Raw genomic sequence first — 288,358 nt, 5'->3', positions numbered from 1 at the left:
TAGTGATAGCGCAGGGCTTAAAGTAAAAAAAAAGAAAATCCTGAGCCTGAACTTTTTCCCGGGGAGCGGTGGTGGTGTGTATTTACGTCATTTTTCTAAGCGACGTGCCGACACCACAGGGGGTAGGCGTTAGTCACATTTTGGCCGACGCCGAATTGGTGTATCTAGGCCTTTATATTCAACTATTCTTCACTTCATTTTCTTCTGTCCATGGCAACAAGTTTGTTTTGCTAGCTTCTTCCTGAATCAAGTCTTTGTAATAGTGGTCATTCTGCAATGCTTAGCCAAACCTTGGGCTTCGAACACACCCAGCCTGTGTGCAAATTCACAAGGCTGGGTTCTCCGAAGGCCGAATTTGTCACTCCCAGAACGACTCGACAGGACGTACGGACTTACATATGAATGGACTGTCAATGCTGCTTGTCAGTAGCATAGATTTCTATAACGACTCGATGTCTCGTCCGCGCTGTTGGCCAATGAAATCGAACGTCCGCACTGGGCAGCCATCTTGCCACAGTCAGCTCGCGCCGCCTCTCTTATTTATTACTATGTGTTTTTATTGTACATGTTCCTTTAAATAACTCAAAATAGCGGTTTACCAAAAATCCACGGATTATTGAGTAGTTTTATAACCATAGTTATTATACAGTAATTAATAATCCATATAGATAATAAAGTTTGTGAGAAAGCAAACCGTGTGTAAATTCGCCAAGTTCGAAGTGAGAGGACACAGCCTTGTGAATTAAACCAGTCGAGTACGCTAACCGCTAGGCTAAAAGCTTAGGCTGACAGCCTAACGGCCTATTTAAGTTTAACAAGGAATGAAATTTGACTAATGTGCATTTCACAGGTATCGTCCTTTTCGTGAGAATGGAGGGGAGAGCACTTGAAACTATCATGATGGACTGTGCAATTTGATGTTGTTGTTTTTTTAAAGTGTTAAAATGCTTAAAATGTTATGCTTCACTCCACAAAACAGTGAAAAATACAGTTGTGCATGGTGAAACAAATAAAAAGACATGATCTGTATTTATGTAGATTGAATCCATGTGTGTCCTTAAAATGTACCAAAAGCAACTCCCTCCTTCATCTTTTATACCAACAAGAAGGACAAGATGAAGAGAAGAGCACACCACACTGTACTATTGGAGTTGGTGAAAGAGCCCATATTAAGCCACGCCTTGTAAACACGTATAAACCTTCATGTCCATATTCTAAGCCGACAGGTGTTTCATCTAAAACACAGCATGCACATGATTTAGGGGAACTCCAGCGACCCCGAAGCATTCATTCTGTCTTCAGTTGTCTGAGACGACTCATGCTCGTGACACACAGCGCAGTCAGCCTGGTGTCTAATCACTCCATGTGTTCAAAAGCCTCAAACCACAGAAGACCCCCTCAGGCACGAGTCGCGAGTATACGGTCATGTTATTTCGCGCACACACGTCCGGGGTACTCATTAGCGTGTTTATTTGTCTCCTTACTGTACATGTGTGTTCGTCAGCGTAAGGCTTGGCCGCGCATCAGTCACCGCCGTGCATGTACACACAGGCCCAGACTGGCAGACCAAACAGGCACACAAGCGCAAGCAGCAATTATAGATTTGTTGATGACTTCATGCTCACGTGAGCCAGCAACTTGTATCCGTGTGATGCGCTCAGTGGCCCGCAAGTCTTTGAGGGATACGCGAGGGTTCAAAGACCAGTTGAGGAGCCCCTCTTTTGGCAATGTTCACCAAGATAAAATATGGGTTTTTGAAAGTACACAGTATTCATTTCTTCCCAAATCTGACCTCAAGATCACATATCCTGAAATAAAAATTGGCAAGTGTTCACATAAAATGTAGTTCTTCAATTTGGAGCGTAGAAAGCTCTGCCAATTTGGTGTGTAAAAGTACAACTACTGTACAGCATGCCCAGAGAGGAGGAAAGGAAAAGCTCCTCCCAATAATCATGGTGGGGAGGGGGTTTGAGAGAAGTATCTTATTATGTGGACAATATTTGAGATTTAAAGAAAAGGAATATAAGAGAAAAACAATTTCCAAATGAGATAACTCTTTCGTGAGAGGCACAGCTTGCTAGAGTTGGCGACTATGTATATATTGGAAGTCATACTTGGCATTCCTATGTCAAAAATGAGAAATTATAGACGTAAGCCTTGAGACAAATTTGGATGATTAACCGTGCAAAACTCTCCTTGTCTGCTGTCCTCACTCTACTCTCAGCTGTGGGGCTCTTCTTAAACCGCATAAAATTATCTTGACACACACTACCTGTTGGTACTTTGTTGTAACTTCAAGGACTGGCTTCCATTCAGTTTTGTTGTAACAAGGTCAATGCTGCTGCTGCGAGAAAGTGGAAAGTCAGCAACATTTAACTTGCTAAGAAACGAGACAGCTCTGGGCCTTTGACGCTGTTCTTACCCCCTCTTACCAATAAATAAGAGGTCATTATTTTTTAGAATCACTGTTGCCATATTTTTATGAAGCCATAGTGTTGGTTAGGATATGATGGTGTGATATTAGTGGGAATATAAACAAGGGATATTAACAGATATTAACATTTGAGTAAAATATGGGGAAAGCCCACTCCAGCATGTAGAAGATTGAATTTGGGCGGGCTGAAGAGGTGAAGCTGGTGGCCATTTTGGAGTTGTGCACTGAAGTTGAACGTTTTTGTTTTTTGAGAGAGCTCAGTATTGTTTATTCAGTAATTTTACCAATTCGACATGTCACCATCATTGCTCTCTCTCTCTTTTGTTTCTCTTTTTTTTCTTTTCTTTTTTTCTTTTTTTTGTATGTGCGTGAGTATGTGCGTGCACTGAAGTTGAAATTAATTTAATGTAGCATTCTTAGAAAGTGTTAGTGGTGGCTGGGTGGACCTTTTGGAGACATGGTTTGGGGTTCAAATCCTGGTCAGGGTGAACGGCCCACCCATGGAAAATGGGTGGCTTGTGTCAGAAAGGAAATCTGATGTAGAAACTGTGCCAAACAAATCATGTGAGTGATTTGACCCCTGGAAAGTTGCAATTTCAGAGAAATTGCTGGTCACGTTTGTAGCCACAGCTATACTGATAACCTTGTAAACAATTTCTTGGTAGCTTTAACTCATCAGTATGGGACGTTTTTAAGATGTGTTATTTTGCCCAATTTTGGTTATTCTGCGGTTTTAAGAGTGTATTTCGTTAATTCTGTTCATTTTAGGGTGTGGTAGTTGTTTGTTGCTAGTCCTTAATATTATTTCTACATTAAAATGTAAAATGTGTTTTCCCGCAGAAACTCTATCTTTATTTTAAGATAATCCTTTTGTGTATTTTAACCCTTTAGCAATAAGCCAGAAGAACAGAAGGATATGCACATGATGCCCAGCTGAACTTCTAGAAGAAGAAGAAGAAGAAAATGTTTCACACACCCCTAACTCTAAATAGTATAATTTGTCTATAAAATTGTTATAAGTACGTCTTTGCAGAGGAGCTAATACTCCTTCCACACCACTGCCACCTACTGCAGTGGATGTACAATTACACTTTATTGTACTTTACTGTACGGCAAAAAATAAATAAAAATCCCCTGAAATGATATGCTTATATAGTTATATATCGAACAGTGACAACTATTCAATCGAGCGGAGAAGTTTCTGAAGATTGAAGAAAAAACCCGGCATCACACTGTGCACACTCCCAGGTGGGTCCCGCCCCTCTATTTACATACACACGCTACATAAGAACAAAGTGCGAAAACAAACCACAGTTTATTGTTTTTTGTTATGAAATATGAGAAAAATTGATTCAACATACACTGTAAGTAAATCAAGTGACGAGCTTGGCCAATGGTCACGGAACAAATTAAACTCATAGGTCAAGTTAACCCTGTACGAACATTCTGTGCGTTAAATGCATTGTTTTTTGCAGTACACTAATTTTCCCTCACTTTCCTTCTTCAAGACAATTCGAAACAATCCAAATCATTATCAGCGCTCAATTAATTGTCTAATCTGTTATTATGCATATACACTAATAATAAGACTTTGACAGTTCCTCTCTACTGAGCAACTGTTGTAATTAGCTGAATTTCAAATATCAAAGTTTGAAAGAGAACAGAGAGATATTCAAAGAGAAACAGAGAGAAGCAGTGAGGGGGGGAAAAGCATAATTTCCAAGTGCAAGGCTCATTGGTGTGACTTATCACCTGCTGGTATCTGAGGCAGCAGCTAAATGACCCTACTTATTCCACGAAAGCAGCAGGATGGGGACAGAATTAACAGGCACACGCTCAGGAGTGTCTCTTCCAGATGCACACACACACACACACACACACATACATAACATACTTGATGGCCATAAGTGATTTGTCTTGGTGTGAGACAATTTTTCCAATTTTATCACCTTACTAAACAAAGATAAGGGGGAAATGATACGTGAAGAAGTGATGGAGAGAGGGGATGAGGCATAAACGTGAAGTGCAAGGGAAAAATTCATTAATCTTGAGGAATTGGCACAGAGGAGAGGCTCAGCGGGGGTGAAACTTTATTTAACATGCAAGATAGCACTTGTCTATAGCCCCAGGTAGGACGGAACCTAAGAGCTGAGCCACTTCAGCACTCCATCCAGCGGGAAAATTGCAGAGAAAGGGTTTTTCCTTCCAATGGAAGCTATTAATTATCATACACTTTCATACTTTGCTGGAATCGCCAAAGTAAGAAACCTTCAGAAGGGGACGAAAGAATGTTATCAAAGTAAAAGTTTCTCTCTTTGGTCTTTTGGGCAAACACCTCGGAGTGTTTATACTGATGTTATCCACGCGGGTCATAGGTCAAGTCCAACTGCGCTGTTTTGACTCTGAAACACCGTGTGTTCACCCTGCTTCCTCTCCTCTAATCCCTGCCAGCTGTGTGTGTATGCACATGTGTGTCTGGTGCACTAATGTGTGTGTGAAGCTAACTTTGACATACAAACAGGAGACCGAGTTGTGTAATGTGGCTCTAACCAGAAGAAAACTACTAACCGGTGGGACACATAGGAAGTTTTTATCTATTCAATGACAGCTGGAGGACATAAATGTATTGGAATATTCATTTGTGTAACAGCAGGGGGTGGGATGGGGGGAATCAATCCTATTAAAAACATAGCCCTTAATAGAGTTCCATTAAATTAGCTCTCTAAGCTGTACGCAAATGGCCACTTCAAAGTAGAGAGCGCTGAGAGGCCACACTGTTTTCACCAGGATACAATTTAGACTGAATAAAGCCATGCTCCATATTCAGCCAGTCCTGACAACTGCTTTCCCCCCCCACCCCTTTTTTTTAAGACACCTGATACACTACCCCCCCCCCCCCCCCCCATTTCCACCATTTAGTTGGAGACACACTTGAAGAGCAGTATGCGTGGGAGGGGGCTGGTAAATGGAGTTGTTTTGGAGGTCTATGCGAAGGGTCAGACACCAGGATTGCACATCTGTCCCGCCACCACAGGGCTGTCTCCAGTATGTGTGGACGTGTGTGCCTGGTCATTTTATAAAGGTCTATAGTTATACAGTGATACTTTAAATTGACCACGAAGATGAATTGACAATTGCCATTCATTTATTTCAAGCCTTCAAAAATGACTGGAAGTCCCAACAGCAACTGAGCGATGTGCCTTTAAATGGGGCGTAGCCTGGTGAAGTGGTTCTCAAATGGGGGTACGTGTACCCCTGGGGGTATGTGAAGGCACTCCAGGGCAACATTATAAAATAAATTTAAAAAGCAAAAAAATCCTTTAAAAAATATTTATTAAATTATCTCAATATTTCACGAATATATCTAAGTTGATAAAATGAATTTTATATTTATTAGGCTATTAAATTTCATTGTCCAAAAACTCCTCAAGCCAGAATGGTTCGACCTGTCATATGCCACCTAGGATCACCTGTCAATCATTTGAAATTTGTATTTAAAATTAAGTTAATGATTTATTTTTGAGAATAGATCTTTACTATGATACCAAAGCAGGATAGTTTAATTGTGATATATTTTTTGTGCACCAATAAAACATTTTGTAATTAAGTTAATTATTTCCTTCTTTTTTTTTAGTCTGTACAAATGAAGTTCCAAAGTTTAATAAATCAGACAATGATGGCACAGCACTGTTTTTGTTGTTTTTGTCTTTGTTTGTTTTTCAACTAAACATTTTGCACTGGTTAGGGGAGTGGTACAAGTATTTCACAGGTACTGAAAAGGGTTGAGAATCACTGGTCTAGTGTGTGAGTCAGTAAGTTGACTGGTTTGTCTCGTCGAGCGTCTGAAAGAGCAGCGACAACTATTCACTCGAGCGGAGAAATATCTGAAGCTTGCTCATAACTTTAAATGTTGGCTTGCAACAACACAAAGAAACAAATCGATCAAGAGAAGGCTCTTTATCCCCAAAAAAATCAAGGTACCGTTGTACTGTATGTCAATGCAGATCTCAGTGAAACCAAGTCGAATTGCTCATCTGTTGTTCCACTCTTTTTTTGTGTGGAAAATCTCTCTTTAAATTGTTTAAATAATCTTCTAATTTCTTATGTGATCTATGTTCAAATGAGACTAGCAAGTGTATTTTCAATAACATAGTGTTTCTTTATCTAAATGGATGTAAATATGATGCTGTCCAGGAGGTGTTTAAAAAATATATACATAATAAAATGATAACACGTTCAATAAATTGATTTCAAGGATTCAGCCACAACTTAGACCTGCTTTGGCTGGTCTACTGTAAAGACTATTCTACTTTTTATCACCAAACAGTCAGGTGCAGTGTAAAAGAAAATGCCCTCTGTCCTCCGGATCGCCCAACATGGTGTGGTGCAGTCTGGCAACCCCCCCCCCCCCCCCCAAAAAAAAGATTTGCCCCAGCACGAAAAACAAGATGTGGTCATTTTTACACCGAGCACAGGTGCGCTGTCTATGAAAATGGAGCCCATAGTGTAAATATCCAAAGCAAACTTTTTTTTAAAGTATACCTTCAACTACCTAGCTCCATGAGATTCTTCAAGTCCATGTTTATTTGAGTGACCTGTAAATTTTCCAAGGTAGGTGTCCTTTTCAGCGATGTACTCTGTAGTGTCTCTTCACAAGCACTGCAACTTGACATGAAAGTAAAAATGTCTGAAATCTTCAATTCTTGAGCTGCGCTGCATTCAATATAATCCCATCTCCTTCTAATCTTTCCCCTTATCCTCTGAGACGGTGTGACACCAAAGCTGCCAAGTAAGCATGTTGGAGCTGATCAAAACGTTCAGCTTGAAGTCTGGAAAGAATTAACCCGTTGACGCCAGGCTGCAAAACTAGGTGTGCACTGGGTGTGAGAGGGAGAGATTTCCCTGTTGGCGCGTGCTAATTAGGCCAGAGTAAGTAGGGCCCGCTCGAGCTTGTCTGACGGCTGACCTGGAGAGACGGGATTACCTTCTCCAGCTGCTCTCCTCCACACTGCCTCTCCTGATGCATCCTCATTAATGGACAGGTAGCATGGGGTGGATCTCTCACTCACTGCAACCAGCTGGACAAAGAACAGAAGTCACATGAATCCGGCACTGGAAGAAAGGTAAACCTATTACATGCTGGCATACACTTCCCAGCCACAATATTAGATACACCACGCAGGATTTACGCCCGTTACGTAAATACCAACATTGACGCTTATCAAATGAAGCATATATATGTACGTGGTCTGTGGATCAGGAAATGGTATTACTCACGAGAACAGTGGGTTTGTGGTCCAGGGATCGTGTGTCTGGTGTGAGCAGGCATGGTGTGGGTGTGTGCATAAACATTGCCCCGCAGTTGAAAGCATCTGCATGCAGATGAGCAACTGATGTGGGTGTGATAAACGCTAAAGATGCTCCAGTGAATTCCATCATACTGGTCTGCCTTGTACATCCCAGCACTTGGCACTGACATGCATGCATACATGATCATTCTTTTTTAATTTCCTCTCTCACACACACCCTTTCCGCCAGCTAGATGTGCGTAGACACCTGGTCTAACTCTAGAAGACAGTGACATTTCTTATGGCCGGAAGCTAAAAATCCCTGTAAAGTGAAGGTAAATATGTCTTGTAAATTTGACACACCACACAGTGGAGTGTTTTAACAACCGTGCCAAATTCGATGGATTAGAGAAATTGCCAAACCATATAAATTGAGGCTTTAAAGTGATGAAAAATTAAGAGGTTCTCTCCAATGGAGCAATAAAAATATATCCGCTTAAGGCAGGGGTGTCAAACGTATGGCCCGTGGGCCAGATCAAGCCCGCTAAGGTGTTTAATCCGGCATATAAAATGATCTTGTAAAGTAAAAAAATAATAAAAAGTGATGTCGGACCAATTAATCAGACGGCCAAAATCAAAACATATAATTTTGTAATGCAACTTGTACACAGAATTGACCTGGATGTCATTATTTAACCAAACTGTATTGTCTTGTTGAAAATTAATTTTAAAAAGCCGCTAAAAAAAACGATAGTACGTAATTGATTGACTTATTCGGTTAATAAAGTCAGACAATGTCAAAATGGCCCTGAAGTCCTTTGATTATTCTGTATGCGGCCATCAAAGGAAAAAGGTTTGGGCACCCCTGCTTTAGAGGAAGAAGTACTTTTATATCATCTTTCAACTTAAAATAAATAAAAAATAAAGATATTGAGGAACTTTAATCTGAGCAAAGGTGGCGACTTTGCTTAATAACACGAGTCCAGACGACAATTTTGGCTACCGTACTCCGCCATTGTTTGGAAAACGACGGGCACAATCTCCAGAGGCCCTAAATGAAATCTCCCCTGTGTCCCCTCGACTACAGTCTGGCGACTGAAGCTGGAACGGATAACAGGTAAGTAAAATAATTATTTTTTCCTACTGTGCAAAGATGTATTTAAATATTATGTGCAATATAATTTAATTTAATCATCATTCAAGTACTTTTATTTAATGTTCCTATATTCAAGCACAATGTTGATGCTCACTGTGCAATATCCTACAGTGGCTTATATTATTGTGAAATATACAAATTGGGAATTGAGAGCTAAGTAGTTATTTCGCTGGTACTGCTGTAAAATATTTGAGAACCACCGTACTAAACATGCTAGCTAAGAATGAATCCTTTACATACATCCACAAATAAAATCCAGCATGAACATGTAGGCTAATAAAATCAGTGAAGGGATAAATCTCATGAATAAGTAAACAAAGCCCAACCTCCAAAGTCTTGTAAATTGATGTTTACACATTTGTGACCAAAGTTTGTTGGTGACCCCTGTGGAGCCGAAAAGATGCCATTTGTAGTGTTTAATGTGTTCTGCTGACATGAGACATTTGCTGGCCCCAGCTTGTACAAAAGTCCCTGGATAAAAGGCTTTTCCCTTAAATCCCAGATAGCCTCCAACTCCAAGGAAGACTTAACTGGCGACTGGCAGCCTGCATGGGAGGTGGGATCTTCTTTTCTTTTCTTTTTTTTTCAGGCCTGAGCTTTTGGACTGGAGCTTGGGGTTGGTGAAGGGGGTAGGTAAATATTTGGGTCAGCAGTAGAGGTATAAGTGTGCTACCCTTGGCAGGCTATGAGACCATTTGGAGTCAGCACGAGGGCCAAGCGGTAACAAATTCCCTCGGATTTGGAATGAGCTGTGCTGGCCAGGCTTGCTGTAAAGATTAAATATCATGCAGGAGACAGTACGTTTTCTGAGCGTGTGTGCAGCCTGTTGGGGGGGCCCCCATGACTGGCACCATGCAGCTGCCCTTAGACTTTTGTATTTGCGTGTGCGTCAAATATCCGGTGGTAAGGTCAGAGAATGCAAGCGCCGCCACCCTGTGCAAGAAGCTCCTACCCACACAGCTGCTCACCATACTGTCACCGGCACACACAGCACCTGTTTGCATGTGTTTTTGCGTCTACGCATGCCATGTGTGTGCCAGCGGCCATGACACACCGGAATAGACCAAACGTGAGAGCGTGTGAACGAAGCAACCTTTGTGCTGCTTCCTTTCCTGGTGACACTTTAACCTGCATTCCTTCTCCACCCTCCACCAAGTCATATCCTTCCTTCCTGAAAATGTCGACTACTCTTGTCAGCTCGTTAGCTTCATCTCTGGCAGTGTGACGTGTGTAATCTGCTACAGTCTTAAGTGCTCATTAATGGAGCTACACTGATGGTTTAAGCAGATATATTATTGGATTGATGCTGCAATGAAAGGACCAGAAAATAGGGGAACATTTTTTACTATAATTTCCAAGTTAGCCCTGTTGACAACACGCCCACATTGAAGGCACTGTAAAAATAATTCAGAGATTTGCTTCAGTGGAATACAATGAAACCTCAAGTAATAAAGTTAATTGGTTCTGTAAGCATGTTTGTAACCCGAAACCTTCATAATTTGAGGTAATGTCTCCGATCGAAATTAATGGGAAAAAAATGTATCTCTTCCAGCCACAAAACCAGGTCAGGCGGCCCTACATTTTTTTAAAACCAGTTTGTAGTACATATATAATGCAATACAAAAATAAGTTAAACAAAACACTTAGAAAAACATGCTATTTATTGCTCATTAACTTGAATTAAGAAGGTGGAAAAGAAGGAGGACTACAGCTCCTCCACTCAAAAAAGTCTTCTTCCATATTAACATGGGGAAATTGTTTGTTTGGGGGGGGTGAAAAGTGTGTGTTATTGTTATTATTATTATTATTATTATTATTATTATTATTACAGTGGTACCTCAGAGTTTGAACATAATTCGTTCCTGCGAAGTGTTCAAAGTCCGAATTTTTCAACCTCCGAAAAAAAAATTCCCATAGGAAATAATGTAAATGCAATTAATAGAAAAACAGAAAGCAGAAACAGAAAATTCATATTTTAATTTCTATTTATGTTTTTTACATTTACACCCTGTACAGTATTTAAACAATAAAAAATACCTTACCTTTTTTGTTGTGGTGTGATGGCATCAGTGGATGATAAATGCTATGTTAATGCTAGCTTTAGTTCAGTGCTGAGTTTGTGTATTTTACATTGGGCATATTGTTAGACTACTAAGCGGGCGTTGTTTAACGTCAGGCACGTTGTTGAAGAGCCTCGTGCCAGTATTTACAGGTAGTTACAACGGCGCGATAATCTCCTTCCTAATTCCACTGTGGTTCGCAGCACTGTATGTTTTTCTTTGCTGCCACTGTTGTCTTTCTTTGGGCCCATGGCGGCAAAATTTGTCATGGAAAAATCCAAATGCACTCGCGAGTATGGAGCACCTCTGGGCGTATTCATGATCTGATTGGAAATGAGCAGTGCATCGTCTCAACTACCGCATCGTGAGCATTCGGCATTGCTTGGCTTCGCTCGGCTTCACTCTGCTTCACTCGGCTCCCCGTTTTCAAGTTATGTTCAGTTTAGCTTGCTTTGCTTGGGAGTTCGAACTCCGAAAAATGAGTTCAAACTCCGAGGCATTCTTTATTATTATTATTATTATTATTATTATTATTAGTAGTAGTAGTAGTAGTAGTAGTAGTAGTATTAGTATTAGTATTAGTATTAGTATTAGTATTAGTATTAGTATTATTATTATTATTATTATTATTATTATTATTATTATGTCAGTTTCTTTTCAAACTAGATGAAGCAATTTCTGAAAAATGTGCCTGTGAATAATGAATGAAAAAATATAGAAAATGATCATGAATGAGGTGAGGTGGAATGTTGAAAGATGTGGAACGATATGTAATGGTATTGAATGATTTAAATGATATTGAACGATACTGAATGGTAGAGTTGAAAATGTGCAAGATGTTGGTAAAAACAGTGGAATGATATTGAATTTTATGTGTTATATATAATTCAATATATGTGAAATTATATTGGTGAAAATTGTGCAATATGAGGGTAAAAAATTAAGAATTTTGGGAATGTGGGAATTGGGGGAATGTTGAAAATCGTTCCATAAATGAGCTGAACATTTTTGAATGTAGAATGGGAACGAATTGTTGAATGTGTTATTGGAAATGAAGGGGGATTTTGTGGGTTCGAAATGTAGAAATATGTGTTAAGAAAAAAAAATATTAAAAAAACGGGTGAAATGCATAAGATTCAATGGCAAGGTAAATTGAATGTGCTCAACACTTTGAATTTTGAATAGGAATGATACAAGCCCTAACCCACAGCCTCGGAAATTTTGGGGGAGAAATATATACAATTTCACGGGGAGTATGAATGTTTAGAACATGTTGAAGTTGGAATAATGTACTTAGAATCGGTCAAACAATGTAGAAGTAGTGCTTTCAACATTCACACAATTCATTGATTAATTTTTGCGAACCGATCCAGGGAGACTTGGGAAGTGGAACGTCACATTAATCATTTATTTTGGTCATTTTTATACTTTTTGATTGCCTCGCTCATACTATCGCCATCGAGCTCTCTCATTTGTCAGTCAATAAAGACCAAAACAACAACCGATACATGACCGGTTACACAATGTTGAAAACAGCACAGCACAGATCTTTACACTCATCCATGACGAGTGCTTCACTCCATTGAACAATTTCCCTTTTTTTTGTGTGTGTGTGCAACCATTCTGACTGTTTAGTGCTTTGTTTACTTGAGCAGAAGTTCAACGAGCCGACATGAGACCTATTTTGCATTCATTCATAATATGCAGCTGCTTCTGATATCTGCAACTGGGTGAATGTATTGTGCGTCCGTGGAACTTCCACCTCGCGACATATGTAGATGGCTAATTTGACGTGATTATACCCACATTAAACGATTGTTGTCTTAATTAAAGACATGCTACGATTTAATAAACAACATACATATTTTAGATTGTATTTTCTTAAGAAAAGAAAATCAATCATTGGTGATTGGATGATAAAGGATATGGAGGCGAAACTTCAGCCTACATATGCAATGGTTTTCCAGTTTATGCCTCTAAGGGATACAACTATTTTTCAGTCATTTTTCTAAGATAAGGGGGTTGTTAACACTCTTCTCTGTCTTGTATCAAATTAAAATAGTTATTTTCACTTTAAGGAACTTTAAGTGAATATCAGTTTGAAACCAAGGCTTCAAGTGATGCTCTTAATTGGTGGAAATATTGCTATAATGGGGTCAAGATGGCACCGCGTTACGAGCACATCATTATCCATTTCATGAATAAGACCGAGGGCAACGGTATCACCGTCAACTCACATCCAGGAGCATTTCTCTTTCTTTCGTCCATGTGTGCATGACAATGGCCAAGCAGATTAAGACATTTAGACAGCAGATGAAATGGGATCAATAAATAATGAGTTGGAAATGTCACGTGTGTCACTTTATCGTCAGCAGTTCATGTTGATGTGGTCGCTTATCGGTGGCCGCAAATTACTCACAGCACTAGCTATGAATAAGATTAGCTTTCTCATTTTCCCTTAGAAAACCCCAATAAATAAAATTACATTACTGCACAATTTATTTCATACATTTCCATGTATCGCCTTGAGTAAATGTGACAGTCAGCAGGATTGCATCAAAGTAATGTCGATTTTGTCATTTCCTTAAACTCAGAGCAGAAAACATGTTATGACTGAGTAGATTCTCCCTTCCCCTTATCAGCAGAATGGTCTCATAAAAAAAAGGAGGCGGGAACAGCAATGTGAGTAGGCAGAGCACAGGTCATTTCACCACTAAATATAGTTATATTCCAGCACTATGGCCTGTGCGTTTATCATGTTGGCAGCAAAGAAACGTGTCACCTTTCTATGACCTCTGCTGATGAATATATTTTCATAAAGTAGATACCCAGTCAAATGTGCAATCTGCAGGATAAGTGTTACTGTGACAGCTTGACAGTCATTCTGCGCAGTTGCCCTTTTGCAATAAGATTGCGGACCATTTACAATGTGCTGTTTACTGTGACACTCACAAGAAGTTAGCCAAATCGAAACTAGACACTTGTCCATGAGATGTTATTATGAGCTCCACTTTGCCATGTCTCTGCCAGGCAATGCATAGTGGTTCCGTTTCTATTTCCCAATGATTGTCATAATGAATGTATTTCATTACAAAATAAATCACAGTTGAGAAAGTGTCTCATTGTATAGCATTAAGTGTTGTTCAAACATACCGTTTGGGGTTTACAGGTTTACAGAAGACTGAGATTAGAGTGAGCGGCCAGATTTTTGACATGGGTGGCCCCTGTGGATCTAACCAAGTTGGGGATTTAGAGAAAAGGTCCTCATGTAGACTGGAGGACTAGGAGCCTCTCAACGGGACAGCGCTGTCAGGTGACAAATGGTGCCTGAGGCCAGCCAAGTGCCAGAAATGGCCTCTTAATCAATCAGAGGTCACCCGGGAGGCTCAGTCCAGACTACTCCCACCCTGGGAGTCTGCCATCTGATGGAACACTCAATGCCAAAGCATGGTACACAATCTTCTCTTCGAGTTGGTGTACCGCTGCTCCTGCAACTGTCATTAGCCACATTCCCACCAAATGGTAGAGTAAAGATTTGGAATGGTTAACCCACTCGGGGTATGTAGGAAAATGGGGTGACTCCCCCCAATCAATTAACTGATCACAGGGTTGTGCTGGAAAAAGTGAAAGATCACAGGTTCTTTTGATTCCATTTCAAACATTTGACAATGGAAGAGAATCAATCCCAACTAAATCTTACCACATAGTGGAAACTTTTATTTATGTATTTATTTTTAACAAAATTGGCTAGTTAGTTACACATATTAATTAAACACTAGGCAACATATTGTCCTATCATGAATACAGTGTTTTCAGTCATTTCTGGCCATTGTAAACATTGATTATTTTATTTGGTTTATAGTTAGTTCAATATTATTCTGACTGATTAACTTCATACATTTACTCTACAGTGAAAACTCAATTTAACCATGTAATTGGGGTGAGGGGTCATCCGTTACAACCAATCCCCCGTTAAGTACTTTTATTTGTGGCCAAAAAGAACCCAATACAGAACAAAATTATTGTTTCATACTTTTCTCATGGCCTAAAAATCATTAAAGTACAAAATTATTGTTTGTACTTATTTCATGGCATAAAAAGAGCCATTAAAGTAGAAACTTATTATCAATTAAAAAAAATTTTTAAAGCTTGAAACACTTTGAAATGTAAGTTTAAACCAAACTTATCTCAAAAAGCAATTGTAAAAATAGCATGTTCAAGAGACATATTACGTGAGGACTCGCTCTTGTAAATAACAGCCATGGATATGAATAGATACATACGACACGCTCCCTTTGAGCTGTGTATATACGTCAATATGAAGAAGCATCCATGCTTTCAGTTACATTTGATGGGGCAGTCACCACCTGCCAACATGGCCGCCACGTATTCTGTGAGCCTGTTCTAAGCGTGCGTTCGGAAATACACTCTGAAGCGCGTGCACTACACGGAGAGTGTGTATGTTCGGAGAGGCATAGTGCGCTCAGCTCCAATTAATTCCCAAACGCACCAGTGTGTGTTGTGTTAGCAAGACTAGCACGTGTGCTTTGTTATGGTTAGGGACATGCAAATAGGGCTTCAACTCAATGTGGTGCCTTGTTCAAGGGCACCACATCAGTCAGTAGTTAAAACAGACAAGCCAACAAATTCTTACAGATGAGCTACTGCCGCCACTAATTTGATTCCCAAAGCATTTCATTAGAAATGAGAGTACGCTTAACCTGCCATGTTCTCTGATTATCTGCTGGGAAATAGTTGCAATAAAACCTCTCCCCCAGAGGTGCACTGGCCTCAAGCTTGTAACCCCCATCCTTGACACATGGCCATCTGCACTGGCATTTCTGGCAGTAAATAAGGGAGTGTTGCACAGGACAGCCCAACCTTAAGGCCAAGCCCTTCGCATTCTCCTCTACAACCAGAGGCCCTCCCTTGCACACCCCTTGGGGTTCACCGACACACTGCGCGGTCCCAAGGGAAACGTGAGGCTCAGGCGGTAGCACGGCCCTCACTTCTCCTTCCATCACTTTATTCTCCTACCGCCATTTATCCATCAACCTTCCCACAATGAAGAAATTAATCTGTCCGGACCAACTGGGGTCAAACACTTTCACCTGTCTGTCAAACAGTATCTTAACCACTGTGATTAAATAAAAACATTGTATTTAACAATAAAACATTATGAATGGTTGTTCTAATGTTAGGACTCGGGTGTAGGGAGAAAGACAGCACTGGCATTACTCATTAAAACCCACTGATGTTGTGTCACGTTGCCATTACACCCCCAGTAGAACTGCCAATTCGCCGGAAAAAGGGCCAATCAATACAGCCCATCAATCACCGGACACCCATCAATCCATATATCTATTCACCCATCCTGACTCTCAGTACCTGCGTCCAAGCAAACATTGAACACATTGATTTGTCCGCCACCACCCTCCTCTCCCACTCATGGGCTTCATGCTGATTCAGTACTCAACAAGGGTACCGCGACAGCACAGAAATAACCCAGGACTGAGAGGAGCGTTGACAGAAAAGGGATTCAAAGTAACAGAAATGCAACACAGGTATAGTAGTGTGGGGGACAGAGCTAAGAACTCTACAAGCGTTTTTGTTGTTTTTTTTAAGCGGAAGAGGGTGGAACGAGTGGGGGACAAAGACATGCAAGAAGTGTCAAACTAGGATCAGGGGGATCAGCAGTGCAAGCTAGTGTTTCCTCTGCAAGCATTCAGATGCAGATGCAACTTTCACAGCTCACAATGGAGGTTGTCCGGAGTGTGGGAGTGTGTGTGTGCACTTGCGAGCGGGTGAGGACCGTTGCGTACGCAAAAGAGATTCTCACACATCTGCTAACCTGCATCTCAAATGGGGTGCAAATTGACCTCCATTGTGCCATCACGCAGACCTGGCTGGAGTGACCTGACACCTCCGATGATAACCTCACGCAACACAGGAGCACCCCTCCTCGTTGTTGTTTACATACACGATGACTGACCACTATGTAAACGTTGCAGACAAGAGAATATTCAACATTACAATGTTTACAGCATAACAATGTGTTTATTTTCCGGCTCTGCAGTGATGGTGTCCTTAACCAAGGACAAATTCAAGCACTTTCAAAATCAATGTTCAAGCGTTTCCTGTAGAGGTGGCAAAGTCCTTATTTAGTGTACGTGACTTTATATGCTATTAAATGACCAACCTTTTTGATCATGCTGGACATCACACACTTAACAAAAAATTCACTTTTCTCTCATTGAAACCATGCCAGATAAGTTAGAAAACACACATTTTATGTGTTCTTAGAAGTAGATGGAGTTACCGTTTCAAACACAAGTTCAAATTGCAAGAATTTCAAGCAAGTGTACCCGTTTCTTTTTTCTTACATTTTTTTATTTTCTTTTTTCATGGGGGGGGGGGGGGCTAAAACAGTAGAAACACCACAGCATGATGCATTGAGGCAGTTCCACCACAGCACTACAACCACAATACTTTTGTTAAGAAGACTGGTAAAAGTAGTGCTGATACAACTATGGCATTTAAGTAAAACCAAAAAAGCATAAACTATCAAATGTACTTTAGTTTAAAAGTAAACATAAAAACAAAAATACAAAAAATAACTATTTTTATTGTCAGTTATCTACAATTCTGAAATTAATTGAAGAAGATAGCACTTGTACTGAGGGGGGGGGGGGGGGGTATCATGCTACCATGGCATGTCTGTTACTTTTCAAACCCACAGCTAGCTAGCATGAACAGCTGCTAACATTGTGAAGCTTGTTTTCAAATGTTGAAGCTTAAACTTTGCTTCTCAATGATATTTTTGCTACATCCCCCCCAAGGAAGAAGATTTTTTTTTTGCACCCCTACTCTCCACCGCAACTATAAATAGTATAATTTGTCCATAAAATTGCCGTAAGTACACTTCTGCATAGGAGCTACACTATCGCCTACTGAGTGGATGTGTAATTACACTTTATTCTAGAACTGCAAAAATAAAAATAAAAAAAGGAAGAAAGAAAAGTTCACTGGCATCACACTGCACACCCCTATTTGAGAAAAACTGAGCTAAAAGCAAAATATCATCAGAAAATGACATGCTCAAGTAAAATACACAAAGTTAAAAAAAAATCTACTCAAGAATAAAGCATTTAGTTTGTCATTACTTCACGCCACTATTGACAAAATAAATTGTCTTTACTGTAATGGTTGTCATCTTTATTTTCCCGCAAACTTTTCCGCTGCAGTTCGAAAGTATACTTTCGCCTCTTTTATGGCGCTTTGCTAAATACAGTAAGGGCTTACCGCTATCTCTCCAAATCCAAACATTGCTAAAATATGTTTTAACTAAGCAGCAGCAGCTTGCTTGAGCCTCAAATAGGCTGAAATGAGTTTAAACTAGGAGCAGTTGCTGACTTGAAGTTGTGTGTGTGGGGTGGGGGGTATTATAGGGGGGCTTTAACATAGGGGGTGCAATATGGGGTCACACAAGAGGGAGGAGGGGTGTTTTTGTTTTTCCCCCCTCCCCTCTCTCTCCCTCTCTGCCTCTGTGGCTCTTGGAAAGAGAGGAAGGAAGCCAGGAGCGAAGCAGAGAGGTCCAAAAGCGAGCAAGGAGGAGAGCTGGATGGTGGGGGAGGGACTGGAGCAAGAGCAAGAGCGCTCCTTATTGGCGGCCCGTGGATCTCTCCCTGCGTGGATTGACCGAGCTCGGGTCAAATTACACCATTTGCCGTGTCTTCTTAGTTTGTTTTTCTCTCAGCCAGGAGAAGTTGGAGCGACGCGCAATATATTCGCCTCCTATTTTTTTTTTCTGGGATTACTGCATATGGATACACAATAATAAAGCATTCAGATGAGGTGAGTTTCTTTTGCAGAAATGCATGCGCTTATTTCTTCACTTTATCGCCGAGTGAAAGTCAAATGAGTAAACTGGAGATTGCGGAGGAGAAATGATGCCTCTGTGTGCAAACATTTGTGTTAACTGTACAGGAAATATACATGTTAACTGCTGCTTTTTAACAGCAGGCTTTGTACTGTAACCCGCTCGGTTCCGTTTGGACGCGCTTCCCTTGAAAGGAATATTGACTCCCTTGACTCTTTGTCTTTAAATGTTTGTGATTTCGACTTTTTTATTTTTTAAAGGGCTAAATCAATTACGAGTATTAATTCTACTACTAAATCACTCCCGAGTTGTGAAGTGAAGTGAGCATGTGGCTTTGCTAGTTTTGTTATTCTCTACGGTCTACTCCAGTGAGTTGGAGCTTTGCACCTCTTTTATGTTATTATTTTCTTATTATTAGTGTGTAAATGCGTGCAAACTTAGTGGAGGTGCTGCTTGCGTGGGTGAGTGAGGGAGGGGACGACAGCCTAGTTACTTCCACAGAAGAGTGCGCTGGTCGTGGATCTGTTTTGAGCATCAGTCGTCACATCGAAAGGGGTCCCGGAACCAGGACTAAATAGTCTCAAAAAAATGTTTAGATGAAGCGAACGGAGCCGAGAAGAAGGATTTAAAACGATGAAGTGTGTCCGAATGGAGCGTAACATAAGAAGAATCATACACACTGGGGCTTTTTTTCCCTCTTCTCTTTTCTTAAATGGATTACCAGAGGAATATTCGGACATTTGGGCGGATTGCTCCATTCATGAGCTTAAGGTAGGTTATCCTGCGATTGAAAAGAAACCTATTTTGTGTCGATTTTCACGAAATAATCATGTCTGCACTATATTTAAGATTAACCTAAAAATTGGCTTCCCTTTATTGTCTTTGATCTCTTTGATTACTGATATACGCCAGTGTGGCGTTAAAAGGGACCGTTAATTAGTTTGTACTTGTTCATTATGTTCATATTAAATAATTAAGGTGACCCGAAAGAACACTATAGCACCCTCTGGTTTGTAGTGTTACTTTTATATCTTTGCTCATTTATTTCTCTTTACGGTGCCTTGTATTAACTGAGCGTATTGCACTTCTATTTTGCTGCCGGATAATAGAAAAGCTCCATCACTGTTGTCTCTCCTCTTGTGTCCCCTCCTCTTTGTTGTCTTTTGTACCCAGTCCCACATGTGGACACTAAAGGCTTGTGAAAAGATTTACCACGGATGGAACTTTGAATGCCTTTACACCCCAGTCTGGACAATACAAGCGTTTGTGGCTGCACTCATGCATGGATTGTGCGCATGAAAGTAATAGAAAAATAACCGCTCCCAAGCTGAAACATTACCACTTAATGCATAAAATGAAATAACGTAGAAAATAAATACAACTTGTGGCCATTGTTTAACAGGCATGTGGCTGATTTTAGTGGATTGAGGGATGGGTGTACAGTGCTAAATTATCTATGAAAATCTGCCATTTGCAGGAATTAAGGCTATGTAGACTATGAGCCAAAGGAGCGATCAAACTGCTTATTCTAAATTCACGTGAGCACCTGAAATGCTTAGAATATTAAAATATAGCAATATGATTTTTCCTGTTACAGTAATTCCCTACCCCCCAAAAAAAAATACAATAGTTTCAACAACTACTAAATTGATGTTGGCCAGAGCCTTGCCAGGGGGTTGAACATCCGAACCAGTTTGGCACGTTGCTGTGCCTCAACTCACGTCGCTGGGCTGGCCTCCGGGTCAGAAATTAGCGACCAGAACGACCACAGTTAACCTCCACTACAGCCAGCTGTAACCTGGAACAGTCACCATTAAACCCAAGGGTTCTGTGTTAACAACCTCATAGACGTCCAAACTGCAGCTTGAAATCAGAATCAATTCTGTGTTTAAAGGACTGAGTGATAAAAGTTCCACTAGTCAACATGTTTATATGGCTTGCTTTGTTCCTTCAAAGCCCCCTTTTGGTAGCCCCCAAATGTGCTCTCCTGAGCACAGATAGGGCCAGTGACCGGGGGTGGGGCACCATTGTATTTGTGTGGTCAAAGCCCCCCTTTTGTTTCCTGGTCACACCTGCAGCCAGGCCCTTTTGTGCACACTACTGCTGTGTGCAACCTTTCGCCTGTTCCACTCTTCCTCTTGCCAAGGTTCACAAGAAAAGGGTTAGTGCTAGTTAACTGGGGCACGGTCCTCAAACCCTCGAAAGCAAATCCAGGTTGTAGTAACAGCTTAGGCGCACTGGGACTGAAGGGAATATATACATAATAATCACTCTTGGGGCAATAATGTGATCATGTGGCCAATTCTCGTAAGAGGCTGCATCTGGACAGCTCCCTTGTTTTTTCTGTATGTTAGTTACACAGGCATGCCCCCTAATAAATGCGACTCGATGCTATTCCTGGGCGCCTTGCTCTCGTCCTGGCCTGAGCGATTTCCCTCAGTCAGTTGTTGATGTTTGAAGCAGACAATAAACGTGAACACAGAGGTGCATTCTTTCGCTGCCACAAATAAAGACTGTTTGGCATTTAAGTGCTTGTGGCAAAGCACTTGGCCAATGGGAAACCGCCTTCAGATGCAGCTACAGATGTACAGCGCTACATTCAGTTGACTGATTTACATTTTAATTTCTAGCTTGGATACTGCCACGGCTTCACATGGGTAACTGCAATTTATTGTGAACACTTTTGGAAATTGTTCGAGAAATATTAGATGCTGTAGACTGCCGAGTTGGTTGTGAAGCTTGGCATAGCTCAGGCAGGCACCAGACGTGACCTGTTTGTACTTGTTTTTTGAGCCAGTTTGTATTTTGACGACCGAGTCAATTCCACTTCTAAAGGGATTTAAATGGCTCAAATTGGACTCGAAAGCGTACTATTCCCAAAGTGGTGGCCGTTATCTTCCTACTGGGATTATACCCACGCATCACATTTAGAATTGAGGCACGAAACATCACACACCGCTGTTGCTTGCCATCTTTTTTTTCTTTTTTTTATGAGCACCAAATCGGACTTCCCTGCAAAAAGGCATCCAACGGTGCGGTCAAAAAGAGGTGGCGGCTGACATATGCCAGCGAAAGTGCAGCTCACTGAGAGAATATGTGTTAATCTGTCATTTTAGGCTCATAACACTAAATCCTCAGCTTTAACTACCAGAATTGGGCTAGAGACCCCTACACCAAATCCACCAGACCCCCCTCCTCTCTCATCCCCCACGTTAAACACCTTGAGTTTGAGCCAACAATATCAGCGGGGAAGTGCGTGGTTGCGGGACATTTGAAAAGCCTGTAATAACAGAGGTAGAGCAGGGCAAGGCTGAATGGCAGTGAGTTGCGTGACAAGCCCAGCGTCTCTGGGCTTGTTTGAGGCCTATATGTACATGCACACCGCGCACACTAACTGGAGGGCAGGAACCAGAGAGTGCAAAGGAATAGTCAATAGAAAAGATTCTGGGCTTGCTGGAGATTTAGAAGTAATTTTAGATCGCTGACCTCTGGGTGTCTTCGGTTTCTGTTTTACATTAAAAGGGAAGCCTTTGCTTCTACAGTAAGGCTGTAATGGTGCTGAGCGATAGTTATTTTCCTGTTTAATTGCATTTTTAGCAATAAGCTTGGAGAAAGTATTTCTTCTGTTAAATGTGAGCACACCCGAGCTCGGCTCCGACGCAAAGCCTACTGCCTGTATAATGGCGCCATAGAATTGATATACTCGCTATCTCACTTTAGTTACCTTTTGTACAGTAGCTCCGCTTCCTCTTGTTGTGCATTCGGTATCTATTCCTGTCTTGGGGTTTGGTGTGAGCACATCTGCGAGGTAGTAAAACTACAATAGATGCTTTTAAGAAACACCAGCGCCTCCGCTTTAAGAGGGTCTATCATCACTTCTCGTTTAGATTAAGTTTGTCTCTATTGATCTGCAAGCTAGCATGGAGATTTGATGGTGTTCACAAGTGAAAGGAAATGCTCCAACGTCACGTGTGTTAGTTAGACGTACAACCGCCTATTTGACCCTATACAATCTCTCTAGTTTGTCAAAAACATCAAACTCCCCATTTAACTGTTAAGTGGACTAATGGAGACGAAGCACAAGCCCGTTTCAGGTCTAGCATTACACATAATGACTTTGCTGTTTGGAAGGCCGCAGCGTCCCACTGAGCACTGAATTGCCACCATTACGCACCGTGAATGACTAAAACACACTTATAGAGCGGTCGGTCCATTTCAGCCTCACTTCAATCTCTCCCGGGTGACGCGCTATATGTTACCGAACTGAAATTGGATTATCAGTGCTTGGAGAAATGCGGTCGCTTAATATCAACACGGCGTATTCAAGGCAGTTGAGATGACTCAAACACTGGGTGTACACGGGGGGGGGGGAGCTGGCATGCAGATGTTCTGTTGGAGTTGGTCTACCTTTTACACTGATTTGCTACTTGGGCACTGAATGTAAGTTGAAAGTGGGCAAATTTAGAGAGGTTTCCACATGACTGTAGTGAGACAGCGATATGGGCTGCCCTGCTTCCTGTGTGGATCAATCAAAGCACTAATGGCCTGGCTCTGACAGACTAGAGCAGGTGTGCTTTGGGGCTAATAGGAAAATGAATCATTACTGTTTGTGCGTGTGCACATGCGTCAGTCTTTGAGATACATAATGTGAAAGCATGGTGTTGTATGTGTGGATCCCAGCACGCTCCCAGCTAATCTATGCTTTAGCCTGTGTGACGTCTCCCAGTAAATTGTTTATATCCGTTCAGGCTTTGCCCACATGAATAATTTGTTTGCCTTATAAATATTTGAAATGTACACTAATCATTTAGAGCCACAGCCTGTCTCCAAAGCCCTCCTCCACACATTTCGTACACATGAATACTACCTACAATACATTATATCCATCTGGTGTATTATATCTACAGTACAGTACATTAGGATGTAGTGGGGGGAAAAAAAAGAGAAAAAAAAAGTGTGCCCACCGTAATTACTCCAATGTCAAAACAAGTGAGCGTGGCTTTGTCCTCATAACACAAAGATGGAGTGAATCACTGCAGTGTAATAAAGCGCTTTGGCCCCAAGGAGAGACTGCAGCAGTAAGAGCTAACAGAGCGCTAATAGAAGTCAGCTAAGGTTGCATGAGATGGCGCACTGGTGATGGTGATGAAGTTGCAATGAGCTGATCAGCATTGAGCTTGGCCCCGGACAAACCAATCAGAGCGCAAATGTACAGCAGGGCTCGCCGTGCTCCTAACAGAGTGGACTTCCGTTTTGCCGAACACACACTGAGACACAACGCCGGACTTTTGGCTGACCTTCTGTTAGTTAGCAGATGAAGGGAGAGGTAGAATGGGAAATTTCCTGCTCTGCCACTCGCCAGTGCTCAAGAGAGGCCAATGTGTGGATTATGCTTGAACACCCACCGGCCACAACATACAATAGCTATATCAAATATACTGATTTATTATTACAAATATATAGATTTATTTACAGACTGAAGGTCCAGGCGTAGCCAACAACAAAATAAAGTAACAAGATACAAATATGCGGTGTTAGGGATAGCCTTAATGTTAATCTGTGAGTACCCGCCCACTAAAGGTTTGTAATTTCCCATTAATGCCAAAAGATGGCGGCAAAGCACTTTTTTATATTAGACAAGGTTATGGCTTAATTATAAGTGAATTTAATATTTTTTGAATCGATTTATCTGTTGATTATTCAATTGATTAATCGACTAATCAGATTCGTTTTAATTTTGCATTAAATTGTATACAACCCGCCCCCCCACACCCGTACCTCACGTTTAAATTAATGTTTATTATCCAGTGATTGGTGTCTATTTTGTACTATGTATTTGTATGGCGATTAAAAAAAAAAAGGGGCGGGGCATTGATATTGTCATATGTTCCCGGTTTGGTCACTGTTTTCCAAAGTAAAAATAGATGATTGCAAATGTCTTATTTTGATTAAACACATAATATAATCAGTTTTCTTTCTTAAAGGACTACAGATAGCAGTGAACAATTACTGTTGATATGCTAAAATCAGAGGATTCGGACCATTTTAAATTAAAAAAAAGTTAATAGTTAAATAAATAAAATCGATTACTTGTCGATTAATCGATTCATTTTGACAGCTCTAATTTTAAGAAGCATAACCTCTTGCTCTTTAGCCACAGGAGCATGCCAAAACAATATTTTCATATTAGACATGGCTGTGGCCTGATCACAAGACAGCAAGTGAGGTTTGTTTGTTTGTCAGTGGCCGTGTGGTAGAGTGTCCGCCCTGAGACTGGGAGGTTGTAAATTCAATCCCTGGCCGGGTCATACCAAAGACTATAAAAACGGGACCCATTTGCCTCCCTGCTTGACACTCAGCATTAAGGGTTGGAATTGGGAGGTTCGATCACCAAATGATTCCCAAGCGCGGCCCCTGCTGCTTCTCACCACTCCCTCAGGGGATGGGTCAAATGCGGAGAACGAATTTCACCCCACTTAGTTGGGTGCGACAATCAGTGGTACTTTAACTTGTTTGTTTGTTTTACGCTATAGTGGAAGATTGGTTTCAATAGGTCCATTTGTGAATTTTGCAGTTCACTGATCTCCTTAGTATTAATAAAAAAATATATGCTTGTTATAGTGGTTGTAGTGGTAAGCTGCACTCTCATACAAACAATGGTTTATAATATTTTATAGAGCAAAATGTATTATACTAAAAGATGATGTTGGGTCCCCCCCCCCCTTTTTTTTTTACCAAGGGTGGATGGTGTACATGCTGTGCATCTCCAACTTTGACTAACAGAGGAATGTTTCTGTGCATGTCTCCAGGTAACATCTCCACTAGTGTGAAACAGGAAGTGTATGTGAGCAGCCATGGGCCACAGAGCCGCACTTCTGCTCAGTGAGCTTCTGCTGCTGCTGCTAACAGCCTCACACACTCTCCTAGCAGTCAGCTTCCCTGAGGACCTTGCACCCCTGGATGTCGTTGACGCACACTGTGAGTTCACACGCATACACACACAATCTCAACAGAGATTGGCCGCGATTACAATGACTTGCAGCGTCGCTAAAAATTCAACGGCAATGAACCCCCTCTTGTATTGTACCTGCTAGTGCTGCATTGTGTCTTTATTTTATCCGTGATAAGAATATACTCTGTAGGCTGCAGCATTAAGTTTTTTTGTTTGGTTGTTTCAATCAACAAGCTGTAAAATGTAGCGACATACTGCTCAAACAACTAATGACAAAACATTTGGGCGCTCTGAATAATAACCTTCCTCAAATTGAATTTAATTCACAGTAAGTGCAGTATGTAAGTAGAGTGGCACTCAATGGAGCGCAGCGCTCCATCAAAGTTGAGCAATCTCATTGTCATTAAGGTTCATGCATTTATACACTTCACAATTCGACAACACTACAATCTTCCTCAGTCCATAACCCACCGCGCTGCATGGCAAAAGTATAGCATCAGTAGGCCTATACATAAGCACAGCATCCAAATCAATGAGTCATATTAGATTATATTTGTGCACGCTCACTCAACTGTTGCATTTAATGTAATCAGCAATGTGTGTGTACGATTGCAATTGCAGATTCACGGAGGTACCCTGTGTTCAGAGGCAGGCCCTCTGGTAACGAGTCACAGCATCGCCTCGACTTTCAGCTGATGACCAAGATACAAGACACGCTCTTTATCGCTGGCAGGTATACTGAACACGCGCAAATTCTCCCGCACACCAATTCTCTAACTCGCATCTTGGCAGGTAAACAGTGAGGGGGGGGGGGGGGGGGGCTCTTAGTGTTATTGGATCCGTGGCTTGTAGGCCGCCATCTGATGTATATGGTCGCTATTGATCCAGCAAGAGCGTCTATCAACCGAGCCTGATGCTCTGTCAGGGATTTCTTGGCATCTCTACATGTCCTTTTAGTATTTATGAGCATTGGGATTAATTGTACCACCAGCCACTGGTATTGTAGCAAGAAATCACCTTGACATCTATAGTATAACTGCTCCCCGACCCGGCGCTCCCCCGTACTAGTGTAATCACAACCATATGTATTACTTGGGTCAGGTAAATCACACTGCCAGTTGTGGGTGTTCACATACGTTGGCTGAAAGTTAAGGTTGTTATTGTTCCCAGTTGGGTGTTCCGCCTTTATCTTAACTGGCGCATTATCAAAACAAGTGAGGTTATTCAGGTTCTAAAGCCCGTTGAACAGCTGAGGATGAATTCTGAGTTATTGTTGACAAGATACTTGATTAATTTGTTTATCATCGCCAACTGGTGATCTCATGTTACCACCAAACCAAAAGTTGTGTTTTGGGAGGAACGCGAGTTCTATCCGAATCAGCAACAGATGTGGTTTTCCAAGGATGAGCTCAACTCTAAACAAAACACAATCAGGGAAACAACAATGCAGATGAGCTGATTACTATGCATCAGTGTCCCTGCAATTGTACACTCTAAAAAACAAGGTTCAACGGCGTCACTTCTAATATTAGAGCACATTTTGTGCAAATGAATAGTTTGTTTGTGTTTTGATTTGTATCTTATTTTTGGTCATCTTTTAGCTATATCCTTTGTTCTGTTGCGTTACTCAAATTGTGTGTTATGTTGCTGTCCACAGAGATCAGGTGTACCTTGTAAGTTTGAGAGAATCCTACAGGAATGAGATCATCCCTTACCGGGTAAGATTCTTGCCACAAGCTACTCATTTAAACCACAAACGCGTGTGCGCACACACACACACGCAAGCCATTCATCACAAACTAGGCTGGTTGTAAAATGAGAGTTGAAAGGAGAGACGCAAATGTGCGTGTGTGTGAACATTCCAGTGCACATGCATTTAGTGCGCAGGGTTAATGCTTCACGTTTTGGTTCCACAGAAGCTGACATGGCGATCGGGCCAGGCAGACAGAGAGATGTGTGCCGTCAAAGGAAAACACAGAGTAAGTGCAACTCTCATTCACCCACACAAGGTCCTGTTCCTGCATGCGCTACCTAATTACTTAAAAATACTCAACACTGTCTTTGTGTGTTTATAGGATGAGTGCCATAACTTCATCAAAGTGCTGGTTCCCAGAAATGACGACCTGGTCTTCATCTGTGGCACCAATGGCTTTAACCCCATGTGCAGATACTACAGGGTTGGTATACACCTTAATATAGTCACCAATGACTTGTGATTTGACTGACTTGCTTTTTTTTTTTTTGATATTTCGAGCAATCCATCAAAAAAAGAGGCCTCAAGCTGTTTATTGACACTCCCAATTGAAAGCTACTGTTAATCTATAATTATCAATCTTGATAAAACAAAGATAATTACACATTGTGTATCTAAAAGAAGCACATCGCTTATCCTTTCAGTCCACTAGCTTATAGAGCTAATGCTACCACATCTACAATCATGGAAGAAATTATTGGACCACCTTGTTCTTTTCAATTTCCTGTTTCATTTGAATACCTGGTACCACTAAAGGTGTATAATGTGAATAACAGACAGAAAAGAAAATATGAAATTCCAGTGCAATGCCCTAACTATTGATGAACACTTGTAGATAGACAATATAACAATACCCACAGTCATATATTCTTTATCCTCTACGATGCTTAACTAATATTACTGCTGAGGAGTTGTGCTGTCTCCCCTGGCTACATGTATATCCTTCTGTTTGTATTATACTGCACATGCACCAGAAGGAGCAGCATAATGGCCTTTGAATTGAAGCAAAAAGTGTGACGAAAACTGTTTAATTCTTTACATGATGTCATTAATGTATGCTTTTATAACATACAGAGTTCTAGTGCAGCCCTAAATTGACGTGTTTTAATTTTTTCTCATTAGGCCGGGAAAACAATTATTATTACATTTCCCCCGCCCATACCAATGTCACTTTAAGGGCTCTGTAGAGTTCTATTTTTCCTCATTTTTTAAGTGGTTTTCCTTGAAGTGTTGGCTCCGGTACACAATGTAAAAAATGACCATGAGCCGGCTGGTAACTAGAAAAGTCATTTCAATGCATTGACTGGACTGTTTGGACACTTTCTTATACATATTTGCTCTGCCGTCTTTGTTGAATGTGTGCGCTTGTTCCTTCCTTCAGCTGGATAACCTCGAGTTGGATGGTGAGGAGATCAATGGGCTGGCACGGTGCCCATTTGACTCCAAGCAAACCAACGTTGCCCTTTTTGCAGGTGAGAGTCAAAAGCACAGCCGCCTACACACAAGCACACAAGAGTCTTTTTGCACAAGGGCTAATATGTTCCTACTTACGCTCTCATTATTACTTCGCTGTTCTTGCTGTGCTACAAATATGCCTGCAGCTAAAAGCAAGTTGGACCAATTAAAGCTTTTAAATGAGAAAAAATTGCAAAAGAAGAGTGTTTGTTGTAGGCCAGCTTTTGTTGACTGTGTTTTTTGTTTGTCTTGCTTTTTAGAGGGCAAACTGTATTCCGCCACGGTGGCTGACTTTCAGGCCAGCGATTCTGTCATTTATCGCAGTATGGGTGATGGATCCGCCTTGAGGACCATCAAGTACGACTCCAAGTGGCTGAAAGGTAAGCGAACGCCCTTTTCACTACATCTTCAGTTGCCTCCTTTCTGGCGCTGCCACGGCACGGCATGGTGTGTGTCAGAGCTGTTGGAGTTTGTGATAGAGAGCTCTCCTGTCTTGCCAAACTCCTCGGGGGATATGGCCGGCTCCCTCTCAGGCAATCTAGGTCACCCCCAGTCATATACAGCCTTGTACAAATCCCTGAAATATTCAACATGCACACTGGTGGTGACGAAGCAAAAATACTCTCCTAACTCCCTGCTTCTGTTTCTCCCTCAGAACCTCATTTCCTGCACGCAGCCGAGTATGGGAATTATGTGTACTTTTTCTACCGAGAGATTGCGGTGGAGCACAGCAATCTGGGCAAGGTAAGAACAGTCTGAAGGTGCCGTTTTAGCGGGAACAGATGCTGTATCCCAAAAAGTCTGAAAGCTCCTCAATTGCATTCATTTCTGACACAAATGGCCCAAGTGGTAGTGCCCGTTCATGCGATTACAGTACAGCGTATTAGAATACAGCAGAATTTTCAACAGTCTGGGTTTGCTGGGGATGTTTGCCTAATGTAAGACCATTACACACCGAGAGGATTTGTCTCTCAGAGAATGCACATTCTGTATCTGCCTCTCTCCCAAGCGAATGCAAGGGCATTAGGATGTAGTATGTTCGATGCCAGCATCAGATTTCTGATCCTGAGCTGGTGTGGCTCAGCTAGCCTGGAGGCCAACCTCCTCCCATCAGTTTACGCTTGATTAAATATTTCAATCCTATTAGTACTGGGGTGACACTTCAACTTCGATGGGGGTTATCTAGTCATCGCAATCACCAAATAATTTGCTAATATGTTGTCATTATGGAAAATGCCGAGGATGTGTCTGTGAGCAGCTATTTTCGGACTTTGCCACGAGATATTTAGTAAATTCCATTGTGTTTCTCACCTATATATATATATATATATATATATATCAAACAGCTTGCATAACAACTTTTTGTCATGTTACGTAAAAAGCAAAGTCTATTACACAGTGCAGGCTTTTATTAACAAAACAAGGCAATAACAACCCTCAAACATGTTGGGGCAACATTGGAGTAGCCAAGGGTTGCTGAGCTGAGTTATGAGTTGCTAATAAAAGCTTGCAATTTGGAAATTGGCTTGCCATTTGTGGAACCCCTAATACAGAACTTGTATTTTCATATGAACTTGAAATTTCTCAAATAAAAGAAGAAATGAGTGGCCACGTTAGTGTTTTTCTGTGTATGAAGGAAGACTGGACGGATGAAATCTGAGGTTCCACTGTAAAGGTGGCGAAATTGTACTTTGAAATAGCCATGATCGACATAACTGCTCCATATATACACTATATTGTTTATGATTTTTATGGTTGTGTTTAACGATTTCACTCCCAACCATTTTCACTGAAGCAACCCCCTTTGCTTACGGCTGTTGTACTGGATTTTGCAAGGCCCACAGAATATTGTGTTCTATTGCCATAAAAACATGGAACCTACCAAAAGAAAGATTAGAGTCTCTTCTTTAATCTGAAATTATATATTTTTTTATCTGTTTCCGTTGTACAGAAATTAGCATTAGAATATAGCTATCATCAAGTTTAATCGATATTGGGAGTGAAGGACAAAGTATTAAAAAACGTATTTACATGTTTTGGGGTTTGAATGAGTTAATGTTAGTATTTGTTGCATTAACAACGATGTAAAAAAAAAACATACAGTAGCTTGATGTTAAAAAGTGCAGGAACGACACACGATAGCTTCCTCTGCATTCACAGAATCAAACACACATCACTTGGTTCCATTAGGCCAGCCGTTTGGTGTGCTTTTTAATCTGTGGCCTCACTCAGCGTGAGCTTTCCACACAAAATCGGACGACCTAAATAAAAGTGTGTATTCTTGCTATCTGTGTTGAGCTGCAACAGAATGGAGAGATGCATTATTTAGCGCACTGAAAGTGTTTTTAGCGACGTTCACTCAGCTGAATTCCACTTCCTCCTGCCTCTATCCTCGCTTCAACTCTGGCCCCTTTTAGGTGGTCTACTCTCGCGTTGCCCGGATCTGCAAAAACGACATTGGCGGGTCCCAGCGGGTTCTCGAGAAACATTGGACATCTTTTGTTAAGGCCAGACTGAACTGTTCCGTGCCGGGGGACTCCTTCTTCTACTTTGACGTGCTTCAATCCATCACTGACATCATCAACATCAACGGCGTCCCGTCCGTTGTGGGCGTGTTCACCACGCAGATGAACAGGTGGGCTGTGACTGTTTATAGCTGATGGATAGACTCATTTCAAGGACGGCAGGAGGCTAAACCGAGGTGAAGTATGGCCATTTAATAGCGGTGCTTCTTCTCCACAGTATTCCGGGGTCAGCAGTGTGTGCTTTTTCCATGGCCGACATCGAGAAAGTCTTCCATGGTCGTTTTAAAGAGCAGAAGACTGCTGACTCCATCTGGACGCCGTTTCCAGAGGAGAAGCTACCAAAACCTCGGTAAGGATCTTTTCGAACCCTCTGAAAATATCAACGCAGCATTCAAATGGGATGTAATGAACAATGAGCGTGACCTTTCTGTGGCGCTTGACTCAGCAGCTGCTAACCAGCCGTTCTTTTTGTCAACCTTTTATTCTATTGGTCAGGTGAAATCAAATATGTTCCACGAGTAAAAGACCAGGTTATTAGCCGCGACCCAGCACACACACTCACCATCTGCTGATGGTTAAATAATTAACGTGGCATAATTATACGATGATGCAGTTTGAACAGTTTGTACAGTAGACAATTTCGAGGCATGCCCTGTGTCCAAGACAAAAAAAAAATCCACAAAGCACCTCATTTCCCTGGTGAATCATTGATGGAGGATAAGCATGCATATTATGCATATTTAATGCTTCCGGCTGAGGCCTTTTTTTGTAATACTAATAAGGACCTACTCCCCATCCCTTTCATTTCACTTTCCATCCACTTCACCGCACATGCTGATGATCAGCCCCCTGGTGTGCAATGATCACATGAGCTGCTTTTTGACCTTTTGCTCTCTGTGCATGTGAACCCTCCATTTTAGACCCGGCTGCTGTGCAGGTTATGGTCCAGCTGCATCCTTTAAGAGCTCCATCGAGTTCCCAGATGAAACCCTGCAGTTCATCAAGTCCCACCCTCTAATGGACACAGCTGTGCCTTCCATTGGGGACGAGCCCTGGTACACCAAGACGCGTGTCAGGTAAATATCACAATAGTGCATTGTAAACACGGCCTTATTTGAACAACTTTTATGGTACGAACACTGGGTTGCACTGTGGTCATCTACAGTAATGGATTTGTAGTTCTTAAACAGTTATTTATGTTAATCAAATGACAAACTTGACATCAAACAAACTTCTCTTAAAGAACATACACGTTCTTCCGAGTCCGCAAGTCAATACTCAAAAGTACTGAACAACAGCACTACATGAAATTTAGCGTAGAGTAAATACTTTAGCAATGCATGATACCACTTTTTTTTAGACCAAGAATGAGTACAAGTACTTACATTTAAGTACTCACCAATACGGAATATTGATACTTGATAATTATGTCCTTCACTTGTGATAAAAAATGTTTTATTTTAATCAAATACTGCATACAATACCTTAAACTTGGAATGTTTCACTCAAACTTAACACTTCACCAACGTAAAGTTTAACGTTACATTTAAAATTAACCTTTAAAATAAACATAACACCCTACTTATAATTATAACACTAACATAATAGATCCAAAATCTAATTAATAATAAATAAATAAAGCAAAATACAGTAATTATTCTTACTGTAACTTTATACAGTAGTATTCCTTACAAAATAATTCCAAATCTGTTTTTAAAATAATGTACGTAAAGAAAAAAATGTCTCCCACCCAGAAGGTATTGATGCGTACATTATTGAGTTTTTTTCTCTCTCTCGAAGTACCAATATTCGTATGCATGTGCCCCAAAAATACATACAGTATATGTAATGTGTTGTAGGTACAGGCTGACTGCGCTGGCTGTGGACAACGAAGCCGGCCCGCACAAGAACTACACAGTGGTTTTCATCGGTTCCGAGTCAGGAGTTGTCCTCAAGGTTTTGGCAAAGACCTCGTCCACGTCCCTGAATGACAGTCTGCTTCTGGAGGAGATAGACATCTTCAACAAGGCCAAGTAAGGCACCGTGCACTTTTCACCCGCTCCGTCTGCTTTTGTTTTGTTCTCTCTTTCTCTTCTCCATCTGCCTCATGGCTGAAGAGTCAGCAACTATTAACCGGAGCTTCCTCGTGCTGATGGCGATGTCTGTCAGATTTCTGTGCATGCAATTCTTGTTGTTGTGTTTTTTTGTTGTTGTTTTTTTTTGGGGATTTGCACATCATCATTTGCAAATGTCAAATGTTAAAGGCCTGTTAAGCTGTGAGGAAAAAAAGCTTATCCGCCTGGTGATTAGATCTTTAGTGAAAGAGTAGACACTAATCTGATGCACCTTTGATTCCCGCCTTTCCCTTTTCCAGGTGCTTGTCTAACCATGACGATGATAAGCGTGTGTTGTCATTGCACGTGGACAAAGACGCACATAGCCTGTATGTTGCCTTTTCAAGCTGCGTCATCCGAATCCCCCTGAGTCGCTGTGAAAGGCATTCTTCCTGCCACAAGTAAGTGATGCCCTACTGCACACTTTTGCAGATGTACATTCTGCAGTTTTGCGCCTCTACTGTTTGCTTTTTGCCCAGTGAATGTCATAAATGGAAGGATAACAAGTTTGCCCTCCATACGGGGGTTAATGTTCAGCAAACCACAAATGATTACTATGCTCTTCCCAGAATGATTAAACTGTTCTGTGATTTGTGTTTGTGTGTGTGTGTGTTTTGGACCAGGTCTTGCATTGCATTACGTGATCCCTATTGTGGATGGAGACCTCAAGGAGTTTGTGAGAGGATACAGCCCGGTCTTTTGTGAGTTCAAGCTCCAGATTTATCACAAGATGTCTTAATTAAAGTCGAGATGATAGACATTCTCATTTGTCTCGTTTTCAGGGCGGGCTACGAGCAGGATATTGAATTAGGAAACACAGGCCACTTGGGAGACTGTCAGGGTAAGAGTCATCTTCATACCACTTCATCTATCCTCTGACACATATATACACTGACAGACCAACACGCACACACCTGAGCAAACAATATAAAGTCATCTGCACACTCACACCAGTATTCACTCCAGTAACTTGTCCCTACATACTTGTAAGTCTATGTTTGGTATTATTAACACACACATCTACATATACAGCGAGTACATGGCTACTTGTAACTAATGCTGCAAACATGGACATTCAAGGTTCATGCTCAGCTGGTGCAAATGATAGAGGCCTTACTTATAATAATAAGTCATGGGCAAAAAGTTAACCATGACTGATTTTCTTTTGAAATATCTGCCTTGTCAAATGTACCAACTGACCATGATCAAAGCTGAACCTCAGTATTGATCAGAACCAGAGGACCTTCTTCAGAAAGATAATAAATGATGCTCAGCGAGTGCTTCATATGTTTAATGCAGTCGCACTCAAAGAAACTTCTGAGTTCCCTGATGATCATGTATTGTGCTTTTGAATTCTTTTAGCATTTTTGGGCACTACATCAGCGCCAGATTACAAATCATTTGGCGACCCTACCTCTGGTTAGTTTGATCTTTTACTCAAATGGTTTCTTTTCCCTTGAGTTCAGCATCTCTAGCCCTGTCTTGGCACCACTCATTCATTGTCATGTTTTACCAACAAAACACCTCCCGTGAATGCAAACGTTACCCGCTTCATTGTAACCGTCACAAACAAAACCCATTTGCCAGGTCACGGCCGCCTCACTTTTCACTCATCACGTCCTGTTCCGATCACTTCCTCCTGGCATGCTCACCCACCAAAGCATCCGTAACTGTTCTGTAGCAACTCCTCTTTGAAACTTTGCATCCTCTCTTTTGTCCCTTTGGAACAAAAATCTCAACGCCTTACCTTGATTTACTCAAACGTAACTTTTCAAATTCCCATTGCCCATGCCGACTAAGTGGGATGATGACCGTATGCTTTACAAACCATTTGTTAACAATTTGTTTGTCACCACAGACATGGAGTTTTCATCAGCACCAGTCACTGTCCCGCCCAGTGGGCCAATACCTTCCCCAGTACTCATTCCCACTCAGAGCCCCAGTTCTGGGCCCGGTCCAGAGCTCTACGGCTCAGGCTTTGTGCTGCAGGATGACCCAGCCACGTCTAATTCTTTAGACTCTCTCCCAGGGGGGCAAGAGGGTAAGGCCCGCAGGGAGCCAGCCAGCATGCTGCATTGATCTGATAGCTGCCGACCACTGACAATGCACGCTGAGGCTCACATGCGCACTCACATCCACACTGTGGCAGCTATCTAGAATAGATTATTATGTTTCATTTTCTTTTACTCTATGGTTCACTATTTTCCAAGCTTTTTCTTCTTTTCTTAAAATGATCCTTTCACATTCTTTCTTCCAATCTTTCATTGATTTTGTCTGCGGACTGGACTCTAGCTAACATTAGCACTAGTAATAGTTTACCCTGGCTGGTAGATGATTGGCTGGGCCTGCACTGCCACAACCCAATGGTGGCCGCACAGTGGGTGAACTAACTCTTTCAATGTCTGTGGTTACTAACAAACCTCCCGTAGAGCATCGACTACTTCAGCCAGTGGAACATAAACATCACTCCTATTTCTCCTCTGACCAACTTCCTGCTGGTTGATTTCTTCTTGAAAAGTTGAATTTGGCTTTCAGATGATCTGACCCTTTGGTGCGCATGGACCAGGAAACCAATCCTCCTTTCTTGAATAAAAACAAATCTCCAATATGGATGGTGGAATGTATATGGATTCCTAACTATCTCTACAAATCAAATAATCATGATTTCTTCGTCCGATCTGTTTGCAAATGACTGGGTACATTGTTTGAAGGGGAGATCTGGGAGAATAAACTCATGCACGGTTGTGTTTGAGCTCAAACATGCACATTGCTGCTGGAGAACGCGTCACTGACCACTTGACTCACCTCAGCAGGAGGATAACACGACCTTATTGTTTGTTTATAGGTGTGTGGGATATCCAAGCGAGCGAAAGCAGCCAGATGGTCCACATGAACATCCTGATCACCTGCGTGTTTGGCGCTTTTCTTATGGGCGCCCTACTAGCCGGCCTGATTGTCTTCTGCAATCGGGAATCGTTCATGCGAAAGCAACGGCGTGTCCACAAGGATGCGGAATCTGCTCCGTCCTGCTCAGACTCCGCTGGAAGCTTCGTCAAGCTCAACGGCCTCTTCGACAGCCCTGTAAAGGTACAATTCTTTAGAGAAAGTGGTGCCTTGAGATACTTAATAATTCAATTATATTTAATTCTTTCATTATTGTATTTTTTTTTTACGGGTGCCATTCTCCCTTTGTAAAATACACATTATTTACTGGCATTTCCATTTATTTCAATGGGAGAAAATAATTGAAGTGTTTTGAGTTACGTTACGTGGTCATAGAACAAATTAGACTCGTATCTCAAGGCTGGGGATGTAACGCTAACTGCAATATCGCGATATTGAAATTGCCACAATGTTGTCATCATCATGTCACGATATTAAAAGTAGCACATCTGTTAAAAAGTTGCGGTTTTATTAAATGTGTGTGGTTCTAGCACCCTCTGGTGGTTAGTTTATTAGTGCAATTTAATTTTAATTAGGAATGTTTTGGCCACTGCGGTGACTATCTCTCATATAAATCAGTCATACAAGCAAATATATAAAAAAGAGAATTCTGGCAATATCTGGAGTTTTTACACAGTATCGGGAGTTTTTTTTAATTTTTTTATTGCTAACCTCCCCACAATATTGTGATAATTATCGTATCGTTAGGTTCACATCGTGATATTTATCATATGATGATGTTTGGATACCGTTACATCTCTAATCTAGGCACCATTTTGTAAAAGAAGGAGTTAAAACACTTCAGTGGTTCTGGTAAATCTTCATACTGTTTCATTGTCCATGTGCACAGGAGTATCAGACCAATGTGGATTCTCCGAAGCTGTACACCAACCTGCTGAGTAAAGACCTGAAAACGCCCAACGGCGACACCAAGACCATGATCCTGCGGGATGGTTGTCCGCCCCCTGAGTTGGCCGCTCTGCCGACACCTGAGTCCACTCCTGTTCTTCAGCAGAAAGGCTTGCAGCCCATCAAAAACCAGTGGGAGAGGGATCACAAGAAGATCAGCGGTCCCCGCAAAGAATCCAACTCCACGGCCAAGAGTCCTCAGTTTCTCCTTCCTTCACCTGGTCCTCCCAAATCCAACTCTCCACACCCAAACCTGGCCCTGGGACATTCCCACATCCCCAGTGCCGTCGTCCTGCCCAATGCCACACATGACCACCCGTATCTTGACAGTGGAGATGAAACTCTGCCACATCCTTCTGAGAAGAAGCTGAAGAATCCGGACACGAAAGGAAGTAGGAAAGACCAGAAGCGGTCGGTGGATGCGAGGAATACACTAAACGACCTTCTAAAACATCTCAATGACTCTGTGGCCAACCCTAAGGCCATTTTTCACGAGGGACCGGCGCCCCGCTCTCGACAACACCTCACACTGGAACCCATGGAGGAACTGACGGAACTACCTCCGAGGGTGCCAAGTCGCGAGGCCTCCTTGTACTCGCCTTCCTCCTCCTTGCCAAGGCACAGCCCCACCAAAAGGGTGGACGTCCCCTTGTCCACCACTCCCACCACACCAACGGGCAGCCTAAGCATGGGGGGAACCTTGGAGAGGCCACGAGGGGGCTATCAGCTCCAGCGGAGTGCTTCTCACAGGCACTCCTTGTCCACCTCAACCAACGGGGTGACTATGGGAGTATCTGTGTCTCGCCAGCACAGTATGAACAGAGTGGCATACATGCCCCCGACGCCCCCCTCCAGACTAGATTCCCATGTTGGAATGATGGGGGCCGGAATGCACTCTCCCAACCCTCCCTCGTTATCCCGGCAAAGCAGCTACAGTGGATACGGCTCACTCCCTCGTACAGGACTTAAAAGGACCCCATCACTAAAGCCAGATGTGCCCCCGAAACCTAATGGCTTCTCACCACAGACTCCACAGATGCGAGTGGTCAATAAGTACAGCTATTAAAAGAGCGCCAACACTTTGGCGGACGCTCTTTGCCTTGACAGTTATAGCTTTGAGCCCGGATGGCTCGGCTATGGATTGGGTTGAGCCCAATGTGTGTCTGTGTATCAACCTGAGGTGTGTTCCCCTTTAAGTGATATGCACATTGACTTACGCTTCAGTTAAAAGGGAAAAATCACGTGCGGCCAAAGATATTCCTCCGATGTTTTTCATTATCTTGATTTCCATCCTGCTTGTCATACGGTGCACTCTATAAACAGTTGGGTGAAGAATAACCCAAATTGGGCCAAAAATACATATCCAACAAACAACCCCAAAAATTGGGTTATTTTTGTGTTATTGCTTTAACTTGAACCAACCAAACCTTTCGAGTCAAATAACGCAAGTTGGTCGGTTTATTTTTGAGCCAATTCAATTGGGTTATTCAATTAACCCCCAAAATTGGGTCAAATAAATAACCAGCTTTGTGGGTTATTCATTTAATTTGACCCATTTTTGGGGGTTAAATCACTCCAAATGACTCCAAATTAATTGGGTCCGTTTAAACTGACCCAATTAATTTGGGTTATTCAATGAGCCCAAAAAGTTGGGTAAAATGAACAACCCACAAAACAACCCAAAAAATGTTGATGCTTTGTGTATTATTTAATTTTACCAAACTTTTTGGGTTAATTGAATAACCCAATTGAATTGGGTCAAAAATAAACCGACCAATTTATTATTATTCAATTAACCCAAAAAGTATGATCAAAAGAATAATGCACAAAACAACCTAACAAATTAGACTGCATTGTAGGTTATTTATTCAATTTGACCCAACTTTTGGGGTTAAAAACCCCACAGTGGTTCGGCCTATTTTGTACCCAATTTGAGTAATTTATGACCCAAGCGTTTTTAGAGTGTGGACACCTGCGCTTTGGTGTCACCCGTTTTCACATTTAGGTACAACCGATTGACACACCAGTGTCACCACAGTGTCTGTGTGTGTGTGTGAGGTACCAGGTTGGAAACAGTGGAATACTTGAAGAATGGGTCTCATTTTTCACTGCCTTTGAGCACTGTCTTCCCACTAATGTGAAGTAGGTAGGCCACGCTTTTGTTCGGAAGCTGGTGCAAGGCAGCGGAGAGTAAACCTAATACAGGAATTGTTAGGTTCAAATATGACGACAAAGGCACCAAGCATACACTAGAGTGTAAATGATGACGTGTGTTTTGACCGTGTGTTTGCATCTGTGTTGGCCTTCGCACTTCAAGAGCAGTGTCATGCAGACGGCGCACCTTAAAATCCATCGAAGACCTAAGTCACTGTATTACTGAAATGTGTTGCTTGGGTCTTGTATGGCCTGATTTTAAACTAAGCCTAAACCATTTTTGTGTCATTTTTAAGTGTTTCAAGGTGATAAGGTTGTGCTACTTTTAAAATGGTCACACTGGGTTATATACTGGGACAGGGACTCGTATTTCACTGGGATATCCTCTTCAATACATTTGCTGCTATTGGTTTTAGACATAGCTTTGTGTGTTTGATGCATATAGTAGTGTACCAGAGTGGGATGACCCTAATATGGGTATGCACACTTTTTTTTTTATGCCAAGAGTAGCCAATAGGTACCATTTCAACAACCAAACACACTGTTATGACTGATAAATTACCCTATTTTTAACCTCTACTTGTTGAAATGATTCAGCAGAGACGTTTTTCTTTATGTAGCAGGAATGCATATTTCTCATTCAAAGTGGTTTATAACACCGGCGAGCCACCGTTGTGTATGAATTGGACATTTTCTCGCTGAAATACCTTATGTTGGTTACATTATTAGACTGAACTTAAAATATGTGACTTAAAGAGCTCATTTGACCTTCTGTGTTGGTTCCGATGCCTGCGTTATCAGTACAGCTTCCCTGTGAGTGGCCAGTGTACAATCAACACCACATTTTCCAATGTGTCCAGATAAGTCATGCTGGGAATGACGACTTTGTGTATATACTTAAATACTATAAATAAGGAGTAAGCATATTTTTAGGCAAGTGAACATGAATCTGTGCATTGTGTGCCTTAACCTCAAAATTATCCACCACAGTACAGTATATTATTGGCAATGTCAATGGTTCTTAGTGTTATTGTCATTTACCATATAAATTGATTTTACAGGCCAAAAAGTGTTGAAAATGACCGATCTAATCAAAAGAGACACACATTCGACTCGTGACTAGGTCATAGGCAAATGTTCTAAAAGGATGGGCATAGCTGGTGTTGATTTTGTATGAATCCGCCACACAGAGGTGCCATGCAGTGAATGTATTTTTGACAGTGGGATGTAGGCTGTTTAGACCTTGCACTGTGGACCAGTCGGCTCAATTCAGCACACCCTGCCCACGACCAATGTATTAACATGGTGTTCACGCAAAAGCAGTCACTGTTAGAATTAGATGTGATCATGCAGAATATCAAATTCTGATCCGTTTTTATTGGCCAGTAGCGATAACTTGAAGAATGATTTCACTTCACAATCCACATGGGGTGACACCTAATTTCAGTATCAGCTGCCTGTTTAGCCCAAAGCCACATTTTGTTTACAAGTAATGATTGTATGTAAAGACTTTGTCCCTGCCTGCCATCTTAGCAGTATTTGGGCTCTTTTTTTCTTCTTCTATTGTGCGACACCTGCAACCTGACATACACGGACATACATTGAACATACACTGCTTAACTGCCTTGTACATTGCAATATGAATTCCTTCTTCAGTTGCAATCTAAATTGAAGCCTTTAAAATTCAGTCTTAGGTCTTTTTATGTGCAGGAAAAAAAACAACAGTTTTGGTCATGTCATTTAGATTGAAATGCTGTGCAACATGGTGATGCAAGGCCAGGTGTATATATTGGATCTCCAGAGTATTTGAAGCGTGTAGATAATGTTTTAAAGATGTACTGTGAAAGTGTAAATAGTAATGGTCTTTGTTTCATATTTTTTGTTGACTTTTTTTTTTAACACGGCATGTATAGTTGAAATAAAACATTACTGCACAGAAATAAAATCAGGAGTGGTTTGTTTGATTGATTAGCACCATTGTCTGAAAGTTGTGAGGTTGGGGATTTGGAGTATGAATAACAAGGCTAGGCTTTATACGGGGAGTAACAGCAGGGCTTGATGCAAGTCCTGAATGCCCATTGCCCCATCAGAGCCATCAAGAGTCCTTAGAATGATTACGACTCACTTCAGACTATTTTTAGAGCGGGGTTGTTTTGAAGTTCGGGGCAAGCGAAGGCTCAACCACACCAGAAAGCATGTGGGAAAGTTTCCAAAATAGAATGTTCCTGCAGACACCAAGCATCTGGACTAACTATCGCTCAGAGCAAAAGATCTAAGCTACTAATGAGCTGTGGAGGAATGCATAGACACCAGCACATGCATACATTTAAATGCATGCAGCATAAACAGCCAGAAAACGATATGACGTGATAGTACAGTTGTGGACAGATAAGATGTCGACAACAAAAGAGAAAGGGGAGATGAAAATCTCAAGGACAGTAGTGTGGGAAATTGTGTTGTGATAACCATCGCATGCTCTGCTCCTACAGATGGTATCGACTACATACAGTACTCAACTCAAACCTTATTAAAGCACTTTAAAATACAACAATGGTGAGCCAGAACTGTACCAAACATAACTCACAAAAAATACAACAAATACAGTATTATTTTGTAATTATAATATACTTCTTTATCAATAAACTACCGTACTGTAACAAAAATAAAAAATAAAATAAACGAACATACACGGATCGTTTATATTTGAAGTGAATATCACCAAAATTTGCTGATAAGTAAGTATAAAAGGTCAAAAGTGCAATAACGAACGCAACATGCATGGGAAAAAAAATCTAATTGTTTTCATGGACAAAAAAGCTGTGTTTAAAAAACATTTGAAACTTGGGTGGGAAGAAGCACAGACTACAGAAGTACAACTTGGTGTGGATCCATGTACGTGTATTTAGCAAAGTGGGGAACAATTAAAAAATATTAACATTCTGTTGAGTTCAATTTTTATACTGATTAAAACGAAAATTGCAGTCATTTTTTTTCTAGCATGTTAATGTTTGTTTTTTTCTCCACATCATAACCTGCAGATGAGCAAAATTCCCCTGATTAACTGTTGTAAGACTAGTAAGAAGAGCTGATTGCGACTGGATTGGACTCATCTACATTCTACAACAATGTGGCATCTTGTTTGTGCAGTCACAATTGAGGCAGTGCTGTGAGGTGTGTGTCGATCCCAATTTCTGTTCTGCAGATACTGATCGTCAGTATGATCAGTATCTGCATAGCAGGAAATAAGATTAGTGCTGGCTAGTCTCTTAACCTATAGCTATCCAACAGCTCAAAAACTTGATGTGATAGAGAAAAACTGAGATCAGTTTTGGTTTCTGCACCCAAAATTTTTTAAAAACAGCTGTCTGACCTAACGCAATAAAATTGGTGTTCCCCACTGTAAGTACCAAGTGAGTCCAGTTTGTGTTTGTATTCTTGTTCTTTTAATTCACAGCAGACAAAAGGCAGAGGGACGCTATTAATTATGACAGTACATATGGTTTATGCAAATGGCACAATGTTAGCAAACAACAATTACTGGGGGTAAAAATAATAAGATAGGTTCCAGCCATGTTACTTTTTCAACTTCACACAACAAAGTAGGCAGTTGTTAGTTGAGTGATGTCCTTATAGCAGCCAGCATGTTGTAGTTGTAAATCAGCATTTATTGGTTATTTTTTACATACTGTCTGAACACCCTCATATTTGCAGTGTGGCATTAGTAAATCTATTTGCATATTTCATTTGGAACATATCTTACGTTGTTCTCTGGAAGAAAAAGAAAAATAACCTCCAACTATTTTTGCTACCATCTTGAAGCATCTAAAGGCAATTGTAACCCTTTTTAAGAGAAGTGCTAACTAACTAGAGGCTGAGAACAATATATGGTAGTAGTGATTTGTTGAGGTACCACTTTGAGCTATTTTATTTGAGTTTACCAGATTTTATGATTGTGGCTAAAAAACAGGGCGTTGAGCACGTGAACTCGCCTTAGTGGTTAACCCACGTAACAGCAAAGTGCAATTAGCTAGCTAGCTAGGCCTACAACCTGAAAATGCATCTTCCGTAGGGATTGTTCGTTGGCATGGCCGCTTTAGAGTGCCTTGTTGCTGCGGCGTGGAAAAACCTTGTGATGACCTTGTGGGATATGTTCCACTCGAGGATTTAAGCACATTAAATATGTTTAGGTGCAGTGCATTAGAAAGATGCTATACGGAGTAGCCCTCAATGGTGTCTGAAAATTCATTTTGTTTGCTGCTGTTTACAATTTCCAATGTGCAAAAAGGAAATACATAGATATATGTTTTAAATTATTTATTTTCTGTATTTATTAATTTTTATTTTATTTTATTTTTTTCAGGGGCGCCAGCAGGGTTGAAAAAATTTAACTTTGGGACCCACTTAAATTGAAAATACGATTTGCTAGGATCACTTTCAGCCATGCGTCCTTACAGTCATCATCCTGTTTCTCCCCTTTATTGTACACCCTAACCATTTTGGTCACTATAATTGAAATGTCCTTGGCCCTTTCTTCCCCGCTTTCTTATCGTATCACAGCCACTATCGCGGGAGCTGTGTGTGTTAAGTCAAATACGCGGGAAAAGAAAAGGGTGCACGCTCACTAATCTGCACAGAAAGAAAAGGGTGGCGTTGTAGCTTTTGGCTCATCGCTCCCGCTAGAATGCTGACACAAGTGCTCCTTCATTTGCTTTCAGCGGGGCCGCTTGTGCACACATCCTAGCAACCGGTCTCTCTCTCTCTCTCTTTCTCTTTCTCTCTCTCTCTCTCTCTCTCTCTCTCTCTCTCTCTCTCTCTCTCTCTCTCTCTCTCTTTCTCTTTCTCTCTCTCTCTCTCTCTCTCTCTTTCTCACTCTCTCTCACTCACACAGGAAACACGCTCCCCTCTGGGTGTTCCAAAACAGACTGGGGTGTGATTTGCTTGGCAATGGGGAACAACAAAGAGGTGCCTCTTGCTATTCTGATGTACATCCCATCCTCTCAATTTATCAGATGGTCTCTTTCAATTAGTGAAGGCAAATCAAACACAGCCAGTGATTCTGTAGCCGTTTCATTCATTTGTCCAGCCGCCTGGCCACACTTGGTCTCATTACCAGCACAGACTGTCCCTGCCCCAAAAAAGGCAAACGTTTGCTGTCATTCGGACATGGAGGCTGACTTTGGGTCTGTGCGCATATGTGTTTCTTCTATATCTCATGGGGTAACTGGTAACTTGTCAAGGGAAAAATGTCAACCCTTTAGTAGACAACGGATAGGACAAATACTTAAACAATAATTAGGTACAATTTAATAAAAATATTTTCTTTTTTAAAGGCTACCAGAATAAAGTGCAATTGCACATCCACTACAGTAGATGGCAGCGGTGCTCTCATTTTCAGAGAGTGCAAAAATGATTGAGAAGCACTTTTAATCATTATTCAGGATACTCAAGATGGAAAAGTAAAAATATGCATGCAACTATCACATACGAACCCTTCCGTCCATCCCTCCTCCATTTTCTACAGAACTTGTCCTTATTAGGGTCACAGCTGAGCTGAAAGCCTATCCCAACTGACAGAAAGAGACCGGGTACACCCTGCCCTGGTTGCCAGCCAATCGCAGCACACCAATACACACCAAACATGCTAATACACTGGGAGTGATCTGGTCCATTTCTGTTTATTAACTTTCACCACCATCCCTCTTCAGAAATGAAGAATGGTTATTAGACTAATAGCTATCTATCAGTACTTCTTCCTGTCCTCTTTTCTTAAAAGCCCGGGGGTGAAAGCGGCAATTACACACACTCACTCATGGAAGGGTGCTTAGAGAGCAAATACATGTGCTCGCTCTTATGCATTAAAGCCTGACAGTGTCCAGGCGATGGTTCATTTGAAGGGATAATTAAATGACAGGCAGCAACAAGCCACATTTTTGGGATGATAAAAAAAAAAAAAGTTCATAAGAGTGCCTCGACGTGCCAGACAAACTCGTGTTGTCAGATGGAAAATGGAATCCATTGCTTTGAAAAGAGACAATTTGTTTCTATTCAGGGAAGAGAAGGTACAGATGTGGCTTCATGAACACCTTTGCAATGTGGATACGGTATAAGCAAAAGAGCTTAATGGCGTAAAGCGACACAGAACATTAAAGGACTTTTCCCAATTCGTTCAATTTATTGAAACGCAGCCGGGCTCTGCAATCAGCCGCATTCTTGCAAAAAAGCAAGACAGTGGAGGAGCACAACAAGGCTATATGAATTCATTGCTTTATTATATAACGTGTAATGTTTACGACTCCCCCTGCAGTCAATGCTCCCAGATAACCTGTGGAAAATAACATGACCGCTGCTTTTATGCCTTTGCCTGTGCCTGCAATTTAGTAGCACATTATTATTGAGATGGAATGTAGAAAATGATACAATGCATTACATTCTACAGTGAGGTCCAGAGATTAATATGAAATGTAGGATTCATGGGCAAGTGCAGTGGTGCGCCGTCCGCATGGCAAACTAATTGTGAACCATTTCGAATATCAATGTCATGTTCTCCCTCCTTTTTCTAACTACTTGATTAATCATGTCTTGAATCAATTATTTTGTATTATTCTGCTCAATTAGACATGAAAAAAGGATTGGATTAGAACATTCAGAACCAGAATCTCATAACATAACAAGTGAATAACTGAAAATGTGAGGGCAAGTCTGATCAGATCACTAAAGCAAAAGTGCATTGTGTGAAAAATGGTGACCTCCAATTGCGTGGATACGAACCGTAGCAGCAGTTTGATCACAACTGGATGATGTTTCTTCACTAAAATATGACTAAGCAACAACAAGGCTGAAGGTCTTGATGAAATAATATTCTCACACTTGACTGACTTAGAAATAAACACTGTCTGCTTGTCAAGTGGCCTACTCTGCATGTATTTTACTCTGGATGATGTGATTCATTCAAAGACATCCTTTCAAGGGAGTCAATTTGTGTATTTCAAACCTCCTGAAGAAAACCAACACCCGGGGTGGTTTAATTGACTTTTAATTGAGCTTTGGTGCGAGTGTTCAGCTGTTCAATATCTCCTCTCTAATGGACCGTGTGCCAAGTCGGTGACGTACTTCTGATTTCTCCAGTGATCGGCAATTTACTTTTAGTTAACTTTCTGCTCCATTCACAACAGTGGGAAAATGAACAGACAGAAAACCTCGACCAGAAAACAATAGTACTATAAAAAATATCATTTATTTACAGAGGCGCTTTCTTTGCTACAAACATGCTTGCGGGCCATTAGGGTTGTGAAACTGGGCTGTTGCAGCACTATTGAAAAATAAAAAGCCTATTGTTGTATACCGTGTTTTAAATTGGTCAATGATTTGTAAAAATAACACCCACGTGTTGTGTGTGAACTGACCAGTAGTAAAAAAAAATGTACTTGAATTATGAGGTCATACACAAAGCTGTACGGCATTTGTGACTAAAATTCATCTATCCTTTAACAAAAAACATCCATCCATCCATTTTCTTAACAGACTGGTAATAAAAGTACACTTGTGAAGACAAAATACAAAGCAACAAACAACATTAAAGCAACACAAGAAAGTTTTGCAGTGGTTCACCCAGTCATAAACTACACACGCACACATCCATGTTCGAAAAGGAGTAGGAAGAAGTATAAACTTATCAGGTCCAACCCTTTAATATCATTACACCAGTGGTCCCCAACCATGGGGCCGCGGACCAGTACTGGGCCGTGTTCCACTTTGGACCGAGCCGCAGCGGGCCGCAGTTGAAAGAATAAAAAACTTACTTCCGGTTAATTGATTAGCCGAGGCTTAATAATATTTTCTTTTGAAAAGTGACCTGATTCTCTCCGTTTACGAAGGACTCTTGACGCATTTCAAAATGCTAGTTATCTCAGTCACGTAGCGCTGATGCTAATCGACAAGCTAGCAAAATGAGTAAAAAAAACAGACATATTTGGAACGGTTGATGAGACAACACAGGAGCCTATGACCAAGAAGAAAAAGAAAGGTGCATGGACTTTCAGCCACAGGTGATTCCCACGCATGATGGCAGGACGTATTTTTATCCACTACCTTTTAAATATTGACTCAGATTTCATTGCCAACATTTTGCAAAAATTCAGCCTGTTGACATCTCCTATCTCTCGGACCAAATCACACATTAACATGCAGAGAGAAGACGGGTCTATACATTTGGAATTGTACCGGCTGTCATCCAGCATTACCATGCACGGCATCAATCCTGCCAAAGACGACGAACCAGTGTGAGAGATCCCGATAAAGCATCAGCAGAAGAAAGTAAGATGACTATCTGTCCAAGCTGGTTCTTTAAAATGCAGAGACACGGCTCTGGCACCAGCAAGCAAAGGCGTTTATCACCAAGATTTCATTTGCTGGAAAGTGTGTGTATTTTTCGGTGGAAAGGCATGAAAGTCGGTGCAAGAAGAAACATGTATAGCAGACACGTAATCACTCATAGGGACAGACTCACTCAAGAGTAGCCTATCACATGTTAAAGTGAAGGATTACGAGCATTGCTAATCTAAAAGCTACATGGCCCTCCAATTACAATGTTTAGGGGGAAAAAACTATATTCTCTTCAAGTCTGTTTTTATTCCTTCGACTCTCAGCCACTGTGAAGCCTTTAGAACCTTTAGAGTGTGGGTGTTCTGGGATCTTTGTTGGTTAACCGAGAGATTATCCCTAGTCCTTCATGGCTAAAGCCTAGCCTACTATTACAGTGCTTTGTCATTGTGAAATCACATCTTCCCAGACACGCACGACGGGCCGCACCCTCACATACACACACAAACCCTCAGGGACGCAGGGCATATGCACGTTTCAGCAGACGGGTCCTCATTACCTGCAGGGCCCGGAGCCTGGGAGAGCCCCTTCATTGTCAAACACAAACATACACGCATTGGTACGACTCAAGGCAAAAAAGAGCATCAGGATGTGTGACTCTGTAATAATGATTAAAATATTTCATCACTAGGAGCAATAGCCTTCGCAAGACCTATAGCTAATTACAGTTCAGAGTGAATTATAAAATCCACTGAAACTACAAAATAGGCCACATGGTTCACAACGAATATAAAATGGGAAAAAAAAAGTAGCTTAGTAGCTATTGGATACATCCTGCAAAATTGTACTCATTCACTACCATGTATGTTTATATTTAAGGAAGTTTGATACCAATTTATTTTAGACCGATACGATACTCAAATCTTCAGTACTCACCGATACCAAGTGCCAATACCATTAGTACTTATGATACATAACATTTCCACACACAAAAACAATGTCAGATAAAAAAAAATTTTTAATGACACATATATCCCAACTACAGCAAATTTAATTAATGGCAATATTTGTTTCCCCAAATTGCTCATAAAAGTAATTTTGCATAGAGCACACAATAAAAAAAAAATTAATCGATAAATAAGAGGAAACAAATAATCCAGTGACCAGAAAAAAAAGTCCCAATCAAAATATGTGGTTGTACAACTTATTTTTAAGATATACAGTGAAGTGCAAATAATTCAATTCAATACAATAGGGCTTCAAGTAATTTATTCATATATACTATGTTAAGAATTCCTCAAACTGTTTAGTGTGTGATGTTTAATTATATCTTGTTTTGAAATCCATGCTTTTAATTCGAAAGGCTGCTCTGTATTTCCGTTTCCTGTTTCACGTTCTCCATTCATTACAAATATAATGTAGTAAGTATAAGAGCTATAATTATCGTCTGCGAGGGCCGTCAATGGCACCATTCTTTTGTTAGCACCGGAGCTCAAAAACGTTAACGAGGCAATTACGCGCACGGCAAACGTAAAACGAGGCAAACATATATCAAACACATTGAAGACTTAGCGGTGATATTACTCACAACAAGTACTCACTTATTGTCAGTAACGCACACCGAAATGGCACTGCCGGAAGTAATGAAATGAACAATTGTTACCTCAAAAGGAGACACACAGGAAACGAACGAGACGGAACAAATTATGCCTTTTGTCTTTTTGTGCATACTTGTGCATTTTTGTGAATACTTGGTTACAAGGGGAACTACATTATCGCAACACCTTATCATAGTCATGGAAGAAGTCATGCTCTGTCGGTGTTGGCAGTGGCTCATTTACATGAGAAATGACACGTCCCCCTTCCTCAAAACAGACTTATTTTAGGTCGACTTTAAAAAGATGGTGAAAAGTATGTTGTAATTCTTGGTCCTTGGTACATGACGCCTGCAAATGTTTTAAATTGTGAAATAAATGTGAACGCACAGTATAATCTGTCCCATGTCCAAACATTTTCCAGACACCAACTCATACAATGAGATGATGACAAATTCATGACTCCTGGTGGTTTTATACAGTAGATGAACTAATGCACAGGCTCATTCATTCCTGTGTTTAACTATTAATGTCTATTCATCACTATGTCGTTATGACTTTGTGTTCTGCTCACTTGATGGACATTCAGCTATATTCGTATATTCATATTCACTTTCTCAGCAAAGTGATTGACATGTGAATTTTACACATTTTTATTTCAGAGAACATACTTGCTAAATTTTGATTGATTGGTTTCATATACTGTAGACATATATTTACACAAGAGAGGATTACAGCTAATTCAGTCATTGTGAATACAAACTATTTCATTGACACCTTATGTTATTGCTATTATTTTCTATGTAAATAAAGTGACAACACAGCCAGTTCACAAGGAAATTCACAAGTAACAACAGCATGGCTTGTTATGACATTGCAATGTAGTCTGTATTAGTGTTCAGGTTGATTGCACAACTTGACCAAATAACCCCTTCATCAACACTGTGGGTAATACATGTGAGACCATATTATGCCACAATGAAACAGCATTATTTGTCATGTAACATACTACAAAGAGTAATAGTAGTAGCACTAAACTCCAAAATAACTGGGTATATACTTGGCAGTGTTTCCTTTGGGATTTTTTTCAGCAGCGGGGGCAGGCCAACTTTGGGTTGTAAAAAATCGGTACGCGCCCTTTTTGGGGGGGGTGCAGCATGGCCATATTTGCTGATGTACAATCGTCTCAATTTGCATACCGTAGTTTCATATGACGTGAAGATGACAGTGACTCAAGATATATTTGCAAGATATTTTACTGTAACAAGAACTGTCTGCAACAAGCAGCAGCTGGCAAAACAAGTCAATTCTTTTATACAACTTTAAACATTGAGGGGAAAAAATGCTTTTCTTTTATGTGAACATTATTTAGTTCAACATAGAGGGTCCAGCTCTTATTGTGAGGCCTCCCAACCATCTTCCCCTTGGGAAAACCACACAATTGACATTGAAGCTCAGATGACTGGTGAAAATAAAACCACTATACAATGACTCTGAATATTATTCTTGTTCAGCGATTGCCTGCTGTTGAAAGGGGACTAATGTAAAGTCACTCCAGTTTTTGGTGGCAAATGTTATAAGAATTATATATAAGAAAGGAAGGTTTATTCTTTTCTTTTTTTTTATTCATTTACATATCAACCACTAGAATGGGGAATGGAAGCCTACTTATTAGATTATGTATTGCAAACATAGACATAAAATGTCTGAATGCATTTGAATGCATCGCACTTCTCGTAAGTCACGTCAATGTTTACATTCCATTAGCGGCCAACTGCTAACGCAGAGACTTGTGCCAACCGTATCATAAAATGACGGCGTAATTGAATAGCGGTTTCTTGGTGTCCTTCATGATTTCAAGATGGCGTTGTGTTGATCTTAATTGTCAAGAGTTGATCCACCACACGGGGGGGGGGGGGGGGGGAGTAATGGCCATGAAATACCTTGGACCGTAACAACGAATCAAGTTAGAAGACCTGCCACCGTGCTCTTCGAGAGTCCATTTCAAAATAAAAGCCTACCAAACCTTATTGCATTCACGTCTATGTATGGACTATATGCCACGGAGGAGGCGGAACCCATCAACTTTGTTTCCGTTTCCGGTTTGCGAGGCTGCGAGTGTGTAGTGTCTGTCTCAGTGTCTGAAGCATTTCAGATAGCCGAGACGCCCTCCCGCCGATGAGTGGGAGCGCACGGTTTGGGGGGCGCAGGGGTGGGGGAGCGAGTGTTGGAACGTGGCCAGCAGTGGCCGGAAACTGCTGATGTGTAAAACCCGATAGTCGGAAGTCCATGGCATCTATCCCATTAGTTGGTAGCCATTTATTTTGGTTGGCCTTCAGCAGGCAGCGTGTGGTGGCTATCTTGCCTCGTCCTCGCACTTGATCCCAACGAGTTATGGCTCAAAAATCCGTTGCACTACTAATTAAAATGTGCACTGATGATTTTATTTTTGTTTTTTTAACCAGCAAACACTGTAAAGTTGACATATTTGCGGTAAATTGGTCGCAGTGTGGAGCCCTGCTGTCTGGTGTCTTTTTCACCATCCGTCCGGTGTACACCCTAAAAACGGATTGGTCAAATTAACCCCCCCCCCCAAAAAAGTTACATTTGACCAATCTAGCTGGTAGTCATGTGTCCGACAGATCCTTTGGTTAAAACAACCACTCAAGAATGGTAGGTGTTTTCAACTAATATATATTGGTGATTGGGCCAACCGATACTAATTGGTCATTCTGACCAAAATATTGGTTACTCTGTGTTAGAGGCTGACAAAAAGAGTACCACTGATTGTCACACCCATCTAAGTGGAGCAAAAGTCATTCTCCACGTTTGACCCATGCCCTTAGGGAGCAGTGACCAGCCATGCTCGGGAATCATTTGGTAATCTAACCCTCCAACTTCAACCCATAATGCTGATTGTCAAGCAGGAAGGCAAATGGGTCCCATTTTTATAATCTTTGGAATAACCCGGACAGGAAATGAACCCACAACCTCCCAGTCTCAGGGCAGAAACTCTACCACTAGTCCACTGAGCTGGTTATGCCTAGTGATCTATCTAGACACAAATTTCCACTTTTAAACACTATATTTATATAATATATTGTAATCACTTAAAATAATTATTAAATACATTTAAAAGACAATAAATTGATACAATAAATATATTTCCAAGTGATCTATCTAGACTTACTTTCTATCGTAACCAATTTCATTGGTTGTTTGGCTAACCAATAAAATTGGTATGCACGTAACCACCCGGAATGGTCAATGTCTGACCAATCTATTGGTTAATCAAGCCAATATGAGCTTAACCAACTAGATTGGTAGTTTTTTAAACCAATTTTTGTGTAACACTGCGTGGCTACTCTACTCCAACAGCCCCCAACTGTTTTAATTGGAAATTTGAATAAGCGGTGGCTAAGATTTAGGAATGGCGGGGCGCCGCTGCTGAATGAATAGAACGGAATCGCTGCTTGGGTTACACTGATATTTTAGTTCAACCTTATTTTTATTGAAGATTTGTTTGGGTAACATTCGTAAAAATGTAATTTCTTGTGCTTCAGTTTGACATAGCTTACATAGCTTAGCTAACAGCCTCATTGTTCTCATTTGTTCCCTGCTCGATATACCAGATCTGTGCCAGATTGTCACCTGCGCTGCAGAACTCTCCAGCCCAATTTTGAGAACATGAACCTGAATCTGTATTTGGACTAACCTGATCCCTACTGATGGATCGATGATTCCTTACGAAGCGTTGCAGCACATTGGGCAAACTGTATTGGTACTGTGTTGGTACTGTGTCACTGTTACTCAATACAGACATAGGCTTATTTGACTGCAGACCTCCACCTCTCCCTTCTGGCCACCCACAAACTACTTTCTGTATATCCACCTATCTGCCATTAGTTTCTCCTCCAGCCCACCTGTTTGCCTGTGCCAGTGCTTTAGTGGCTCATCAAGGTCTCATCCAATATACACCTGTGAGTAAACCTCTTTTGGACGCTCATTAAGATGTCATCACACAGACTAATTTGGATCCCACTGCCTCTGAGGGATTCTCCTAACATTCTCTGCAAAATGAAAAGTGCTTAAATTCTCTGGTTTTGCTCTGCTGTGCCATTTTGGTCTATAATTATATTCTGAAAACTTTTGTTTCCGTCAGATTGGCATTCGACAGTTCTAATTATATAACAGATTAAACTGATTTGTTTTAAATCAGTCAACATTGTAACTCAATTATGCATCTTAAATCAGGTCATTGTATCTCAAGGTATTAATAGTATTAATAGTTTATACTGTAAATATACATCAAACTATGATCCCAAAACACAATGTCATTTTAAACTCACCTTACAAAATACCTTAAAAATAAATGACTTGCAGATATGATTTTGAAAAACTAACTCACCTTTTTTATTAGCCACTCAGCACCGCAAAAAATATACACTTGCATAGCGATCACAAAACCCAGGCTAAACTTGTCTCCTCGCCGACATACAAGTCGAGATGCTCATGATGATCACTTCAAACTAATTCTTTCACATCTAGTATTACTTTCCTATTTAAGCAGCACTTTGGTGCTATCTTGTGGCAAATTAGGGTGCTACAGAAATTGTATTATGGTAAAAAAAAAAATGTTAATAGTTAAATTCATAAAAAGCGAACACCAGATAGGCAGAAGTTTACTGAACTCTCACCATATGGAACTTTTTTAGTGTGCTAGAAGAAAAAGATTGGAATGATTGCCCTTGGTGTTTGCAGGAAAGTGCGCCAATCAGATTACACTGCCCTATTGTCAGTGCTCTTCTCTTTTTGTCTCGGTTAGCAGGGACATTGAACATTGCCTGGATCTGACACCGGCTAACAACATAAAGTTAGCTCACCCTGCTTTAGTGCCAGAGCAAATTAATTCTTCCTGCAGATCAATGGTCTCATGCCCTATACACATTGGCACATAGAGCCGCTTTGCAAGCAAGCTGCTGCATCAGCCCCCTCGTTTTCTGCCACTGTAGCATCCTCGAAATGACCTTGTTTATCAATCAGATAAGCACGCTGAGGCCAAACGAAACAGCAACAACATCTTGTGTGTTTCCCTGTTGTTTTCTCCGTATGGATGCAAACAAAAAGGTGGCCTTGCTACCCTCCACACTGTCCAGATCAATAGCAAATAGATGTCACACTGAGCGGATAAGCTGTCTCTCGCTTCCCGTTCCTGACTGAACACTGTCTCTTTATGTCGCTAAGGCTGTCTAGTCCGGGGAGATTGGGAGACGGTGGCTGGAAGGAAATAGAAGGAGTCAGGCCACAGGGTGACGGAGGAGAGACGATGGCACGGAAAGAAGGGAAGAGATGAATGCCAAGATGTTGCGCAACAACCTCTACTCTTTCCAGCAGGCACAATTATTATTCAGGGCGAAAACCCATCAGCAATGATCCGATAGCCTGGGCTAAACGAATACAGCATGCCACCGATACTGCTGCCAGGAGCACAAACCCACATACCGCATAATTTAGTAGTTTCTGTCACAAAATAATTCCATTGTTCCAAATTAATGCACACACCCTTAGCCGTTAGATTATACAAGCAAACATAGTAACCAGGCTTGGTTACTAATATTTTCAGTAAACAACATGAATTTAAACCAATTGTTTGGCCGATTCCTTTGATTAGAGGGATGCTGCTGAGGAATTGGGGGGAAATGAAGAAACAGAAGTAGCACAAGGAGTTAGTTTAAATCAACTTGCAAGAAGGATGAATCAATGTGAAGAAAACACACAAAATGGGCAATTTTATTTTAATTTAATTACATGTTCTCCAATGTGTGGACTTTTTTTGGAGAGAGCTCAGTATTGTTCATTCAGTAATCTTACCGATTCAACATGTCATCGTCATTGCTCTCTCTTTTTTTCTTTTCTAAGGACGTTGATGTTTTATGTATATTAATACTCCATTTGTAAAGAAATTATGGCAGAGGTCTAATTGATGCCTTCAACCACTTGAATTCCCATGCTGACCAAATCACTTTCATTCCAACTCTAATGTCCCTTGAATGTTTATGTGCACTTTTCTCACAGAAACTGCCAAACCGTTTTAAAAATAAGCTTCCTTGAGCCCAAAATTATTCTTACCCTGGCCACACTTTGAGTTAAAGAGACAGCTTGCTGTTTGACCAGCCTAAAAAGTCTCAGTAAAATGTTTGATTCCAGATGTAATTGTGCCATCTGATATTATTTATGTTGTACATTTACTTACATTTACTCCATATTGAAAAAAAAAAGTAATGGCAGAGGTCCAGTTGCTAAGTTGATCCACAGTTTCATTCACAATTCCAATGCCACTTGACAGCTTTTATGCACTTTTCTCACAGCAAAAGCCAAACTTAAAAAAAAAAAAAAAGTCTCAGCCCAAAATTATTCATGCCCTAGCCACATTTTAAGTTAAAGACACAGCTTGTTTGTTTGTTCGCCAGTCAGCCGTAAATCGATGCTAGAGACGCCTGTCAAAACTGCAGTGAGGATCAGCGTTTTGGAAACGTGAAGTAAAAAACAAATATGAGCACAGGACTTACAGTATTTTCCGCCATGTTTTCTGAATGGGAGGAGTTTTTTATTTGCTTGTTTATTTGGTATAGTGAAATTGGTAGCCTCTGCTTACTTTGCCCTGTCACATTTCAGCTCATTTCCATAAAAAGAAAAAGAAAAAAAGAAAAACATAAAGTTGGTAGCAAGCTTTGCAAACACAATGTGAACATAAAAATGTAACTCATAAACGCACATCAATGCTGGGGTTACCTTTGTGAGGCGTTGTTTTTCTTTTGCCATAACCCGTATTTTCTTTGCCCTGGAGTAATAAAGATCTACAGCCAAACACAAAGGGATTTAAAAAAAAAATGTCCAAATGAAAACACATTTGTCAGCTCTCAAACAAATTGTACATTTAGAACAGATATACATTTTGTGATTAATTGTGAGTTAACTAGTGAAGTCATGCGATTAATTACAATTAAAAAAAATAATAATCGCCTGACGAGATGATTACTAAAAAGTAGGGGCGTCAGGCAATTCATTTTTTTTACTCGTAATTAATTGCATGACTTCAATAGTTAACTCAAGAATAATCACAAATTTTATATCTATTCTAAATGTACAATTAAAAAAATCTAGGTTTTCATACTCTTGTTAAAAAAAGTAGAATTGTTTTTAAACTAACAGATTTTGTTTACGTTTATAACCATCAATGGCAGTGAATGAGTTAAGAACAATGCACAGTCAAAAGGCATCATGTGCATGGCAACTGTGTCTCTTTTGTCCAACCTCCCTCAGCCCCCGCCTCCACTCCTCCTGCACGCTTAACTGCTTACCTCTTTCCTCTTGCTGGCAAACAAGGAGAAAAAAAGAAGTTACCGTAATTGGAGGCAATTAATTTCAAAGAGGCAGCTTGTTTACTCAACTCTGCAAGGAGCCAATCATATTATGCCATGCTTAGAAGTACCCCAAAAAAAATCTAAATAATAAAAGAGGAGCTCATTACGGGTGACAGACAGTATCAGCGGTTATTGAAACCTTGACTTTTCCTCAACCGTCAAACCGATAATCGGCCGCAGCCTAGTTTCAATATATCACATCATGTCATATAATTCACAGATGCTGAAGATGAGATTTCTTGAAAGTCTATATAAATATTTGCATGTGGACGTAAAAAAACAAAACACACAAAATAACTTTTCTAAATATATGTCTAAATATAATCACAGCACAGCTCAGTTTTCAGTGGCACACTTGAATAGGTTACTTCAAATGGGCACAGATAAATTCAAGGCATGCCTGAAAATAATTGTAACAAAAACTATCAAACTATCAATTATGCGGCAAGAAAAAAAAAAGAATGTTTATGATTGGACACACACACCAATCAGCCTCAATTTGTATTGTAATCAAAATAATTGTGCATTTCTAATGACAATAATGCTCATTTTTGATGGAGACTGTCAAAGATGTATTAATTTTAAAATAAGCCTATTATTGTGGTTGTTGTAAAGTACCACATTGCCCAGTGTGACACTGGTCAAATGATGTAATGGTGTTGATGTAACGGTGTGTGTGTGATGACAGCACGTGTTTCCACATGGTTCACTCGTGAATGACCGCGTGTCATCTCTTTCCCACGTGCTATATCATTTGACGAAGCATGGCATACTTCATGAGCTTAATGTCAAAACATAAATATGTTAGCAACAGATTCATTCCATTATTTTCAGCAGCCAAATAAAATATTCTACCATCATCCCAGAATAAATTATGATCAACCTTAGATGCTCTCCTGTAACTCTTCGGGGGGGATAAAACCAAGGCCAACAAAGCCACAAACGTTTAAAATCAACATTACCGCCACAGACTTTACAAAAGTTATGACTTCCACTTGAACAATTTGCCCTCAAATGTCCTTTCCTTAAAGAAATGAGGTGCACTCCAAAATCAGGAAAAGCACCCAGCTGCCATAATTCTTTTTTTGTCGTAAATCAGTGAGCATCAAGTGCTTTTAAAATACAGGGAAGCGAATTGGCAAGAACCGCGCATAAAGTCTGCTCAAGTGCTTTTCTTACAATTGCGATTCGTCAGAGAAGTAGCCTTTGCTTGGCGGCTCCACCTCTGCATGATGTGGAGAGTTAAAAGGCTGTCATCTGGCCTTAGGAACACTTCAAACAGACCAAAGCAGTGTGAGCTGCAGCACAAGTGACAGATACGCACAGGGGGTCAACGACTTCAATGTGTATGTGTGTGCGTATGAGCGGACTTGGTACATGCGTTTTGTTGCAAAGGTGCACGTGTACTTGCGCGTTGATATCTATGCGAGTTTACGTGCATGTGTGTGTGTGTGCGCGTAGGGTTAGAGAAGGCCTATTAAAAAGCTGCCTGAGGAGAAGGCTTTCAGCAGCGAATCTATGGGGGGCAGAGAGGATGGAAGGGCCATTGTGTGTCAGTCCCATCCTGAGAGCTGGAATTAAAGTCTTTCTCCTCTACTCAGCTGGAAGATTCTGTACCACCGCCGACCCCGTGTTCAATTAGAGCGGCCCAAGAGAAGGAGGAGCGGGACCGACACGAGCTCCTCGGATGACTGATGAGACAAGTGAGAAAATAATCATCATTGAAGGAAAATGGGGAAAAGTAAGAATGGGAATTTGACTATAGCTGCTTGGTTGCAACAGAAAACCGAAGGATGAATGGAAGATTCTTAATCAAACCGTATTTTATTACCAGAGTAGCGTCCAGTGTTGTTCAAGTTACTTTTGAAAAGTAAAGAGTTATAGTTATAGTTACTTCTCTGAAAAAGTAACAAATTACTTTACTAGTTATTAAATCATGAAAGTAACTACTTTAAGTTACTTTACTTGACTTTAAAAAAAAAACCTAAAATATTAAAAACGATTTAAAAATAAAACTATATTCAGCCTCACGAAAAGAAACTTTACCTCACATTTCAAATAAAATAAAAAAGATGGATGAACATTTACCGCAAAAAGTAGTTTAGTTGTAACGAAATGAATGTAACGGCGTTAGTTCCAGCACTGGTAGCGTCTCAATACTTTTGTCCATGTTGTGGATGATAAACGATGATCCACACTGATGAGAAATAACGAAACCTTTCACAGTGCGTTTTCACCTTTCAGGCCAATTACCTTCCACTCTTTTTACACTTTCCACTCACAGCAAGAGTACAAGAGGTGGAGGGGATGGGGGCATGTTGTGTCTTTGTGAAGGTGATGGTCCAATCAAATTAGGTAAACAAACATTAGCAGACGATAATGAACAAGAGCATTACTAATTTCGGACACCATCGTATACCAAAGCAACATCAATATTTACCAAAGGGAATGAGTGCGACAAAGCACATTTATCAGTAATTGGATCACAAAATGGATTTGTAGCCAGGCTGTCGTCTCACCTTCACATGTTCTGTCCGTTTGGGCTTCATTACATCTGAATGATGGATTTGGAATAGAAAGTAAACAAGTTGTCAGGCCCAATTCAGGAACAACCCGTGCGGCCTTACAATTAATGCTATTAAGGATTGCTGGTAATATTGTTTGAGAGAGGTGCTTGTTTTTGTGTGACTTACAAATAACAAAGCTACTTTTGTAATGGATTTTCTCTCATATCTTAGCAGTGTAAGGTACTTGAATGGAAAAATGGCCTGTTAAGGGATATAACAAGAACACTCCAAAAACTGCTTGGTCAAAAGTAACCCAAATTAGGTGAAATAGCCAATGCTGGGTTATTTATGCCCAGCGCATATGGATGAGGATTTTACTCAGCATGTTGAGTCGTGATTTTGATCCAACAAGAAGTAAAAACTAGCTACACTGATGAGTTAAATCTACCAAGAAATGGGTTATAATTGTGACCCAAAATAATAATAATGATAATAATAATAACAATAATAATCATCTTTTTTAACAGCATTTTCTAAGAAAAAGAATGAACGTTCCTTTGTCATTTGTCACCACAAATCACTCTTATGTAATGTGTAGTTGTATAACCCAATCAGAAAACACCCTTCCTTAGACAACCTACCCATTTTGCACGCTAACTTGAATTTTAACCCCAATCCCGATGTCAGCAGTCTTATCCACTTATCCACTACCAACAGTTTCTAAGAATGTTACATTAGATTTAGTTCAACTTCAGTACACTGCCAAACTGTCAAAAATCGTGACCTGCTTTAAGAACCTTAGTCAGCCCAAATACATTCCCAATCTGCTTGGTCAAAAACAATTAAAGGGGAAGTTAACTCCCCCCAAAATTCTTGACAATAATATGTTCTATGGAACCCCACTAGTCTAAATACGGTATTCAGGTTAATATTGCATTGGTGGAATATGAGTTGAACAGCAAAATCCATCTGTTTTTAATCCATCTCAGGGGGCGTCCATTTTGCCACTTGCTGTTGCCTGAAGATGACATCGCAGTTGCTCGGGGCTGAGGCAATGACCAATCACAGCTCACCTGTTTTCTGAAGCTGATCTGAGATGGCTTAAAAACAGCTGAATTTTGCAGCATAAATAATATTCCACAAATGTAATAGTAATCAGAATGTCATGTTTAGACTAGTGAGGTCACATATAACAGATTATAGCCAAGAAATGTTTAAGGTTGACTTCCCCTTTAACCAAATCTTGAGTAAAAGTAACCCAATCTGCTCAAAATCCACACCGACCCAGCGAATGGGTTAGGAAAACAACCCAGCATTTTTCAGCGTGTATAATAATGCACACTAGCATGGCCTTCGTGCTGCCCATGACTATATTTGGGCTTTCTCCCTGCCGTCTGCAGTGTTCCACCTGATTAGCGGGATCACTCACTTGTGACAGGCTCATTTCAACCCTCATACAACACGTACACATCAACAAATACGACTGTAAGGGCAAGGAAACATAAACCAGAAGCGAATGACGTGTTGGCCAAACCACAAGGAAAACATCCCATCAGAGCCCGCAGTTGCCGGTCTCACACGTCGCATCACATGACCAGTCATGCACACTGGCTCATTTATCGTCAGCCACTGACACACGCAGGCACAGTATAGATTAATCCCTGAGGGAAAGGTTTTCCATACTGCACTATGCAAAAGGAGCATACATGCTGAATGTTCTCCAAGAGGGAACATTGGCAAGTAAGGAATTACACAAATAAGAAATAAATGCAAATGTAGGGAAATAGTGCGACTGGAAGCTTTGCTCCCTATTCAGTGCTGAACAATATTATCACTGGCCTGCTGGGATCTGAACTAAGCAATGAAACACTATGCAGATCCATGACTGCTTTTTCAATATTTCAATGTGCGTGTGTGTGGCTCAAAAGAAAAGTCGTGCATGTGTATTCATGCATGTAGTCCAAAAGGAGTGCGTCCCTCTCCGCCCCACTGTGCTGTGACATCTTTCCAATCTCGTATTCCACGCTGCTCCTCTGTGATCAAGCTGCTGTCACAAGCGGGCTTTCGCCGCTGATTAAGTTGAACTTGCCGTGCAGAAACTGCGAGGCACCGTTGTGTTCAGGGGCAGTAAATTACTTTTATTCACGCAGGAGGGTCAAGAGAGGGAGGGAAATGTGTTTGTGTGGGTGTTCATCACTGCTGCTGTGTGTGGTCAAACCGAGATGCTATCACTTTCTTCTAAGCACCTGGTGGGGATTACTTTTGCTCTAATAGCTCATGGAAACATCGCTTTAGAAGAGATGAGGTTCAATGATTTGTTGGGAAACACCTCACTGACTTGTTTGTAGACAAATGAGCAGTTTTCCACAAGCAAAAGTTCTAACACGTTTATTCCGTTTAAATATATTTCATACATTTTTATGTGAACTCTCTATATTGTAGGTGGGTCTTGAACGAATCCCCTATGATACACTGTATTTCAATTTCCTAATATTTAAAAAACATTACCATAAAAATGACCTTAAGTTTAAAATACACAAATTAAGCTTCAGTAAAAGGTATGTGGAAAAAGTTATATTCTCCCAGTGGCATCCTATTCTCCCCTCAACCACAAATCCCAAAACAGTCTGGAGCTCTCAGAAAACCACGTCTGCAGTTTAAGGATGGTGTAAAAAAACAAAACTCTTGCCAAGAGATTTTGTCTGTCTGTCTTGTGTCGCAATCATTTGCCCCTAGGCCAACTTCCTCTTTATTTTCTTGGTGTCACATAGAGTTGTCGGTGACCCCACCTGAAGCCAGCCTATCTATTTCATAGCTCCATATCTGCCTCCTTCCCTCGCATAGGCCTCAGTCACACACACCGGCTCTCCTCCATGCCCAGACAAAGGAGCCTCCATCGGGATGTAACTCAGGCCTGCACATATCCAAAGTGGAGACAAAGCCTGCTATTCTACACTAATAACAACACCTCTTGTCCTCTCCCACAAAGAGGATAAACAGTTAGCATTTATAAGCAATTTGTGACAGCTCTGGGACACCTAAGGCTCATCAATGTTTTTCAAATCCAAACCAGCTATTTCCACATTTCATCGTCTTACTTGTGGTAAAAGTTTACAATTACAGACACACACCTTGAATGTGTTAAGTAATTTTTAGAATTTTCTGAGGCAATATACTGTACAAGATGTACTTTATTACACAAGATGATTACCAAATACCTGAGGGAACAATATAATTCTAAATATAATACGTTTTGAATATAGCTGTATAAGTTACCACATATGCATCTCTACAACAAAAAAAACATATATTATTATTACTTATTATTATTTGGGGTAAGGTTAAAGATCATATCAACATACAATAAGTGCCTTGTGCATGTCATTCATGAGGTTCCAACTGGAATGCTGCTGTCTATGTAGACATAGCCAATAAAAAGATGATATTGACATGACATTCAAGTCCGTGGTTAAGAGTATTGTATGTAAACTTGTGACCACAACTGCATATTTTAGAACATAATTGCATCAAGCAACGAATGGAAACAATAAGAAACACAATCTTCATGTCCTTTTCGTCAACTCTTACTGTCGATGAGCCACGTCCTAGCAGTGACCCTTGTCGGTGTACAGTAATTAGGACAAAGCTCCACGTGACATTTATTAGGAAGCAAATGGCAGCCACAGCTTGTGGACAAACGGCGGCCATGACAGATGGTCACTGCGACTGAGTGACTTTTGGGGACCTTGTTCGGCACAATGACACAGAGACAACAACCCGAAGCTTCTGTTGTGTCACACTCACATTAGATGCAAACCAGTCATGCACATGCCTGGAAAACGAGTCACAGAGAAATTCAATGCGACACGGGGGGGGGGCCCCGAGCTCTCATACCACTTACCGCTACGTATATTCATTTAATTTCGGCCACCCCTCTTACCTGTTCTCTCGCACTTAGAAGGAAACAGTAAAAACCTCAGGGTGTTTTATTTATTGCTCTTCTTTTTTTTTTTGCCTACCATTTGTCCTGCAAGCTCTTTGCAATTAAGCAAATGGGTCATTTATTAATGACGGCCGGAAGCAACAGGACACACCAAGTTAATAAGGCTGGAAAGATGGCCTGCTTGGAAAACTACTACACAGTGCAGTGCATGTGGAAAGTGTTAAGAACTTTTCCCACTTTTTGCTATTGTACAGGCTTATTCGAAATTGAGTAAATTCATTCTATCGTTTTTCAGATCATCCTTCCCCACTGAAATGAATAGAAATATTAGTTTAAAAAAAATCTAGCTTGCCAAAAAAACACCTAAAAAAACACACTATAGTATTATATCCTTGATTTAAAATAAAATATACAGTAATAACGTAATTAAATAGAATGTAAACAGTTATAAGATTTGTGCATGATGATTTGGTCAATGGCCATTGACAACATGCTGCTATTTCTGGTGTGCCATGGCCACCAGGCAGCGGTATAATACTTACATCGTGAATGCATAAAGAAGATTAAGTTTTTCGTAGAGGATAAAGAATATAAACCTGTGAGTATTATTACATTGCCTACAAGTGTTGTTACTACATACTGCAAAAATGAAGCGAATTTTGTTAGCCCATCTATGGTGTTTTGCATTGTGTTAAGAATTAATATAGCAGATTTTCACAAGTTACATGTTTTTTAAATGCAGTACATAACTCAAATTTGAGTTTGCAACTCAAGATTTAAAAAAAAAAATGGGCTGAGCTGCCTCGAAAAGCTCGTATTTCGGGTCACTCGTAAGGAACTATGAGTGACTTTGAAAAAAGAGGGCCTTTGTGACATGAATAACATCACAGGCAACAGTAGGGGCTTGATCATTGATTGGAGCTGTCAAAGTGTGCTGAGAGGCACTTTTTTTTCCTTTTTTTCTTGGAGGACACTTTTGTCACGGCCAAGCCTCGGACCATCACCATTCAGAGCGAGGCACCGGGATATATTTTCCAGAGTATGATTGTACGAAACTCAATCTTGAAGACAGAAGAGTGCTGACGTACCATTTTGATGAAACAGAAACAAACAGCTTTGTTAAAAGGGAAACCCACACAGGAGTCCAATAACCTGGATTTATATTGGGAAAATTGCTTTGATGGGTACAAGGCTGCTCCGCGACAGCTGCTTACTCAATAATGAGACCACAGTTAAAGTCAGAGATTTTCTAAAACGCACCATATTTTACTAATCAAGATATAGTATTCAATTGTCATATTTAACAAGAACTCAACACGAACCCCAAAAAAAAAACCACACACATCATATAATCACATTATGGAGCATAATTCTAACAATTGGGATTAAGCAACAATAATTAATGTATCACCATATTCTTGTATAATGACCATCACTACTGTTGTTATTCCTATGAATATTATTAGCATAATGCTAAAGACCTACAACATCACTATTGTAAAGCATTTTGACATGATATTGAGCCAATTGCGCCATACCGCAGAGGTTCACATTTCGAGCCATGTGACTTTTGGTGTATGTTAAAAGTATGTTGACTCTATCTGTCCACTAGACAGCAGCATTAATCATTGTGGCCCATTGGATTCTGTTAACTATAAACTCAATATGCAAACATGTAAAAGAAAACAAGAGGCTATTTTTCTATTTTTGACTGTGGAAGAGTCCGGAATTTTCTCCCTTTGACCCCTCTGAAAAGCAAAAAAAAAAAATGTAATTCATTAATTTCAAATGTATAAATTTCTCTAAATATATTATACTTGTATATTTAATTGGATTATAATGAGGATGCTACTGTTTACTATTAAAGTAGCCACTGGAACCATAGTGTTATAACACAAGTTGTCTCAATTAAAAAATTACAGAGAAAAAAAAATGTGTCCTTGAACTGAATACAATGGAGAGGACTAATCTCCAAGGGATATTTAGTGGCAACAAAATTGCCAAAATATCAGTATAACACAGTACAGTGCACAACGGTACCACTGCAAACTTTAACCAATTAAATTGTTACCTTTATGAAAGCGTCAATCAATATTACACATTTTTTGGAAAGGCATAATTTTAACAAAGCTCTTGGTATTTGATCTAAATAGTCAGCGCAGGTGTACCTAAGTTGTCTGTCTTAATTCTTTAACACAGGTGTAGGGAACCCTGGTCCTTGAGAGCCGCTGTTCTGCCTGTTTTCCATGTCTCCCTCCTCCAACACAGCTGACTCATATTATCAGCTCATCAGCAAGCTCGGTAGAAGCCTGATCCTGTTCATCAAATTAGGTATGTTGGTGGAGGGAGGCATCTAAAACAGGCAGCACAGTGGCTCTCGAGGACCAGGGTTCCCTACCCCTGATTTAAGGCAATCCTTTAAGTCCCCTTTTAACACGTCCACAAGGGGGCGCATATTCCCCATACAAATGGCAATGATATACTGTACATGTCAGTAAACCAAGCATTTTGTTAAATTGTACTTTTTACTCCCCATTTCGCACATACCAGAAAATGCCACTTCATGCAAGTTTAAGCATCCTGAATCAATATTTGCAAAGAAATTAATAAGTAATAATTAATGATGCCACAGTACAACCTAAATGTGTGCTTCATCAATGAAACACACAATGAAGGAGTAGGTTGTGCTATTTGAGCTAATCATCTGCAGGGGGAGAAAAAGGAAACAATGTTTGATGTTGCACGTAATCACTAAATGGATTCATTTGTTTCTTGCTGCACTTTTGTAATTCAATTTTCCTCCTTCATTAGGATAATTACTCAGGCCATCTGGGCCATGAGAACCTCCAACAAGACCAACTGCAGCAATTTCATTCTAAAGACCTCATTCACTGAGCTGAGGCCGCACACAGCAAGAAACAGACAGAAGGGTGCATTTGAGTGACGTAGTCTAGGGTTGGTCGGGGTGAGGAAAACAGCAGTTGAGGTAATAAGTGAAGTTCTAGTCCAGGAAAATGATGTCAGAGGATGTAATGTTCTCTGAGGAGCTTCTACTCAAAAAGGGGCTCTATCAATGTGTATTCAAAAATGTATTTCTTGTGTTTAAAAGAAAAAAATAACACAGCAAGGTGTAATAAAAGAGGAAACTTGTCTGTGTGCAAAGTACAATACACACTTTCAACTGATGGCTGTTGTCCAGCAGATGGTGGTAAAGGACAAGCTATCAGGAGAAGCACTGAGCAGGTACTGTACATTGTCTCCTCGCTTAAATAATGTCCTCGATGCTGATTTTGTTACCCGCATGCTATTGTCTGAAAAGACTCTTGCTTTATTCCACATTTTGATCTCTATCTGGGATTGAAGGTCAAACGCAGTTTCAAGTGTACAGCCGCAGACTGTATAGTATGCCGTTAAATGAAAACCCTCTGAGTCAATTTTCACAGTAACAACTGCAATAAATCAAGACGAGTGCCACCAGTGAGCAGAGTGTGCCTCTAAACTCAGGCTTGCCAGCCGTTCCCAGCCGGCCTAGTTAGATCAGTATTGATTCTCTGTCTCACTGTGATGCCGCAATAACATTTGACCTGTGAATGCTGAGATCACAGCGTTGGCCTGAAATCAAGAGCACGCTGGAACCTGAAGCAGCCGAGGACTTTTACACAACGGATTTTTCCTCTCAATGGGATATGACGTACAGTACACCTGGACACCAACCACACGCTCATTCACTTCATTAGGTACACCTGCGTAGCCTTGTCGAACCCAAAGTCAATTGGAATCAAGAATTCTGCCTTTACAAAACAGTAAGGTTAGCTTTGAGTGGAACTCAGATTAATTGAACAATGTGTTTATAAATACAATTTGTGTTTGGAATATACATGTACGGTATTTTTGGTTATATATTATATATATATATATTTTTTTTTTTTTTTAGCTTTTACACCGGCACAAGAATATTGTGAGTCAACAATGTCATTCAGTGTTAACCAGAGGTGGACAGTTACATGTTACATTTACTCCGTTAGATTTACTGAGATAATTTTTGGTTTTGTTAGATCAGTTTTAATGCAGCATTTTTGTTAAGAAGAAACGCTACTTATACTGTGTTACATTGAGCTACGTTCCGTTTGCTACTTTCATTTGTAGCCATTTATAATTATGCAATCTATTTGTTTTGGTTGGCCAGGAAAAAAAGAACAGTTACTGTATGCTATGCGCTGTCATCTGTGTCATTTCAGCCTACAATAACTCCAGTTGAAACTTAAGAAAGCCTGTTGTGGTTTTAAACGTAGTCTCTGCCTGGTGAGCTTATTGTGCTGTTTCATGAGTTTAAACAAAGAAAGTTCATGTAAGACATTTGTTGCGGCTTGTGGAATTTGTCCATGTTTTACTATGCTATTTTTTTTACTTTTACTTTTTTACTAGAGCTATGATTTAGTTTTACTTGACTCCACTTATACAAAAATGTACATATCATCACACTCTTTAAATAATTGCCTAAGTATTTATTTAATTTTCAAAACGTTTTTTTTTTTGCCTAAATCATTTCCTTGTGATGCAAATGGGTTAAAAAAATTGTGTTTCCCCAAAAATCTGAAAAAATGACTTAGGCGATTCTTTTAAGAAGGCGTCATATTTAATCAAATTTTTTGACAGTATATAGTTTGATTACAAGAGTCTCAAAGGGCTTCACATATAGAGTGAACGGCCCCAAAGTTGAAAATTATTAACGACATCCCCATCATTTACTATCTAATTTATTGCAGTTACTGCTGTCGTTGCGACTTCTGCCTTGCCCTATATCTAGCTCAGGATGTTGCATTAGTGCTATATACTAATACTATGCTATATATAGAGCTCAATGAAATTATAGCAATGGTCAGTTTTAAGTGACATTAAAGGAGAGGCATTATGAGCACTGCATCACAATGGCCACTGTTTATGATATAATGACTTGTGTAGCCAAGTGTACTTAGTAACCAAAGTATAGACGCAGATATGTACAGTAGAATTATTATTATTATTGTCATTGTTTTGTATTTCAATATTTTCACATTGTGCAAGTTTTCATAAACAAACACAAAATTCTCATAAGCTCTTATGTTAATCAGCCTCATTTTGAGGGATTTATTGCATTGTGATACGCATCAATGTGATTTCATACAACAAATGATCGTCATTGTTACAGAATGATTAAAGAGTCCTAAAATGATTCAGAATAGAAAAATATATAGAGAGCACTGTCACAACAAAGGTACAACAGATAACTGAGATCAACTTTATTTCCACTGTAGCTTTATTGCTTATTATTGCATGTGTCTTTAGCCTGTCCTAAAATTTAGCCAGATGAGAATTTGTAGAACGATACAGTCAGTGATTTAATTTGATCGCTCAAACCTGCTTTTGTGTATTTACACAGACATACAATAATATAAACAAGTCTCACCTTTACAATGTCAACATGTGGATGTCATTTTAAAAGTACACTTAAAGATAATTTCTCCCAATAAACAAATATACAATCACCATTATCACAGGCGTCATCTCCACTTTGACATTTATTGCTCGTGCATATTGCAATGGGACTTTCCACTTCTCAATACAAGATCAACAGTATCAACAAGGAAGTAGTTGATATGTGCTAACATGTACATGTATCTATGGTTCGTGTTGGTAAGGAGTTCCAGAAGCCCCTGGGGCGTTGTTCTCCACTCACCCCGGTGCAATGTGTCATGCTGCATTTCCAGCCAAGGGTGTGTTCCCCTGGCTGGTGTTTGCAAATCCAGCTTGACAACCCGGTGTGTGGTTTGCCGTGTTCACCGAATAAGAACAAGAAATATGCACTATTCTTAAAAGGTTCAATTTGGAAGACAGAATTTGACCAGCAGAGAAAACCTGAAGTTCTGTCACACATCAATGCTAAACAGTGGTGACGTGAGCAAAGCGGAAATGATCCTGCGTTCGCCCCAACATGACTCGACTTACTCATCGTGCTAAACAATCATTTGAATAACACACCCTTAATTGGCATCCAAGATCATTACATAAGGTGCAGCTACCTTATTAAAAAGTGTACAATATATTTAAACACCATCCTGTGTGGTTTATCTGGCATATTTGTAAACATGCCTGTTTTTCTGGGATTTTTTTTCATCCTGCATTATTTGCTGAAAAGGTGCTCAAGCCAAAGCAGTAACACAGTACTGAATTAGCTTTGCGCCATCTGCTGCCATCTTGATTTAAATGAAGTGAGTTGAGGCGTTTCATTGAGACATACGTGGGGTTTTTTGTCACCATCTTGTGGCATCTGTAGGCATGTACAAACCTTTTTGTTGGGGAGGCATTACTTATTCAAAGATTTGCAAGGGGGGGGGGGGGGGGGGTTCACTGTACTCCAGGTTTGTGTCCAAGAAAATAAGCATCATGATTATAAGATGCTAATTGGAATGAATTTTCTCTGTCGTGGTCCTCACTGTCCTCTGGTAGCCTCCCCCTCAAAGGCCCTGTTGTCATAGTGATGCTCTTGCCTCTCGGGGTTCAGAGGGTGAGTGAGTGGCACTTCATACATGGCTTCCCCACCCGCCACTGTGATGACGGTGACCTCTTGTGGCAACGCTGGGGACACGCGCTCCTCGTCCTCCATCTCGACTCCCAGAGACTTGAGGATGTCACATTTGCACATGGGGCAGGTCCTTTTCTCCAGCAGCCACGGTTCGATGCAGGTTTTATGGAAAATGTGGTCGCACGTGAGCACGGTCACAACCTCGCCCGCCTTGTACGACTCGATGCACACGGCGCACATGTGAGAGTCGCTGGTCGTCTCCTCGTCGTCTCGCTTCAGCGTGCGCACTTGCAGGCGCCCGATGGCCTTCTTGGCCTCGGATTTCAGCTTATTCTCAGCTCGCTGGTGCATGCGCATGCTGTAGAGGCGGTTCGCCGAGATAAACAAGAAGTAGGCCACCGAGGCGGCTGTGACGATGAAGAAGGCGATGGACATGAAGTAGAGCCAGTAGGTGTCCATCCAGGGGCCGTGAGGGTTGCCTGCGTCGATGATCATCCGCACTTGCGTTCCGTTCCTCACCAAGCTGGCGATCTCCATGCCGATACTGTTGCCGATCATGATGGACACGATTTCCAGAGCCTCGGAGTGCGCCATGTTCAAGGTGCTGTTGCCGCTGCCGTCCACATTGTACACCACCACGGCAGAGGCTCCTTGCCGTTTGGCGCCGTTGATCTTTTCGCTGAAAGTACAGTTTCCCCTTTTTATGAGCGCGATCCAAGGGAGCTCGCTGCCGTTGTACACAACATTCTGGCCGCATCCTTTGGGGTCTCCCTTGGGAAGAACGACGACACCTGCAGCTTGGGCAAGCGGAGAGTTGCGGCCGAACATGCCACATTCACAGCCTTTGTCCACAGTCTTGTTGGGGGTGATGAAATAGTTGATATCCACCACAGCAGTCCAAAAAACCATCGCAGCTGAGCAATGAATGAGTCCAGACAAACACAGCAGAGGCAACAAGCTCCGTTGTGTCTTCTTAGCCATGGTAACACTCACTTGCAATCCAAAACAACAGCAAGCGCTCGGCTCGGCTCGGCTCGGCTCTTTACCTTCCTCAACACGCCTTTTTCAGTCCCAGTTCCTGCTTGTCGGAGGCACGGCGTCTGAATACGGCTCTGGTTTCGCCCTACCTGCTGCCAACAGTAATCTGATACGAGCCTTTTGGTAACATAACACGAGCTGCGCGTCAGCCGTTCACCTCTCCTTATCTTCCTGAACCTTGAACGCTGCGCACTTTCCGCACAGGGCAGGGTTCTGCTATTCAACAAGTTGAAATACACAGAAAGAACACACCTAGACTGCCAAGGTACCAATCAAAAGAAGGCACGCCGCGATAAAGCGCGTGATAAAGACAATTTTAGAGTCACAGGTCCGAAGCGCAGAGCTGTTGTGTTTGAGTCATTAAAACCGGCTGACTTTTGCCTGTGTAACGATGAGCAAGGCAACTCAACTGGTTATTCTAGTTTGGCTGGTTTCCTTCCCTGTTTTTGTGGTGGAGGTAAGTGCTGTAAAAAGGAGGAAGAACTCGTCTGCTTGGAGTATATTGTCTCAGCCCGTAACACACAACTTCAACATGTTTAAAAAGTCACTAGAGGAAAGTAAACATTACAATGTTTGAGTAGCTACACTCATTGAATTAAAAGCTGTGCAATGCCGGAAACTGTTGTAATGGAACAGAGTACTGCCATTGTATCCCCTTACACCCAAGTGAAAGCACAACACACACACACACACACACACACACACAGAGTAAGAGATGCTTCCAATGACAAATGAGATGGAGAGGTTTCCTGTCACACTAAGTATTCTCCAGGTTGCACTCACTAAACTGGAGCAGCCCAACCACAGTGGAAGTGTTAAATAGTTCATCCAAAGGCCAGATAAAAGCAAATATATGTCAGTATATTCATTGTTGACATAGCTAGAGCTGATATTTCTTGATAAAAAAAGAACATTTGGGAAATTGTGACGAGTGAATTCCTGAAATATTCACCTTGACTGGCTGGAAAGAAATCACATCATGAAAGTCATTCTTACAGCATCGGTCAACTAACAATGTTTAGGGTGTTTTTCCACGATATATTACTGAATTAACACACATGCTGTACATGTACAGCTCATCTCTAAGGACTTGGACTTTGGAACTTTGGTAGGCGCTGCCCAACACTCTGACGTGTTTGTGTTGTCTGTTTCTCCATGTGGTGTGCAACAAAAATACATACAAGTTCCCCTAAGTCGAAGTTCCCCTTGAGGGGTTATAATGAGTATACATTTGTGGGCTACAGTATAAACACAAACTAAGAGTTTCCTTCAGTAATACTGCCACCTTCTGGCTAAAACGTGTAAAAATCATTACTACATTGTTGTTATTATTAATGATTAACGAGAACAAACCCTAATAAAAGACACACTATCATTATCAACTGTTTGTCACCATATTACATGTGTATGCTCATAATGTATGATGTCAATATAATTACTTTGTATATTTTTGTTATACACATTTTACTGGTAAATTAAGTACAATTGAAATTTAAGTTGAATATGCTCCGTAAAATAAAATAAAAAATTATAATTAAAGTAGCACTCTATAGACATAGAATATTGTATTTTACAAAAATATAGCGTAATCAAACATCATATTTTTAAGGTTTTATGTTTTTTGTTTTTTTGCTTTAATTCAATTGGCATTGTGCTGCTCTTTCTAGTGAGTGCACCTTGGCCACCTGGGGGCAGTATCACACAAATAAACAGCTGTACATTAAACAAGAACGTTCCCCAGTGACAGTGAACTGCAGTTATATTAGTTGTTTTTCCCGAGGATAAAAACGATATACCCCATGAGTATTGGTGTTTTTTGTCTGCCTGCATGTGTTGCTCCACTGTTTGTGTTCAAATATCCAAGATGTCTATCATCAGCAACTAGTCTGAATTTCACCTGCAACTCTACAATTGAATCTATGTCCATGAGCTAAATCCACATACAAATTCTGGGCTATGTAAACAAACATTTCAGCGCACACACAGTGAGCACTGAGCTCAAGACACTGGGTCAAGGTACAGGCATAAAAAGGGATTTGTCATTTGATTGTATGTTGTTGCTGACTGCGTGGAAAATTGGTATTGTGGAAGGTGCGTCGGGGCAAAAGGGCATTCATCACTTCGTAACAACCAGCAGATGGCGATGTTGATTCAGTCAACTGTTTTTCTGGCTCAAAAAGCTGAGATTGAATGTAAATATGAAATGATTCCGGATACTGGCTGCTGCTATTTTTCCACTAACAGTCACAACTATTGACAAAAGTCTTCAATGAACTTCAACTTAACATGCATGGTTATTAAATGTGGGGGAAGGAAGCCCATGTACAGGGAGAAAACATATAAACACAGCAACAACAACAAAAAGTCAGAGCCTTGATTTGACCCCAGAATTGCAATGCAGAAATGCTAAACACTTGAAGATTCAGCCTGGCCGTAATCACAAAACAATACAAAACAAATCAAAGTTTGAGCATTTCTATCAATTCATTGAATCTTCAAATGAGGGTTAAGTCCAATTAACCCATCCAAGGGACTCCATTTGCTCAAGTATGTCTCTCAAAACTTCACCATTTGTCACGACATAAGCCTCATGTGCTTTCCAGTAAAATATGTTGATCAGCTGATGTGTACAGTAAAGTACAAAATGAACAGTACAGGGTTATTAACAGTACAGCGCAAACATTAATCATCGACATGGATGTTTCCAGAATTAAAGGACCAGTTACCACTATATTTAGAAAAACTGACCATTTATGTATTTTTGTTATGTTTTCAATAAAAACAGGTATTAAAGAATAATTTCATTTGACCAGCTCAAACATCTACAGTACACTTTTCATAAGATATTTTGACACAAAATATAATATTGTGCTGTTTGGTACAATCCTGTTAAAGACACTCAGGCACCTAAAAAAAATTTTTTTTTTTAATAAATCAGAAATATTGTTGACTAAACACAGTACAATTAAATAAAGTAAGATACATTTTATTTGAAAGCTAATTAAATTTTAGTATTAGTAAACTGGCCACGCTCAGCTTCGTATACTGTAATACAGTATTGGAAAAAATATGAAAAATAGAAGAGGTTAGGTAGGTCTACTCAGAGAAAATACCTTGATGACGCCATTTTGCTGAGTCACTCATATATAGTTCACTTTTTTTTCCCTCTTCCCCCAGCTGTCTAAAAAACATTTAGTAACAGAGATGATTGAATGTTAAGATACATAACTTCAGACCATAGCCTAATTAAAACATCTGGGCTGAAACAATTTAACAATGAAGCATTTGAACAATTACAAGTAAAATACATCAACAAAATCATACCCAAAAAAAGCTTATTTACAACATGTTTTATCTGTTATATTTGATGTGTAAGCTACAGTTTTACTCGAAAGTTAGCACACTCACTGTATGGTGAAAAAAAGGCTTAATGCGCATAAAATCAAAAATAAGTAAGTAATTGTAAACTTTCAAGCACAATTCTAAATTGGTCATCAAGAGGGAGGGACAAGAGCAGAGGTGGGGAGAATCCATTTGAGGTATTTTAAGTATGCATTTTATCCCAGGACAACAATTTACACAAGTCAGCCTAATTGTTTCAGTATTTTGTGCGGTGATTATTTGACATTTTATGGTGGGGAACAGAAATGGTCCTATAATTCTGGAATAACCCGCGAGTCGTCATCCTGACATTTCTGCTTCAGCACATAAAAAGCTCACATAAAACACGTGAAATGTCACCGAAGCAACTTACCACTTGCTTTGTATCTGCTTTCTCGAGTTGGGGCTATCCGCTACTTCTCCTGAGTCTGTAATGTCTTCAAACTACTGGGGAGCACATTGTTAGCAAGTATTTACAAGTGGATTCAGGGGAGCAACATGTCCAAACATGTCTCACACAGAAGTGATACCCACCGGTCCCTCTTGTCGTTTTGCTCTGGAGCCACCTGAGGGAGCCGATATCACATTCGTGAGTCAATATCACCATTTTAAGGTTGCTTTGAGACGTCTCCATTTATTTCACCCTCCAAAAGTTACATTGACATTCAAATTCAATGTATGTGTAGCGAAAATCTGCGGGGTAATTTGGGGATATCACACAAGCGTTTTGAGGCAAATGTAATCACTAAAGATGTCTGGTTCCGCTCAATTATTTGTTGTTCTGGTTAACGCAGCCATTCCAAATCACGTTGTGTCACGGGAACATCTTGTATTTGCATTTGCCTCGAACGCTCTAAGGGCGGAATTGACACAATCCGAGTGGGATTGGTCTGATTTCCCACTTTCCTCGAATGCAGCATTTTTCCTCGGTGAAGCGATGCTCTCCGCTCATTGAAAAGTATTGGACTTTGAATCGTAATTTGATTTGTGAGGATTCTTTTGATTTGAAAATGCGATCAAATGTTGTTCAACTACTATAACAACATGCCTGTTTTGTATGCTAGTCACAAGCAAAAGCAATACAATAGGCCGTGGAAATGAAGCATTGCATTGTGGAAATAGCCCGGATGTTCAGAATTGTCAATACTGTAAATATATTCCATGACCATGCTTGAACTAACTCACAAATAATTTTTTGCAATTTAAACAGATGGCAAAGTAAACATTTTTAATAGGAAACATATAACTCTACATAATAATGTGAGCCCAAATATCATACTTTATTGTTTAAAAAAAAAAAAGTACAGCAACGTCATTAAATTGAATATTAAGAATAAAAAGGTTTTTGCCACATTTTAGCTTCACTTCAGTGAACATTGTACATTTCCTTCTGATCTGTGTGTGCCTTGGCTAGCTATGGGCAGTATAATACAAGCATACAGTATACATGAAGGAGAGTGAAACTACAATTGCCTAGTAAGCCATGTTAACTCATTCACTGCCATAAATTCATTTTTTTTTAATTATCAAAAATTAGGGGCTACAGGCAATTACATTTTTTAAATTGTAGATAATCGTATGACTTCACTAGTTAACTCACGATTAATCGCAAATTTTATATCTGTTCTAAATGCACAATGAAAAAAATTCTAGGTTTTCATACTCTTGTTAACAAAAGTGGAAAAAATGTAAACTAATAGTAATTAGTTCAAATGAATTTTCGACGTTTATAGCCGTCAATAGCAGCGAATGAATAAAAAAAAGAAGAAGAAAAGATTATAAAAAATTTGGGGCGTCAGGTGATTAAGATTTTAATCGTGATTAATCGCATGACTTTACTAGTTAACTCACGATTAATCACAAATGTTATATCGGTTCTAAATGTACAATAAAAAAAATCTAGCTTTTCATACTCTTGTTAACAAAAGAGGAAAAAAATGTCAAACTAATAGAAATAGTTCAAATGTATTTTTAACGTTTTTAGCCATCAATGGCAGTGAATGAGTTAATATATTTGTTCTTTGCAGAGGATTAGGAAAATGTGTCTTCATGTGTTGCTCTAGTCTAACTTCTAAAAGGGTGACACAGACCCAGACTCTGATGCTAATTGTTAGCGCACATATTGCATTTAGCATAGTTTGTGAGTATTAAGCAAAACTGACATATATAAAGCAATGTTTTGTGGTTGTTTTAAATGCACAAGTGTAATTGTCTTTATTTTATGTTTATCTTGACAGTAAATTTCAGTTGGGCGTGTCAGTATATCGCTCGATGCCTTTTTTTTTATTTTTTTTATGAATACTAGCTGCCAAACAGGTGAATTGGACACTCCAAATTGTCCATAGGTGTGATTGTGAGTATGGTTGTTCGTCTCTGTGTGCCCTGCGATTGGCTGGCAACCAGTTCAGGGTGTACCCTGCCTACTGCCCGAAGCCAGCTGGGATAGGTTCCAGCAACCCCCGCGACCCTTGTGAGGACAAGCGGTACAGAAAATAAATGGATGGATAGCTGCCAAACTTCTGCTTGTTGTGCAGTGACTTGAGTTGATTTCATTCTTACAACTCAAATTTTTGCTCGCAAGTCAAGGCAAACCCATCTCGTAATTTTCATGTTTGTTTTTGCATTGTTGTTTTACTGATTAGAAAATGTGATTTACTTGTGCAAATACATGTTTCACACTTGATCCTGATTTGCCCCCCTGGCTGCAGTCTGCTCAACTGGAATGACTCACAACTCGTGATCCCCCCATTCTTAGTAACACAGCAGACCTTAAAAGATGCTTTCCCTCCTCAAACGCTCTTTCTTTCTTTCTTTCTTTCTTTCTTTCTTTCTTTCTTTCTTTCTTTCTCTCACTCACTCCTCAGCTTGTAGTATTGTAGTGCTTATGCGGCACACTTCATAAGAAGCCTATATGACTTCTTGGACTCTTCTTCTTTTTTAACTCAAATGGCCACGGATAAAGTTGCAGCTCGTCAGAGCAAAAAGAGAAAAGATTTTATACCTTACTTTTTGGGGTTTGTTCTGTTCCTGTATTGCACCGTTCAGCTTGCATCATTTACAGCCAATACATCTGACTGGAGCCACACGATAAGGGTGCGCCGTGCACTTGGTAAGTAAATTACATTTACACGTTGAATAGGTGGCAAAAGTACGCACACTCAGGAATGTTTTGGAAACAAAATGTGAGGGGGAAAATACTAATTCCACTCCAAGAAGTAAAATAGTATTTTTTACGATGGTTTAGTGCAGTGGCTCTCAAACATTTTGCAAGTAACACCTGCAAAAATACTTCAAGTACCACTGCCATGACCAACATTAAAATAAAGTGGCATCAGAGGCCTTCAAGCCTTAGAAAACGAGACACCTTTTATTCCTAAATAGCTATAGTGTTTGTATACAAGTATATTGAACATTAATCATTTTAAATATAGCTTATTTAAGTAAATGAAGTTAAATACAACTGAAGTGTACTTAACAAATGTGCTGTAGACTGCAATAAATAAACAAATGTAAGCCACTGAGACATTACACACAGTTACAATATTTAATTTAGTCATTCTTTTGTTAGCACTGGAGGGGAGTTTAGTGCAGTGAGTCTCAAAGTTAGCTGTGGAGCAGCACATCCATCTATCCATTTTTAGTTAATTTATTTAAACTACTAAAATGTTAACTTACATTCAAGTACAGTGTTTCACTTTAAACTGTACTCGTTGCAGCGTTACAATGGCAAATGAAAAATAATTTTAGCAATAAAATCTGTCAAATTTTTGATGAACACTTCTTTCTTACTGTACTTTACTGTACTTTAACGTTGTCATTATAGTGGTACTTGGAAAGCTACCAGTAAGTATTTTTTTGAGAGGCTCTTGATGTAAAAAAACCAACAACAACAAAACCTTTGAGTACCACTGTATTAGTGTACAAACAAAACCCGTCTTGATAACTTGGCAATATGGAGGAAAAACTTCTCTTCACAAAGAATACTTTACTTTTTTCATTAACTGGAGTAGCGCTCGATCTATACCTGAGATAATCTACTTAAATAAAGCAGTATTTGTACTTTTCTAATTCTTTTAGCGACACTTGCTTCCATTGCAATATCTGTGAGGATTAGGCCCATGTAATGTGAACTATCAAATGCCTCATTATAAATGTTTCACCTCATTTTACGCTTCAAATGTAAGTAATCAATTGTGGTTTAGCAGCTGTGACAGTGTTTGCTCCACTAATGCCCTCATCTCATTGGTGTGGAAGGGCCATGTCATTGTAATTAAACAGCCCTAAACAATGATTTAGAGTAGAATTTCTTGGCAAATTGGAAAGTTACAGGCCTCAAACACCAGTCAGAATAACAACTATAAAGCACCATGTAATTAATAGATTTATAAAACAACAGTGCAGAAATAATGGCGAGAGTGAATTGAGTTTGTTAAGAAAAGGAATGGTGGCATTTACTGCATAAAGGTTGTATGTGCTCCCTCTAGTGGTACATGAAAGGTCACTAAATTAAAAACAAATACATTTACCTATTTACAGATTATTTTTTTCCATTTTCAAACAACAATATTTTAATATATATATATATTATGGAATTTGGGGGAACAAGGCGCTTTTTTTAAAATAATTTGGGATGATTAAAATAAATAAATGAGTGTCAATTATATATAGATTTTATTATCTATTTTTATCAGTACAATACATTTTTTAAGTACAGTTCAGTTGCATTCAACTGTCAAGTACAATTCATTTACTTTCTTAAATAACTGCTTTATTTGAGTACAATTTTATTCACGTGAAACACTTTTAATGGGGTAGATGCCACGGACTTCCGGCTTCCGGGTTTCACACAGCGTCGTTTCCGGCCACTGATGGCCACGTTCCAACACTCGCACCCCCACCTCTGCGCTCCCCAACCGTGCGTCTCAACTCTCTACAATGCTTCGGACAACTGAGGCAGACACACTATACACTCGCACCCGTCGATGGGAACGCGCAACCGAGGGGCACAAAGGCAGAAGAGCAAGAACTGGGACGCCGCCCACACGTCGCAAACAGGAAACGGAAACAAAGCTGATGTGTGAAAACCAGGAAGTCGGAAGTCCCGCCTCCTTTGTGGCATATACACCATTGAATCATGATTGAAAGGATTACTCAACAGGAAGTCAGACTCTTGCTCCACCCCTCACTAAGATTTGAAATCGGCTCTCAAAGGGGGTGTTGCCTGGAGGACCGTTGGGTTGCGAATGGAAAGAGGGGTGGGACCATGTCATGCGGAACAAATGACGTAATATGTATCGTCTCGTGTAATGAGAGAACAAAAAGCCAAATTTTGTTTATCTCAGTGTTTAACCTTAAGATGGCACCAAACACACGGTTTTTGCCCCCAAATCAAACTTTAAAAAAATATGTACTAAAATGTAAAAATAATGACCAGGACATTTGTAAACACCAGTCTCTCAGCAAAAATAAAAAATAAAAATAAATATATATATATATATATATATATATTATTTATTTATTTATTTTTTCCAGTGCAGCTTACAAAATAACATTAGGCCTATGCAGGTGAGCTAGAAGTGAGTGGGCGGGATGTTTTTGACAATGCATTACAATTACTATGCTGACCAGTGGTATTTTAATGAAGGTGTGCAGAAAGGGTCTCAATCCAACTTCATCTCATCATTTCAGAGAACGAGACAGAGTGTATTGCACCGCAGTCATCCGAATTCCCTGATGGCTTCTTCACTCTGCAGGAGAGGAAAGATGGAGGCCTTGTTATCCATTTCATGCTCATTTTCTACGTGCTCTTGGCTGTCGCTATAATCTGTGATGACTACTTCCTACCATCCTTAGAAGTCATCAGTGAGCGTAAGTAAGCACTGTGCCTGAATGTTTTTTTTGTAGGTTATGATTATGATATGTAAGATATGTAACGTTGAAGGTAATAGACAATGTCCTACTTGAACAGGAATGAGACTTCTTTGTTTTATTTACTGACAAGTAGAAGTTTACTGTGAAAATTAAACTTAACGAGAATTACAGCTTGTGTTACAAAACAACCACATAGCTCAGCCTTCCTGTCTGCTAGCTTAATGCTAATGCTAAATATCGTCTATCAGGTGGTCTGTTTTAAAGGAAGGCACCATCTTCCCATCGACTTTAGTGAGAACAAGCACTATAGAAAATGGATAGATGGATATAATACAATGTATGTAATACCTTATGTGTATTATGAACTAACGATATGGTGGGTGAAAGTATCTAGGCATTAGATTTAGAATTATATCCAGATTTTTTTCACTGAACATTATTTTTACACAAAATATGGGGTGTACAAAGCTTCACACACTGGAGAACTTGGAGCGACAGATTCAGGTTGATTCTTTATATCTCAGACCAAAATGTTTCATTTGACGAAACTGGTTGACACTACCAGTCTGGCCAAACATGTATCATTTATATCAACACATTTGGAATAGGAATACAAATTTGATAAGCAGTTTTTAATGCCAAATTACTTTTCATCCACCCTGTATAATTTATTATAATATTTTATTTGATTTTTGTATTTGATTTTAATAAAATTCTGCAAAGTTTTGACCTTGCTTTATTACTATGGCTTTAAGTTCATATATGAACAGAACATGTAGTACTGTTAAACCCCACTATTTGCGCTCGAAAGGAAAAAAATCCTGGAAATTTCTTACGCTACTGTAATTACCTTTAGATGACAAAATATGATGGAAAATAACTACTTTTTTAACAAATGAAGCTCCTCAACTCACTTTAACAGTTCGGTGGCACCAAGTTAGCAACAAAAGGAGAATAAGTTACCAACCAAAAATGGATCAAATAGGTGAATTCAGAATGCCGAACTGTGTACACTTGTGGCTACTGACTGTTTGCTTCATTTTGACTTCTTGTAAAGAAAAAAAAGGGCGTAAAAAAAACTAAGTAATTCTCTTTTGATCGAAATGATGGTTGACATTTAATTCTTAAATTCACAACTACCAAAGTAACAACATAAACGCCAAAGGTACAATATAACAGTGGAAAATTGCTTTGCTTGCTCAGGTAAGCAAACAAAAAACACATTGCCCCCTAGTGGTTGGAGGTAAAAACAAATCAAACATGGGGCTCCTACACTACTAATACAATAAACAGTTAGGTCATGCATGGATATACTTTGTTGTGATATGGCTTTATTGTGTACACGATTCTCCTGTGTCTCAGGTCTGGGACTGTCTCAAGATGTGGCTGGTGCTACATTCATGGCCGCTGGGAGTTCTGCACCTGAGCTGGTGACAGCCTTTCTGGGTGAACATGCACTTTAAATTACACTCTACAATTGTAATTGTAATGTTTTCATTATCAGTACATTCCATCAACTAACATTTGTTTGTTTTTTTGCTGTGTCTCAGGTGTTTTTGTGACCAAGGGGGATATTGGGGTCAGCACCATCGTGGGCTCAGCTGTCTACAACCTCTTGGGCATCTGTGCTGCTTGTGGACTTTTGGCCTCCATGGTACGCATCTTCCATTCCATCCACATGTTGACCCACTTAGTTCATCTTGTGAATGTGTGATCTTTTACGCAAGTTGTAAACGATGTTTTTGTTTCCTCATCCAGGCCGGACGTCTCACCTGCTGGCCATTGTTCAGGGATTGCCTGGCGTACGGCATCAGTGTTGCCGCCGTTATTGCTATCATTTCTGATAACAAGGTGTACTGGTGAGCGAGCGCGACAATAGGATAATGCGATTATGATGTGCTTGTTAAACACGGCAGCTGTCGACTGGGTCTCGTGACTGCGAGAACACAAGTAGTACCGAAAAAAACATCACTGACACTGTATACTTTTACGACAGTTGATAGCACAGTGCGATAAAATGTCTCTTATCGAAATTTCACGTTTATCATTTGTGTTTCTATGATCATGATACGAGTTAAGATTGAGATATGATAAGATTGAAAACATGAGTGCTTTGAGGGTCTTGACCCCTGGCAAGGGTTAAACATTTGTTAACTGTGAGATCGCTCAGTGCTAGTAATCAGGGCAATGGAATAAGATCCTTCATGAGCGCAACAAATGACAGCAAACGAGATTCCATGTGATCTTGCAATAAAAAAAATTTGATTTCCACAAAAGGAAGGAACATTCCTAGAAGATTAACGACCAACCACAAAAAGTCAAAATGGAATATAGTGGTCTCCTCACTCACTTTAGCCTAGTTCCTTCACACAAATATGCCACAAAATGGCACCAAAGTAATACTTTTATATTTGGCAGGACGTTTATAACAAAATGCCCAAAAATCCATCATTCACATATTCCAGTCATGAATACGCTGGAGAACATTGCACGGGTGCAAGCAGAACTCATTTGTGGTCAATTTTTTCAGGTACGACGCCGCCTGTCTCCTACTAGTCTACGCCGTCTACATCGTTGTCTTATGCTTCGACCTTCGCATCAGTGAGTTTGTCCTGAGGAAGATCAGTCCTTGCTGCACCTGTCTGGGTAAAGGCTCAGGTGAGAAGAGCGAAACGCGACCCCTGATGGGCCTCTTGCACGACGACACAAGCCTGCGAGTCCACAGCCGCTCCAGGACAGACAGTGGGATCTTCCAGGATGACTCGGGATATTCCCATCTTTCCCTCAGCTTGCACGGCCTCAATGAAATTCCTGATGGTAAGATGTTGTACAATCTCAACTCTTACTACCGCGTAACAATCAGATGTGAAGAAGCTTTGTGACCGACAATAAGATCTCAGTGGCTGAGCTCCATAGATCCTGTTGTGGAGATAAGAGAAAAGTTTCACCCCTTCACTTGTGAAGGGTCTTCAGTGCGAGGCACAATAAAAACCTCTATGTGTCTACAAAAAAAAGGGCGAAATAAGATGCTACGTGCAATTCAAATGTTTATATAATAATTTATGTCAATCAGTTCTTCACAACAATATATAATCACTTTAAGTCTCTGAAAAGTGAAAATAAATATTTTCTAAATTTGACACAAGCAGAGGGGTTCTTCACAAGCCTGCCAAATTTGTATTTAAAGTATTTAAAATGAGGCTTCAAAATGACGAAAAATAAATTTCTTGTTTAAACTCTCAAATGCAGGGGGTCCGCTGAATGCACTGAAACCACGCCCCCCACACCTGGCAACAGCCAATCAAACACTACTTTCATAACTTGGAAAAATGTATCCTAACATAATAATTGAGTTGTGAAAAATACAGTATATCCGCTTAAAGTCATTCACTTCCAGTCATTTTGACTGAAGCAACCCCCTTCGCTCTCGGCTGATTTACTGGATTTTGACTGATTTTGCAAGGCCCACTGAATATTGTGTTCTATTGCTATAAAAACATGGAACCTACCAAAAGAAAGATTAGAGTCCCTTCTTTCATCAGGTAAAAAAGTATATTTCTATCTGTTTCCGTTTTGCAGCAATTAGCATTAGAATATAGCTTGTTTGCAACATGGTCCTGGTTGAGCTCTTATACTCTGCTGCCACCTGCTGGCCATTTTTGTTACAACTGCCATTGCTTCAACCGTTCTCTTCAGTTCAGATGCTGCATCAAGGCCTTCTGTATGCTCTGGCATTAAAAACAAAACTTATAAATGTTTTTGGTACACTGGTAATATTTAAAATAAAACTTATTTATATGTTTTTTGGGAGCAAGTTAGTTTTTGAAAAGCCTCCAGAGGCTGGAATATATACTTACAGGTCATTGTGGGGCTTTTCCCACGCTGCTACAATGAGGCGCTCTAAAGTGGCCGCGCCTCATCTGCATACTGACTTAGTCAAACTTAAAAAAATAAAATAAAAAAAGCGAGCTCTTCTGTGCACTCACGGCAGACAAACGAGGCGCTCTAAAGCCGCCACTCCACTAGACTAGGGAAGTTGCTTTTTTGGGGTGATGGCATAGGATAACCGCTGATATTCAAATCATGTCGAGTTAGTACTTTGTGTGTAGAAACAATGAATTCCTGAATTCCCTTTATTTCACCCTATCGTGGCTAATCTATCCGCAGAACATAAAAGTGTGTTCGCTGTGCCCGAGAGCGACTTGAAAAGGATCCTCTGGGTTTTATCTCTACCGATCATCGTCCTGCTTTTCCTGACCGTCCCTGACTGCAGAAGACGCTTCTGGAAGCACTGGTTCATCATCACCTTCTTCATGTCTGCAGTCTGGATCTCAGGTTTCACATACATCCTAGTGTGGATGGTCACTGTTGTTGGTAAGAACTTTTATCATCCCTTGTGAGCGTAATGTTGGAATGCACACTTTGTAATGTAATTTATGGATCACAGTGTTTTGGAACTTGTGAGAAAACGTCAGAGGTGTATCACATGTTGGTCTGCTGCTTAATTCCTAAGATGCCATGGTTGTGGACAGATGAGAGCGGGAGGGGCGGTGGGGTAGTGGTTGCAGCTCCAACGAGCATGTGCTGACCCCGCCACTGTAGGATTACAATCTGCCTGGCCCTCAGGGAACAGTCATGTGAACACTGGGTGTACACGTAGAGCTCCCCCACGGGCACGGCTCCCAGAACGGCTTTAGCTACAACAGAGATCAGGCTGGGATGAGGAGGAGGAGGGGGGGGCTTCATCATGTGACGGGCTAGCTCTACTGAAGTATAATGAGATTATTATCCAATAGTCGTCAGATTGGCTCTCATGGGAGGCTTTTGAAAAAGTCGACATGAGACCTAGCAGGTATAACTCACATTACAGTGTAGGATTTGTTTCCCCGTGGATCAGCTGGGCACAGTAGCATCATATGTCCTTTATGGAAATGGTTAAGTAAAATCAGTCAAGATCAGGAGTGTTATTGAAGACATGAGGTTTTGTTTTATTGTACTTGAGAATGTGGCTAAATGTTAAGTGTCTCACTTTATTTTGTATATATATATATTTTTTTATAAATATGATCACATTAACATCTGACACAATTAATTAGCAATAGTAGTAGGCTACACAGAAAACAGTGTAAAAAGGAAAAGTTGCCACCATTTATTTTGAAGTACTGTACTATGATTTCAAATTCTGATATCTTTGAGATGAGGTAACTATTTCCCATGTTTAAACAGGTGAGACTCTCGGCATCCCTGATACAGTAATGGGACTCACACTGCTGGCAGCTGGAACCAGTATACCTGACACTATAGCCAGTGTCATGGTGGCCAGAGAAGGTAAAACAAACTGCGATACAGTACGAGCTGTCAGAAGATCCACAACTGGTTTCACAAATGATATATTTCAACCCTTCAATGTGGGCCAGATGATCAACCAGCAAGAGATTCTGCTGTGTTTGATTTAAACTCTTATCTCAAGGCATCACTATAGTAAGCGGGTTTGCACTCTTACTTCATGGATTCTTTAAGTATGGTTCAAAACTATTATGTTATGTTATTTTGTTTGTAATTCCACTGTTGACCACTAAACATCAGCACACGATTTAGCTTGACACTGCAAATTTGACAGAAGATTGAAAACAGGAAGTGCCATATTTCACCTCACCACAGTTTTTGCTGAAGATTATTGAATGTCAATTTTATAATGTATATCTTTGGGCATTATTATTGATGCATATTGTGAGATTACCGTAAAATTGTTTGAGGGGGGAAAAATTGATATGCTTAATGTAAACAGAGGGATGCCCCAATATTTTTGTTATCTGGTACACTTACTCTCTCTGTTTCATATTATGTTCAAATGTCTAGGGTGTAAGTAAATAAGGTATATCAATAACATGGACTTCACTTATTGCAGGGGTGGCCTGGAACGTAACTCCCACATCGGTGGCCAGATTTGATTACCAGTATCTTTTGTAAAACCAGTCCTGGGACTTTGCTGGTGCACCTCGTATATCACTTATTGTAATATGATCAGGAGTACAAAAGTTGTTTTGTTTTGTCATCAAATTCTAAAACTCGACCTACTTTCCTTCAGGGAAGGCTGACATGGCCATGTCCAACATTGTGGGCTCAAACGTATTCGACATGTTGTGTCTGGGTTTGCCGTGGTTCATCAAGACAGCATTTGTGGACACCAACAACCCCGTTGAGGTCAACAGCACTGGGCTGGTGTTCATATCCGCAACACTCTTGCTTTCCATCGTTTTCCTCTTTGTGGCCATCCATGTGAATGGGTGGAAACTGGACTGGAAATTGGGAGTCGTTTGCCTGGTTTGCTACATCCTCTTCGCTACTCTGTCTATCCTATATGAGCTAGGGATTATTGGAAATAATCCTATAAGACTGTGCAGCGACTGAGAAATGACCCTCCCCAGGACCAAAGCCATGTTTACCAAAACTCTTGAGAAAATATTCCAAGCATGTTCCAGCTCGTTCATCCTCGCAATTAAATCCGCTGTGCCATGAAGCCGGGTCCACTTTGTATCATCTCAGGAAAAAGGTGACATGTCACCGTACCAAAGATCACGTTGTCGGTGTAAACTTTCAACCAGGTTACCACCACAATGTGAAACTTTCCCTAGTACAGTCAGCTTTTAAACCTCAGAAATGGGAAATATGTTGTGACCAGAGTGTTCTACATTCAGAAAGAATTAAAAACAAAAAAAACATTGACTGGCTTAGTTCTTGTATTTAAGCAGACACCAAAAACTGAACGCTCTGACCAACTTTTATGAGCAGGTTCTTATTGCCTGTGAGGAGTAAAGAACCATAAATAGCAGTGAAAACTTTCCACTTGCTGTCACCTTGCTCAAACAATTGCATTGTAACAAGCTCACAAGGCTACAAGAGCTTCTCTGACCTGTGATGCAATTTGGGTCATTAACTTGGCCCCCTCATCACTCCCAAACCGATCTGGGAATTAAAACAATTTTTTTATAGGACAACTGCAAGTCAACCTTAATGTTCCATGTGGAATGTCACCATGCCAAAGAGGCCACTACAGGGTAGTGTTAAGCAATAATGTGCAATAGAGCAACACTTATGGTTCAAGTTACACACTCTTAAGACTTTGAACTAAACAGACTTTTATAACCAGCGGGTTTAAAAATTAAAATGTTTATTTGACCAAACAAATTCCAGAGAATTAAAAAAAAAAACGATTACAAAACAAAAGATAAAAGGAACCATGTTGTATATATTAACAGATACAAATGAAAACTGTGGACGTGTAGTTAGATGACGCATTAATTGTGTTTTTAAAACAAAACAAGAGCTCACTGGCAAATAATGGTCAAAATGTGGAAATGAGTGAACGGGTTCCTACAAAAAGTCTAGGCATTACGATCAATACGGACATCAACCTCCCGGCCATTGATCTTTGTTCCATTCATCATCCGGCAGGCTTTCTCGGCACTCTCCGCAGAGTCGAACCTCACTGTTCCGCAGCCCTTTGACTTGCCGTTCTCCATCTTGATCTCTGCAAACATCACTTTGCCTGCAACCAACAGAAAGAAGAAACATTTCAAACCGTATTTATGTTGGCTAGACAATATGTTTTAACAGGAGAATCTCTTGTATGTGGTATGGCTTACAGTAGTCATTAACGTGAATGATTCATATTGAAACCGAAAAAAAAAAACATACCACAGTTCATGAACTTCTCTTTAAGCTTTTGCCATGTAAGTTCATAGGAGAGCTGCAAAGTAGAAAACAACAGTATTATCAGTTCATATAATGGACAACACTTCATTTAACAGCCTTAAAACTGGGTCAATAAGTATTTGTGACTGCATGACACGACAGACAAATACCTAGAAAATGGAACCGTGGATTTCGTACAACTTGGTTTTCCGTTTTTTTGTGTGCCAATATTTCCCCCAATTTTCACACATTTGCGTGGTTTTTAATATAGGTGCAAGTGGTCCATGACAACCGTATGCTTGCATGCCGCTCATTTCCTGTTATCGAGCACCCACACAAAGTATATAGTAGTATGTAAACACATCCTCAAGTGATTCCTTATCGGGCTTGAGAACATGTCATGTTGCATCATGGACAGAGCGGCTATTTTAGATGCTACCGGTCTTTTCTTTACTTATCAGGCATCCCGTTTTTTGTGTTCCCTCTCGCTATATTTGTTAACTTCATATTCTGTCATCGGAATTTTTGCACGATGAGATTTTGCTATTACAGGATGCCGCAACTTCTTGCATGACTGAGCGACACCCAGTGCCATCCCACGCGTTCATCAGAAGCAACTTTTTTTGTTTTGTTTTTGGGTGGTTAATTGAGTGAACCTGTTCAATTAGCAATAGAAACCATCGTGACAAAGTTATTTATATCTGGTGGAGGAGACCAGACTAGGAGTTATCTGTTCCATACATGATCCAGTTAAGAGGCAAGAGGCAGCATTTGAACTAACTAGCGACATTTAAGGGAAGGCTGGCTGACAAAGGTAAAAGTGATGTCAAAATGTTAATTTATTAGATATTGTTTTCTTTGTTAAGCAATAGTTTTCTATTTCTTGTTAAAATTGTAGGCATTTTGAAGTGAATTTACATACAGCCAACTACTGCTATTTGAAGTATATATATATATATATATATATATATATATATATATATATATATATATATATATATATATGTGTGTGTGTGTGTGTACAAAAATATGCAGCGATTGACTGTGGAAGTATTGCTTTACTTTTGTCGTAATTTTTTTTACCTGACTTTTTGGAATGGATTTAACACACACAAAAAACAAGGTTCTACTGTACTAAAGATTATCACTGCAATCACAATCTGGTGGATCCATTCAACTTACATTTCGCACAAATATCTGACAACCAACTTTGGGTCCATAGCCCCGGTCAGACATGCCCATGTGACTTGGGCCGCCACCTCCAATGCTGCGGTTCATGTCCATTCCTGACATTCCCATACGGTCGAAGCCTGAGCCCATGCGATCCATCGCCATACTGCCCATCCCACTACCACCTGTGGCAAAATGAGACGGAAGAGCTTAGAAAGACAGCAAACACCTCAGGTTAATAAATGAAGACTCCAACCCTGTTCCAGGCCTGCTTGGATAAATCGGGATGATCAATTATTGAAAATAGATAGGAATAAATCTACAAATTGCTATATCAAGACAGACAACTTTCATTCAGTTGTAATAATGTTGTGCAGTGGAGGCATGTGTGATATTGATTGACTAAACAATCTCAGTGACACCAATTGTACAGGAAGCAGGTGCTTTTATAACCAACAAAATAACCTGAGGTCAGAGCCAAGAAAATGACTAATCCTGCTAAAACAAATAGGTGCACCTCCGCAGTCGGTATCTCTCTCAAGGAAGTTAAATAACCTAATGGAAATCGTTTTCTGTATGATTTAGCACACCACTAAAAACTACAACAATAAAAGATTAAATGAATACCTCTCTGACTGCACCAAATAAAACAGGAAAATAATTTTTAACTGTAGATTGTGCAGGTGTACCTTATTTTGTGGCCAATGAATGTTTAGTTGCGTAAGGGGTTAACTAAAGGAGGCGTCATGTGGCTGATTTAGCTGATTACTGCTCCGTTTAACAGAAAACCTTCAAAACATCCGAGCTCCTGAGTAGCATATGATAAGTGTGTACCTAATGCAGTCCCCATGCTCCCCATGCCACCAACGCCCATGCCTCCGCCATAACTTCCACCTGATGGAGAGAATGCAATTTGGGGCATGGTGGGTTAGAGCGCAGCACATCACAGGCAGCCATGCACCGAGAGACGGTCCAAAACTGACAACAAGCCCACCTTGCGCAACCCCACAACAAGAACATAACTCACCCATTCCTCCAAAAGAATCACCAAATCCACGATTCATCGGCATGTCGCTGTTGCCAAAATCCCGATCCATTCCGCCCATTCTTGACCGGAACACATCTTAAAGACAACAACAGTAACTCTGACGGAAGCTATCACTGATCTAAGAGGAGTTCTTCCACTAAACTGATCCTTGTTTCAGCAAAGCAGCAGATCAAACACTCACCGCTCATCCTGCCCACCGCCATCATGTCTCTTCCTCCAAAGTTAGCCAGGTTGGCCATGTTGTCCATGCCTCCAAACCCCCCACCAACACTTATTCCTGCCAGAACAGTCATCAGATGACAATCGCAAATCAGCCCAACCACAGCACTCGTATACAAATGATGGCAAAATTAACAATTTACCCCCTCCAAGTCGGTTTATTCCACCAAACCCTGGTGCATCTATACCTAAAGACAAGGAGAAAGTCAGTCACATCATGCTAAAGGGTATACAGTACGCAACACACTATACTTTATTAAATGGAACAATGCTACATGTGGTTGGATGCTCTAGCTAAAACGCATTCATATTCTAAATCTTTATCTGAGAAATGTACTCATAATGGATTGTCAAATTATGATTATTATGATGCCTGATTATCAGCTTTATCCTGTACACAGTGGACCTCTGTAAATTTGTGGTTCAGCATTTGTGAATTGGCCCATTTTCTGAAATTTGAATATATATATATATTATTTTTTTTACTTACCGGTATATTCTGGTATTTGTTTATTTATTTTTTAAAGCACATTCACAATTTTCTCTAACGTGGATAATTATTATTATTATTTTAATGGCAAAATTCTGCAATGCGGTTTATACTATGTTTGAACTTTGGGAGAACAAAAACAGAATAGGGTGTGCAGCAGGAGCATGTCGGCCATCAGCTGCTTAGCAAAGTCCCGTATGGCTGGTCCATTCCAGGACAAGATAGCCGCGCACAAGCCAAGGGGCTGTAGTCTGGCTGCGCTTGACCAGAACAAAAGTGTCACATTTTCTGTCTGAATGAATCCCTTTCATGACCAATATGACAGAGTTCGAGTAACCCATAATAACAGCAGGACAAACAAGAACAAAAAATGGTGTTGGGAAGATGTACACGTTTGCCATTACAAGATTATAAAATAGTGCACATCGGGTAAACTGTTTCCTGTACACAATTGTAAGGCTGCAGTAGTATTTGTACATGTTTGAAATGATACTTGAGTATTTTGGGATCATAGTTTATGATATATTTTTGGTTTAAACTATTTATTAGCACTGCACATGATTCTTTGATGATTTGAACGAGGATATGACGAGGAATTATGGCGTATGAAGTAAGCTATTTTAAAACTAAAAAGGAAAACCTTTCCGTAGGTTGACAAGGCTGCGTTAATGTTTTCAAATAAGTGAATATGAGACTTTATAAAGTGCTTTGGACGCCGTATATAGTGTATTAAAAGCGCTATGAAAGTGCACTCCATTTATCATTTACAATTTTGATCAAACTGGATTTTTCATGTTTTTCAAGAAAAGTACAATGAGCAGTCCATCCAAATTGATTGGGAACATGTGTATCAATGTCAACCTGAATAGTGAATGAGGATTTTGGGTGCGAGTCCGAGCCTATAGACTATTATAATGATTTTTATATGAGCATCAATTATTCGTGTGAATTCGCTCTTTGCACTCAGGGTCCAATGTAACAAAAATGTCTGCAGACATGTAAAGCTGTAGTTGTATTGCATCAGAGAAACAGCAGAAATGGGGAATTCAGGTCCAGAAAGTAAATACCCTGCCACAGTTTGGCTTTAGCCGCAAGTGCTTCAACTCAACTTGCAGATAAACTAGCTAAACTAGGGTTTTACTTTCTAGAACGATATTTCCCGATTCTGAGAAACAGACAGCATACACTCTTGTATGAATTTCCCCAACATAATTCAAAAATACCTCCTGGCCCCATGGAGCCCATTCCTCCTCCGCTGCTCAGATTGCTTGCATTGATAGGATTCCCCCCTGGCCCTAATCCCATACCAATACCAGAAAGACCTCCTGCGGACATAAAAAAACAGACAAGACACAATATTTCAAAACTTTACCATACCCTCCTTCTATTCTGTGACAACATTTCATTCACAGATATCTGGGTTGCGTGATTGAAGTTCTTTTATTTTAGTATGTGTCATATCTGGCAAAAGGGTCCTCATGTGCCCAAAAAATTTAAATTGAGATATTCATATATTCAAATTTTATACTTAATTCCCTTTAAAAGTATATATAATACATGGACGTACCTAAAAAATGGACAAAGTTACAGCAATTTTAATGTTGAAAGGTAGAAACCCCTAATTTTGAGAAAAAGGTGTTTAAAGTTTTGGTACTTGCATATTTCAAATGTCCATAGCAAACAGTATACCTTAGGAAAAAGATATTAACCTGAAATTTTCAGTAACTGTTAAAATATCAGTGGAAAGTCAATCCCAATAGCAGGCAAGGCCATCGTCTAAGATTTGAACCCTTTAAAACTTTATGAAGTTTGACCTCTCAAGAGAAGAAATCGGCCTAAACTTTGAAAATCACATTAAGCTTACAATCCCATCTCGTGTGGCATCAGCCACAGTTTGGTTATTTTATTGTTGCTCCTTGTGGTATTTTCTTGCCTAAATGGGGTCATATTACCACAGTGGGAAATTTGATTGAATGATTTTATGTCAATTAAAAATATTATTTGCCATTTGATGTGGCCAGCATGTGGTAAGTGCTTTATTGATCATTTATCGTGGATATTATATCTCAAAATGAAAATGTTGTGATGATTTAACAGTTTTGTTTTGTTCCGCCACCCCAAGTGATACACAAGGGACACTGCACTATTGTATTTACAAGTCAATATAGCCTGTGTGCATTTTGGGGCGGGGTGGAAGACCGTCGCCATCATTTTTAATCTTCAAATTCCATAGCTCTTTTTTATGTTCATGTCATCCCACTTAAAACAGCATAAGTGAAAATGTGTGATATTGCAGGCAGATCTGGTCACATGCTCCCCCCCGCTCGAGTTCGCCCCTATAGTCAGTGGACCTGGTTTAGTGTGTGAATGTAGTCATTTCAATTAAAATTAGAAATCGATTTGTTAGGAAAGAGATCCCAGAATTTAAGATTATGTCTGTTTGGACTACAATTTGCCGGTAAACTGACCAACGACAACATACTTCTGCTCTAAATAAAGGTAGGATGGCTGTTCAGTTTCGCGCTGAATGTGTATTTCAACTTTTTTGGGGTTGCTATGTCTATCCATTATCAGAACCGCTTATCCTCACAACATTTATATGAACCATTTGTAAATGACGTTTGAGGGAAAGAAAATATCCAGGTCTTTTAATTTTTTTTTATTATTAAACAGATGGCCAAGACAGGCGCTAGCTAGCAGCAAGGCTAAAAACACTCCCCCTAGTTATGATGAATAGTGTCTAATAATTGCTTATTTTCATACATTTCTATTACATTTTTTTACCTTTGTGCTGCTGGGAAATGAAAATAAAGACCTCAATGAGGATATTTTTTGAGAAATCTCAAAATCGACATTCGATCTCCTGCTTTATTTTCCTTATTTATACCACTTGTTACTTTCTGACAACCGGACCATTTTGCCGGAGCGGGTCACATATAGTAGCGCATATTCCTTACTTTTTGATCAATACAAATAACTTCAATCCATTAGGTGAATAACAGATCACTCACGTGGTAATTGAGGTTTTTCTATTTGGCGATAATCATCAGGAGGAAGGGACTTATCGTCCTGTCAAAACACAACATATGTATTTTCATTTCTGAATTTGCTCAAATCTCGTCAAAACTCAACTAAACGCCTCACCATTTTAACATGCATTTGTCTGTCAAAGAGCATCTGTCCATTGAACATGGCTGATTTCAGAGTCAAGGAGTCGTGAAAAAAGTGCATTCATTTGTTTTTTTCCCGCAGATTTCCTGCTGACACCTGAAGGATACAAATGGCCTGCAGAGCCTCCAGTGGCTGCTCAAAAGTCACAGTTCCCATTCCACGGCTCTTGCCGTCTTTGTCCTCCTTCACGTCAGCCCTTTTTACCACACCTGCCATGCTGAACACTTCCTTCAGCTTCTTCCACCCTACCTTGAAATCAAGCTGTAACATAAAACAAAACATCATTTGGACTAACAGTCCAATACCACCAATAGCATTACACTAGAATAAGGCTTAATAAAGGCGGTCTGTCTATCCATGCATGCAACATTTTGGTTGTCCTCACATTGGCCACAAACACTGAGCTGCCCAGTCGACCAGTTTGCAATGCATGCTTGATTTCAGGTGGAATGTTGGGATTATTGGAGATGGAGGGGGGGATATTCATTCCACCAGGTCCCATGTCTTGCCCTCGGCCTCCTTGGTGGCCACCCATGCGCTGCAGCACACGGCGGGCATGTTCCCCATCAGGGTCCTTGAAAAAACACAGATAAAAGTTTATTTAGAAGAGGGTATACGTTAAGTACCAATGCATTTTAAATGTGAGGTTCTCTATCAAATGTAGCAGTCTCTCTTGATTGGTCCAAAAAGTGTACATACCTCCTTAATGTTGAGAGGCCTTCCATTGAGGTCATATTTATCCATAGTTTCTATCGCCTTGCTCACAAATTCTTCATCTTTGAAGTCCACAACACTGTTTGAGCAGGACACAAAAGTCCCATGTAAAGCAAGGAAACTCAAAATAGCTTCTTAAAAAACAATATAGAGATTTTTCTTACCCGCAACCCTAACCAAGGGATATCGCAGAGATACAGGTTGCAATCGTTGTGTAAACAAAAGGAGTAGACAAAAAGCAGTTAAAGAAGGCCAAGGCTCTTGAACATTTTTGTTCATGTATTTGATTTATTTATTTGGAACTTTATTTTTTTTTTACAAAATATTCTATAAGTGTATTGCAGTGTATTACAGTTTTTAAAGATCAATTATTGTATTTATTTCAAGCAAATAATATGAAAAAAAAGTTGTATTTGATTTTTAATAGACACACAAGTCATTCCACCTCAGTTCACCCAATGAGTGAAATCCTAAGGTTTTTAGATTTTGCGTGTAAGTACATTGTACCATGGAAAGCCAAATTTTCTAATGTCATCTTGATGAGATGAACTCTCTTTCTGGGATATTGCAGTTTGTTTTGTTTCACTTTGTTTGCAAAAATGTCCGCAGCAGGGAAATTGGGATCGAGACGGCCTACCTCACAACTCCTAGTCAATTCTGTGTCAGATGTGTACAGTGAGGCTACATATGTGCAATGGAGTCATACTCAAACTAATGTGCATGTGCGTAATGTTGAAGTTGTTACGTAGGGCTACATTTTTTTTGTATTTGTGTCATTGAAGTTGGACTTGTCCCTTATTGTGAATTCCAAGGTCAAAATATTGACCGAAAGAACATTTGTCAAAAGTACAATGATGCAAAAACAAATCCATATTTTGATTCCTTATGGTTTCCCCTTTGCAGAGATAGCTTTTGAATGCGGACCAGTGGTTGCTAAGAACAGTTGATCCGATCAAGCTGAAATTTGAATTTTGGGCTTTCCATGCTCTGAATTACCACTACACAAAATCTTACTGAAATAGAAAGGGTAGGTTTTCAAAATGCCATTTTTCCTGTGTGATCTGAGGTGGAATGACCCACACCTATTATATATTTTGTATGCATTTATGTCATGAAAAGTAACAACATACGAATCAAGATCTTGCAAGAGTTTTACTCCTTTGATGAAACATTTGGAGATTTAAGGGTCAATCAGTAGACAAATCCCACAATCCACATGTCCCTTTGGAAAATAGCCAAAACAAACTTAACTTTTACACCAATTGAAAGGACAGCAACAAATGCAAAAAAAAAAAGCCCTCTTGGAGGAGTTCATAAAGCTACTTTCCAAAATTCAACAGGACATCTCCCTTTCAAGTAAATGTCAATCATGATCCAACTATCAGGTTCTAGAAGCAACCTAGAGTACCTCCAGTTCTAAGTAAGACCCAAAGGATCAAAACCTTCAAAAACACTTGATTAAGGAGAGCCTGCTGAGAGCATTTAAAACCTGGTGCAGCAAGTTGGCCACATCACTTACCCTTGACTTTCCTTCTGCATCCTTAAAGAGCTCCACGTATGTAACCTCACCGACTACATGAGACATACACAGGAAAAAAATACCAAAAAAAGAACAAAAAGGAATGTAAATCACCAAGTCATCAAGATGCCGTCGGCCTTGGCAATGCCGCTATAGCTGGAGATGTCCCGTTAATGATAAAACAGACCAACATCCCACCAGTTAACACCATGCCTTTGTGGGCAGTGACTGAGACACCCAAAGGCTGAGGCCATAGACACACATGGCTACATTCAACCTGGGAAATTCAAAAGACTTCAACATTGAACAGGTGGTCAACAGATTCCATTCATATCAAGTGAGTTTTAAGCTGTCTTTCAAGCCTCTAAAACGTATTTCAAAAAGAGTAAATGTTTCATACATGTAGTCAAGGTTCACTCTGCAACAATGTCATACAGTCATATTCTACTACACGTTTGCGATTAGCTAACAAAACATGTGATGTCATATCCACCTTCTCGCACAGCAAACCACTCTACATTAACACAATCCAAATAATATTTAAACTCCATTGCACAGAGGGCTACTTTGCTGCTATTTGAACACTGTACATCCAGAGAAAGGTTGGAACTACTACTACTACTACTACTACTACTACAAACAGGACGATCCATCTGCTAACATAAAAGGTAGAACTAAAATACTGTGCTTTAATGCTGAGGAGTAAAAACAGGTTAAAGGCACAAACCCCACCAAAATCAGACTTACCTTGATCACGCATGAGATCTTTAATTGCCTGCCATTTCATGTCATACGGGATGTTGCTGATGAACACCCGGTTCCTTTGACCACCTTTCTTTTCGCCACCATGTTTGTCTTTGTAAGGATGGTAGCGACCTCCTTTTCGGCTTCCGGAGGATTTCTCTTTACCTTCGTGTCTCTCTTTAGAGGGATTGGAGTCCTCAGCATCCCTAAAAAGACATTAAATGAGGGTGAGGTTCTATATTTGCATTTCTATAAGTCAGGACAGAGCACCTTTTGTTTGAAGCCATCCACTTTTCAAGTGAGCAAAATTATCGGCACAGATATTATTAAATTGACTTAAAGTGAAAAACTAGAAAAATAATCGAATATTTGGTGTCATAACTCTTACTTGTAGGGATGGGCGATCTAGGCAAAAATAAATAAATCTTGATATTTTTTTCATACCCCCCCAAAAACTCACTAATATTTTCACGATATTATACCCCAAAAATCTTGCAAATCTGCACTCGCTTCATAGAATAATTATAGACGCATTTTTGAACAACAGCTCTTGTTTATATTTAATTTGCTTAACTCTTTGACCGCCATAAACGTTATAAAACGTTTAGCATAAACCTAGGGAAGGGCGCCGAGGACGTTAAAAGACGTCCCCTATGTTTTTTTTTGAAAACGGGTGCAGGAAAGCCTTGGGCAGCTGTGCTGAAAGTATCAGGCAGATCTGATTAGTAAAAGACTCGTTTTGGCCCCTAGAGGGCAGCGATGACTCTCTTTGCACAAGGTTGGATGGGCCGCCCACCGTGGGCGTCAGTAGAAGACGTGAGGCGGAGCTAGAGTGTTGAGGAGACAATGGCTGATGAAGCCACAATGGCTGACCAAGCAACCGGTTGCAAGCAGCTCACGCTTGAGCATTTTTTTCAAAGACGGAAAGCATCAATCAATACTAAAAAGCGCATTGATGTCGACGATGATGATGACTCCGAGCTTGACGCCAAAGTTGGAAGCCTTGACGCGACTGTTATGATCACGTAGTAAGCCTCACCGGCTAAGCGCGGCTAGCGCTGCTAAGGCCGGAAAACGCGCACAATAACCGACCGGGTACTTCTACACAATCGGACATTCGATCGGGCGATGGAGAGTTGGCATCGACCAATGCAGATTGATGATGATGATGATGATGACTCCGAGCTTGACGCCAAAGTTGGAAGCCTTGACGCGACTGTTATGATCACGTAGTAAGACTCACCGGCTAAGCGCGGCTACCGCTGCTAAGGCCGGAAAACGCGCACAATAACCGACCGGACATTCGATCGGACAATGAAGAGTACCCCGAGTCCAATGCATATTCATCGGAGGAGCGGGTACAGTCTGATCACGGAGAAGACACTGTTTCTGGACTACGATGCCACCATGAATGGAGTGGATAAAATGGATCAGAACATCTCTTACAACCCGGTGTAGCAACTGAAGGACACGAGGAAGCGAGACGTAACGAAACCGTAGCATGATCCTGATATTAGACTTGATGGCAACACACACTGCAGTATATACTTGCTATTCCCCGGAAAAAACGGCCTGCAAGAAAGTGGAGCACGCGAAGAGGCAAACTGTTGTGCAAATGCTGTTGCGTCTCCTTGCACGCAGGAGAGTGTTACAAAAAGAAAAACTGTCGTTGAAACATCCACATATTTGTAAATAGCACCACAGTTGCACACATTTGTAAATAGTTTGCCAAATTGTTGTCAAATTGTTACACTGTTGAATGTAAATAAACGTATTTTGCTATCAAAAAACACTTTTTCATTCTTGGTGGTAGTGTTTTATAGAAGTAAAGCACTATTTAGGTGTTTGTGGCATCATTCATGGACAAAAAGAAGTGTAAAATTCACTAGAATGCATGAAATAATATCGTTTCACTAAAAGCTTGATTTCTCCGTATTTTGGTCCAAAACAGGCGAAATTGGGTCAAACTAACCATTTTCTATTGTTGATTACTAAAGAACGGAATAAGGTAGAAACAAACTTTTTTCTGATGAAAGATGAAAGTCCAATCTTTCATTTGGTAGTACGTGTGTTTCCATAGTCCAAACAGAACATTTTCTGTGGACCTTGAAAGATCAGTCAAAATGCTTAAATCGGCTGGCACTGGCGGCATCCCTTTTCTGAAAACGTCTGGCAGTCAAAGAGTTAATATATCTTCTGCAAAACATTTTACAACCATATTCTATGGCAACATTTAACAATGAAAGCTTCATTCATATTTCCAGGCTATATAGGGTGATTTCATTAATTTTTATGAATCTGTGTCAATTAAATGTATTTTATTATTCCATACTGCTTTTTATATAGTGCTTTTAACTACACCATTTGGTGCCCGAAAGCTGTTACAATGAATCATTCACCCATTCACGTCATCACATTTTAATCTGCAGTGGTGCGCCACTGCCAAATACTACAGAAATCACAACGACAAAAGCAGTTTACTACAGCAGTCCGAATTTTTTGTTGTTGTTGATGTATGTTGATTTGACGGTGATGAAGCGAATATACTGTGAGAGAGAGCCAGCATCCTGCATATATTGTAATGACGACAAGTAGTCATTACTAATTGTAGTACAAGCGTGTAAAAACTGAATATTAACCCAATATAGAACATTTGGTCAACTTTTACCCGCTTGCATTACAGCGGCGTTCGTAAGGGCATCGCCAACGTTTACTTGCTTTGTCATTATGACCGTTTGTGTTAGCTCAATGCAGTGAGGGTTTTCTGATTGTGTTCGGCAGCTTTATTGATCTTTTCTTGAGTGGTAGTCGTACTTGTGGAGTCGCAAAGTCACGTAATCCTCCATATGGTCCGCGGTGCTCTATCCTGAGTTGTTTAATGCATGTAGATGCAAATACCATGAAATAAAAGCTGGAACACGGATCTGTTACATATTTATCTTTTGATCAGAAACCCAAAAGGCTTACAGCATACAACAAAAACAAAGGAATTGACCTAACCGTTGAAATCACCTTGAGGGATAAATGAGCACAGTGGTACCTTGACTTAAGTGCTGTGGTCTTAAGAGTTTTTAAATTACGAGACGTTGATTGGTCAAAATTTTTTTTGCTTCATGTGTTGAGCTAAAATCTAGTTTACCAACAAGCTTCAGAATCAGACATGCTATCACTCAAGTTAGGTGGTGTGAATGTATGTGAAAAATGGCCAAGGGGACCTCGAGTCACAGCTCAGGCCTGTGTATGTGTGCGTGAGAATTGTAATTTACACTTCGTTCATTTCTTTACATTTGCTTTTATATTTACTTTTAGAATAAAGAGCTTTCTTTATTTAAAAAAAAAAGAAACAAAGAAACACTGCTCTCTCCTGGAACGCCCCCATCTAATAGACTAATTAAAAATTAATGTGAGGAAAATAAACCTATTAGAGCGTGTTTTAGAATTAAACGCATGTAATTATTATTATAAGGACCGGTGGTTTATTCCACAAAAGGATTAACGAGCACTAAATTTGAGAACGTGCATTTGCTAACATTGGCCGTTGACCCGAATTAGCATGCCTAGCGTTGCAGTAAGTACCGATACCTATGCATACTTTTTAAAGGCAAACTGCAGTAAGGACTCGTTTACAAATTCATTAAGACACCTTTTCCAAATTAATCTTAGGTGTTAAACAATATATTGCACTACAACACAATGTAATGGAACGTCTCAGCTAACAATGGTTAGCATCACAGGGAGTCCATTTTGCTTGGCTTCATACATTCGACAAAGAACGCTATAGATTGGTCTTTCACTCACGTCTTGACGCCATTGGGTGTCTCAGGACCAGGGTCGCTGGTATCCGATTTGAGGGATGCAGCGGGCTCGTCTAGCTTTGGCTCTTCTAGCTTTGGTTCTTCTTCAAGACCCGGAATGATGTCTTCCATTATGGTTTAGCGATGCCTTGCACCACGACACAAGACTTCTTGACGCACTTTCAAATTAGTCGAGGCTAACCTGATGTCATCTCGCGAGACTTCGTGGATGTCGCGAGACGTGGGGCTGTTGCCAGGCGGAGTAAGGAATTCTTGGTATGACGAAGAAATGATGCCCTGCATGATGTTGATAAAATATATTTATTTAAAAATAAATAAATAAAAGCAGTTAATTAATAATATAATAATAATAATAATAATAACAATAATAATGAATTTGGATTCATAAAACAATTATTTGGTCTTGTAATTTGGCTGTATTATTATTATTTATTTATATTGTTATTATTTTTATGTTTGGTTTGTCTATATGTATATCTTTTTTTAAAATCCATCAAATTTGCAAATACTCAGATGTTAAATAGGTAATCTGCAAATGTATTGACATAGGCAAAGGTGTAATAGTACTTTTGATACAAAATGTACAAAATTGTAGGCTACATACCGTATATGGGTAATTCAAGAATTGGGGGACGCTTTAGGCACCTATTGTACATTTTTTAAATATATTTTTTAAATTATCACAAATAATCATAAAATGTGATCAACTATAAATATGTAGATCTTAACTATGATCTACAAGCCTCGCAACTCATAGTTTGTATTACTGCCTCACATTATTCACACATTTCTATTTGAGGGGGGGGGTTGAGTTTTGACTTTTTTTTGTACTTTATTTGTAATTAAATGCACAACATTTAAATACAATAACAGGAAAGGACTTTTGTGAATTCTAATATGTGAAATCTTCTCTTGATCCGCTCTCTGTCTCTGCTCTAAAATGATTAATGTTAATAACCAGGCAGTGAGATATTGAATAGCACTCTGGCTTTAATATGATCACATATACATGACAGAACAAAATAACATCTTTCATTCACATTCAAACAGAGGATAGTTTTTCTGTCTGACCAAACAGATTCAGACCAGGTCTAACTAAACATTGAACTATGATTAAATGCAGCAAAATTGAGTATTTGCAATGATAATGGTGTGTTGGTAACGAGTGGTTGAAGTTAAGAAAGTTGCTACATATCTTAGTTTAAGCCGGATTAGGGCCTACTTACACATTTTTTTAGCTCTCAAATTTAGGGATGCTTCATCACCCCCAAAAATGGGCTAGATATAGGGGTTGGCAAACTCGGTCCTCGAGGACTGAAGTCCAGCAGGTTTTGCATGTTGCCCTTCTCCAACACAGCTGATATATGATCATCTCATCAGCAAGCTCTACATAAACCCATAAGCCTGATAACGATCCTGTTGATTGGAATCAGCTTGTGTTGGAGCAGGGAAACATCCAAGACCTGCAGGACTCAGGCCTTAGAGGACAGAGTTTGTCCACCCGTGGGCTCGAAACATGCAAGTTTTTGCTCAAAAGTAGCTAATTACTAGCTGTGTTAGCTAAAACAAACTTAGCTATACAATATATATCTAAGAAAAAGAACACTTTTATATTAATGCCGTTTTATGAAACACAGTTGTATTGGCTTAAGTAACACACTACACTAAGGCAAAAACATTGAAAACTGCCCCCCCCCCCTGACCCCCCCCCCCCCTCCACCCCCGCCTCTAGGGCTGCATTCACAATGCAGCCCAATTCCTATTTTTTCACAAGTATCTGATTTTTTCATGCAGTGTGAACGGTACAATTCCGATTTTTTTACACCAGACTTGGGCCTCTTTCGTGTGCGGATATAAATCGGATATGTATGATTAATTGTGGATCCAGCGCACATTCAGATGTGCTTTTCGCTCCCAACTGGGGGGACACGACCACAGACAGTTATGATCAGGTTTGTTGACAGGAAGAAAAAGATAGCTCTTTTGAGAGATACTACAAGCTTAAAGGTAAACATGTCTACGTCAATGAAAATCTCACAAAACGAAATGCTGACATTGCCAGAAGAGCGCGACAATTGAGAAAGAATGGACTTATCGAGAACACATGGACAAAAGACTGTTGGATCTTCATTCAAACAAAAGCTGAGAAGAAAATACGGATCGTGAAAAGAGTGGAAGAATTGGCGGAGAGACAATAACTGCAATCAGTAAATCACATCATAAAATTGTGGATTATGTCTTACCCAAATTAATTTATTGTAACATATTACTAATTAACCCAAAACTGGAGCTGTTTTGATTTGAATAATGTGAATATAGCATATGATTACTTGTTGATTCTGCCAAGGTTAACTTTTGTTTTTACACCTGCATGGATAACATGTGTTGCTGTTCCTGTAATGTAAACATTGTCTGGCTCTATTTCTGTTTGGACATTTGATGTAACATGCAAGGCTTTTGTGATAAGGTTGTATTGTGGCTGCAATGTATCTGCTGTAAATATTTACAATGGGTTGGTAAACATGATTCCGGGATGGAGCCGGCGGGACCTACTCAGCTGGTGGGTGGCCTTGGTGGGCGCTAAGGAGTATCAAGATCTAAGCATTATCCGGATGCTGGCAACAGTGGTGGGCCGGTGGCTGAGCTGACCATAATAGAGTGAACATTGCCGTGGAGGCAATGGGCGAAATGCAAGCCGATCTATTCTTCTGGAAGCCACAACATGTGTGAAAGCTGATCCAAGGTTAGCGAAGACTCTATTGGTGAACAAGCATGTGCTCGCTTTGGCTGCTCGCCTGGTTGGGTGGGCCTGTTGGTGGCGTCCGGGAACCGATTTACCAATTCCAAATGTTTGGTACTAGCTACAACTTATACACGGACATTACTCAAGATGAATTGAGCGAGGAGTGTGCAGACTTAAGTCTGAGATTGATAACGATACGAATCAATGACTTTCATAATCAATGTATATAACCGATGCGTATAGTAAGACTCTATGGGGACGGGTTACTAACAAGCCATGGTTTCTACCCGTCAGCCCTTCTTTCGGATATCAATGTTGCAAATGATATGATGTGATTGATGTAACCTGTAATAATGTGTCCGAAAGGAAAAAATTAATAACACATTCAAAACTGATGCACAAGGAAGCCGAAGTACAGTTGCCAACCAGGAGCGAGCGTGAAAACAGTCCACCAACCAGAAGCATGGGCGTTCACACAGCTGAATTCACATAATGTATGTAGACAAGACACATGAATCTAAATCCTAACATGTCCGCGAATTGAGTCCACCAGTCCACCAATATGTTGTGTGAGTTGGCACAGCTAAATTTGCATATGACACTGATAAAAGTCGCTTGCCTCTGCGGCTTGGCTGGCGGTAAAACGTTACAAGTCGGGTTACTTCCGCGAACACTGCAACGTGACGTTGTTTTGGGTGTACGTCACTCGACGTGTGCCCTTTGCGCATCATGGGCGCGGTGCGTTCACATTAGCTGTTGCAGTGTTTCCTACACCATGTTAATACTTGGGCGGGCCACCCACGTAAATTGGCCACCACCCAAGTGGATTTCAAGAAAATGTAATGAATATATTTAAAAAATATATCGCAAACTATTGTTGTTCTTACCAAATATTGATCAATCTAAAGATGTTGAAAATGGCTTTCTTTCTTTGATGATGCTATGTTTTTAGTTGAACAAACATGCCACTTTTGGGGTTTCCTAAAAAGTGTCTATTTTGGAGGTAGTACAAGGTTTTGGACCAACGCCAGCGATAATCAACCATTAGTCGTAACTCAGCTGGGCCTCTTAATGTATTTAGTTATTTTGCATATGAATACAATTATGGACAAAAGTATTGGGACACCGGACCATGAACAGGGAAGAAAATACAGTATAGAGAGTTGGTTTCCCCCTTTGCAGCACAGCTTTCGCAAGACTTTATTCCTGCACCAGACATGGTAGATAATTCAAGATAATTCAAGCATTTCTGAAAACATTCTCATATTGCAAAACATCCATTTGCGTGTGCAAGGTCCCTGCAGCTATAATTTAAATTGTCTCCCATGAAGTTTATTTGCATTTCAAGAACACATTGTCCTTAATCACTTACTGTGAATGGATTGCTACAACTTCATTTTATTACCATGTCTCAAGTTGAACTGTGACAGAGCGGAGAAGTTAGTTAACCTTTAACATAACATTTGTATTAACCTGTAAGCAAAATCAGGTCAATAAATGCACCTTTTGTGACTTGGCAATATATACGCATTCATAAAATTGAGCAGACTAATTAACTTCTGAATAACAGACACTCTCAAAAATGCAAGTTGTTGTTGTTGTTTTTTAAAATTTGGAGCTTTGATCATATTTGTGGCTGTAGTTTACCAACGATCCTCAGGCCTATCGAGTCAATGGATGGATTTTTGTAATAACTTTATGAGTACGAGCACTACTTCACAATAACATCTTACCTTACTAACAAGGACGCAGCTAAACTTACTTCTTATTGAACTGTAATAAATAAATAAATGGTCATGTATTAAAATTGTAGCTCTGTTACCTAAAGGGATGAATAATTGCTACTGTCAATTACTGGACATTGGCATTACCCCTTCTGTCTTTGAACTCTTAGGGGAAGATTACAACACTGTAAAAATGTTGTGATATGAAGTTCATTAGCATTAAAGGTATACTATGACCTGACCCTGAGATAAAAGCCTTTATGCAACAGGTTTTCGATTTAAGTCACACAAGTGAAAGAACTGCATAAGACATAGAACGAAATCAACATTAGATGCAGTTAGGCATGTTTTAATGGTCTTATAATCATATTTGATTAGTCATCTGCTGTACTGGGCATCATTAAATTATAACACCTTACTGAGCAATAGGTCACAGTAATGAAAGCTATTGGCCTTGAAATGGATAGAAGGGAAAATCAGGCAAAATGTCATCAAAAATATAAAAAAAACACAGTGGTGCCTTGAGGTACAAGTATCATTTCTTCAGTGACCATTCCCATAATTCAAATTACTCAAATCATCTTTCTCCATTGAAATTAATAGAAATGTCATTAAACCGTTCCGGCCTAAAAACAAAAAAGCCTACCCCCACCAAAAAAGTAAAAAAAATAAAATAAAAATTGAATGAGGAAAAATTGCATTATTTAATAGTGTACTTTATAAAAACACAAAGGAATGACACAATGAAACAAAACATAAACATATATAAATAAAATTTGCTTCATTTAAATGGTCTTTGTGCTGCTCCTTTTGGGATGTGCACCTTAGCACCCTGGGGCAGCATAATACAGACATACAGATACAGTATACATACATACAGTAGAACCTTCTCATTCCTCACTAACCCTCACTAATATTAGGCATCCCTCGCAGAGGATAAAGCAAATATATGCCTGTAGAATTTACATATATGCCTATGTCTTGCTTCAGTGTTCGTGTTCAAATGTCTGTTGCTGAAAGGGTTTTAACACAACCACATCCAATGTTCCTGTCATGTTTCGGTTTTGTAGGGGCTGGGTTTCGTTTTTTTATAGGTGTGTTTGTTATTTTTGTCTGTGGTTGGTGTTTGTCATGTGTGTTCCTAGTCTCTCTCCTTGTCTCGTTATTATCTGATCATGTCTACCTGTGTGTTTCTTCCCTTCCTAGTGTGTGTGACTAATCAGTACCCTCAGCCTTTTGTGTTTCTCAGGTGGGTTTCATTAGTGTTGGTGTATTTAATCTGTTGTGTTTGTCCAATCTGTGTGGGAGCATTGTCGATGTCAACGATATGTGTGGGAGTCTGTTTGGGATTCTGTGTTTCTCTGTCTCAGTCTAGTCGTCCACGTCTCAGTCTAGTCGTCCACGTCTCAGTCTAGTTGTCCGCATTACAGTCAAGCCAGTCACAGTCAAGTCAGCCACAGTCATGGCGACCAGCCTCCTCTCTCGTCCCATCCAGTCTTGGCGACCAGCCTCCTCTCTCGTCCCATCCAGTCTTGGCGGCCAGCCTCCTCTCTCGTCCCGTCCAGTCTTGGCGACCAGCCTCCTCTCTCGTCCCCTCCAGTCTTGGCGACCAGACTCCTCTCTCGTCCCATCCAGTCTTGGCGACCAGCCTCCTCTCTCGTCCCGTCCAGTCTTGGCGACCAGCCTCCTCTCTCATCCCCTCCAGTCTTCGCGACCAGACTCCACTCTTGTACCCTCCAGTCTTTGCGACCAGCCTCCTCTCTCGTCCCCTCCAGTCTTGGCGACCAGACTCCTCTCTTGTTCCCTCCAGTCTTGGCCACCAGCCTCCTCTCTTGTACCCTCCAGTCTTGGCCACCAGCTTCCTCTCTTGCCCTGTCCAGTCTTGGCGACCAGCCTTCTTCCACTCTCGCACTGTCCAGTCTTGGCTACCAGCCTCCTCTCTCGTCCCGTCCAGTCTCGGCGACCAGTCTCCTCTCTCGTCCCGTCCAGTCTTGGCGACCAGCCCCCTCTCACGCCCTGTCCAGTCTTGTCGACCAGCCTCCTCTTTCGTCCCGTCACATTGCCCTTCATTCCTGTTTCCCCGCATTTGGGTCCACCCTCTGGCAACCATTCCAACCTACCATGACAGCTCCATGCTATTCATTGCCTGTCTATGGTTTCATGTTCGCATTAAGCAAAAAAAAAGCTGTGTGGTTGTTTCAAATACACAAAGTGCAATACTCTTTGTTTTGAAACGTAAAAACGTAAAAACAGTTTGAAGATATTTTTCTTTCTTTTTTTTGGAAGACTTGTTGATTAATTCTAGCAGAATTAGTAGACTTCACTGCTGATTTCTGTGAAGTGCTTTGATTTCAAGTTTGCTCTCGCAAAGTATAGTGGACAAATGATTCAATGACCTGACTCATGGATTAGGCCTCATGACTTTGTGTCATCTATCTGGGATGTATGTATACTAGACTGAGAAATGTAATCATTGCCTGTTTTATTGCTTTCTTCACTTTTTTTGTGTCCACTTCAAAATGAAAAATGTAGCTAAGTTTACCATTTGCAGACTCTAATTCATTACATCCACAAAAATGACCATCTCCCTAATGGAATTTCTTATCCTCAGATCTGAGTCACTGCACCACTACGACAAAAAAAAGCCTCATAGCTGATATAAACTTGTACTGCATAACAGATGGCCTCTTCCATACTGAATGTTGTGGCCAGATAACCCGCAAGTTTTTTTCACTACAGTAAATCCACTCTAGTTCATCATAGGCTCATCTGCCTCTGTCTGAGAGCATCATCGTTATCATCAGTTAAAACAAACCAGGCTTGATGAGGAATGCTATTGTGGTTCTTTTGCAGTATTTACTCACCAGGCACAGTGAGAGGCAGAATTTCTCCTGCAGACTAAACCGTGACTTTCCTCTCTCATTTCGGTGTAGTCACTTTGAAGGGAAAACACAAACACACCCAGGCTGCAAAGATGCAACGGGAGGAGACGGAGCAGCGCTTGTTTATAAGCCGCTGCGGCCATCCTTGCGCTGCTGACGGAGGAATGTTGTGAATGAGTGAGGCAGCAAGGCAGCTGAGTGAGACTAACAAGTGGTTGCCATGCAGCAGGAGCGTTTGCGTTGCTATTGGGAGAGATAAAGATAGAGAAATGGAATGATAATGAGAAGGAGGCAGCAAGTAAGGCGGCACGAGGATGAGCAGCAGCATCTCTAAGAAAAGACACATCCTGGCTTGAGCTCCCCCACCTCACTGCTCCCCAATTGCCTTCTTCCTTTTTGGCTTTTTGTTTTAGTGAGATACTAGCCTTCAACATGCTAATATTGGGAGCTTTCATGGACGTATGTGTGCGGGAGGACCTTTGCAGAAGATGCGCTATCAACAGGTCTGTGAATGGCACCATCATGACGGTAAGACGCCTGCACCTGCAAGTGCAGTCTCTCTCTTGCACTCTCTCGCTCTCTTCCCATGCATACCTGTATCCTACTAATCATCATACTTTCCTCTCCTGTGCCTCTCAATTCATTTCACCATCTATCCCATTCACTAGTCGATTCTCTTGAGCCACCTGCTGCTTGAAAAGATTTGTGGACAAACGACTGACAGAGGTGGACTTGCAGCAATTGTGTGCATTCACTGCTTTATGTCTAATGGAATTACACTGTCTGGCAGACGTATGCTCCTATGCAACAGGTCGAAAGCAATTTTCTTTCTCGAAACTAACGTGTACAGTCCATAGTGTCATGCCTGAATGGGATGCAACGTTTTCATTGTTATTGCTTAGCATGTGTTTATTATATCTAAGCACTGCGACACACTGGGATTCTAACTCAGCCCGAAGCTATGTGGTCATGCTTTCGGCAAACATGCCCTCTTATTGCTGACTTCATGAACCCCCTGCCCCCACTTCAGTGTTTTCTTTATCTCAATCTCTGCAACATTGTGCCAAGATGGAGAGATCGAAGTTTGTCTCTTAGCATAACTGAAAGAAGCTATTTATAGATTCCTTCATCCTTCATGAGTCACGGTTAGTTCATGTGTGCATTGAAAATAATCTAAATTGAACATTTCACTTAGCCATACGTTTATTTCTTCCTACCTCGTCAGTGGATTAGTAACAGGCTGTTTAAATTGATTGATCTGCACAAGAGTCCCAATCTGAAGCCATCACACCATCTCTGTCTAGGTAACATGCAACCAGTGACCCAGTCAGAGGAGAGATGAGGCACCTAGATGTTGATTTACAATGTGTAGCGTCCACTACAACCACTCCCTGGCTGCCATGAGCGGAAACGACATGATGGCGCACTCTCTGACTCTGGAACAGAAGACGGCGTTTGCCTTCGTGGGGATGCTACTAGTGTTCCTGGGACTGCTGATAGTGAGATGTTTCAGGATCCTACTGGACCCCTACAGTAGCATGCCATCCTCCAATTGGGCAGACGGCATCGAAGGGCTGGAAAAAGGGACGTTCGAGTATGCTCTGACTTAACACAGGGGGACAGACATCCGTAGATGTCCTTACAAATTATTATTTTAGGCTTTCATATGCATTCAGTTAATCACTGATGCAACACACACTAACAGAAACGCAGGTTAGTGTTGTGTACTTGACTAGAGTTGGAAAAGTAAGTTTCAATCAAGTGCAAGTAAAGTTAATTCTGTTAATATTCAAAGTTGGATACTTTCCATGGGAATCAATAAATAGTTCATATTTAGTTGCTTTGCAGTTTATCTGTGCATGTGATATCTGTGGTCTCGATGGGACCTGCAGTAAATAGTTTGGATGGGATAGAGGAATACACAAATTAGAAATTTTATTGTTTTTTTTTAACCCGGATTATGCTACCAAATTATTATTATTTTTATTTCAATTATATTATCAACAAACTTTGTACAATTTTGCAAAACTACTTTACAGTTTGTTTATTCCCATACAAAGTTTTCACCTTTGAAAATTTCCAGAATTTTGGAACCAACATGTCTGTAATTGCCCAAACAAGACAAAAGATTTCTGTTTTAATTTGCAATTCAATTTAAGTGGCATCCCCTTCTTAATCCATAGGGTTGAATATGACATTGGTCCTCACTGTGGAGCTCTAACCGCTCCAACTCTTATGGGTAAGCTTTCCACAAGTTTTAGAAGCGTGTTTATAGGATTGTTCTTCATCTTCTTCCCGTGAAAGGAACTCCGTATGCGTGAGCAACAGCTTGCGGGTGGCACCCTCATTATTTCAGGATGACTGTGCACCAATGCATTAAGAAAGGTCCATAAAGACATGGATGAGAGAATTTGCTGCGGATGAACTTGACTGGGTTTAACAGATTCTAGACCTCAACCCCATAGAACATCCTTGGGATAAGCTAGAGTGGAGACTGAGAGCCAGGCCTCACCCAACCTCAGTGCGGTATGTGATGTCACAAAAGCGCTTCTGGAAGAATGGCCAAAATGTCCATAAACACTCTCCTAAACCTTGTAAAAAGCCGTCCCACAATTGTTGAAGCTGTTATATCTGCAAAGGGTAGACCAAGGTGAGATTTAGCTATATGGATTAGGAATGAGACATCACTTACTGTAAATTCAAATGCAAGTCAAGGCAGGCAAGTGAATACTTTTGGCAGTATTGTATACGAATGTTGCTCATAGTGTTTGCTCTTCAGTCAGCCGAGGGTGGTTTCTACTGCATCTACATGTTGTTGTGGGAGTGACTCTGAGACAAATGCTGTGTCATATTCTCCTTCAGCTCATCAAATGGCACGGAATTGGCTGAAGCTCCCTTTAACCCTCGCCCGAAAGCCGAATGTGTTCAAATGCTCAAGGCGAGAGGAAGACACACGAGACATTTGCGGCACACGGCTGTATTAATCCGATGTAGACTCAGGGACAAGTTTCCTAAAGTGATCTCCGAACGGCGAAAGTGTTTGCACATCTGCACGGCATAGTCGTCCTGCACAAGAATGTATGTGACTGGACACAGGGTATCGGTGTGAAACTATGGTGTGGATTGTGTGGGCCAAGTCAAATCCAATCAGTCGGTGAATTAAAGACATGCTGCTGCTGTGTACAGAACGGTTTGAGAAGTCACATAAGGGACGACAAACTGATTTGTATTATGGTGTTACTGTTTCTTAATGATGCAAAACCATCGTTCAGAGTTTGTACTGCTGCTGTTGCTGTTGAATGATGGCTTACTGTTTGTTGCCAAAGTCTGAGCGAAAGCAACATGTTTACTATCCATTTCATCTGTCCGAAGTGACAAATGATAAAGAATGTCTGTCAAGAATCCTGTCCAACGTTTGGCTGATGGAGCCGAAGGAACAAGAACAAGAAAGGACTCGCTCTCTACCTTTTAGTGCTGCTCGACTCTCACTACCTGTCTGCATAGGAGAAGGTCACATTGGAAATGGACATTTATTAGCACTGTGGAGGAAGTCGTTGTCTTTCTCAGCCACCCTCACTCCACCCTCCAGACAACAGAAGACTGGACGGTTCTAGACGGAGCATCAGTCACGTGGCAGACTGGTCAACGTTTTGAGCTTTTCTTTTGCAAAGATCTACACTTTCCCCGTAGTGCTGTGAATCTGCCTTACTGTGACCTTCAATGGGTTTATGTGCCTTCATCTAGAAACATTAGAGCTCCTGTATGTAGTGTGGGCGTGCGTGACATATCATGATGACAGATATGTGGACCTGTTGCCTGCTCAGCTGGTGGTAGAGATTTATTGATGACATTTGACTCAATGATGTAAAATAAATGGAATTTCTTCACTTAAAAGTGTGATTTTGAAAGCTTTGTGTCAGAAATCATGCTATGTAGTCAATTTCTAGTTCAAAGGTGGTGCCAAACCTATCTATCTATCTATCTATATATCTATCTATCTATCTATCTATCTATCTATCTATCTATCTATCTATCTATCTATCTATCTATCTATCTATCTATCTATCTATCTATCTATCTATCTATCTATCTATCTATCTATCTATGTATCTATCCATCCATCTAGAGAAGACTCAGGCCCATACAGCACGTGACAATACAACCCAAACTGGAAAGTATGGGCACATTAATTTTTCTTCTTGGCCAGACAGTGGCAGTTGGACTGGTCATCATTTTCATTGCCTTTGACAATGTCCCTGTCTCACCTTGGCCACTTGCATTACGTTTTTTTGTTTTTGTTTTTTACAAGCAGCAATATATATTGTCAATGTTGGGGGGGAAAGGGGGGGGGGGGTATCCTTGAAATATTCTTAAAAGTTCAACTTTTGATTAATTTTGACTAAAACTCAACAATAGTTTCACTCATGTGGCATTAATACATTATTAGCGTTAGTAATAGCATTGTAGATCAAACACAAGTTTAGTATAGCTACTTACATACATTAAATTAAGTTATTAATTAATTAAAATTACATTTTTGACACAGTTTTCATTACTTTTATTTTATGATGGGTGGATGATTTTATTAATGCAGATGAATACTGTACTGCTTTGATACAGGACAGGCAGTGATGTACAGTGGTACAGTGTCTCAGTGGCGTAACACCATGCAAACATTTTTTTTTTACCGAGTCTACAATTACAAGTGCAGAATAACAGTCTGAAATCTCTGAAATGTTTAGCAAGGTTTTTATTTGTTAAATCAGAAATGTTTTTCATCCTTATTCATGTCCCATTTTTGATCCTGAAATCTTTCTACTAATACGGCATTGGACAACCAAGAGTCGTCCTTGGAGAAATCAGTATTTTAAGGACAGAGAGGTGATTAGGACTCAACTGTACAGTAATCACAGTAGATCTTCGTGTTTATTGAACACTTGTTACAAAGTGTAAGAACAAGTAGTAAGACAAATCATGAACCTTAGCTTTTACTGATTATAAATCATAAATTTTATCACTTTGTGGTCTTCGGACTGCTCGAGCCTTTTGTGTTGTGATAAGATCACAAGATACAGTAGCCTGTTTTTAATACCCAAGCTTTTTAAGTAGCCCTAAACTGCTAAGAAACCAAAATGAATTAATTTGATTGAAAACAGCAAAATTCTAGAAACAGGATTTAAGCTCATGCTATTTGTACCCAATTAGCAATGATCACTTGTCTAGACCTAATGCTAAACAAACATAGTAGATTTTAGTTTAGAAAACCCCCCATTGAATAATACTAATGGCTTATCAGTGGAATGGAGACTTTTGTAGCTCCTGCAAATGTTGACAAAGAGGATGAGATCATTTTACCACTCCTCAAATTCCTGCATTGACTGTGTCATTTAAAATATCAATTCAAACTAGGCCTCCTGCAACTTGCTGGGCCCCTTTCGCTGGGTACAGTAGATCAATGATTATCTACTGCGACATGAATAGGTGTTCTTACTGATCATATACGTATTAGCTTTAATAACTTACTTGCTAATGATGAATGCTTCAAAGGGAAGCAATTGACTTGCTATCAGATAACTTTTTGTCTCGGCCAAATGTAGGCCAGGTTCCATTCAATCAAGTTAAAATAAAGTTGGAATAAAAAGTACCAAAGCAATTAAATGGTTTGTCTTTTTGCATCATTGTAGCTAATGTAAAATATAGAAAATTACGTGTATTTAAAACAACCACATACGTTTGCCTTGGGAATACCAGTTAACTTCAAAGTCTGTTTAACTAATGCAAAAAACAATACAAACTGCCAACTGATGGGGACGATGTATATATAGCATCTGTGTCATTGTGACCCTTTAATGCATAATGCGCGTGTGAGTATGTGCGCTCAAATAAACTTCTTGGCGTCTGAGCTTCAGTTTGGGCCGTGCTGGAAGCCGGTCTCTTGTTTTTATTTTCACTTTCCATCCCATTTCTGTCGTACCTAACACTATAATGTCCGCAGGGACAAGCATGACGTCACCCTCCTTCACTCCACCCCTGCCCACCCCCAATAACCTGAGGGGTGTTTGCCCCGAACACACCATACTGAAGGGATGATACAAACTGATAGACGCAGTCGCAGTTAAAAAAAAAAAAAAAGTCAGGGCTCTTTGTACTCATCTGGGCATTAGTGGCGCATTCATGATGCAGAAAAACATTAACATTTTAAACTCCACAATGCAACCTTAAGTAACGTATTTGAACAAAAACGATAGAGCAACATATGTACACAGATATAATAATACTCATAACAATAACAGGCATAGCTATATTCTTTATCCTCTGCAAAGAACGACTGATATTAGTGTCGTTTACAGAGGCACACAATTGGCAGGGGCACACACTTGAGGAGCAGCACAATGTCCATTGAATTGAAGCAAAAATAAAAAAAATGGCAAAAACGGTTTAATTCTTTGTTACATTTAATTATTAATTATTACTGTATGCCATTAGTGTATGTCTGTAAAATACAGTACAGTATTACAGAGTACTATTTATTTATTCAAAATACATTACAAAAATGTTGTTTTTTGGGGGGGAGGCTGGAACAACTTAATGGCATTTCCATTCTTTTCAAACAAAGTTTTCAAACAAATTCAAACAGTATCTCAAGGCACCACTGTAGTTCACAGTTACAGTCCACCTGCATTGGGTCAGCAAATGTAGCAGATGGAACAGTATTGAAAAAAAGCTTGATATGTTCCCCAGTTACTGTTTTACAGTATAGAACCACATTAATCGGGCTACATTGATAGGGTCAATCAGATGCACTCAAGCAGTGGCAACTTTTACTACATGCGTTCATTCTCCAAGAGGAATTTGCCATTTCTTCCCTGCAATGTACACTTCATACTTGTACACATTGCAGTGAGAAGACCCACCTCTTAAAAAACGCTGCAGTGTACCTTCTCCTGAGCCCTTTCAACAATATAATGAAGATTTCCTGCCTGCGCTGTTGCAGACCGTACAATTTGGAGTGCTCGGCCCACTGCTAAGTCCTAAATGGACTATAGTTGTTTGAGGTGACCTGCAGACTGTAAATTAAGTCAGACAAAAAAAAAAAAAGAAGTCTAGTGGCGCTGCCAGTTTGAAGGATGTTTACGTCCAGACGAAAGGCAGCAGCGAGGACCAGGTGTGTCCAACGAAGAAGACTGCAGTCGTTTTTCTCAATCTGTGTTAATGTCATCATCAGTCAAAGTTATATGCTTCCTTTTGAGTGAGCTTGAAACAGAGATAAGAATTGAAAGCCTGGATGCTACAGTGGAAAATTTTCTCTCTTCAGCATGACTCATTCAGTACAATTCCTGAAGAAACTGCGTTAAATTCTGATAAGCGTTGTGCCAAGGATTGCTCACTTTTCCATCTCTACATAAAAACATAACGCCGGACTACTACTTTTCCACATTGCAAAGCAGCCCCAAGGTCAGATTTCGAGTCATTAGACGGCCTTTCACTGGTGCATAAATCACAGTGTGTGTCGGTAATAAGGAAGTTTACCTGTTAAAAAGTATTTTCAAGGCAGTTCAGGAGTCATGTGGTTGTGGAGAAGTGCCTTGGGCATGTTCCTGTAATTCATGGTCTCACATTAACTCTCATTTTATGGCTAATTCTTCACTTCAAGTCAAACCACCTATTTCCCTTCAAAGACTTTCCTGCAGAGCGTATGATGACGAATAGCATTCGTTTCACCAATTGTATAACTTTAACAGGCTCTCTATTAAAGTGACTTTAAAACTTATTTACACTATACGACACTATAAAAATGTATTCATCAAGGTATCGCTAGTCTTCCTCTGCTGTTTAGTTATGTGAGCTTCCTTTCTGGGAATCTCCTTGTGGAAATGTCACGGTGATTCATCCATAATTTGTTCTGGTCAAAGGAAATATCCACAGCGCCATAAAGTGCCACCGTTGAACACCATGTGCTGTTACCTGCATTTCAGACAATAATATTAGTAATCAATTCTTCAGCTCACAGGCAATGAGCACCTTTATCTCCCATTTGGTGTTTATGACTTGGTTAATCGTTAAGCAATGCCTTTGTGATGGAGCAAGGACATATTTGACACCTGTCGTTCGGTTTTCTGAGGGTTGATCCTGAGAGTTAGCCAATAGCTGAAATAGCTGGTATATGACCCTGGGCTGTATGGTATAAAGGTGAGGCATTGGAGACAAATTGAGTCTATACGCAAGAAGGAACTCTTAGAAGAAGTTTGACTCAGGAGTATATATGTCGATAAACCAGCTGTCAGAGCACGCTTTTCTTCAAAATCAGTCTTGGATGCCTGAAGACATCAAACCGACGCAGGTGTTTTACCCGTGACTCTTTAAACCTGAGAAGATCCTACAGCATTCCTGATGGAGAAAGTCAAGTCTAACGACGGGGAGCATGTTAACCTCGCTTACGATTCCACTTTGGATGAGCCGCCGGTCTACGAGAACGACGGCGATCACCGGACGGTCCGTCCCTCGGTGGTCAGCGCCTTCGGTCATGACACTTTGGACCGCGTGCCCAACATCGACTTCTATCGTAACGCGGGCAGCGTGAGTGGTCACCGGGCTGTGCGGCCATCGCTGCAGGAGCTGCACGATGTCTTTCAAAAGGTGAGTCGTCTATTTGTGATTTGAAGAGAGCTCACCTTCTGTCACTTATTTTGGAATTAATGTCAATGTCCCAACTGACGACCAGAGGAGATAAAAGTACTCACACTTGCAGCATGACAAGATTTCCCAAAAATTGAACAACCACTACAACAACCCCAGTACAGGGTGACACAAAAAAACTGGAACTTTTTAACAGTCCAATAAAACCATGAGTGATGGAAGAAAAATATTTTTTTCATAGTAATTGAAACTTTAAAACATGCCATTTACAATCAAATAATGATGGAATTCCAGCTATCCCAGCTGAGATGTTGCAGCGGTCAATAAGGAATCTCAATAGCAGATTTCAATGGAGTCATACAGGAGGATTTCATCTACAGGACGTAATTAAAAAAAGAAAAGAAAATTCCAACATTGTTTCTTAAATTGCATATTTTATGGCTTCAATCACTACGAAAAAAATATTTTTCTTCCATCACTCTTGGTTTTATTGGATTGTTAAAAAGTTCCCGTGTTTTTGCCACTTTGTATAACGCACCACAAATTTGGAAAATCGGATGTTGGCTTTCTGAGAATTTGAGTTTGGCCTTTTATGGACAACTTTTATGTGTGACATTGCCTTTGAAACTTTTCTGAAAACTTGACTCCTTATTTGGAAACCCCTTCTTTGATTTCACAATTTCAGTTAAAAATATCCACTAACAGGCTCATTCAGGCCAAAATTCCCGAGAGCTAGTAGACATATCAAAATTACCGTGACGTTTCAAACTTGCCCTAAAAACTCTACTGAAATGGCACAAATGAAACATTATTAATGAGGAGAGAACCATGTGGGCAGTAGAATAGATACTAAGTTAAAACTGATTCCCCCCAAAATTGTTAAATTACCCAATGATAACAACTGAAAAAATACCCTATCTAAATATGCTTTTTCAGATTAGATGGATAATTTTTCAGACCCAGTAGCTGATGCTTTTTAGGTCGCCATAAGACACAATTTATTCAACAATACTGAGCTCTTTTAGAAAAAAAAGACAACTTATTCACCGTGAATTATCTTAAATAAGGCCATGAATCATGGATTTTGTTCATCCAAATGTTTTGCCTTTGTCGTGAATCCTCCCTGGTTCACGTTTTTACATGCTGCTGTCTCAGCCCCCCCCCCCCCTTATAAAACCCTAAGATCACAATCAAACAAGATCCAAACCGTGGTTGACTTGATCTCTCCATCTATTTATCTTTTTTACATCTTGTGTTGGTTATCCGAAGATGTCAAAAAAGTAATGAGCTTATTTTGATAAAGCAAGAAGGACAAAGTACAGACATTTGTTTTCAGTTGTATGTTGTAAATATAAACAAAAACAACAACAAAAAACATTCACAGTTTTCGACCTTTATAACGCTTTCAACTGCACACATAGATGTAGTAGTAGACCATTTGAGTGTTATGGGCTTGGACTATATTAGCCTTTGTGGATTTAAGTCGTTCTTTCTGATGTCAAATTTCAAAATGAAGCGAAAATGTTGAAGGTCATCCATCAACAAAAATGGCACAAACAGTTCTTTAAATGATGAATGGACTTGAAACATTATTTTTGAATTGTTTAGAATTAAAATGGCACCCTAGGTCAATTTACCGCAATAAAGAGGACATCGGCAGTATGACAACAATAAAATTAAACGCATGAGTGAGGTCAGACTAAACAAGATACTGGGGAGTCATTTAATGCTCTATATTTATCTTCATTGAATGCTAAATTTAGCTTTGCCTTTTTCTCTTTAGTTTTCAAGGGCAGATGCACAGCGGCGTAATGGATTGACAAATGATTGATCAATCTTTATCCTGATTAAAACAGGCACATTCTACTTCTAAGTAAAGCCCATTAAGGTAAAAATGCACGTTACTCTTCTCTAATGCAACAGAACGGAGCCGTCTCTGTTCCAGACACCGTTGAGGATGGCTACGAGGGGTGCGACGGCACCCCCTCGGACGACGTGGAGTCTGCTGTTCCCCTTGACAGTGAAAAAGGAGCTGTAAAGTTTGGCTGGATAAGGGGAGTCCTGGTAAGTACTGGTGGGCTGTGACATGCTCAATGGGGTTAATGGAGAGCCATTTGAATATTTATTCAAGGTGCTACTAGCAGGGTTAATATAGTTTTGGAATTTTTCTTTTCAGTTAGTTTTTATTTCGTTTTAAGTTTTGTTTTTCAATTTAAGTTAGTTTTAATTAGTTTTTAGGCTGGTTCTGTTAGTTTTTATTAGTTTTAGGTATTTAAAAAAATGCTTAGGTTTAGTTTAGTTTTAGTTAATTTCAGTATAAGTTTATTCATTTATTTATTTATTTTTAATGTGTATTACTTTTGACAAATGCGTGCTACTAGTACAACTAGTGACATTATAGAATTCTGCTGGTTAACATCTAATGCTAATAACACAGATTAACATCTGCATTGCAATGCAATAGCATTAGGCTAACGTCTAATGCTAATTAGATAGCACAGATGTTAACTCAAACACAGTTTTTTCCCCCACTAGTAACATGTACTTGTTTTTACTAGTGTGCCCTCAGATTTACAATCATATGTGCTTGTAAAAGACATACTTCCTCCGTGATATTTGTTGTCCACAGGTGAGATGCATGCTGAACATCTGGGGCGTCATGTTGTTCATCCGCCTGTCCTGGGTGTTTGGACAGGCTGGCTGGGGTGAGTCGGTGTCGTTGCACACAATTGGTCGAGTTTAGCATCTCCCAATTGGAATTTAGTGCTGTTGATTTTGCTATTGGCCGACATACAGCATGTACAGTATTGCATAAAAGCAATGAAGGTCCTACTTTCGTTATCAGGAAGTGACTGATCACAGGCAAGTGTGTCTACTCAACATGTGATGTAAAAAAAAATCCATAGGAAAACTTGCAAGAAAGTTAACTGAGCATGTATGTTGCATTTGGGAAATCTAGTAAGTTTGATGTCACAGACTATTATTAAATCATTAAATCAGGTTTGTACTACACAGTAAATTCAGTAGAGTAAATTTGACTCTCTTTTGAGTAGGACCAAATAGACCCAATTTTAGAGTTTTAATATTTACACTTGGAAGAGAGTAAAATAAAGAATTTACCCCAAAAATAAAAGTCACTAAAGGGTTGAGGAACGAACTCACAACGTTTAGCTTGGACGAGTGCCACACAGCTACCTGAGTTATGCCACACACACTTGAGACACACCCAAAACATTTTTTTCTGGTCTCTTGGAGTTACGAAGATTCCATCTGACACGAGCGATATACACACACAGCAGGAGCTAGATTGGCTGTCTCCCAAACCGAAGGTCGTGAGTTCGTTCCTTAACCCTAGAGTGACTTTTATTTATTTATTTGGTCAATTCTTTATTAACTCTCTTCCAATTGTAAATATTACTCTAAAACCAAGTCTATTTGGTCCCACTCTAAATAGAGTCAAATTTACTCTACAGAATTCACTGTGTGCTGCTGATCAAATGAACCATTACAAACAAAACAATCCTAGTTTATTGCTGTTATCAGTTTGTTTGGCTCAAATGTTTGGTGATTTAACTTCATAACCTTTAAGTGAGACAAGTTAGTTCTCAACAGTCTCCAATGTGGGCAAAAGTGTGTGAAATATATTCTACAAAAATACAGACATGCGGCCAATATATATTTTTAATGGGACAGCGCTGAAGAATTACACTTTGCTATAATGGAAAGTATTCATTGTAATGCTTGTATTACAGTGAGCATTTACTGTCCGCTCCAAATAACTCATCATACAGCCATTATTGTCTAAACCGCTGGCAACAGAAGTGAGTAGCACTTGTAAATTGGCTATTGTCCCTCTCCAGATTGCATGGAAAGAAGATATAATAAAACATAAATACAAATGTGAGATTCTTTATGTACTGAATACATTGTATATAAAGCAGAGGAAGTGAGGGCAGAGTGTGTTTTCCTTGCTCAAGAACTTATTGATCAGTCCCAGCTTTTTGATCTAAACTGCTATGAAAAGCTTACAAAGACTGAAGCGGTAGCCAAATCACGTGACGATAACCTACAGCCTCAACCTCCTTTGGGACGGTGTGCAAAGGTGACCATGGGCTTGATTCAAAAACAAAACAAAAAAACAAAACAAGAAGTGTTTAATAACTGACCAAGAAAACATGACTGCTGAACATGTCCGTTTGAAAATAATGATTTGTGCACGTTCCAGGTTTGGGAATAGTGGTTATTGCTCTCAGTTGTGTGGTGACAATCATCACTGGCCTTTCCATGTCGGCCATTTGCACTAATGGTGTGGTCAGGGGAGGTAAGTCAAAACAACCCAAGACACCAAATAATGAGCTGCATGAAGATGAATTATGTACTTTGTCTGTGTGCACTTTTCAGGAGGGGCTTACTACCTGATATCTCGCAGCTTGGGACCAGAGTTTGGGGGTTCCATCGGCCTGATTTTTGCTTTTGCCAATGCAGTGGCTGTAGCCATGTATGTTGTGGGATTTTCTGAGACTGTTGTGGAATTACTCGAGGTGTGTTATGTTAAAATGCTGGTTAATGTACAAATGTTTGATTAAACTTGATCAAATTAGTTGAGGAGTTCATGTCGTGCTTCGCCGCCATTTTGTGGCATCTATTGGCAAATATAAACCTTTTGGGAGGCCAGGGGTCAATTTGCTACAGCAGTACCCTCAAATGTATTGTTTTTGACCCCTTGAAGCATGAGAACCGACCTTAAATTACAATGTATCCATGCTTTAAATTAATTACCTCGGGAAAGAAACGGACTACTTACTGTACCTCATATGTGACATAATTGTGCTTTCTTGCTTCAGGAGCATGATGTACTCATGGTGGATGAAATAAATGACATTCGAATCATTGGAGTCATCACAGTAGTGCTGCTGTTGGGCATATCTGTAGCTGGAATGGAATGGGAGGCCAAGGTTAGTGTCACATTGAATGTTTTGTTTGAAAGTCCTCAGGCATATTGTGGGGATGTTTATGCGTTTTATTGCAATAAATTAAACCAAATCCTCTTTCCATCGACAGGCCCAGATAGTTTTACTCGTCATCTTACTAGCGGCTATTGTGAATGTATTTGTGGGCACCTTCATTCCTCCCACTGTTGACAAGAAATCCCAGGGGGTATTTAATTATGACAGTAAGAAAACATCTCTACAGACTTATAAACATGTACATTTTAAGCACATACGTATATAACTGTAGTGCCTTGAGATAAAAAAAAATGTTTGTGTTTTTAATAGTGAAAATATTGTACAATATGAAAACAGAGTAATAGCATAATTACAATGTAAAGATTTAAATAGTTCTACAGAACGCTACGTATCTAGTGTCTAAGTGACCCAGTAAGATTCTGTACAATATTATTTTTTAGAGGAAAAAGATTATATTCCTGTTACTATTAGTATTGTTATATTATCTACATCTACATGTGTTGGGGTTCTAAAACCGCAAACTATCAATGCTAATCATTCGCATGTCGATGGAATTGCATGCTAGCATTAAGCTAGCGGGACCCTTCTTTAGGCAGCTATTTGGCTCCTTTAAATACCCAAAGTTTAATTCTCTAATAATTACATTTTTAACTTCGACTGGGTGTGGCATTAAACATCTTGAAGCCACGTTTTAGATCAATTGTTCACTATTTTGCAAACTGCTGCTTTTTGTGAAGTGAGTTGACTCGCGTTCACTGTCACCATACAGTGCTTGTATGTCAAGTTTGCGCTTGCAATTCAAAGCTGAAAATTGGTTTGATAACGGCTAAAAAAACCTCCTAAATTCGGTCACTCATATCTCAAGGCACAACTACCTCCCATTTATTCCAAGAGCACATTTAATGTAATTTTTCTGTATTTTTTCTTCACAGTGAATATCTTTTTAGAGAATTTTGCGCCGGATTTCAGGGGTGACAATTCATTTTTTTCGGTCTTTTCCATTTTTTTCCCTGCTGCAACCGGGATCTTGGCAGGAGCCAACATTTCCGGCGACTTAAAGGTACCTTTACCCTCACAAAACATTTGGACTTTTCCCAACATTTGTTGTGAGCATTTTATTGTCATTGTAGTGACCACAAATATGAAATTGGCTAACAAAGATTTGTGCTACTTTCCAGAATCCTCAGGAAGCCATTCCTAAAGGCACCTTATTGGCTATTCTGATCACAGGTGTCACCTACCTGGGGGTGGCCCTTTGTGTCTGTAAGTACAGCATTCTATTAAAAAGTAACACACACAAAAAAAAAAGTTGAAGTAACTGAACATGTATAGTGGACCGCTTAGAATTAAGTTGAACACAATCCATTTCTGGAGGCAGTTCAACCTTCACTTTTAATTTAGATTTCATTTTGCCAATGATAAATGATGCACATGTTTGCCATCACAAAAAATCATCTTATTCTCTTGTCAGCTGCCAGCGTTGTGCGTGATGCGACAGGAAATACAACGGACCTTATCACTCCTGGAGTGCCATGTGGAGGATCAGCTGTCGCGGCCTGTGAGCTTGGCTATAATTTCTCTTCCTGTGCAGTAGAAAATTGCGCATTTGGTGCGATGAACACCTTCCAGGTAAACAGCTCTTACCAAGTGCTTTGCCTGACGTATGAGGGTTCTAATGAAGTGCTCTTTTTACTGATTTGTGAATCAGGTGATGACTGTGGTGTCAGGCTTTGGTCCTCTCATCATAGCTGGAACTTTTTCAGCCACACTCTCATCCGCCCTGGCTTCTCTTGTTAGTGCTCCCAAAGTCTTCCAGGTCAGTCATTCCCAAACATTTCCCAAATATGGAACTTGAACAGTGGGTGGGGCCTTGAGAAATGAGTGACCCAACTTAAGAGTTGAAGATTGCTATAGTAAATCCAACGCCTCTTGAAGGTGAAACGTCATATTGCACGTTCTCAGGCATTTAATTGCACAGCTAAGGCTCAACGACCGTAATGTGCCCCAACCACATTACACAGACGGCAGAACGTCAATTTTTTTTAAAAATTGATGAACCTCCAAACATGCAACATAATTTCAGTGTTATGATTAAATTACTTTTATTGGGTTTATTTCATACAGAATAAAATAGATATGCTCTTCTTCAAAGTGTATTGAGTTGATGAAGTAGTGCGCATGTCAGTGGTGTGCAAGTCTCACGACAACACATCTGCTATGCAAAATATTATAGCTCACTATATTTTCCAAATAAATATTTTTTTGTGATATCAACATTTCACAAGTCTCAGGAAAACTCAATGCTCCATGATTTACAGCCATCCGCAGACCTCACTGAATCTGTGGGTCTCAGAAGTCCGGACAGGAGAATGTGCATAGGTGAAAGATGTGCAAGCCAAACCTACACTGTAAAAAAACTTGGGGAAAAAAAATGTTCACTCAGAAATTCTAAGTAAATTTTCCAAGGACAGTTTTGTACAACGGCATATTAGGGCCACGTATAAATATATATATTTTTTTTTTTAGAGGGTGGGGGCAATATTCCGGTAAAAATTTTAACAACTTTATAAAGTGGCAAATTTGCGAGAAAAAAACTCATAAATTTGCGAGTTTGCGAGGGTGTGGACCTTCACAAAGTGAGACTTCTGTCGCTGGCCAGTGGCCGTACACAACGCTTCAAAGTGTGAATGCTTAATATAATATGGTTAATCTATGCTAAAGCAATTACTATCTCCTTATTTGGAAACCCGACCAAAATGTATTGGCACAATCAGTCGAGTAGGACGCTACGTGTAGTTCTCGTAACTTTTGAGTTTTTTTCTCGCTAATTTGCCACTTTATAAAGTCGCAAATTTACGAATTTTTCTCAGGATATTGCCCCAGCCCTCTAAAAAAATATATTTTTACGTGGCCCTAATACGCCGTCGAAGGTTTTGAGTACATTTGACTAGTTTATTTAAAAAACAAAAAACAAAAAACAAAACCCTATGTACGAATTCATTACCTTCAGCTTGGGAGACAGACATGCTACCACCTGAGCCATGCCACTCTTGCTGTTTGCCACTATACTGCATTGCTGGTGTGTCCAAAATGTGACCAAACCCACTCTCTTGGAGGTACGAGGACTCCACCTGACTCTATTTATATACTAACATACAGAAGGAGTTGCATGGCTCAGGTGGTAGAGTGGCTGTCATCCAAGCTGAAGGTCATGGGGTCGTTCCTCAATGCACACAGTTTTTCTTTTTAAATAAACTTGTAAAATGTACTCAAAACTTTCCCTGTAAAAGTTACTTAGGATTTCTGAGTGAAAAAACATTAACCTACTATTAAAAAAAAAAAAAAAAGAAGTAAATATGACTTTTTTTCCCTTTTAGTTTACTGTAACTTCATATCTCAAGGCGCTACTTGATACAACTTAAAACATGATAAATAAGGTATCCTTTGGATACGATGAAAGTACGTTACGGCCCTTGACTCATCATTTGATGTGTCCCTCAGGCGCTGTGCAAAGACAACATCTATAAAGCCCTGCACTTCTTTGCCAAAGGATACGGCAAGAACGACGAGCCCATCCGTGGCTACATCCTCACATTTATCATTTCTGTGGCCTTCATTCTCATCGGTGTGTTCAATTGTCCTCCTGATTATCTTGCCGAGCAAGTAATTAAAACTAATAACGTAATTATTTAGCAGTTTTGAAATTGAAATGATTGTTTTACAAATGCTTTGCTAACCAGTATTTCTTCTTGTCTTCGTAGGGAATCTCAATACCATCGCACCCATCATTTCAAACTTCTTCTTGGCTTCTTATGCGCTCATCAATTTCTCCTGCTTCCATGCGTCCTACGCAAAGTCTCCTGGTGAGTACCTCGTGAGTTTTAAAGTGCAACGTAAATTTGAGTCAGAATGCACATTTGAAATAAATTCTTAACTTGGAGGTATAGTATCTGTAATGAGTACCTTACAAAGCAGCGTTTACAAATCGTTATTCATGCGCATATTTTCTCAGTTGTGAACTGCCAAGCTTGCCCTGTCACGTTTCACCAGGCTGGCGACCGGCCTACAGATACTACAACATGTGGTTGTCCCTGGTGGGTGCTGTTCTGTGCTGTGCCGTCATGTTTGTCATCAACTGGTGGGCGGCGCTGCTCACCTACGCCATCGAGATCCTCCTCTACATATATGTCACCGTCAAGAAGCCAGGTGAGATGTCGGTGTGCCTTCTTTTGCCCTTTGACCTCCGGTGTGTTGGCGCTCACTCGTGATCCTCTCCAGATGTGAACTGGGGCTCATCCACTCAAGCGGTGACGTTCGTCAGTGCGGTCAGCAATGCTCTGTCTCTGGTTGGAGTAGAAGATCATGTCAAGAACTTCAGGTGCCACATAACAAACAATGCAAATCAAATCTAATGTTGCCATTACTTGAAATTTTAAAAAAAGCATTTGCTTGCTTTGATGCATACTGGTTTTCTTCAGGCCTCAGATCTTGGCGTTGACAGGTGCCGCTCGCACCAGGCCAGCTCTGCTCGACCTGGCTCATTCTTTGTCTAAGAACTATGGACTCTGCCTCACCTGTGAAGTGTTTGTGGTAAAGTCACGCTCTCAGATCTGATTGTTGTAAATCGACCAAGATTTGTGTAGCTCAGCAAAGGCAATTAACGTCCACATGAATTTCTCCAGGGTCCAAGAGTAGAGGCCCTGCCAGAAATGAACGCTGGCATGGAGAAAAACCAGCAATGGCTGAAGAAGAACAAACGTAAAGCATTTTACACCGCCGTAGCCTGTGACAAATTCCGGGAAGGAGCCGAGACACTGCTGCAGGTCAGTGTAATAATGTGACACAGAAGAACAAACCAACTGACCCAGAAAAAGAAATAATCAATTTTATTAATGTATAACTGGCGAATGAAACGTACACATAGCAGAAGCTGTTTTTATTGACCATTGATACACCGAGTATCTATTGCTATGTTCTGAAGAATCTGGCAAGATGCGGAGAGAGTTAATGAGAAGCAGGAAAACAATCTTATGGCTTCCACTATCACACCTCAGATAAGGCCTTGTTTCATTGTCGAGATTTCTGACTTCAAACACTGCATAGGTTTAAAGGCTATAATTGATTAACACTGTTCTGGACGAGGGCCCCGAGACACAGGATGTGCAGATTGATCTGCTCTTAACTTGTGGCAGTAAAACAGTCCAGCGAAACAACTATTTGTTTGGGAAACTGGAAAACTTTTGGGTTCTTTTATTTGGTCTTATGTTTCTCCTAAGTTAACAGTAGAATTGAAGCGGGACTATGATCTGTCATGAGCATGATTAGATACATAGCTAGATACATGGGCTGTGATTTGATCCAAAAAATTGAATGGTTCAATACAATTCGGTTCAGTTTGGGAGTGATGCGATTTGAGTTAGTTAACATTTTTTGTATGTTACCATGAAGAACACAATTTTATAGGATTACATTCTCACAGTATTTTTGAACATACAAAAGACCACATATCCCTAAGCATTGTTGCTTTTATAGCAATGTCAAAACGTCATGTCAATTTATGCGATCTTAGATGTGGACACCCCCCCCCCCAAAAAAAAAAGTCATTTGAGTTGCTCTTGCATTATTTTACTGATGAAAACTGTAAAGCCTCAGGCAACCGACTCGTAGTCTCAGGCGAGCAGATCCACAACACTACAATCAATCTAAGGCAGTGGAGTCCAAACTATGGCCCGGGGGCTATTTGTGGCCCGTTGTCCATTTAAAAGAGGCCCACGGCATATATTATTACTAACAATGACATTTGCTATTAATACATGTGTTTTATACACTGTAGAGCTTTTATAAATATGCAAAGATGAAAATGAACTATTAACAATTAAGCAAGTGACAACATTTCTCTTCATAACATTGTGGAAAATAAAGATAATTCGTTTTTACAAGCAAAAAGGGATTCCACCATTTTCTGTTCTGTGTCAAGGTCCAAATTGTGAATTACCGGTACATCACATGAATGATTCCCAAGTAGGTAACTGCTTTAAAAATGACCGGCTTTCGACAGATTTTTTTCTGAGCACGAGAAATTCATAACTTCTCAATGATGAGATGGGATTCAGTGCAGGGGCAGATATTTTCTGATTGGTTCTGGTTGGTCTCTGACCACCCCAAAATCTTGTAAAATCCTAAACTATTTCCCTTACAGAAAGCTGTTCAGGTAGTAGTTTTCTAAAATGCACTGTAAACAATATGCAATTGATTGGGAAAAAAAATCAAAGTGGCCCTTGCATCCTTTTTTCTGTATGTGGCCCTCGGAGAAAATGGTTTGGACACCTCTGATCTAAGGATTCCTGGCTGATTCATATTGACTGAGGAGTTTGCTACAGTCATATCAGTTTATTGTTTCCCAACCCTGGTAATAGATCATTGGGATTCATCCAAATGTGCGGCTCTCTTCAACCCTAAATAATTACTGGAGAATATACAGTAACAGACTACATTATGTCTGTTGTTAAATCAAAATGACAACATATAACAGTATTCCAGTGTGCCTGCCCCCTTTCACTTAACGCCAGTTGGGATAGTCACCAAAATACAGTAAGCAGATGTACCATAACAATTTGTAAAAAAAAAAAAAAAAAAAAAAGGCCAACACTTTGAAAATGTGATTTAGAAAGTCCAAATACAAAACCTAAATGATCCATCTAGTATCTACTCTATTATTGTGGTGTCATGTTTGGTCCTCAAATAGAAAAAAAACGGAGTTAACATGTCAAAAGAACAGATACGCACTCTGCTATGTGACTGACCGCCTGACTGTTGCGATCCATGTCCTTGTTTACAGGCCACGGGTCTTGGCCGCATGAAGCCGAACACACTCATGGTTGGCTTCAAAAGAAACTGGAAGACTGCAGGTTCAGAAGCGGTCTTAAGTTATGTGGGAGTGCTGCAGTAAGTTATTAACATAAATCCTCACATAACGCCGACACAGTTATGAATAAATTAAACAGAACTATACTAGTGGAATCTGTTTTTCTTTCTGACAGTGATGCCTTTGACTTTGAATATGGAACATTGATTTTGAGGATGAACCAGGGACTTGATGTGTCTCATATTGTTGAAGCAGAAGGTCAGTACAACATACAGTATATATTTCAATCATTTATATGAGTCTCAGAGAAGCACCATTTAATTGGGACAAGGTATTCATAAACATGATCATTCCAGCCCTCGAAAGACTAACTAACTCGCTACCGAGCTACATGTACTATAAGTTGTTGGTGTAGTTTGCAGCGGTACTGACACTGAGTGAGAGCTGTTTTAACATTTTGTTACCCTATTTAGCTACATGATAAGGTCGCCATCCCTCAGCATGGTACATTGCAGTGCTACAAAATTTAACTATATAGCAGTAACTACAATAGCCAAACATATAAATGAACCGTATATGTTTTCTTCAGAGGAAATGCTGAAATCAGCTAAAGAGCAACAGGCGCTGGAGAGTGATTTCCCGTCAAATGGAGTCAAAGCCAAAGGATTGTTTAGGAAGTCCAGAAAATCCTCTCAGCAAGTGCTCACCACCCGAGGTAAGTTTTAATGCACTCTATTTGTAGAGGCGGCGTCATGAGATAAATCCTTAAAAAAACACTACTTTAAATCCACTGTCTTGGTTTTGAGGCGCATTTGCCAAATGGAAGCAATGTCTTTCTGTCCTTCTTTGGGAACTTCTCCAGACTCCCATTAGGATATAAGTGAACTCAAAGATTTGTCTTGGGGAGTAATCCAATACTAAAGCTCCGTTTGTTCCACCATCGCAATACACACACGCACAAAGGCTCACACACAGATGCATCTTGCCAAGATGGCAAGCAGGGGTGGAACATAACCAAGTACAAATACTACTATACTTAAGCGTTTTCACCCCAGTTATCTGTAGTTGGCGTTTTACTTTTACTCTCTGCATTTGAAAAAGAGATATCTGAACTCTGTACACCTTATTTTGACAGAACAGGCATGCTACTTTTTCAACTTCCATTGCTAACGGCGATGTGAAAAAAAGACTTAAACAGAGATTGGGAAAGTCAACAGCGGTTGATTGACTCAGATTCTGGCATTTAAAGATTCTCAGTTAAATATGGGGGGGGGGGGGGACACTCAAGGTACAAGTAAGGTCTATTTTTCAAGTACTTATCATCTAATTTAGCATTTTTGTTACTAAGTTTAAAGCGTTTACAAAGCTAACACGTGGTTTTGATAGCATAAAAGTCGATTTAACGCTAGCTAGCTCAAACAACAAACAGGTGAGATGTAACGTCATTTAATTTTCTTTTTGGTGCGATCACTATGTTCGGAAGTTGCTAAACTAAGGGAACTATTTGTGCGCTGAGAAGTTCCAGCAAAAAATACTTTGTACTAGTGTGCATTGAGCCAGTGACAGCGAGTGAGGCTAACTAGTCGATTTAACACTAGCTAGCTCAAACAACAAACATGTGACATGTAACGTCATTTAATTTTCTTTTTGATGCGAACACTATGTTCGGAAGTTGCTAAACTAAGGGAACTATTTGTGCGCTGAGAAGTTCCAGCAAAAAATACTTTGTTCTAGTGTACATTGAGCCAGTGACAGCTAGTGAGGCTAACTAAAAAAAAAAATTCTCCACTTATCTTCAGACATAAATTGAGTTGGCTCATTTTAAAGTCAGTTCTTTTTTTTTTTACTATTATATTATATATTTAAGACAAGTATATGTACTTCTACTTACGTACAGAGCGTGAGTACATTTTGCCACCCCTGATGACAAGTGTCTTGTTGTTTGTATCTAATCCGCATCCTGCCTCTGTGGAACATTAGACCTACGGGATGTCTTCCTGCTGATGCATTTCCTCCTCCATCTTCCCTCTCCGCATTCACTCAGCAATTTACACTGCCTCCTCTCATCCAACTCTCATACCTCCAATCTTTTGTCTCCCGCTCAGTGTCGGTGTGCGGCCCCCCGCCACCGCAGGTTGCCAAGTTGAATGAGAAGCTGCTGCAGGCCAGCGCTCAGTTTAACACCAAACAGCCCAAAGGAACACTTGACGTGTGGTGGCTCTTTGACGATGGAGGTGGGTGATGATGTTTCTGTTGTTTATTCCTAGAGTTAATAAAGAACTTTTTTTTTTTGCAGTCTCGCAGGTGCAAATAGTATCACTGAGTGACGACAAATTGCTGACTCATTTGAAAGATTCCAAAGCTTATTATTTCAGTGCTAACTAGATTGCTGATGAATTGGTGTTGTTTGTGAAGAGCTCATTTGGGAAGTATTCAGGGATGGGTGACATTTAATTTTGCATGACATTGTTTGGAGTAAATAGATGACAAATTTCCCGTGTAAAAACAGCACCAATTCACCAGATTATTATTTTTTTTAAAGCACATGAATTTCCGATCATGTATTGTTATTTCTGCCTTTCTCCCAGGTCTCACTCTGCTGCTGCCCTACATCCTCACCACCAGGAAGAAGTGGAAAGATTGTAAAATGAGGATCTTCATTGCAGGGCAGCCCGGACGCAGCGAGCTGGATAAACAGGAGTGAGTGGAATCCGCTAATTGTTTCACTATCAATTATAGCCTAACGAGCATGGGTCTGATTAACTGTCAATGTGGTGTGCCGAGGGCGAAGGCATGAAATTAGAAGAGGTGTTCCTTGGCGGTAAATAAACATACATTGAGATTTAACAGTTAATCAGTGCGCCTTTTTTGTTTTGCAGGATGAAGTCATTGCTGGAAAAGTTCCGAATTAAATGCACTGACATCATAGTCATCGATGACATCCATGTCAAACCCCGTAACGAAAGGTACGGTACATGTTGGAAAATCACCTTGGTTCAACATCTGCCCTTGATGCCTCACGTTCTTTTTTCTTTTTTTTTTGGTATATTCTCAGCTTGAACAAGTTGGAGGACATGATTGAACCTTTCCGCCTTCACGAGAGGACCAAAGATAGTACACAGGTTGAAACCATGCGGAAAACACAGCCTTGGAAGATTACTGATGACGAGTTGGATGAATTTGAGGAGAAGGTATTGGAAGAGCTCGTGAACTAGATTGCAGCACTGTTTTCGATTTAAAACACGCTGACAGAAATCTCAAAATAATTTTCAATTTACTTACATTTCCACATTTATCTGGTCAGTTGTTGACTGGTTATTTTGCGATAGTCAATGTCCTAAAATAGTTTTTTCACAGAACTGCATTCTGTATGAAGTGAGCTTACTTAACTCCTAAAAGTCTCAAGTGCACCAGTAACTGTATAAGGTTGAGCAACAGCTGATTTCAGAACGTCATTTAAGTGGTCATCAAGGCGACCTCTGCTGGACAAAATTAGCAACAGCAATACTTTTGGAGAAGAATTCAAACGAACGTGTTCTCTCACTGCGGCTGTATGTTTGAAAGAATGCAAAACTATGCAAATTAGGACACTTCCACGGTGCCACCTGATCTTACTAATTGAAAGTCATTAATGAGCAAAACCGCTTCTGCTTTTCCAGACCAACCTGCAGGTTCGACTGAATGAGTTGCTTCAGGAGAACTCCAAATCAGCCAACCTGATTGTGGTGTAAGTAGAACCATTTTAGCACTAAAACCACTTCAAGTCCTCTGTTAAAGAGTCTGATTCTGAGTCTCTGACCCCCATGCAGGAGCATGCCTATCGCACGAAAGGAAAGCATCTCTGACTTCCTTTACATGGCCTGGTTGGACATTCTGACCAAGGACCTCCCACCCACCATGCTCATACGCGGCAACCACAAGAGTGTGCTCACCTTCTATTCATGAGAGCTGTGCTGGAAATGAATGCTTATGCTGTGATGGCAAGCCATGTTTCAAGTACCGCTCCAGAACCTTTAGATGTGAAAGAAACCAGTGGGGTTACTAATCAGTGGGCAGTAACACTCATTTCACTACAGGGAAATACTTTTCTGACTCTTTTTGAAGTCATAATATCAATAATGGATGCTTATGGATTGTTTTAAATGCATAAGATGCACACATCAAACATCTTGCAACCACAGTCAGATCCCTTCAAATAAACTGTTCACACAGGTACAGTACACACAGGACCTGTTACTGTGAAATAAATGTATATAGTAGGAGTCTAACTACATTAATCTGTGTCTTGGGGTGAATAAACATATTTTCATGATTTCATGATTTAAGCACATGAACTGTGATAATTATACATAGCCTTGTTCTGTTTTGACATTTAAAAAAATGTAAAATACTATCTTATTAAGTTTAACCACTTTATATTTAAGGTTGTTTTTTTTCTTCGAGATAACCATTGTTTCAAAATCATTCAGAACGTCTGCAATGTAATGTCTGTCTATTTAAGTGTACTTGTATGTGTACTTGCATAAAATAATCATTTTTAAATAAAATAAATTTGTTGTTGCTAATTTTGTGTTATTTATCAGACAGTATTGTTAGTGATAGTTGGATCATTTCAAACAGGCCGTTTGAAATGTCATAATCTCCATCACATACATTTTGATAATAATATGACAATACGAGTCAAACTTGTGAGAAAACAAATACACTGAAAATTACACATAGGAGCACAGCCGTGAGGTTAAGCTAACTGAGGGGTTCAAACACTACTTTGGGCCTCAACACAAACACAGGATCGGTAAAACAATTTACGTATTCCCATTTAGCTGCAACAATTAATACCGTTTACACTTAAATTATCAACAGCGTTCCAATAATTAAAAAATATACAGGCCTAATAACGTTGGGTTAAGCTACAACAGGAAGTAAAAACGATTGACTGACAGGCGTAAACAACATGCAGGTGTTTGCCTCTGCTATAGAAATGTATACCTAGAGCGTTCTTGGACTGGTTGGCTCGTCACTGCGATACGTCAGCAAGTCCGCCATTTTAGATGTGGCAGATCTACCTGTAAACTAACTTAAGTAACTGGAATAAACAAAAGACAACAAGGTAATGCAAATATTCTCTGTGTAATCGAAAAAAAAAGAAAGAAAAAAAGAAAGAAAAAAAGAAAAAAACAGTTACAAGTAGGCTAAGGTGTATTTTTTCCAGCCAATATAATGTGTTAGTCAATTCACAAAGTTATGTTTCTAAAGCCAATTGACAATTGAGCTTACATAACGAGTCAAAGTGGTCGAAAGGAAGCTCTTTGCTCCTTGAAAAGCATTGGACTTGGATCATTCTGATTTGATTTGTGATGAAATGCCCTTAAGCTACTATAACAATCTGCCTGGTTTGTGTGCTAGTCACAGGCAAAAACAATACAATATGCTATTTGTTTTCACTGTGTAAAGGAAGCATTTGCATTGTGGCGCATTGCAGAAATATCAGAAATGGATGTTCGGAATTGTCAATAGGAATTGTTTTGATAGTGTAAAAGCCTAAGCCAATCGCTATAATTTGGCCGAAAACCTCATAAATCACAATTTGGCAATTATGGCAAGTTGAATATTTTTCCAAAAATCTATACTTTTGGTCAATCCATATTAGTGGGTGTCATTTTACGAATTACTGACCAATTTAAAGTGTTGAAAATGGTTTGCTAATAGTTGAGCAAACGTGCAGTTTTTTGGGGGTCTTCTTGAAAAGTGATGATTTTAGAGGTAAAAGGTTTTGGCCCGACTATGATTCATTGTTCTTGACGGCTACAGTATTTAACTCACAATAATAATTAAACAAACTTTGTTACTTTTGTACTTGAGCACATTCTTTATGAATGTGTTTTTGTAATTTTACTTGAGTAAATGAATCAAAACTATGGAAGCCCGTTTATGGGAAATAAATATGTTTACATAGTTACAATGATCGATCAATCGATATAACAAAATGCAGCAAAATTATGTTAATTTATTATTATTTCATAAATATGTAATAGCCTTTCCACATTAAAGCTAAGGATAGCATGTGGGTGACGACATACCAGTCTGTTGCTTTGATGAAAGTTTGTCAGTAGAAACAGGCTTCCTTCCTGCCCATTATTATTATTATCTTTTTTTTGTGTTTAGAAAAATATCCACACTTCTGCTTATATAGTGTGAGTACTTTTTATAACCTGCAAGCAGCGAACGAATGAGGCTGAGGCGTCTTCACTGATCACTTCCAATATGTCGGCGACGTCGGCGTGTACTTCAGTGATGAAGGGGACATCTAAGTTTACACGTCTGTAAGCCCTCTTCTTGTTAGCACACACACGATGACACTACCACTATGTCCGCGCTCTTTTCTCAGAAACCTGTGCTGTTCGAGTCGTTTAAGAAGGCGTTTTCACTCTCCGATGATCAATCTTAACAAAGGCAAGCACCAGATGAAGCTAGATACTTGACATTAGCCTCATTTGCATTTCGGTGACTGTTGTTTCTGTATTGTGAACTGAACGGAGAACGCGTAGACGACAGCAGCAAGAACAATGCATCTGGTTTATTGTTCTGTCGCACAAGAAAGCAACGTTAAGATGCAATCTGTACTGTGCTGTGTCGGAGTGATAAATAACGATAAACTCTCGCGAGATGGTGACCAGGGGGCGTTTTTTTGTGAATACCGAAACGTCATAGTGACGTGTATTCCAAATATATATTTTTTAGAAAAAAACCGCGTTCATCTTTTTATTTTCGATTAAAAATGTATATGAGTGTATATTAAACATAATAACGTTCAAAACTCAAGCAGCTTTGATTCGTTCACTCGCTTAGTAGTCGAACAAATGTAAAGAAAAACCGTTTTGGAGGCGGGGCTAACTTCAAGCCCGCGATTTTTGTACAAAGAGCCGGGAAAGACGTTCATGCACTGCAGTCTTTTCCTTACTCCGGACGCACGCGAGTGAAGAAAATTTGCTTTTGTCGCTGCTTATTTTTCAAGTTGTATCGCTTTTAATTTTGCCAACATGCCCGTCCTAGAGGTCGCAGATGCTTGTGAAGTTTCTCCATCAAAGAGATTCAAAACCAACGCTGTCGAGGAGAGAGCCGTTCTTCGTTTCGCCAAACTTTCGGAACATGCCACGACACCCACCAGAGGCTCCACGAAAGCTGCTGGTTATGACCTCTATAGGTTGGGCACATCTTTTCCACTCATGAATTCAAATAATGCATATAATTCAAGTGCATTTTTAATTAAATTTTTCATTTTGTCCACCTTGCAAGTTTGAATGAAACTGACGCAAATTTAATGACATTTTTGTGCGGGGGGGATTTTTACAATTAGCTGAAAGGATATTGACATAGAGTGAAATTAAACTAAAAATGTTTTTCTTTTTTTCCAGTGCATATGATTATTCAATCGGCCCTATGGACAAGGCCATAGTGAAAACTGACATCCAGATAGCAGTACCACATGGCTGTTATGGCAGAGTGGGTGAGTGTTTTTTACGCACATGCGCACAAAAAAAAATCAAATAAATCCCAACCTAATGTACTTTTTGCGCAGAAATGGATAGTGGCTGGTGTTAGGCAGTAACTTTGCTGTATTTTTCTTTTAGCGCCAAGATCTGGACTCGCAGTAAAGCACTTTATCGACGTTGGAGGTGAGTGGAATGTCACATTCCTCCATTTTCTATGCAACCGACAAACGCCATGTGTTTCATCCATAATATTATACAAATATGTTTAATTGGGCTACAATGGACTTAATCGGGTTGATTTTTATAACCCTGACCCCATGTGTATTCTTAGCTGGAGTTGTTGATGAGGACTACAGAGGGAACGTTGGTGTTGTCCTATTTAACTTCAGCAAGCAGACATTTGAAGGTAATATCCTCTCTTAGGCTGTCTTTTGTGTCAATAATACTAGAGAAATCGAAGTTAACCAGGATAAAATTATTTGTACTTGATTGGAATTTAAAAAATGCAATTCATTAAATAAGCTATTGTCTTTCTTCTTCTTTTTCTAAAATCCCAGTTCTATAAGATGTGTAAAACATTAATAAAAAGGGAATGCAATGATTTGAAAATTGATTTGCTCACACAGATGCTTCATAATTTGGTGAATTTAGCCTCATCCGTACTAGTATTATTTTTACGGCTTCTCCTTTAATTGCTAATGATTCATTGACATTCACCCATTTCCATTCAACATATTCACGTATGGAATGTTTCAAACTTTTTTTATTTATTTTTATTATTTTTTTAAAGCTTTCCCTAACCTAACTGCCCTGATCATTTTTTTAAATGAAATATATTTAAGGCAAAAAAAAAAAAATCAATTTCAACACTGAATGCTGTCTCTTGTATTTAACTGCATATAGGTTCAAGGATTTTAAAATCTTTATTTTTTATTTTTTATATAGACTACGTCTACACAATGTTCTAACTTTTTTTTGTACATCCAATTTCTAGTTAAAAAAGGTGATCGAGTTGCTCAGCTGGTGTGTGAGAGAATCGCCTACCCAGAATTAGTTGAACAGGAGGTAATTAGCCAAAGTACACGTCTGCAAGCATGAAAAGTTTGTCATCTAGTTTTAATGTTAACGACGATGACATAAAATGTCTTTTTCAGACACTAGAAGACACCGAGCGTGGGGCAGGAGGGTTCGGCTCAACTGGACGCAACTAAAGCCTTGAATGTTGAATGTGTTAAAGTTTGATTTGAGACATTTCTGTTTCAAACTTGTAAATAAATGTCATCTTTTTATGTCAGTCTGATTTTCCTGTTTTATGTTATGCAAGTACAGTATTGTTTATTTTAGCAATGTTGCATTTCTCCACATGGGGGCAGAGTAAGACAAGTTTTACATGAAGCTGCTGAAAAACTGTGTAAGCTTAAATGTCCCACATAAACACACGTTTTGGACTGGACCCTTTAGATTTTCTTTCAAATTAATTATACATTGTCACCCTACCCGACACAACAGCAGGTGTTGTTGCTGGACTTTCTTGCATCCCTGCAGGCAATACTGCAAGTACATATTTATTTTTCAAGCTGTTGGTTCTACATCTACATACAGCCCGGAAATTGTTTTTTTTTACCTACTTATGTCTTATGCTATCATTTTGTTTATACCGTGAATTAGGGACCGTTTTTTTGACTGAACTAAATCGGAATCCGTTTACCGTACTCTAAGATTCATTGTTAATAATTTAGTCTCTGAGTTATATGTTCACTCTGTAACATGCATCACAATGCGTTGTTCTTACAAATAGCAGCTCCGCAAGGGGGCGCCAATTCCCAATGCAAACGTCAATGAGTAACAAATCGCCCATTTATGCAATAATTAACCATTTCACATAGCATTTTTTTTTCACAGTACTTTTGATACTCTATGTGGGAACACATATCACTCATGCCAGAAACTGCTACTGCCTGGAAATACAGTAAATAGATGGACGGAAATAGGATGTGATGAAGGGTCAAGTAGCAATCAGATGTACACCAAAAGAATGTTTTTATTGTGAATGTTCATCTAAACCCCCGCTGATGTGAACAAGAACACAGACTGGTGTCAGGCTGGCCTGTGGTAATGCGGCACTGATTGTACGTGTGAGAGAATTGTGTGGCCGTGAAGGCCTCAGTGCATGATCACAAAGGTCCAGGTTTGCCATCATTAATGTCAGAGGTTTGTGTATGTGTTTGTCTGTGTGCAGATATGTGAACGTATACAGTTAACAAAGGAAGTAGTTGGTCATTATAAGCACCGTTACAAAGCCCTGTATTCCAGGGGCTTCCTCTAGTTTGCAAAGGCATCAAAGAATAAAAGTGGCATCGATGATTACAGTATAAACACAATTTACATGAAATATAGAGAGCGGTCAGCTTAGGGAAGAGAGCAGACATGAAATGGGAGTGGCTGACGGGATATCCGACTTTTGTACGGTAGTACAGTGCATTTCCGAAGCTATGTGGTTGTGTTGCTAGCACCAGTAAATATGAATGATCCAAAGAAAAAGGTGGACAAGCATTGTTTGTTTAAATACGCAGTAGGAGTCGTTCAAGCCAGACACGATTACATCTCAAAAGTCCTTAGTGGCTTCTTTTCCTCTCCGCACTGATCTCGTCACGATTCGACATCTTTGTGAAGGCATTCATGTGTTGTGTCCGGGTTTGTTCAGTCAGACTTACCTGAGGGGAGGAAATGAATTCATGTCAGACTAATGGGACATCCTTTTCGTCCGCTTGGGAACAGTTGTAAAAAAAAAAACAACAACCATAAGAGTTTCCGGTTGTCCTTTAGCCTTCCGAAGTGGCACCGATTCCGCATATCATCATACAACATGCAAACCAACAATTCCAAATCACATTTTCAATCATGTTTTACGCACTTCTTCAGTTGTAAACGCAATGTGTTCATTTGACTTGACTTGAGCCCCCCCCCCCCCCAGAAATTGTATCTATGATATGTAGAATCATCTTTGGCAAACAAATGCTGCACCCCCCACCCCCACCCCCACCCCACCCCACCCCACCCCACCCCCTTCCTCCTTGTCTCTTTGGTGGCAAGCCCATCTCCCTGTTGAGGGAAAGCAGAGGTGACCTCCCCTCCCCCAACACTGATCCAGAGTTGGAGATGTTTCGCCTCTTGTGGATCATCAACCTGTGCCCGCCACAGTCTTGTGCAGGTTAATGCAAGATGATCTGCACCCTCATCTTCAGGATGTCCCCCAGCTGCCCTGCGAGGTAGTCTTTATCATGGCGGTCCTCCAGCTCAGTCAGCTCCTCCTTCCTGTACAGGGGCATGCTGCTAATCTGAAGGTCGTACGCCCCCGGGGCGAGGGTATTCTTCTTGTTCAGATGCATGTAGCTCACACCCTCCCTCTGGTTGATCTTGAAGTAGCCCGCTTCGTTCCCGTAGTCGATGCTGTAGCGCACGTGGCCGGTGAGGGCGGACAAAGCCGGCGTGAATTCCAGGATGCGGTCGCGGTTGCTCAGCTCACTGATGTTTAGGTGGAGGTGCAGGGTGTCCTCGATGTCCATGCTGGCCAGGCTGATCAGCTCATTGTCAGATATCTGCAAAGAAATAAGTAAACCTTGTCAGGATAAATGGATGGATGTAAGCTTAGCTTAATGCTAACATCCAATACAAAACGCCAACGACATGCTAACTTTAGCATTGAGTGTCACAGTTTCAAAAGCAATGGATATTTGAACACAGCCAGGCAGACAATATAATATTCAAATACTCACAGCCATATATTCTTTATCCTCTTAAAAAAAAGATGCATGGGCCAATATTAGCTTCTGATGGTATGATAAGCATTTTATTTAAAAAATTTTGCCGTAACAATATTAAATTACAGCTCTAAAATGAACGTTTTAAAATATTTGGTTAAATAAAAACATCATTTTTTTTCTCTATTGTACACAATTTTTTTTTTAACAAAATCTAGAGAAATTTCTACCTTGTTAAGTTTAAATAAATGAATACATATTAACATTCTTCTTCCCTCTTAATTAATTTTAGTAAGTCACAGTGTCTCATTACTGGTGAGCTATTTTTTTTAAATAAAGCGACCCGTGGGCTACTCATGTTGTCCTTGGGGCTAATGAGTACCTGATGGCACCATAAAACAACAAAAAACAACACAGATTAATCAACAAAGCAAAAAATGTGTTATGAGCGCAGTTACAGAACAATTTATTCACATATCTCACGGCACCACTGTATTCAGGGAAAGAGCATCTTCCTTCCCTTGATTGCAACCTTACACGTTGCTAAAACGTAAAGCAGCTGAATGACGTGATCTGTAATTACCTGCGTGTCATCCAAAGGTTCACCCTGTGTTGAATTGCTGCTACGTCGTTTGCGCCCTTTCTTGGGATAACCGTTGATCTTGCACTCATAGCAGGCCTCAGGAGACAGAGAATTGTCATCCTCCTCCCCTCCCGGAGCAACACTTTGGTCACCGCCACCAAAAGCCAACCCTGTGACACAGTGTCTGAAGCAAATAGAAAAAGCCATCAGGCTGCCGTACACATCAACAGGCAACAGGCTTCATCTCTGCGCTTCTTAGCATACCCTTGTCCTGCTCTGTAGTACCCAGTGGGACAACCGCAGAGATAGCCGCCGTCTGTGTTGGAGCATCCAAACTTGCATGGGTTCTGTGTGGTGGAGCACTCGTTGACGTCTGAGCAGCCCCCGGAAACCTGTTCATAGTTGAAGCCGGTGGGGCAGAGGCAGCGGAAGCTCCCCAGAGTGTTGTGGCACGATGCTCCCCCGCAAATTTGACTGTTCTGACACTCGTTCTCATCTGGGTCACGGGAAGTTGAGAGGAAGTAAACAGGCAGAAGGTCAGTGCACTTAAATGGCCCAAACAATAGTGGGAAAAAGTCCAATGTCAGTATTACGTGCAGATTATTTGACAGACTTTCTTAAAATGCATGTAAACAAATAATAGGTCCGTCTTTTGCCACCCTTATGTGCGTGTGAAGTCATGAAGGAAAGTACAGTGAACCCCAACCCATCGTGGGTTTCGGGTTCACGGCCCTGCTATTTAACAGAATTTTTTTGGGGTCCAGTTATAAAACAATTTAGCTGTTTTTGGTGTAATCCCATTATCGGCCACCAGATGGTGGCGTACCATAGTATTTAACACAAAAATTATAGGGAGAGTGAAAACAGGAAGTATTTCTAGCTCAGGCTATTTTTTGCTGGAGAGATTATGACGGGATTATTGAATGTCTCAATCCGCTCGCGTTTAACACCATCATAAAGCAACAGCTAGTTAATTTTGTCATGCACATATTTGGGCATGATTATTGACGTATATTGTGATATGATAACTTTGTTAGTTTGGAAAAAACACTTGTTTACTGTAAACATAGAGGGATTGGTGCACTGTTGCATGGTTTGTATCGTATTTTTGTGTTATCCATTGCTCTTGTTCTCTCTCAAAATGTTTTTAAATATGTTTGTTTGCTCCCAAGAACATATAAATATGTTCTATTTTAAATATTACCTTCCTCTCAAAAGCAAATTTATAAGTTTTTTCCTGTTTTTTTTCTGTGCTAGCGCATACAGAAGGCTTTGGTGCAGCCTCTGAACTGAAGAGAATGCATGAAGCAAGAACGGCCAGCAGGTGGCAGCAGAGTATAAGAGATCAACCAGGGCCATGTTGCAACAAGCCGGTTCCCCCCAGTTTTAAACAGATTTGTGAATAATGATTCAACTTAGCTATATTCTAATGCTAATTGCTGCAAAACAGAAAAACAGATGGAAGTATACTTTTTTTTCCTGATGAAAGAAGAGACTCTAATGTTTCTTTTGGTGTGTTCCATGTTTTTATAGCAATAGAACACAATATTCTGTGGGCCTTGCAAAATCAGTCAAAATCCAGTAAAACAGCTGGGAGTGAAAGGGGTTGCTTCAGTAAAAATGGGAGTTAATGAGTTAAAGTGCCGTAAATGCTGTAAAAACATGCCAAGTCAGTGCAGATGGTCTGGAATGAAACCCCCGTAATGGAGTCGGCTTCACTGTCTATTGATAAGAAAAACACAAGACCAATGTTTTGCTTACCCACACACTGGTTCCACTGGTAGTGCTGCAGGTAACCTTGAGGACAGCTACACCGGTACCAACCCACTAAGTTCTGACAGCCATGCTGACACCCGTGGTTGCCGTCACACTCGTCAGTGTCTTTGGGACGCAAAAACACAAGAATATTATGCAAGGTTTTGCATTTGACCAGCTGATACTGAGACAGCGCTTGCCAGCTGTTTTCAGACCTTCACAGTTCTGTCCATTGGGTTCTAATGAGAATCCTCGCTGGCAGTCGCAGCTGAAGCTCCCCGGAGAGTTCTGGCAAGCACCATTGGCGCCACAAAGATTGGGGTCTGTTGAGCATTCGTTGTTGTCTAACACAAACAAAGGAGGAATGGTTCCGATTAGCACAGAATAGGATGAAAGGGCTTAATAGAATAGAGAAGAAGACTGCTGATCGATATTCATTTACTGGCCACAGCGTTAGGTACACTTGGGTGCTGTATTTGTTTTTCTCATGGACAATGTGGTTGCACAAGTGTGCACACCCTCTTATGACTGGGATGTGGCCGTGTTCCGAATGAACCAATCTCATCGTCGGTACACAATTGCCAACATTTAGAGTGTTTCACATTAACCTTATATAAAGTTCAGATGATCTAGTACGTTTTTCCTGGCACATTTTTTGCTTTGTTGTGGAAGACTTTGAACTGTTCATAATTCCTCCATCTTGGCAAAGACCCCAGTTGCAGCTGGAGAAAAACAGCCCCAACGCATGATGCTGCCACCACTAGGGCTGCTCGATTATGGACAAAATAATAATCACAATTATTTTGGCAATAATTGAAATAACAATTATTCAAACGATTGTTTATTTTTTTGGGTACAAAACAAGAAAATGTTTAAGCATTTACAAATCTTATTAAGACCAATAAAAAAAATAGAAACACTATAATTATGTAAGTTCCTTTTGGACCAAACACAATTTATAATAATATATATTTATAATAATATATATTTATTTATTTATGTTGTCAAATTTTAAAAAAAAATTATTACATTTGTTATTTTAAAATTTAATAAAGGTACAATTAATTGTATGAATTTAAACAACACAAAAATTTGTATTAATAATCTTTTTGTTACGATTATGCTGATTTTGTAATTGTGGAGTGTAATCATTGAAATTGTAATTGAATTTCAATGAATTGCACAACCCATGCTTTATTGTAGGTGACAAGGTCATAAAGTTCAACCTTGGTTTCATCGGACCATCAGACAGGTTTCCAAGTGTGTTTGGGAGATTTTGCTACCAACGCACGTAAATTCTGTGTAGCGGCAGACACAACATTTGGATGTCAACCGTACTTCTGATTTTGCGGCTGGAAACTTCAGACCATAATCAGCTTTACATTATGTGCGTGCTCCAATCATTGACTGTGTTTTGCTAGCAAATCTTGATTGTGAAGAACTACTAGCACTAAATTATGAGAAACTATTTATAGCACTTAATGTCACCCATTATGTTGAGTAACAGGTGTTTTTTTTTTTTATTCCCGGTTCCTAGTTTGTCCAACATTTTTGTCGACAAATGAATAACACACTACTACAAATGTGTCATAAGCCAGCCAGGGGCTATTCCATTCTACACTCGAAGCTGCGAGCTCCTTGCCTGTGGATGGATGTGAGGTCATGGGAGCTGCCTTATGGTCTGGAAAAAAAGCTTGTGGTTGTCAGGACAAGCTATTGCTGAGTTCCATAACAAAGACTCGCTAGGCTGCACCGCTACAAATGAGTATAGTCCAATAAGATAAGTTCACGAACGACTATGACAAAGCTGACAGTGGGAAAGAACACATCATGTGTATACCGGAGACAGGAAGTCGCAAGCGCATCAGGACTCAACATGTTTATCCGGCTCATTCCTATTAGGTATACACAGACACAAGAGCACTTCCGAGGACAAAAATATTTAGATGTGTAAGTCAATCCATGTTGGGCTGGTGTTTATTTACCGATGCAGGCGGTGTGATGCTGGGTAAAGCCAGGAGGACACTTGCAGGTGAAGCCGCCAATGGTGTTGACACACAAGAATTGACAGTTGTGCTGTTTTGTCGAGCACTCATCCAAGTCTGAAAAGGAAGCGGCAGACGTGACATCAGTGTCGTGAAAAGTATATTGTCAGGTGATTGCACGCACTACTGTATGAGGGCTGCTCGTTTGTCTGACTCAAATTCCAGTCCATCTACAGTCAGTGAACTACACGTGAACTGCAAGTGAACCTGACAGCAGAAACACAGGGGCAGTGGCGGTCCTTTGTTGAACATTTTGATTAACGTGGGATAAAACGTGGGATAAAACGTGGGGGGGGGGGGTCCCACACGAAAAATACAAGGCAATCTATAATGACACACCAGACAAAAAAAACTAATAGAATATAATAACATTTAACAGACACAACCTTAATCTCAACACAACAAAGTTCAAATTATTTCATCATAATAAAATAAAAATTAAAATACAGCGTGATAATACATTATTGAAAACATTGACGCGAGCAGAGGGCTGAGTTTTCAGCGTGTGTTATATCGGGACTCCTCTCAAATCCACTTCACTAACTTGTGTCAAATCCAAAACATCCTGTGCTAACTTTACGCCTACGGGGCACAGAGCTAAGCTAACAGCTAGCTTGCTAACTAGATGGAGGAAGCCGCTGCTTGCTTGGTCATAAATTAAATGTCTTTGTTCACGTTACGTGTAAGTTAATAGTAGCGGTAAGTAACGCGTATGTAACTTATTGGCAACTCTTGGATCAACTTCAGCTGTTCCTCTCAGGTTACTAGCAGCTCCTGCTAAAGTTAGCTTAGCCTCACGTGTTTTTAAATAATGAAACAAGATATTTTTTTAAATATGGAGAGAAGACAACAAATGACAGGTAGACTATTCCAAATAGATCTTTCTTGCCTATTCCTTTAGCGACAGATGGACTATGAAACAATAAGGACAATTAAAATGAATACATTTAAAAAGGAACTGAAACCAATGAAATTGCTGTCTGTGATCTAAAGAAAGCCACCCCAAATTATCATAAATTATACAATGAGAACAATCTAAAATAAACGTACATAGTTTAATATAAATCCCATTAGGAGGCTGTAAAACGTTTTTTGCTGCAGTCTGATAGACAATATCAGCATAATCAATAATGGGAAAAATAAGTTGAACTATCAGTTTTTTTCTGCCATTAAATGTAAAACAATGCCTCAAACGAAACAAAACAGCTAAACCAAAATGAACCTTGTTCAAAAAATGTTCAATGTGAAATTTGAAAGTTAGTGTTGAGTCAATCCCAAACACCCAAATATTTACATTTGTCAACGTTTTGAAGAGCTACATCATTATATGTCAAAAACAAATAATTTACGCCAGAAATAAGTTTTTGTCTTACACCAAATAGCATTACACATGTTTTAGTTTAGTTAAGTAGCAATCTATTTTCAAAAAGCCAAGTCATGTTGTAACGATTCTTGAATTTGTCACGAAGGAGGCTTTGACGTATATATAATAGCATCATATCATCAGCAAATAATTGAACAAAACAGTTTGAAAAAATACATGGAAGATCATTGATAAAAATAGAATAAAAGGAGTGGACCCAAGGTAGATCCTTGAGGAACACCTTTAAGCTGAACTAATTAATCGGATTTACATCCTTTAAAAAGAAAAAGAAAAAAACACTTTCTGCCTAGTACGAGCTAACATTAGCTCCTCCCCTAAAATACGAAGCTCTTTAAACAATAAAATTGAAGAGCTATAAGAAGGCGTAAATATCTCCATATACATGCCAATGATTTAAATGTCATGATGCCAATAGAAAAACATTTCACTCCTTGTGTGGCCGTACATATTGAGCATACCAAAAACCGCCACTGCACAAGAGGTCGAGGAACTGAAGTTTTACTGGAGATAAGAGAAGCTATGAACAATAATGAGAATTTAGTTCTTGACTATTGAAGGTTCTTTTGCTGAGTGCGAGTGTGTCACCTCTGCAGCTCTTTCCATCTTCCTGTAGGATGTATCCACGGGGGCAGGAACAAAGATATCCCCCCTCTGTGTTCTTACAAATGAAGTTACAAGGCTTTGGCGCCTGTACGCACTCATCCACATCTGAAACGACACATGACAGTGAGACATGGCTTGATCTTTTAGACAACTACAGTATTCCATGAGAGCAGAAGATGAGATCAACAGACTAAGACTATATTTGTCATCATGTGCGTGTGTGGGCAGTCTACCCGTGCGGTTTTGGCCCTTTACAAGGTAGCAGGAATGGGAACAAGGAAACAAGTCCATAAAATGACAAGAGATGGATGTGAATGGTTTTCTTACCCACACAGTGAGTGCCAGTGATGTCTGTGGTGTAGCCGGGCTTGCAGATGCAGTTGTATGAGCCTAAACTGTTGACACACTCGCCGTGTTTGCACAAGTTCCCCATCACGCGACACTCGTCGATATCTGGATAGAAGCATTCATGTTAATAAAGTGAAAAACCAAAGAGAATCTTTGTAAAAATGAAAAATACTTGTGAACCTGTTGTTTGTCTTAGTTTAACCCTATAAAGCCTGAACCATGAAATATATGAGAGAATATTCAGATTCTTTGTAAATATATGAGTATTTTTGGTCCTTTTAAACAAACTTTTTTTTTTAATCAACTTCCACATATACGGAAGAGGATTGGGGCCAGTGAAGAGAAAGATAAAGGTTGTCAGGATTCTGACTTTATTCTAAGAATTCTGACTTTAATCTCAGAATTCTGACTTTAAAATCAAAATTCCGACTTTATTAGCGCTACTATTATTAGCACTTTAAAGTCAGAATTCTGAGATTAAAGTCGCCGCACGGACTGCAATTTACACTGATTGCGTTGCGTCAGCTGTCCGTGTCCGGAAATCTGCACCCGCCAGACCACAAGATCACGGGAGTTCACGCTGGAGAGTTGAGTTCACGCGATAACAACCGTGTATATAGAGTCCTATTGGTAAACAATAGCTACACTTGCCTGATATGCTTTTGGACATTATTTCTGTGACTTCTACCATGGGTAAGTACATTTTGTGTTTAAATAGTGTTATTTTGTCATGCTTAATTTAATCTGATCTTATTTTTTGTTTTACATGTCCGACTCATGTCATACTATGTAGTTAGCTAGCTTCCCTCCCCCCAAAAATGAGTACGCAAACGGTTTTATTTTGAAATATACCGGATCTACCTTGATGCTGACGCTCAACATCCTGTCCGGCTCGTGTCATTTCTTCAGCTTCATAAAAATCCGCAAGTGTTCCGCATGCGGCCTCCGGAAAAAATAGAATGCTTGCGGAAACCTTCCGCAGCACCGCATCTCTTTCGCACCGCATATGCAACGCACTGCAGCTGGTGTGAATTGACATGCAGACTCGAAAGCTTTCTATTCCTTGCGGCGGCCGTACGGAAAACGCACCGCGACCGTTCCGTAGTGAGTGTAAATTGGGTGTGAGAAACCTGCCAATTTTTTTCCCCCTCTTCACTGACCCTAATCTTCTTCCGTACACATATGATTTTTGATTTGTGTCATGTTTGATACATCCGGTTACAATGATTTAAATTTGTTCATTTATAATTGTCAAAAATATAATAACATATCAAACATATTAGTCTTTCAAAAAATCAGAAACAACATTTCCCACTATTATACGTATAGGTGTGTCTCCTTTCTCAATTGGGGCCAGCTTGCAAGGTCGCTGGAAAAGCCATCAGCTGGGTGATACTGCCCTCTAATGGATTATCCGTGCAATGCATGTGTCAGATCATATACATTAGGGTTTTAATGGGGAAAAAAATATCATATGAAATAGAGGGCTCAAAATGTCTTGTATTTAAATATCATACGTTTGGGTTTATAGGGTTAATGAGGCCGATATTTAACTTCAAATTCCACAATACCTCTGCCATCAGTGGTATATCCAGGTCCCAGAGGACACATTTTCTTGAAGTGGGTGGTCCCAGGGAGTGGACAAAGCTCACAGTTGTTACCCCAGCCCCTGCCCCCATCACAGCAACACTCCGACTTGGTCACCATGTTTCTGTTACTGGATGTCATCTGACACAGAGTAGTCAGAACCTCAGTGAAACAGAAGCCCTCGCGGTTATCTAGATGTCGGGAGACACGGGGAAGGCAACGTGAGAGCGAGACAAACCATCACATGAGCAAACAAAGAGGTGGCTAAAGGGAAGCAGACAAAGCCACCCAGACAGCACCAGACGTGAGGAGATAACCCACACGCACAATCGCTAATGTCGGTCAGAAGCCAGATAGCCTCAGTTTCCTTGGAGTGTTTCTCACAGGCTTCAGTCCATCACTTTGGATCTGAAGTATATATTTAGATTTGGGAGGACGCCTGTGAAACGATTTCCTTTCCTCTATCTTGACAGTTACAAACACATGGTTATTAACGAGATAGGCGAGTGCCACAAAGTGGCTGAAATCCACTAGAAGTATTTGAACTACCATCAACTATTTGTTAAACATGTAAAGAGTCAGTTGGGTATTACGCGCATACTTACCGATACATTCTGTCTGTGTGGGGTTAGGTACGAATCCCTGGTCACATCTGCAGCGATAGCTCCCTACTGTGTTCTCACAACGGCCGTTCTTACAGATGCCCGGTTTGGCGGTGCATTCGTTCAGATCTGAAGCGGACATATAGAAATATGTGAGGAATTTTAAGAAGAAATACCTCAATTATATATAGGTTCACCATCAGCGCCCCCACCAGAAATGCCGGCACAGCATGTGCTCACACATATTGCACATGCCAGGAACTACCACTGTGTGATATGTTGTATGTCATACATGTATACATGCATGCTGATTTGAATATTTTGCTGTTCTTATGGAAAGAAATCGTAAAAAAAAAAAAAATGTAAGCGGTTTGATATTGCTATAGCTTTTACAGATATAATAATAATAATGTAAATAAATAAATATAGATATTATTATAATAACAATAATAATGAATTAATTAATCAATTTAAAAAATGTGGTGCAATGTGTCAAGACCAACCTCAAAGATAAGGCAAATATTGAGCATTACCGTTCATATAACAATAAAAAACTTTTTTAAACTCTCTACAAGTCTAAATAAAGCGGACATAATCATAAAGTCTAAGAAGAATCCTATTCATAGCGAAATACAAAATCTATTTGCATTTTACAAATGTCTTACCAATGCAGCCATCTCCACCCGGATGGCGTGTGTATCCAGGTGAGCAGATGCACATAAATGTACCAATAAGGTTCTTGCAGGTCATTCCTCTGCTGGCACAATCGTCTAGACCATCTTCACATTCATTCTGGTCTGCAAGACAAACATACAATCATTAACTATAAAAAAAAAAAAATAGTACGTAGCTACAGTATAAAGTATGTGTAAAATGTGCCTCAATCACACCAATGATGATGATTTACACAGACACTGTAGCACAAAATAACTTAACTAAAGAGAAAAAGTGTAGTGCGGTGAAGCAACCCATATTTCGCAGTTTGGCATTTACACATCTGCATAATACTCACTTTTTCTTTTAAACGTAAAGTGTTGTAAAGTCCTCCTGCAGTTTGTGGTGTCACATCAGTTTGTGCTAGCGTGCTAGTTCATCTTATGCTAGCTAATGCTACGTAAATATGCTGTGTGGTGAATAATTTAAGCGCCATAGGTTCATGATTAAGTAAATGCTAGATGTATGGTGTTGATGCTTTATGATCCTCTTACCTCCACCATCTATACGCAGCTGGCCGTCAATTATTTGAGGATTTTCTCTATTTGCCGCAGGGCAATTAATCTATTGATTGCTAACATGCACACAGACCTCCACTATGGTCTCCATTAATCTGCTCAATATGTCACTGGCATGGAAACAGGAGTTGCATATAGACAAGTAGTAAGAGAGTTGGTGGTCTGTTTGGATCTGGGACATAAACAATGACGCTACAGACACTGAGAGGTTCCTCCTGTCTCGGCGCTTCCCTCCAAATACAACCGTTGCTATGGTACCCACGCCATCTGAGACAGTGGGGGTGTAAACAGTGACTCGTCCGGTTACATTTTCTCAGGTTTTAAGACATAGTATGTTATGTAACTTTACAAGGGGGCAAGTATTACTAGAGTAAATACAGTACTTAATGTGAAATGGTGTGTGACTAGTCATTGCGTTGTGGTACCTTTACACATTCTCTTATCTTCACGCAGCACGTATCCTGTTGGACATTTGCACTCGTATGAGCCCACGACATTAACACAGCGGAATGCGCACAGCAGAGGATTCTGGGCACACTCGTTGACGTCTGGAAGAGAGCACAACAAAGTTACAAGAGTCTAGTGGTAACAACAAGATACATTTACACTGGAAAAAAAAAGTCATTAATTTTTCAGTAGTTTAACTCATTTACTCCCAGCCATTTTCACTGAAGCAAACCCCTTCGCTTCTTGCTGTTTTACTGGCCCACAGAATATTGCGTTCTATTGCTATAAAAACATGGAACTTACCAAAAGAAATATTAGTCTCTTCTTTTATCAGGAAAACAAAGATATTTCTATCTGTTTCTGTTTTGCAGCAATTAGCATTGGAATATAGCTAAGTGTCCGCTTATTGAACCTGACACTAAGTTTCATCATTATTCACAAATCTGTTTAAAATTGTGGCTAAATTAGCTTGTTTTCAACATTGCCCTGGTTGAGCTTTTATACTCTGCTGCTACCTGCTGGCCGTTTTTGTAATAACTACCATTGCTTCGACCATTCTCTTCAGTTTAGAGGCTGCATCAAAACCTTCTGTATGCTCTAGCATAACCCCCCCCCACACAAAATACCTTGTATAAATACATCTTTAGGAGCATGGTAATATTTAAAATAGAACGTATTTGTACAGTTTTTAATTGCAAAATGGTGTTTTTTATGTCACGTGACCATGCGACATTAAAAGTTGATCGTGATGAAAACATCCTTGTTTTAAGTGTATGAATGTGTTTTTGTGTTCATTTATAGTTATTGGTAGGATGGACAACTACTTTATGTACTGCATTTGTATTTAGGAAGGAAACGGAAAAATCGCAAAAAAAGGACGCAAGAACAGAAGAAATGAGGAAGAAAGGAAAAGAAAAAGAAGGGCAAAAGGGTAGGCTGGATGGAAAACGGAAATTACACGTAGAAAGCGATCAGTGATGGACAGAAAAAAAATCAAAATTTTAGGTTTGAACCACATCATAAATATAATCTGAGATAAACTAATAACTCTGGATGTAACAAATTAAAGTCATCTTCATTAAGTTGGTCCAAAGTAGCATTTTTTTCAGTGTAGATAAACAAACAACGTTTCACACACCTTCGCAGGTCATCATGGGACCCGGCTCAAAGCCGTCGTCACATGCACACTCAAAGCCCCCGATCACATTTGTGCATGTGCCGTTTCCGCAGGGGTTTCCAATTTCGCACTCATCAGTGTCTGGAATGGACATAAACAATTGAATGCATGTTAATAAACACATATGTATGAAAAAAAGTCAGCAACAATGAGTGATGACAGACACTTGCCTACACAATTAAATGTAAATGAGCCGATGTCTAGATGGTACCCCATTTGACATTCACAGCGGAATGAGCCGTCTGTGTTGATGCACTGGCCGTTTTGACAGGGGTTATTGAGGCATTCATCAATATCTAAAAGACAAGCAAAGTTAATATGATGCGGCAGAGGAAGAAGATTCATGGTAGATGACACTCATACCTTTTGGAACCTCATCGAGCCCAGTTTGATATCCATTATTTTTACAGAGAAGGGGATACGCCTCTGGAACATAATATCACAAAAGTCATTAATACCCCAAAAAATTCTTGTATGAATCAGCATGCTTGTGTGTGTGTGTTCTTTTAAATTTTTTCTGTGCGATGGAGACCTACCCTCTGTCTTGCCAGGGCAGATTTCACAGGGATCTCCCCAGCCTTGACCCGGCATTCCAGTGCAGCAGCATTCTTCCTTGGAAGCATTCTGAGGCTTTGGAACCTGGCAGCGCCCGTTTTCAAACCTTGTATAGCAGTAGTTGACGCGTACATCTAAACATGGGCAAACACGTGAAATGAAAAGAAACAATTTGAGAAAAACAGATAACACAAATCAACGGAATGACAGTTTAAGGATAAACTAAAACTGTTACCTGATACAGTCGTACCTTTAATTTGTTCTGTTACCGAGCTCATAAATCAGTTTACTTGCATTTAAAATCAATATTCCTCAATGAAATTTAATCTGTTCAAGCTTCCTAAAACCATCATAAAAATGACACTATAAAAACTAGTGCTGTCAAAGTTAACTCATTGATTAATCCCCCCCAAAAATTATCGCATTAATCACGTATCAATGTTCATGTCAAAATATTGGGGTCATTTTTTTTGCCATTTTAAATTATGCAAGTAATGAACTGTTTAGAAAAAGAGGAGGATGCGTGTGTGCAGTAGCGATGTAACGATAACGGCAATATCGTGATATCGCGATATTAAAACTGCCACGATATATCGTCGTCGTTATTGCCACGATATTAAAAGCAGCACATCTGTTAAAAAAGTCGGGTTGATTTCCATTTGTGCAGTTCTAGCACCCTCTGGTGGCTACTTTTTTAGTGCAGTTTAATTTTCACAAGGCATGTTTGGGCCCTTCTATGTTTAAAATCCACGCTAAGGGGGACGTAATATGCTTGTGAAGCGAGTCAATATGTGGAGGAACTCAATGTAGGCTTGCATTAGCAAGTGCCTCAATATATATATATATATATATATTATTTATATATTTTTCATTGCTGTAATGTACAAAAGCAAACTATTGTGTGTCTTTTTTTTAATATAAGTTTTTTTGTTTTGTTTTTTACAATATTGTGGCCTTTTTTTTTGTATCGCCAAACTCCCCACAATATTGTGATAATTATTGTATCGTGATGTTTGGATAAAGTTACGTCCCTAGTGTGCAGTGGATCAAAAAATGTTGAAGATGTTTTAATAACATTAAATGTCTAAAGAATGAACACATAACAGATGCTCTTCAAATTTGGTGGGCAAAATATGTTGAAAAAAGCCTTTCTAAATATGTGATTAATCGTGATTAATCAAAATTCTAAAATGGGATTAATCTGATGAAAAATACTAATCGTTTGATAGCTCTACTAAAAACCTAATAAAAAATTTTAATAAAATGAAACAGATTTTATAACGCATAATGAATGTAAATTGGACAACAAATTGCGTCAAATCGGAGGATATTAAAAACTTTGTTGTCTGTCTATGAACCGAAATATAAGGCCATCCGCAACTGTTTGCATTACCGGAGCATAACAAAAAACTTAATTTGGCTCCATCGAAATCTCACTGAACAACATTTCTCCCGTCTATCAATGCTAAAATTTTTTCACTTGTTTCAATGAAATATTGTGGCGAATACGTAATGGTGAAGATAAAGCTAGAGATGCATAAAACATTTTCAATCATTATGCCATCAATGTTATAATGAAAAGCATCCACAAGAGCATCTCTTATTGATAAGCTTTTGCATTATGATCCTTGAAACCGAACTCTACTGAAAACCTACTGTACACACTTACTGAGGTAACACATTTTCCACAAATTTGCTTTTGTGAGCTCCCAGATAGAGTTGAAGTCAGCAAAGAGAGCTTTTTTTTTATTTTAATTTTAATTTTTTATGTGAGTTGCTTTACGGTAAAACGCTTAACACGACTTGGGGAGGTTGGCAAATGGAGAGGATTGTGAGGACTCTTGTTCTTCCTGGCTCTTCTTTGTAATGAGAAGCACATGGTCACAGTCTCCTGCTCGCTCTTCACCCAACTGCAAAAATAAGCGCCTTGACCGCCACAGACGGCACACATGAGTGCTCGTGCACCTGGCGAGGACATGAACACCTGGTTCTGTGTACACAGCGTCTTAGTGGGTTCAGTTACTTGGCTACACAAAATTAATCCACAGATATTTCCGCAAACACGTGCTGCCTTGTGCGAAGATATTGTGTTGAAATTAGGGGTGTCAGGTGATTAAAAATTGTCATCGTAATTAACTCATTCACTGCCATTGACGGTTATAGACGTCATAAAGTCATTTCTATTAGTTTAACATTTCCCCCACTTTTGTTAACAAGAGTATGAAAACCTAAAATTGTTTTGTACATTTAGAACAGATATAAAATTTGTGATTAATCGTGAGTTAACTAGTCATGCGACTAATTACGATTAAAATCCTTACACCCCTAATTTTGTAATAATCTTTCCTTTAAAAAAAATATATATTTATAATCTTTTTTTTAAGAAAAGATTATTAAAAATTACTGGCATCAGGTAATTTTGTAATAATAATTTGTTATCGTAATTAATCGCATGACTTCACTAGTTAACTCACGATTAATCAAAAATGTTATATCTGTTCTAATACAATAAAAAAACAATCTAGGTTTTCATAACTCTTGTTAACAAAAGTGGGAAAAATGTTAAACTAATAGAAATAGATTAAATGAATTTTTGACGTCTATAGCCGTCAATGGCAGTGAATGAGTTAATCACATGACTTCAATAGTTAACTCACGATTAATCGCAAATTTCATACCTGTTCTAAATGTACAATACAATATTTTTTTCCAAACTTTCATACTCTTGTTAAGGATCTTTGTGCAGTTTGTCACTTTTTTACTCGCGACTGCCACCTCTGGCCCAAAGCGTAACTGAAGCATCTGTGTCAGGCTCGTTCATGGTGCGCGTGCGAGTACACGTACGATCTTGAAGCGACAGCCACAGTTGACAAACAAAGACATGACTTCAAATGAGGTAAGAAAAACTCCGCCCCTCCCCTCCCCATAGAAACTGTGGAGTGTGAGGGTCCGCACACTCGACTATAAAGGGAAAATAAAAGCTGATAGGTGCAGTCAGATTAAAACAGTCAGTCATCTGGGCATTGGTGGAACATGCATGATGTCGAAAAAGCTATAACATTACCTTTTTAAACGGCACAATTCACCTTTACTATAAAAATAGAAATATGGCTGCATCTTTTAGCTATTGATACAATAATTTTATAGTAATTCATAAATTTGAGTTAAAATTAAAAATATGTGCTTCACTGTAAAAAATTAGTGTGATTTTGATTTGTGTTGAGGTCATTTTTCTGCCACTAGATGGCATAATTGCATTTGTAAGACATTAGTGACAGCTAAGGGCATTTTTCTTTTCACTATCTAACCTTTAACATGAAGCAACTTGTGAAATTCGTAAATTTTTTTCAATTGTATAATTTTACTTGACCCCAATCTCCACAAATATATGTATTATTAATAATCTTAGTACTGCTAAATTTTGACGCGGACGTGTCTGCTGCCTTACGACTGGAATTCCCCCAGTATAAACTTTCCAAGTAAGGGTCGGTCATTAATTGCGCGTTCATAAAATGAGTGGCTTTAAACTTTAAATTAACTTAAAATGAACGCACTAATTTTGACATCCCGAGTTGAAATTAATTTATATGTTAAGCAGAATTGCAATCATGGACAAAGCAGTCATTTCAACCAGTGGAATAACATAAATGAAACCAAATATGAACACGACTTTATGACGTGTACCTGATGTGATCCAATACAAGATCTATATAATATGCTTACAAATACTGCAAAGCCTATGCTGTCATTCGTCTGAATGATTCCTGAAACAAAATATGTAAAGCGACCTATGGGACACCAGGTAATTTTCTCCATCCTTTGCATGTCAACCAACCTTGACTACAAAAACAACCCGAAAACAAGTGTGACGGGATTTATCCTGGATCTCATTTATTGCCCTTGTTTCTCACCCTCCGCCCTGATGCTCTAATTCATCCCCCACCCTTCAGTCAAGCACGCTTGACGCAAGGGAGAGGGGTGAAATGCAAGCTTTAATCCGCCTCTTCAGAACCGCTGATGTCATCGCTTGAGTGTTTCAAAGGAACTCCCTAACAGTGGACTCGATGCTCCCCCACCCAAGCCCCAAACACGCACATGCAGTGCATAAACACACGCATACACGAGTGAGGAGATGGGAAGGTGGTCGGTCCAGAGTCACCCGCAAGCAGCAGGGACATTGAGTGCTTTTTTGGCGCAGGAGGATAAAACTACACAGATACAGCTTGCACCTCATCCATGACATAGTTGGAAGATCTCTCACGCACTTACCTAAACATCTGCGTCCCGAAGCAGATACTTGGAAGCCCTCAGGGCATAAGCAGGTGAAGCTTCCCTCTGTGTTGGAGCAGGTTCCGAACATGCAGATCTCGGGTGACTGCGAACACTCGTCGATGTCTGGAAAATAACGAAAATCAAATCAGAATCGGTACGGAAGTTCACCCTGGGGCCTTTTGCTTCATCTGCGTCGGGGTTAATGCAGATGGGGTCAAATCAGCGAAGTCAGTAAATCAGAGTTTATTAAAATATGCGAAGAGAACATCGCAGGGGAATGACCTAGCTGTCATGCGTTCGACCGTCACAATGACCAGCTGCTGCTCGTACTGTTAAGAATTTAGTGCCGTTCCTCCCTGCTTCCAAGAACAGAGCCCTTAGCAGGAATGTGTTGAAGTCTGCCGAATATCTCTTCATCAGCACCACTACATAAACAATCCAAGCATTCTAGTTTGGATCCACTCCCACATGTGAGGAAGAGAGAAATGAGACATGGATGGGGAACAGCGCAGGCAAAACTTTACTCTCGTCTATTAAGAGCATGTTCTCAGAAAATATATTTGTCATGCAAAATGCCCTAATATGAAACCTTTTGAAATGACGGTATCATATTCTGGTATATTTTTTTATTTTTTCCTTTTGTTAGCGGTAATTATCCCATAGCAGGTTTAGGGTTGCAAAATTGTGTGATTTTTTATTTATTTTAAAGTTGGAAACTCTTCATAGGAATTAGCGTGAATAAACCAGAAATTTACAACATTAAAGATTGTCTCTTAATAGAGAACTTAAATATAGCATAAAATATTTTAGCATAATTCTGACTTCATGCAAGTACAGTTGAATACTAGACAAAGTGCAAATTGCTTGGGAATGCTATTAGCTAAATGCTAAGATTTGAATGCATGTGCTTATGAAGTAAATTGAAAGATAAATTACTGAAATGCGGTCCACGCGGGGTTTGAACCCAGTTACGCTGCAGTGGAAGGCAATTGCTCTAACCATTGTGCTAATAGTTTATTTATTTTGAAAAGTGGCATCTAACATGCTAACATGCATTTTGTCATTTCAGTGAAATTATAATGACAGCCAGTTGGTATACATGTATATCACTTAGCATAATGGCCATGGGTATATTTGAAATGTACAGTGGAAGGTGGGATTCGAACCCGCGACTTCCTTGCTACTGGACGATGCACTTTACCAAATGCGCCACTGAGCGGTATCGGGCAGGTAGTAATGTTGGTAAGCTGTATGCGTGGAAAGTGGGACTTGGGAAAAGTTCTTTGTCTGTCCCATTAAAAATGAACGGGGAAAAGTTGACATTTAACGTTAAATTGTGTGAGTACTGTAAGAATTGTAAAATCTGATTATATATATATAACCCGGAGGGCGTGAATTTTTGAAGCAAGTTGAAATTTGAACGGTGTAAATCGGAAGTATTATGTGGGAGATATTACATGGCAAAAAAGTGTGGAGAATAAAAATCGCAATAACGTATGTGGGAATGCTTGAAGAGTGAGGCACTTTTCGTTTAACTTGCATTGAATACAATATTTAACTTCAAATGTGTTTTTGTTATTTAATTAAATAATATATTGTTAAATACAATATTTAAACCTGGATAAACTTCCTTACAAACAAATCTGTTGAAATCTCATGCCTTTAAATGCATTATTTTTGCATTGATGTCTTCTTAAGACAAAAAAAATGCTTAAAATTCATTATTTCCATATTCGTCCATCTTAACCTCCAATAGAAATTTACAAAAAAAATGACCTGAAATTCTCCACCTTTTTCCAAACCATTTTATGAAGTGTGTAACTCAGTTGCCCCTGCACCAAGCATAAAGTGTAAGGCAGGCACTTTTTGCCTATAGTTTTATGCACGTTTGTACATATGTCACTAGCATAAATCCATAAATGACTTGACAATAAAACGGAGGTATGCGAGAAACGGATAATGGAAGAAACCATTTTGGTGTGAACCTACATAGCAGATCCCGATTTCTTTCCTGCGATTGTTTGTTACTAGGCTTCGCGAGTGACCGTCTGCGTTCATGTTAAGGTTACCTTCACAGGTTTCTTCATGGAGATAATATCCAGGCGGGCATATGCATCTGTACGAGCCATCCAGATTCAAACATGTGCCGACGCCGCATGTACCAGGATTGACGACGCATTCATTTATATCTGAGAAGAAAGGGAGGTATGAGGGGCATCATGTAAATGTCATACATCCTCCAGTACAGTACACCAGAAAATCTCTTTCTTACCTACACACGATCTTCCATCTGCCGTAAGTTCGTAGCCATCGTTGCACACACACAGGAAGTTGCCCACAGTGTTCACACACTGTCCGTTACGACAGAGACCCCTCTGGCTAGAGCACTCATCAATGTCTGAACGCAACACAAAAGCAGTTGTATATTACCATTAAATACATGCTATGGTTCACACATCCTTTTTCAACGCAAATACGCATATACGGTACCTATACAATCACTGTTGTGTGAATTCTGGAATCCGGGGTAGCAGAGGCAGTTGTACGATCCCACGGTGTTCTTACAGGTCCCGTTGCCGCAGGGTTGTTGCTCACACTCGTCCGTGTCTAAAATGTTATTTTAAGGTCAAACGTGACAGCGCTTACTCGGAAGAACAACAATGTGAGGGTAAAAAATGACTTACCAACACACATTGACTGGTCCCGGGTTGTTTTAAATCCATTGGGGCAGAGGCAGCGGTAGCTCCCTAGTGTGTCGATGCACTGACCAGGTTTGCAAACACCGGCATTCTCGGCACATTCATTACGATCTAAAGGAAAAGACAAACAAACTCATATATAGCGCAAGAAGAAATATATATATATATATATATTAGGGGTGTGAATTGCCTAGTACCTGGCGATTCGATTCGTATCATGATTCATAGGTCACGATTCGATTCAATACCGATTAATCCCGATACAAATCTCTAAATTGATTATTGCGATCTTTTTTTTTTTAACTCAAATTTAGAAAATACTAAGCAGTAAACTTGTATACGTACACTGTAAGATTTGTATGAAAATGTATTGATTTATCTGAAAATTCAGGTTGCAGTCTGTTTCATGTTAGAACAGCACTGAAATAAAATATTAAGGCTTAATGTTCCATTAATATAACATTATTCCATGCTTAATGTGTGAATCCTAACCCTAAGTAAGACGTTTTGTTGAATATTCCCATAAAAAATTGATGTTTAAAAATCAATTCGGCCGCATATAGAATCGATTCAAGAATTGCACGCTGTAATATCGCGATATATTGCCGAATCGATTTTTTCTAACACCCCTAATACATACATATATATATATATATATATATATATATATATATATATATATATATATATATATATATATATATATATATATATATATATATATATATATATATATAAATATATATATATAATGTACAATGTAATGTACGAACAATTTTCTGACACCTCCTCTCTGATGTTTACGTTTCTATTGTATTTCTACCAGAGCTTTATCATATTTTCTGATACATTAGAAGTCATTTAAACCGCAGCAGAATGAGTGAAGAGCCAAAGCGACATAACAAAAAAAAAAGAAGGTGTAATTGAAGGACATAAGAAACCTAGGCATTGTCCTGTCGGGCTGAGGCGATATCCCTGCCTGCACTCGCAGCGGTAGCTCCCAGGCATGTTTAAGCAGGCTGCATTCTGCTGGCACAGAGGCCCATTCTGACACTCATCGATATCTAAGAACAGGAGAAGGGCATTTGTTATCAGCTCTAGCTGGTATATACTGTACACCAGGATATGGAAAGTCAGTCACCTTCACAAATCAGTAGCTTGTCATTGTAGATGAAGCCAATGGGGCACTCGCATCTGAAGCTACCGATCATGTTGATGCATACTCCATTCTCACACACGCCTGGGATTTCCCTGCACTCATCAATATCTAGTGCAAAGGAGCAAGATAAACATTCAATATTTAGTGACATTACTCCAAAAAAGTTTGTAAGTAAAAGTACACTCACAGAAATATTTAAGCCTAACTTAAGATTTATGTATTTTTTTTACATGACAAATTTCCAGATTTTTTTTCTTTTAAAGATAATTTTAACACAAACCTACCAAATAAACCGTATATGATACATATTCATTATTCCAATAAAGCCTATTGAGTGAGTTAACTAGTGAAGTCATGCGATTAATTACAATTAACTTTTTAATTGCATAATAATCAGGTTACCTATATATACAATGCTGCAATGTGAATTTTTTTTCTTCACTTTTTATATATATATTTTTATACATTTTTATGTTTTTGGGATGAAACTAAATGCAGACATCCTAAAAATGTCAACAACAAAAAAAGTACTTATACTTTATTAATACTAAATAGACCTTAGGATTATGCATTTCAAATAAATAGGGTTTATTAGACTAATGAATATGTATCGTATAAGGTTTATTTGGTAGGTTTGTGCTAAAATTATATATATATTTTTTAAAGGGAATTTGTTATGTAAAAAAATTACATAAATCTTAAAAGCTAGGCCTAAATATTCCTGTGAGTGTAAATTCAACTGTCATCTTTCAACTGTTACCAATAACTCTTCCAGTAATGATGTCGATATAATAGCCCGGTCTCTCGCTGCCGCACAGGATGGCAAAATCATCTGAGCGGAGAAACATTCACTTTAGTGTGTGTTTACGATTGTACAGTATGAGTGTGAGTATATGTTGGCTCACCGCTGCTGGGCACAGGACACTGCTCACAGGGTTTATTCCACGCACGACCAATGTTGTAGGCACAGCAGCACTTCTTTTTGGTCATGTTGAAGTTGAGCTCTCCGTCACATGTTCTATTGTCGGAATAAAAGTTCCTGTAGCAATAGCTCTTCCTCATATCTGTAAGTGATGACAAAATAGGTAAATAATTGGTTGTTGTAATCCTGGCTAATGTTGACCACGTGTTTGCCTTTGAGTATGCTAGCTTAATGCTCGCTAACACATAATGAGGAATGACATGCATGGGCTAAGGAATGGTTATAATGCTCAAAGCAACTGATATTTGAACACATACGGACAAAATAATAATATTCATGGGCATATATTCTTTATCCTCTGCAAAAAAACAACAGATACAAATAACTGCAGTTATTCACCTATACAGTTAGTCATTTACAGTAATTTAGTTAAAGTTTTTTTAATTGGGGAAGATGATTTAAGATAAGTGTTTTGAGTTAAGAGCATGGTCACAGAACGAGACAGACGTGTCTGATATCGGCATTGTTCAATTGTAAGTGATAAATGTTGTAATTGTAACATAAATTCATTGTTGGGGAGGGTAATTACATTTCACATATATGGCAAGCGGACGTACCCATGCAATTGTTGCCTCCATTGACTTGCATGTAGTCCACGGGGCAGATGCAGGTGTAGTTTCCGATGGTGTTGTAACACTGGCCAGGCCCACAAATACCTGGACGCTCACATTCGTTGATATCTGTGCACAAAAAAAAAGGTTATTCGAGTAATATTATTCACGTGCTACTTATAGGAAAGTACTTGACAAAGTCACCATTTTATGACACATTTTTATTTCCAATTTAAATGAATAATTCGATGCAATGAACATGTATTTGATTTATTTATTATGTTTTTTTATTATTTTTTTTAGTGTAAGATAAGATTCATTTCAAAGCTATGCTACATCTGTGTTCCATTTTTAACAGACAATTAGTCTGGTTTAGCAAGAAGACTGAGTGCCTGTGCCGGCAATATATCAGGGAATAAAAGTCCAGGAGAATTATTTTTTTTATTTGTGAAAAGCATTTGTGGTTCCATAGAGAACTGAGTGAAATTGGATCACTTGCGAGTCAGCGTGGGCGGGGGAAGAAAGATTCAGATAAAAAAAAAACAAAAAAAACATGATTACCTCACCTCTGTAACCGTCTCCTCGTGGCTGCCAGTGGACTAACCCTCTGAGCACACTTAAATCTCTTCTAGTTGATAACGGTCCAAACTTAACAATGCATGTAATGAATGCATTGAGCAATAAGAACGCCCTTGGCCCTCTTAAAAACTCATCATGAAGGAACTATACGAGACTCATAGCTAATGTTTTCGCTCTTAATGTTGTGGCCAGGGAGTTTTTCTATGGATACGCTATAATGAACCTGTAGGAGTCAACGTGACTACGACTGGGTTTGAACATCAGTCCCTGCAGGTCAGTTATATCTGTCACGCATCAATTAATTAGGAAAGTTTAAACAGAATATTGCACAAAAGAGAATAGTGTCTGATGTCATTACAATTCAAAGTAAATCATTCTATGTTGTTGCGTTTCTAGATTGGTGTTGGTTATAGTTTTTATCTCCCACTGCCCTGTCAAAGGGTTTTTATTATGATGGTTTCCAATTCATGGTATTTGCTCATTGTTTTAATCAAGTTAAATGTAGACTTTAAATTTACAGTGCATTGCAAAACACGTATTTAGCATTGTTGTTGGGCAGAAACCTCGCATATATCGATATAGTGATGTTGTTTTTTTTCTACAAGTCATTACAATTTTTCATCTGATATTTTCTACGCATTATTATAGTGTTGAAAATACAACTCTATTAACTCTCAACGCTCAAATGTCTGAGGAGTGTTGTAAAACGCCGACTCTTCCCTCAATCTGAGGGAACCGTGCAGCATTATGGCGCCTCAAGATTGAAAGCCTTGACGTTTTTTAGACAATAATGAGTGAAAATAGGTTAGATACATTTGAGTAAACCTGTTTATTTGGATAACTGTAATGCTTCAGTGCAGAAGGAGCTGGTCAGCCATTAAGGAAAACGCATGGAGACTCATCTCTGCCTATTACATGGTTTTGTTATTATTTATTTTTGCATTCATCTAATGCATCACTCGTGGCTCTGAGACCTTTACGAGTGCAGCAAGATGATGTAATCACAGTCATTTGCTTTTGTGAAGTACGACTTGGTCACGTAATACCTTCGCAGATTCTGGTCTCTTGGTTGAGTGCAAAACCTCTCGGACATTCACACTGGAAGCTCCCAAAGGTGTTGACGCACTCTCCTCCCTGACACAAGCCTGGCAGTTCCTGGCATTCATTGATGTCTGTCAAGAGAAGAAAAAATCACAATGAGGGTACGATTTACGTGCAGGAGTCATTCTAGCTCAAATGTTCACATCTCACCTTCCAAGATGACGGTGATGGGGTTCGGTCTGAAGCCTTCGCCGCCTGGACACAGGGTCTTATACTCGGCTGTAGGGCACAATGAGAAATCATAAAAAAACATCAACTCGACACAAAAATCATCTGGTGTAGCTTTGTTATTGTGAAACAGGTGGAAGTATCATAAAGATGCGTTTGTTCCATAGAAAGCATTCCTTATAAAGTCATTTTTATCATTCACACCATCCATCCATCTTTTACACATATGCACATTCAGGAGTCAGTCAGAAGCCTGAATGCTGGCCGTGTGCTGAATGACAACATTTATCCACGCCTGACATTTCTGCTGACAGTAATAATAACAGGAAATGACTTCAATTGATTCAACGGTTCTAATGAGCAAATTGGTTCAATTCCAGTGACTAATCATACACGACAGCAAACTGTCACGCATCACAGCCCAACGGCTCATGCAGACAATTTTTCTTGTTGATGTTGTTTACGGGGGGGGGGGTTGACATGCTCGCTGCAGTTCCACATGCCGCGGCAAACCTCAAATGACATCACAGTATCCTCAATTGGCAATGTGAACAGACAAGTATAGTGCATGACATGTCAAAGAAAGGACTTGTTGACCCACTGTAGTTGAGAGGCGGGCACAATTCACAGGGGTTTCCCCAAGCGTGGCCCTGCGAACAGCAACACGATGCCTTAGAAACACCGACTCCAATCTCATTGGAGCAGTCCAGGTTCTCAGACGAGTCTCCTCGGGAGCGCACATCCAGATAGCAGCTGCCAGAGCGAGTGTCTGTTTGTGCAAAAAAAAAAAAAAAAAGTGTGTTTGTTTTGTTTACCTTCGCCTCCTTATATTGTCAGTAACAAATCATCAACATTTAGAGGAGCTTTTATGTCTCACCTACACATCCCACCCGAGTGGGGTTAAGCTCAAAATCTCTAGGGCAGTTACAGTGGTAGTTTCCAGGGATGTTAACACAAATTCCATTAATGCAAATGGTTGGATCTGCACATTCATTGATATCTGGAAAAAAAAACAATGCAAAAAGTTTCAACAGTGTCATTTCCATACACGTGCAATACATGGAAAATAGGCAAAATTGGAAGCAGCCATCATACCTGTGCAGTTGCCTCCGCTCCTGTCCAGTTCGTAACCAATGTTACATTCGCATCTGAAAAGGCCTGGAATGTTCTTGCAACGTCCATTGACACAGATGTCAGCGAAGGTACATTCGTCAATGTCTGTGAAATAGAAAGGGAGAGGATGAAATCCTGAAGAGGTGGTACAAGAGAGAGGGAGGGGAGGCCGAGGGCTGAGGGATTATAGGATCATGGGTGGAAAATTGTCAGCCTGCAATAGGAAGTGAGGGCCTCGCTCACAACTTCTTCAGATTGACACTTGGGGAGGTGAAGAAAACATGTCCAGAAATCAGACTGACACACATATACGTATATATGGACTATTGTAACAAGATAGAGTTCAAAACCCAAAACTACAACTTTTCCCTTTTGACTTAAGCCTCCTGGAGTCGAACAAGCTTGAGGAAGAGGAATCATGTAGAATCATGAGTAGAGAACTTGCTCCAGCCTTCTCGGCAAGGAACTGTCAGATGCTCAAGGCAATGTAAGCAGACGCATTGTAATGTAGTTGTGGTGGTTGATCGCCTTGCCTCCATTGAAGCGGAAAACTCGTTTGCAGTTTGGATTTGAAATGTTTCATACTATACCCTTGTCCTTTTTCCTTGTGACTAAGAAAAGGAAGGACAGGAAAGGTCATCTCAGGATGATACAATGACTTCAGCGGATTCATTCAATTAGATCCTGCATGAGGTATGAATCACAGTCATCTGCTGACCTGTTTTTTTTTATTGTGTTCATTTCATAAATGGTAAATGGACTGATAAGTCAACTTCTGTACATGCAATAATCTATTTGCCCAATAGTTTGAATATTGCATATTTATTTTTAAATCAGCTTCCTGAATTGTCAAGCGTTAACATAAGGTGACCAGATGCCCTTTTTTTTCCCGGCACACATTGTGTTACCGACAGTCCTATGTCCAGCATTTCACTCACTGTTTATGCAATCAGTTTTGAACTTGTCTGGGATGATCAAACAAAATGGTCACATACTAGCCACATACTTTCAGAATGCTTTGTTGATAGTTGAACAATTATTTATTAATCCACAGATGTTGTGATGGAAAGATAAACTAGTAGGTTACTTTTGTCCGCCTTTTCCTTCGTGTCGCTGCAACTGATTCAACCAAAACCAATCTATTCATTTGTGCATGACTCATCATGCCCCATTCCAATGCCTCGTGAGTCCCATTTGATGGATTTTTTTCCCCCCGCACGAGGATAAACAAGTTACCATTCATGACGAAACCATTTTAAATGATTCAATCCTGCATTGGAAGGATCTTGTCTTACCCTCGCAAGCCTTGCCGTCGGCGTTGGCGATGAAGCCCATGTCACATTCACAGCGGTAGCCACCGGGCATGTTCAGGCAGTGGCCACTCTCACACAGGTTCCCATTCTCTGCACACTCATCGCTATCTGCAATTGGAGGTCTTGTAATGAATAATTGATGACATACCCCGAGTCGGGGTTCGGGCTTGCATGTATGACCTGAGCAATGGAAGCCGTCCCCAGAAAACCCATCCTTGCACGCGCAGCGATACGAGCCCATGGTGTTGAGGCATTCGGCGTTGTTGCTGCACATGTGGGTCCCGTTGGAGCACTCGTCCAGGTCTTTACAAACAATTCAAACATTCATTCAAACATAATGTGACATTCAAATCTGTGTACAGTATACGGTCAAAACATTTGAACGAATAAAAGGTTCAACTGATATGAAATTGCAAGTTCTTTACAAAAGTACTTTATAGAATTGTATTTTGGGGAAGCGTGTTATTATATTTGTAGAAATGTACTGTGTAATATTTGACTTACCTGTGCATTTAATACCGTCGCCAATCCATCCAGGAGCACAGTTGCATTTGAAGCTACCTGCTGTATTGGTGCATGTTGCATGTCTGTCACAGTTGTGCGCTCCAATTTCACACTCATTGATATCTGTCAAAGAGAGGTGAAATAAATTGATGTTAACGTCATGGTTAAAAGATTTGAGTTGCTGTTTCATTCGTAATACAGCTCAGTGGATTTCGACTGCATCAAAGCAAAAGCGGGAAATGATAGCGAACACTAATACACATACAACTACAGGCATTCCAACTTACTCTTGCATTTGGCTAACCACAAAAGTCTAGTCTCTCGCCCTGCCTTACCCCGAAATCTGGATTTTAGCCTGTTCTACTGCCGCTTCTCCTTTCTCCTCTCCAACATAGTTTTAAGTGATGGAATTGGAAGTGTTAGTGGAAGAAGTAACCAAACCATTTGAAAAATGTGTCACTGTGAAATAATCTTATGTTTGCTTTAACTCACCCCCAGTGTGTGTGTGTGTGTGTGTGTGTGTGTGTGTGTGTGTGTGTACAACGAGGGCATCTATTTTGTTTATCTGTTTTGATAAGCACTCGTGAGACAAACTCTTTTTGAGGGTAGTAATTCAAATCACTCAATGAGAGATCAGCTGTGCTAGTTTATGGTCTCCCTGAAGAAAGGTTATGACTTATTTACACTGCATTTGATGATGGGGTTAATATGAGGGCTGAAAGCCAATAAAACTTCCTGGACCACAGAAGGAATTAATTACAATTTTTCTCCAAGCTTTGATGTTAGCACATTAAACAGGGACTCATTTTGATGTGCAAATGTCAAACGCAAACAAGGCAAGAAGTGTGTCAGCGGCCACAGCTGGTGTCAAGGATGAAGTTCCGGGGCAAATGTTTGACAGATGATGAGCAACAAAGGAGAAACAAATAAAGAGAAATCTGTGCCAGCTTCACATCATGTCTGAAAGTAAAAATGCTTTGCTATTATGGCACTGCAGTAACACCTGCGGTGCAAAAGGCCACCATTTTAGACACAACCCAGACTAGGATAATCTCCACCCATCTAAACTTTTCAATAAGCTACTAAACACACATAAATAGAACACATGAACAAAGTCACGGAGCCTGCATGTGGGTTTCAGTGTTGTGGGATGCAAATGACACGTTATCCTGGTGAGAACGTCATCAAATGCTTGACCAGATGTCATTCATCCTCACACATGATCAAATGACAATTGGGGACTCGTGACTTGAGTCAAGGGGGAAACTACCATCTATGTTTTTGTCGTTTTGCTTTCTTAACAAGATCACTGTGAATACCACACGAGAAGACAGGACAATTTATGTCATGGTTTGTGTTAATTGTTGATTTGGTTTTGATTATTTTTTTCCCTGTTTTCCTTGTGTTAAAATTTTTGGGGCAAGCTGTTGTCATGAGAAATAAAAATGACAAACATGTTGCAGAAGCAATGCACTATATCTTGGGGGAAAAAAAGCATATATTTTGTCATCATTTCTAAGATGCTAATGCTAATGAAATCCATTTACGAAGAAATGTATGCCTATTTTGTGCAATTGCTACGCAGAGAAATTACCGCCATTGTTCCTCAGTACTCTGGAGCTTCAAGTTCCCAAACAGTGAATCCGAATTGGCTGTATTAGATATTTCGAAGAGACCAGGAAGGCAAGTGTGTGTATAGCCGCTTTTAACCACACGTCAGACAGTCTGTTTATTTGTGTCTGAAGGTAGACATGCTGCTGGTGAGTGTGCGTCTGACTTATTTAAGCAAGATGAGGCCATATCAGATCCCAATCCAAGCTGTCAACTAGTCCTCTCCAGCAGTCTTTTAAGAGCCATTATAAATCAGAATTGACTCAGGCTATCGGGCTGGATGGGCTTTGTATTTATGTGTTCTGGAGCCATTTCAGGTGATTACAGGCTGCAGAGCTCCTCCAACTATCACGTAATGTTTAACTCACCTTAATGAAAGAGCAGCAACGGTATAAACACCGGTGCAAAGTGATACTGTACATGCGTTTCAAAGCGAGAATCACTGCTCCTGTTGCCTATGTTGTGACGTGCGTGTGTGTGCGTGTGTGCTAGCTCTCCCATGTGGTCTCGGATGATGTTGAGTAATGCTAGAGCTACCTCTGGTTAGCCAGACATTCTCCCTCGCTAAACCCGTTTTTTAACCACAGCGAAGACACAACTCTTTACTTCCTCACTTTCACACCTTTTGACACTGACAGGCAGAGGTGGCAAAAGTACTCAAACTCTGTACTTAAATGTAAGCACAGATGTGTAAAAACAAAATAGACTGGCGGGGGAAAAAAAGAACAAAAAGTACAGTACATAAGTAATAGTGTCAATTATATACACTACCTGTTTTAATATAACTTGACAACAAATTGTATTTGCTTATTTTTTTTAAATAAGGCGCTACTTAGCTTTGGCTAAGGCTTTTATGCTAACAAAGCATTCTCATAGCTTTGCTAACACTAGCACACACTTTTGCTAAAAAAAAATAAAAAAATCAGCTAATGATAACAATTGGAAAAATACATTATACCTATTCATGTGTTTTTTCAGATTACACAGAGAATTTTTGCATTAACTGTGTAAGTTGTCGATTTACAGTAAGTAAATGGCAGTACTGCCACATCCAATATGGCGGACCTGCTGATGTAGCCAAGTCGGTGCCGCTCACCTGTGCAGCCTGTAGTTCCTTTGCGTACAGAGTATCCCAGCTCACAGTGACAGATGAAGGATCCCTTAGAGTTCTCACAGTTCCCACTCAGGCAGATGTTGGGGTTGAGCTCACACTCGTCCACATCTTAAGAATAAACAAAGACAAAGAGTGACACGATGGACAAGCATGTGTTTTATTTTAATTAGCAGCACAATGGGCACTTATGCCGACCCGTTTCTAAGCGCTCAAATCATTGTTTTGGGCTTTTTGTTTTCTTTCTCATTGGAACCACGCATTTAAATGTCACACATTCCTCTCTACCACAATGTTCACTTTAATATCATCAACAACAATATTACTCACGGCTCGCTCACCCACTCTGAGTCATAAAATCCTATTCTCATGACACATCTTTTGGATAACCTTTCAAATGAGCAGAAGTCCCCCCCCCCCCCCCCCCCCTTCCCCAGCTAAAACAATACAGTGTTACGCTGCTTAGTTTTGTTTTGGGCATAAAATGATATCCGTTACCCAGGCAGGTCTTCATGTCCTCGGATGACATGAAGCCATCGAAGCAGAGACACTGGTAAGTCCCCGGCGTGTTGGTACACTGGCCTCCATCACAGATGTCTGGACTCTCCTCACACTCATCAATATCTGAAAAGAAAAATGTCAGTCATCATTACTGTGCATTTCTTCACATTTACACAGACAGCACCTGTGTAACGTGACGTATGCTAATTACCTGTGCAGCTTCTCACGTCGGGCATTAGAGCGTATCCACTATTGCAGCTACACTCATAACTGCCTTCAGAATTTGTGCAAAAATTTTCACACCCTCCATTCTCAATGGTGCATTCGTCGATGTCTGGAACGAAAACAGACGATAAAAATATGACACACTGCTAGCATGTATTGTCCCTATGTTTATCTGTACGTAATATACGAAGCACGCACCCACACAGTCCAGCCTGTTCGCGGTAGATTTGTAACCTGTGTCACAGACACACTGGTAGCGTCCAATCATGTTGACACAGTGGCCATGCCTGCACAGCTTGTCGCTCAGCTCGCATTCATTGATGTCTAGGGAGAGTAAATGACATTTTACTTACTTTATTTTTCAATTGGTTTTTTTAAACATAGTTAAACTACATCTTGTGCTTTTCTTTCTCACTTTTTTTTCTGACATTGTCAAGTCTTTGGTTCGCATGCATCTATCAGCATCTAATGACCTGACTCAGACACTCGGACCATACACTGAGCCCCAGAGAGCACACATATCTCACAGGCAGAAGGATGGAAAGGAGCCAACACTTGTCACTCGAACTGTCCACTCGATGACAAGCTTTCCCCACCCATCATCTGTCCACACCTTTTTTTTATTGCCAGAGAGCCAAAGTGGGAATTTCATTTGCCAAAGGAATGGATAAAGGCTCAAATGAAAAGGTTTTAAGCGGTCCGCCCAACTCTTCATTCTGACAACCTCATCACTCACCTAGACAGGCCGAGCCATCGGGAGCGATCTCATGTCCCTCGGGGCACACGCACTGGAAGCTGCCTTCGTTGTTGACACACTCGCCTCCCCGACACAGCAGTGGATTGCGTTCACACTCATCGATGTCTAATGGGGAAGAAGAAAGACTTATGTGGAAAAAAAAAAAAATTCTGTCTGTCTGGCTGGATGTGACTTTAGTGATTAGGAATGACTTATTCAAAATGAAGTAATTCATTGAAGGCGGCATAAATCATTAAGTCTGGCTTCCTTTGTTAATCCAACCTGCTTTTTTTTTGTTATTGCGTTGCCAATCAAGGGCTAACATCCTCAGCCAACAAAAGCACTGATGCTCAACATTTAGTGAGCACTTTGCTCAAGTATTTTAATCAGGTTGGCTAAATGTAATTCAGAACAGAAATAGAGCAATAAGTACTTTCTCAGATGGTAAGACAGGAAGCTGCACATAAATTTGTTTTTATGGCGGGTCCATGTGCGTTACTGTATTATGTGTTGAGTTCAACTATGTAATATAGCGCAATTATCTTTATGGTCCCATGAAAAACGATTTGAGTGACGGGGCTGCAAGGGCTGCATGCAGGCTTATGTTAAGATGACATCAGCCATATGAACAGTACGTTCCAGGTCTGCCCGTACATTATATTATTCAAGTGTAATTTTATTAGCATTAATCTCTCACCCATGCAGTTTTTCATCATCATGAAGCCGCTCTCGTATCCTTCAAAACACTCGCACTCAAAGTCTCCTGGAGTATTGACACATCGGCCCTGTCCACACAAGTCAGGAGAGATGCGGCACTCATCAATGTCTACGAGGAAGAAGGACACAAAGCAAAACATTTAACAACAACAACAACAACAGTGAGGAGTTACTTATTTGCTGGCATTCTTTAAAAAATATACAAGGAATATTAATAAAATGTAACATCATGGGAAATCATATGTGTATGAATTGAAACAACACAACAACAGCATGAGACTGCTTGTTTCAGTGTATTGTTTGTATTGTTTAAACTTTGTTATTGTTGTACTGTTTTTAATTGTTTTATGATCAATTTGTATTCATGTTTTTATTTATGTTGTGTTTTATTTGTTTGTTTGTTTGTTTCAGCTGTGGTTCTTCCAGGAATAAAGTTGAGTGGATTTGCATTGAGTTGACACATACATACAGTATGAAAGAAGTATAAAAAAAAATAAAAAAAATTAATAATAATGATAATTATAATTTAAAAAATACAAAAAAATCACAATGATTCTAACTGAAACATTTAATTTATTACGTATTATTGTTTCATGTTCTTAAAGCCTCAAGTGAGAAATTTAACCAGAAGGCCTGGTCCAACAGCAACAAGACTTTACCAGCCAGAGTCCTTGAAATACAAGCAGCTCTCAGTTTTTACAATAATTGCCCTCTGATTAATATTGGCACACTTACATTCAAAATGTGTGTAGTATCACATTGACCAAACGTCTTGGTCTAAAGATGGATACTTAGTCATAAGTCGGGCACATTAAATGTGCTAAGTTAAATACATTCAAGTGTGAGAGAAGGCATGGTGTATGTAACGGCATGTTTTGTTGAACAAAAATAAACGGACTGTTGTTCATCGATTATGTGGATTATAGTTTTTCAAGTATGACGCGATTACTTCATTGTTACTCACCAGTGCAATTTCTCTCATCTGAATCCAAGGCATATCCGTTATCACATCGACAACGAAAGCTTCCGATGGTGTTCCTGCACTTCCCATTTGAGCAAATTGCGTTGATCATCCTGCATTCGTTTATATCTGAGAAGGGACAAGCGACAAGGAGGGGTTGAAAAAAAGAAACAGGATGCAGAGTGTGGGTTATATTTCGACTTTTGACAAATGCAATACCTTTGAGGAAGGGTCTTCCATTGATGAAGTCACCACGGTGGGAGAAGCCTGGTCCTCGAGGGCAAAGCTGAGCATATTCCGGAGTACCTTTCTCCGGACATTCATCGCACTCCGGACCCCAGGCTACTCCCACTGAGCAGCAACAAGCATCCACGCGGTGTTTTCCGGAGATGGCCGCTCCACAACGTTCATCCTCGTGTGTTAGGTAGCAATGCTCTGTTCGCAAGTCTGGGATTAAAAGAGGACATTTGTAGCCATTTTATTACTCAACATGTACACTTTCAAATACATCAGGTAGGACGTTGTGATACCGACCGATGCAGGTTCTGCCGCTGATATCAACAGTCATTCCAGGAGGACATTGACAGAAAAAGGAGCCGTGCGTGTTGACACACTTGCCATTGATACACACTCCAGGAAAAACTTGACACTCATCCACATCTGATTGAAAAAATGTGTGGAATTATGTTCAGATTCAGATACAGAGTCGAAGCAAAACTTACCTTCACACGCATTTCCTCGTACTCTAGCAAGGCCCTTACTACAGATGGGATCTGAGAAGGACACACAAAGCAATTTAGGGTGATTTCCTGAAGCCAGCAAACTTTAAAGTGGAAGTCAGCCGTAAACATTTTTTGACAATAATATGTTATATGTGACCTCACTAGTCTAAACATAACATTCGGATTAATATTGTATTACATTTGCGGAATATGAGTTATGAAGCATCCATCACAGGGGGCGGCCATTTTGCCACTTGCTGTCGACTGAAGATGACATCAATGTTGCTCAGGGCTCAGCGACGACCAATCACAGCTCACCAGTTTTCTGAAGCTAAGCTGTGATTGGTTGTTACCTGAGACCTGAGCAACATTGACATCATCTTCAGTCGACAGCAAGTAGCAAAATGGCCGCCCCCTGAGATGGATTAATAACAGATGGATTTTGCTGCTTAACTCATATTCCACTAACGCAATATCAACCAGAATACCATATTTCGACTAGTGTGGCTGCATAGAACATATTATTGTAAACAAATAAATAAATATTTGGGTTGACTTCTTCTTTAATAAGCGAGTTTACCTTTTTCACATTTGACGCAAGGGCTGTTCCAGGCCACTCCTAGTGTGGCACAGCAGTGAGACTTGAGAGTTGCCCCGTTGATGTTGACTTCACAGACATCATTTACCATCTTCAGCCAACAAGTGCTCTTAGTCGTTTCTAATTCAGCCGACAAATAAACATAGAATATCCATTTATATAAGGTTATGTAGAAAAAAAAGTGCGTGTAAGTGATTTGATTCTTGGAATATCTGAAGTATGTTATGACTGTGATGTGGCTCTATTTAGAATGAACCAATCACATTTAAACTCATGTTAAATGGGAGTCAGCACACATCAGCCACCGTTTTAATCGACTCTGATTCGATTACCTGGAATAAGTTTCAGAAGTCTTTTTCTGGAAAATGTCTTTCTTTCCTTCCTTCCTTCCTTCCTTCCTTTCTTTCTTTCTTTTTTTCTTTCTTTCTTACTTCCTTCCTTCCTCCACCTTCTTTCTTTCTTTCTTTCTTTTTTTGGAGGTATAGTGTTCTTTTGGTGAGGAGAAATGTCATGTGTGCACGTAAGAAATAGTTTGGAACTATGGCAAAAAATTAGCATATTGCATATTTAAATTACATTTTAAATTAAATAAATAAACATTTAAATAAACATTTTAAGTCTAAGCACCCCTGGTTTCCAGCTTCTTGTGGTATATTTTGTGATATATATGTTATATCCCAAAAACAAAACTTAGCATTTGAGCGAGGTGTGTAGACTTTTCATATCCACTGTATACTGTACGAATGTGCCATGACAGAAGAAAATGAAGACTGAATATCCTTCTGGATCGGATTGTTTTTGAGCTTTTTAGTTCAGTTGACAGATTAATTATTATACTAATGATCTGTAGAAAAGCAATGGTACAAAAAAAACAACAACAACTAGGTATGAGCGTGTACCAATACCATATATCAGTTTTGGGCCGATATCAAGCCTTATTTCAAGGTATCGTTACTCGCGACGGATCAGCCTCTTGTGGCTGTTTTAGTAGCAGGAACTAGAAATGAGTGTCATGCAATTTAAGGAAAATGCTACAATAATCTTTCTTTAAAATTATCTTTCATTTTCTTTGTGGGTGTAAATTTTATGTATCAAAAGTACCCGTGATATTGGTACTTGGTATCGGTATCAGTGACTAGTGGTATTGAACATCCATAAAAAAAAAAAGTATACTTACCTATACACTCAAGCCCAGAGCTGTCCAGCGAACTGCCTGATGAACACAAACATACAAATGACCCTTTGCTGTTGACGCAGTCTGCGTTCACACAGGGACTAGACACGCATTCATTCACATCTGCAAAACAAATGACCAAAATGATCAATAATGTATTTGTTCTCGACGGCAAACCTGGCATTATTAAAAGTGAATGCCTCTCAGACCTTCGCAGATATCTTTTTCCAAATTCAAGTTGAATCCTTTGGGACACTGACAGGTGAAACTTCCAGGTGTGTTCCTGCATAGGCCGTTATCACACAAATGGCTGTTTATCAGACATTCGTCCATATCTGAGGAAAAACACAACTGTGGATTTTGCTCGGGCAAGGCTTTGATGTACAAAATTGGTGAAAAGCCAATCCACCTACCAATACAATTTTTGCCTGTCAGGTCTACTTCAAAGCCTTCATTGCAGTTGCATTTGTATGTTCTCAGCATGTTCTCACACACGCCATTCTGGCACACGTCCGGGTCCAGGGCACACTCGTTAATATCTGAGAGGACAAAAAAGAGCCAGTTACACATTCATGCACAAAGAACAAACCACTAATCCGTGTTGATTAATAGTGAGAGTAAACATTACTTTGGATCTGTTCCGAAACAAAACCAACATGCATATTCTTGATTAATGGATAATGTATCTAATGCTTATCTTTTATTTATTTTTTTGGTTCACTGACAAGGGTAAGAGAACATAAAGTAAAAAATTGGAAATCCTTTTCTTGGCCACGACTGTCCCCATCGGGAGCCATAAAAATAGAAATAATACTCAAATAACTGATTTATGCAGCCCTGTCGCAATAATAAAGAATCAACAGACTGTTGCATACATACCTCTTGAATCTCCAGTTGTGCCGATGTCATTTGGACATAAAGCCTGGAACTCAGCTGCAACATAACACACAGTTTGGTCAGTCAAACCATAAAATTTTCTCAAATTCATGACATTTAATATCCATTTATATGCTTTGTCATTTAGCCTGGACTAAGATGTCTCCTTAATGTGGTGCAATGCTGGCTTCTGTAAAGAGATTTGAATTGGTGGGACCAATTGAATTGAGATTTGGCTGTTTAATGCGTGCGTGTTTGTCTAAATGTGTCATTTCTGAAACCATCCAAAGTCGAATAAGTGTGTTTTGAATTAAGGGGGTGGGAGGTGACTCCATATGTCACTTGAATGTTCTTACCAGAGTTTTGTGGTGGGCAGGGTTGGCAGGGCTCCCCATAGGCGTACTCGATACTGGCACAGCAGCACTCGGATTTGGTCACAGCTCCAAATAAAGGCCGGACACATTGACCTCGCTTGTAACCGCCATAGCACGAGCTGCGCATGTGTGTGTCTGTGTCATATGGACATACCAAACATAGTGAGTGTGTGACAGATGAGGCAGAAGAATCTCGGAGGAGGACTCACAACAGAAACAAGGAGGCAAGAGGGAGTAAACAACAACATTGTGAAAACATGCGGTTGTTCCCTCTCCATAATGTCCGGAGGTTTGAGGCATTCTGCTGCGCTGAAATCACCCTGATTAGATCTCACGCTCGCCAAACAACAACACATCATTTCCAAAGCAACACACGCAGAGATGTCACTTGCTGGGAAGCTGAACAATCTAGTACAGTCATTACTTATATTAATCACATGAGATTGTGATTAAGCATAACAAATGTAACTTTCTTTCGACAAGGTAAATTTGGTTTTTCGTGATTAGATCAACAATCAACACTGAAGTGGCCGATACTGTATATTGCTTCACATGATAGTTTCAAACAAACTACTTAAAGGTTAATGTGTACAACATGCAGGTCTGTATCACTGTAAATTGCCTTTGGTGTATGGGGTTCCATTTGTGCCAAAAATATGCCATCATGCCCACGGCTCTTGCCTTGTGCTTGTGTGACGTGTTGTCTGCGCATGTGACATGACATTTGACTCCATCTATTGAATGTTGAATGTGTCGTCATGACGTGTCAATGGGGTTCCGTTAGTGTCAAGTGTCGTTGCTATGTGTATATGAAACGTGTCGTTGCTACGTGTCTATGTACGTGTCTATGCTAGGTGTATTTTCTATGAGCATATGCCAAGGGTCTATGTACGTGTATATGCTATGTGCATATGCTACGTGTCTATGTACGTGTCTATGCTAGTTGTATACGCTACGTGCCGAGGAGTCAAAGACGGCATGCTACGCTAGCTCCAATCGACAAAGTACGTTACGCCCCATTAACGTACTTTAACGTAACGTACTTTGTCGATTGGAGTCGGCGTAGCATGCCGTTCTCGGCCAACGGAGCTCTCCGAGCCCATCTGGAAGCTAGAGTACCAGTACAGGCACCGCACCCGGTACCAAAGCATTAACCGCATTGTCAAAATGGCACATCCAGAGGACACAAGGTAACAAGTAGCAATGACATTGTCCAACAACACGTAGCATATACACCTAGCATACACGTACATAGACACATAGCATATACACCTAGCATATGCACTAGCATATGCGCTAGCATATACACCCATCATAGGCATGTACATATACACTTAGCATGGACACGGACAGTTCAACGTTCGATAAACAGTCACGTCACACGCCCATAGACATAAGACATAGGCGCAACAACACATTTTTGGCACTCATAGAACCCCATGTTGGTGTCCATTAAAATCACTCAGTCATCATGAAAATACAACAGAATAGTGAAACTCTCAGGTCTCATTCAAGTGGCCAAACATTTGCACACATACCAGTAAAATAAGTCTCTGAAAATGTGTTAACAATGGTTAGTTGTAGAATAAACATTTACAGTTACATTTCATACGGTGCGTTATTGACTAAATCTGACTTTGAATTTTGTTGCATTAACGAGACTTCTTAATCAGTTATCTTGCTAACCTTAGAAAATATGTCTGGTATTTGTCTCCTCAATGTTATTGTTGAGGAAATTAAAGGATTCATTTTGTCCACAAGAACATCCCTGAACATGCAGCAGAAGAGTTCCTTACCAACACAGACACGTCCATCCAGGCCAACTGCCATCCCTGACATGCATTCACAGCGGAAAGATCCCTCGGTGTTGACGCAGTGGCCGTTCATGCACATACCTGGAGTCTCACACTCATCAATGTCTGGAAGCAGATAAATGAAAGTGCTTGGGCTTTTATTTTCTGTTTTCTACTGGAGCGACTTGAAAAATAGTTGTGCTAAACCACTTTCTGTCAACATGTGCACGCTCAGCATGAAAAAAGAAAAAAACTGACTCTATTAAATCCGCTTCTAGCTGGAGCGTTGTGTATGTTGTATATGTACTTGTGAGTATGACTTGACTGGTTGAAAGTTGTAGTGAAAGCCGTGGCCCTGATTCAATTCCATGAACTCTCATCACCATGGTCTTGAGCGTATCACATTGATGATCGTGATAAACGATAATGCTGCAAGCAGCGCAGATGGTTTTCAGTTTTCTGAGACAGACGGCGACTCCAGGGACCCTTCTGACTCACGTTTCGTTCATGACGGCATACGTCAGCACACTTCACACACACCCAATGACTTAACTAGGTCAGCATCTCCATACCAAAGGCCAAGTGGAACAACATGTATTCAAATCATCTTTTAGTTTATTTGTTAGCAATTCCAATGCTCGGTTTGCTCTCTGTTTTTGAAGTTAAGAGGGCACTGGATGACAGTTGCTCTTTGTGTTGAATGAAAAAGCGGTAGATCAAATGTTTATGCAAAGTAGCTGCTCCATACCATTCATAAATGTCTGCAATGCCCATTTGGTTTACAATAGTTTTGGCAAATGGTCAGAACCAGTGAGCGGCAGACGAAGCAACAGGCCTTGTTGGCACGGGTTTGTCTGTGCAGGCAAATTGTGTTAAACCGGACTGGACCAGTAATTTCTTATGATCATCATTACAGTTGTTGAAGTATATGTACAGGTAATTGGGTATCTGCATGATTAACTGTAAACTGTTCACTGTACTGTATTTTTAGGGTACAGCAATGTTGGAAGATACTTTAAGGAGCTTCAATTACTTGCGGAAATTTGCTATTCACGGTTGGGTTCAGTCCCAATTCCCTGCAAATAGCACGAGTCCACTGTACTGTCTAATCATATTTTCTTTCCTGAGGCTAACAGCAGACTCGTAAAAGTGAATGTTTTGATTGGAAAATCTGCATCTTCTCCATCTTATGTTAATTTTACGACAAGTTCCTTTCCCTGTACATGAGCATGTTTATGAAGGGCTGGCTGCTCAGGAACGTCATGAGCAGGCAGGCCCCAACAATCCACATGTCCAGCTGGGATGCTGCCAGGATGCTTAGGGATTTTTGCAAGGCTTTTTAGGGGATTTTTTTTCGCCCTTAGGACGCCTATAACAGAAATACTAACATAACAGGCATGTGGCCACCCTCCAAGTTTGTTGAAATATAGCCAACTACTCCAATGACACACTGGCCTAAGTGAGGTAAGGATTAGTATGTATCAGTGAGCATAAAAGGATGTGACAAACTCACCTACACACATGCGCCCACTGGTATCGAGTAGGTAGCCGGGTTTACAGATGCATTTGAAGCTGCCATCCTCATTGATGCACAGTCCATTGAGACACATGTTTCGGATGAGACACTCGTCTTGATCTGCGACAATCATAAACAAGTTAATGGATGCTATTGCTCCAACAGTGGCTCACCATGTTATGACCTTGTTTTTTATTCATAATGTCATAAAACCAATCATTAAACAGCATACTGCTTACTGAGATTGTTACAAGGCTATTATTTCAATAATTTATCATTTTAATTTAATGGTTCAATGTTGCATTTCCGAGAATGTGATTAAGTACAGTACGTAAGGTTGTGGCCGGTGTATTTGTCTTTAATCTAAATCAATGACAACAAATTGGTGACTGCAACTTGGGAAATACTGTGATTCTGGAAAAGCATCGGAAAATTCAGCAGCTGATGAGCCAAAACACACAACATCCTTGCATGAGCAGTAGCTCATTATAGCACTAATTGGCCTTTAAACACCTCCAATAGCCAATGTCCCCTTCAGCATTGACTCAAAGAGAAGCATTGTTCATTAGAGAGGACTATCCTGACTTCAATAGCAAAAAAATATTTTCCAGACATTTGCACTCCATAAATGCCGATGTGCTGTTGACTGACCTTGACAGTTTTTGCCATCAGTTGAGATCTCAAAGCCAGCGTTGCAAACACAGTGGAAGCTGCCCTCTGTGTTCACACAGCGACCATTGTTGCAGATACGACCATTGGCGACACACTCGTCCAGGTCTGAAAAACAACGCTGTCATCACGTACAGTACATTCTAAGGTGCGCATTTGTCTGTATGTACATGTATTTGTGTCCTGGTGTGTATGTGTGTGCCTTTGTCTTTGCTACATTGTGGGGCCCTTACCCGCATGTTTTTCCAGGTTTAACTACCATTGTGGGGACCGACTTGAAATTGTGTTCACACCTCTTTTTGAGAGTCAAGAATTGGTTTTAGAGTTTAGGTTTGAATTGGGTTATGGTTGAGGACGTTAGAATAAGGAATTCGGGTAGGCAATCATTTTTGATGATTGGGGTTAGGGGAAGGGGCTAGCAAATGCATCATGTCAATGAGATGTTCCCACGGTGATACAAAGACAGGTGTGAGTGTGTGCATATGTGTGTATGTGTGTGTTCAGAATACTGATTATTAATTCAGATTACATCTCAAATGCAACTGAAATGTGCTCACACCCACCACTGAAATCCTCATACACATCATACTAAAATAAACTCCTAAACAGTACTAAAATTGTTGTTTCAGTTGTATGAGTTGTGTGTATGAGAGTGTGTCTGTAGTGTGTGAAAAATGAAGTATTGTATTGTTCAGTAGTGAATGAGTGCATTTCAGTAGTCACTAGTTTATGCGAGCAAAAATAATTTGGTAGCATGTGTGAGAATGTGTGAGTAAAAAAAATCCAGTATGGCATGTGTGAGAGTGTATCAGTAGAGGTGTAAGATTATTTCAGGTTTGTTGTGTGAGAGTGTTTCAGCAGTGCGAGTAAGAACAATTCACTAAGTATGGATGAGAATTACAGTTGTGCGAGAGAGAGAAATAGAGTGATGTGTGTTAAGAGTGTTTCAGTGGTAAGTGTGAGAGCATTTCAGTTGTGTGAGAGTGAAAACAAAATCTGACATTAATGTGAGAGCATTTCAGTAGTGTGTGAAAGGGTGTTACAGGTGTGAGAGAAAAATAAGTTCAGGGGTTTATATGAGAGCATTTTAGTAGTGTAAATGATAATGTTTTAGTAGCGTTCTTCCAGTAGAAGAACAGTAGTTTTGACTGAATGTTAATACCCAAAAAAAAACTGTGTGTGAGAGTGTTTCAGTAGTGTGAGAGTGCTTTACTAGTCGATGGTTTGTGTCAGTGGTTTAATTTTGTGTATTAGAGTATTTCAGTAGTTCGAAAGAAAACCATTTCAGTAGTTCATGAGAGAGCATTCCAGTCGTGAGTGCAAGAGCATTTCAATTCTGCATGTGAGAGAGCTGATCCTGAATGTATGTTTATGTGTGTCAGTCACCTCGGCACTCTGTCTTGGTTGCTGTGGACTGGAATCCCACGGGACATCGACACATGTAGGACCCGGGCGTGTTCACACACTCGCCGTGCACGCAAGGGCTTCTTTCACATTCATCCTCATCTGCATGGTAAACATCAGCGTCAAACTCATTAAAACATCGTCACCATCTTGTTTCTTCTCTCCAGTAGAAGAACCGACACGCTGTCTGACTTACCGACGCACACGTTTCTCCTGTCCAACGTGAAACCCATGTTGCACTCACAGCGGTAATTAACACCCGGCAGGGGGATGCATCGACCATTCGGACAGAGGTTGCGATATGCCTGGCAAATGTTGGTGATATTTTGGGTTTGGATGATGACTGGACCTGACGGAAAGTGTAAAGTAGTCATTCCTTCAATATGTCCCGTGAGATGGCGGCGGCTGATTATGACGGTCATTGCTGACAAAGCAAAAAGGTTTTAGTGTCGTAGTGCAGTGTACCTGGTGGAGGCTGTAATGGCAGGTGTCCTGGAAACTCGCCTTGACCTGGGTATCGATCCGGGGTTAGATCTGGGTATTGACCTGGCGTCCGACCCGGTCCTTGTCCTGGTCCTGGACCCTGACCAGGAGTACGGCCCGGGATATGTGGGTAGACGCCCGGGAAGTCAGGGCTCCCCGGTCCACGTCCAGGGAAGGTTCCCCCACCGTTAATATCGGGTAACTGGATGCAGAGTTTCTGGTACTCTTCTAAAGTGAGATGAAAAGAAATGTCTTAGCATCAGGACACATGACAGGGAGACATTTTTGTGATTAATCCGACCTGCTCCGCGAATGGGGCACATTTCCGGAGTGGAGCCATCGGACCAGCATCGCCCGCTATCGCAGCAGCACTGCATTTTGGTCAGCAGCTGTGAGTTTTGGTTGGCACAGCGCCCATTCAGCAGGCTCGCGAAACAGAAACCGCCACGAGCATCTGCGGGAAACCACATGGCGCAAAATCAATGGGAGCGATGGGACACGCCATGTGTCGTCAGCATGGTGAGGAAACAGGCAAAAAGCAAAAAAATGATTCACATTTTCCGTCATTCGCGAGATGGAGTCCACTGTCAACACTTCCTGGCACTGGAGATCCGCATGACTAACACTAAGGTTCTAGTTAACACAAATATATCATTTTTTTCTTTCACACCCAGACCCAACAGAGTCTTCATGTGGTGAGGTTTGACTGAGAAACATGTGCTCGATCCTCCAGGCAAACGTAGGAATCAAACCAGAATGTTTGACGAGAGAAAGCCTCAGACGTTCCCTCCACAAAACATCCTCTCATGGGGGAGTCGCGTGAATGTCTGTTTGCATACTATATGTCGGTGTATGTGGGAATTCCTGGGACCCAAATTCCTGGATGAGTGGAAAAAATAGTGAGCTGAACTTGACAGATTTCGTTCATGGTTGTTGTACAGTAAGTATATCTATAAAATGTAATACACATATTATGTTACATCGAAATAGAACCTAAATAAATGTTTAAAAACAAACAAATACAAATGAACTGCAATTGTGCCTTCATTTGAATCTCTACTCATATTTCCATTCTTTCTAATATAGTGGTTCTTAACCTTGTTGTCCTATGAGCATTCACTAAACCCTTTTATACTGTATCTGTATAGCGTTTACTGGTGAACAAAATGAACAGCGAAAGTAGCCTTTTCATCAAATGTGGCTCTCTTCACCTTGAGTTCAGAAAGCGCAATATCAGGCGTGGCCAAGTTCGGTCCTCGAGAGCCACTATCCAGCCTGTTTCTCTCCACTAACACACCTGGAAAACAGGCTGGATAGTGGCTCTCGAGGACCGAACTTGGCCACCCCTGCGCTATGTTCTTCGCATCTCCGTGCAACTTAGGGAAGCGTTCTGTCAGTTTTGCTCGTTGTGCTGAAGCAGAATTGCTCAACTCAGGACGCTCACTCCCTTCACTCAACTCAACTCTATATTTATAGAGCACTTTCTTAGGATGGAACCCAAGGGCAGCAGATACAATGAAAACAGCAGAGGACACGGAATTGAACCCTGTGGAACACCATCAATTTTGTTATATGAGTGAATTCATATTGCGCGTATTTGTTCGACCAATTTCTTTCTTTCTTTCTTTCTTTCTTTCTTTTTTTCTTTCTTTCTTTCTTTTTTTCTTTCTTTCTTTCTTTCTTTCTTTCTTTCTTTGAGGTTCAATCAAACACAAAGAACCACTGTTCTAATCCATCCATCCATTCTCTTAACCCCTTCTTACAAGTCAGGGGGTGCTGGAGCCTATCCCAGCTGGCTTCGGGCAGTACCAGTAATCATGAACTGGTTGTTCTAATACATTTGAATTTAATTTAAATGTATTGTGTTTGTATTTAATTGAGTGATTCTTACTAAGCAGAAGCCTGTTTACCGCACTTGGAGATTCATACAAGCATTCATCCTCACATTAACGCCTTAAAGACAATTTAGCCTTCAATGACAATTTTGGGGATGTGGGAGGAATGAGAAAGAAAACCCAAGTAAAAATGGAGAGATTGAGAAAATGCAAATTCCCAGAGCCCAGAGTCTGAATGCAAACCCAAAACCTCAGAACTGTGAGGCAGATGTGCAAACCACTTGCTTGTATGGAATCTGTAAACTACAATGTGTACTCTCCTCTTTAAAGGACAATATATTGTATTTCTTGCCGCCCTGCTATTAAAAAAACAACAACAACTGGTATCTCAAAGAAAAGTTAAAAAGGTTCCAGTCATCTGGGAAGACTTTATACAGTACAAGATGCACTGGGGCATTACAGGACGTTTCCTCAAACTTTCCCAGCAGAGTTGAAAGCACAAAATTGTGCACAGCATGTCTTGGGTAGATAAAAAAAATTGAACGATTGATTTATTGTTGAATAATTAATTGATTGTTGGGTGTGCCCCAAAATTTACAAGGCAGCTCATTGTTGAGGAGCTCAAAAACAAGCAGTTGACCTAAATTCTACCAGCTGGAAGCTCGATCCAACTTTCTTTCGCAAGCAAAAACAGAGAACAAGAGAGAGACAAAATGATTCCCTCAAGTTGTTTTTCTTGACATTTCTGGTTTAGCCAGAAAAACACGACTAGCCAATGACTACACGCAATGTTAATGACAGCGAGGCCTGACAAATGGACTCACCTATACACCTGGAGCCGTCCGCGGAGACGTAGTATCCCTGCGGACACTTGCAGAAGAAGCTGCCGGCAGTATTTGAGCATTCGCCAACGCCACAGACACCCGGAATGTTGGAACACTCATCAAGATCTAAGCAGAGGAGAGGAGTGATTTTATTTTGCTCAAAATCGTTTTCCTGCTTGTTTGTTTCAGATATCAACTGGTATGTCATCACAATGAAAGGGATTCAAATGGAAACTTCAATTTGTGACCCAAGCATACACAATTTGGCATATGATAAGGACATTGAATACTCGGGCACATCACCAGACACATTATACAATGCCACACAACTGTTTAACACATTTTTTTCTTTTTTTACGCTGTCCAGACGTTTTCCAGCAATTATTTTCAGCCATAAAATTGTGCATACTCTATTTTACACGAATACCACAAACTGCTCAACGTGTTTCCCTCGATTCCAGTCTGGAGTTAAAATTTGGTCTGGAATTTGTCATATTCATGTTTTAATGAGCCCCAATTTTTCACCCGCACACTACTGCTCTTCAGTTGAGGAGCTGCAGAGTCACCGAGACTTCTGCTGCGGTGGTTATCCATGACACAAAAACGATTTAGCACCAAACTACATGTGGATGTAATATTCAGATGGTTCAGCTTCACCCATGGCAAAAAAAATAATAATAATAATAATAAATCAAGCCCATTCAGAGTCACAATAAGCTCCGTTTCAAAGAAAAGCAAGAGACCATACAAAATAAAAATAAATTTAAAAAAAGAAAAAAAAAGAAAAAAAAGGGAGCAATGATGATGACATGTCAAATCGGTAAAATTACCGAATGAACAATACTGAGCTCTTAAGAAAAAAAATAAAAATAGGAAAAAAACAAAAAGGACAGCAAGAGAGGATGCCTTTTGGGTTTAAGGCACGTACCCAAAACGTGTGGTCCCTGCTCACAAAGCAATAATGCGTTCACCATGCCTGGCGTAAACAACCACAACTTGACAAATACTTTACTTTCACGTTGTTCATTCAACATTGAACTCAAGTCCTTTATTTGGGGTGTACTCTGTCATTTGATATAAAAGTCTTACCTTCGCATTTCTGCGAGATCTCATTGAATTTGTGCCCAGCTGGACATTTACATTCAAAGGACCCGACTGTGTTGATACAGTTTCCTCCCTGACAGAGGCCGGGGATTGCCTGGCACTCATCCACATCTGTAAGAGCACAACATATTTATCATTAATGGTGGTTGCTGCATGAAGGCTGCTCATATAGTTCACACAATATAGCTACACAGATTATTTTCCAGTAGGGATAGACAGATTAACGGCCGGGCCGATATTATTGTTTGGCATTTTGAAAAATATCAGCATCGGCCTCTTTTCGAATCTAAAGGCCGATACAGCTGGTATCTCACTGAGCGGTAAATTCTTGCGAAAGAAGCGAATTTTGCAAGATGTTCAGTGTTCACAGACAGTTTGTAATTGTCCAAAAGAAATTGTTCAGACAAATTTTGACTGTCTAGAAAGATCTTTTGAAAGCTTTTTCAAACCCTGACGAAATCCCAGCTGCATTCGCATGCGTTTGTTGCTCAGGTTACTTTTCATATATGGATTATTTAAAGTTCCACTTTATAGAAGATGATACTGACACTGGGAAGAGCCTACACGTTGTATTTTTTTGAATTTCATTTTTTTTAAAAATGTTGAAATTGATCATTTATTTTAATTTACAGTAGAGAACTTTAGGGAGCTATTTACTTGCTTAGTTTTTAATTTAGCTTAACATTCTGATGACCCTGACAACTCCCTGCCATGTTTGTTATCATTTTTAAACAAAGCTGTCTCTGTTTAAAATTAAAACAAAAACCTTCGAAGTGTTGAAAACTTGAAAAGTTTTGACAAACATGTTTAATGGCATTTTAACAAAGTTATTATTTTTTAATGCTAATATATATATATATATATATTTTTTTTTTTTACTGCATAATAAATATCGGCTTGAAATATCGATTATCGCCCTCCTTGATGACTAATAATCGGTATAAAAATCGTCTAGCACTACTCTCCAGTCAGAAAAAAAGGAGAATGACACAGATACAAAAAGGCTAAGAGGGTTTGTTCAGTCAGGTTCGGTCTCTTCGGCGTGATAAAAGTAACGAAGAAAAACATTTCCCACTGGGCGAACACACACACACACACACTGAAGCCAAGTCGGTTAAACAAATGGTAGACACAGAGACACTTGGCCTCTTTTTGTGTTGGAAATTTCCTTTCTGTTCCTAGCGAGATGACACAGAAGTACTTAAGGAAAAGGTTGGGATCCTAAAAATGATTAGGAAAGGAGCCACTCTGCTTCGTTTGTCCTTCCTTCCTTTCCTCAGTCTCTCCTTTGGTCTCTTGATTTTTTGGATTTGTTGGAATTTAGACGTTTCTGGGGTTGGTGAAGAACTCTGGTTGGTGGCCCGGTGGGTGGTGTCTGGTCGGTGCTGGATTTCACCTTCCTTTGTTTTCTTTGGTCCTTCCTCGGGTCTCCTGACGGCGGTGTTCGGTTTAGGTGAATGGTATGGGATTAATTTTAATAGGTTTTTGGTGAACTAACGAATACACACACACTCGCACGCACGCACGCACACACGCACACATACTCACCCACATAAAAAAAAAAAGGAAAGGAGCCTTGATGCAACCAATTTAGCGATTATCCTGACCAACTTTTTACGAAAGGGGGCAGTTATTGCCCATAACTTTTTATGGTTGCACCAGGCTGACTCGAACGGCAACGATACTCGCGGTCAACATCATCGGCTAAGAAAAGCGGAATCAAGTTCCTTTTACAGTCTTTTTCTCCGTTCGAAAGGAAGCGCCTTTTCATCTTGCCTTGACCCGACGACGTCTTCCACACGATCTCATTAGTGTGTGAAAGTGTAAAGTGATGGAATGCAATTCCATGGAATGCAATGGGAGCAAACAGTCTTCTGAGATTGTGACCCTTAATTAATCGTGTATAACTGTTCTGATTTGACCGACTTCACTGCAGGCTTGAAGGTGAAAGCGCCCAAGAATTTGGGACCCGATGCCGCCCGAGCGTACTCCAAGTTGGGTCCTGGCTCAGGCGGCCATCTCCTGCGGAGGTTGCGATGTTGTTGGGTCTGGAGAAGGCAGCCGGCCCAAGGGACGCCTTTCCAGAAATGAGCTCTCCCACGTGGCACCGCCACTGACCCGTGTTACTGACTCTGACAGTCTCAGCGCAGCGGGAGGCTGCGGGCATTCCATACACATGTGGGAGGCATTGCCACCCACCCCAATTTAACCCAATTAGAACTAATCCTCTGGAGAGGGGAAGGTGGGTAGAGATGAGGGGTGACAGAAGGAGACGGTGAAAGCGGACGAGAAGGGTAATAAGATACGGTGCAAGCGTCAGGAAAGAGGGAAGCTGAACTTTTCTTCCAAAGCGCCAACACAGAAAGAGAGATTTAGGCACAGACTTTACCTTGGCATGCTCCTGTGCGGTGGTTTGGGATGAAGCCTCTCCGGCATGGGTGAGGCTGGGCCGGGCACATTTCGCACGGGTGACCCCATGCCCGGCCCACCGTGGCACAGCACAGAGTTTTTGTGCACACGATGCCGGTGAGCTGGCCTTGACACATCTGTTTGTTCACTGAGGCGAAGCATGGGCCGGTCCGATAGTCTGTGAAGGAAGGCAAAACAGGAGTGATTGCAAATTGTGTACCATGGTGGAAAACAAGAACACGACTGGAATGGCTCTCGGTTACACAGCAAGCTTTTTGCACTGGAGCTCAATTTGGCAGGTCAAAGCCACGCTGCATTCAATGCACACAGACTGTAAGAGTCAATTAATTGAATTCCTTGCGCCGCTCTTTGGCAAAGAAGTAGAACATTTCTGGTAAATTTCCATTAATCATGTCATGATGTTAAAACATATGTGACCCCACTAGTTTCAACAATTATTATTTTAATTAGGGCTGGGTTTAAAAAAGAATCTAATGATCGTTATTGAATCGATCTTCCTTTTCGAGCATGTTATTGATTCATAAAACTATGAATCGATTATTGTAATATTTTTTCCCCCATAAATTAACGACAAAATAGAATTTAAAAGGCCAAATTTTGCTGTATCTTACCGTTTTCTTGAAATTTACTGTTTACGTGAATTTAAAAGTATTTTCTTACATTTATGAAAGACCTGACATTGCTTTTTATGACAACTCATGATATTTTAATTTATATTTACAATTATTGAATTAGAATTATGAAAACATTTTCATCTCATCCATGCTGATGTCAATGTTTGTGTAACACTTAAGTGATTATAACACGTGTTATTTTCATTAATAAATAAATGTAACTAATTTTAATTGTATTCATTTAACTAGTTACTGCATCTGCAAAATAGTATTTGGAATTTAATGTTTGTGGAGTTTTGTTTAAAAATAATTTTCTTGTTATTTAAGAAGAATTGATGTTCCATAATTAATCAATAGCAAATTGAACTAAGTGAATCGAATTGAATCGTAAAAAAATCGAAATTGAATCGAACTGAACTCTTGTGAATGGAAATCAAATCGATTGAGAAAGCTTGAATCGATACCCAGCCCTAATTATAATTATGCAGAATAATCCAACCGTTTTTATCCATCCCAGGGGGCGACCATTTTGTCATGTACTACCACTTGCTGTCGACTGAAAATGACTATAGGGCTCAGCTTGCGAACGTCACATGACCAAACCCAGAAAACAGGTGAGCCGTGATGGCTGTTACCCGAACCTTTAGGCATATTAATATGGCAAGAGTCTGGAAAATGTAAAATAGTGGTGTGGTTGTCTATAATTGCTAACAATCAAATAATAAAAAAATGATTGGCGCAGTGAGACAAGCTTTTTTTTATTAGACAATTTTATTTTCATTGTAGGTTGAAAACAATTGGGTTTGACATCAAAAGATACTTGAGACAAAAAGCTCGTAAAATCTAATAAAATCAGCTTTATTTATCCCCGTTACACTTTAAGGAATAGCCAAGAGCGATTCCCAAAGGCTGCAGACTGACTGACAACACATGTTTATGGAACCCAGGAGGTGATTTCCACCGCACTAACTAACGCTAAATAGCTTTCATTAAATATGAGCACAACATTCTTTATCCCTTATTAGCTTGGGAGATGGTGACGGGGAACTTGTCCCGCTATACAGTGAAGAATCTAAAAAAATCATTTCCACATTTCCACAGCAGGCAACAGACAGCGAGAGAAAAGACGGAGACACGTTGTTTCAAACAAACGGGACATTGTGCGTTCCCCGTGTGGACCGGGGCCCGGCCCGGCCCGGCCCATGCAGGCCCGTCACGTGCACCACAGCCTCCACACGGTGTCTCTGCCTCTGGCGGCAACTCTGTGTGAACCAGAACTGGGTCATCACTCCTTCTCCCTCCCTTCGTCCCGCCCTCACGCTCAGTCGCCATTGCAGACGTATGCTTGCCATTGTTTAACTACCGCCTCCTCCCAAGCACAAGAGGAAACTAACAATACATGTACAAGTATTACTTGTTTACTTGTTGTAAATGCTTTACAAACAACAACTGTGGAAAACCGAGTTGGGTCATTTGACATTTACTTGGTTACATTCACTTGAGTAACTTTTGGGGATAAATTGAACTTGTCAGAGTAGTCTTAGTGCAACATACTTTTTATTGGAGTATTTCTGTTAAGGAGACTATATATATATATATATTATACAACCGTTTCGAAGTGATGCATTATGTGAAACATGGCTGACATCTGTATTTACCTCAGGCGATTTGCTGTGGCTGACATTAACTTCGCTTATTGTTGGGCAATACTGTATATCAATTTGCATATTACAATCATTATTTTTTGTCTATTTGACATTCATGGGCTATTTGAAAATAACAAAAAGTTGTTGACACCACTTGAATAGTTTTCAAAATAAATAAATAGATAAATAATAATAATTGAGAGAGAGAGAGAGAGAGAGAGAGAGAGAGAGAGAGAGAGAGAGAGAGAGAGAGAGAGAGAGAGAGAGAGAGAGAGAGAGAGAGAGAGAGAGAGAGAGAGAGAGAGAGAAAACGATTGGCCAATATATCGCGATATTACAGAGCGCAATTCTCGAATCGATTCGACATGCGGCCGAATCGATTTTTAAACATCATTTTTTTATAGGAATATTCAACAAAACGTCTTACTTAGGGTTAGGATTCACACATTAAGCATGGAAGAATGTTATATTAACGGAACATTAAGCCTTAATATCTGATTTCAGTGCTGTTCAAACATGAAACAGACTGCAACCTGTTTGTTAAACGCAGTGGCTCAGTTATAAGCCTGAATTTTACGATAAATAAATACATTTTCATATAAATCTTACAGTGTACATGTACAAGTTTACTGATTAGTATTTTCTAAATTTGAGGGAAAAAATCGCAGTCATCAATTTATAGATTTGTATCGGGATTAATCAGTATCGAATCGAATCGTGACCTATGAATTGTGATATATATATATATATATATATATATATATATAATTTGGAGTAGCTATGGCTAGTTTTAGCATGTCTGAAGAACTGAACAAAATATCTCAGTATTAGGTTTTTACTGCATATTACCTATGTAATCCATTTTGTACAATATCTGTTTTTGGGGGGAGATTTTACTGGGACAGTAACAAAGCACAAAAGCGAAGTTGTGAATTACAGTCCAATATTTGTGTGGAGTTTAGATAAACAGGGAGAGGCTGAAAGTTGGAGGGGGAAATTGGTGGTGTCATTTCATCTGTCCCCTCTCTCCGTGAAGCTTGTGCAGCTGGGGTGGGGGATCCACCCATGGCCTGTTCAGCTGGGAGTGCTTGCACGTGTTCACACACGCACGCAAACACACACGCACACACACAGTCAGAGTCCCGGCCCGCTCGGCTCATCTATAGTCTAGCCAACGATGATCTCAAAACAGACCAAAACTCACAAGAATGTCGCTCTCTTTGTTTCGCTGCTCTACTTTCGGAAAATCGTTCCCAAACTATTTGGAAAATTGTTCACACACTCTCACAACGCTTTTGGTAAACATGTACAAAGTGGAGGGTTTATTTCAAACTCAAGGCCAGCCAATTCATGTCTGCAAAAGTCCAGATATTTTGAACACAATACAAACGCAGTATCTGCCTCCCCGGGGATGTGTGTGCTGTATGCACAACAACAACAATCTTGCCAGGCAGGAAGTGGGTCCAAAAATTTCCTTGGATTATTTCCAAATCACACAAAAACATTTGAGCAGCTATTCTGCAGCCACTCTTTGTCAATGACTACGCCTACACATCCTTAGCGGCGGCCGTGGCTCAGGGTGTGGAGACGGTCGTTCAGTAACAAAAAAGGTCCAAGGCCCAAGTCATGTGTCGTTGTGTCCTTGGGCAAGGCACTTCACACACATTGCCTCCACTGCTACGCAACACTGGTGTATGGAAGGTGCGAAATTTTGGTTTGCCTGCCCCCGGGCAGCTGTGGCTACTTAACTAGCTTACCACAGTGTGAATGTGTGAATGCATGAATAATGCATCCCATTCCATTGTAAAGCGTCTTTGAGTGTCTAGAAAGAAAAGCACTATAAAAATCTGATGCATTATTAGCGTGGTATATAATATGTTGGCAACCTAACTTACATGATCTCTCACAATTTTGTAAATATGTTACGACTGTATTTTTTGGATTACAAGTCGCACCAGTCATGAAGAAGAAAAAAATAAAATAAAAATATGTCAAATTTAGAGCTCAGACTCGCACCCAAAATGTCATTTGCAGGTTTCAGGTTAGCTCATTTTGAAGATGAATGCCTGTGAGTGGAATTAGCTATCTCAGACATAAAGTACTTATTTGTGATATTTATAAAGGCAGAACTTTTGTATTGGGTCTCATACGTGTGTTCACCAAATGAGGTCTTATGTCTGGCCTATCAGCTACTTTCAACAAAACACACAAAGATCGACACAAAACTCGGCAAAATTGGGGTTTTCTTTCCATTGATGTTTGCACTGCGCCGGAACAGATAGAAGCAATCCAGTGAGGCATCGAAGGACTTTGCGTGCCTCACGTACTGCCTCATTTAAGATCAAACTGTCACCACCAACCCAAAGTTCACGCAAATGCTTGGAAATGCTTGATGTCACCAGATGAGCGCATGCGATTATCAGCCTAATGGACGGCTCTGGCCGAGATCACATTCCAGCCTAAATCACATTAAGGAGCAACAAAGAAAATATTGACGAATCTGTGTGCATTTTTGGGCGACTGAGTCGTGCCTGCTGCTGTGGCCGGACGGTCAAAAAGCGAAAATGTTCACATTGGAGGAGAAACTTTTTTTGACATCCCAACTTCTGGTCTGGTCAGGTCACATGTGTGGGGTTGTGCGCTCACTAATGGGATACGATCTACGGTAGCTGTAATGGCACACAGCTCTGTTTCAAGCATGCAATTTGTGTCGGGCTAAATGTGACCATGGTTGACTGCACATTTGTACTTGATTCATTCTGTCGCCTTTGAACGGGACTTAAATGTTGCCAAATCGCAAACAGATCTATTGGCCTGTTTTAGTCTCAGTGAAGACAAAATATAACATGAACTCATTGGAAATAAATTATGGATACGTCACATTGGGATTCGTGTTTAGTCTATAAAATTTGACAAAATGTCAGCACAACCCTTTCAAAGGCTAATTATATCAGCATCTTCTTTTCGCCTGACACTATAGCAACAAAATCTACTTTTTGAAGCTTTTAGCTCGCCCCTTTATGAGTAATTCTAGGTCAGGGTTCACCAATTCGGGTCCTCGAGGTCCGGAGTCCTACAAGGTTTTAGATGTTTCCGCCTACCAACACACCTGATACTAAAGATCAGGATCGTTAACAGGCATGCTGATGAGCTGATTATACGAATCAGGTGTGCTAGTGGGCGGAAACATCTAAAAGGACCGGAATTGGTGAACCCTGTTCAAGGTCATTCTCCAAGCACCAGCCCCTCCCAACCCAAGAAAACGAGTAGGTGCTCACCCTATGATGTCATTAGGTGCGCACCCACCCCCGCAACGCCTATGCGGACTAAAAAAAACGCCCACTTTCTCTGAAACCTCCAGGCTCATAGAAAAGCGATAACAGTAGCCTTTATCTGTAAACATTACGTCCAAATGAATTCAAACTCAAAGCAATCAATTATCCTTCACATTTGCAATGCCAAAGTGCAATGACAATTAAATTCCCCGTGACACTTATGTTTCTGCACTGAATCAATGGTGTAGCGGTTAGCGCGCTCACGCTGTAAGCTAAAGGTCACATGTTTGTGTCCCACTCAGTTTTTTTTCCTTTTGTCCTCCCCTCCTCCACTACGATTTTTTTTGTAGCAAAGGTGCCGTTTTGTTTTCAAATCTTTATTGAAGACTTGAACGTCCATCCAATTTCCACATTTAAAGAAGACGCGGTTGTACTGCAAAGGCTGGCCGGTCTTGCATGCAGCTCTCCAGAGTTTTGTGGGCGGTGGCCAGGCGTTTTATTTCCACGTTAGAAAAATAGCCAGCAAAATACCTAATATTTCCCAAAAAAAATTACATTGCCTTGGTGTCGCAAAGTAAGATTTAATCATTATATGTCTATAGGTTTAAAATACCGAGATACTTCCCCTTTAAACTACAGCAATACAGAGGAACGCTTAAATCATTATTCAAGGTTTGGCTGAAAAACGTGTGACTTCATGGTTTAATGTGCAGTTTGTTCAAAAATAAACCACTTTACTGAACTATTTCTGTAACCTTACAAAATAAATTGGACACTGAACCTAACCACATCAAAACTGTGACCCAAAAAATTCATTCCTAATTTGAGTGCATCATATTTATTTCGGGGCAGAAATATGTGTTTTGTGGCCAGAAATGACTATTTTATGTACACGTTAAATATATTGTGTCATAATTCAACTCCCCCGTGTGTGTAGACCACACCATTTGAGAAATAATAACATTGTCCCACATCGCCAAGCTTCCACACAGGAAAGGAATAGAAAGCGAGTGTGTCGAAGTGTGTTTCAGCAGATAAGGCCTGTTGCTAACCCATCCGGCTAGCAGATAGCGTGTTAATAGTTTCGGGCTTGAAGCAAACCCTGAAGCAAACCAGAGGACAAATCGTCCACCAGACGCCTCAGAGAGGCCCCTGAAGTCTGGACTCGTTAAAAGGGACAATAGTAATTAGGAGCTCTGCTGACAATCCAAATATTAGCTTTACGAGGTCAACACTTTGACCTCTACTGGTCATCACTGCGGCAGACCTCGAGAACGTCAACTCTCACGCTTTTGACTTGAAGACGTTGCACAGGCTTGTGTACTTTGGAGCGTTCACAAACACAGAAGGATGGGAAGATGTGTGCTAACGAAGAGCAAACACTAACAAAGATGTTACATTCCCCAGAGCCTCGTTGAAGAGCAGATGTGGAAATCGATGGTCACCGCTGGGCACGTCAACATTTTGGTTGCACAACAAACCTCTTTCGCTGGCACAAGTAATCAAAAGGTGCCTTCATTTACAGAAGAAAAAAAAAGAACCCAACCCCCAATTCTCAGTTTGGTTGTGAAGGATGTAGGCAAGAAAAGTAGCGTTCATTACCTTTCTCGCACTGCGCACCGGTGAAGCCGTAGGTGCATACACATCTGTTGGGAGCCACACACCTTCCTCCATTAAGGCAGCCATTTTCACATACCGCTGTACAAAAACAGACAAGGGTTGAGTTTTGTTGACTTAACATATATTATCTCATCCTTTGAGTACCCTGTGTGCTGGATTTCTTGCTAGATGTTAAGGATATTTATGGATCAACCTATCATGCCACTTATGAAACAGTTCATTCTGATTGGACAAGAGTCCAATTCCATGAGAGATGACAGAGTATAACAGCACTGGGACTTTTAACTTTACAGTACATATCATTATGCCTCACAGATGTTCTATACTTTAAATTTGGCCTAGACAGTGGTCATCTAATAATATGGTGGGTTTTTAACTTAGCATTAGGCTAAATATGGACATGTAAATTGAAAAACATTTGATTTAAAATAAGAATAGTCGTCAGATAATGATGGATGGATGTTTGGATGAAGACAAGGAGAGAAGCTTAGAGAGAGCAAACCTCCATTTGTGCTCATGTGATTCAATGACACACAAATGGGACACTCGGCCAATGCTAACGTGGCTAACACACAGTCGTGTCAATAGGCTTGATTTTTTTCCCGGACTACTTTGTGTGACTTTATTGTGGAGCGCCCTCTAAATGACAGAATAGTTTGACGTGACTTGACATGAAGTGGACTAAACACCCAACTCGAAGTAAAAAAAAAAAAAACTGGTTAACTAAGCTAGTTAGCGCTAATGGCTACCTCAGCAGCTAATAACACTGTTTGCGCTATTTTTGTATGCTTATTAAATAAACAAATCATAATTTGTTGTTGCTTATTACTGTTAACTAATAAATGGTGCAATTCAATTCAAAATCAATTTCTAAGTGTCTTGGTCTCATGATGTCAATTTCAAACTCAACCAATTCATGTATTAGTCCATTCATGTCTCAAACAGCTGTTGTGAATTTTGCCATGCAGTTCCTTGTTTGAGAACAGCAAGTTGTGCAAAAAGCAGTGAAACACAGAACAGTTGGACATTCAAAAGTTTAGAGAAGGTCAAATTAAGTTCAGTGTATCCTACTAGTCTCATCAAAACTTCAACACGTTGGTATACTTGAGGAAAATGAAGGAGAATATACTATTATTGGCCCATGTTGTAAACTTGGGTGCTGTTATATGAACATAGAAAAGTGCATTTGTTCCAAATACAAATGTGTGTTGACAAAGGCAGAGGAGCAGCAATCAAATCTAAAATCAAATGCCTCCCAGTGGGTTAAAATAATGCTACAATCACAATTGTGACTCATTCTATTATATTCTAAATAACCTTCTGAAGGTCAATTGGAACTGAGCTAAAACAGATTATTTTTTGTACAAACAGAGTTTCTTATACAGCTTTATACTGGAAATCATCAGATTGCACAACTGTGCCTTAAGTTGGGAAAGGTGAAGAGTGAAGAGTCTTAGAATTGTGTCCAAAAAATAAAACAACAACAAAATTTGAAGCTATGGAAGCTCAGCCTACGGTACATATACTGTATGTTGTTACTTGTCTTGATGAGATTTGGTCCAAAAGGCCAAACAAGCAAAATAAGCAGTAACACTTACGTTGACCGCAGTGGTTTCCCACGTAGCCTTTCTGACAGAGGCAGTTGTCCTCAGCACAAGTGCCCCCGTTCATGCATCGGATGTTACAGTGCTGGACTGTGAGCAGAATAACACAACACCTTAAAATGGACTTACAATAAAAGTCAAACATATCTATCTATCTATCTATCTATCTATCTATCTATCTATCTATCTATCTATCTATCTATCTATCTATCTATCTATCTATCTATCTATCTATCTATCTATCTATCTATCTATCTATCTATCTATCTATCTATCTATCTATCTATCTATCTATCTGTGTGAGTGATTGGTCAGGTAAATATTAATGGGGCATTGAGTGGATATTGATCCTAGACAAATGACAGGATGTGTGCGACTGAAAAACCTCATGTCTCATTATCCACCAAAAGAGCATCATGAGAATAGCATAATGGATTTGTCCAACAAAAATGGTGTTTAAGTTTAATGTGTCTCTCTAAATGAAGTTTTTTTTTTTTTCTTCAGCGCTGGTGGGTCTTTCACTCTAAAGGCTAATTTCACTGCAAAATGTACAAATAAGCATTACAATTAATTCACTGTGTCAAGGTAAGACATGTTTGGTGGTGTTATCAACCCACCTGATTTGGATCCACAGGACGTGGCGACTTGGCCGGTGGGGCAGGTGCACATGTTGGGCCTGGAGCAGAAACCATCTCCGCAACTGCTGCGACATATGGCTGCAAAGAAAACCGTGGCCCACCTTAAACATACATTTTTCATTTCAAGACGTCGTCAATGTGCGTGAGAGTGAATGTAATTGATGCATCCGCTGAAGGTTTTGCGTTTCACTCACAGAGGGTGTAGCTATGATCTCAACCTCATCAACCCTCAAAATCTCAAAGCGGCCCCAGCACAAATGGGGCCCGATCTTTCTTAACCCTAATCACGGTCATGTTATAGCAAGCGCCACATGTTGCTGAGGCATTTTCTTTTCTGACTTGCCATAAAAGCGCACCAGTGAATGATTTTAGTTGCTGCTGGCTATTTTTTATTTTATTTTTTCGCTGCCCGGCTTTCTTTCCCACAGCCTGTAGTTGGCTTTGCTGCATTGACCTCAGCTCTGGTCAGGTGGAGTCCAGCCACTGACCCCTACTCCCTGAACCCCACTGCTAAACAATGTCATTAGAGCCGTGACAGGCATCCTGGCAGCCGGCCGGCCCGCCAGACTGCAATCATATGAGGCTACGGCCTCTCAGACCTTCCTGTCTACCGAGGGAGGGGGAGAGAATGCGAACAGAAACTATTAAAAGAATCCAAAAGAATGCCGGTGTAAATGAACCAGAATTAAAAATGTCCACTCGTTTGAGGTCATGTTGTCTGCTTGCACTTTATTAAGAGGATTTGTCTCTCCTTTATAAACATCATTATCCACTCTCCACTGCAATGCCGGTCCAATTAATTAAGCAAATAAGCGGGGAGGGAGTTGGAGCTACAGAACAACACTTCCTTCTTTGCTTATTTTTACAGCGGCGAGCTCTCAGGGGCGGCAAGGCCTTCTCTGGTGGCCTAAACACTTATCAGATGCGCTGACCTACATTTACAACCTAAATTCTAATCTTTGGTCCATGAAATGGTGTTAAATTGTTCCCAACAAAATTCTGGGGTCAAAAAACCTAATATGGTCTGTAAATATGTTTTATTTTAATGATACTTACGGACAATGCACTGGTTTCCCCCAATTAGAGTCTTCCAGCCTGGGCAACAATAAACATTGTTCCTTGAGCCACACACATTGGGCCTGTGGACAAAAATCATGACATATTCAACAATTCAGGTGTCAGACAACATACAACATGAAGTCTTTTATCAAAAAGGGAATCCTAATATATACTCATGTATATGTACACATTCTAAAGTGAGCTTGACACCATCAGAGATGTATTAACTTGAAAATAAGTCTATGATTCACTGTATCATTTTACTTTTCCTCCATAGGCTATTTTCTTCATCATATAGCCTTTGTCTTGGCTGTACTGCTTCCAGTACGACTGTATAGATGTTTTTATTTTATTTTTGAAACCATTCAATCCCATTTCAGATGTGAGTCCTGTATAGTGACAGTGAACAGACTTCAATTCAATTCACAATAAGCAGCAGTTTTTCAAATAGTGAACAATTCTTTAAAAAAAAAATAAAGATTCTTCAAACGCCAATCCTACTTGAAGTTTACTGTCAAACTGAAAACAAAACAAATAGAATTAACAATGTTGCCTAAGAATTGCCCTTTAGTTTAATGCTAACATATAATGTAAATCACGAGAAAGCTAATGGTTAGCGTTGACAGTTGCGGCTTCTGAACCCTTTAAACAACGAATATTTGACATAGACAGATTAAATAACAATACACACATATATATATTATCTTGTAAAAATTACTAATATTACAGTATCTTAGGGAGTAGTCACAAAACTATTTTTTGTTTGTGTCTGCATAACTGTAGCATTATACTGCCTCCCAGTGGCCAAGGTGGGCACACCAGAAGGAGCTACATAATGAACTGGATGGGGTAAATGCCACGGAGGAGGCGTGACTTCCGACTTCTGGGTTTTCACCCATCAACTTTGTTTCCGTTTCCGGTTTGCGACGTTTGGGCCGCGTCCCAGTATTTCCGCCTTTGTGCCCCTCAGTTGCGCGTTCCCATCGACGGGTGCGAGGCTGCCAGTGTGTAGTCTGTCTCAGTGTCCGAAGCATCTCAGATAGCCGAGACGCCCTCGTGAACGGGAGCGCGCGGTTGGGGGGGGTGCAGGGGGTGGGGGTGCGAGTGTTGGAACGTGGCCAGCAGTGGCCGGAAACGGCGCTGATGTGTAAAACCCGGAAGTCGGAAGTCCGTGGCATCTATCCCAAAGCAGCAAAAATCTATTGTACTATTACTCTATGTTTTTTATAAAGTACAATATTATAGTGTGCTATTTTTTTTTACTAATTAAAAAAAACATACACATTTTTGTGCTCTTTTAGGCAGGCAGGCTGTAACGGATTACTGTAATGGCACTTTACCATTCATTTCAATGACCAAATGATATGCAATATGAGTGTTTTGTGTTAGGAGTATGTTCGTGGAATGAATTAAACTCATATCTCAAGGCACCGCTGAATATTAGCAATGGGAATGTTTCTTTAGCCAAACTGATCAATTGTCTGCATATCAGGTGAGTATGCCATTGTTTTCATTCATTTATTTTAGGGTTTTGATCATGCACTTTATGCTCTTATATTGTCAAGACCACTTCTTCTACGCTGCATGAGGTAAAAATAAATAAATGAATCAAATGAAATGACTAATGATGCACCTATGCTATTATTTCCTGTTGATGTCAATACCTGAGCCATCCTGCCCCCTACAGGTGTGCCCGAGGCTTACATATGCCAGACTTGAATCCGCGCTGACCTGCCGGTCATCGGATGTAACTGCAACCAGATCCATGAGGTAATCATGTGGATGTCAGAAACATTCTTCGGGTGGTAAGTCAGCGTGACACTGCACGCAGCCTCTTCCTGAGCGCAGATGTTCGCATAAACGAACTTAAAGCATGTCAAATAAAATTGTCTACTGTGTGACCTTCATCAGCTGTTTGCTGTCATCGCTGCGCACAGATGGTCTCTTTTTCGGGGGGCTTTCTTCTTTTGCCTTGTTTGCTTTTATACTCTCACAAATACACGTTTGCGCATGCAAACCCGCCCTTACACTCCGGCAGAGAACTGTGTACAGCTGCAGATGTGATTTAGCCACTTTTTTTTCTCCTTTTCTTTTTTGCGCCAAAAAAAGGATTAGGTTGTTTCTCTGTCTCTCTCTTGGTCTCTCTTTCTCTCTGCCACAGCCACACACGACCAATGGCCTCCTTTGTTTGGATGTAATTTATTATTGCAGGCAGCAGGAATGTGATCTCCTTGCCAGTATTTAATTGCTAAGCTTTGCTCCAAACTTCCCCATCACGGACAATCTTACTCATCTCAGGCAGCCGTGCATTGTTGTTATTATTAAAACATGCACACACATATTCGCTGACCTTCAAGGCTCATAAAGGACCAAGGACGTGTGTTTGTGTATGTATGCGTGCGTGTGTGTGTGTGTGTATGTACTGTTCCTCCGCTAGCGGTGAATAGCGCAAACCCGTGACCTCCCTCAAAAAAGTTTCCAATAGCCTCGATGCCATAAAACGGTGGCAAATCACAATTTCAGTTTAAATGAAGTAACTCAATTCACTTCTACATATTTCCTTCGCACCTATGGGTTGCAATGAAATATTAACTTGTCATAGTAATATTTTTTACATTTATTTTGAGTATTTTTGGGACGATGTAATGCTACTTTTACTCCATTACATTGTGCTAAATTCTGCTCGCTACTTGTGTTTTTATCTACAGGTATTTGTTATTGCTTGCGTGATCAATTTTGGTTCATCAGGGAGTTGAATTCCATTTGACCAATCAAATTGAGCCAATCAATCACATGACCGCACACAGTCGATGTGACTCATTTGCATGAAACCTGGTGGAAAACGACCAGAGAGATCATGATAACGAAAAAGAATAGAGCTCTGTCTGCCTCAAAATGTTGACATTTTACTCCATTTCAAACTGGGAAGGAAAAAAAACATGTTGGAAGTTTTCTATCGAATCGCTGTCTGGTGAGCCTGTTGTGCTTTTTGTATGAACAGAAAGCTAAATATAATTTCATTGTGTCATTAATTTATCCATTCATTCTCAGTTTCGCTTATCCTCATTAGGGTTGCAGGTGCGCTGGAGCCCATCCCAGCAAGAGGTAGGGTCACACCCTGCACAGGTCAGCAATCAACCATTCGCACTCAATTAACATAACATATGCTTTAGGAATGTGGGAAGAAATAGGATTCAAACACCCGAACATAAAACTTTGAGGCGGACATGCGAACCACTCTTCCACTTCCATGTTTTTTTCCCTCAAATTTATATTCATTATTGTTTTTATGTAAAGTGTTATAAAATGTAATTTTATATTTTTGTCTATTTGACATCCATGCTCTGATTAAAAAGGAATCAGAAGTTACTCAAAAGTTACTTTTCACATACACAGGTAGTACTTTTTCCTTGTCATATTTTACTAACAATACTTTTACTCAAGTTGAATTTTTGGCAACCTTTTTGCCACCAAGATGCCATAATATACTTTTTACGTTTTTCAGCAAATAACAAGTTAGGTTCCTCCCCTTGAAATAATGAATACATTTGAAAGACCAAACTGCAAATATTGGAGAGGGGGTCAATGTATACAAGACACCTGCATGCAATGGCGAGAGATGCGATTCTGAAGAGCGAGCGGGGAAATAAAATCAAGCCTGCCCATATGGGTCTAATGGTTGAGGGATTATCATAGTCACATTACCCTCTGAGCGCGTCCGTCCCTCCCCTCCTTTTGGCTCTGCTGGTTCTGGAGTCGGTGGTTCTGACCTCTCCGGTGTCCAGAACCTCTGCGGCGTCTCCGAGCAGGACGCAGAGGGACAGCTGGGCCACCAGAACCAGCTGCAGGAGCCGTCCTCCTCCGCTCTTACTGTCCTGCATATCCACTCTTCAAGTGTGCAATGTCCTTAACTTAGATGTCCAGCCCTCTAACTGTGGAACTTGTGTGCAGTCTGGAGTCAAAGCTGCAAAAACAATAAGAGAGCAGAGGAGGAGGAGGAGGGAGGGGGGGGGGGGGGGGTTCACAGGATCGTTTAAGGGCAAAACAACTCCATTGCACTCAATGAAACATCTGGTGTGTCGTGATTAGTCGTATTTTGAAGCTGGTTAAGGACTCGCAAAAATACGCAGTGGGAAAAAAAAAAAAAAAAAGAGTACATTTTTAATTACCTTGTCTCTAGGGAGGAGAGTCGCCTCACACCCAGCAGAGGAGTTCGTATACGCAGGTATGATGATGATGATGATGATGATGATAAAAGTTTAGCGAGCTGAGTGCAAGTTTCCGAAAGGCGCCTGTGAATAGATGCGCACGGTCACGCACGAAGTGGGCCCGTGCGCATCCAGCTGCGTGCGGATCCACGAGAGATCATTTAGAGGAGCTGATGCATTCCGCAGGAGGAGAAGAAGGCTGAAAAGTCATTGAGGCTTTCTCCCTTACTCGGCTCTTTCCTCATCCCTTTGCCTTGCTCAACTTCACCCCCCACCCCTCCCTCCCTCCCTCCATCCCCAAAAAACTCCCCTCGTCCCGAGTCATACCACCACACCCACACCCACCCGAATTCAGCTCTCGCGAGACTTACCGTCAGTGCCAAAAAACCCACGCAAGTTGCTCTGGATGTTCGGTTTGGAGTTTTTAGTCTTACTGTCGACAAACAGAGGTGTCAAAAGTACTTGCACTGTGTACTTAATTAGAAGTACAGATACTAAAAACAACAACAACAACAACAACAACAAAAACGGCTGGTTAAAAAAAAATCGAAGCGCAGATTCAACTCCTGTGCTTACGTTTTTTTAATTGTTTTTTTTTAAAGCACAGACTGAAATGAAATTACTGTAGTCAAAAGGTAAAATTAATTTTTATCTTTACAATATGTTTAAATGAAAAAGAAAAGGCAAATTAAATAAGCCACAGTGTATGAGATCGAATATAAGAACTGTATTATTTCGTATGTATCTTATCAAAAGAATATAATGCCAATATGTTGAATTTTAATCTTAGTTAAATAAAGTAGCCAAAATATTAGAAACCACTCTCAGTGTGATTCAGACAAAGAAAACAAATGTATTCCAATGGCACACTAACAATATAAAATAATAACATAAATAAGTACAAAGGTTGAGGTGCAAACAATCCATACATTCCAGAGCGAGCAGCAGTATTTATTTAGATTCCACACCAAAATACATTATTTTTGTTGTAGAATATGTTTAGTGTCAGAAAGATTACGGCATTATGTTTGTAAAGGCACAATTGTGTCTCATGAGATGCTGTGTCCGGTAAATATAAAGCATACTGTAGGTAAAAAAATATATAGATAAAAAAATATACTGTTTGAATAGTATTATGCTTATGTGTAATCTAATGTGGCTTTCCAAAAACTCTTCAAGCATATACATTTTGCTGAGGCAGACGAAGAACTAGGCCATTGTAAAAGTCAGTATAATCGTGCCATTCACCCAAGTAATGAGTTATATGCTGTTAATATTTGCAGTGTGTGTACAGTATGTTTTGAGGAATTTGGTCCAGGCAAGTGATAGTTTTCACACACGCGGCTTCATGTCTGCGGCCCCACCCAGCAAATAAAGAGCCCGCCTGGCTGTGCTCGATCTTTCTGTCATTCTAAAAGTGAGTGAGACCTGTTCACATCCTGGCCACGTTTCCTCTTTTTGCCCAAATGTTTGTTTCTGCACCTACAGAACTATCACACTTTGTGCATTTCTTCAATAACTACGAGTTCTGGGTTCCATTGTGGTCAATTACGAGGATCCCCAACGATCGTTGTGGTAGTAGTCTGCGGCGGTTTTATATGAAACAAAATGGTGGGGAAGCAACCACTTAAGTATAGACCACATACCATGCACACTACACTACTCTCTTACTGTCTGGTGTGCTTTTTTGTTTTTAATTAGAACTTTCGATGTCAGTGATAAAAACAGTGCAGACAACTCAGATCATTTAATATAAAAGCTCAAAACGAAAGTTCCATGTCAGTTTGCAAAATAGGGCCGGCAGTACCAGAAATATTCAAAAACTAGCTATTGTTATGACACAATTTGATTTATATAGATTATCCCGTTACTAAATCGTTGCTCTGTATTAAATATCAAAATACATGTGGCGGGAAAAACAGGAACATTTTGCTGGGACGCTGCTTCCTCTGCTCCTAATACTTACCATAGTTGAGTAGAGGTGACAAAATTACACACATTCTGTACTTAAGTAGAAATACAGATACTTGGGATAAAAGTACGGATTCAACTCTTTTCTTTAAGTAAAAAAATAATAATACAAACACCTCAGGTTTCTTAAAGAAGCTCACCTGCTCTTCTTTGCCACCCAAATGGAGGCGCGCATCCGCCGCACCACCTCCATTTGGACATCTTCCCACCACGCCAAACTTAGTCTCAACAATACGGCACTAGTTTCCTTCACTTATTCTGGAAAGTCTTGCCCTCTGCGAGGCCTCTCCATCACGCCACTAGTGCCAAGAGTTTTTGTTTGCTTCAACGCGGCCAGCTGTCAGCTCAGGGCGGCTTCTGATAGCAAAGTAACTGCCAGCTTTTTCGCATCAATGTCTCAAAGATTTGTGATATTTACTTTATTTACAGTATGGCTTGTTTGAACACCTGCAACTCCCTGACACCCGTCCTCCCAAAAATACACCCTGACCACTCCCGCAAAATATGGATGGCAGCTCTGTCTGTTCATAAATCTTCAGATGTTCTTTGTAAGAGTAAATCCAGTGTGGGTCAGTTGAGCCTTACATAGTGTTCGGGTCAAATTTGACTCATTTGACAGCAATAAAAAAAAAAACGCAATGTCATTCTTACACCTTGAAATGTGATCACTTTTCTTAAAACAAACAAACAAACCCAAATACATAAACATGAAAATATTTGGGCAAAAAAAAAAGAGTCAAATTCATGTACCGGTATGTGCATATACATATAGGACAATGTTCATAGGGGAATTTGAAACAGTCCCAGAAACTGTCTGTGTTCCCACCACATTTCACACAGAAACATGCACCTGTTGATATTTGAATTGTCATGGGTGTGTTTTGAAATCTGAATGATTATATTAAACCTAAAGAACGGAAGTGGTGCAGAGGTCAGAGGGTGTCTTGACAGCGGCAAAAGATCTGCACCTGCAAAAACAAGTGCTTGCAATGAAACTTTGATTGAAGATTAAGATTCCACTTATTCATGTCAGACATTTAAAAAAAAAAGAGTTCACAATTTGAAAATAAATATGAGGACGTTTGTGTCAAAGCTGACTGGAAACGTACAATATGTAGATTGAAAAGGAACAGTACGTAAGGGTTCCCATTAACAATGCAACACTATATTTAGCTGCCCCACCTTGTTTACGCTAATAAATATTCCAAAGAATGTTCCTCGTCCACTACATATTCTGTTCCTAGGAACTTCCAGAATATTCAAACCTTTGTACTATGACTGAAAATGACATCACACACAGCAAAATCGCCAGTGTTAGATTAACACTGAGAGTGTTAAATCGAACGATAAAAAAAAGTATTCATATGTGTCTACACCAATGAGTGTAAATCTGACACTTTTCAAAGTGTTACTTTTTTCACACTTAACCAGTGTTACTCCAACACTGTATAGTGTACACTGGTAAACACTGTGTTGAAAGTACTCTACATTAGTGTCAGTGTTAAACATTAAATTCTGCCAAATTATACTTAACTCTGGTTGCACTAGTGTCAGTGTTAAAAATGTAACTCAAACGACACTTCCCTCTAGTACATGGTACTTCATTTTTGTAGCACTTTCCCTCCTTACAAGGCCCTCCATGCACTTTACATTTTGATGACTCAGCATTTGGAGGTTCAGTATCTTGTTCAATGATCCTTTGACATAGCCACACAGGCCTGGGATCGAACCCACGCTGTCAGGTTTGGGAGACGGCCACTCTACCATTGAGGCACGGCAAACATATGACAATTGGTTGTATCGCTATTGAAATGTCAACAGCACACTGGAATTTTAGAACGTTTTTTTTCTTCACCGGAAATGAGGGTGTGGTCAATTTAACACTCAAGGTAATGCTATTCAGGTTACACCCAACATCCACCCCAAAAACCAAATACATTTACTCTGACAATGTAACTTTCACACAGTGTTAAAATAGCACTGCTTACTGCATATTTGATAAAACACGGGAAATTGGACATTGATCGATTTGCCGTGCAGTTGCTCAGGACTCCAGTCTCGGCCAATCACAACTCACCATGCCAAGCCGTGGTCATATCAAATTTTTTTGCTCGCGAGTCAAAGTACTAAAATAATAATAATAATAATAATAATTCGTCAGGTCATATAAGTCAAGGCACCACTGTTGTTTGTCCTGATCTTGGAAGTGTTGTTGATTGAATTTGTTTTCTCAGTGTTTAACAGTGTCTGATCAAAGCAATGCACCAGTCTAAAAAAAGTATTTTTTTACTGAGCTAATAAAGAGCGACAATACAATATATCTTAAATGCTCTTATGTTTTCATGGCTAAACATGCATGGAGGCAGATGTGTATAACATAACTTAACATCCATGTTTTTCAAGGTGTCGACAGTTTTACGCACATGAAAACGGCCAGAGACTGTTGTTGTGCTGATGATTCACGGTCATCCTCCACTCGAAGATGTGATTAGTATAAGCAGCAAGATGCCAAGCAGGCCAGACGCGGTCTCTGCTCTTCCTCAGCACAGACAAGGCGACATCTACAGGAAGAAAGCAGCCCCCCTCCCATCTTCACCCCCCCCCCATACCCTTGTTTTCCCTCACTCTTGTTAGTAACTAAGCGTGGGTGTCATTTTGTTTTGTTTTTTTCCTCCCTAAAACGGCTGATCTCAGAATCCTGATATAGCAAGAATGTCACAGAGCTTTGCCGAATACTTTTATCCGAGTGCTAAAACTGAACATCTCCCCGCGCCAGCTTCCTGCTGCATCGTTTGTGTGTAATAACCCAACACATTCCAAACATCCTCCTTCATCAACAAAACTTTGCATGCGCATCGCAATCATTCTTGTATTAATCTCCACTCTCGCCTGCGAGGTTCTTATTTCCCAAGGCTGATCTTAATAGCTGAGATGGAGATCGTCTCTCGCTGGGCTGTGGGCTGTAACCTAGCGAGACTTTCTCACACTGCGTGTTGTCTTTGGCTCCGGCCGCCGCGGTTCATTTCCTTTTGTCTTGTGCAGCACAACTTTTGCCAATATTCATGCGCAATGTTTTAAGGAAACGATCTGCGGCAGCCATCGTCACGTTTAGGCGGAGTTGCGCATACGGTGACAATGTGGCAAAACGCAACCGCAAATAAAGATGCGGAATCTCCCTTTTTCAAGCGATGTCGTTGTTATCAGAGCATAGAGAGCTACAAGTGTTGACCTTCGACATACCCTTCATGATGAAGAAGCTCTTTAGGGAGGAGGAGAGAGAGGAGCCCCAGCGTGAGTCATCACCAGTCGTTTAACGAGCTTTTCTCAGCCACACTCTGCCTCTGACGTCACTCCTGATTGGGAAACTCACAGCTGGCGTTTCATCAGATCATCTCAGACCTGGACACTTATCAGCTGTTAAAGTACTCATGATCTGTATTTAAGTGAAAGTACAGATACTGCTATCCGCATTGTGCAGAGGTACTCATGGGACCTTTCCTCAAAGAAATATGGCGATGTTTCGAGAGACTGAGAGAGTGACACCAGAGTCAGCTGAAGCTACAGATTCTGGCCACATGGGAAAAAATGCCATATACATGACAGATGTGGAAAAAGCCCTTAACTAATGTATTTAATCCCTTCATAAACTTCCAAGAAGAAATGATTAGTGGTGTAATGAACAGCACTATTTTGGGTCAGGGGCAGTCAGTTCCTGTTTGTTGCAATGGTGGGAACGGATGATAAAAAGATAATTCATGAGAAATAGTGTTCATATTACACAATAACAGAGAAACGCTGTATTTTGTGAGAGATGTGCTTCTTTTTTTTTTTTTTTTACGCCCTAAGCAACAATATACACTCATTGGCCACAATATAAGGTACACCTGTATAAACTGTTGACATCCTTTTTTTATTTTTATTTTATCAAGAACGTACACCCTAAAAATAGTTGGGTCAAAAATAACCCATTTATGGATCAAAATGGACCGATCCACTTTATGGGTCAATTTGACTCAACTTTCTGGATTGCTTTATACAAAATGATCCTATTTTTTGACCCAAGTAAAAGATCTGACCAATATCCACAGTTTGTAAAACACGCATTCCTTCAAATTGTACACACAAACTTTTCAAGATGACTCTTTGCCATCAAATCTCTTACCTGTTCACAAAATGGAACTCGTGTTCTCATTTGGTAAACACAGCCACATTCTTGAATGACACACACATAACAGTCAATTGATACACAAAGCTCAGCATTCACAGCACACTGAAGTGCAAAATTGAAAAGCCAATTTTAAAAATGCAACACACAATGTGAATGGCAATGCCTTAATGAGAATGACCCGATTTTTCCTTTCGGAAAATGGGTGTGTTGGCCCACTTCTTATTCTGTTTAGTTGTGGCAAATTGGGCCGAGCAGTAAAGTGAGGGTTTTGTGTGTTACGAACTGTGAAAAACTGTATGAGTTGTTTTACACTAAAAGACCCATTTCTTGACTCAAAGTTGGGTTCAAATAGACCCAAGTACAGGATCGGTCCATTTTTGACCCATAGTAGGGTTCTTTTTGACCCGACTTTTTTTAGAGTGTAATAATGCAAAGTTTTGAGGAAATGCTAATATTTCTGTGTTAAAAAACTGCACTGCATCACACTAAAACATGCATAAAATACTTTGGTTACCTCCTCTCTCTACATTTGAGAGTCATGCAGTGCATCTTTAGTTCACTACGAACACAATAGGCCTAATACACGTGTTGGTAAATAATGATGATTAGGTAGAGAGGCTGGCAGATGGCAAGGAAAGAAAGAAAGAAAGAAAGAAAGAAAGAAAGAAAGAAAGAAAGAAAGAAAGAAAGAAAGAAAGAAAGAAAGAAAGGAAGGAAGAGAGAGAGAGAGTCTCCCATGTCGCACACAAAAGACGTAGCCTCCCTCCACATTAAGTCTGTCACCTGTAGGTCCGAGTGGACTGGCTTCCACCCAGCCGGATCCTGCCGCCCACGTGTCTTCCCTCCACGTGTGATTTATGCCGAGTCCCCCACACACAAATCTGACCATCTTAGGCATGGAAAACATTCCCTGTGGAGTTTTGCGGCCAGGGGTTTGCCGCCACCATCTGTGAGAGACACTCAGGCACAGATGTAGAGATCCATAAACACACCGCATAGAAATGGACACACAGAGATCGTAATATACCACACACTACTTGTGAATTTGTCCGTTTGTTTTGTGTCATGACCCTGATAAAAACACCAAAGTACTGTACACTCAATTCATAGAAAGTCACACCTAGAAAAGAGGAAACGTGGATATGGAAAGTGTTTCTGAACTAAAGTCTCTGATGTGTGTCAAATAAATGAGCGTGTACTGTACGCAACACCCTCACCATTAGAAAATCCATCATATTTAAGCATATTTTACATCTAACGTCATGCGAAGGGAAGAAAAGCACAAGAACGGTATGACTCGCAGCACCTGCTTTCCTTTGACATTTGACAGAAGACAGTTTTGGAAGCATTAAAGAGGTCAACCAAAGCTATGATAACCGTTCATTCAAACAAGAGCAAACTCAAAAGGACCATAGTTAATCTGCTAATCAGAGATGAAATGCACATAAAAACGATCAGTCAGTTTGTATTCATATGGGATATTATATCATTAACATTATCCTAATTGCAATGTTTCCAAAGTCGTTTTTGAACGGAGAGACCATTTTGCCTCAATTTAATGTTTGTGAAATACCATGACCTCAATGACTGAGAATGACTCGGGCTATTATGCTAGTAGGCTAACAATAGACTAACGTAAGTTTGGGCTGGCTAAGCTAACATCGAACTGTTCAAATTCATTTCATTATATAGAACACAAACAAGGACTCAATTTTATGTTTGCGAATTACCATGACCTCAAAGACTGAGAATGTACACATCACAAATTTTAGTAAGCATATTATATTGGCATTTTTAATGATAGTGTGACAGTAAGTTAAAAACGACTCGGGCTATTATGCTAGTAGGCTAACAATAGGCTAACGTAAATTTGGGCTGGCTAAGCTAACATCGAACTGTTCAAATTCATTTCATTATATAGAACACAAACAAGGACTATGGTGGCCATGAAGGGGAAAAAATAATAGAGGCGTGGATTCAGGGAAGTAGATTAAAATGATCAATCTATTAATTAGCGGGAGCAAAAATATTTGGCCAGGAGTTAGCAGCCAACGCTGATTCTTCAAAACAGAAAACTATGGTTTAAGTCATTGTTTAACAATTTGGAGCAGTGGTAGACTGATTGTCTTGCAACCCAGAGGTTGAGTGTTCGATCCCATGCTATTGTGACCAATGTCAAAGTATCCTTGAGCAAGCTATTGAACCCTCAGTTGCTCCTGGTGCTGTGTCATCAGTAGGTGAATGCAAAGTGCTTGGATGGCCCTGTAAAGTGTAAAAGTGCTATAAAAATCCTTTACCCTCTACTTAAAAGAAAACATAATTTGATTACATTTTATTTTACCCGTCATGATTCTGTTTAGAGTCAAATGTGAATAAGAGCCAGCTGACTTTGGGAATGGTGTACCCCAAACTAGTCGTCAGTCGATTGCAGGTCTTTATTATTATTATTATTATTATTATTATTATTATTATTATTATTATTATTATTATTATTATTATTATTGTTATTGTTATTGTTATTGTTATTATTATTATTATTATTATTATTATTATTATTATTATTAATACAAATATGTATTCCATGACACGATACTCCCAGACTCAAAAATATTACAATCCCTTAAGGTACCCCAAACGCAAAATCCGCAAAGAAATAAGTACGAAATTATATGTGAAAAGTGTGACTTTATTAAGTACAGTTTAGTTGCGTTTAACTTTTAAGTTAAATAATTTTGCATTCAATCTTCTAGAACTGTTTGTTTTAAACCAGGCATGTCAAACATACGGCCCGCGGGCCAGAACCGGCCCATCAGGGGGTCCAATCTGGCCCGCCAGGACGGAATACAAACTGCTGTTTTTCACTCAAATTAACTGTTGTTGCTAATTTTGTCCACAGGAGGGTGCACTGATGACCATTTCGATGACTGAAATGAGGCTGCTACAGTAATTAGGATTGGATGCAAAAAAATTGCACTCATTTTTTATAAGAAATTTCAGATTACTTTGCAATAAGATAACAAATGGACATGTTTTCAGAATGTGCTTGTAATTATTTGCAAAAAAACATGAAATATTTTGACCTGTTGTTATTTATAACTTATTGATTCGTGGACTTATTGGTCCGTCCCGCATGAGATCAAAATGAGTTTGACACACCTGTTCTAAACATTTATTAAGGTACAATTTTTTACGATTTTATGTGCTATTTTAATTGAACCGTATTACAATACATAATTTTTCTTCTTACATTTCTACGTATCCTATCGTTACATTGTTAATTTTCAAACTGCATAATTTTGCAGTGGGTTAAAATAATAATAATCCATATACTTTTTAGAAATAAAACCTCTGCCTTTTTTTTTTTATAAAAAAAAATGGCCTAAGCTACTGTACTTCCAGTCAATGTTGGTTAGTTATTAAGGTGGTACATGGAAAGCAAAGTGTTTTTTGAGGTGGGAGGCTAAAGTTCTCTCTTTCCAACTCGACCTCAACGAAAGGTGGAACAGAAGACGGCAAAGAGAAATGAACTCAGGCTAAGAAGCAGCCAAGAGAAAAATTGGAACTCAAACGTCTTCAGTCCGTCTGTTGTCTCGTGCTGCAATGTTCCACTCCCACACACACACACACACGCACGCACACGCACACACGTAAATTTGTTTTACTATCTTTGTGGGGCCATCTCATTGACATAACGCATTTCCTAGCCCCTTCCCCTAACCCCAACCATCAAAAATGATTGCCTACCCCTAATCCTTACCCTAATCTCAACCATAACCCAATTCAAACCTAAACTCTAAAACCAAGTCGTGACCCTCAAAAAGAGCTCTAAACTTGTGTGGCCCAGCAAAATGGTCCACATGGACGGGTGGGCCCCACAACTCGGTGAAATCCCGAAATGTTGGCCCCACTACGTAACAAAAACAAGACCACACACACACGCACGCACGCACGCACACACACATATACGCACTTGAAGCAGAAGCTAATGACTTCAACCAGCAATGACCTATTTTCCATTGGTGCAGCGATAAAAAAGACAGTGGAAAGATGGAGATTTGGACGAGGTAAAGGAACTCCAGCGCAGAGTGTGCATGCGCATGTGTGTGTGTGTGCTTGTGTGTGTGTGTGCTTGTGTGCTTGTGTCTACTCTACATACATGTGTGATTCCATTCCCCGGCCAGCAGTACATACATGAATCAAATCATATTCATCGTGTTGGGGTGGAGCACAAAGGGGTAAATCCCACTTGAGGATGAGGAGTCGTAATAGACAACATTCAGGATTGCCTTTCACACACAATACGGACTTTTGAAACACACAAACACACTCTGCAGAAATGTTCTCACATTCACTATTTTTTTCCCCCACTCATGTACACATAAACCGGGAAAAAAAGTTTTGGGGGATTTACATGAAAAAAGTTTCACCAACGTGAAAATTGCACAAAAAGTTGGTGAAACTGAATTTTAACGCATGCACACGCCACTGTAGAGTATACACTGCTGAAATGCTCTCACATGTTAAATTAAGCACTCTTGCACGCAACACTGAAATGCTCTCATGTGCACTACTAAAACAGTTTTGCACACACTGCTGAATTTTTTCACTCATATACAAGGCTGAAACTCACACCAATATAGAAATGCTCTCACACACACTCACAAACACTCCAGGTTTTTTTACTCATATATACTGCTAGAACACTCTCACACACTACTAAAAATCTAACACGCACATTATTGATTTTTTCCCCCCTACTTACAACACTACTTAAACTACACTTAACTGGAACAATCTCACATCCTCTATTGTTTTTTTTCCCACTCATATGCACCACTGAAACACTCTCATACATGAAATGCTCTCACACACTACTGAAATGCTTTCATACACACAAATGAGATGCTCTCAAAGTAACTATTGAAACTATTGCACACAAAACTGACTTAGTAAATTTTTTATCCTGGAAAACTCTCACACACACATTACTGATTTCCCCCCATTCAAATTCACGCATAACTGGAACACTCTCACACACACTACTGAAATCCTCTCACACTCCTCTAAAGTAAACACATCTAATAGCATATACTCAAATAAGCATTTCAGTAGTACACATGAGAGCATTTTAGACCTGTGTGAGAGGTAGTCCTAAAATATTTTCAGTTGTCTTTATCTTTGTTGTACTTCCAGAAATGACTGATTGATTGAAGTTCATTTGATTTTTAAAAATCGATCGATCAGGCAAATGATGCCATTGATCATGCTGGTGAGTTTTCGCTCTCTCATGGACAAACAGAAACACACTCACACGCCCACACCATCTGAGAGTATACTCCTTCAGCTGAGACACTTGGCTCGGCATGGCCTCACTGGTTCCTGACTTGTGGAATCAGGAAAGTAGGCAGGCGTACACACACGCACACACAAAAGCGGTGTACCGTCTTTGTTATTGTGTTTACAGAGGCTCGCGTGACTCCTCCTCCTCCTGTCCGCGCAGGAACATGAGCAGGTTTTGTGCCATGAGAGTAAGTAAGTGTTGCCAGTGTTGTTTGGTTTCCTTCGAGATGTGAACTGAACTCTGCGCGACTCTGATAACATTCAGCCGAGGAACAATTTCATGCTCTTGTACCCTGGGCCCTTTTATGACTCAAATTGTTCCATTAAGGCGCTGGAGAGTCTGGTAACACTTTGTCATATTTGTATATAAAGCGAAGCCCTCGAGTCAATTCTGCAAGGGAATCGGAGCGCAACTTACACACACACACACACACACACACACACACACACACACACCCCCCCCCACACACACACACACACCCCCACACACACACACTATGTCATAAATTAAAGTCGGGTTTGGAGGGCGGCGGGGGTACATGTGTATTACTGTTGACATTAACAAGAGGAAATATATTCCATCACTGGTGCTTTTTACTTGAGACTGCCAATCATACTGAGTATTCTTGCATGGATGGGCTCGGCAAAAAAGTTTAGGCCTTGAAGTCCTCTTGCAGATCCTATATTATGTATGATTATTTCATCCAATAGATCTGCAGTGGTTCTCAAACCTTAGCACCGAGCACCTCTTAAAAAAGACTGCGTTCCAAGTACATGGCCAAAAACAATATTCTGTAAAACAGTTATGCTTGAAAGATTTATGAGCACACTGTATGGTGAGAAAAAGGCTTGATGCCCATAAAAGGCAATTGTTTTGATATTTTCAGAGGTTGAAGTTGACATGAGTAGAGATGTTAATGTGAATTTTGGTGGCAATTAGCATTTTTGTGTCATTAAGCGACGTTGAGCTTTTTTTACAGTTGTGCTCATACGTTTATAATATCAGTTTTTTAACTCATTCACTGCCATTGGCGGCTATGAACGTCAAAAAATTATTTGAACTATTTCTATTCGTATATACAAAAAAATGCCACTTTTGTTAACAAGAGTATGAAAATATACATTTAGAACAGATATAACATTTGTGATTAATCGTGAGTTAACTAGTGAAGTCATGCGATTAATCACAATTTTAAAAAAATAGAATCGCCTGACGAGATGATTATTAAAAATCATAAAAATTTTACTCGGAATTAATCGCATGACTTCAATAGTTAACTCACGATTAATCACAAATTTTATATCTGTTCTAAATGTACAATTTAAAAAATCTAGGTTTTCATACTCTTGTTAACAAAAGTAGAAAAAAAAAGTTAAACTAATAGAAAAAGTTCAAAAGATTTTTTTGACGTCTATAACCGTCAATGGCAGTGAATGGGTTAGTGAGTCGCAGATGAGCTGAAAACAGTTTTGGCCTTAAATGAATGCAACGTTAATTTAGGTCTTGAACTGCCACTTCAGTGACGCACAAAAGCTACGACATGCTACCATGCAAACTGTTTTGACACCAGATCATTAAACTGGTAAGGGCTACCTTAGCGCACAACATTTTTCTAAGAACCTAATTTAGAAGAGCAATGCTTTTGCAACCCAGCAATTCTTGCAAAATGTTAACAAGGCCTTTTCATATTTTATTGTTGTTAAATTAGAGCAATTTTCAATTTTATGAAACAAAGTCAATCACATCAGTTGTTTCCCACATAATAATTGCAGCTCTTCAGCTTAAACAGCTGCTGAAACACGCAAATGTGTCTTAAAAATGACGCTGAATCATAAATAGTGAAGAAAGTGTTATTATTTGTTGAGACTTCAAATGCTGTTACAAACACTCAAAATCCAAACATGCAAAACTGACAAAATGATCTGTGCTCTGAGTGTGCTAGTACATGACATTTCAATTGGTTATCAAGAATATCTAATAAATGCTTTATGGAATGCAGTTTGAGCAATTACTTTGTTTCAAGAATATTAAATAAAGGCTTTCTGAGCATTTTTTCCTATATCCTTGTATTTAAAATCCATGCACTAGTATACTCTTACTAGTAAGATAATTCCACACACTAGTTGCTAGAGTCAAAGCTACGGAACAGCATTTTGGTGCTACTTGCGAGGTACTGGAGGCTACTAGTGGTTCACACATGCCTCCGAGTTGGGCCGAGCAGTATTACTAATGCAGCATAAAGTTGAATTGCTTACTAGACAATTCAGTGCACTAGTAGAACAAAATAGACAAAGTGCAATTTCTGGAGAAATTGTTTGGGAATGCTGGATAGCTGAATGCTAATATTTGAATGCATGTGGTCTGCTTTATTGTACCAATAATGTTAAATGACATCGGGGGGGGGGGGGGTTGATGTTTTTGGAAGCTGCTGAATTCAGAAAATTTAATTTTGGATTCCTACCTCTACCTGTGGCCAAAAAAATTAACTGCTCACTCCCTTTTTTTCCTTTTCTTTTTTTAATTTATTATAATGCTTTTATTAACACAAATCAACACAACTTTACATTCTAGAATATTTGAACATGTCTTGCAACCTGTCAACATTTTAGTTATTTTTAAAGATGGTACAACACAATAATAATAATAATAATAATAATAATAATAATAATAATAATAATAATAATAATAATAATAATAATAATAATAATAATAATAATAATAAGATAGACATTTCACAACAAAACAACGTTTGGATATTACACACATGAAGCATCATAGGAGAAAAACATCCAAGAAATTTGACAATTTATTGCTTTTCTTATTGTTGATCCATTTTATAGCTTTGAAAATGGATTTCAGTTCCAGAAAAAAACACACAAATCTGGGATAGGACTTGGAAAATTGTTGTTTGTGAATAAAAAACTTAGTATAAAGAATAACAAAATGAAATACATATTTAAAATGATTGTTTTCTGTGTTACTATAGTAGCAAACGACATCTTTTAGATTAAGATCGTAAGGGATTTTATAGGTTTTTAAGAAGAAAGCCAAACTGCACACTCCCTCCTTCAAATACACAATGCGCACATGACGTCCCATTCGCAGACACAGTGCAGGAAGTTCAAACCCGAATTCAGTCGGACAACCTGTTGCAAGTCTTGCAGGAGTTCCCATTGTGAACAGAAAGCTGAAAATGTTTATTAATATAGAAAAACACTTCATGTCAAAAGACATTTAGTAAAATGGATTGAATTAATTCATGAAAAAAATGTTTGAAGTGGGAATTGAACCCTAATGTTCCACATACCTATTAATAGCTTTAACCACTCAACTATCGAGCTTTTGAGAATCGATCTCGAAGGGACCTTATGATGCACGTCATTGATATGGAATTGCTCGGACGGAGTTCCAAACTGATGCTCTGACGTGTGTGAGCTCCCAGTTAAGTGACTGACCACCAGTACCTGACATGCAGGCTGACCCTTGAACCTGGTGGTGAGTCGTGCTATCGGGCGAGGTCCCTGTGACTCAAGAGAGAATCCTCGGGGACGTCACGAAGCTGGGAATGCACTGGGAGTGGAAAGGAAGGGGCTGCGGGGGTAATAGTGAAATGCACATGTTCGGCGTCGATTGTTTTTGGATGTCTGAGTCTTAGTTTGGCGAGGACACGATCAGATAAGGCGTAGATACTATTATCGTGTTTAACCTTTGCACAGCGTGAAGGCACACGCGTTCGACCCGGCAGAGGAGACACTGCAAAGTAATGTGGGAAGTTTACAGAGCATGCAAATGTTGTGATTATATCACAAGCCCTCCCTTCGTTGCTCTCTCCTGATAATAATCAACTCCATAGTTTGGGCTACTTTTACTTAAAAATGTGACAAAGTGATAACATGTTTGAAAGCGACATAAAGTGTAGCGACAATGTCAATGTCGTAATATGGTCGCAAGTTCGCAACAAACAGAGAAATTCCAAGTAGGGTCATGGAAGGTTTCAATTTTCAACGTGTTGAATTTACTAGGAAATACAGTAGCGCCATCATGTGGCTAAAATAGACCCTGAAAAATGGTCCGTGGCACATTTCAAGAAAACAATCTAATCAAATTAAATTCAGCGCCACATCAAGAGTAATGATATATTGTATTTGTCTCAAATTTTGCTGTGTTTGGTACAACCCTATTACAGATACTTGGTACCTGAAAAACATTTGTTTAAAAAAAAAAACACATTGTTAAAAATATGTCAATTATAGAAAGAAAAGTGAATTTTATTTGAATATTTCTTTAATAAAGTGACAGAGTTGCAAATAACAAGGTTGGAAATCAATGCTAATGGAGTGTTTGGTATGCTAACAGCTAAATGCTATAGTAACCCATCAGGATTAAATTGAGTTAAAACTTTGAGTCATGAATGTCTTTTTCTGGTAATATAAGTAACAGCTAGGTTTGCATTGGTTTGCACGACACACTGCATTACAGCTAAAACATTTATTGATAAAATATGAAAAAAATACAAGAGAGGACTTAGCTACCTTATGTCGACGCATTTAGTAACAGCAGGGTTGTGCGTAAGGTTGAGAGTCAGACACAACTTCAGAACGCTGCTATTCAAAATATGTCTGTGACAGTTACAGAGAAGACATGTTTTTAAATTGATACCAAACCAAAGCAGCTGCTTTAAAACTTATTTTAGCTGTTACAGTGTTTTATATCCGTAATCTGGTCATCAAGAGGAGAAAACAAAAAGGCATCTTGAGAGCGATTTAGTATTTTAAATATTATTCTGTTTTACATCAGCTGCAATCACATTTCGATAATTTACACAAGTGCATGTTCCTGTATTTTGTGCAAAGATGTATCTTTTTCAAAAACTGCTTTCATCCCATACTACATAATTGTGCATAATTGTTACTTTTTCTGTGAGGCAAAAATCATCATCAAATGAAATAATATCCGTCTTAAAGACAAAGGCATTGCAAACACAGTAATTAGGAATAAAATGTAAGATTCAAATCAGACTATTGAAGGCAATACTATTTTTAAATATTCTTTTTTTTTTTTATATATAATCGTATGACACTGACAGTGATCTCATCTCGTTAAAGTGTGTTTCTAAATAGGTGCAAAATCTAATTTAAACATTTTAACTTCTAAACGTGGAACAGTGTCGAATCATCAAAATCATGTTTGCTGTATTGCTGTTCTTAAGCATTGGAATTGCACAGGTGTTTAAAAAAAAACTCAACAATGAATATATTGTATTGTAATAAAATGACATCTGAAAATTACCTCCTAAATCCTTTATTTATTTTTTGTAACCAATACGAAGGAAAAAGTATTATTTATAATTTTAATGATCACAGCTTACGACTGATGAAATCCCAAAATTCATCATCTCAAGAAACAGTAAACATTATTTCTAATTAAGTAGGAACTGGACTTCTGACAAGTATTTTCAGTTGTACTTTCTGAATTCCATCTATCCGTTTTCTATACTGCTTTTTGCAGGTGATCGCATGACCAAACTAGCATGCAATGGGAATACATGGTGGCAAAAACAACAATGGTGATTGTGCTTAGAAAGTCAGACAGGCAAAGTGGATGCGATAAATAATATTTGTACAGAGAAAGTCATTTTCGACCCAATGGAGTTCCAATTTGCCTTAATGTCGAATCCACATGAATAAAGTACATGAATAGAAAAGTATAGAATACATGCAATGTGTAATTTACAATCAAATTGACCTTTATATTAATAACTATGAGTTATTTCGCTAATAATAGGGATGAAAACTGTGTCCTTATACTAGTGTGCTTAATTGTCTTACTACTGAGGACAACGAGCACACAAACCTTGCACTGAATACGATGGATATGGAATAAATGCTGAAATGGACGTCCATCGTGATTACAGATGTAGAAGAGCGCCTCCGTGTTCATGTTAATGTCTTTGCGGGATTGGCTGTTTGAGGCAAAGCTGGTTGCTCCCGGTCACGATAGGTATCTGGCTGTGCATGTGGAAGTGGACCAGGTGACCCACACTATGAAAGGCCTGGTCACATGTCCGAACCTGCTCACACACACACATACACAGAAATGATGAGTTTTTACAAAGCTCGATTCAAGCTCGTGTTTTGTGTTTGTGACACCAACCTGGCCGTGCGGATCGACCAGCAGCAGGTGTCGCACCGTGGTTCCGTCCATCCCGCTGAGCACATACTGACCGCGGACCGAGCTGCTCTCTCGAACCAGGAAGTCTCCATTACAAGTGAGAAGGGACTCGGCCCGCTCTCGTTCTAATCTGAGTAAAGGATTGCGGTATTACAGGAATGTTGATGTCATTTATTGATGACATGACATATGCATATATGCAAATACAGTGAAGTCTTGAAAAAAAAAAGACCTCAAATCATCTTCCCCCATTGAAGTGAATAGAAACGGCATTAATCCGTTCCAGCCTCCACTCTGAGAAACCAATAATTTTGTATTTGTGTTTTTAACAAGGAACATTTTTCATGCTGCATCAATTGAATGGCCTTTGTGCAGCTCTTTATGGTGTACCCGCCTTGGCCACCTGGGGGCAATATAAGGCAGGGACACTTGACTCATTGAGCCATTTTCAGCAGTGAAAAGTTAATATTTTGTCCAGAATTAATTTGATAACTTCATTATTTTTCATGTACAATTAATACCTTTAAAAGCTATTTTTTTCCACTTGCCATCAACTGAAGATGACATCACCAGTGCTGAGGAAGTAGGTAACAACCAATCATGGCTCACCTGTTTTCTGGGTTTGGTCAGTAAACTGAGCCATGATTGGTCGTTACCTACTTCCTCAGCACTGGGGATGTCATCTTCAGTCGACAGTAAGTAGAAAAAAAATGTTTTTAAAGGTATTAATTGTACATGAAAAATAATGAAGTTACCACGTTATTTATAGACAAAATGTTAACTTTTTATTGCTGAAAATGGCTCTGAGTCAAGTATCCCTTTAATTGAAATGTCTCAACTCCTCTCACAGCTCATCAGGGCGACATTAAAATGAGCTGTTTTATGCAGAGGATAAAGAATATGTCCCCAAGAGTACTATTATATTGTGTGTGTGTGTGTGGGGGGGGGTGTATCATGATTTAATGCTTAGTGTGCCTGCCCTGGCCACCATGAGGCACTTTAATAATGTATAGCGATGCAAAAACAAGGAAAAGCAAAAATATGATAATAACCCACCTGCCATGAAACCAACACTCCTCCTGGATCAGGTTCTGGATGTGTGTTTCACAAGAATAAGAACACTGTTGACTCCACATCTCAGACTCCAGTAGGTCTAAAGCAGAAAGTTGGAGGAAATTCTCAACAATCAGTGGTGAGAAGTAATGAAGTACAAATACTATGTTACTGTACTTTAGTAGATTTTCAGGTACTTGGACTTAAGTTAAATATTTTTCGGACAGCTTTTATTTCCTATATTTGAACACAGAAATATGTACATTGTAGTCTTTTGTCAAAATAGTCCAACAACGCGACATAATAAAACAAACTTTTTTTTAAAGACAGGAAGAAAGAGAAGTAATGTCAAATGCAGTTGATTTTGATTGTTTGACATCTGTGGGACCCAAATAAGTAGTGTGAGAGTGTATCATTAATGTGTGAGAGCACAAGGTGACACAAGGTGAATACAGGGATCGCTACAAAGATGATGAATGTCATGAATGTCATGAATGTCATGACGTGAATGAACCTCCAGCTTCTGACATCCAAAATGTCCCTTTCTAATCTGAAAAAAAAATGTTTTGCATTTTTTTGTTAGCTCACTACATTAGCAATACTATGGAAACACTTTGCTTTGCATAAGAGCCAGCCTAAGCCAACACTAGCTTTTGTTTTGCTTTTTTCATTCTACCAAGTTATCAATATGGGCATTGTGTATAATTGACAAAAAAAAACATATATTAACTCATTCACTGCCATTGACGGCTATAGACATCAAAAATTCATTTGAACTATTTCTATTAGTTTAACTTTTTTTCCCACTTTTATTAACAAGAGTAGGAAAACCTAGAAACATTTATTTATTGTACATTTAGAACAGATATAAAATGTGTGATTAATCGTGAGTTAAATAGAGAAGTCATGCGATTAATTACAATTAAAACTTTTAATTGCCTGACGCCCCTAATTTTGAATAATATTTTTTTATTTTTTTAAAGAAAAGATTATTTAAAATAACAAAACATAATTAAAATTATAAAAAAGAAGAAATTATTCAAATTAAAAAATATATTGAAATCTTTTTTTAAGAAAAGATTATAAAAAAATAATTGAAATTATTTTTTTAAACATTAACAATAAAAAAAAATAAGAAATAAATAATTAAAATATTTAAATTTTTATTTTTAATTTTTAATTAATTGCATGACTTTACTTGTTAACTCACAATTAATCACAAATTTTATCTGTTCTAAATGTACAATAATTGTTTTCCTAAGTTTTCATAAAAAAAAAAAACTAATAGAAATAGTTCAAATGAATTTTTGACGTTTATAGCCGTCAATGGCAGTGAATGAGTTAAGGTACATTCTACAGTCTTACCTGCTTTACTTTTACTTAAGTAAAGGGGTTGGGTCGTTACTTTTACCAGAATCTTTTTTTTTTTGTGTCTATATAGTATACTTCTACTTAAGTATACCGAGCGTGAGTACTTTTGCCACCTCTGACAAATGCACTTGTAAATAATAACACAGCTAGCTGGTTCATCGATGTTTACACCGTGTTCCTGGCGGCCACAGATCCAACGGTTTGCTTAAAACATAATGCGGCATTTTTTCATCTTTTTTTTTTCCTGTATTCTAGTCTTGTCACTGTAAGTGTCATCAGTTTTCATGCAATGGCTAATGTCAAGGTATTGTAACGAAAAGTAGAACCAATTATGTATCTGGACTTAAGAGGCGTACCTGTTGTTTGAGCATCTTTATCCCGTGTGATGGAACAATTCTCATAGAGTGAAACACAAGGAGAGGAGCCAACCTGAAACAATAAAAGGCGAGTCATTCAAACAAACAAAAAAGTCCAAAGAAATTTCCCGTGAAATAAAAAAAATGCATTAGTTTAATAAAAATTCTACAATTTTTTGTTTAAGTGATTTTTTTTTACCTATTGGCAATAACCCAAGAACCAGGCAAAACAACGATAACAAGTTGCATGAGAGAAAATCATTTGGAAATGTTCTGTTTCTGCTTGCATAATTCAATTAAATATCAACAAAGAAAATATAGTAGTCCATTTTCCCAAATAAAATGATTACTCAATTACAATTGTTGTCTGAAAATGTAACTCTTATCACAAGTCTCACTAATCAAAAACCTTAATTTTGTCAACAACTCCATCCATCCACTTTGATGATCATTTCTCCTCTTCATTCGGGTCCCGGGTGAGCTGGAGCCTATCCCAGCGGACTTTGGCGAGAGGCAACGTACACCCTGGATTTGAAATGCTGAATAGTTTTTATTGTTACCTTTTCCGCCTCTGCCCTTGTGACCCGCAGGTCGTCTACTCCACCAAAGGGTGACATCTTCCCCGGAGTCACGTTGTAGTAGTGACGATGTTGACTGTTATCCTCGTCGGTTTCTTTTGGTTCCACTAAAGTCTCCGCCGGGATCCATTTGTTGCACATTCTTCGTGCTGATCTGCATGAAGATGATTCATTATGATCTGAATTTCTAAGAACTCACGAGGGGAAATGCAGTCTGTGAGTATCAAGTTATCATTTTTAAATGTTACATAACAAATGAGGAATTCTTATTGTCTAATCGGATTAATCTGCTTGTAATGTCATTTTCCTGGAAGTAACATTTGTCTAGGTAGGAATGGTTTAGCTTTTTACAGCCAGGGTAAATAAATAAACAAATTGAAACACCGGGCAACCAACAACAGGAGCAGACACAACGTTTGTCATGACGCAGACCTGGGATCAGTGGAGACGAGTGACGGCGCGTGACAAAGAAGCTGTTTGAACCGAGATTCAAAGGCCCAGCCGATGCTGCGGATGACCTCGGCTGCTCGGCCTTGCGGACACTCCAGGATGTGACAGGCTGGCACAAAGGCAAAAAAAAAAAAATGTATGGATACAGAGAGCAACATTGGGATTGGAGACAAAAGCAAGGATGCAATGTACCTCTTTGATTGGCTTGATCTTTGGCTACATATGCAATGTAGTCTTCCATGTCCTGCAAACACATTAATGCAGCAATGTGATTAAAGTCTCTTCTTTCATCAGGAAAAAAAGTATATTTCTATCTGCTTTCCGTTTTGCAGTAATTAGCATTAGAATATAGCTAAATGTAATCATTCACAAATCTATTTAGGATTCTGAATAATTGAGGGGTTTTTTTCAACATGGTCCTGGTTCATTTCCTATGCTCTGCTGCCACCTGCTGGCCGTTTGTGTAATAACTACCATTTCTTCAACTGTTCTTTGCGGTTGAGAGGCCGCATCAAAGCCTTCTGTATTCTTTTGCATAAAAAAACAAAACATTTATAAATACGTCTTTAAGACACTAAAAACATTTAAAATAGAACGTATTTATGCGTTTTTGGGAGCAAATTAAATAAATATAGGGGGGGGGATGTATATATACATAAACCATGATTTAATTCAAATGTATTGCACAAGAGAGATAAGCATAAATTGGACCTAATTTTTTTTAGAAAACAAACTATTCAAAAAGAATAGTTAAGACAACTGAACTAGGGCCTGACCGATTAATCGGCCACCGATTATAATCGGCCACCGATATAATCGCCCTAAACTGAACTGTACTTTACAATATGTAGTGTGCTAGATTTAAAAATAAGTTTAAGGTGACTGTGACATTACGCACGCACAGATTGAGTATTTATGTCAGTTTCTATTCTTTAGTGTAGTGGGGAAACAATCCAAAAATGGTTTCAAATTTCTGTACTTCACTCTTTCTTTTTCACTTGTTCTGTTATTGTACGCATGTATTTGAGAATATAGCAACTACTGCTCTCATTTTCTGTCAAATATGTCTACTTGCTTGTAGCATACATATAACTTTTTGTGGTCCTAAAAAATGATATAAGCTACCAGCGTCAAAGATCCTGCTATTATGAATCTTTTAAGACTTACGACCAATGAAGCTAGCGAGGCTAACCGCTAGCTCATCCGCCACCCGCATACTGTATTTTCGTACTCTCGGACCCGCGCAGATGTATGACGACCGTGTGGTGCTGTTAGCCAGAGAGTTTGCTGTTGGACAGAGCGTTAGAGGCCGATGACGGCAGCAGTCATGTGAGTGGGAGTTCTCTGTAAATCAGCTGATTGGAAGGCAAGATTGCCAATAACACGTGATTAGGGATTTGTTGACTTCAAGCTTTCATGCTTTCTCATGCTATGTAGTAGTGGCCAGCAAGTTGACTCATCGGTTCAACCCCTAACTTGTAAAATAATTGTAATTGTTTTTTTTAATTAGGTTTTAAATCTGTTTAACATTACAGATGTAATCTAACACAAACTCTGTGAAAATGTTCTTATGTGCCTGCTTATCGATTTTGAAGGCTTCTTTGACCATAAATCAGTCAGCAGGTTGTAATCTTGTGCTAATTAGCCTTTGACAGGTGCATCCGGAAGCATTTAACCGACAAGTAAAGCAAGCAACAACAACAACAAAACATGTTTATCAAGTAGAATTTTAGCCACATGGCAAGCGGCTGCTGCTGCTGCTGACATGAGCAGTTTTGATTTGTGCATCTAACAATTGGCCTACAGTGTAGACAACTTGGGATGAACTTTCCAATTTGTGCCATTTGTAAATCATTTTGTCTTGGAGGGAACCAGAAGGATGCGAGATAAGAGTAACTGCTTTAAAGATAGACTCTGCAAGGGGAAGATCGCGCTGGTGACCTTGCAGTGCAAATTATTAAAGGATGTCGAAGATTTAGGCTGGGGAAAAAAAATGACTCGTGCACGTCGCGTGGAAATACAAACATACCGGATCTCCCCCTGAGGCGAAGGAAATTGCCTGGGTGGAGTGCTGGGCGATTCTCTGGGAAAGAGAAAGGGACATACAAATGTATGACAGAACTTGCGTCGCGTCGGTGTGTTGGGTTCAAGTGCTCACCTGCGAGGATGCAGCGAGAAGCGTGAGCGTGTCTGCGGAGACGCTGAGGATGATCCGCCGGCCCGAAAACTGCAGGTTGCTGCGACCCAGCACACAAGACAGCTGCTTGTGTCCAGGCTGACCATGACACACAAAAAGGGGTCAGTTGTGCAAAGCTCTTTCCCTTTTACTGTGAGTGTGTGTATGAGCGTGTGTCAGGGGCACAATTCAGGAATACCTCTCACACACGCTACTAAATTTATTTTCACCCTCATACACAAGTAAAATGTATGTATGCTCACATAAAAACTGAAACACTCATACGCACTACTAAAACACTCTCACATGCACACACATTTGTCTTTGTATCTTAGTGGGGACATTTCATTGACATAATACATTTCCAACACCACCAAAAGTCGGCCCCCACATTGATAGTTAAACCTGGAATAAGGGCCCCATAATGTGGCAAAAACAAACACTCTGATCCACACCACTGAGACATTGTCACACACAATACTGAAACTCCCTGATACTGTATGGAAATGCTCTCACACATTAACTCATTCACTGACATCGACGGCTATAGACGTCAAAAATGAATTTGAACTATTTCTATTAGTTTAAAATTTTTCACACTTTTGTTAACAAGAGTATGAATACCTATATATTTTTTTATTGTATTAGAACAGATATAAAATTTGTGATCAATCGTGAGTTAACTAGTGCAGTCATGCGATTAATTATGATTCAAAATTGTAATCGCTTGACGGCCCTAATTTTTAATAATCCTTTCTTTAATTAAAAAAAAGATTATTAAAAATAAATAAAGAAAAGATTATTAAAAATTAGGGACATCAGGTGATTAAAATTTGGAATTGTAATTAATCGCATGACTTCACTAGTTAACTCACGATTAATCACAAATTTTATATCTGTTCTAAATGTAAAAAAAAAAATTCTAGGCTTTCATACTAAAAACTCAAAACAAAACAAAAACACATAGAAATAGTTCAAATTAATTTTTGACGTCTTGCTGTCAATGGCAGTGAATGAGTTAATGACACACTCTCACACAAACAAAAAATGCTCACAGGTACACTACTGAAACTTGTAAACACACTACTGAAAAACTCTCACACATGCTAGTACCCCCTCACACATTAGTGACACACTCTCACAATCACACTACTGAAATACTCTTACGGGATATGCAATTTCTTTAATACATGCTAATGAAACACTCAAACAATCCTGTGACACCCTGACACTACGTAAATGCTCTCACACTAAATGACACAGTCTCGCACTCAACACTTGAAACTCGCAGCCACTCTATAGAAATGCTCTCACACATTACTGACTTAATCTCACATTTAATGACACACTCTCGACCAAACATGTGACACACTCACACAATACTAAAACATTCTCACACACCAGACTGAAATGCCCTGACACTCTCCGGTGATGCTCTTACACATTAGTGACAGTCACACACACACAATAACATTTTAACTGAAATGCTTTCACACAAACTACTAAAATAGTCACACTACTGTAATGCTTTCATACACACTACTGACATTTCTTTTGATCTCACATACAATTGAAATGCTCTCAGGAATATCATTGATATTTTGTTGTTGTATACGCAACTCTAGTCCACACTACTATAATGATCTTCTTTTTTTTTTTTTTGCTCACAACACTACTAAAAGGTACAGTAATTCAGTGTAAGAGCACATTTCGGTATATTATATGAATGTATTTCTGTAGGATGTGTGAAATGCTCGAGTGCCGGTGTGTGCCTTACACTCTTTGTTTTCACTGCGGTCTTTGCGGTTGTCCTCTTGCAAAGTCTGTTGATTGCCTCTCTGCACAACACACAATAATTGTACACACACAGGCCCTTTAAAACAAAATAATGTAAATAAAATATGTTTGGGTTTGTTTGTTTTTTTATCAAAAATTGAAATCTGAAAAATACTATTAAAATAATGTTCATGTTTCTTGTTTTATACCATAATATACCAACAACTCTAAAAGAGACGTACTTTTCACTGCGCTTTGTTTATAACGTGATTTGAGAAATTAGGATGTTACAACAATACAAAATGATTTAACAGTTAGTTTGACAAATCACTCTGTTCTTCAGATGAGTTATCAGATGAGTTATCACATGTTCCCATCCATCCCGAGAATCCGGCTGAGTCAAGCAAGTTAAAACATTCTCACACATTGTGAACTCTCGGATTTTATGCAGACGTTCTGTCATGTAACGCGTCGTCAGATTATAGATTCAACTTCCCACAAGTGGGTCACGTGTTACAAAGCTCCACCTTGCTCCGTTGGAAAATTCAATTGATGCTTACCCAGTCACGAGCCTGCAAAAGTAACTCAATAATATAATCATATTATAATATAGCACAGAGTAGCTGTATCTTGCTGTAAAATATTAGCTTTTACTGCCAATGTGACGGATTTAACATGACAATATGAATTAACTGTCTGTTCAAATAATAGTTTCAAGATGACAGAAATTGTATTTTGGCCTGTAAGAAGGAGCAGTGGCGTGCAAAAGACAGCGGATAACCCCTGAAAAAAATATGCCCCCCCCCCAAACTCCTCCCATTGGCCCCACCCTCTGCACGCCCCTGATGAAGAGAAATGTGTCTGTGGCATTGCCATGGTGAACGGCAACTGTCAAAACCCCGTGTTAATGCCACACACGCATCTCCAAGAACAAAACAGTCGACTAGCGTCAGATTTACAAGCCTAATAAAGCGCTTCTGAATTGTTAGTGTGCTCGTGTAGCGTAATCCGTTTCCACCGATATTCATGAGTTATTCATTATTGTGTTATGCCCACCGGCGCCGTTTCAGTGTAGCAATGTGATGTTCATGAACAAATTGAGTCTTTCGAACGGCTCTTCAATGTGAACGATGGGAATCGAGTCTACTCTCAGTTTAAAACAACTGCTTGGCACAAAGATGCCATCAGATGGTGCCAAAGCAATATTTTATGACAACCGGCTTTGACACGAGCATAATACAGCAAATAGGTGAGATTTTAGCCATTAACGGAGGATATGTACCCCCCCCCCAAAAAAAAATCAGCAAAAATAAATAAACTTGCAAAATTAGTATCAAATACTTAAGTCACTAAATCAAATGTATATTATTTTAGACCTTTTATCTTATATGGTGGTTCTTGGACTTTTGAGTGACCCTACTTAGCTATTGCTCTGCTAATTTGTTGTCTTGAGTTCCAAGCGTCAAATGGTGACAAACTTAACAAAAGGCCGCAGATAGCAAAAAAAACTTCCCCAAAAAATAAGTCAACGGCTTGCCTCAAGCTGTTTATTGCCATTCCCATAAACAAAGAGAATTACACAGTAATCTATTCGACCAAATCACATATGTCCGCTAACAGACAGGCTAACAAAACTAGCATCAGAGTTGCGATGGATTTTTGAACACAGACAGCGAAGCAAACATGTGGGCAGACATCATCACGATTCGTAAAGGCATGCATTCTTTATCATCTGCGAAAAACAAATATTACAGCAGCTTACATCGTCACGTAGTCGTGAAACACTTCATGTTTTGTGCATGTCTGCTTTGTACTGCCCCCAGGTGGCCAAAGCATGCACACCAGAAAGAGGGCAAACTGTTTAATTCTTTATATTCTATTTGTGTTATTGTTATTGTATGTTTTTATAAAATACAATACTATAGGGTGCTATTTGCTATAGGGTGTTTTTTTTTAGGGGGCGGGGGGTGTAAAGGATGAAGGATATTTGTTTGTCAAGGCACTACTGTATTTTGCCTATTAACATACCCAATAAACAACCATAAAAATTAAAGACTGCTAAAAAAGAAAAATTGTGAGTAAACATACCAATTCAGCAGGAGATCAAATGATTATTATCCCTCACTGTATGCTTGTGATTATACCGTCCGTCTGTGTCTCTGACTTTTTCTTGGAAAAGCTTTTCTTCTCCTTGAAGACAAGCTGCACATAATGGATTTAAGTCTCTCTCTCTCCCTCTCCCTACTTCCTCTTTCGTAATAAGTGTATGTGAAATCATTAGGAGGAAATTCACCTAATTGGATTTTCTGGCCAATTTCTTGTGCAGTAAACTTGCAAACAGAGGTTGCTATGGTCATGCCAACTGTGGCATCCTGCAGTGAGACGTCACTGGGGAACGATCTCACACGTTTCATTTACTGTCTCTTCCTCTTTGGAGATGTTTTTTTTTTTTAGGAGTGCACGGATGCAAATAAAACATGTAACGGGTAAGAACCTACCGTGTTACTTGCTTTCTTGTATCAAAGTCGAGGGTTCTCATGGACTGGGTCACCTCCACGCTACCCATATACTGAGAGAGAAAAGCACAACAGAGTTACTGATTCAAGTGAGAAAGACAATCTCAGATGGCGTTATCACTAAAAAGTATATTTGGTTTTGTTGTACGGTAAGCCACTGTAAAATAAAAAGCTTTACATTGAATTAAATGAGGATTGCGCATAAAAATTAAATACAAAGAAGCTTTGGAGCAGGATCTTCGAATTAGTTTCACATTCAGTGAGGCAAAAATCCATTTGTCATTGAGTGCGAGGGACTCTCTTATCCAGTTCAGAGTGTCGCAAAGAGTGTATCTTCATAATCATAAATCCAAACTATCCACAGTACTCTAGTATTGACCGTACTTGTTGTGACCGATGACAATCGACAGAGGCCACTTTGATACGCCTGTTCTGGCTCTGCCACAAGTATTTGTTACGCATTTTCCGTCACTTGGGGTAAAAATGACCGTATCCACGTGTTACATTTTGGGGTTCTGGCTGAGCCATTGCAACTACCTGCCGGGGCTCAGAGAGTCGTCGCCTTCTGCTTTTGCAGTCTCTCTACAGAATCGCTTTGGATTAAAGATGTTCTGTTTTAATTTAATGTGTGAGGAGGTACTCTGAGTGGGCGTTTCATCGGGTGTGGGGGTATTTTTTCACATTCTTTTACTATCAACATATATTTGATATAATATATATATATTATTGGTCTATATGTTTTGCATGCTGTCTTTTGCATACTGTGACAGCGGAGAAAGGGTGGATTGTGTTCCGTTTTTAGTTTCCTGTTTTTTTGTTGTTGGACACCTTTTGTGTATTATCTATAAATACATTCAACACAATTTTTTTTAGTACCAATTATACCTAAATCAAGTCCTCCACAGTGAAATACAACTAAACTCAAATGGGTTTTTAAACAAATGTTTATAATTATGTAGAGTGGGGAGAATACAATCCATCTTTCACTTTCATTTGAGCATTTATTCGATATTCTTTTTTTTTGTTTTTGTTTTTGTTTTTCGGAGAGCTCAGTTAATTTGGTAATTTTCCTGACTTGACATGTCATCATCATTGCTCTTTTTTATTTATTTATTTATTTATTTATTTTTATACATTTTTATTTTGTATGTGGGTGTGTATGTGCTTGTGCGTGAGTGTGTATGTATTAGTTCACCTAAAACCTATTAAAAAATCCCATACCGTTCACCTAAAACGAACACCCAGAAACAGCTAAATATTCGATATTCTTGACATCCGGCTTAAGATCCGTGTACTGGTACACTCTTTGTCCTCACTAGTCAAACGATTCAGCACAACAAGAGAATGACTGTGTCTTACTACTACAGTGGACCCCCGCAATTTGCAAATCACGAGGAAAGGGGACACGACTGGCCCACGAATAGTGAAAGTCCACGTATGATTGACACCCATTGAAATGCATTGAGGGAAAAAAATGATAATACAATACATTTTTAAGTCCCCCCCCCCCCCAAAAAAAAAATACTGATAAACATTCAATAAACGTTTTCCATGAAGATTGTGGGAAGCAACAAACAAACAAACAAACAAAATTGCACTGAACTGTATCGTTTTTACCGAGTTTCATCTTCTTTTCCATTGAAATAAGTCGAAATGCCATTAATATGTTTTAGCCTAAAAATAACAAAAAATTGTTGTAATGTATATGTTAATTCACTTTTAGCACTCCAGTTAGTACAAGCACAAAAAGCAATGCAACGTAAATGCTATTTAGCGTTAGCATTAAGCTAGAGGACTGAAAAGCTAAGCTATGTGGTTGTTTTAAATAAATAAGGTGTAATTCTCTTTGTGTAATGTTTAGTTTGACAGTAAACCCCAACTGAAAGTGACAATAAACAGCTTCAAGCCTCTTTCTGGAATATATATATAAAAAATTATATATTTTTTTTTTACTATTTGCCAAACTGCTGCTTTCAGTTGAGTTCACAGCCACCATACCGGTCGTGTATCTCGTGCCTGTGCTTGCAAGTCAAAGCGAAAGTCTCTCTTAAATCAGGTCATCACTGCTATAAAACAGCAGAACCTAAACGGCTTCACACACATACACACACACACCAGAATCAAGAATCAACGTGTGCAAAGGTGTAGATGGGAGTGTAAAGGACATACGTGTGCTTGTTGACATTCGCTGCGAAGAAGACCTACACTTAATCATTAGGTTCTTGGTTACCAGCTTCACGCACACACATATACACTCACACTAGCAACAGAGACGCGTCGACGAGCGCAGAGCCAGGATGAGTCACTACTGCCTACACAGAAAGCTGTCTGAATGGAGGGCGTGAAGTGTGTGTGATGGTGGCTACGGAGTATAGCAGGAGTGTCACCCCAATTGACCAAAAGGCTAAAAATCCAAATGTTAGTGTCATGTACCTTGATGTGATGGTGGACCACCCTATGGACCACTGAAGAGCACTGCTTGCATTTGTGTCGAGCGCAAGAAGGACAGCTGGCCGTCCCGGGAAAGCTACACATGCAATTGAAGGTGATTGGTCGTTTTGGAGGATTGGTCACACTCCCCTCTGGGTGCCTATCAACGCTTTCGGCCCCAGGAGGCCCACTCAGCCCCTGTGGGGGACTTTGTGATGGGACGTCCCTTGTGGCGGACGGCGCGTCGTGAGAGAAATCAGAGTCAAAGTGAAGCGACCAGTCGTCCAGGGAGGTTCTTGAATCGTGCAGACGGCTGTATTTAGTGCGCTTCAGCATGCTTGGACAAGGGAGAGGTACGTTCAAACACATGCAGCACGAGTAGAATGTCTGACTGTACAAGATATACCTGGCTTGGGTTCTGTTGTGTGATGTCCTTAGAAAATGAGTGGATGGGACACAAGAGTGAACTAGAATTAGAAAGCAGTCGCATTACTGCTCAACAAACTGGGTTAGGATGCAAAAATGGTACTCACCAGCATGCAACATCCCACGTAGTTTAAAGTCCAGGCTGCTTCACTAAAGTGAAAATAAAAAATAAAATAAAAAATGGAAGAGGTCACCTGTCCTCGACTACTTTCCTCCCCTGTTCTCAGCGCAGCTTTATGAATGAACTGGAAGCTCCCGTTTGTGAATGAGTCGCTGTGTGCAGATGAGCGTGTGAATGGAGCAGAGAGATTGACAGGCAGCCCCCGGTTCCTCCTCCTACTCCACCCCTCCCTCACCTAAAACTACTGTCCAATCACAGGAGGATTGAGTGACTCATGCTGTACGCACGCACATACGCACGCATGCACATACACACAAACACACGTAGAGACACGCGCGCGCACGCACGCACAAACACTTGTCTTTGTATCATCGTGGGGCCATCTCATTGACATGATGCATTTGCTAGCCCCTTCCCCTAACCCCAATCATCCAAAATGATTGCCTACCCCAATTTCTTATTCTAACGTCCTCAACCATAACCCAATTCAAATCTAAACTCCAAAACCAAATCTTGACCCTCAAAAAGAGGTCTGGACTTGAGGGGACCACCAAAATGTCCCCACAATTTCAAGTCGGTCCCCACAATGGTAGTTAAATCTGGAAAAACACGTGTATGGGCCCCACAATGTAGCAAAGACAAAAGCACGCGCACGCAATTTAAGATACCGAGAGTGTTTTAATTCATTTAATTAGACTGCTGTATACTGGCTACGTTTACACCGCATGATGTAATATCCAATTCGTTATTTATTTTTTCAAAATCCTTTTTTTTTTGTAGCTGTTCGCGTCACAAAAAAAGTGAAGAATTCTAATTGTGAATTGCAACCGTGAATTAATACGCATGCACACAAAACACAACGTCATGTGGCTGTGTTTTCAAAAGGAGCCCCGTGTGTCTCATTCCTGACACATTTGAGGCCAATTAGAAGGATTTACGTGTGCCTGACCGGACCACTATCCGCATATTTTTTTCCATTTCTAAAGCATAATTTCGCCACTGACTTTTCTTTGTCATCCTCCTTTGCTTTTTGCGCCGTCTATATGTTGTCGAACATTGACGTTTGTTTGTCGCCTTTTGATGACGTCACATCAATTGGCTGCATGTCCGATGTTCATGCTGTGTGAAACTAGCCTGAAGGGAATCCTACAAAATCCCACAGAATTACACACACAAAAACAAAACAAAAATAAAGTCAAATGACATGGGCATGGCGGTTAAACAAACTTGTGTTAGAACATTAAAGTTGAGTTTTACATATACTGCATTGATGTCATCTTGAAAACACAACAATTACATTTATCTTTGAGTGAAATTAACATGCTTTTTTTTTTTTTTTTTAACACAGGTTATCAATTACTTAACGCTTGTGTTGACTACCTAAAAATTATTTTCAAAGGTTAATTAAAATAGTCTGTACGGCCAAATTGACCCAAAAGCACAATTGTGCATGCATAATGTGCAGAGCAGGACAGACTGACATCTTTTTAATAACTGATTTTAGTTTATCTACTTGATCCAATTCAATTAGGTAATGTCATTTAAAAAAAACAAGCAAAAATAAAAACATACACCCTGGCCGGAAATGTCAAATGTCACGGTGCTTCTTATTGCAAATGATTTCAAGATATTGTGTTCCTGTGCAACGTGCACACGAGCGGCAATGCCTATTTTTCGTTGCAGAGTTTTGTGTGAAAGGCAAAGATACGGAAAAACATCTGTTCCAGCTCTGTTGCAAGAGGAGAAAAAAAATCACATTGTAAATAAATGAAACATCCATATGAATTATTTTTAACAACATTTTAATGATGTTAATCATCAGTCCATATAGTTCAGGGATTATGAGAAACAGCCTCTTACAATGTTGCTAGTGAGTCATAAATATTTATATAAAGACAGAACACACTGAAAAAGTACTTCATTGAACCGTTTGTTAACTTGTTTTCTTTGCTCATTTTAAATCACAAGACCTCTTTTCTTAGTCATGTATGTACATAGTGCAAAAAAATACACGCTTGTTTTTGATGAACACTTTGATGGATGTGGCAACAAAAAAGGCCCACAGGGACAAAGTACCTTTTATTAAACTAGAAACACTTTCAGGATCCAAAATTTGTGACACTTAATTCGCACAACTGACTTAATTGGATTTCACTTAGAACATGTTAAAATGGCTTTGGGAAATGGATGGGTGTTTACCTTTTCTTAAATATACAATCAACACCTAATACACCTTTAGTAAAGGCATTAGCAGTGTGAAATACGTCATTTGCTCTTTAGTAAACAAAGGGTCTTCTCTAGTTTAGCTTATCTTCGCTATCATGGTAGTTGCAGCCGGACAATGGTGTAACTGCTTTTTGAACGAAACATCCTAGTTTTGGATTACAAATGAGAACGCCGGTGTATTAAAACAACATTACTCAACCTCGTCACAACTTCTATAGAACGCCCTAGAGCACGAACGGCGACAGTTAATACGAAATACTGCGAGGAACACATCCAGATGAAAATGACAACCCAGTACTGTACACAGAGACGCTACTGTTTTGCTTCTAAGAAGTTACATCCTCTTTAAATTATCTGAATGCAGAATGGGGCAAATCACTTTATAAAACACTTCCTGCAGACTGATAGGAGCCATTTGAGAAAACCCGGCTGTCCGGGGAAACTACACAGCGGCCAAGCAACCCAAAAAAAGTGTCTTCTTTCCTTTCTTCCCTCCCTCGTGGAGCAACGAAGCTAAGGGGAAAGCGCTCACATCAACACAATATGTACAAAAAGGTAAAGCTCATGAACACAGCAAAGCAAATGTAAGTTACGTGCCTGTAAACAAACACTCACACACACACACACACACACACACACACACAGCTGTAAATGGTCTGTGCTCGATTAAGACGGGAGCAGAGGAGTCACAAGATCTCTGAAACTTTTCCACATTTGCTCCCAGAAATGGAGACTGTTAATTTGGGAGGAGGGGAAAAATGGAAAAAGTTTCTTCCGGATTCAAGTGTTGCAGGTTACAGGCTGAATGTTAGCATTTTGAACCTGCTGCCGCTTGGTCCTCGACCCTCTCCGTGGTGTGCGAGTGTTCTGCACTGACGAATACCTGAGATTAGGGGCCTGATTTACTAAAACGTCAAACAGCGCGTGCTGAATTTGTGCGTTCATTCATTCAGATTGCGTCAATCTGGTGTAGAAAAAAAAGAGGATTTTCACCAAAATCTGGAGAGAACCATAAGTGAAAAATAAAGTATGAAGTGATGGAATTGGAAGAGGCTAGCAAACATATTAATGAGGTGCAGAAATCTCTCACTCCGATCACGACTGAACGTATCATCGTCATGGTCATCATCATGTTCCATCCTGCCCAACATGGCACTTAAAACTTGGAACTGCACGTCATAAAACTGCTGTGGGAGAGACCAGCACAATTGCTTTTCTGTGCGTCGGCGGCGTAATTTTAGTGCAGAGTTGAAAGGAGTTTTGCCATGGGCGCTATGGCATGACTCCTTCTTGGGATTAGCTCCACATCAGCCCTTAAATCAGTGATTCTCTAAGTGTAGTGGTATGTGGGCTCCCTCTAGTGGTATGTGAACAAATAACAAGTTATTACCAGTATTTTACAGATGCTTGTACATTTTTTTTGTCAAGTACAATTCATTAAGAACAGTACAGTTGTATTTAACTTTACATTTTCATTTAAACTTTTAGGACAATTTGTTTTTAAACATTTTGCTATTTAGGCGCAGTGGTCATGTTCATACAGGCCCTAATGCAGTGGCTTACACCAATAGTAAATATACCGTTGCTGTCAGGCAGAAGCCTCGTATATCCAAATATGGTCAATGTCATATTTTTTTCACAAAAAAATACGCTCAACTTTCTGAGCAGTATTGTAAAACGTTGATTCTCATTCTATAACCTCAAGATTGAAAGTCTGGATGCTTTTTAGACAATAATGAGAGAAGTACTAAACAATTGTCTGGTTGAAAGTTTGGTTTGAGCACAGACTTGGATTTGCATGGCTGGCGCTGTATTCTACCATTTCAAATGAACGACAGCTCGGGGTGTAAGGGAAAAAAATGATTTGAATCAGAAAATCAGCTTTTAAATGTCAGCGTGTCAAATCAAACCAAATCATTCCACTTTAAAATATATCGAGTAATGTATCAAATTGTCTGTTATTGGAAAGATTTATCTTAGAAGGAAATGTCACATGTGCAGCACTGACAGGTTCATAATGTAAAATAACACCAATAACTCATTGCATCATACTCTCTCGAACTGAACTACAGCATATTGAATTGAATCATTCCACTTTAAAATCAAATCATCTTTTAAAGGGGTTTTGCAAGTATAATAAAACCTAATTTAATGCATTTTTTAACGCAACTTAGACCTAATTTAATACCCATGTTATACTGTACACAGACACACGTACATTACATGCATACATATGTTTATATATTAGGGCTGTGAATCAATTACAATTTTTAATCTTATTTAATCACATGATTTCCATAGTTAACTTGCGATTAATCGCAAATAAATCACATTAAATGTGTTCTAAATGTACAATAAAATCTTTTAAAAGTTTTTCATACTCTTTATAGAAGTAGACAAATTTAGTCACCAAATATAAATGTGGTTGTGTAATTTTATATCAAGTAATTCATAGTTACAGTTAAGTTCGGGTTAAAAGGAGTGTAAAACATTGAGTCATAGATTTGTGTTAATTTTCTGCCACTATGTGCCATTAGTGTTTCATGTTGGACGTTGGTGACAGGAACACTACATTTTTCTTTTCCAGATCAGAGAAATTGTTATATGAAGCAACATGTTGACTCCAGGCCATTTTGTTCACTGTAAATTACATTTATTATTGCTAATCTGTGTGACAGTGACTCCCTTTACACAACGTTGTATGTAGAATAAAACATGAATAACATCCATGCATCCATTTTCCAAACCGCTTATTCCTCACAAGAGTCGTGGGGCATGAACAACAATTGTATTTACATTTTTAATGCCTTTCTGCATCATATTTAATGCTTCTTAATGACATTTAAGGCTTTCATTTGAGCAAAATCCATTTAATACTTTTTAATGACCCGTGGAAACCCCGTTTTATTGGTGCATGTTTTATGTCATATACTGTAAACAAGATATTGGATTATTTTGAAGTGTAATAATTAGTGACTTTTCAGCCTCTCCAAAATGAGTTTTTTGGGGGAGGGGCGTTGTAGTGATGGTGGTGTACACCTATAAACCTGAGAATTCATGATTTTGTAGATGTGAGGATTTTGCCCGACAGCAATGATACTTTTCAGGAATAAAACCTCTGCCTCGGTTTTGATGAACAGGTCGTCAATGCTACGCGCATATTAAGGTTGATCAGGATATTGTCACTTTGCGTAAACATTTGAGAAGCACTGTCTTAGATCATTGAGAAGCTCTATTATTCCATGATGAATAGACAATATGCCATTAGAATTTGTGGAAAAGGTTGGTTATTGGCTATTAAATCAGCCTCCATGCGCCTGCTTTTGCGCATGCAAATCTTGAGTAAATCAGGCCCTAGGTGCGAGATTAGGTCTGGTGTCAGGGTATGGAGATGCAAGGAGAACAGCTGCTGGTTTTATGAGATGACAACATGTGGGAAGCGATAACTGAGGAGGAAGAGGAGAAACCAAGTCAGGCCGTGACCTCCTTGACCTCCACCTGCTCTTTGCTGTCCACCTTGGTATCCACGATATCATCTGAAACTAGGCCTTCCTCCTCCTCACTCTGTGCTCTCTCCTCCTCCTCCTCTTCTTCTTCCTCTTCTTCTTCTTCTTCCTCTTCCTCCTCCTCATCCTCATCGTCCTCCTCCTCCTCTGTACTGTCCTGGCTCTTAGCCAGCTGCATGTTCTCCAGGGTCTTTGACACCCACGACTCGATGCGGCTGTTGAGGGTGGGCACTTCCACAGAAATGGGTTCGGGCGTGTAGTCCTCATCTTCCTCATCCTCCTCATCCGCCTCCTCCAACATGCCGGGGACCAGGGTGGAGGTGGTGGAGGTGATAGAGGAGTTGAGCGGGCCCCTGCAGCTGCCGTCCAGCGAGCCCGTCTCGGTGCTCTGCTGGGAGGCCAGCTCCAGGCGGTCGTCGACGCGGACCTCATCGCGCTCGCCGTGAGCCGGCGCCGCCGTTCTCTGCGGGACGGCGCTTGTGGCGACTGCTGGAGTCTCGTTGTCTCTGGGGGGTTCAAGGGAAGGGGGAGGGGCACTTATTTCAGCCTCTACTGGCTCCGGAGCGTCTGAAGTTTCAACCATACTTCTCCAGTTGGTCTCTGCAGGAAGTGGGAAAGGATTTATGAACGCTTTCTTAAGACAAACATGCAAATTGTGAGGTACACCCACTTTTTTTGAGTAACGCATGTAAAAATATGTTCATGACAATACAAGTTCTGACAGTCATGCTGCCAAGTGGATACACAGGTTCATGGTATCCTCTAATCTAGTGGAAGAGCATCCATCACTGGCATAGAGTGACTATCAAAGACATTTGCAGGATATAGACATCAATTGGACCAATTAAGTGAAGTTGGCAGTCAAAACAAAGAAAGGTAGATGAGGGATCTCACCATATTCCTTCTCATTGACCTCCGAGATGGGCTCAGATATGACGGAGCAAAAGGAGGTCGCGGAGGTTGCAGAGTGGTTGCGTGAATGCCCCATGTGGTATGGGGCTTTCTTGACGTGTTTCAAAGCCTCCTCTGCCTGCTCTTGCTCCAGAGACGAAACCATGTCCTTGTAGGCCTTCCTGGCTTCTTCTGTTAGTGACACCAGGCGGTTAAATAGACCCTGGAGGAAGCAGATGAGAACATGTATTCTGTTTTACGGAGAGCGAAGGAATGAAAAATCAAGTGTAATTGAGTGTTCTCGTACCTCAGCTCCACAGTAGTTGAAGATGCCAACCACACTAACAGCCACTAGTTTGTTGACGCAGCGTCCAAGCGCTTTTCTGCCCAAGGCAAACACAAACGGGATCCCCTGCTCTCTAGCCATTGCTATTACATTGTACAGAGCTTCATCCAAACCACCTGCAACACAGCATGCAAGTCACAGAAATGGTTCAAAACTGGAAACATAAACAATCATTTCAAAGAGACAGCTCAGTTCCTACCTTAAGGGGAAGTCAACCCAAAGATTTTCTTTACAATAATGTTTTATACAACCTCATTAGTCTAAACACGGCATTCTGACTAATATTGTGTTTGTGGAATACGAGTTAAGCAGTAAAATCCACTTATTTTTATCCATCTCAGTGGGAAGGTCGGCTGAAAATGACATTGCAGGTGCCCAGGGCCCAGGTAACGAGTCCAACCAATCACGGCTTACCTGTTTTCTGCAGCTGAGCTGTGATTGGTTGTTACCTGAGATGTCATTTTCCGTTGACAGCAAGTAACATAATGGCTGCACCGTGAGATGGATAAAAATGGGTGGATTTTGCTGCTCAACTCATATTCCACAAACACAATACTGATCAGAATACAGTGTTTAGACTAGACTAAATAATGTTGTATACATTAGTGTAAAGAAAAGTGTTTCTCTAATTGCATATATGATAGATGACAGCTAATAGAAAGGACCCTAATGCGCTAACACCATATATATAGGATGTACACAAGAATGAACATGTTACATAAACAACTGTATTCAGCAGTTTCATTATTCAACAGATGAACCACCTTTATGATCGTCAATAGTAAATAATAGCCTATTTGCCTAAATTACACATGAGCACAAACCAACATATCAACATTGCAAATGTGCAAACAAATACTCACACAAGCATGTTAACCAAACAGTTTTAAGCCATTCTCAACTTTTCACATTTAAATACAACGAATGCAAAGGATTACTAGCAAATTTAACGGACAAGTCTACTATATCGGGTGCTTTGAAGTAGCTGCATTGAGAGTTGCAGAAACATACATTCACTTTTGACGTGCACAAGGTGCATTCAAAGACCAACAACAAAGCAGGACATCTCAAACGCGGAAGAATAACACTATCAATTAACTAAGCCTAAAAACACCACCAAGATTCCATCAAATTTGACCTGAGAACACAAACAGCAAAAAGCTCGAGGATAAGCATCATCTCTCACCTTTGGCTTGGATCTTTTCACAGTTGGGAGAGATGATGACACACTTGATCTTACGCAGTTTCAAGTGCTTGGTGACCTCTCTGAGGCCCATGACGAGGCGGCGTTTGGACTTGGCCTTGTTGGGATCCTTCTGGTAGAAACGGTCTTGGAAGCGGACCAGCTCCTGTAGCAGCAGTGTCACACTCTCGTCGATCTCCTTGCTCAGGACTTGGTTACAGTACCTGCGGAGGGCAACAACATGACACAGCACACTTTAGACGTCATGATGGTAAGGTAAAGGAAAATAGAAATCATCACTAACACTGCAGCATACCGCAATCTATATACTCAGTTTTAATATAATTTTGTTGTATAATGTAAAATAATCTAAACACTAAATATTAAGCTTTTGAAGTAGCACAAATGAGCATTTGGTTTTTGTTGATTATGGCGGCACCTTTGGACAAAAGTGGTATTGTTTCCCTTTAATTTCCCTTGAAAGAACCAGATTTCCCATGAGGCCAAGCGCATATCATCGTGAAATCCGGTGTCCGCAGTCGGACTGAATTACATTGCTTCCAGTGGCTATTTTTGTTTATACAGCATTGTATTTTCTCAAGTATGCTAACAGCAGACGGTGGTTGTGATCATATATACCCCCGCAAATGGTGGTCACAGCAGAGGATTGGAAGGGATTTAGCCAAGAGGGCCATTTGGAGGATATAACTGCAAAATGTGTTGGAGAAGAGTGAGCAAGGACAATAGGCCTATAGCACAAGACACAAAGACACGTTTGTGGCTACTTGCATACATTTTTGCTGAGGAGGCACAATGTGTCAGACATCTGTGCCATCCTCTACAATTCTGCATTGTACAAAGGTCCGCCTGTCCAAAAAATACCCACGAGCAGACACTTCTCCTAGTCCAGGCTATTTTTTGGGTGAAACAACTAATGGCCAGATTTCTAATAGCAATTACAAAAGTGAGTCACTTACTCTCTGAAGCGTCGACTGTGGATAATTGTGATTGCGTTTGAAGCCATGGGACTCCCGATGCCAGAGCTTGAAGGAGAACCCTGTGAGACAGGGGTGATGCTGTATGGAGAGTTCTGACTGGCTGGGGAGAGGGATGCGTCACTAGGCACACTCAGGCCATTTTCTGTGACAAAGAGATGCAAGGAATTGTTAACAAGGATTTGTTGGCAACAATACAACAATTCAATTATTTCACCTTCTTGAGAGGCAGGCTCTTGGGAAAGATCTTCAGTAAAATGTAAACTATCATCTCTGTGTTCTTCTTGGCAGGACGACTCTTGCGCCATGTTTGTTTTACCTTTTTTGTCTTCTCTTTCCTTAAGAATAATCTTAAAAAAACAGCAGAAAAACAAAAGTGAGCAACTAATTAACAACTGATTTTCCATTTTGGGTTTACATACATGTTGGAGCTGATTTAGCAAGATCCTCAATAGTGGGCACTAAATTGCTTGCTCACTCTTATTATTTCTACATTACAAAAACAAACACCTATCCCACGTCAAGCTTCCGCAGAACAAGGAAATAGACTGAGTTTTTGCAATACTTCAAGATGCATATCTTCTATCTATTTTCACTGCTTTTAATTGGTTATACAAGTAACAGGAAGAAAAAAAGAACTTGACTACATTTGGACAATATATATATATATATACTGTAATTTAGGCTCATTGTGCCTCCGCCTCTCCTGAATCATTAGCATCAACCATTAACCTTCTTGAGAGCTGTTGGTCGCTTGACTTTGGGGACTTCCCGCTCCTTCCCTCTTTTAATACGGGGAGCAGTGGAATCCAGTGGGTTAGGGGAGCCCAAGTGTGGTTGAGGGTGACCCTTCAACATAGCTGCCAAGCTGCCTGTACTGTGGAATGGCGTAGTTGTTCCAACTGCAGGAAAATAAGACAGTAGACATGTAGAGAAAAAAAGTGCAGAATTCCAAGAGGATATTTGAATGCTAAACATCAATTCAGGCTGGAGTACCTGCGAAAGATAGTGGCTTGGTATTGGTGATTTGTCTGGCCTTCATTGCCTGCTGCTGTTTAGCCAAATCTGCCAGCATGTCTCCTAAATCCAGCGTGACAGGAGTTTTGCTCTTCTTGCCTGCTGCCTTGGTGAGAGCCTCCTGTTAAAGGGGGAAAAGACAGAACAAGGTCATTCGACTAAAAAAAAAAAGTTGACTCCAGATGAACATTAAGTCTTGAATGCATAACACAATACCTGTAATTTCTGCTGTTCCATACTAATCTCTGAGTATTCCTGAGCAGTGGCCACGGCAGCAGCCAGGGCCTTCTTCCTCTGGCTCTTGGTCCTCTTGGCAACAGACGTGGTAATAGGGATCGGTGTCTGCACAATGTTGATGGGCGAGCCTTCCGCTAGGTTCTCTAGCTGTGATAAGAAAAAAACTTCAACACATTGAGCCATGTTTTCAAAAAGTGGGAAAGAACACTTTTTTTCTCAGTACAAAGTTCAGAGTTTCAAAGGAACCAATAAAACGAACACTTTTCAGGTATTATTGGGAATACTAACCAGTGGTTTTGTATTTATCAATCAGCGTCAATAGAGTGGAGCCAAACACTCAGTCATTTATACGCAACACCAGCTTTAGAATAACAAGAGTACAGATGCAACATTTGTTATAAAAGAAAAAAAAGAAGAAGAAAAAATATGACAATAATATCTAGCAAGATTTTATCAAATTAGTCCAAAGTTGGACGCTTTCCACATCAATCAAATGGAATTGGGTCTTCCTTTCTTTTTTTTTACAAGGCTTTACAAAACAGCAAGAACCTGGAAATGTGCTTGAGAAGAAAAAAAAGCAACTTAATCTTAAAACTACAACTGTAAATTCCTGGTCACATGCACACAACTTATTACAAGCCCCACAGTGTAATTAGGGAATATTGTTTCCTCAATTTAACAAAGTAAAAAGGATGTTTAGAAATAAAATCGATATTAATTTAAAGTTTACACTATTGACAAAAATGTGCTAAACCTTTTGGAAATTAACGAGAAATGTTCCAACCCTTTAAAATCCACTGTGTGGCCAAAACCGCCAAAAAAACATACGAAAGTTTACCAGTCCAAAATGTTAGCACGCCGGCATTACTTGTATACTCATGTTGACTTTAGACTTTCTGAAACATACCAGATTTCTATGCAGTTTTGGCTGCATTTGCATCTGGGCTGAAACTGCTTCTGCTTTGGTGCAACGCTGGACACCACCTCGAGTGGGCAAGTCTGGGAACTCATCTCTCTCATCTTCATCCTTGTAATGTGTAAAATAAATCTCAAAGCAAGAAATACAAAGTGGAACCAGTGAAATGGTACGTTAACAAGCTATTGGTTTTCCCACTTCAAAGTAAAGGGGCTCCGGAGTGATCTCGTCACGTGTGGCCAGTGCTGGCTGCAGTCTATGTTCTGGCTTGTTTGGAAGACCACGCCCTGGACTGTGAAAATCCTAAGAAATAAAAATAAAAATAAAAATAAAAATAATAATAAATATAAATAAAACAAGCCTAAGTCGTTTAAAAAATTTAAAAGCCTGTAGGATTTTAAAAAAATATTTTTTTAGAAATATGCTTATAGCCTTTGTGTATTTATTTACTTACTAATATACTCCATATTTGTATCCCTGGGTTAAGATAGTGTTAAAAGCTGGAAACTAGCTCAATTGTCATTGCAGAAGCATACTTTCATACTGAAAAGTGTGTAGTATAAGAAGCTAAAGAAAGCATCTTAAACAGGGGTGCCAATAATTATGGAGGGCAGTGTGTATAAATGCACCTGTGAGAAGTTACTCTGTTCAGGATTCTTCCTCTGGTCTGTTCTGTGGAAATTAACCCATGTACCTGCTAGTAGAGACAAAGATCCACAACTGATTAGAAACTATAGTACATTAGACAGTGCATTGTAAGTAACAGTGAATAATTGAGGCCATTAAAACAAGGGAGACACATGCAAAAATTCCAAGTCCATAAAGGCAATGGTGTTCAGTTTTACCCTTTCATGTACTAAAATAACTCAAACTTTACAAACAGTCCCACCCAAGTAGAAACATAAGTTATTTATATCTAGTTCAACTTATACTCTTGAATGTGTAAAACAAAACTGAGCATTTGAACTTACTTGTCATCACACCAGTCTCAACTCCCTACAAAAAAAACCAAAGAAAAGATATTGCAGTTAACCTATAATAGTTGATTTGATGGTTGATAAGATAAGCTTTAATAATTGCTACACTTGCATTTGGACTATTAAAATTTTTTGATTAATCTGAAACATTTTCACACGTCACAAAAAATGCTGCCAAGCCAACAAAATGCATCACTGTTAATACAAAAAAAACCATCATGTTGCCATACGGTGGATGATGTGGACGTCTCTGCTGTTCGATGTGTTACTCCTGCTGCCTGTTTATGTTTGGGGCTACAATAGCCACTGTCGCTGTCTATATCCGCTTCACTGGTGCCCTGATCGTTGTAGCGTTCAGCTGCATTGGATGCCTGTTGCCTCTTTGTTCGGTTCTTCCACAGAAGTGGACTGGCAGGCTCCCCAAAACATTGCCCGGATACCTCACCTGGGAAATCTAGCAACAATATAACAGATTAGACATTAATATAAAATATAGTATTGTCAAATATAGACAGGACATGTTTACTTCATTAGTTCTTCAATCAACACGAAGATACAGCTGGACGAATAATTAAAAGTACAGTTCAGAGTCAAAAGAGCACCAACTGTCCATAATTGGAAAGCCTGAGTTGTTCTCCATGAAGTGAGACGTAACCAGACAAATCGACTATTCTCAACAGCTCATCTGTGTTTTGCAGAGCGCTTTTCTAGTTTAGCAATAAATATCTGTCGGCAGAGGTAAGGGTTAGGGTTGGGCCTTGTATTTTTTCTGTTTGAATATTTATCTCTCTGTTACTGACCTAAATGTAAATAAATTCACACAGATAAATAGACATGTTTGGCATAGAACTGAAGTGGGAGGGAATTGAGAGCTTTCATGCTGACAGGTGACATCATGACTTGCACAAATGTAAATAACCCAACTGGAATCTCTACATTCCCTATCTGTTTAGAAGCCCGAGCATTTGCATCGTCAACTTGAATAACCAGATGCTGCTGTTACTGGCAGCAAGCATAACTTCCTCACTAAAAATGAAAGTAACATGCTTTCATTCAAAGAAACTCTTGTGAAACTTTACCATCTTTTGCACTGTAGCAAGAAGATCATTACCTGTCTGCTGGGCTGCATCCACCAGTAGTACTTTCTTAGTCCAACCATCATGACCTATATTGCACACTTCCTTCTGCAAAGCCAGAGTCCTGGTTGGGGGGCGGCGACCCCTCGGTGGCTGGCAAACACCTAAATGTTGCTGTTTTACATAAGAGTGATAGGAAGACAGTTTGCTGCAATTTAATCATCTCCAACATGAGAAGACAATACAATGAAACCTTGACTAAGAAGTTTGTTCCATGACCAATTTGAAGTGTTGAAACGCCAAAGTTGAAAATTATTTTACATTCACTTTCAAGCACAATTGAAGCTATATTAGCAGCCAGTTAATGAAAAATTATGGGCACAAGAGATGTTTGAGAACATAGAAAAAATTATTGTATATTATCTGCTAGCGAAAGAAAAAAAGAAAAAAGGAGGGGGTAATAACAAGCAACCAACCAACAAAGAAGTACCAACACTTTTGTCTACGTGATGATATGACGAGTTAAGAGTTAACCCATTTTACCTTGGGGATATTAGGTCGCACCATGCCTCTCCCTCGGTGATTCGCTATCCCGTATGCCGGCCCAAGAGGAAGAGGCCTTTCGCTAACATCTGCCGAGACTGGGTTAACAACCCCAGGCTGCACTGGGCCTGGATAGGTGCCAGGGAACGGCTGGTAGAAGCCCATCACAGGGGGGCATGGGGCAGGCATAATCTGATAGTAGGTATAGTCATTGGACACAGGTGGCTGAGGGGAAGACATAATTGGGTAGGCCAGGTAGGGACCACCAGTTCCAGGGTTAGGATGATGCCAGCGCATGTCCCCTCCATTGTACATTGGATGCTGCCTGTGGAGAGCAAGAGAAGTCTAGTTTATGATTTTAATCGACGTTTAAAATGTTGTTTCTAGAAATGCAACTTGTGCGAGGGAACAGAAAGTTTAAAGTATGTACGCACAAACTAATAGCACATGTAGTGTAACTGACTTTTTGAATCACTAAATTTGCTAGTTGCTTTCTATTAAAAATAGCTGAGGGGGGGTCAAAAAAGTCACACGGACTTTTTCACAAACTCCTCTCTGTTTCCAGCCATGTTGTTATAGTGTAAGCAGTGCATGTCAGCGGAGATGGAGAAAATCCAGAAGCCGCTCAAAAAATGATTACAAAAATCATCCTGACAAATCCAATTGAATAAATTGATGAAATTGATTAAATCGCCCAGCCCTAGTACATACTCTACCATGCTGATCTGGTTATGAACATATTTAACTAAAAATAAATTACAGTGGTCAAACAATTAAATATTTTAATCAAATTAATCACATTTTAGAATTTTGATTAATCACGATTAACCGCTCAATTAAAAAGGCTTTTTTATCAACATTTTTTGCCCGCCAAATTCAAAGAGCATCTGTTATATGTGTTCATTTTTATTTTTTCGACCTTTAAAGTTATGAGGACGTCTTCAAATTTGTTTATCCACTGCACACGCTCATCCCCTCTTTTTCTAATCAGTTAATTACTTGCATAATTTAAATTGAAAAAAAAATACCCCAATATTTTGACATGAACAAATATTGGGAATGTCATACGCAAACATTCATTAAATGCTTTACTTTAAAATGCATGTAGATATGTTGATTGCTCAAACCCAACCCGTGCTACCTTTAACGTAACCATCCGCTGTCAGCTAAAGAATCATCTGTGGTCAAAACTAATAGTGTGATTAATCTGCGTTAATACATGATTAATGCGATAATTTTTGGTGATTAATTAGTTAAGGCTTTAACTTTGACAGCACTAAAATAAATACATCAACAAATATAGGAAGATGTTTTAAGAGAGAAAGGTCTCTGTTTGCATCTGTGGCACCACAACAAAGTACATGATGGTTAGTTAAGATGTGTTCATGCTACAGAAATGTGACATGTTAACAACCAACAAACTATAGCAGTCATTTCCTTGCATTCAAATAGTGCGGAAGGAAACAAAGGAGCGGATGTGTGCAGGATATAGAAGATCACTAGTGTGGACAAAAATGAGCTCGCTAGAAGCTGGTTGTGATGCCATGTCCACTTGGGAACTCCGGGGCGTATCTTTTCCTTAACCACGTTACAAAAAAATACATTGTTGGGATACCGCCAAATATGTTTTCATAACTGAGTTTTGGTTGCTCCTGAAATTCTGCGAAACAAGTGTGAAACCATATAAATATGTAAACTCCTTGCTGTTACGACATTAAAGGTTGAAATGAGCCTCTTCGGCACATATTTTTAAAAGAGGAAAAAACACTTGCAAACCTGTTACTGCCACATCCTGAAGATGGGAAAGTCCCCAAAAGAGATTCCATTAAACCAGTTACCCAACATTGAATGGAAATCCCAATTTTGGCCACCTTGCGATGTATGTTTAAAATAAACAAACAAAATAAGACACAAAAATATGTGACAACGATACAAAAAGTCCGTTTAATGTCTTTTTTTGTCATTGGGTGCACTCAAGTAGAGCAGCGAGGATGATGGGCGTTGTTCAAAGCGATGTCTGCTTACAAACTGTTGCGGAGGCACAACAATGATGGGATGGGCAAAAGATCAGGAAATGGAGCGAGGCTACTGTGCATGAGAGAACTCTTCCATTCAAAAATGTTGTCTGCTCCAACATGCAATTAAAAGAGAAATCATGCTAATGTGGCGCTGCATATTAGCGGTTCCATTTCGCAACCTGTGACGCTACCTACAGTACCTGTTGGGTTGGTTCTCCTGAACAAAAGGGTAGCAGGTGATGAGGTAGCTTGGTATAGGAGTAGTTTCCACCCCTCCGGTGCCCCCTCCGATACCTCCGCCAGCTCCTCCTCCCCCAGGCTCTCCAGACAGACTCATGTTGACCAGGGATCCTTCGAAACCTTTCCTCTGTGGGATGAACGGTTCCACTTCCACGGAAAGTTTCACATCCTGTAAAAAGTAAAGCATGATTATTACTGCTAAAATAGGAGCAAATAAAATAAAATTTATCATTACAAGTAATTGATTTCTTACTCAAAAGGGGCTTATAATGGCCTGTACTATGTCACAAGTTAAGCTCTCCCTTTCTCATGGAAATGGCTATGGCCCAACCTCCTACATTCGACCTCAAGATTCAGTGTCAATCATGAAAGCTCAGTCCAGTGAACAGCACTACTTTATCTTTTCTTGACGTTTGCTTATTCTTTTTGCTTTTCATCAATACAGTTTTTATTTCAATAGACGGCACAGCCTCAACAAGGGTTATTAACAGATTTTTTATTTAATTTTTTTATTTAAGGACGTTATGTGTAGTAAGCAGAGTGTTGTTGGAAAATGTAGCCAGGCTTGTATGTTTTTCGTTGTAAGATAAGGCTTGCCTCCCTACACCATAGGACATATGACAAATATGAGATTGTTGTCACGTGTACTAAGGAGTCAGCACTTGCCAGAAATTTCTGCAGCTCCTTCAATGTTGCTTTTGGGCTCTTAGCTGCCTCACTGACCAGTTTTGTTTTCTTCTTTGAATACATTTAGGAAGGACTACTTCTTGGTAATGTCACTTTTCAACCATATTTTCTCCACTCAGTCATGACTGTCACAGTGTTTCTATTGTAATGCCTCAGAAATTATTTTGTACTCCTAAGAGATTTGAATGATGAGGTGCCTTTGATAACGTAGAAGCTCTTTGCATACCATGGCTAGTGCTGTATGATAAGGTGTACTACAAAAATGTCAGGAACAGCATACTAGAAGACCTGAACTTTATTTGGGGTTAATCAGGGTCGCTTTAAATGGTGGCAAGTGTGTGCCAACTCCTAATTAACATGAATTTGAATGTAATGGTCACTATTAAACAGACCCAGTCACAGTTACAAGAGGGTGTGCACACTTGTGCATGCACATTATCTCAGTTATTTTCAGTTATTATTATTATTATTTTTACTTCAACACTTGAAAATACATTTTTTCTTTAATCCCAGTTGAGTAATACAGATTATACGGCACATCAACTCATTCACTGCCATAAATTCATAAAAAAAAAAAAAGATTATTACAAATTCGGGGCATCGGGCGGTTACAATTTTTAATCATAATAAATCGCATGACTTCACTAGTTAACTCATAATTATATCACAAATTGTATATCTGTTCTAAATGTACAAAAAAAAAATTCTAGGTTTTCATACTCTTGTTAACAAAAGTGGGGAAAAAATGTTAAACTAATAGAAATAGTTCAAATGAATTTTTGACATTTATAGCCATCAATGGCAGTGAATGAGTTAAAGATTTAAAAAATTGCCACTTTTTGCCAATTTTTTTGTGGGTGGGGAGAATGTTTGAATGCCATTATGTCTCATGTTGTAATGGAGATATGTTTGTGTTTTTAGAAAAAACATTTTCCCTGTTGATATTTCCAAGAATTTTCCCCAGACTTAATCAACTTGTGTCGATGTCTGTCATACTATAATAGACAGATTGGATTGAGTTATTTATTTGTTGACAATATTTTTAAACCATGGTCCTTGTTGTCTTCTTGCTGTGTCCAAGATTAGATTAAATTAAAAGAGGGGTGAGCGAGTTCAGCGAACAAAGAGGCTTCCTAATTTCTCTCGAACAATGCTCGGGATGCAAGTTACACTGAAGTCTGTACATGTAACACAGCCAGCTATTGTGTCCCACCGCCAATGGCGGTGGGTGGTTCATTTCCCCCTCCACTTTTCCTTCACGCATCCACAAATGTCATTTTGTGTAAATAGAATTTTAGCAGATTAAGCATGGGCAGTCAAATCACTGAAACTAAACGGCAACGTTGACTCTCAAGATGCAAGATACGGCTGCAAGTGATTGTTTTGTAGCGGTACAAAAGCTTGTAGTAGCACTTGCAAGTTCACGGCCAGGTGAACGAACCACTGCTATTTGATCATAAGATTCAGCCCGTCATGTAATTCTAAGAACAAACCTCAGAGGAACTGTGAAAAAAAGCCACAAATACTAAACCACAAAATGCTCATAACTTGGTTCCAAAATGGCGTAATACATTCTTATACATTTAATTTAGTAAGACACACTGTGAAATGGGTTCTGATAGGAAAAAGGCTCCCATAGCAAGGTGTGATGGGATTACGTCTGAGAGGATAAGAGAGAGAGCAACACAGGATAAGATAATTGCACAGCACGGACCAACGTGGAGGCCACACGTGCACAAGTAGTGAAACTTGAATTTAGAACTCACATCAGAAGTGATAATTGTTATGTGCCGCTGTGTTTTGATTTTGAATGGCTCCAAGTGGACAAACCCCTTGACTGACTGCGTTTGTGTGTGTTCGTGTGTGTGTGTGTCAGCGCACATGTGAAGGAGAATAGCTGCAATTGTGAAAGTTGCATTGAGGTCACAGGCAGATGTGCATCCTTTGGGGATGGGAGAGCCAACAAATAGATAGGGATCCACTGAAGCTTTTTGTTTTGCAAAAATTAAGCATCTTAATGCTATAGAAGTGCTATACAAGTGTCACTTACCATTATTATTATTAGGAAATAACACTTTTTAACATTGCACCTATATATGTTGTGTACCTTCTCAGGTATGTGGACTGAGACTTTCAAGATATTTGTCATGTGCACAGAAAAAAATCATCACTGTAATGGGAAGACTTACTTCAATTTATACAAAGAATATAAAAGTAAAAGGGGGAAAATTATAAATAAACATAAATACTGAAACAAAGGTGGTCTAGTAGACATTCAATGTGATCAATTTCTGCATTTATTCAATATCTACGCACTAATACTCTTTGTCCATAGTAACACAATTCAGCACACAGTGTAGAATGGCTATGTTTTAGTAATTTCGTCATTCCTGGACCCTGGTAGGACAGCCAAAACACTGGCACGCCGAATGTTTCTGCACTCGTCACACACACACGCCAGTGGAATGTCATAAATGCTGAAGAACCAGACATTCTTCCCCACACTATTAAATCTCAGCGCCTCACCTAGAAACACTCTCTCATTCCTTTGGAATGGCTGCATGAGTTTACTCTTCGTCGATAGGGACTGAATAAATTGTCGCTCAGCTGTCGCTGCTTCTAACAGTCGTTCAGTGACAGCTGAGATGTTTTGGCACATGTAGCAACAAGCCAAGTTAGCATCAACATTAGACATATCGCTCTCATCGCAGAAGGCAATAATAATAATAATACAAAAAAATAATATATATATATATATATATGGATCATATCACATATCCTTAATCCTCCACAAAACCACAATAAACTTGTGACAGATAAAAAGCAGAAACAAAAACAAAAAATCAATGGATGATATAGCCTTTATGTGAGAAAAGCCGTTGCCGTTAGCTCTACTGCCAATGCTAACCAAGAACTGCTCTGCTGCCCATCTCAAAACAACGTGTTCTTTGTATGTTTAAATACACACATAAATAAAACAAAATGCAACATTATAGTGCGGAATTAAGGAAAGTGAATTACCTTAATGTCACTTGCATCCATGTCAGTCACCCACACGGCGACTGTCCGTCATTGACCCCACAGTGGACGTCAGGATGTGGGCCTTTTTATCTTCTTCATGGTAAATGATAACAATCCCTGACGGTTTAACAAGATGTACACTCGGCGGCCCTGACTGAATGCACAATCCGGCTTTGAGGCGGAGAAGCGTCCGCTAGCCGTGCGTTTAGCTCCAAGCGTTTCCCACTGGCGATGAAGCCCGTCCAGTGGAAACTGGAGTCACCTGAGCGGAAGTAGTTGGGGCCCAGCGATGCTCCTATTGGCTGGAATATATTCCGCGTCCAATCGCGTTCCTGCACAGACCCTTTAATAAGTGACGTCCCTTTAGTAGGTGACGTCAGACAAGCTCGGCGTGGAGAATATACACACCTCTTTTGTTTGTTCTTTTTTGTTGTTACATTAACAAACGATGTGTTACTAAATTGTCAAGTTATATATCATGTCAAAAAATAAGTTTACACACCTCCTCTTCAGACCCCAGGTTTTTGTGATATAAAAATGAAACAAATTTAAATAATTTTCAAACTTTTTCCACCATTAATATGCCCTGTAACCTGTACAACACACCCGGAAGAAGAAACAAAAAAAGCCCAAAACACAATATTTTCAAGATGGTACGTAAAAGTGACCGCATAGTGTGCATGCACACCCTCTTAAAGATAACTGGTATGGATGTGTTCAAATTTAACCCAAGCACATTCTAACTCATATTAAACATAAATCCGCTTTTAAAGAGCCTCTGATTAACCCCAAATACAATTCAGATGATCAGGTAGGTCTTCCACAGTGGATAGATACTGTATTCATCCATAAAGGAATTCCATCATATCTATAGGATAGAAAAGTAGAAGATGACTATTACTAAACTAAAACTAAATTTAAAAAGTAAACACTTGGAGCTACTGGAAAGGCAGCCACTTGGGTCATTTTTGTTGCTCAATATCATTGAAGTATGGTGCACCCTTTTTTCAATAGCCTTGTAATCAAGGTTAAGGTCTAGTAAACCCTTTGTTCTCACTATAAACCAATGTAATATCAAATAATACTCAGCTTTATAGCAAACCATGTAAGCAACTATTTTAAAATACTATTTACTTGAGCACATAATCATGAAAAGTTGTGTGCTGCAAATAAATGCTTGCCCCAAATATATTGAATAAATGCTCCAACAGTTTTTTCCATTGCAAAGTGTCTCTTTTTCACGCTGAAAATACTCCATTCCAAGTTCAAACTATTAAGTGCTGACAAGAGTTTATTACCAACAGGCAACAGTATACATTAAAATACTGTGTATGTCTTCTCATACACATTTGTACAACCAATATATCTGCACATGGAAGGATCTGCCAATCTGGTACATGAAAAACAACAGTGTCAGTGATTTCCCCTCGTCAGGACAAAACAACATATTCTCGGGGCTCTTCTTGAAAATCGGTGGCGTTTTTCAAAACGTGTGGCATCTCTCTCGTCTCCGAAGCACGGTAGCATACTTGATGGATGTATTCAAACATGCCATTTTCCTTGTCTCTTGATTTTTCAGTGGCATCATGTGAGCTTGCTCACAATGGCCTGGTTGAGAGAGTTCAGCTGATTAGTCCATTTGTCTAAAGCTGTGTAGCGAGCCCCTCCCCTTTTCTGGTAGTCGAGTTCTAGTAGCTGGTTGACTTGGTCGATCCGCCCCTGGATGGTGCTGAGAACGACACAAACGAAAAGGAAAAAAAAGTTAGGTAAATAAATAAATAACAGCTATACATGGTGGAAAAATACATTCATCAAGTAATATGCAAGGTCACAGCATAATGACTCCGTTTGACATACAGTAGATATGAAAAGTCTACACACACCTGTCTAAATATCAGGTTTTTGTGATATAAATAAGACCACGGCAAGGCAGATATTGCCACATCAAGATGGAGTGCTGTCATATAAGCCAAAAGGAAAAAAAAAAAAAAAGATTTCTCTTTGTCACTCTCTCTTTTTTTTTTATATACACATCTCACAAAGGGGGGTAAAGCCGCCTTTTGATATCCACTGTAGGTGGAGATTCATTTCATTCTGTTGAGAATCTCCACTGAAAAGTAAATGTAAAATGAAGTGGCTTAGATTGAGACAATGAAGGAACGAAACTAATTCTAATCGTGCTAGTATGCTACCTTCATTGAATTGTTAAAATCTTGTCTGCTACAATTTAATAACTGTCAGAGCAGTTTTGAACAGCGTTGTGGCTATCAATTTACATCAACGGTACCGGTAAGTGTAAACGAGTATTTTCACATGTGCATTTTTTTGGCGGTTTGTACAGACACCACACTTCTGGTAAAATGAGACTCAATTTTGCTGCTAATTAATTCCACCTCATTCTTGTAAGGGTAGAAAGATGCCAACAATGAGGAACTACAAAGATAAAAGCAAGTCTCGTTTATTTATAGTCATAGTGTAGTGCATGTGTTAAACTCAAGGTCAGATTGAGCCTGTCACAACGTTTATGTAGCCTATGACAGTAAATCACTTGGGTCTATTGTACGTCTCTTGTTAAATCGGTACCAAAATTGAAAACTATATTCTCTTTCTCTGTAACAAGTACACAAAGAAGATGACACATACTTATCCAAAATACACTGCACCAGCAAACTCTCCACATCACAAACATCGATATTCAGCTCCTGAAACACAAAGCAAAGAGACTGTTGTCAACAAGTGGATGGTTCCTCCCTTCTGTTTGATTTTGAAAGGACAGATTTTAACTTCAAATGCAAACTTTAAGTTGAGTAAAAGAAGACATTTCACCGGGCGGTCAAGTATTAAGTCGTTTCCAATCATTAATCATTAAATATTTTTTTTCCATTTCTGCTCAATTTAAAAAGTGCCATATAATAAAAAACAATGACCTTATGCTAAAACATTAGATAAAATAAAATAGACTTCTGATGTAACCAGTTTTAATATGACTGGTAAAGGATAAGACACTTACACAGCTTCCAGATGAACCAAATTCATTATTTTAAAAGTGACAGTCATTTATTCTGATATAAGCAGCACGGTATCATCCTACAGTATATCACCTCAGAATATATTATAATCGTTAAAAACGTGATATAAGGCATACTGCCTTATATCAGCATCGATGATATTACATACGTCTCTGCTTAGTACAGTGAAACAAATCTTGTTCCAGCAATAATAGGTCTGTGATTATTTTTTTTATCTAGTCATACATTTTCTACAGCACCAGTCTTCGTCACAGAGGACGGAGGTAGAACCTACCCTGCTAACTATGTACACCGTAGACGTTTACAATTACGGTACAAGGACCATTTAGACTCTTCACTTAACCTAAATGCATGCTTTTGGAATGTGGGAGGAAGGCGGACAAACCAGAGAAACCCCACGCAAGCACAGAGAGAACATGCAAACACTAACCATTAGGACACCATGCTGCTATTTCTATTATTACATAGGAAAATATTTGTTTTGACATATTTAAAAAATACGTATGTAGATAGGGCTGGGTAAAACATAAAACGTGAAAATCCTAAAAGCTGTGATATCAGTAGACTTACCTTAGATATGAAAGGGATGTGTATTCTTGTGTATGGTTTGATGAGTTTGATAAGTACTTGAGTTCTAATATTGCGTAGCAGCTCTGCAAAAGAAAAAAAAAAGAAAAAAAGAGCATAACTGTATTTGCAAGACATTCTTGGTGTATGTTTACAGCCACCACCCCCGACAGGAACAGTCAGCACTTACCCTCTATGTGCTCTCTGATAAAGGGGTCGTCCATTATGTTACTGTGATTTGTTTTCAAGATTTTCTCAAATTCAGTGATGTCGTTGTTCTGGTAGGCGCTGGAGAGACAAACAATCAATGTTGTTAAAAATCTACACTTGGTGTTTAAATGACATCTTGATAGCTGTCAATTATGAGGTAAAACAGGGGGAAAAAAAGAAGCACTTTTAAGTGTATTTTCTCTCCTTTTGTGTATACAACAGTAGCACGTACATTATATAAGTGCAGTATAGCTTTTTCGGTGCTTTGATTTATGAGTGACCCAAATTAATAGTTGCTGTATCGCCCAATCAGCTCAAAGTATTGTACTGAATGTCGGGCCTTTCCCGAGCGATAACATTGGATCAGTCCCAGATTGATAGTGTGAAGAATCCACATTGGCAGTCTTGCTCTTGCCAGGTTACGGATTAATGACATTGCCATTAATTTTTATGTAAAGTTACGAATGTGGTTACGAAAGGAATTCAACCACACACTTCTTCTTTTTTTTTTTTTTATCAAGGCACCACTGTAATTCCTTGACACAAAGATATCACCAGATGACTTTTTCAATGGATAACAGAGGAAAAATTCAAAAAATAAAATTTCAAAAATCTTCAAATCACTAACTTTGAATATGCGGGATTCACTGTCATATGCATGAACCATTTCAAGAAATTAGGAGTTACGTACTGCACTTTTATTTAAGAGGTGAATAACAAGGACTGACTCCAATAAGAAAACAACATTCTTACCTTACTAAATTTGTCATTGCTAATATCTCTGGATCATTTTTGTATGGTTTGGCCTTGAGGGGTAAAGAAAGGGAAATATTAACATTTTAAAAATAATTTCTACAATTCTGTTTTCAAGACAAAAAATGAATATGAGGAAACAACATTTTTAAATGGTACAGTAAGTGAAACATCATACCTCTTGCGAGTCAAAAGGATTAATTCCCGACTTCATTAGCATGTTGGCGAGCACTAGGTACTTCAGACACGTCGTCCTTCTCGGGCTTCCAGACTCGTCATAGTTTTTAAAGGCCTCAAAGAAGTCTGTGTGAGCTTTTTCAAACTCCCCCTCTCTCAGATGCATTTTCCCGCCGCATTCTGCTCAGGAACAAACAAGCACACATCATTCATCGGAAAGAAGATGCAGAAGTTGCTAAATACAAAACCGCTTACCTCGGATGACACCCATTATAAGTGGATGAGGAATGGCAGATTTAATGTGGAGCGATTGCTCGTACAGGGCTTTCAATTTCTTGTTGTTTTTTTGTGCTGTGTACATCTGAATTTCCAGAGCGTAGATCTCTAACAACTGCGTGCCTTTCTTCAGGTCATCCTCTCCATCATCTGTCTGTGACGACAAGGAAAAGAAGAAGAGAGGACACTAAGGCTTCCACAAACGGCTACTTTGCTAGTTGACTAGAACTGATAGCAGTCGCGATTAGTCCACTAACTTGGATCATATGTAAATTGCAGCAGATTGCACCAGCACGCAGCTGTTCTTACGTAACAGTCATTAGCTTACAGCTTCAATTTGTTGATGTATGTGCAAATTAAAAAGAAGCCTGATCACGATCCTGTTCATCAAATCAGGTGTGTTGGTGGAGGGACACATCAAAAACAGGCAGGACAGTGGCTCTCGGGGATCAGGGTTCCCTACCCCTGCCGTAACCTATGTGTGCCAATGCTCGTTTCCAGACATCACTGTCCCGGTGTTGGGGAATGGAAACGGGCATGAGCCACAACGGGCTTTTCTTTACGTTGGCCCCCCTTCGCTGCCATGAAAGGTAAGTTTACATCACGTTAAGTATTTTTGGTGAAGTGTGACCTATCTTTGGGATATCGAACACCCGTTAGCCATGACACTAGCCACAGTGCTTGTGTTTACATCACGGATGACCCGGATTACCACTACTGCGCATGTGCATCACTGGCTGGCGGCAGATGCCAGGAGCAGCGGGAGACAAGGAAGTATTAAGAGAAAAACAAAGCAGCAAAAAAAAAAAAAATAATAATACACTATTAAATTAGCTGTCGATGGATTTGGTCATCAACATATTCGTGACTAGTCAAGTAATATTGCCAGCGGCAGCTCTAATCCAAACTCAACACACAAAAAAAACTGAAAATGAAAAATCTTAGTCCAATCAGAGGACAGCAACAAGTGTCATATAGTCATTTTATTACCTTTTAAAAACTTTTGAATTACTTTACAACAGCAATGCAGGCCACAACTAGTAATTGCACTCCCCTCACCACCAACTACAGTAATAAACTAACCCAGTGACTCTCAAAATTCACACTGTGAGACTCCTTTTAGTTTTAAACAAATAAATTATTCAAACTGCATGTTACAAATGGCTTTTGTTTTTGATCTTCAGCATAGTACATTTGTTTAGTACAGTTCTATTGTATTTAATTTGTCAGTACATACATTTGCATGTAATCTTTAAGAACATTCTTTTCAAACATTTAATATGGCAACAAGGTTTATTAACTTTTATGTGCAATAAATGTCAATCATTATTTAAATATAGTATTATATGTTCTTATATTTTAAATGCCGTGTTAATGGTATGCTTGATAATATTTGAGGAAGGATAATCAGTTCAGGGAATAGATGGAGTCTGAGAAAATACGGTATAGATTTTTATATTACCCCAGGTTGTTGTTGACACAATTGTCAAAAAACAATCTGTTCTGGAAGATATTCATAGTCAATTACTAAGGCGTGCAACCATGACATAAATAGCTCATGTGGTGAGAGTCTGGTTACCTGGCAAGACTGGTGTAATTGCCTCAGGATCTTCTGCAGCTTTCCATACTCTTCTCTCTCCAGGTACAACTTCCCCAGCTTTAGTGACAAAACAACACATTACAGTTCACTTATTTGGCTACAAATGTAGACGCTGATAACGTTGAGGTGCAGAATAACCTTTGGGTACCTTTGTGTTGGTTTTAAACCAAAGTCTGTCATTTTTTGCATCTTTTAAAGCTTCCAGAGTAGTTTCGTAGAACTCTTGTAATAAATCCATCTAGCAACATAGGAAACGCACTTATTAGCATATAACACAGAAAGACACATAAACATGAAAAGTTTTCATTTTGTGTCCCAACCCTATTGTAATATTACATGTTATTACTTATTTTGAAATCTATTCAAACCACTTTCTGTGCACTAAATAGAGGACTGACGCTGTTTTGACTGATGTTGTCTTGCCTTGTTTGATAGAGCGTTAAGATTAAATAGACTTTCCTAAGGCAAAGCTGTGTCATACATATGCATACAAAACTTGTAATTCTCTTTGTTTTATGTGTACTGTGACAGCAAACTTCAACTTGAAGCCTCTTTTTCCCGTGAAGATGTGTTTACTATCTGCCAAACTGCTGCTTGATGTGTAGTGCGTTGAGTTCACTGCCTCCATAATACCAGTTGTAGCTAAAAAAATAAATAAAAAGGAGCACAAAAGCTCACATCTTAATATAATCATATTATCATCTTAATATGACTATATTAAGATGTGAGCTTTTGTGCTGCTGTTACTCATATCTCAGGAATGACAACATATTCTAAATAAAATAACTGACGGATGAACTTATTTTCATAGTCATTAACTGCACCTGTTTGGAGGTTGAGATGTAGTCCAGAATGGAGTTAATGGACTTTTCTGAGTAGTTCCTGGTGACTGCACTTCTTATGTACGTCAGCAACTGTTTGTATCTGTTCATCATCTCCGGGAAATTAGTCTGCAGTAAGACACAGCAAAACAATTATTCATGATAATATCAGCTACATGTTACAGGTCAATGTCAGATTATTTACCACTTTAAAGTTGATTTTAATCATCTGTTTGAGTGCCTTGAATCCCCATTCGCCTTTCTCGCCTTCTAAATCCAATACCTTAAGATGAAAACAGTGAGTAAATAGCATAACTAAAATGATGTTTGTAACAATAGCAGACAACATTGAATTGAGGAGCACTCCACCTTCTGGAAACTGCTGAGTGCTGCTTTGGGATCATCCTCCTTCAATGCTTTGGAGTTGTAGTACTGGTTCTCCAGGTCAACATTTGGCTCTGAATTGCTGTCTTCTGAGTATTCCTGAATGTTAGCACATGTGCACCATTACAAACTCCAATAGTTGAAGTTGCGAGCAAAGCGTAACAAAAGTTCAGGGAAGCAAAGCATAACACGAGCTCTTCCTGCTACTACGGACGACTGCTAAAGTTAGCCAACGAATGTGCTATCTAGCCAGCTGCAACGCAGAGTTTTCGTCAAAAGATCTGCAGAACGCATGCAAGTTTCACTAAACTATCATACAAAGTTGTTTATTTTTGTTAGTCAGGTCTACAGTGCTGAGTTTGTGTGTGTGGCCAGCTAGTAGACTATATTAGCCCAACAAGCTAACTGCGAGGCTAACGCTAGCAAGCCCGCATTATCGTTGCTTTCCAGTTCTGCCAAAGATAAAAGGCACAAGTTGGGTCATTTTAGATGTAAATACCAGGTCGTAGTCCTCTTCGTCGTCACACATGAAATCGTCCTCCATGTCAGACATTGTGCTAGTCCTTGTTGTCCTTGTTCAGAGACGAATAGTTGGCCGGCCTATGCTGTGTTTTGCGGCGATGGGGAGGAGATGGTGTGTCAGGGTGCAAAGAGGCACCACCGCCCAACTTCCGTCACTAGATGGTGCAATTGGATCGCCTCTCCATCATACTCCTGCTTGCCGTGGAGTGCAGGAATAATGCGGTATTCGTGGAAAGTCGGACTTTTCTGACTTTCGGTAAGGAAAAGTGCACTGGAACGCCACTTGAACTGAGAGGTCGGAGTTGCGAAGTTTGAAAAAAAAAAAAAGGACACCGACTTCACCGATCGGTCAACGGCTTCAATCTGACGTCACTCGACAATGGCGACCACCATTGAAACACAAACCGTGAATGGCAAAATATAATTAAACGACTATCAACATATTTATCTCTTTATTATGACATGAATTTAGTTATTCATGAAATTAAAGAGAAACTTAAATGAGCCACTTACAGCGACCCAAAAAATGCCACCTTCTATGTTCTGTCAATTTATTGCATGTGGAACATGTCGTCAGCTGTGAACTAAAAAGGACTATTTCAGGTAATAAATAAATAAATAAATAAAATATACTGTGTATTTGCAAAATAATGATTAATTAGAATATGGCTTCATATGAGTGATAATTCGATCAATTATTCCATGGAATAATCAGATAAAAAAAATTATTTTCCATCAAAGTATATTACTAAACCATTTCCCCCCTGATTACTATTTATGAACCAATATGTGTTGTTTATTTGGTATTGTTTAGTGATTAAAAAAACAAAAAAACAACTAAACACTTCACACAAGAGTATTGTACACTGGTAGAATTATTTACAACCTGTACCTGAGTAAATAGTTGTGTAGTAGTTGGTGTATATAATTTTGGGGGGAGCTGTGTCTATTAGTTATAGGTTCTCGTTATTTGCTATCCTCCGCAAATAGCAGGGGTTCACTATTTTTTCCAGAATTCTCCATCATAACTCACCATGGAAATATACCACACACGTTCCTGAACTTTACTGGACATTTTCTGCTCCTTTGTAACTCTAATAATAACATATTTTTCTAAACTCTGCCTCTCATTAAGGGTTAGACTCCTCTCTATAACGAAAGCAATATTTCATTAGCGCGGAGATTGCCGTGCTGAAAAATCATGCAAACAGTTGATGTCATGGGTTTATTGGAGAAGAAAAAACTGTGTGGGTGTGAGTGAAAAGTAGAAGTCTATCATGCTATGAAGTGAATTGGGCCATAATATTTACAATATGTAGTCATGAATTATAAACAGTGGTGCGAGAGGGAAGAGTGCATCCACTGATCCCTCATCTGACTCACAGGCTGAAAAGCTTTCAAAATGTCCACAGTAATATTACATGTATGGAAGAAGTGTGTGTATATTGACATTGCATGGCTGTCTACTGCATTCACATAGAAACCACAATATGTCTGCACACGCTGCGACCTTCTCCAGTATGTTCACGCCCTTAATTTGCAGGCGTGAGATGAGTCATTGGAGCAATGCGTGCTTCGTGTCTGTCAACAAATCATTAATTAAAGCATTGGATCAACATAAAGAACGAGCAACTTGCCGTTGTTGTAACTAACAACAACAAACATTTGTTTGTTTGTTTTGCCAACGTGTTTCACATACCTGAAAATTTGTCTTATTATTATCGCATATTGATCTGTCAGCACACTAACAACTTCAAAAGACAATGCATTTCCCACTTTGGATGAATGATACTTGATGCGTCACCTTCTTGAGCACTGAGGTGACAGAAGTACTCACATGCACTTCAGTAGGAGTATAGAGACTTGCGTGTAAAAAAAAACAGACAAGGGTTGTCTGTATTATCTTATTCGGCAAAAATGTTGCTATAGCATATGTTGCTTGTGATAAACTTGCTCAGGTGTACACAATGTTCTGGTGCCTTGAGAATCCATGACCCCAATTGGTATACTGTAAGCAACAAGATAACACCCATGTGGTGGCTCCACATCTCACAGACGTAAAAAAAAAAAAAATGCAGATATGAAGTCAGGCATGTCTGTGGTTGCTGATGACTAAAATACCAGAAGAATTAGACATGATGATATCACGCAGAATAGGAAACACTTTGAGAATTCATTGTTGCTTCAGACCTGCAAACACGTCGAGTCATGGCAGCACAGAGCAATAGAAAGTCCCAGCTGATGAGATAATGGGATGGCAATCGAACAACTGCCCTTTTCTTATTCTCTTACATTTTAAATGTGATTGTCAGTAGTAGGATCAAAACATTGCCCCACCCCGTGCCCTACTTTAATACAACTTGTAAAAACAAGCACGATGGCACCCTTCAAATATTCTACATACCCTTAAGCTATGATCTCCATCTCATTTATCACATTTGCTGTTTTATTGCCACAGTGTCATCTGCCCATCACACAGCTAGTACTTATTCCTCATCTAGACACAATAGGCCAAATATACAATTTATTCCCAATTAGTAGTTAGTTTCATAATCAAAGAAGTATTTTTTACCCATACTTTTTATTCTGCTTTTCTCGGTGTGACATGCACATTGCGTTCTAAAGTGGCCACAACAGTGGACTATTTGGGTGTAGGCATAGCCAGTTAACGATCCGCACGGGTAACCATGTGAGAATGAAGGTGCTCAAGTTCTAATATAGTGAGGGAGGGGCAACTCATGCTGTCTTGCAAAGTACATCACATGGTCTTAACCATGGCCCAAAAAATAGGAAACCTGAAATGACCCGGTCCTCTCTCTAATCTCCCTGTGTTCAACAAAAAAAAATATTACATCTCCAGTTTTTCTTAAAATTGTCTGTTCTGGTCACCAACCTCTCTCTTCATGGCAGGTTTTGAAAAAGACATGATTGGGACTGGGTGACAGGATATCTTTTGTTTCCACTTGGTGTCACTTCAGAATTGCATTTCACCCTAAGCTGTCATGAGCCAGAGCTATGGTAGCCCATAAACAATTAAAAACAACAACAACACAAAATTCCCTGGGCAACAATACAGCAAAAAAAGATGTGAGCCGCACTAACATAACATTTTGATGTCAAGTGGGGGGGCCGCAAAATACCCTCCTGTGGGCCACAAATTGCCCCTGGGCTGCTAATTTGACACCCCTGGTTTAACGCATTAGCTGCACAATTCAGTACTACATTCTGTAGTTCTCAGTTCTTTGCACATTTTAAAGCATGTACTGTAAAATGTAAATAGAAACAAATCTCTGAATTAAGAATAAAATGATTATCTTATTTTATTTTAAATATAGAAAGACTGAAAAGAAGAAAGAACAAAATAAAAATCCTATCGGACCAAAATTCATGTATAAGCTGCTTTCATAGCATTGTGGGTTGTTTTACTACAGTAACTTAATCCTGTGTTTATTACTCATAAATATGTATGTTTGTTTGGCTACATATTAAATTCAGTTTGATGACCTTCTGTATCTTCAGCAGTGCTTTTCAAAACCACACCAATCATAAACAGTATCCTGGTAACGCAACACAACGGATGATGCAGACTATTAAGTCATAATCTTTCACACGTACTTTCGCAATAGAAAGAGACCAAAGAAAAAAAAATATCCTAAAGGTGAACTCAAGCAAAAGCAGTGATGCAGGCAAAGTCAATATTGTCTATAGCAGGTAGACGGCAGTAGCCGTCTGCAAAGCTCGCCTCTTATCCCAGCGGCCATTTTAAAGATATCACATTCATCCATTAGGATCTACTTTGTTTACGCCTCGACTCGTGATTGATCCGTTTTGAACTGAGGCCCTGTGAGCTTTTTCCAGCAAGTCACAAATAGTAACTTTCCATTGCGAAAGGCCGAGGTTCACACTGAGTGATCACTTTGATATACTATAAGTTTACAAGTGGAATGTTAAATGGTACCAAATTACAATTCTGGCAAAGAAAGAGGGCTTTAGATGGGAAGAAAACATCTTGATCACAGTGTGAAAAATGACTTTTTTGTTGAAGCCTTGTGTATGTTTGGAGACAGCAAGTGTCTGTTTGTGTGTGACGCATACATGCGACCATATCCACCAGCGTCTATTGTTCTGACATTGTTGCATCACTTAAGACAGCTCACTCTCTCTTTGCTCAAATACACACTTGAACATTTGTGGTTCGGCATTTGCCTAGTCTCAGATTTGTTTTCAACCTATCGTCTATCTAGGTGCCAAGGAATTATCTAAAAATTTGATTCGCCGTATCCTTGCTCTATATCCCGGTTGGTACCATTTGTCGGTTGTGAGGACGACTGATCAATGTCAGTTTTTGGTTCTTCACATACAGTATAGTGACCTTTATTATTTTTTTATTAAACCACAAAAACATGGCACTATTGTCTGGGAAGAAGCAAATTGCGACAAATAGAAAAAACTGTAATAATAGAGGAGAGTGTGGATATTTTGAGAGCTTATTGGCAATTACCCCCATTCACTGACCGCAGCAGCGCATTTCAATGTCAAAGACTCTCCAACGCTTTGCTTTCTAGCCACAGGTACACATTAAATTATATAGTTGAGTTACTTGAGTATTATTGTAAAACACAATAATAATAATAATAATAATAATAATAATAATAATAATAATAATAATAATAATAATAATAATAATAATAATAATTTGATTTGATCTTTATTTTTCTCAAACAAGCACAATAAAAGTAAACAAAAAAGCTCATACAAAGTGTTTGGTTAGAGAAGGGGCAGACGGAAGCCAAAGATTATCTAATAAATAAATAAATAAATAATAATTCAGAATAAAAAACGTTATTACAGACTCAATGGTCCAGATAAAAAGGATATAAAAGACACATAAAACATACTGCATTTTACAGTAGCCTATAGGTATGTATTATGGCCGTCTAGGTCTCACTTATGCTTAGAACCCAAAAACGATGCAATCACCGGTGATTCAAAGTGTGAATTGCAGCAAAACCAGTGGCCGAAGGTTGGTCACTCGTGAAAACTAATTGCCAAACCCAGCACAGTGCACGACATTTCAGTTGGTTTCGGCCACGTGGCTTGGTGTACGGTGGACTTTAGTAGTGACATAAGCTCTGTACATGTAGAAGCATCTATTTTGTAAAAAAAAACAAAAAACAAAAAAACAAAAAGGGAGATACAAAATTGCAGTTAATTTGTTTTTCTCGCTCATTTTGCGCATCGTCACCCTGCTGTACCCTCCGCATTTGAACGTACAATGTCTGTCTGGATAGAAGATCGAGAAGTTGACTTTGTCTATTTGGTTCAAGAGAGGCCGGCATTGTATGATATTACTGTTAAAAGGTTTGCGGACAAACTATGGCATGGCATGGGGACACGACTGGATTTAGCAGATAGGACTTACTTTTACATACGATACTATGCAAAAAGCCGGAGGGTTTCATCCACGTGGTAAGACATCGTGAGAGAAAAAATGTTGTTTACGTTTTTATATCCCGCCCCCGTAAAGAGGTTATGAGGTATGGAGGGGAATTACTTCTCACGCATACGCTGAAGGTACGTAATAGTCGGGGTCGGTACGGTGTGCATTTAGGTCGTTTTTCTGCACGACGTGCCGACGTCTGGGCCGACGCTACGGGGGGGTCGATCACATTTGGCCGACATCGGATTTGTGTATCTAAGCCTTAAAGACAAAAGGAATGGACTCATGCATGTTCAAGAATATCTTTTCTATTTGTTGTCTACATGAAGACCTTCTGACCACATATTTACACTCACATAACAGGCTAGTGTGTATTTTGTCTGTCTTCACAGAAAGGGTCGGATGATCACATTGTGTTTTTGAGTGTGTGTGGTTCGTTTTGGGGGTTGTCATGACCTGCAGAAAGGTCCCAAAAACTTTAAAAGAGTAATCTAATATACAAATCCGGAGGTTTACAATCTGTAAAGAGTTAAGAGGCGACGGAGAAGAGGACTTACAAATGTCTCTGGGCACTTTTCCCACAACGGCGGGAATTCCACTCAGCCTCATCAATCTGGAGTTGTTTACCTACAAAATGGGGGGCGGGCATGGTGCAGTGTCTGTGTCAAAGTCAGAGTATGTGTGGTCAAAAGAGAGCCTCAGGTTTTGTTTATTTTCTGGCGATGGCATATTTGGATTGGAGTGGATACGATCAGACCGCCTTTTATTTGTGTGGTCACTTGACAACTAGAAAATATTATCACATGCAAGTAAATAGACAAACACAGACACATGCACCAGGTTTTGAAAATTACAGCTTAGCATGCAAGCATTGAACAGATGGGTTGCCTAATGACTGTTGTGTACAGTGTTGGTGTGTGTGTGCTACTTTCCCATTACATGTCTGTCCTCCCTGCAACTTACGAGACCCCAAAGCGTAAGTCTGGCTTTCATTTGCTTTATGTCTTAACTGGCACTAGCTTGCAGGATGCAGGTGGTTACACAGGGAAAATGAAATAAACTGCACTTGTTTTTCATGTCAAGGGAGGGGTTCTCATCACTTGTCGAAAGAAGTCCAAAGTTTGTTATTCATGTGTTAAGTCCCTTTAATAAGTATCATTATCTGCTTATTTCCAGTGTTTGCATACCTGTTTGTTCTCTAACGGCGCATAAAGTGATGAAAGTCTTTTATTGCTAGTGATGAACAAATAATAATCCCCTTAGAAGAGCTTTTAAATGACATCAGTGTGATAGCGTGAGAGTTGGAGGTAGACTGCCGAGGATCTGTTGTGATTGATGTCAGGGGATGATTATTTTTTACAATGATCTCATTTAATGATGACGGAATATTTAAAAAATATATCGCGTTACTATCCTGTCATTAGAGCTCAGTCATTTACATCATAATGAGATAAAATTTGACATTTTCAGACATATTATCTTATTAGCTAGCTAATAAGACAATGACTATTATAGAACAGCCACGTGTTAAAGTATAAAAACAACAGTATCACTTAATTCTATATTTGTCCAACTGTGTGGCAGAATAAATGCCATCTTCATGCAGCAGTGATATTCCAGCTGCGACCTTTCACTGAAGGAAGACCATGACATGTTTGTTAGCTAGTATAGTACTCTAACATGACTGAATTAGGCAAACGCCATCATTTATAAAATAACAATTTCACAAATGTTAAATTAGCTAACACCATAATTTGGCAAGAGACATTCACTGGTGCCCTTTAACTTTTTCAGTATGATTACTTTACTCTCATAATGCTTTGTTTTATATGATCAAAAACAAAAAAAAACTAAAAATGTATGCATTGATACAGATCTGGTTAAGAAAGAAATCAGAATGAGAAATCACTTTTTTATGACCTGGATAGCAAATGCACTCGCTTGTTTTATTCGTGATTGTGAAAACACTGACCACCAAAGAGCAAATCATCAAAATACAACCACCAAAAACAAAGCCACCTGTCGGAAACATGTGTTCGGACTTGGCGCAGGTCTGGAATCTTCTGAACACTCTAGTTGTTTTTGATGAATTATTTACTTGCCTTTTCATCCATTATTAACCATTTATCTGGGTCCAAGTAACACCTGGCAACTTGAGACATCTTAAGTGTTGCCTCTGTAGTAGAGCAGGAGTGGCTCTACTCTGAACCACATCGTCTTCTAACAGCCTAGATAAGATCCTAAGACTACTACACTGGATACCGTCTATGTCTTGGCTTCACTGAGAAAATCTGGCCCTAAAACCAGTGAACAGAACCCTGACAAAGGTGGACTCCAAACTCCATCATAAATGGGTTTCACTTAATGCTGGCAATGTGAATCAAGTTCTTGCTTGTTGAGGAACAGAATGGTCCAAAACGGCAAGCCAAGGACTTGCTGTCTCTTCCTGTCCCCGACATCGACGCTATGTTGACAACATGTGTAAACCATGACGCCATCACATCCAGAGCACATTTCGGATAAATATCTGCAAATGAACATGGATTCCAGTGATCTTATATTGTCTCATTCTTTCACCAATGTTAATAACTCAATAAACAAATAGTTTTACACAAAAAACATCACTTGAGTAATATGCTTACAATGGCTCCATCTGACATGTTTCCCACATCAAGTCTAACACACACAAGGTTAAGTCCATTTTATAGAGCCAACCAACAATATAAATGAAAGGGTATATCAAGTCACACTCACATTTAGACACATTTACTTTTATTACAGGCTTCCTTGAAGTGGCAGCAGCCAGCAACTTGCTCCGTCTACATGTGCGTGATCACACTTTACGCAAGTTGGATGAGTGGTTGCGGAACATACAAAGGGGGAAGCTTGTGCACAATACATTCTTTACCTTAATCCTGTGTTGCATGTAAAAGCTGGTGTTTCAGACAAGCATGAGGGTAATTTCAGATGGATTGAAGGCTTCACTGAATTACTTTGTGAGGATGTTTTTGTTTCGGTGAAACCAAACACGTCCATGTGAATGACATATGGGGAGCTGGCTGTAATTGAGCCGCATGTCTGGAAAGGCCCGTTGATCATTTAGTCTCAATTCTCCCTGTCTCGCACGATATCGCATCGATGATACCGCCCCTGCTGTCGTACCCGCACCGCAACAAAAGTTTTACACATTGTCTTTTTGTGAGGGAGTATGCTGTAAGATGCTGTTCACAGCAGGCACTTTGACCGACACAACGGTAATCACGTTTAAATTAGCCGGCTTGCGGCGTCCAAAGTGAATATGTTAAGATTAATGAACTCATAATTAATTAAACTTAATATATTCACAATGGATTGACTTAATTAATTTAATATATCACTTTGGATTAACTTAATTAAATTGTTACCACTTGAAGCAATGTTATTAAGTTGGTCAACAATTATCTGTTTAATCATAAATTGGTTCAACAATTCTCTTTTTAGAGTTGTTTATAAAACCAACGATTTTTAAATTAACGCGCCTCATCAACAACAAAAAAGTGCAAATTTGAAAACATTCTACTATTTCCTGATCGAGATAAATTCCTTCAAATCCTTCTTGCACATTATTATCCAGCAAGTCAACCATCTAATTACTTTTACTGTAATTGGTGAGAACATTTGACCGTTTCCACTGTTTCCTCTCGAGGTGTCTTCATTTGAGTTTGAACACTTCCGAAACTCCTACTAGTATAAAGAATATTTGTTTTATTCCAAGATACTGTTTTATGTTGCATGCTACAATGCTAGCTGCTTAAGTGAAATTGCACAAAAGATGTTACAGCCTTTTTTTCCCCTTTTTTTTAATTCAATGTCTTGTTTTTGATCATTTATATCTGTTTGAATTTGCCCCACTGAAAATGTCTCTAGACAATAAAATACATGCAATGCACAAATGTGAATTTAAATAAAAACAGGAGATAATTCATTAAGTGAAAAGTATTAGTTTATCCAAATAAGAGGCTGTGGTCGGTGTACAGCCATGAAATGGAAATAACTTATCAGGATAACACAACAGATCTTGTAACTAAGAATTTACAAATCCAAATGTTTTATTTGCGTGGTTAAAAGTCATGTTTGCATGTGCCCTAAACAACATTAACAGTACAAACAAAACTCTACAGGCCACATCTGTCCTCAGCTGGGATGTGAGGTGTGTTTTTCAATCTAACAGGGGCTCTGCAGGTGTTTCTGTGGCCCTAAAAGGGGTTGACGCCAGTAAATCTGCAGCAAGGGGTGGTCTCAGAGCCTGACGTTGCTTTAATTGGAAGCAGGCATGTTTGGGGCTTATTCCCTGCGTAACTACTGTTCAATTGTGATTTACAAGTGTCTGATGTATGCAAAATTCTCACGCATATCAAGATATGGGTTGAGTTAAAGCCAAAGTGAAACAGGCCTCCCTTCCCTTGATGGGTTAACTTTTGTGATCTGCCACTCATTTGGTCAGGGCTGTTTCTTTTTGTGTTCCCATAGTTTCAGTTGCCGTCATTCAAATCGCGGAACAATGTCCTTTGTGAATAATAGAAAAAGAATGTCGGCAAGTCTGACAAGACCATAATATTGTGCTTCCTGGAGTGATAAAGTTGAAATGCATATCCCCATGATTTAGGGCTCAACTGTATGGGTGTTATGGGTTGGAATAAAATATTACTGGAAAATGTGGCATAGTGGCAGGAAAGGAATAGATGCAAAATTTTGTAAGTACAAAAATACTAACCATGATCAGAATACCTGCCATCAGTTGTTATGATTGTCTGTCTACAGACAATCATAACAAACAGAACAAAAGAAACAGAGAAAAGAAGAATGACATTCGATGAAGGCCACAGCCAGATTAAAACCAGGAACATTGTGGTTTGTAAACCCACAAATATGACAAACATTTATAAGTCGTAAATACAGTCTTTAAATAAAAATTCGTATTGACAGGCAGCACCAGCATGCATGAAGAATAGCTCCAGTGTTGGTGATTATGGATTATATTTGATTTGTTGTGGATTCTATTTTCTTGTCAACATTGCCACTGTCACTGATTAAACATTTACTGCAATCTGTAGCAAAAATTGATTCAAATACACAAGCAAGAAAGGGGACCTCAAATTAAGGTATGAGTTAACATGTTTATTTCATTTAAAAAAACATGCATACATCCATTTTCTTCTACTTATCCGGGATCGGGTCGCAAGGGTGGCAGATTAAGCAGCGAAGCCCAGACTTCCCTCCCGCCAGCCAATCCGTCCAGTTCTTCAAGCGGAACCCAAGGTTGTGAACTCCTCCTATTAAAATTGAAGAAGGCGGCTCGTTGAAGCCATCAGCACCACATCACCTACAAAAAGCAAAGACAGGAAACTGAGGGCACCAAACCGGACGTCCTCAGCACCTCAGCTGCACCTAGGAATTGCGTTAGGTTTGAACACGTGACAGCCTTGGCAGAGTCCACCCTCACTGGAAAGGAATCCATCTTACTGACGGCAACGCAGACCAAACTCTGACACCGGCCGCACAAGGACCAAATAGCCCACGTCAGGGGCTTCGGCACCCAACACTCCTGGAGCACACAGCCCAGGACTGCCAAAATAACACAATCAAACACTTTCTCCAAGTCCACAAAGGCAAATGCATGTATTGCAATTGTGTGAATTTAATGCAAAATCCTTATTGTAAACCCTTGACTATATATTTTTGATAAACAGTAAAAAATTGATGAAATGGCAAAAAATTGCAATAAGCATAGATGAAAAAAATTGGAGATATAATGAATCGGAACTGCATTTTCATTTTTTTGTTTTTCGTTTCTATTGTGAAGGTTTGTGCTCTTTGGTCTGAGTTTTTGTAATATTCTATTCCAAGATGTAAACCACTGTTTCTATGTATGCCCCAAAGCAAAATGGCAGTCGGACAAATGTTATAAATAATACATTTTCAGTAACATATGTCACAGGTAAACAGAAACAGATGCCTCCCTTTGGTTCATCCATTTATTTGCATTATTCAGGCAGACAACAGCAGCACACCTTGACTTAGAAACAAAGAGTGTTAGATCCACAAAAAAAGAAGAAAAAGAAAGAACCCCCCCGCCCCCAAAAAAGCCTTGAGTTTTACACATTAAACTGTTCGTACTGATGGATCTTAATGTGTACATAATAGTATTTTTTTTTCTCAAAATGGGTTATTCTTTTGAATATAATAACTTTATTGACATAACAAAATGACTACTCTTGCATATAATCCACAATGCAAAAGTCATTTCCTTTGACCTGTGGTGCAGTTGCTGTAAATACATCCTGGACACTCACACACATAAGTATGTTCAATAAAATATCCTCACCTTTTCTCCATACGGACTCTGTGTCCATTTTGTGTGTGTGTGTCCTGTTAGGAGGCAAATCTTTCCTCCACGTGTTCGTTTTCTTTCGGGTAGAGAGAATGTTGATTATCTGAATACAGTCTGGAGATCGGTGAACAGTTCCTTCGAAGGTTTTATTTTACAGAATATTCCGGGCACCTATGAGTGACAGACAATGGCTGCAGCTTCTCACAAGTGCCCCAATTACAGACACTTACAACCTAATTATACTATCTTGAAGGGCGGTACCACAAAGCCCACACCAACAGCCCACCTGGAGTAAGATAAGACTTTAAAGACATCATTGATCACAGACACATCATTGATTACAGACACTTCAACCACAGACAATGGCACATTGTTGTGGAAATAGATGAGGTCCATGTCATGACGATAACACTTTAAAGACATCATTGATTACAGACACTTCAAACACAGACAATGGCCCATTGTTGTGGAAATAGATGAGGTCCCAGTCATGACGGCACCTGACAGAAATTGCGATAACACTCACAAAGCTCTACTGAGGAAATAAGGAAATTAAAACAGTTATGACTAAATCTGGGCAGAAGACCCTCTTCAGTCCTCTCCAACTAAAGCAGGTCTGGTTTTACAGATGATCCAAGACTCCAATAACACAGCAGAGATGGAAGTGGAGACGCAAAAGTATAGTTGCTGTGATTAAAAGGGAAGTAAAGCCCAAAATGTTTTTTTGACAATAATATGTTCTACGCAGCCCCACTAGTCTAAATATATTATTCTGTGTACTATTGCGTTAGCGAAATATAAGTTAAGTAGCAAAATCCACCCATTTTTGTCCATCTAAGGAGGCGGCCATTTTGCCACTTCCTGTCGACTAAAGATGACATCAATGTTGCTCAGGTTTCAGGTAACAACCAATCACAGTGCAGCTTCAGAAAACAGGTGAACTGTGATTGGTAGTAAGTATTGTTAGTAGCCCTGAGCAACATTGATGTCATCTTTAGCAAGTGGCAAAATGGCCGCCCCCGAGATGCATAAAAATGGCTGGATTTTGCTTGATAACGCATATTCCACAAATGTAATATTAATCAGAATGTCATATTTAGACTAGTGAGGTTACATATAACATTTCATTGTCAAGAAATGTTTAATGTTGACTTCCACTTTAAAGAAAACGCATAAGACCAATAATACCTGACACAAAAATAAATACTGTTGATGAGTTTGTAACTAATATGAACTCTGTGAAGGAATGCAAATATTCTTATTTTCTCTTCTCTATGCTAGGCTACTAAAAAGTACAAAAAAGTAATAATTTCTTAAAAAGCGAGAGAGACTAACTAGATTAATGTGGTTCTGTACTTATACAGGCACATTAGGATGATACAGTAATGCATGGGCATGTGCTTTTGCCATTTACTGAATCCGGGAACTCCTTTGATATTTAAAATGAAGGACTTGAGTCACAGGCGATGATGTGGATCCGTGTTGGCAGTGTGGTTTTGCTTATCACTCGGTGACGGTGTAAGAGCGTGTGTAAATAATTTTCTGTCTCTAACAGTGCCCTGTGATCGTTTGGCAACTAGTCCAGGGTGTCGTCTGCCTTTTACTGATGTCAGCTGGTATAGGTTTCAGCTCCACGCAACTCTGAGCTTTATAAAAAATGGATAGATGGAAGGATTATGAAAACAAAAGAACATGACACTGGTTCTTATCAGGACTTTTCATAACACATTGCACAAACATTACCTTGAGGTCCCAATGAACGATTAAGCAAATGTTATGGTTAGGGCTTCACTATTGCTAGCAGCTTTGAGAAGATGAAGCATCACATTGAGTCCCTTTGCAGAAGAAAGTTTTGTGGACTCACAAGTTCCTTTACCCTCCATTATTTCCTAATCAAATAACGAAAGAGATATCTGTGTGTTTGTGACTCCTTCTCACAGGGTTCAGTCTGATTTCCGCCAATGCAGTATAAATTGGTTCAGGTCTGTACAATATGCCTTTACACCTAAATCAACAGCCAAGTTGTCAGACAGTTCATGCGATGTCATCAATCACAATGAAGCCTACTTCATGTTCAAACTGATTAACTTTGTTTTTTTAGTTTTTTATATGCACTCATTTTTAATTTGATGCCTTCAACACTTTCTAAAAAAGCTGTGTAACATCACCTTTCCTTTTTTTTTTTTTTAACAAATCTCAATATGCATTGGGGAACTGAAGACATTAACTCATTCACTGCCATTGACGGCTATATAAAATTCATTTGAACTATTTCTATTAGTTTCCCCCCCACACTTTTGTAAACAAGAGCATGAAAACCTATATTTTTTATTGTACATTTAGAACAGATATAAAATGTGTAATTAATCGTGAGTTAACTAGTGAAGTATGCGATTAATTACGATTAAAATTGTAATCGCCTGATGCCGCTAATTTTTAATAATCTTTTTCTTTTCTTTAAATCGTGTCAGGAGATTAAATTTTTTTGATGATAATTAACTGCATGACTTCAATAGTTAACTAACGATTAATCACAAATTTTATATCTGTTCTAAATGTACAATAAACCTTTTTTCCAGGTGTTCATACTCTTGTTAACAAAAGTGGGAAAAAAATTAAACTAATAGAAATAGTTCAAATGACTTTTTGACGTCTATAACCGTCAATGGCAGTGAATGAGTTAATTGTTGAAGCTTTTCAGGTGCAATTCTTTACCATTCTTGCCTGATGTACAACTTCGGTTGCTCAACAGCCCAGGGTTTCCATTGTCGTATTTTGTGCTTCATAATGCGCCACACGTTTTAATGGGAGACAGGTCTGGACTGCTGGCAGGCTAGTCGAGTACTCACACTCTTTTACTACGCAGCCACGCTGTTGCAACACGTGCAGAATGTTGCTTGGCAATGTCTACATAGTGTCTTGCTGAAATAAACAGGGACGTCCATGAAAAACATGTTGCTTGGCTGGCAGCATATGTTTCTCCAAAACATGTATGTAACTTTCAGCATTAATAGTGCATTCACTGATGTGTAAATTATTGTCCCCCTGTCCCCATGCACCCCCCGGAATCTTTTGATGACATTATGGACCGTAGATATTGAAATTCCTAAATAACTTGGAATTGTTCATTGAGAAATGTTGTTCTTAAACTCCTGTACTGTTTGCTCACACAGTTGGTCTCCTGTCATCCAGTCGCTTGATTTTATGTGACATCATCTGAAAGCCTTTCATAATATGACGTATACAGCTCACTTTTTAGTACCATTATTTTTCAGGTAATGTTTGCAGTAATACGGTATCATACGCTTATATGTCGGGTGGAGCTGCAAGATACACTTTTGTCCAAAGATTGGTCACCAGAGCATTGTCTGTTTGTTATTCATGACACATTGTAAAGAGTTAGGCTACTACCAACTGTACTGAAATAGCCCATTGGTTTAACACCTAATTTAGCCTAAGAGGTCACAAACATTTTCTTTAGCCAATAATGTTTGTATTTATTTCCTTGTTTTGAAATACAGTAGCTAAAAGTTTATGACATTTTTGGAATGAGGTCAGCAGCGATCACGCCGTTTCACTGTGATCAGCGGTTTTCCAGGGCCTTGTACATTTTTTAAGAATCTCATATGAGTGACTTCTCAGAATTGTCTTTATCCCAATTTTTTTCGTTTCGGGGTCAAGTTTCTTTTCTGCTGAGGATATTCCTTCTACCTACTTATTTATTATTATTTATTTTTTTCCCGGAGACCTACCTACTTATTTCTGTCACAATTGTTTTAAGGCTCAATCCAAATTTTTGGTACAAACAGATGCCCTCCCTGACTTTATTGGAACTGGCACCAAGACGAGATGCCTCCTGGCATAGAGGCTACGTTTGACTGCCTCAGCGTGTCCTCTAGCTACAGCAGTTAGCAATTCCAAACAAATATGGACTTTTCCTGTAAGATCGTCTAAATCAATGATGTCATTGTATTGCCAAACTTAATAAGAATCCAGTTAAATTGCTGATTGCTTGTCAGTGTCAATGATACATCTAACCTTGGGCATACTGGCAATTTCTGTAGACATTTCTGGTTTGCGGTATGACCGAGGGAGCCAAAAAGGCTGGGCTTAGAACATTGTCCTTATTTATTCATTTCATTGGTAAAGTAAGACAACATAGAGTCAAGTTTTGCTGTTTTATTTTCTACACATACAGAGGAGGCATACGTTAAAATAATTATTATGGACACGGCATCTTCAAATAAACTTTGAATATCATTTACGTATCTCGAGGTCGGGCCGAGTGTCCTCTTTTTTGGAAATCAAAATATTGTCATCCTACCATAATTTTCATAAACATTTCATGACGAATGACAGTTAACACAAACAACTACTGCCATTTGTCACAAAATGTTTGTGGGTGTGGCTTATAACCTTTCATACAGTCCAGTCACACAGCTCCAGAAACACTGTGTAAAACAGTCGTGTCGCTCATTTTCACACGGCCCACCAATGCTAGCCAGATTCATACCAGCCTCATTAAGTGCCCCATTTCGCTAAGTGAAGCCACAGCCGGCTGTTTTCAAGTCAATATAGTTACTCTTTATGTTTGAACCTCACAAGTCTGATTATTACTGCACCCCGCAGCTTGAAACCCCCTATTGTTTTACGGTTGTTAAATGCACCACCTAAATTAACTACGGCATAATAACAGCATGCTTATGTTGGCCTGTTTTGAAAAGCATGTGCGAGTGGGGCCTGGATGAGGGTGGGTGTTTTGTGTCAAATAAAGCTGCATGCCAGCTGACTGGAGAAGCACACGGTATGACATAGTTGGAAGGAGACATTCAGGAAAGAGGAGCAGGACTGAGAGGGAAACACAGCCACTCAAATGATGCTAAGACATTCATCTGGAAGCATTTTGTATCAAAGAGAAATCTACAGTGGTACACTAAATGCTCATGACAGCAATCTCCTCCATTTCAATTCCCGATCTTTGCTTTAACGAAACAGTCTTTCAATAAGAAAGGTAGTCATTTGCGTAGATTTAACAACATTGGTTTTAAATGACAGTCCACAAAGCAAGGTGGTGACTCATCTTGGTCACAGAAGTTCAACACTCACGAAAATACCACTTAGAAATTCTAAATTGTTGCAACCCACATAAGAGGATCTGTAACCATTAATAAATAAATACTCTATATTTCTATTAATGATATAAATATCAGTATGCGCCTTTAAATAAGCTTACAACTTTCTTTTTTTAACTTGAGTTTTACCTTGACGAGGAAAGTGGGGTCAAGTTTTGATTTAGGAATTGTAACAGTTTGTGGCAATTCAACTGGGAACACATCTCAGTAAACTGCTGTAAGCTGCAACCACAAACCGTTCGCATTTTAATCAACATAATTACATCCCTTACACTGTCAAACAATACATATCTTGTTACATTTGTAAAGGCAAAATTGCTGATCCAGCTTTTCTGTTTCTTAGATTTCGCAGGTCATATGATGTATGACACACAAGATGATACAAAAGCCACTCCGGTCATTTGAACACAACAAAACAAGCAGTTACGGGCCATAAGCAATTGATTCACATTTGCTTGTGTTTAAAAGGTCAGTTTATTTACAAAGTCCTGCCACATAGAAATTAAATGAGGATTGCAATTACACTTTAAACAAGACTAATTGCAAAATTATACAAAATACAGCATGGCCTACAAGGCTGCAAACAATCTGGTTGAACTCCAATCGGTTCATATTTGGGGGAAATAAAAGAAGAATAACCCACCCATTTTCTATTCTTTTTTTCCGGTCATAGGTGAGTTGGAGCCTATCCCAGCTGGCTCATGATAAGTGACCAAAAGACCATCAGAAAACATTGCCTTCGTTTCAGCACAGTTATTATGAGTTATTAGGATGGTGCAAATGCCTCATTTGACACAGGGTCAGGAGGAGAAACAAAAAGTGATCAAGTAATTTGACATTTGAATTGCAAATGAACGGCATCACAATGTCGCTAATGTGACAGCCAATCAAAAATGTTCTACAGTAAGCTATCACATAAGCTTTCACAACAGAGATGAGGTTTCTGCCTATGAATACCATAACAGTATATACAATGTGTGTTACAATAATACTGAGCTACATTTATAATATTGCATGTAATTATGGCTAAAAAGCAAAGCTTGGAGAGTCTCTGTCACCAAAATGCATTCAATGAATGGGGTAATCATTGCCAACAACCTCTCAAAGATCTACATTCTCTATTTGGTTTTGTATTCTCTCTACATGTGACTTCTTCCTTCCGCTGTGTTGATTGAAATAAAAAATACACAAATGTGGGATTTTTTAAAATTATTTTATTTTTATTTTTTATTTTTTACAGATAATAACACCAGGGGTCTCTGTTTTTATGTTGCAGTATGTGTGTGTGAGGGTCAATGACCAGGTGTGCAGGTGTAAGTCTTTGCCTGCAATTTGTAATTTGCCCAGTTCAGCCTTTGTTGATTTTACGGGGCAGAACAGCATTATTTGTTTGTTATTTGTTTTCAAGAGAACAACACTTGGCGCATACTTGACTGGAGTTGGAAGATTTTCTTCTAATCTGAATGTCAACGTCCTTTATTTGAGAAAAGCAATCTTGTTTATAACCAGTGTGTTGTCACAGGAAAGGCCGTGCTTCTTCTAGTACATTAACAGATATGGTGAGCAGTTAAGACCGTGATCCCTAACAGCTGTTCCTGCAATAAATGGGATCAGGGTATTCCCCAGACATCCAAGCACAACACCGCTTCACATTCTTTAACAAGTCCAATTACAACGAGCCTAATGCACCGCAAACTGCCTACAGCCATTTGACATTTACCTTCGAACAATTCAATACTCGTTAGTACCTTCTAACAATTGGTAAAATTCTCTTTTACTATTGTATGCTTTATACATAATTTTAAGGATATATTTGATGTCTTTCTTTTTACATTTATTTACGCCAAGGCATGAATAAACTTGACTTGCCTTGCTGCTATTTTTTCAAATAATTCTATACAATATCCACAACCTCACGTTTCACTGACAATATTTCACACAAAACACCCAATCCTTCACTGAAAGGAGGCAGTAAAAGGTCAAGTTCACGCCCCAGATCAGACAGACGCTGAGGGGTCAGGCTGAGGTGCGAACATGTGTTATTTCACTGCGCTAACACCCAAGAAGAGGTGCTTCAAAGTGGGCAACAAATTGTGTACACGTGCTGTGCAAAAAGCCTGCATTTTTGCTTTGTCTACTACCATAAACTGGATGCTTTCAGAACACGCTGTTGCTAATGAACACAACTGTGAGGATTTCAGAATCATCAATGCAACAGTTGGACTACAGTTAAATACATTTTAAATCTTAGTCTTAAAATATTTATGTGGCTGTGATCAAAATTAGCCAGTCACATTCAAACTTGTGTTAAATAAGAGTCAGCACGCACCTGCCACCATTTAAAGCGCCTCTGATTAACCCCAAATAAAGTTCAGCTGTTGGTTCCAGCTGAAGAAAAACAACCTTAAAGCATGATGTTGTCACCGCTGCGCTTCACTGTAGGTACGGTGTTTTGGTGATTAACAGGCTTGGGGAGTAACGGAATACATGTACCGCCGTTACGTAATCAGATTACAATTTTTTTTTTAACTGTATTCCCATACAGTTAAAGGAAAAAACATGTAATCAGATTACAGGTACATTTATTAAAAATGGGGATTACTTCGAGGGATTACAATTTCTACGGTGAGAGAGAGAGAGAGGGAGAGAGAGAGAGAGAGAGATACATGTTGGGGAGGTGGGGACGAACGAACTAGTCGTGTCCTCCACACGCGGGCAGTTTGAAAAAGCTTCACAGACGGGAGTAGGAAATGGCGACCGGTATTCACTGGAATTTACTCGGAGCGAAAGTTGCGCTGTAGCTTCTTGCTAGCTAGCCCGCTAGCCTACAACCATAATGTGAGTTACACCTTCCAAACAAATCTTCCTCCCACCAATTCACTATTTAAACATTATCTATCTATCTATCTATCTATCTATCTATCTATCTATCTATCTATCTATCTATCTATCTATCTATCTATCTATCTATCTATCTATCTATCTATCTATCTATCTATCTATCTATCTATCTATCTATCTATCTATCTTATATAAGAATTTTTGCTATTTGTAGGCTGCCCGTGTCCCTATGACTTATAGCAAGGGCACATTGTATAGAATATATATTGTGGTGATATTTATTTTTATTTTGTCTTCATGAGCATACTCGGTATTGGAGTAATCCAAAGTAATCAAGTTACAATACATTAATATTATGGTACTTGGATTACATTACTAACTAAATTTTTTAGCAGGTAACTTGTAACTGTAATGGAATACATTTTAAAAGTAACCCTCCCAACCCTGGTGATTGGTGGCACAACAACACAACAACAGTGATGCCAGTAATGCGTTATTTAACAATGCATTACTCTAATTTGGCAACTTTTTTTGGTTTTTAATGGGTAATCTAACGCATTAGTATTTCCAAACCGGTAATCAGATTAAAATTATTCATCCAAGTCACTAAATTCCCATCTTTGTCACTCTCCGTCATCAAAAGAGACACAGAATTAGCTTTCTTCTTCCATCTCCGAGAATGATGTCACATATGCGCCAAATCACGTTTTCAGCATGAGTAGAACCCACATGTACATAACAAGCAGCCAACACCACAAACAATGAAAGGAGAGGAGAGATTTGTGTTTTCAAGATGGAACTGCAATCACTATTTGAGTTTGTGTCAGCTAAAGATAGCAATTTAAAGGTTTGGTGTACACTATAGGCTACTAGCGACAAAGTGTTATCTCGCTTTAAAAAAATAAATAAAAATTGGGCCAGTGCAAGATGAGCGCAAATTGTGCGCATGAGTGGAGTTTTCTTTCTGATGTTTTTTGTGCAGACACGCGGTTAGAAATAGGCGTCGCGACGGCCAAAGGGGTATTTTAAAAATATTTAAGACGATACCAGTAATAATGCGTTCAATTAATTGATTCCTACAAGATTCAGAGGGTTCGATGCACGCTGTTGTCATATTTATGAACGGCATCTAGCACACATTTGCCCAGAGCGCAGAATCTGTCTACGTACACCTTGATTCAATTAACCAAAATCGCATTAAACCGTCTGCGCCACAATTTAGACCTGATTTTAGCAGGCATAATATTTGGTCTACTATCAGCCACCAAATTGGCAGTTGTGCCAAAGGCTTGTAAAACAAAACGTTGGTAATCCAGAGTAGCCTATGCATACAGCTTTAAAATACAGAATACAGTAATACAAAGTATTGGCAGAACCGGTTGTCGTTTCTATGTTGGGCTGGTGTTGTTGGCAACCGCTGAATGTAACTAATAAAGTAACTTGTAATTTAGATACTATTATAATCAAATCAGTCAGACAAGGTAAATGTGGCAACACTGCCGCATTTTGGCTGACTTTTTGTAATTTTCCGATAACTAAATCTCCCAAATACATGCAGAAAAAATTTGTTATGGTCAGCCCCTATTTACCCCCAACGCCCCCCTGTTCTTTCGGTTTATTGCCGGGAAGCTGAGAATCACGAGAAAAAAAAAAGTACACTTGTGACATTGTTTAAAAGGAACAAGTAAAAAATAAATAAAAAGCCCATTTAGATACAAAAATCAATTCTGGAAAGTGTTCTAAAAGAGCAAATTGAAAATATTTGTGTGGCCTCTGCCTTCAACTGCCCTTCAGCTTGTTACTCACACCTTTGTGTTCTCATATCTAGTTTACTGTAATTCGCTCTTCGCTGACCACAGTCAATCTGCTCCCAATCACTTACAGTTAGTGCCAAATTTAGCTGCCAGATTGTTAACTGGAACCAGTTGTCGGTCTCACGTTAGGCCTTCGATTTGCTTTTCTTCACTCGCTGCCATTTAAATGTTTAAGTCACTTCAAGATTGTGTTAATCACATATATATATTTGCCAATCACTCCCCCCTGATTCTATTTCTAATATATTTTCCTTGAATCCCAGCTGTTTGTCTACTGCATGCTGGAATTACACAGCTAAAGACCGTTGGACCTTCTGGAACTTGGACTGCTTTAAACAACTACTTTTATGAGACTTTTGTTCTGCTTTTTGGAGTTTATTTGTCTTTTGGCAAACACTTTTCACGTTCATGTGTGTCCACACAAATTCTTTTGATGCTCCTTGTAATCGTGTATTTTAAAAATCAAAACAAAATTTGACTTAATTACCGACTTGTACAAGAGTCGAGCATGCTAATTTGCTGGGATGAGTGCGTAAACAAGACCTGCTGCTCATTTCTGATTTGATTTGACGGCCGTCTAGGTTGCTTTTATACAACCCCAAATGTGCATCATTGTGTCGCTCTGTGTGCGTGTGTTTATAAGTCAGTTATTTTTAGTTGCCGCTAATGTTATGAGGCTCCAATCCCGAGAGATCCCCAATTATCATGGAATTTAGAAAGCAAAAGCTGAACCCAAACAGTCTAAAACCGTGCTAAGAATAGACAGACCTAGACATCATTCACTCTCCCAACACGAATGCAGTCAAGACAGTGACGAGGACATGCGAGTTGAATTAATACAAGCGTTCAAAGAGCGCAGTTGTTGGCTAAACATTGTACATTGTTGACAAATTAAGAGAATGTGTATGTGGCGTGCAGCCCACTTGAAGCAAGATTCTGAGAATGTAATGGGAGGCTACTCTGAACTTGGAGTTAAGCCAGGAATGAAGCGCTCGCGTGATTGCGTGTTGCACTGCAATGATCTAAATCTTCACAGACTTCACTGGCTTCAGCATCAGCATTCGAAATCAAGAGAACTGCAAGATTTACAGCAACATTCAACAACAGCAATCTACTCATCAATAGCGCCTGTGCGAGAAAGTCCCTTGATGAAAGCAAAGGAGTGGACTTTACATGTTCTTAAAATATACTGTATTGAATTACAAACCAATTTAGCAACAGCGAATGATAACTACCATAGTTAAGACAACAAACAGAATTAAAAATTGTATTGCTCAAATTAATAATTGCCTTCGTACCTTATTGCAGTAATTGTACTCCTAGCATGAATTGGATCGTAACGTTTACTAACCTTTTTTTTTTTTAATGCCTAAGAGATCACAAATTTCAAGATGAGTTAGGCCTTGTCCACACCTTTCGAGCAGAGGTTTTACACACCGCCTCGTTTTTAGGAAGAAGAGAAAAAAAATCACATCTAACCATATAAAAGCATTTTTAAGGACATTCATAAGACATTGTCCGCCTGACATTTTGTTTGCATAAGAATGGTAGTCTGTTTAGTGACCAACTTGCCTGTTTTCCTTGTTTGTTTTAAGGTTGGAAAGACTCTAAATCATTACACGCTTCAGGATTGAGAAACAATTCATACATAGACTTAGTCCTTGATTTAATGAACACACTAGGATACATTTTCACTTTGAATATGCAAATGTCCTATTTGATCTCCTAATACTCTTACAGATGGCCTTTCCATAAGGCTACACAAATTCTCCATATAAAGGCTAATATTTCAGGTCATGCTTTCATGCAATAGAAAGCACCGCAGTAGTGCGTGGCGAGCTGGGTGGGCGGCGACCTTGGCGGTCCGATTCCCAGCTACAAAAACTCCCTCTAATTTTGCCAGTACTACAGCAACATGAGGGTTTTGATCTCAGTTCAGTCTTAATTTTCCATATTCTTGAATCAAAGTGAGATGGAGCCTATGCTATCCGACATTAAGCGCATATAGGCAGGTAAGTATTCCCACCAAGTTTCACTTTAACCTAACATAAAAAATTTTTTTAATATACAACATACAAGAATGTAGACAACAACAACAAAAACTACACGGAAAGGTCAGAGCTGAGATTCGAATTCAGAATCTTTGGTTGTGAGGCAGAGATGCATGCCGTGTGACATCATATGTTTTTGAAGCAAGTGGCAAACATTGAATTGTTTTTCAGCATTTGGTGGTTATTACTCAAACAGCGACGTTAGTCACAAGGGCACATGGTAGGTTCAGAGACGATTTCTCCATGGATGATAAAATGTTCACGGTCATCAGTAGGAAATAAGCCATTTAAATCGTAACCCAAACAACTGCAGCAATTTAAGGGCTTGATTGCGATGACTATTCTCAAGTGCTGGGTGCCTCCAATGAGAATTAGTGCAGTCTCAGAACTCAAGACATTTGCATTAGAGAAATAGCCCAAATGTGGCTTTAATTTTAATGAGACCAGAGGTTAACTTCCCCTTTTTGTCCTAATTGCTGAGATGTTTGCTAAAAAAATAAAAATAAAAAAGTTCTTCCTTAACTTAAGGGCAAGGCCGCTGGGTCAAGTGCTGTTGATGTAGTGGTACGGCTTCCTTACTAATCAGGAGATTCAAGTTCATCCATAATCTTCAAACGACTTTGAAGCGATTAGGCATGCGCTGCAGAAATTTCAGTTTGAGTTTGTTGGGCTTGAAGCTTTGTACGTACCTGTGCAGATGGCAAGATGGCAAAAATAGATAGTTAATACTCCGACGTTTGTAATTGTATTCATCACTTAATTCAGGATCAATAATCCCAATTATTTTAAACAGAGAAATTCACAATTGAACCTTGACATGCATTCTTTGCACAGTTTTTTATTGACAATTGCACACATGATATCCACCCACAGATGAATAGCACTTTGAAGAATCCAGCTAAGTGCGACTTTCCCAGGTCAGCCAAAATTCTTCGAAAACTCTTGATAAAACATTCCATCAAAAGACAGAAGGGATAAATCTTGATAGAACATTTCTCATCGTAAGTTAGCGTTAAGTATATGAATTGAAATGCCCAAGTGTGAACTGTTCCTGAGGTGATTTAAGGGACAGACGAACAGGCCGGGATGACACCTAATAGTTCAGATCTTTATGACCATTACCACAAGATATGAGAATGAGACCTGCTGCAGCCAGAAGTCCAACACTCTAGGGCCTGCAGCCCTGACCTCCCCAGGGTAGTGTGTCATTCAGGGTCCATAAAAACGTTTGAAGTATACCCACTTACAAGGAAATGCCAGGTATCTAAGGCAATAAACTACAACGGTGTATTAAGACCACATATAAATAGATATTTTTAGAGGAGGTGTAATATCCTGAGAAAGAAACTCACAAATTTACGAGAAATTAATTTCAAATTTGCGCGGAAAAAAATCATAAATTTATGAGGAATAAACTCGCAGGCTTGTGAGACGTAGCGTAGCTATAGTCTGGACGAGGCGCTGGGTTTTGTCCACTAAGAGCTATATAACGTGAAGATTTCGCAAGTTCCTGAGTATTTTTTCTCGAAAATCGATGAGTTTATTTCTCATAAATCAATGAGTATTTTTCTCGCAAATTTTGCCACTTTATAACGTCAAAAATGTACGAGTTTATTTCTTGAAAATATATGATTTTTTTCTGGCAAATTGGCCACTTTATAGTATCACAAACTGGAAGTTTTTCTCATAAATTTGTGAGTTTATTTCTCGCAAACTTGCCATTTTATAGTGTCACAAATCTGCAAGTTTTTTCTCGTAAATTTGCCACTTTATAACGTCAAAAATGTACACGTTTATTTCTCGTAAATTTGTGAGTTTTTTCTTTCAAATTTGCCACTTTGTAGTTTCACAAATCTGCAAGTTTTTTTTCTCATAAATTTGTGAGTTTATTTCTCGTAAACTTGCCATTTTATAGTGTCACAAATTTGTGAGTTTTTTCTCGTACATTTGTGTGTTGTTGTTTTTCACGTAATTTAGCCACTTTATGGTGTCACAAATCTGCAAGTTTTTTCTCGTACACCTGTGCGGGGGGGTTTTCAAGTAAATTTGCCACTTTGTAATGTCACAAATATACGATATCCCCCCTCCCTAAATTTTTCTTGTAAATTTGCCACTTTATAACGTCAAAAATGTACACGTTTATTTCTCGTAAATTTGTGAGTTTTTTCTCGCAAATTTGCCATTTTATAGTGTCACAAATTTGTGAGTTTTTTCTCGTACATTTGTGTGTTGTTTTTTTCACGTAAATTTGCCACTTTATAGTGTCACAAATCTGCAAGTTTTTTGTCGTACACCTGTGTGTGTGTGTGTGGGGGGGGGGTTCAAGTAAATTTGCCACTTTGTAATGTCACAAATATACGATATCCCCCCCTCCCTAAATTTTTCTCTCACAATCTTAAACCCTCTAAAACTATATATATATATATATATATATATATATATATATATATATATATATATATATATATATATACATACGTGGATGTTAATCACAAAAGCAAAGGCGTGCACGACCCCTGACACTAGGATGATTACTGAGCATTATGTCTTCTGTTTTCTCCCCTTGGATGACCTGCCAGCCA

At 39.6% G+C, this 288,358-nt stretch overlaps 11 protein-coding genes and 1 long non-coding RNA gene across 23 annotated transcripts; 5 read left to right on the top strand and 7 right to left on the bottom strand.

Annotated features, from left to right (window-relative positions):
* Positions 1 to 18,506: 18,506 nt before the first annotated feature.
* Positions 18,507 to 41,567, top strand: sema6d (semaphorin 6D). Of its 5 annotated transcripts, none has more exons than XM_086071127.1 (20): positions 18,507 to 18,792; positions 25,627 to 25,795; positions 26,391 to 26,502; positions 27,427 to 27,487; positions 27,686 to 27,748; positions 27,845 to 27,946; positions 28,904 to 28,994; positions 29,238 to 29,357; positions 29,633 to 29,721; positions 31,395 to 31,612; positions 31,720 to 31,851; positions 32,423 to 32,578; positions 33,362 to 33,535; positions 33,877 to 34,017; positions 34,240 to 34,317; positions 34,399 to 34,457; positions 34,979 to 35,035; positions 35,475 to 35,657; positions 36,462 to 36,703; positions 37,410 to 41,567. In XM_086071127.1, exons 2-20 carry the CDS (start codon positions 25,672 to 25,674, stop codon positions 38,532 to 38,534), a joined length of 3,327 nt encoding a protein of 1,108 aa, XP_085927253.1. In that variant the 5' UTR covers positions 18,507 to 18,792; positions 25,627 to 25,671; the 3' UTR covers positions 38,535 to 41,567. The 5 variants fall into 5 exon arrangements, with proteins under 5 accessions (XP_085927253.1, XP_085927255.1, XP_085927257.1 ...); XM_086071128.1 differs by lacking the exon at positions 18,507 to 18,792 and adding an exon at positions 19,293 to 19,588; XM_086071129.1 differs by lacking the exon at positions 34,979 to 35,035.
* Positions 41,568 to 68,508: 26,941 nt separating this feature from the next.
* LOC147177207 (E3 ubiquitin-protein ligase RNF128-like) lies at positions 68,509 to 71,410 on the bottom strand. The gene has a single exon (XM_086072267.1). The coding sequence runs from the start codon at positions 70,951 to 70,953 to the stop codon at positions 69,880 to 69,882; it is 1,074 nt and encodes a 357-aa protein (XP_085928393.1). The 5' UTR covers positions 70,954 to 71,410; the 3' UTR covers positions 68,509 to 69,879.
* Positions 71,411 to 77,158: 5,748 nt separating this feature from the next.
* slc24a5 (solute carrier family 24 member 5) lies at positions 77,159 to 86,984 on the top strand. The gene is made up of 9 exons (XM_086072458.1): positions 77,159 to 77,500; positions 80,080 to 80,259; positions 81,625 to 81,708; positions 81,813 to 81,916; positions 82,021 to 82,121; positions 82,793 to 83,079; positions 84,430 to 84,636; positions 85,489 to 85,590; positions 86,351 to 86,984. The coding sequence occupies exons 1-9, from the start codon at positions 77,338 to 77,340 to the stop codon at positions 86,671 to 86,673; spliced, it is 1,551 nt and encodes a 516-aa protein (XP_085928584.1). The 5' UTR covers positions 77,159 to 77,337; the 3' UTR covers positions 86,674 to 86,984.
* Positions 86,985 to 87,416: 432 nt separating this feature from the next.
* On the bottom strand, positions 87,417 to 101,053 carry myef2 (myelin expression factor 2). Its single transcript, XM_086071838.1, has 17 exons — positions 100,831 to 101,053; positions 97,036 to 97,238; positions 96,289 to 96,341; positions 94,934 to 94,941; positions 94,755 to 94,848; positions 94,441 to 94,629; positions 94,163 to 94,316; positions 94,029 to 94,078; positions 93,896 to 93,953; positions 92,108 to 92,209; positions 90,538 to 90,582; positions 90,357 to 90,452; positions 90,155 to 90,250; positions 89,962 to 90,021; positions 89,140 to 89,312; positions 87,961 to 88,012; positions 87,417 to 87,811 (listed from the first exon to the last, which is right to left on the bottom strand). Exons 1-17 carry the CDS (start codon positions 100,956 to 100,958, stop codon positions 87,648 to 87,650), a joined length of 1,725 nt encoding a protein of 574 aa, XP_085927964.1. The 5' UTR covers positions 100,959 to 101,053; the 3' UTR covers positions 87,417 to 87,647.
* A 7,251-nt stretch (positions 101,054 to 108,304) lies between these two features.
* ctxn2 (cortexin 2) lies at positions 108,305 to 111,204 on the top strand. 2 transcript variants are annotated; one of them, XR_015094414.1, is made up of 3 exons: positions 108,305 to 108,724; positions 109,501 to 109,909; positions 111,059 to 111,092. XR_015094414.1 is itself a non-coding variant. In XM_086071837.1 (2 exons), exon 2 carries the CDS (start codon positions 109,561 to 109,563, stop codon positions 109,804 to 109,806), a length of 246 nt encoding a protein of 81 aa, XP_085927963.1. In that variant the 5' UTR covers positions 108,305 to 108,724; positions 109,501 to 109,560; the 3' UTR covers positions 109,807 to 111,204. The 2 variants fall into 2 exon arrangements, 1 of the variants encoding a protein (XP_085927963.1); XM_086071837.1 differs by having other exon boundaries at positions 109,501 to 111,204.
* A 4,909-nt stretch (positions 111,205 to 116,113) lies between these two features.
* Positions 116,114 to 133,151, top strand: slc12a1 (solute carrier family 12 member 1). 2 transcript variants are annotated; one of them, XM_086071835.1, is made up of 26 exons: positions 116,114 to 116,833; positions 118,757 to 118,897; positions 119,463 to 119,538; positions 121,059 to 121,154; positions 121,235 to 121,374; positions 121,678 to 121,788; positions 121,895 to 122,006; positions 122,835 to 122,860; positions 122,979 to 123,063; positions 123,272 to 123,429; positions 123,509 to 123,616; positions 125,302 to 125,425; positions 125,562 to 125,663; positions 125,851 to 126,006; positions 126,079 to 126,178; positions 126,279 to 126,390; positions 126,483 to 126,623; positions 128,639 to 128,745; positions 128,841 to 128,923; positions 129,255 to 129,380; positions 130,771 to 130,899; positions 131,254 to 131,365; positions 131,545 to 131,631; positions 131,721 to 131,856; positions 132,325 to 132,392; positions 132,475 to 133,151. In XM_086071835.1, the coding sequence occupies exons 1-26, from the start codon at positions 116,588 to 116,590 to the stop codon at positions 132,608 to 132,610; spliced, it is 3,018 nt and encodes a 1,005-aa protein (XP_085927961.1). In that variant the 5' UTR covers positions 116,114 to 116,587; the 3' UTR covers positions 132,611 to 133,151. The 2 variants fall into 2 exon arrangements, with proteins under 2 accessions (XP_085927961.1, XP_085927960.1); XM_086071834.1 differs by having other exon boundaries at positions 116,115 to 116,833; positions 122,733 to 122,860.
* On the bottom strand, positions 120,504 to 132,616 carry LOC147177203 (uncharacterized). Its single transcript, XR_015094415.1, has 4 exons — positions 132,598 to 132,616; positions 130,557 to 130,928; positions 125,957 to 126,143; positions 120,504 to 121,765 (listed from the first exon to the last, which is right to left on the bottom strand). It is a non-coding gene; the product is annotated as an uncharacterized LOC147177203 (long non-coding RNA).
* Positions 133,152 to 135,000: 1,849 nt separating the features above from the next.
* Positions 135,001 to 137,452, top strand: dut (deoxyuridine triphosphatase). The gene is made up of 7 exons (XM_086071836.1): positions 135,001 to 135,118; positions 135,719 to 135,869; positions 136,081 to 136,172; positions 136,297 to 136,341; positions 136,490 to 136,564; positions 137,153 to 137,223; positions 137,313 to 137,452. The coding sequence occupies exons 1-7, from the start codon at positions 135,019 to 135,021 to the stop codon at positions 137,367 to 137,369; spliced, it is 591 nt and encodes a 196-aa protein (XP_085927962.1). The 5' UTR covers positions 135,001 to 135,018; the 3' UTR covers positions 137,370 to 137,452.
* A 1,782-nt stretch (positions 137,453 to 139,234) lies between these two features.
* On the bottom strand, positions 139,235 to 203,257 carry fbn1 (fibrillin 1). Its single transcript, XM_086070883.1, has 66 exons — positions 202,968 to 203,257; positions 202,504 to 202,762; positions 198,796 to 198,878; positions 197,719 to 197,817; positions 197,096 to 197,191; positions 195,480 to 195,575; positions 188,302 to 188,499; positions 185,898 to 186,023; positions 184,809 to 184,934; positions 182,451 to 182,603; positions 182,132 to 182,377; positions 181,863 to 182,015; positions 181,649 to 181,768; positions 180,245 to 180,370; positions 179,591 to 179,713; positions 178,081 to 178,203; positions 176,267 to 176,419; positions 175,914 to 175,967; positions 175,448 to 175,573; positions 175,244 to 175,369; positions 175,038 to 175,157; positions 173,843 to 173,980; positions 173,263 to 173,313; positions 173,075 to 173,200; positions 172,760 to 172,987; positions 172,544 to 172,669; positions 171,560 to 171,688; positions 170,863 to 170,988; positions 170,325 to 170,450; positions 170,113 to 170,235; positions 169,899 to 170,024; positions 169,386 to 169,511; positions 166,679 to 166,801; positions 166,355 to 166,477; positions 166,157 to 166,282; positions 164,844 to 164,966; positions 164,626 to 164,748; positions 164,350 to 164,517; positions 163,731 to 163,799; positions 163,526 to 163,651; positions 161,907 to 162,029; positions 161,273 to 161,431; positions 161,128 to 161,199; positions 160,350 to 160,475; positions 160,150 to 160,272; positions 159,194 to 159,319; positions 159,000 to 159,116; positions 158,782 to 158,907; positions 158,579 to 158,698; positions 156,507 to 156,632; positions 152,219 to 152,371; positions 152,046 to 152,108; positions 151,853 to 151,978; positions 151,644 to 151,763; positions 150,484 to 150,606; positions 149,492 to 149,623; positions 148,830 to 148,955; positions 148,209 to 148,415; positions 146,617 to 146,742; positions 146,272 to 146,394; positions 144,243 to 144,359; positions 142,473 to 142,601; positions 142,264 to 142,383; positions 140,767 to 140,998; positions 140,503 to 140,686; positions 139,235 to 139,757 (listed from the first exon to the last, which is right to left on the bottom strand). The coding sequence occupies exons 2-66, from the start codon at positions 202,677 to 202,679 to the stop codon at positions 139,371 to 139,373; spliced, it is 8,715 nt and encodes a 2,904-aa protein (XP_085927009.1). The 5' UTR covers positions 202,680 to 202,762; positions 202,968 to 203,257; the 3' UTR covers positions 139,235 to 139,370.
* Positions 203,258 to 217,351: 14,094 nt separating this feature from the next.
* On the bottom strand, positions 217,352 to 234,982 carry LOC147177199 (SHC-transforming protein 1-like). Of its 5 annotated transcripts, XM_086072448.1 has the most exons (15): positions 234,915 to 234,982; positions 233,897 to 233,939; positions 233,770 to 233,796; positions 233,367 to 233,700; positions 230,916 to 230,986; positions 228,419 to 228,479; positions 226,624 to 226,740; positions 226,495 to 226,548; positions 224,658 to 224,709; positions 224,448 to 224,574; positions 223,998 to 224,169; positions 223,438 to 223,510; positions 221,714 to 221,810; positions 220,640 to 220,787; positions 217,352 to 220,556 (listed from the first exon to the last, which is right to left on the bottom strand). In XM_086072448.1, exons 4-15 carry the CDS (start codon positions 233,697 to 233,699, stop codon positions 220,428 to 220,430), a joined length of 1,434 nt encoding a protein of 477 aa, XP_085928574.1. In that variant the 5' UTR covers position 233,700; positions 233,770 to 233,796; positions 233,897 to 233,939; positions 234,915 to 234,982; the 3' UTR covers positions 217,352 to 220,427. The 5 variants fall into 5 exon arrangements, with proteins under 5 accessions (XP_085928574.1, XP_085928571.1, XP_085928573.1 ...); XM_086072445.1 differs by lacking the exon at positions 234,915 to 234,982 and having other exon boundaries at positions 233,770 to 233,830; positions 233,897 to 234,085; XM_086072447.1 differs by lacking the exon at positions 234,915 to 234,982 and having other exon boundaries at positions 233,897 to 234,085.
* A 713-nt stretch (positions 234,983 to 235,695) lies between these two features.
* secisbp2l (SECIS binding protein 2-like) lies at positions 235,696 to 254,046 on the bottom strand. Of its 2 annotated transcripts, none has more exons than XM_086071570.1 (18): positions 253,790 to 254,046; positions 250,042 to 250,250; positions 247,824 to 248,148; positions 247,316 to 247,454; positions 246,435 to 246,658; positions 246,199 to 246,223; positions 245,857 to 245,924; positions 245,426 to 245,530; positions 245,219 to 245,338; positions 244,291 to 244,458; positions 244,054 to 244,195; positions 243,790 to 243,959; positions 243,275 to 243,407; positions 243,040 to 243,202; positions 242,066 to 242,286; positions 240,841 to 240,995; positions 240,537 to 240,756; positions 235,696 to 240,242 (listed from the first exon to the last, which is right to left on the bottom strand). In XM_086071570.1, exons 1-18 carry the CDS (start codon positions 253,808 to 253,810, stop codon positions 239,608 to 239,610), a joined length of 3,243 nt encoding a protein of 1,080 aa, XP_085927696.1. In that variant the 5' UTR covers positions 253,811 to 254,046; the 3' UTR covers positions 235,696 to 239,607. The 2 variants fall into 2 exon arrangements, with proteins under 2 accessions (XP_085927696.1, XP_085927697.1); XM_086071571.1 differs by having other exon boundaries at positions 245,857 to 245,921.
* Positions 254,047 to 255,062: 1,016 nt separating this feature from the next.
* Positions 255,063 to 262,453, bottom strand: cops2 (COP9 signalosome subunit 2). Its single transcript, XM_086071992.1, has 13 exons — positions 262,106 to 262,453; positions 261,592 to 261,705; positions 261,428 to 261,505; positions 261,226 to 261,351; positions 260,550 to 260,639; positions 260,381 to 260,458; positions 258,781 to 258,955; positions 258,527 to 258,705; positions 258,349 to 258,401; positions 257,576 to 257,673; positions 257,389 to 257,471; positions 256,433 to 256,491; positions 255,063 to 255,518 (listed from the first exon to the last, which is right to left on the bottom strand). Exons 1-13 carry the CDS (start codon positions 262,157 to 262,159, stop codon positions 255,374 to 255,376), a joined length of 1,332 nt encoding a protein of 443 aa, XP_085928118.1. The 5' UTR covers positions 262,160 to 262,453; the 3' UTR covers positions 255,063 to 255,373.
* Between the last annotated feature and the right edge of the window lie 25,905 nt (positions 262,454 to 288,358).

This window comes from Leptonotus elevatus, chromosome 3, assembly GCF_054856555.1.
Source record: "Leptonotus elevatus isolate MCC_2025b chromosome 3, RoL_Lele_1.0, whole genome shotgun sequence".
Classification (NCBI taxonomy): domain Eukaryota; kingdom Metazoa; phylum Chordata; class Actinopteri; order Syngnathiformes; family Syngnathidae; genus Leptonotus; species Leptonotus elevatus.
Note: the sequence above shows the minus strand (reverse complement) of the source record. Positions and strands in the feature narration are given on the sequence as shown.

Excerpts from the sequence above, each read along its gene's own strand:
- dut (XM_086071836.1), top strand. The coding sequence starts at position 135,019 with ATGACACTACCACTATGTCCGCGCTCTTTTCTCAGAAACCTGTGCTGT. Across the intron at positions 135,870-136,080 it reads GCTGGTTATGACCTCTATAG|TGCATATGATTATTCAATCG; the intron begins GTTGGGCACATC and ends CTTTTTTTCCAG. Across the intron at positions 136,342-136,489 it reads GCACTTTATCGACGTTGGAG|CTGGAGTTGTTGATGAGGAC; the intron begins GTGAGTGGAATG and ends GTGTATTCTTAG.
- LOC147177207 (XM_086072267.1), bottom strand. The coding sequence starts at position 70,953 with ATGGCTAAGAAGACACAACGGAGCTTGTTGCCTCTGCTGTGTTTGTCT.
- fbn1 (XM_086070883.1), bottom strand. The coding sequence starts at position 202,679 with ATGCAGGACAGTAAGAGCGGAGGAGGACGGCTCCTGCAGCTGGTTCTG. Across the intron at positions 172,988-173,074 it reads CAGCGGCAGAACCTGCATCG|ACTTGCGAACAGAGCATTGC; the intron begins GTCGGTATCACA and ends TTTTAATCCCAG. Across the intron at positions 144,360-146,271 it reads AGATGGAAAGAGCTGCAGAG|ACTTGGATGAGTGCTCGACA; the intron begins GTGACACACTCG and ends CTTCCTTTTCAG.
- slc12a1 (XM_086071834.1), top strand. The coding sequence starts at position 116,588 with ATGGAGAAAGTCAAGTCTAACGACGGGGAGCATGTTAACCTCGCTTAC. Across the intron at positions 126,624-128,638 it reads GAGCCGAGACACTGCTGCAG|GCCACGGGTCTTGGCCGCAT; the intron begins GTCAGTGTAATA and ends CCTTGTTTACAG. Across the intron at positions 131,366-131,544 it reads AGCGAGCTGGATAAACAGGA|GATGAAGTCATTGCTGGAAA; the intron begins GTGAGTGGAATC and ends TTTGTTTTGCAG.
- slc24a5 (XM_086072458.1), top strand. The coding sequence starts at position 77,338 with ATGGCCACGGATAAAGTTGCAGCTCGTCAGAGCAAAAAGAGAAAAGAT. Across the intron at positions 81,709-81,812 it reads GCTGGTGACAGCCTTTCTGG|GTGTTTTTGTGACCAAGGGG; the intron begins GTGAACATGCAC and ends GCTGTGTCTCAG. Across the intron at positions 85,591-86,350 it reads TGTCATGGTGGCCAGAGAAG|GGAAGGCTGACATGGCCATG; the intron begins GTAAAACAAACT and ends ACTTTCCTTCAG.
- ctxn2 (XM_086071837.1), top strand. The coding sequence starts at position 109,561 with ATGTGTAGCGTCCACTACAACCACTCCCTGGCTGCCATGAGCGGAAAC.
- secisbp2l (XM_086071570.1), bottom strand. The coding sequence starts at position 253,810 with ATGGATGCAAGTGACATTAAG. Across the intron at positions 245,339-245,425 it reads CGGAGCCCCTTTACTTTGAA|GATGAAGATGAGAGAGATGA; the intron begins GTGGGAAAACCA and ends ACACATTACAAG. Across the intron at positions 244,196-244,290 it reads TGGAACAGCAGAAATTACAG|GAGGCTCTCACCAAGGCAGC; the intron begins GTATTGTGTTAT and ends CCCCTTTAACAG.
- sema6d (XM_086071127.1), top strand. The coding sequence starts at position 25,672 with ATGGGCCACAGAGCCGCACTTCTGCTCAGTGAGCTTCTGCTGCTGCTG. Across the intron at positions 29,358-29,632 it reads CGACTCCAAGTGGCTGAAAG|AACCTCATTTCCTGCACGCA; the intron begins GTAAGCGAACGC and ends TTTCTCCCTCAG. Across the intron at positions 36,704-37,409 it reads TCTTCGACAGCCCTGTAAAG|GAGTATCAGACCAATGTGGA; the intron begins GTACAATTCTTT and ends CCATGTGCACAG.
- myef2 (XM_086071838.1), bottom strand. The coding sequence starts at position 100,958 with ATGGAAGACATCATTCCGGGTCTTGAAGAAGAACCAAAGCTAGAAGAG. Across the intron at positions 90,022-90,154 it reads TGATTCTTTTGGAGGAATGG|GTGGAAGTTATGGCGGAGGC; the intron begins GTGAGTTATGTT and ends TCTCTCCATCAG. Across the intron at positions 87,812-87,960 it reads AGAGAAGTTCATGAACTGTG|GCAAAGTGATGTTTGCAGAG; the intron begins GTATGTTTTTTT and ends TGTTGGTTGCAG.
- LOC147177199 (XM_086072444.1), bottom strand. Across the intron at positions 224,710-226,494 it reads TCGCCTCAGGGGGAGATCCG|GACATGGAAGACTACATTGC; the intron begins GTATGTTTGTAT and ends ATGTGTTTGCAG. Across the intron at positions 220,788-221,713 it reads GAGTGTTGGTTTCATGGCAG|ATTAGAACGAGAGCGGGCCG; the intron begins GTGGGTTATTAT and ends TCCTTTACTCAG.
- cops2 (XM_086071992.1), bottom strand. The coding sequence starts at position 262,159 with ATGTCTGACATGGAGGACGATTTCATGTGTGACGACGAAGAGGACTAC. Across the intron at positions 261,706-262,105 it reads ACGAAGAGGACTACGACCTG|GAATACTCAGAAGACAGCAA; the intron begins GTATTTACATCT and ends GCTAACATTCAG. Across the intron at positions 255,519-256,432 it reads GTGCAGTGTATTTTGGATAA|CACCATCCAGGGGCGGATCG; the intron begins GTATGTGTCATC and ends TGTCGTTCTCAG.